This window comes from Syngnathoides biaculeatus, chromosome 23, assembly GCF_019802595.1.
Source record: "Syngnathoides biaculeatus isolate LvHL_M chromosome 23, ASM1980259v1, whole genome shotgun sequence".
NCBI classification, from domain to species: domain Eukaryota; kingdom Metazoa; phylum Chordata; class Actinopteri; order Syngnathiformes; family Syngnathidae; genus Syngnathoides; species Syngnathoides biaculeatus.
Window position 1 is genome coordinate 12,708,205 of NC_084662.1, and position 204,122 is coordinate 12,912,326.

The following is a 204,122-nucleotide window of genomic DNA, read 5'->3' on the forward strand; positions in this document are numbered from 1 at the left end:
GATGGATGGATGGATGAATCTGTCATGACCAAAGCACGGGATTGAAGCCAAATGTACGACTCACGAGTTTAGGAGCAGTTGGGGAAGCGTCTTTATTCAGTCGGTCGTCAAAAACCCAGCAGGCAGTCCACGACAGCAACAGTAGTAGAATCGGCAGGCGTAAGAGACAGGTCAGGAGCGAGGCGAGGTTCGGTGCACGGGAGAGCAGGAGCATGAACAGGAAGTTGCGTGAATGTGACATGAAACAACGATCTGGCAGAGGCCAAACTGAACGCGTGGCCATATATGTATGAGCTGTAATTACTGGGATGAGGCACAGGTGTGCGCCTCCGCTGATTGTGCCAGGTACGTACCGCATCGGAGACCGGCACGGCCATGACTAACGTTAGAGGAAATCTGATCTTTCCGGAGTCGGCTATATTCTGCCGATGACAGGCCATGAATTTAACTAAATAGAATTTGGCTTTGTTTTCTGGAACACGAATGTCTGGTCTCATCGGCCAGCCAGCCAGCAGTCACTTGTAGGATGTGAGGTGCCGCTGTTCGCCTGAAAGATGACTCACTCGGTGCGCCGTGGCTCACATCTTCCATTAGTCTTGTGAATAAAATGCCCTATGATTGACACCACAGAGAAGAGGAGCAATTTCAAGGACGCCAAAAGCAGACCCATCTCTGCAGCTCAGTTACGCCAAATTTCACCCAAACCAGCACAGTTCAATTCACCTTTGTATACTTGGCAATATGATCAAACGTTGTCAATTACATTCACACTTCAAACAAAATTAATGTATATCTACGCTTATTTTCTTAAAATACATTGCTGCAATTCTTCCAGGCCACCAATAAAAATTGCGGCTAGAATCATGGCACTTTTTTAATTGGTCTGTTAAGCCGTGCAACAACAGGAAGGAAACAAATCGTGGCTTGTTTTTGCTTGAAAAAAAAATAAAACCTTGTAAACGTCTCAAAGAAACACAACATAGAATGTCACTGTGCCGCCTTGCTCTCTTTTGTTGAATTCATTGGCCGTGATTAACTGAACTGTACCACTCAGTGGGAAAAGCTCCGAGATGATGCGAGCAGCGCGCGAGTGTGCCAAGACGTTGCAAGCAGCGACACATCTTCTGTCTTGTGCGGCGCACATTTAATTTTAGTCGCATTTGATCAACACCCACCGCTATTTAGAAGCGGTGACAGCTCGGAGATGGATGAGGGTTTAGTTCCAGTTATGCGCGACGATGAACCCTCTACGCTTATCGAACAAGATGAGATGGTGAAGCAGGGCGAGAATCGTCGGTCACAATAAATGGTTGGATAAGCTTTAAAAAATAAAAATCACGGACGAAAGGAAATGGGAAGGTTAGAGGATAATGTGATTCTTCGTACAGTGTGTACTAAACTAAATACATGGAAAAGATGGAAAGTACAAATTGTGATGAAACTAATATCACTCTCTTCCCTGATTATATTGCATTTCACTGCACTTGTGCTGTAAGGCAGATTTTTAGGAGATCGTTTTTAAAGGGTTTTCGCATATTTGGAGTTGGATGGATTTGGTGTTAGTACCATGTACAAGAGCACAGAAGTCTACTGGAGGAGACTACGATGAAGAGGCAGAGAAGGTCACCAAATGAAGGACTCTAGGAAAAGTCGACAAATCTGAGAAAATAGCTCGGTTTGTTCTTTTTGGATTTTTTGCTCTGCTAGGACTGGTTTGAATGCTAATAATCCAAATTAAATCATGCTACTTTCCCTTAGCCTTTCTTTGGCATTAAGCATTGTAGGTTAGCATTTAGCTAGGTGATTTCTATAGTTTGGTTGAAGTTGGTGTTTGAATAAGGTGAATGTTTTGAGTTAAACGTGTATTTTTTCATACGGTCTTCTATGTTAGATGCTCACGTATTGCGGGTTGTTTTGCTGTATCCCCTGCGATAAACTGCGATTGTCTGAATACCTCAAATTGAGCACACTACACAGACCACACTCGATCCCTTGAGGGCCATTTCAATACGATTAGCAAACACGGCAAAGTGATTCCAGGGATGAGAGCGAGATGTGTAAAGCAATTTGGGGAAACAGCACTTTGCCGTATTCTAATCGGAATAAGATGGAGGCTATTATAGTTTGCGGTTCCCAGACTGTGAATGATGGGATCAACACGTGGCCCACAAAAAGGAAATCCTGTCAGTCAATCATCAGGTACAGAAAGTCCAGGTTTATACAACACACAAAACTCTCAGTGTGTGGTCACTGCTTGCGTTAAAAGCGATCGTTTGAATGAGCTGGGCTGGCAAGAATCAAGACAATCTGTCGCTTATTTAAAACTAGCCAAGATTGCACACTGAAACCCAAAAGAACCGTCCAGTGTGCATCATGCCTACGAAGGAGGTAGCAACAACTCAGAATCACGTGTCCTATTGGCCACCTGATTACGAGAACCACAAATAAAGTACATATACATATATGTGTATATCTGAGTACTCCGGCAGACATACACTCCAGACACACTGCAGAACTACTGACGTGCGCATGCTGCGGCATTCAGGATAAGTGGAGGAAGTCACACATTTTCCACTTCCTACTCGGAAAATGAATTGGAGACGGCTGGAAGACGGAGCACCTCCTTGCCAACTCGGGGCAAATCGACTTCCTGGGATGTAGTAATCGCATTTCACACAACAATGGCTGGCGGACTATAAAAACTCCCCATTTATCGGTTTTACTAGATATCGCACTTCAACACCGGCGGATCGACGTGGAAATTGCCTGTTGATACATCTCTGTTTTGGAGCTGTGCGGTACAGCAAAATTTATATCATAGCGGAATATAAAAATGTCTTGTGCGTGATGTAATCCTCAGTTGTTTATATTTTGGTTTTTGATTTTACGCGTTCCTTGCCGCTTCTGAGTTTCCTTTCGTTCTCTCACTTAAATGTTTACGCCAAGCACGAAGGGCCCACCTATGTCTGGTCGCCGCGAACTGATGACAGACGATTCACAAGAAATTCTCAGAAGCTAGCTGCGTTCTTTATCAGAACCTGAACCGAAGGACGTACCCTGCTAAGAGTCGTCATGGTTTGACGGGACCGGTCATGGATGTATGTCGGGATATATACAGTAAAAAGTAATTGGGATTTTAAGAAAATTAGCTCTCAAGACGTAAAATTGTGCCTGTTTCAATGTCTCTCACTGTGGTATGAGTACCAGTAGCGGTGTGCAAAAGACTCACTGCCCAATTACAGTTAATTGAAGATTTTAGTGCAATTTTCTTCTATTTAGGGACAGTGTTCATGCTCAAAATGTCCATGATGTGACAGTGACTCTCAATGTATCATTTCTAAGTGGTACTTCTTGAAAGAGGTTTCTGAACAAACGGTCTAAATGACAAGTACTATTCTGTATCGTGAGATTATTCAGTAAAATGTGTTTTCCAAAAATGCCAAGGGTGTCAGAAAGGGTTGAAGTTTGCTGTCAAGATAAATTATCTCTTAACACAATCAGCAAATAGAAGTTTAGTTCAGTCGGGTTTTTTTTTTTTTACTGCGATATGTCTGACTTCTAAGTGGTCTCGAATGCAGTGTTTAATCAACCCAGAATGTTGGAGGGGAGAACAGGCCGGCCTGGTAGCCTGTCATGTAAAGGAGATAAAGTTGATTTAACAAGATGGGTAGAAACACGGCCTAAAGCGCAGACAGAGGTCTTTGACGGCATCCGGTAAGAGTCGTCGGCCCGAAGCGACACGAGATTTAACTGCTATAAACGTACTCATGTCCAGCTCTCATTTGAAAGACATTATTAACGTCAAGATCTGGGATTTCAAATCAACATCTAAAGATCTAGGATGATTTGGACCTGGACTGAGTCTTCTGTCTCGTCACTTGACGAGATGAGGTTGAATTGTTTTTCCTATTTCATGCTCCATACACACGTAAACTGTGGGGTAGATGCGTCTTTGGCATATTTTAATGTAAAATTTGATTAATCCGTTTTATATACCACTTGTTGATTTTTATGGTTGTGAGTGAGCTACAACTTTTCCCAGGTGACTTTATACTGGTCACCTATCCATCACTGGGTACATCCATCCATCCATCCGTCTTCTACCGCTTCTCTGGGTCGGGTCCCAGGGGAAGCAGCTTCAGCCGGGATACCCAGACTTCCCTTTCCCCAGCCACTTCTTCCAGCTCTTCCGGATGGATCTCAAGGTATACCCAAGCCAGACGAAAGACATAGTCTCTACAGCGTGTCTTGGGTTGTCCCCGGGGTCTCTTCCCGGTGGGACATGCCCAGAATACCTCACCAGGGAGGCGTTCAGGCCAGGTATGCGGCAGTGAGTTTCCTTCGCCTGGACGAGGGTCAACGGGGCCCCCCTTCTGGAGCCAGGCCTGGAGGCGGGGCTCGAAGGCGAGCACCTGGTGGCCGGGTCTGCACCCATGGGCTCAACAGGACATAGCCCTAAAGGGTAACATGGGTCCCCCTTCTCATGGGCTCACCACCTGTGAGAGGGGCCATAGGGGTCAGGTGCGACGTGAGCTGGGCAGTGGCCAAAGGCAGGGGACCTTGGCGATCCGATCCTCGGCTACAGAAACCAGCTTTAGGTACTGGACATATGGACATTTCGACACGGGACAATGTTGCGTCCTTAGTAGAACCTAACATGCAGGTATTTGGATTGTGAAAAAAAAAAAAGCTGGAGAAGCAAACACACTACCAAGCTCGGGTGCTACAATCAGCTCGACCAAATTCTGCATGCCTTATTAATCAATGAATCCATTATTCTGACCAACCATTAAATTCACTGCCAGCCTTCCCAGCTGACAGATATTTCACTTCTAAAGCCGTCAATGGCAGTGAAACATCTTGGAACTGGAAACCCCAACAATTCATTTTCATGCGTTCTCAGAATGCCCTTTTGAAAACAATACGACGACAAGAATGAATAATAAAGACTTGCTGTCAAAGTCCGTTTACTTCCTGCTCCCGTACATAGAGAACCGCACGCATGTCATAAATTCAAAGGCTACGCTCTCGTATTATCATCGGTTGTAATCACTTCATTAGGGAAAAGGCGTCGCAACCTTTCGGAACGCAAGAATTTTTCCACGACGAGGTGATATTCCATCTATATGTGAGCGCAGTCTTCTTCCTTGTAACATGTAACCGATCCGCAGCATTCTTCTAATCAGCCAATTAATCACCATTTTAGGAGTGTAATCTCTCTCTTGGGCTCTGTTCTACATAATGGGTTTTATACGTTGGATCCCATGCTTGGATTACTAATGAGGCTGTTTGGCGCAATGTTGCTCATCTTAAACGGGGGGCGGGGGGGTTCTCCAGTGACAGGATCCAGAGCTGGGGGTCACGTACCGCAATGCCGCATTCACGCTGGAGTGTTTGTTTTTTTAAAGGGTTAAATACTTGGATGAAAAATAAATTCAGCTTTCATCTGAAATCTTCTAAAGTCCTTTGATTCAAAACTGAAAGACGTCTCTAATCCGTACATCATGACCGGCCTCACCACTGTTTTATAAACTTTGCCCTGTTTATCATAAATTAAAAGCTTGAATTTCGACACTCTTCCACTCTTCCAGGCCTACCCACGTGAAAAACATACTTGACAAATATACACGTCCATGGCATTTAACGGGCTCACCACTGGTTTATAAACTTTGCCCTTCATCCTAGCAAAGACTCTTCTGTCACATAACACACCAGACACCTTCTGCCAACTGTTCCACCCCACTTGGACCAGTTTCTTCACTTCCTTACCACACTAGACTCGCCATTGCTCTGGATTGTTGACCCGAAGTATTTGAAGTCATCCACCCTCGCCATCGCGTCTCCCTGTAGCCTCACTCTCCCCCCTCCGCCCCTCTCATTCACGCACATATATTCTGTTTTACTTCGGCTAATCTTCAATCCTCTACTTTCCAGTGCATGCCTCCATCTTTCTAAAACTGAAATGGATGTAGATAATAAAAAAAAGCCCCTAGTCAATCATGCTGCTGTTTCAGTCAAACACATACTGACTTTTGATGCATTTCCATTGTAAATCGCTTGAACATCAATTCTCCAATGGCCTTGTAGTACTGTACATACTTATTTCATCTTATTTCAGCATATTTTAGAAATGCAGTACCAGCAACATTATATTAATTGGCTTCAGTACTTGATCTACCCTGACAGGGAGGTTGCTTGGATGCATTCCTGAACATGACCACGATGGCTGAATTGTTGACAATTCAAGGTGTCCTAAGTACCTTGAAGTAGGAATCCATTCACCAAGCGGATGCTAAATTTGCAATTTGAATATATCAAAATTTTATGTAATAGCGCTATTGGACCTTTTACCTTTGAGAAAGTACCACAAATAATTGGTTGGTGTTTTTTTCCATAATGGACCTTGAGCCCTTTTGTGTAGCAGCAGACACCATTTGATAAATTATTTTTATCGCACAATACCAAACTGTTATGCAGAGTTATGATGACGAGAAGAGGCTTACTGTCTTTCCGGGGGCTTGGGTGCTTTTAGTGGCAACTTGGCTTGCACTGACCCCCACATCTTCAGATTCTGTTTTTTGCGTAGGAACCTCCTTTCATTCCGATGACCTGGAAATACTTGATAAAATGAGTTAATCTCTTGGGACCGTAACCCAAGAACATCATAATAGTTACTTCCGTAGCCCATAATTCACACCTTAAGACGACTTTAGCTCTGTAAACCAATTTAAAATATTTGGGCCAGCACGTTCTGCTCACATTTCTCCGGTTCTTATTTCAAATCTCAGTTCTGGGCTTCCTCTGTCGTGTTTTTTCATGTTCTCCAGCATTTGTTTAGCGAATGTGGACCAATGAACACATTTCTGCTTTAACACATGTTACTCTTCTTTCTTCATCTCTGACTCAATCTCCGTGTTGATACTTCCTGTATTATTTATGTATGTTGGCCAGGTTTCTGGTACCTAGGGTACAATTTTGTCGTAGGGCGCTATCAAGGTGTTGCAGCTCTTTTTCGCAACATGAATTTTAAACACACCAAAGCTGACAACACCTCAAAAACATTATTCAAACTAGACTTGTGCGGCCAGCGGCCGGAACTGCACCTTGAAATGAAATAAATTCAAACCGAGGTAGGGAAGTGAGTACATTTTATTTAAATTGCACTTCTTACTAAAATGGCTCCCAAAGTGGCTCGCATTGTAAAAATACAGAACCAAAAAAACAGCGTATAGTTGAGTCACACTGCTGTGTTTTAACTCTTTTTATGTCTCTTATTGAAGTGCATTCCACATTTTAGGCGCAACAGACTGTGAGGGTCTACCACTGCGAGGTTTTTTAATCTTTTGTGAGGGGCAGCAAGGCTAAGACGGTCAGCAGACCGCAGTGACCTGACAGGACAATAAAATGACACCAGGTCTCACAAGGAAAGAGGAGCCTGACCACTAAAGGTTCTGTGGGTGCCTGTTCAAATTTCTTACTGAATCCTACTGGCACTAGTGCGGAGATGACAGAAGAGGAGTGAGGTGGTTGAAGCAATGGGAATTAGACAATAGCCCAGAGATGGCGTTCCGCACTAATTGGAGATGCGTTAATGACGTTTTGCTCAAGCAAACCTCAATACTGGACTCGTACGCGACACTAAGAGACCAACGCTGCACCTCCGCTGATTAGGGAGCGCAGGTATTTGTCTCGTCGAGGCGCTGGCGACGTTCATTGGTTCGTTAATTGCATTCACAATTATTGCACAGCTTGCACAGGTTGAAGCCCAAGGCCAAACATATGCGGGGCTGGACTCAAACGGACAACGGGGGGGGGAACAATTATCGGATTCGAATGCACGTTCAAGCTCAGTGGCCCACGGAAGCGTTTAAAAAGCAAAGCAGATAATTGATCAACGTGGCAAGTTCATTAGGTCATTTCAGTTAGTGAGGTTTTGTTTTTTTGGGGGGAGTTTTATATTTCTGACCCTGGAAGCGTTTACCATGGAATCCTGTTACCAGCCTTAGGGGACCGTTCTTGGCATTTTCTATGGTTCTTACATGATTAGGTTCATAGATGAGTTGGGGACGTACTGCGGAGTATACAAACGACCATTCGCACATGGACTGTTCAGTCTTGAGTGAACCTAACGTGCATGTTTTTGGGACAAAAGAAAGACCGGAATTGCAATTTCAACCCCGAACTTCAGAACTGTGAGGCCGATGTGCGAACCGCTGCCCTACATTATGCGATATTTACAATTACGGTTCTCGAACGTCTCAATTCTCTAACACATCAGTTTTCAAATGAACATTTAGAGATTTTTTCCTTCCGTTTTTGAATGAAAATCAGGACTCGAACGGTGTCTAACCCTAACCGGACAAAACCCAGAAATAACATTACGATCGCGGCGCGATCAGCTGACCCACAAAGGCGCTTTGTTGTGAATTCTCACGCCACTGAAAAAATATACGTAAATAACATAACGATCGCGGCCCAATCAGCTGATCCACGACGCACCTTGTTATTATGTATAACGCAGCCTCTGTACGCAGACGTGTCAGGGTAGCTACATTTGTAATGGGAAATATCGATTCAGTTTTCAAAAAATCGCTTCTTGAACCACCTTCTGGATCGGATTGTGGTCGAGAACAGAGGTTGTATTCTATTAAGTTCTTAGAGTTGTTTTTTTTTCTTAAACTACATTTTGTGACCACCATTTTTTTTGCATTGCAGTATGCTTGTACCCGGTTCAACAGGACAGTGCGACATGCAATTTTGAGCAAATTCAATTCAAATACACCAACTTGGAAAGCTGATATGGACATGGCACCAAGGAATTCACCGGAGTAAGCAAAATGTGTCACCACTTGTGTACATATTGCACATTTGTGAAGTTTTATGACATCAGTTTTAACATTTCTATGCATCATATTTGCGGGGCACAGTGGATCAGCCGGTAAAGTGTTGACCTCTCAATTCTGAGGTCCCGGGTTCAGTCCCGGACCCGCCTGCGTGGGTTTTCTCCGGGCATTTCGGTTTTCCTCCCACATCCCAAAAACATGCAACATCAATTGGACACTCTAAAATTGCCCATAGGTGTGATTATGAGTGTGGCTGTTTGTCTCTATGTGTCCTGCAATTGGCTGGCAACCAGTTCAGGGTGTAACCCGCCTCCTGCCAGTTGACAGCTGGGAAAGCCTCCGGCACTCCCTGCGACCCTTGTGAGGATAAGCGGCAAAGAGTGGATGTATCATATTTCAAATTGTCATTTTTACAGGAGCACTGTACACGGGTCTTGTAACTTAATGGTCACAAATACACTTATTGCACTCTTATTTCTGACGGCGTAAATGGGCATGTCGACTAAACCCTATTTGAAAATGTACAAAACCTCAGCAGCAGTTTTACTTTGGAAACGGCGACTCCCGCGACACAGGAAATGAAGTATTTGTTTATTCATTCGGTGTGGCTCAGATTGAAAATGTAACGCGGGTCAATGATGCGGAAAAATGAAGTGCGAAAAGGATATAAGGGGAAGCTGCCGTATGTGACTTGTGAACGAGCTCCTCGATTGGTTCTGCTCTCAAAATGACACCGCTGGGTGCTGTGTGCAAAATGGAATTTCATTTGAGGATAAGAAGGCGTGTAGCTAGATGACCAGAGACACAAAACGCACTTTTGAGAGAAAGGTGAAGCAATCTTATTATACCTTGTCTTGTCCTATACGTATTGGTGCCAAGCTGACACATCACTTGGCTCCTCATGTGTGCAGTCGCTGCTGGCAATGACAACTGTGTTATATACCCTGTGGTGCTGATAGCCTTCTCTCTCCTCCTCCTCCTCCTCCTCCTATCCCCACCAACCCTCTCCCTCCTTCCATCATTCCCCCCTCCGTCCCCTTCCTCCTCTTCATTTCATCTTCTCCCTCAGGGCCGAGGAGAAGCTGCCACGTGGCGAGGAAGAGGAGGAGGGAGCGGCGAGGATGGATATTCAACCCAGTGTTAGTGCCTCCCCGCGGGGATGCCGGCGTAGGACGCAAGGCCTCACGGGCCGTTGACCTGCTGTCTCCGTGATTTATGGCGGCTTTGGGAGGGGGGAGGCTCCGGGCCACGACTGACTCCTCTCTCACCGCCGTCTCCCTTCATGCGCGCGCTTTGCCGCCAATCCGAAGGAGGCAGGCGTAGAGGGATCCTCTGCCGCGGCGTGATTTGCATCACGCTCGTGCACGTGCATAAATCCAAGAGGCGGATCGCCGCTTCGTACGTCGTCCCTACCGCCGGAGTCGTCTCCTCTCTCGACATTCCTACACTGCAGCAATCCCCGGCCAGACGTCTGTTAGACAAAGCCCACTGTGGGTGTGTGGATTACCATCAGTCATGGCGTGTCCACCGTAGAGCCCCCAGCGCTGCTGCTCGGAGGGGGGGTGGGGGTGGGGTGGACACATCGAAATCGATGGAAGCGTGCCAAGGAACAAAGTGACGTTCCTGTCCTCACAAGCCGATTCCGCACCGTGGGACATTCCCAATTTAAAAAAACAAAAAAGCGATCCCCCAAAGGTGTAAAGTCCGAGTGAGAGCCAATAAGCGCCCTCGCCATGGTTTTGCCGCCCCCCGACAAACGCCACGTGTGCTTGACCACCATTGTCATCATGACCAGCATGGCCTTCATGGACGCCTACCTGGTGGAGCAAAACCAGGGCCCCAGGAAGATCGGCGTGTGCATCATAGTACTGGTCGGGGACGTGTGTTTCCTCATCGTGTTGCGCTACGTGGCGGTTTGGGTCGGGGCCGAGGTCCGCACGGCCCGGCGAGGCTATGCCATGATCCTCTGGTTCCTGTACATCTTCGTGCTGGAGATCAAGCTGTACTTCATCTTTCAGAATTGTAAGGCCGACAGGAAGAGTCTGGAGACGGTGGCGAGGAAAGCATTGACGTTACTTTTGTCGGTGTGCGTGCCCGGTTTGTACTTGGTTCTGGTGGCTCTCGACAGCATGGAATATGTGAGGACTTTCCGCAAAAAGGAAGACATGCGGAGCCGTTTGTTCTGGGTGGCGCTAGACTTGCTGGATCTTCTGGACATCCAAGCGAATTTGTGGGAGCCCCAACGCACGGGCCTTCCCATCTGGGCCGAGGGTCTGATGTTCTTCTACTGCTACATTTTGCTCCTCATCCTCCCCTGCGTGTCGCTCAGCGAGATCAGCATGCAGGGTGAACACATGACCCCGCAGAAGATGATGCTCTACCCGGTCCTAAGCCTGGTCACCATCAACATGGTCACCATCCTGATCCGAGGCGTCAACATGGTGCTCTTTCAAGACAGCCGCGTGTCCACCATCTTTGTCGGCAAGAACGTGGTGGCCATCGCCACCAAGGCGTCCACCTTCCTGGAGTACCGGAAACAGGTGAAGGACTTCCCGCACCCGCAGAACGCAATGGCCATGGAACTGCAGCAGAACTCGGTCGGCCACACGCAGACGCTGCCCAACGCCACCACGTTGCCGCACGAACCCACGCCGGCACAGGACGCCATCGAAACATGACCGCCAGCGTCTCGTTCCTGGAATGTGCACCACACTGCGTCGCAGAACTTAACATGAACGTTTCACTAGACTGTGGAGATGGGAAAAACAGTTTTAATCGTACGATGTTGTACCTTGACATACGAGTGCCCCATTTTACAGGGTTTTTTTTCCCAGTTACAAGCTTGGTCACTTTATTTTATTTTATTTACATTGTTTAGAGAGCCAAAAGTTAAGTTAGAAATGAGCTAGCATTACACCGCCGCTCAAGTGAAGTGAAAAATTACTGATGCACTTTCAGCCATTTAATTGATTAAGACAACCAGTCATAAAATCAAAACACTCACAAGGAGCTGCAGTAGTCCAAAACTCAAACCCAGACGCGCATAGATAGACTGAACGACCACATTTGGTCAATCACTGAAGGGTAACTAGTAAGCTTACGGCCATGCTACCCTGAGAATGCCCCTATCTCATCAGATCTCGGAAGCTAAGCGGGTCTGGCCCTGGTTAGTACTTGGATGGGAGACCGCCTGGGGATACCAGGTGCCGTAAGCTTCTCTCCGCGGCGAAATGCAGAGGGGTTGCGTCAGGAAGGGCATCCGGCGTAAAAGTGTGCCAAACAAATATGCGTTCGTCTAAGATGACACGCCGTGGCGACCCCTGACGGGACAAGCCGAAAGGTAAAGAAGAAGACTGAAGGGTAACTAGTTCTGAAATTTGAAGTCAAGGATAATAGTTAAACTATTCGCATGGCTCGAGTTGAACCTCGTTGATAAATTGTTTTGTTTAAGGATTGTGACACTATCTCGCACCTCACGCAACGCATACTTTTTATACCTTAAATGTACACGAATAATGTGGGTAAATGTGTCAGCCTTTCAACGTTAGCAGTTCTTATTCACACGACCAATTGAGATTCACCTAATCTTTATCCTTCACTCAAAAGCTGTGCCATTTCAAATCCAAAGCTATACAATGTGGCCATCTACAGGAATCTGACTGAACTTCAGTCAAGCTCGCCGAGACCTTTTTCCACCCTGAAATGCTTGATCGTACATGGACAGAAACACTTTGGTGGCAGTGAACAGTTGCCGAATTTTAACATCAACACCAGTAAACGTGATAAAGGCACACGTGCAACAGTCCAGTTGACTTCATTGTGCTACCTTCTCCGTTTTTGTTGTTTGTTTTTTTTTAGGTGTTTTTCACATAAAATAATGCCATATTTCTTTAAACCAAAAAAAAACCCTGGTTTAGTTTAATGGCATTTCAATTGGAAACCGATTTGATAAACAAAAAATGTCATTCAAATCTTGGAAATTAAACTTGTAAGTCAGGGTATCAATGTATTGTTGTTTTTATCTCTTTGGTGGTTTTAAACGGTCAAACTGTGTCGAGAGACTCCAAACTCAGCGGACCGGGAAATTTTACTATATCGTGTAAAAATCGGTCCTCTCTCTACGAGTGAGGTCAATTATTTAAGGGTCACAAGTACCAGCACCAAACAACGGATCGTTTGGCTTTGCGGGATTCCCTGCAATCGGGGCGACGAGGAGCAGATGGGTGGGTGACCCCGCGGGCCACGGCGGTGCAGCAGGAGGTCGATGGCGGCCCCCGCACCGGGCCTCGCACGTTGCGGTTTGCGGAAGCCCCAGCCTCGGGCTGTGCGACGCTTTGGGAACTACAGGTCTGATTAAAGCGAAACGCGACGGCTACACTGGACCGTCCAATGCGAGCGCGCGCGCGGAAACACACGGTGCACATCACGCTGCGTAAGAGCATGCGCACAAATATGTATAACGTATGCCTGCAGGTGTGTGCGCAAATGTGTGCTTGTTTACCACGGGAGGTTTGTCTATAAAAGATCATTTTGTAATACGCGTGTATGTGTGTGTTAAGTGCAAATGAGATGAAACTGTGTGTTGTCGGGAGAAAAAAAAGAAAGAAAAAATGTTCTCAACTGTACATTCCTCTAAAATGTCTCAAACATTGAAATGAAAATACATAACTAGAGTTTTATTTACAAATAGACAAAAAGTGGAGAAAAAAACAAGATGAACAGAGTTTTATTCACTCAAATATGATTTGTCTTATTCTTAGTATTGTTGTTGTTCTGATTATCCTGTATATTATTTGCAAGTGAGAGCCCAATTATGTTTTAATAAAAAAAAAATAATTGGTGAAAATGTTGATTTGCATATTTTTGTTTAAGCTAAATAAACTTTGGAGTCTGGCAGAAGGATTTTGTAAACAAATGAATGGAATGCAATTTTTATCAATACCTGTACATATACAGTGAAGAAAATGAGTCTTTGAACACCATCAAAATCATGCAAGGCACGGAAGGTTCCCCTACTTAAACCAGCACATGTCAAGGCCCGTCTTATGTTTGCCAATGACCATTTGGATGATACAGAGAAGTCATGGGAGAAAGTTCTGTGGTCGGATGAGACCAAAATGGAACTTTTTGGTCATAATTCCACTAAAACCGTGTTTGGAGGAAGACGAATGATGAGTTCCATCCCAAGAACACCGTCCCTACTGCGAAGCATGGGGGTGGTAGCATCATGCTTTGGGGGGTGGGGGGTGGGGGGTGGGGTTCTGCACATGAGACAGGATGATTGCACTGTATTAAGGAGAGGATGATTGCGGCCACGTATTGTGATATTTTCCTCAGTCAGAGCATTGAAGATGGGTCGTGGCTGGGTCTTTCAGCATGACAATGACCCGAAGCACAAAGCCAAGAAAACCAAGGAGTGGCTCAGGAAGAAGCCAAGGTTCTGGGGTGGCCTAGCCAGTCTCCAGACCTAAATCCAAAAGAAAATCTTTGGAGGGAGCTGAAACTCCGTGTTTCTCAGTGACAGCCCAGAAACCTGCATGATCTAGAGAAGATCTGCGTGGACGAGTGGGCCAAAATCCCTCCTGCAGTCTGTGCAAACCTGGTGAACAACTACAAGAAATGTTTGACCTCTGTAATTGCAAACAAAGGCTACTGTACCAAATATTAACATTGGTTTTCTCAGGTGTTCAAATACTCATTTGCAGCTGTATCACACAAATTGTTTTTTAAAAAAAATCATGCATTGTGATTGGGAGAACTTCCAATATTGCAGGGTGTTCAAATACTTGTTTTCTTTCACTGTCGATTTTTTTCCCCACACTAAATCTAAAATAATAAAGCACATATGGTCTGGTGGCCAAAATTTGGTAAATTGAATGAATGAATGGCTCATTTAATATAATTTAATTGACTTTCATGGAATGCAGTATATTTTTTTATAAATGATTTTCTATTGCCACTTATACGCTTTACTAAATTGGAAAACTAATTAAAGCTTTTTAAACCACCACCGCGGATTTCCCAGCATGGCACGAAGGGAGCTTTTCAGCTCGTCTTCACCTGATCCACGCCAGCAAAAATCCGGCCCAGCTAACATTCAAGAGCCACCCATATAAAAGTTATGGCTGCCACACGGACAAAAAAATATTATTTATAAACACTCGTGTGTAAACTCGCCGAACAAGCGGCAGTAGAAAGGCCACTGAGATATCGGAGGGCATCACTCAGTGCTGTTTAATTGCTCGCAGATGTCTGGGCGGTCGCGCAACGTCCGTCGTTCCTCGTTTGGCGGAAAATGTCATCTTGTATTTTGGGCCAAGGCGCAACTATTTACAACGCGAGCCTCTTTGCTTTCTAACTGCTGAGTGCGATGCTTTTTGTCGCGTGGCTTGTCAGTTTATGACTTATTGGTGCAGCGTTCACATTTGCACTTTAAGGATCTCGGATTTTACAAGCCGGAGTTCCTCTTTCCTCCTTTTTCATCTAGTGTGAATGTGCCCCAGGATCAGACTTGTTTTTAATCTCTCAAGCAATATTTTAACATTATCAACTATCATTCAGACACCCAAATTACACGAAAATACTTCTAGTAGACACTGGGTACTGACAACACAGAAGTAAACAACAACGAACTAACAGGATCGTCCATTACAGCCAATTGTCAGTTACATTGAAGCGCTTTCTTCGTGGCTATGGAGACCCCATACAGTACAAAATGATAATGTACTTTTTTGGTGGCCTAAAATGGCCAATATATTACACTGTTATCGCAAATACAAAACAAACAAACAAAAAAAAGCTTGAAAATGACTCATCACACTGGTGTGCTTGATGATGACATTGTCAACATACTCCTAGGTGAGTCAAGGCGCGTCGCTTTCATGAGCTCCAAGGAATTAGTGTGATTCCTACTTCCAGATCTGCTGCCATAGATGAACAGCTTGACAAAAAAAAAAAAACTTAGTGTACCAGCAATAGCATGTTTCAGACTCCAGAGAGAAGTGTGTCATATTCCCATTAACCCTCTCTGGACCAAATAACATTTAGCAGAGAGAAAAATACGATACTTTGAGAAAATTATCCTCTGGACTTAAAATTTTCAATTGTATTAAACCTGTTGCAAATTTTCAACCCCTGCCTGGAAAGGGTTAACACCACAACCATATGGGCCTTCTCTGCACAGAAACACTACGTGACAATAGATGACCTCTTGCCATCATGGCCGCCATATCAGGGCATGGCCTGGAAATTTCATCATATTCAACAAGGCCCCAAAACGTCAATGACGGAAAGCCCAAAGTTAGCTGGGATAAGCGCCGGCCCTCTCGTGACCCTTGTGAGAATAAGCAGCTTGGAAAATAGATGGATGGAGAGTAGTTCACGTTCAAAATGGCCGCAACATAAGCCCTGGAGTTCACATCGGTTGGTTGGATCTCGTCATTTTTCGGATTTGTTAAATCGAAGTTCCACTGTAATATAAATGATAAACGTTTCATACTACAGTGGAACCTCAGGTTTCTTTTGTGCCCCATTTTTTTCTGATCAAAATTCTGTACCAAATCTTGCATAACCGAAGTGACCATATGTTGTAGACCATGCTTATTGTACAATCTCGTACATTTTTGTCGCGGGACCTTATACAAAGCCGCCGTATCCGTTAATCTAGCTTCGTCAAAGTATTTAATTACGCACCAAAGTGAGGTCTCGACCCTGCAACAAACCGTAATCGTCTGGCTATTATCTTTTAATTCACAGCACCGGTTTACGTCGCAGTTTGGCCCTCCGCTGTTAGATCCGTTTGTATAGAATCTCTTTACAGGCAATTAAGAACCACGGCCAAGTTTAATTAAGAAAAGGGTCTCTTGGGACATTTGAGGCTGGCTATTGACGACTGCGACTCCGAGATGGAAATCTTTAACGCCGGATGTGATGGGATTTTTGTTGTTGTTAAGCGCACGTCGCCATAATTGTTTTCGCAAACCTCGTCAGCGCAAAAAAAGGTACGGTTAAAGGTGAGAAAGCAAATGAAAACCTTGAATAAATAATGCACGTGCGTCAGCACAACGGATTACCTTTCGCGGGCCCTGTAAGCCAGTCATCCATAAATCAGCAGGCGAGCTGGTAAAAAAAAAAAAGGCAGAAAAAAGGGGGGTTTCGCCTCGCATGGATCCGACCAGTCCTTACGAAATGAAATCAAAGACAAATGAGTTACCCCCAATTCGTGCAGGACGTACACAAATGATTGCTGACTTTGTTCACTTACTTGCTTCCTTATTTCCGTCTCGTGCGTCATCAAACGCCGGTCGCCTCGTGACGAGCGAAGCACCAGTCCGACCTGCTCAGAACACACTAATCTATATGCAAATCACCCTCGCTCGCTCTTAAAACAGCTGCTCGGTTGTTTCCGACATGAACGCTAAACGCTCGGTAAACCTCGCGCGTTTTTTTTTTTTTTTTTTTTCGTTCGCGGCTCTGTGTCGTCTCTGTGCCGTAGAAAGTACAATCCTTACGAGCTGAAAATGAAAGAACAAGGAATCGTTTACTTGACATCTTGTGTTTGATAGCAATCAAAAGCCAAATCAGATACAGTGAAGAAAAGTATTTGAACACCCTGCTATATTGCAAGTTCTCCCACTTAGAAATCATGGAGGGGTCTGAAATTTTCATCGTAGGTGAGAGATCATCTAAAAAGAAATCCAGAAATCCCGATTTATTTGTGTGATACAGCTGCAAATAAGTATTTGAACACCTGAGAAAAACAATTTTAATATTTGGTACAGAAGCCTTTGTTTGCAATTAAAGAGGTCAGACGTTTCCTGTAGTTGTTCACCAGGGTTCCACACACTGCAGGAGGGATTTTGGCCCAGTCCTCCACACAAATCTTCTCTTGATCAGACGTGTTTCTGGGCTGTCGCTGAGAAACACAGAGTGTCAGCTCCCTCCAAAGATTTTCTAATGGGTTTAGGTCTGGAGACTAGCTCGGCCACGCCAGAACCTTGACATGCTTCTTACGGAGCCACTCCTTGGTTTTCCTGGCTGTGTGCTTGGGGTCATTGTTATGTTGAAAGACCCAGCCACGACCCATCTTCAATGCTCTGACTGAAGGAAAGAGGTTTTTCCCCAAAGTCTCACAACACATGACCACCATCATCCTCTCCTTAATACAGCGCAGTCTCCATGTCCAATATGCGGAAAAAAACACCTCCAAAGAATGATGCTACCACCCCCATGCTTCACAGTAGGGACGGTGTTCTTGGGAGGGAACTCATCATTCGTCTTCCTCCAAACACGGTTAGTGGAATCATGACCACAAAGTTCCATTTTGGTCTCATCTGACCACAAAACTTTAACCCATGACTCCAAATGGTCATTGTCAAACTTAAGACAGGTCGTGACATGTGCTGGTTTAAGCGGGGGAACCTTCCGTCCCATGCACGATAAGGATCCAAATCGATCCAATTTTCTAAACGGCTAATCCTATTCTGGGGTAACGAGGTGCTGGAACCAATGCCAGATCCATTCAGGGAAAATGCAGGCTCAGGCTGGACTGGTAGCCAATCAAGTGCTAAGTCGATAAGCAAGATAGGAGCAATGTTGAGTGTGTGTGGGTGAGATATTTGACATCTACTACACTTTGGCAATTTTGCTTAATATCACAATGTCGGGAGTAATCAACACTGGAGTTCCCAGCATGGCTTGTAGCATTTTGTAAATAGTTGTAGCTATTTTTTCAGATTGTCTGCGTTATTAACTGTGTGTGTGTGTGTGTGTGTGTGTGTGGTGTGTGTGTGTGTGTGTGTGTGTGTGTGTGAGGGTTTATGTTTCCTGACTTGGTGTCCGTCAATTTTAATTCTGTTTGTCTGCCTTTCGGTTTGACTGGTTTAACAAATGAGTCGCGAGGTCACTTGTGGCTGCTTCTCGTTCAATAGAAAGGATCTTCTTCAAATAAGCTAAAATATTGGACAATTTATGTGCTTCATATCACGAGAAGGCAACGGATCGCTCTGTGAAGCTAGAACGACGTTGGTATTGGCGACCAAATGACAAAGCATAGCACGCCCCGGAGCGTTGGGCAAAACCGTCCGAGATATCGAGCAGTACATTCATCGGCCGGCCGTCGATGCGGAGGACTAACAGGCACGGCCTCTCGGCGATCCATCGAACTGCCGTAGCCGACGGGATCGCCGGCTACAAACCCAACAGCGTGTTGGCCAGCTAGCCGAATCCGAAAGACAACTCCCGCGGCCGGTGAGATCGACTCTATCGCAACTCCGTTCGGGCTGGTGTCACGACCTCAACAACTATCAGCATCGACTCGACAACAACATCGCCGATAAATAAGCGTTGTGTGACGTCGCCCCCCGACCATACACGCCATCTCGTCGACTGTCCTCAAAAACGGACCACGCTGACGGTGGAACACCTGTGGAGCGCCCCGAACCGATGTGGCTCACTTTCTGGACCTTGAAACGGAATAACGACCGTTGTACGTGGCTACAAAAACAACAAAAACAACCAAATGTCAAACAATTTCAACAGCATCGCTGCATATGACAGACTGGATAAGTGAATGTCCATCCATGCGTTTTCCGAGTCGCTTATGCTCACAACAGCGCCGACGTGTTCGTCGCCCTGCCCCCTCGGCTCCTAACTTGTCATTTTCTTTGAATCAAACCGTGGTTAAACATTATGAAAGCGCCTTCGGGGAAAAGCAGGTGATGCGTTGACGACGAGGGCGACTTCGTTTGGAGAGAGCCAAGCAGCTCCCCGAGGGGTTGGCGGGCACAGAAAGTGAGCGAAAACAGATTTATTGTACTGAAATGCGTAGAACCACCGCGCCAAATACATGCCTATGCGAACCATGTAAGCGTGAAACAGATAGAGAGGCAGCACAAAGTATTAAACGCGTCACTGCATTCTTACAGGAACTAGGTAGCTAAAATTTTACGTTTTAAGAAGTACTGTTGAATTGATTTGATGTCATATGTGGACAAAATGATTATAATATATAACAATATTGCTCCAGGCCTTTTGTATGAATGAGTTGAAAATAGATCCCCCCCCCCCCCCTTGTTACTCGTACTTTGACCCTGTCTGCACTTGCTTGAGGCCAAGACACCAATACTACAATCGAGGTTAATGAGAGGTGGAGAATTCACCCCCCACTACCCACCCAAGTCATTTTTGTGTCAGTCAAATATTATATAAATAATAATATATAATATATATGAAAATATTTAAAAAAAAAAAAAAGCAGGTGAATAGTTACTTGGAACAAAATGTGGAAAGTAAGAAACTAGATCATCGGACCACAATATTTGTAATGGTTAAAAATAAATAAATCTGAATACCATCTATTGACACAATATAATGTATTTATTTAAAATGTAGAGGGAAAAAAAGGCACAAGCTAAAAGCTCAGGCAACACGTCTCGCCGCCACATAAAACAAGGTGAGGAAATAAATGCGGGAAAGAAAGAAAACGAAAAAAAGTCATGCGTCACTATGGCGATGCAGCGTGAGCCGACGTGATTGAGTTCAAGGGGGCCGCGTCCGAAACCTCGAGCAGTTGTGACTTGAATGAGATTGTCGAGCTAAAAGAGAAGCAAACAGGAACGTGTCATGTGACGCAGAAATCAAATGTTAGAATCTGAAGAAGAACGCATGCTTGCGATGAAGAAGACGAATTCCTCCCGCAATGGCGGCACTGCGGAAGCAGTGTTGGGAATCAACACTAACCGCTACGTACGAGTTTGCCATTTTGTAGTGCGATTCAACTTGATAGATTAGCCCCTATCTTGAGCTTTCTGACCACCTAACAATGGACCTTTCCGATGGCGATTTTAAGCTCCGCCCCCTTACCCATGTCCCACAAGCTTCCAAAACGGTGATTGAACAGAACATGTTTGAAGACGATTGCCTGTCGCGCATTCCAGATAATATTGAGGTATGTTTTTTTTTTTGCCAAATGCGTCCGAGTTGTCCAAGAGAGTTCGCAACTATTAACTATACTACTGGATTAATATTTTGGAAGGAGCAGGATGCAATGTCGGAGTTACAGCGAAAGGTTGGGGATTGATCCACAAAAAAAAAAGTTTGACGCTTCACAAACTTCATATCGAAACCCAACAGGATAAAATAGTGGAATCGTACCGCGCACGGAAAGCAGAGCGAGTACTTTTTACTTGGAAAGATCATGAGTAATATCGTAGTCTTTAGAAGTGAGTGGGTGTATTCATTTGACTTGGGTTGTAATCGAACCCATTGCTCTTGTGTTTGTTGATATTGTCCACAATTAGTTGTACGTGCGCTCTTCCGCAAGCCTTTATCCATCGTAGATACTTCGTCAACTGTGTTTTAGGCTTTGGAAAATGAATCAACTTGACTGCTTGTTACCTAGCAAGATATCTTTCATCAGAATTGCACGTTCCCCAAGCGCATCTGAGGATCATTTTCTCCTTAACATTATATTTTCCGAGCGCCTGCTACTAACAATCTGCATTAATTGTTTGACAATACGGCGAAAGGGGCGTGTCAAGCCAGGGGCTAAGCCAATCTGATTGGCTATTATTGTACGAGTGATTGACAGGTCGGAAAGGTCCATTGATAACTGACCACATAAACGAAATTCGATAACCAGCACCACACCCGTTCTAAACTGATTCAGCAAAGTGTTTGGGTATCACTGATGCAAATGATAAAATTTAGAGGCTGGATTTCTTTGCAAAAAATGCCGGAATAGCTACAATCAAACACATCAACAGCGAACATTTCTTTAAGTGGTAGAAGATTACTTACGCTTATTTGCACCAAATAAACTAGCAGCCATTTGGCTAATTGAACCATTTGCTCAATCGCGTTGCAAATGGAGCTATTCGTTTCATGCTAACAAAGAACACAAACAAAATTAGATGACCTGTGGCTTCTCTCCAGATATTCAGATCTTTCATGTCCTCCCCACCAGAAAAAAAAAAAAAAAAAATTGCATTTCACATTCTTTGAAAGCTCAAAATAATCGATAAGTGGCTCCATCAGCCAGAAAGCATTTTTGATGTTCACTTTTAGGCACATTATAGCAAGTAGCCAGGACAAAAGCGCATCACAGCAAGTAAGTTTTAACGACTGTTCGAAAGCTTCGCATCACAAACCCAAACACGCTTCTCCCGTAAATCCTTGTGGGGTCCTGAAGGAGTCAAAGAAATCTTGTGGCTTTGAGTTAAACTCGAATGAAGTCAGCGACTTCATTGGTGGAATCTTCACCTCAAAAAGTTTTGTTTTAAATCCTGTGAGTCTGCGTGCATTCTAATTTAATACTGCAGGAAGTGCGTGGGTCAGGGGAGGGGGGGGGCAGATACGACGTACCACAGCAGACCGTTCTCATTGTCAAAAACAGATTAGGCATTGATTAAAAACTAAATATGGCTGTTAAAAACGTTGAAATTCATTTTCAAAGCCCTGTATACAAATACACAGGTCTCCGGAGTCCCTGCCCACTCATGAAGTCTGAAATTGAAAGTACCTTGTACGTGCTTATTTTTTTAAAGCAATATTCATTCAGTATTTGGCCGACTAGAGATGGACAATTTTAATTTACGTAACACCCCCCATCTCCAGTTTCTCTGCAAATGACTTGGCAGGTAAAACCACAGCCGGGCAACAACGACGGAAACACATCCATGTCGATATTTGACATCATCCTCCGTGCATTCCAATAAAAGTTTAGCCTGGAACTTCTTTCTTAGACGCCGCAAACGTCACAGATTGTCTGCCTTTCTTACACCCACTCGCAAATTCACTCTGCATAAATTATACGATTGGCTGAATTGCGTTTGCTTTGTTTACTAATTGCAAAAGTCCTCAGTTAAATTACATTAAATCTGATCTAAATACAACTAAAGACAATATTTGTCAGTGTAGCTCAAATGTGCACAAGTTGCTTTTCAATTTTCTTTTAATTACATTTTTTTGGGCTCCCAATTAAGCGCTATTCTAGTTTGCGTCGGTGAACAGGAGGTTAGCAGTCGATTCCGGAATTCGATCTGGGTGGCGGGCAAATCGGTCAAGCGATAAAGTACTGACTTGAGCATTTCCCCCCCCCCCCCTAAATGTAACGAGAACTGCAGCGGAGCGGAACCACCAACCCAGTTTACTCGACATCAGTCACTGCTCAGCTCGGCCAACCAAAAAAAAAAAAAAAAAAAAAAAAAAAGGAAAATGTCAAGGGGAGGGATTAACAAGTTTTCCAAGTGCTTCGACTGTTGTGTATATGAAGGTCAGGGTTTGTGTGCTCACAGTAGTGGCTGTTCGTTAGGGAGCCCCCCCACCCCCCAACAGTTGCCCCCCCCACCAGATGGCTGCCTCTTAAAGTACACACAATAATAAAAAGATGTGTGGGGTTGTCCTTTCCTTCCACCCACCCCCCACAACCCTCCCACCCAAAAAAAAAAAAAAAAAAAAAATTCACTCATGGTTTGGCCTTGTCATCGTTTGATATTCACAAGTCAATAAATGTCACGCGGTGGCAGTTTGAGTCATTGGAGTAAAAAGAAAGCTTCGACGCTTTCACTTGTGCGGCCACATTGCCCCCTGGTGGTAATGACTGCACATCGCTAGAGAAATGCGCTTTATATAAGGACTTTTTTTTTTTTTTAAGATACTAAACTGGTTGCCAAATCACTATGAGTACATTTACACATTTGCACTATTCTTGATACTTATAGCATATTTTACCCATCTCCCATCAACTTTGGGGGAAGAATATTAGAGAAATTACAACATCTGGGAAAACATACACCGGCTTGACTCACCATTGATACAAAAGGTTCAAACAAAATGTAGAGGAACATATTTGCCATTTTATTTTTTTTTTCTTCACATTATTGCTTTACAGTAAAATGCATTGGTTGGAGATGTCCAGTATAGCAAGACAATACATTCATATAAGTTATACAGTATTTTTTTTTTTAATTATAGTAGCTAACTTTACATTAAATAGACTTTTTTTGTTAATCATTAGTTATTGTTGACAAGTCCCACATCACATTGAGCTCACAGTGCGTCGGGTCCAATCAAATAAATACACAAGTGCTCGTCTTCTCATCACCTTTGCGTGATAGTTTTGTACGCAAGGACATCCACCCGGTCTGCATCAAATAATTCACTTTCCTTCAGAAAAATAAAGACTTTCCGACACGGGCAAGCTCAACCGCAACCGGACGACAAAGCTCCAACTTGGCAACCGCGAAAAGCAGCCTCGAGGAGGAGAAGAAAAATGAAAATGTGCATATGGACGTAAAGAGTGCAGTGCTGCTTCCAGACAGAAAAAAAAAAAAGGTTTATGTACAGATGGGTCATCTCCATCCGGCATTGACGTGGAGAAGCACCTTAAGGAGGGGGTCCAACTTTGTCCTTAAGTGCTCCCCACCAGGTTCTCTTAAAGTGGCAGTCCCAAGAAAAACAACAACAAAAAGTTACTCTTTTGGCTCTGTTGAAAAGGGGACTGTCCATCGTTTCAACAGCAATCATAAATGCAAAAAAAAAAAAAAAAAAAAAAAAAAAAAAAAAAAAAGCACACCTGTGAGCTCACATTTAGTACTAGACGGACGACGACATCATGGCGACGTGGCGGGGGCCTCGTGTCACACGCAAACACACACACACAAAGTCATGACATTGAAATTGCATATACAAGTGCCTGCCGCCACGTGCGGCACGAGAAAAATCCCACCCCGGACCGACGCCGCTTTTTGCCGCAATTCTCCGTAGCTCGGCTCATCGCTTGCGATTTTTGCAACGGTTTGCAACGTAGCTGCCGATTTTTCAACTTTTTTTTTTTGTCTGTGTAAAACCAATCCCGACAGTTGCCGTGGAGATGCCTGACGGGGGGGGGGTAGCAGCCTTAACGCTGTGCTTCAACAGGAGAGGGGGGGGGTGATGGTGGTGGGGAAATACTGCATTTAACATCCCAGCATGCACTGCGGACAAGAGGCGGGTGTGCTCATTGGATTCACCGGGCTTCAGTCGGTTGACATGCGCGCTCGCACACACACACACACACACACACACGCACCAAAAGGAAGCACTAGTTGATTTGGAATGAGAGGATGGCTGTTAAAGTGCAGTATCTACATACAACTCACATCAACACGACAACCGCCCCAAAAAAAAAAAAAAAAAAAAAAACCTGTCCCTGATCAACGGTGGCTGTTGGCGCCCCCAAGTGGCCAGTGGGGTGGTCTAGCAGACAGTCAGGGAGAAGAGAGACGTCTAGTTCCTTAGTCTCAAAAGTTGATCGAATACAAATTCGTCGTACTGATCCAGAGTCGGCTCCACAGAAGTTGTGCGTCGGGCGGTGAAGGGGTGGTTGACTCGCAAGCTGAGGGGACGCGGCGCCCAGGCGGCACCCGCTCAAGAATCTCCGTCCGGCACGAGAAGAAGCGGTCTCGCGTACAAAGTTGTTCGGAGTGAAAGAAAAATCGCAAACACCGTCGCCCCCTTTGTTTTCCACAAAAGATGTAGGGATTCGTGGGTGGGGGGGGGGGTGAGAAAATATATAAATGCAAACAGAACATAAAACGGGTGAGCAGTGCATATGCATAACACCTCAAAAGTTCACCCAGTTTGGACTGATGCTTCCCACGCGGTCCAGAAAAAGTCGGATTTTTCGAAGTTAGGTGAGAAAACTTTGCGGGCGGTGTTTAGTTCCTGGTGTCATGTCGGAGGCTGGAGGAGGGGAGCTGCCAAAGACAAGGCCCTCTCTCCAAAAAGAGGGGGGGGGGGGGGTCACAAAAAAAAGTGTGCTTGTTTCTTTGGGTCCTGGAGTTCGCAGTAAACCGTGTGAGGATTTTGTCAATGTGAAATAGTCACAATGTGGTGCCAAATGGGGCGGGGTCAATATTATTCTGGTGTGTGTGTGTGTGTGTGTGTCCCACTACCTCAGACAGCTAAAGGCATGCTAAATGGATGGGACACAGTCACAGGTGGACAGCAGTACTGCGACAAGACTCCAAATGAGCATCGAGAGTCGGATTGGCTCAAGTGTGCCACCTCGTGGACAGACAGTGGATGAACGGATTCAGAGTGACGAAAAAAAAAAAAAAAAAAAAAAGAGATAGGTCCAGTATTTTTGGGACAGGCGGGGGGATTGTTTTGGTGTCCATGCTGCTGCACGGCCAGACGAGAGTTACTCCTCGAAGCACATGGGCAAATTCACGAAGGTGAACACGTTGTACTCGATCATGACCGAGATGCAGAGGAAGACCGCGTACAGGACCAGAACGTAGATGCCCAGCTTCAGGTCCAAGCGCCATTTGTTCAGGTGAATGCCCAGGACCTGTTCGCCGTGGAAAGCAAATGTAGGGTCAGTGTACTGATGTTCAAAAAGAAAAAAAAAAAAAAAAAAAAAGATTGGATGGCTCATTGGCCAACAAAACTGAAGTCGTCATCCGCCATCTTGATACTCTCAAAACAACCAGCGTTAATCGCCAGTTTCGTGGCTGTGAGAAAACATTCCACAGGTAAGTTTGAAAGATTTACTTTGACACTGTTAGTTTGTAAAGGTTTTTTTTTTTTTTTTTTTTTAATTTTTCTGATTTTAATTCACTTGAACAATGTTTTGTTTACAGTTCACTGTTCACACTACTTCACCTTTTATAGGCCGTTTTTTCGCAAAAAAGCGATGTAAATATTTTCCCAAACTTCAGTGGATAAGCAAGAGAAAACATTTACTGTGAAATGTTTTGATGAATTTCATAATACTGAACTCTGCAAATTGAATTTGATTTTTTTCAAAATGCGAGGAAACTAGTTTAAATTTCCCTGTCTGAAAAAGGACATTGCAGAGACAAATGAACAATGCGTTTAGCATGTATTTTCTCATTGAGAGTCCTTATTTCCAAAAACATACCTGACTTAAAATTTAATGTTTTTATGACGAAAAAAATGCTTATTTTTATTGCTATGTCATGGTAGTGCTTCACAGCGTATTTTGGGAAAAAGTTAACATGTCACGGAAAATCGGGCCCTCGGTAACATGCAAGGTTTCTTGCTCGTCACGGTGTTCTGTCTTTCCTATACCTTTTTTTGGCTTACCAAGTCAAATTAACAATCCTTCATGTTTCCAGAACTGAAACAATGTCAAGCTCACGCAAACAATTTTAATTCTAAATGCCAAACTTTGAGGAAAAACCCCGCCATAATCCAACTTGTAAGCCATGTCCTCCACGTGTTTTGGGAGTACCAAGATGGCGACCAACTGACTTCAACCAATCGACATACCGCCGGATGTATATGCACTATCCATTTTTTTTTTTTGGTTTGTTTGTTTTAATTTCAGTGGGTCAGTGACTACAGCGGGGAAATCGTGAACCGATCATTGGGCCCCAAAGTAAAAGTGACCACAAATGTAACTTGAACAATAACTTTGAAATGATTCCAGCCTCTTTGCTATTGCCATGGTAACACCAGTGCTTCACAATAAGCAAACTAGCCAGGACGCCATATTGCGTTCTCACAAAACACCTGCCGTAAAGTCTAAAGAACTCACTGTGAGGGCCACGGAACCCAGCAGAAGCACCACGGAATACACGAGTCCTCGACTGTTGATCATCACCTACGACAGACGGCGGCGCAATCGGTTAGTGGGATCGCGTTGAGCAAGGAAGTACGGTGGCCACGAAAGGAAGAATCACCTCCGATCCGTAGTTAACACACATGGTTTGGAGCGCCCAGGGGACGCCCAGTCCCACCAGAATGTCAAACACGTTGCTTCCGATGGTGTTGGACACGGCCATGTCTCCCAAACCTGAAACGCACGACACGGCTTGCACTCAAGCAATATTTACGCATGTTTTTATCGTCAGAAATGCTGTTCTTCAATACGCAGCAGTGGGGACGCAATGACCTTGGCGGGCCACGATGAGGCTGGCGATGCAGTCGGGGACGCTGGTGCCCGCTGCCAGGAAGGTGATACCCATGATGACGTCGGGGATTCCCAGGGTGTAGCCAATTATAGTCACCTGCAAGAGGAAAAGGACTTTATGAAAGAGACAAAACTGACATATATTTATGATTGCAGTTGTGTAAAACTACACTGCTGCCTACTTTCCAATTTAACATTTTAGCAGCTCAGTATCACTTGGAGCAGATCGACATCACGACAAACTAACCTTATTGATAGTGTTTAAAAGGTTCAATTACCGTATTTTACTCACTATAAGGCGCACCTCCAGTGAACGTCATTTCAAAACTTTTTCCATATATAAGGCGCACCGGATTATAAGGCGCATAGAATACACGCTAAAGTAGAGGCTGGGGTTAAGTTATGCATCCACTAGATGGCGTTGCACTAAAGGCTCAATATTGATCCATAAATAAGGCGCACCGGATTATAAGGCTCACCGTCGGCTTTTGAGAAAATTAAAAGGTTTTTAGATGTGCCTTATAGTGCGGAAAATACGGTAATTACAATGACTTAAGAGTATTGGACGAATCGAATACGACCGACGCAACAATTATGACCAATTACAAAACAAATGAGATATAATCATCTTTTAAAAAAAAATAAATAAATAACGCGCTCAAATATAAGTGACCTTGACCTCAATTTCCCTCTATTATTTACATGGGCGGCACAGTGAAAAAGCTGGTAAAGCATTGGCCTCGTACTTCTGAGGATCCGGGTGCGATCCCGGCCCCCGGCACTCCGTTTCCTCCCACATCCCAAAAACATGCAACACTCTAAATTGCCCCAAGGTGTGATTCTGGGTGCAGCTGTTTGTCTCGATGTGCCCTGCGATTGGCTGGCAACCTGTTCAGGGTGTGCCCCGCCTCCTGCCCCTTGACAGCTGGGATAGGCTCCTGCGCTCCCCGGGACCCTCGTGAGGATAAGCGGCAAAGAAAATGGATGGATGACACTTCACAGTGTACCTCACTGACGGCGTCCATCAAAACTGAACATTATCTTTGCAAAGGCGGAATATCACATCATGCCGTTACGTCGTCTTACCATCCAGACCATCAGGTAGGAGAAGACTGCGATCCAGACCGTCGAGAGGATGAAGGAGACCATGAAGCACCTCTCCCAGCGTGGCTTTCCACAGTTTGGGACAGTGAGGAAGAGCAAGAGGAGCAGAGGCCATGAGATCAGCCACTTGATCTTGTTGCCGCATCCCTCTGGACGACACAAATCATTCCCGTCTTCATGGCTTTCGGTTCTTGATTAGAGCAAAGGGCCTCGGTCGTTACTGTCTGGACTGTCCACTTACTCGGAATACCAAACGGGGAGATGCCGCTCTCTTCCTCCTCCTCGGCAGGTTTGTCCTCTGGCACGTTGCCGTTCTCGATGTCCACCTTCCCGTCGATCACTTGCGTCTCCACGCCGTTGGCCGCCTGGACCAACTTCTGGCGCTTTCAGAAGAGACACACTAAATCCCGAGCACACGCGCACTCGCACGACGACGTACGCGGGTACAACTCCCTCCCGCGTGTACCTCTGTGATGATGAGGCGGCTCGCCATGCGCAGCCGGGTCTTGGGTCCAAAGTGGCTGGTGACCATGACCCGAAGGCCGGCTTCGGGGAAGCGGAACTTGGACGGGCTGGCGTTCATGATCTCGTCCACCATCACCACCGAGCCACGGCTGTAAGCTTTAGTGGGCTTCACTGGAGCCCCGCGGTGGAGACGGCACAAGGACAACTTCAGCACGAGGATTCGCCGCGATACATAATTTCTCGCTTATTGTTAAATTACAACCTCTTCCCTGCACATACACACGTAATGTATCCTCCTAGATACTTAAAGCACAGCAGATTTTATAAAGTTAAACTATAAAAGTGTACAGTACTGTCAAAGACAAAAAAAAAATATGGACATTCACGTATCAGGGATGAGAATTTTCAGCGAATTCGCGGAATTCCGAGTTTTTGCAGCTGAAAATGTCTTTGTTGTCAAACGTGTCGATTCGTTGACCGGACGCTAGCATGTAGCGTCAACGCTCGTCATGAAAAGAGTCACAGGCGTGACAGCGGAAAACGGCATTGCTATCCGTTTGCATTAAATTTGGCGTTTATAATCACGACAACGTTCCGGCAGCATTTTGGCGGTATTTTCACTCTGATATTAACATTTCATAGAGAAGCATTTTGCTTACTACGGCATAGTTATAACATAGACAGAGAAATAGAAAGTCTTGGAGCGAAAAGATGAACATCGTGGTAGGGAAAATTGATAAAAATCACGGGGCAAGGCTTGAAAAAAGTGGACCCGTGCAGATTGGAAAGAAAACTGTATCAATAAGTCTAACGGAACACATACAAAAAGTGGACGTTCCCGGCAAAGTGCTGTGCATTCTGTGTTCCGATATGATCAATTATGGAAACCGAGGAGCAAAAAATATCCAGGAGCATACCAAAAAACCAGGAAACGCAAATGTAAGTGGGACGTAAATTTCTCAAATATTAATATAATTGACAAATTTTAATACGATTAGGCCTATCTGGCCCTGTAGATCACGGATTTTATCGCTCATAAATATATAAAATTACTTGTGTACTTATTTCTGAAGTTTGACTTGTAAGTGCAGTAGCCCATTTGATATGAATTTCACTGTGTACATTTTTATGTCTGAAGTTCGGCAAAATTGTTTCGGTTGTTTGGACTCTTATTTTAAGTTTTCAAAATATTACGATTGCCCTGTATTCATACTGTTACTGTAGTAATTGAGGTCAGAATTTAACAGTGTTTTATTTAAAAAAAAAAAAAAAGTTCCTAAAGGGTGGAGCAACCCCCCCCAACCCCGAAGGCAGACATTTTCAGTCTTTTTTTTCCAAATTGGTCATTCTCATCCCTGATGTATGCATTATGATTTAATCGTTTTGCTCTGCAATATTTTTGTCATTATTTTGGTCTGTTACAAAAGTATGTTTAAAAAAAAAAAAAAAAACACCTCCATATGAGTAATACAATATTTTAAGTATCTTTAGTTTGTCAGTAGCACTGTGTATTTGTGATGAGTTTTAGCGTAGCATATTGATTTCTTTTCAGATGTGATTTAAATCTATTACACTGAGACATCTTTTCATCAGCCTATGAAATGAATTATTTGCCAACTTTTCATAATTAAAAGTTGGTGCGGTGTTGCAAATTGTTCCACAGTAGCACACGGCGTATGACCTCAGAGAATTGAACGCCATTTTACTTCCTGAAATTGCCTCGTGCTGCTTTGTTCCCTTGCAGGAGGGAAGATTACCAACAATTGATTTGCAAATTCATATTTGACATAAAGAATGACCCAGTGGTACATTGTGACTTCTCTGAGAACCAATAAAGAATTATTTTCTGGCCTTGTTAGTGGTAGCTTGGATTTATGCATGCGAGACGGCGCATATATTAGGTGTGTAAACAAACATTTCTTAAAGTCATTACCACTTCAGTAGGGAGCGTGCCGAGAGAGCAGCAGCAGAAACTGAGTTATGCAAAACAAACGTCGGCACAACACTGTTGGCAACAAGCAGGGTTGGGTTTAGTAAGGCTAAAGAGACAGGTGGCGGGTTAGAAAACATCAGTCGGTAATATTAGCGAAGAGTTAAGAGAAGTGGCTGAAAAGAATGATGTTATTGCGAAGGGTTTTGGTTTTTTTCCCCGAGATAGTTGGACAAAAAGACAAAAACAGTCCCATGACAATGAACTATATTCCACAAACCTTAACATACAAATCAAATTGAAACATTTGAAAATAAGAGTTAAAAGGTTCCCCTGTGTAAATGACTTCAGTGTACTCTCACTCATTCACAGCCATTTAAACTTGTCAACTTGAATGCAACCGTTTAATGCCATCGACGTAAATACTCGTCATGTGTGTTTTTCCACATGGCAGGCTTGCAAGAGTGGAAGTGTGTTGAAATTCGAGCTTCTAACTAAAAACTGAAGGTTAGATGGCAGTGTTGCATATCAGCACAATTTGTGTTAAATGTAAAGATAAGCAGATGAATATCAGAGGAAAGAAATGGCAACAATGTTTACATGTTTGGGCATATGACACTCAGTATCAGCGGGGTTTGTGTGCCGGTAGTTAGTAGAAAGTCTGCACCCCTGCACAGCTGGGATTGGCTCCAGGTCTCCCTGTAACCATTGTGAGTATAAGCAACTAAAAAAATAAAAATAAAAAAAAAAAAAAAATGGATGGATGTTCCCAGCTCCTTAAACAAACCTTACCATCTACTCCAACTGAATAAAAGTTTAAAAAAAGAAGAACAAAGACCATGACTCATTCATATTCAGTATATTAATAATGGTAAATGTAATACAGTTCATTGAGATCACAGGACTAGAAGTTTGCCAATCTTTGGACTCAATTGGTTCCCCCCCTACGCAGAGAGAACAAATTCGATAGAGCAATTGTGCAGCAAGTTGAAAATAACAGAAGGAGAGATTAGAGATTAAAAGCCACATGACCTCAAAGGAGGTTTTCAAAACAAAGTCCTATTTTCTTTGCGGTCAACATGTCAGGCCCAGACAGGCCACTTCCTGTTTTCCCCCCAGCCTGTCAGATTAGCCTTACCTCTCGCCAGCAAAGGCACCGACGGGTCGTCGTCCCAATAATAAGGCGCATTACCGTCCTCCATCTCGCTGCTGGTCGCCGCGTTACCGTTGGCCACGTTCTTCTTGGAGCTCCCCATGAAGAAAGCCTGCATGCTGGAGTTGAATCTGCCGAGGAGACGTCCAAGGAGAGGTCAGCGGCGGGAACTCTTAACTCGTTTGCGCGGCGGGTCGAGGCGGAGATGAAAGCCTCGTTTGAAATATATTAATGAGCGAAAGTCGCTTGTTTACGCTTCAAACGTACAGAACATGGGGGTGACCTAGTTTCTGCAAAAAACATGCATTAAAGTGCGCACAAAGCCTGGAATTAGCTTAATTTATTTGCATTTGGTCCAAAGAAACGTCACCGACAACGCGTCTTGAAACTCGATGAATCCGTCCAAGATTCTCGCGGACAAGGCCGGGAAACTTTGAAGGGGAAAACATGTAGTTTGGATATGAAATATGTCATTTAGGACACCAATCACGGAGCTTTTCTGAGACACCCCGGACAAAATGTGAAAATAGTTGAAGGCAGATTTTAATCAACTCCCACTCAAACCATCACAAGTAGCCCCAAAAAAAAAAAAAAGTAAAGTGCTCCAAAGCATTTCTTCTCCAAATTTCATGATTTAAAAATGAAGTGCAAATGGTGTGAATTATTCATGCAACGCCGTCGGCAACTTCAGCTTAGTTTCTAATTGCACAGTGTAATATTTCGGCATTTTTGCGTGCGTGTAAAAACCAAAGAATGCGGTGTGTTTATCTACAAAAATCGCAACTCAAAACCAATTTTTTTTGTTTTTTTCCCCTCCCGTCTTGAGTTGGCTGTAAACACCTCAGAGCACACTCCATTTTGAAAGGCACAACCTTAAAATGGCCAGTGGATATTTTAGAAAGGGGGTTAGGGGACGGGGCGGGGGTGGGGGCAGCATAATACAGCAGCAGCAGCATCCCCTCAGTAAATTGCCTTGACTGCAGAATGAGGAAGGAGAGAGGAGTGATCCGGTTAAGCCGGTGCTCTTTAGGGGCTGCGCGGGGGAGGAAGATTAAGCCGTCGGTGGCGGCGAGAGAACGGGCTGCCGCTTCTGATGCTGAGAGTGCAACACACACACGCGTGCGCGTTACCAGAGAAATGGACGTACATCCTGTGGACCATGACGTGCTGCTATGCGGTCCACACACACGGCTCGGGGTCCACGGACAGCTATTTTAACGTGACGCTAAATGCTAGGAATCCCCACCACTGGGAATAGTGAAGTGTTGAGTTATCCTCATCCAGCGTCCTGTCTTAGTTTATGTTTCATAGTCAAGTCCTAGTCCATGTTTCCTAGTTTGTCTCCTAGTCATCAGACCTCGCTGCATGTCTTTAGGATCCTGCCCAGCCTAGCGTTTCTGTACCTCTCTCTTCTCGGACTGCTTACACCGTGTATGACCTCAGCTTTGAATAAAACCACACCTAACATCATGCCCTCGTCTCGGTGTCCTGCATTTGGGTCCAGCCCAGCACTGGAGGTTCATGACAAAAATACTTAAATCACTCTCCACTGAAGGTGTGTGGGGGGGGGGGGAGAAAGACATTGCCAAAAAACAAAAAATGGCTTATTTTCATTACCGCCAAAATATTAAAGTCTGATTAAATGCTACTATTTGGATTCATTTTACACAGTGAAGAAAACATGACACTTGTCCAAGGTTTTCAGTGCTTCAAGTGTTATTATGATGTTCTCTTGCCTCAGAAGAGCTGTGATTAGCGGAGCAATTAAGTTTAAAAAAAAAAAAAAAAAAAAGTGTTGTTTTTATTTATTTAAACAAGCAGCGCTGGCACCACACAGAGACAAAATCAAACACGTGCGACAATCAATGCTTGTTGGCGTATCGTTACCAAAACCCATAATAATGAATTGCAATAGATGTGAAATAGGGTTTTAATCTCGCATTCGAGCAACAGACGGGCACTTACTTCATGACCAGAATGTATCCTGCATACATGACCACCAGCACTAAACTCTCCCACCTAAAAAAAGGAAAGAAATGAAAATTTTAAAAAAAATCAAGCAAGGACAGAATATCGCCCTGTTTTAGGCTTTGACTTTAGGATTAAAGAGGCAATTAGGAGACAATAAAAAAATGAAAACAAAATTTCAGTGTCCAACAATTTCAAGAATAAGGACATTAATAAGGACAAAATGACATTTTATAACCAATTTCTATATTGCTGTATGAAGGCAGGATTAGTGCAGTCTGTAAGCACTTTTCGGGATTCTAGAGGTGAAACGAGGAATTATTGGCCAAAAGGGGTCAGTGTGCCCTGCGATTGGCTGGCAACCAGTTCAGGGTGTACCCCGCCTCCTGCCTATTGACAGCTGGGATAAGGCTCCAGCACTCCCTGCGATCCGAGTGAGGATAAGCAGCAAAAAATAAAAAAATATATAAAAAAAAAAAAATAAGAACAGTAACTAATTAAGCGATTTTTTTTTTTTTTTTTGAAGGGAGGCACTGGGAATTCAAATTCCGTAAAAAATAGCTCCCTGATTTGGTGATAAGAAAAAAAAATCCCCAGTAATGAATATTTACAACTATTTTACCAACATCATTTCAGGTAGCGTAAACTTTAAAAACTGCTCCACTTTGGAAAAGTGAGACTGTGCTAACCTTTAACCAATTATTCCATCTCAAAAATGATTTTTTTTTTTTTAATTGTGTGTTATGAGTTGGACTGAATTTACCAATTAATAGATAAAACCTACAAAACAAAATTGCAATAAATGTGCACAAAATTAGAATTATGTCAGTGATGGCCCCTTTTCATTCGAAAATAAACCACAACCCACAAAAAAATTTATGTAATATTTGACTCACCATACAATCTTCTCATCATAGATGAACTAGAATGTGTAAAGAAATCGGCAAAAAAAAAAAAAAATTTAATTTGTCCTGCAGCACTAACGTTCCCATCACGTTGAGTCCAACTTACCGCGATCAGAGCAATGACGGACAGGATGTAATAGAAGGAATCACGGAAAACCGCCCACCAGGTCAGCATCACCACCTGCGGAACACAAAGAACAAAACGCGCGACGTTCAGACATTCCGTCTTTGTCGGCACGGTTAGCGCTCCGTCTGTTCTGTGTTAAGCAGCGTGAGATGTTTTCATTAGCGGCAAAACAGCCATGAGGAAATATGCGGGCATTTGTCCATGAACATTGAGGATGCAGCTGCAGGAAAAACGCCCCCCCCCCTACGCACCTGTCCCGCGAAGATGCCACAGACGCCGATGATGCAAAGGATGTTGAAGACTGCTGAGCCAACGATGGTTCCCACCCCCACGTCGCCATGGGTGATGAAGACACCTGCACGCAAGGAGGCGGCCAATGAGAATCGCTCGTGACGCCGGCCATCTGCGCGTTCGTGGCTGCGTGTGCGCATATTTTTGCTACCGATGACTGAGGCAAAAAGCTCGGGAGCGGAGCTGCCAGCTGCCATGAAGGTGGCACCGGCGACGTCTTCACTCAGATGGAGTTTCTGCATGAGTAGAGAACACATTCCACGTGAGGGGGGGGGGGGGGGAAATGGCACTATTAAAAAGAAATATCTATATAAATACACCCCAAACTACCTCACATATCTTCTCCAGGGACGTGACGAAATACTCGTCGCACGTGATGGCGAGGGCCAAGAACATGTAGAGGGCCTGTGGTCACAGTCAGTGGAATTAAAATGTAATACATTGAATAGTAAAAGTTTCATTTATATTATATAGATCCAGTAAAACATTTACATTATGTTGTAGGCGCCCATGGCAATGACATTTCAATGAAAATAGAGGAGCAAATCAGACAGGCCGCAATTGTTGTGGAAGGTTCATTAATTGGTAATTATTGACAATTATATGAAAAATGCAAAGTCATGGGTCTCTTGCAATGTCACCTTAAAAGTATCCATCCATTTCCTTACCCGCTTATCCTCACAAGGGATGCGGGAGTGCTGGAGCCTATCCCAGCTGTCAACGGGCAGGAGGCGGGGGTACACCCTGAATTGCTTTGCCAGCCAATAACAAGGCACATGGATAGAAACAGTCGCACTCACAATCACACCTTGGGGCAATTTAGTGTGTTCAATTAATGTTGCGTGTTTTTGAGGATGTGGGAGGAAACCGGATTGCCCTGAGAGAAAAAAAAAAAACACACGCAGGCACGGGGGAGAACATGCAAACTCCACACAGGCGGGGCCGGGATTGAACCCGGGACCTCAAAAATGTGAGGCCACTGCTTACCAGCCGCCACCTTAAATTTTTTTTTTTTTTTTTTTTTAATAAATATCAGGCTGTACGAAAGTACAGTAAAAATGACTTATAAACAAGCATCCCTTTAGTGTAAAATGGCCTCCACTTCAATTGTATGTCATCTGGATGTGATGAAAAGCATAAATAGCCGCTACATAAATCGAAAGCGGCGGAACGTCGTCAACGTCAACATGGAATTCAAGATTTGCACCCGATTCAAAACGTGTGCTCCTTTTTAAAAAAAAAAAAAAAAAAAAAAAAAAAAAGTCAGCTCCCAAAGGGAGAATTTGCACGCTCGCGCTCCCACGGGGTGCCCGGGGAGGTAGGCGGCCTATTTCGGTAGCTGAGGTATAATTTATAAATTATAGATCAGGTGTTGAGAGGAGTGGCTGGCTGCTGCGGTGCTCTATGCTATCCACAGGGGGCAGCGCAGGCACAGCTGAGCTGACAGTGCATGTCAAGGTAAACGAGTTATTTCAGTGTAGGCAAGCGGAAGAAAAAGGATGGCGCACTGCAGCTCAGTCTTGAAATTCATCTTTTAATAATGAACATTCAGACACACACTCAAAAAAGGATGACACAATGCTTCTAAATATTACATACCTTTTAGTTGTGCAATTTTAATAAGGGGAGTTGGCAATTTTTTTTTTTAAAACTATGAGCAGCCTTATTCGATAAGGAAAATTATCTTTTTTTTTGGGGGGGGGGAATAAGCTTCTGGACCCATCCTGTACCTTTTAGATTTTTTATTTCCTTTTAAACCACAATGTGTGAGGAAAAACAACCAATCGGAAACAGAAGGCGTGACTGGCTGTCACTCATTGCCCCTCGCAGCTTGCAGTGAAATATCCACCTCCAGCCAGCAATATTAAAAAGATGGAATGGACCCAAAAACATGCAATATTAATTGGACACTCTAAATTGCCCCAAGGTGTGACTGTGAGTGCTGCTGTTTGTCTCTATGTGCCCCCAGTTTGGCTGGCAACCAGTTCAGGATCTACCCCCCGCTCCTGCCTCTTCACAGCTGGGATAGGCTCCAGCACTCCCCGCGACCCTCGTAAGGATAAGCGGCGAAGAAAGTGGCAAACATGTGCGATCCCTTTCAGAGGTGGTATGGTGCAATATTTCTGCTCGACAGTTGTCACCTTTTCGATGAGTTAGTAATTGTACATTCCGGAAGAAGAAGAAAAAAAATCATGAATAAAATCGATTGTTATAGTAACAAAGTTCATGCTTCCAACGTAACACCTGTTTGAGAACAAGACTATGCCCAAATCTTGACCGGAATGTGAAAACCAAAAACGCCCTCTCATAGCAACCTGCACAAACGCTCATCAGAGCCCATCTGTGTGTTTCCCGCACTGCTGAGGGGACATTACTCCTCCACTTCTGACGTTAAGTGTTCAAGCATGCGGTACAAGTGAGCTCGCGTACAATAATCACACCACCGCTGCGGCTTTGAACACATTCTTCTTGTAGTCCAGGATGTCCGAACAGTCATGTTCTTTCTTCCAAACCGGTAATTCCCACAATTATTCTCTCTTAATTAGCCTCAGAGTTATTCCAAATAATTTGGCTACGTATCGTAAAAGGCAGATCATTTGAAAGCTCTTAAATTACAATTCATACGACTGAATAATATCTTTGGGTTGTATTATTTTTACACTGCCTAGTTAAATTGAGGGGATACATTTTTTTTTTATAATTAATTTGGGGACTTTTTTGATGGAGTATCATGAGATTTTTCCCCAAGTAAAATATGTGCCTGAGCACAGTAAATGTAGGGAAAGAGCTATAAACTGCATGATTTGTCAAAAAAAAAAAAAAAGCTATCTTATGAATCACTTCATTTAAGTAATCCACATAACTAGCCAAAACAATGCAGTCATGTAATTATGAATAAATAAAAATGACGACAGAAAAATTCCTATACAGGTTTATTGGTATGTTTTAAACCAGCTCATTTTTTTCGCAGGCCACATTTTACCTCCGGTTTACCTCCATAAGAATTTATTATAGTTTCATATGAAATTTATGAACTACTTTTGGAATCAGAACTCAAGAGTAATGGGTTTTTCAACTATTGTTGTTTTGTAACAAAAAATGCTTGTAATATCTCAATGTTATCATTTATATGGTGTGAGATTTGCCTTTTAGGGCCACATAAAAGCATGCGGCGGGCCGGATCTGGCCCCCGGCCTTAAGTTTGACACCTGCGTCTTATACCATACTGTAATAAAAAATTTAAACAGTTGGGGGGAGTGGAGGGGGTGTCAGAATCCAAACATGGCAGATGACATGAAAATAAAGTCACTCACAAATGACTCATCCTCATTTTCAAGCGCAACCGTGAGTCGCGTCAAAGTTGACGTCACCGCCTTAAAGTGGGTTGAAGATTACCAACTACCATAAATACCAAATGAGTAAAGAACTTCATATGCAACACCACGCATTGTAAAATTAATATACAGAGTAGCTCTTGCTCGCACGCTGAAGATGAGCCGTGCGCGCGAATTGCGGCCCGCATCACTGGATTTGTTAATTCAAGCAAATTACCGTTTCCAAATATCAATAAACCTGCTCCACTTATAATAACTTCTTTTTCTCGTGAGTTTAAAAAGTTTGATTTTACTCTGTCGGAATGTAAAAAAAAAAAAAAAAAAAAAAAAAAAGTAAAATAGAATTTAGCTCGTCTCTCTTACCGCCACAATGTGCAGCAGGATGGCGCCGTTCTTTCGCTCGTTGTTGGTGAAAAGGTCATCGGGGAACTCGTGTATTGCTGGAGAGAGAGAGAGAGAGAGAGAGAGAGAGAGAGAGAGGAAATGTCACAGTCAACGCACGACATCGGCGGCGTGACAGCGAGGCACGTGTCCGCCGCTGACACCATCACCCTAATCCTACCTCCCCAAACTGGGAGCATCACTCTGATTGGTCATCAGACTATCCAAATCTGAGAATATTTACAAGAGAGGCTGAAAAATTGTGAATTTGGATAGCTGGAAGTTGAGGCCTCTCAACAAATTAGCCAGTTATCAAAATAGTCGTTTTTAAATATTCTGATCATTAGCTGTCAATTAATCGTCTTCACTACCTAACTGGGGACTGCCTTCGTTAAAAAATGAATAAACTGATGATCCGATACGGAGTCATTTTCCCAACAAAGCCTCAAAATATTAATTCCGAAAAGATTGCCATTTGTTTGGATTCCGATAACATTTTCCCTTTTGTCATTACAAATATAAATAAAATGACACCAAATTAGAGAAAATATTAAATATTAATGCCAAGGTGAGGCGCTTCAGTCGCGCTCTATCGCTTTAACATTTACACAAGTGTAAAAATAAGATGAGCACCGGAACGAGTGGCAACAGTGGAAAAACCGCACAGCCAGACAATGGACCTTCCCGATGGCCTTCTTAAGCTCCGCCCCCTTAGCCATATCCCACAAGCTTTCAAAATGGCGATTGAAGAGAACATATTTGAAGTCGATTATCGTGTACTGCAGATAATATTGGGGTATGTTTTTTGCCAAATTCGTCAGACTTGTCCAAGAGAGTTCAACAGTTTCACGCAAGGATATGTACACGGAATTAAGGTATTTTGGACAGAGCAGGACTCAATGTCAGAGTTACAGCGAAACGCTGGCGATCGATGCAAAGGAATTTGACGCCTCACAAATTTCAAATTGAAACTCCTCCCTCACTTACCTTCGAACTTACAGCCCTCTTTGTTGATATTGTCCGCATTTAGTTCTGCGTGCGCTCTTCTGCAAGCCTTAATCTATCGTAGACACTTTGTCAACTGTGTTTTAGGCTTTGGAAAAGGAATCAATAGCGCCGCTTGTAACCGAGCCGGATATCTTTCAACAGAGTTGCACGTTAACCAAGCGCATCTGAGGACAATTTTCTACGTAACATTAACTTTTCCGAGCGCCCGCTACTGACAACTAGGATTGCTTGTGGGACAGTATGGCGAGAGGGGCGTTTCAAGCCAGGGTTTAAGACAATGTGGCTGATTGGCTATTGCTGTAGGAGTGATTGATGGGTCGGAAAGGTCCATTGTTTGATGCTAACTAAAGTGAGGTCCAAAGACGTCTCTATGTCGATGGCAATGCCGCATATGACAATTTTAAATGCGCATCTTTCGCAATATTTGTTCAAATTACATGACTTCAGGGACACTCAGAGGTTCTGCTGTATTTCCAAGTATATGGGGAGTTGAAAAAGTTCCCAGGGTGGGGGGGGACTCAACAGTTCATGGTGGCTGACAGATGTGGGCTCCTCTCTGAGGGTACGGTCCACGTAACGCTCACAAATACGCGTATCCAGCATCGTCGGCGCCAGTGAGCAAACGCCTGCTTATGTGACGCGAACTGTAGGGTCAGGATGGACGTGTTGCGCTTACGGTATAAAAATAAGTCAAGGCCCGTTTTGGGCCGGGGTCGCATATGGACTCGTGAAGTGGAACGTGGCTCACCTGAGACTTCACACTGCATCTGTCCTAAACTCACTGTTGCGAGTGTGTGCGCGCGCGTATATATTTATATTTTACACTCCATGATGTGCGCACACATGAATGAACCAACGCATTTGGAACGCCGCAGCAAGCGTAGCATGTCGTCTGATCGCACGTCATCCGTCCGCCTCTTGGACGGACTTTTTATTCCCCGTGCGGAAATTTATATTTACCACTCGTTTCAAATCGTCAGTCAATATGTAACTGACGCATTAACTTTTTGGAATTCTCGGAGATTCTGTCGCGCTGGTCATGCGCCTCAGAGCTATACAGAGTACCTCCACCCCCCAAAACACACACTTTATTACAACCCTTATCCAGGAGTACTGTACAGCATTTTAAAAGTTTTGTAAATGTTATCGATTTATGCAAGTGTTACTTCACAACCACAGTTACCTCAGAATAAGACTACAACGCTGTGCTTTGAAGTTGTGTAAAATAGTTGTGGGAAACATTTATGCAACTGTTCAATCACATGCTCATTATTATCCGTTACGCTTATGCGGAATTTTAAAAAGTTGTGTAAATTATCGGTTAGATAAAGCACGTTTTATGTCTGCCACTATCAAATAAGATTATTATACAGCTTACGCTCATTTTGACATTGTTACCAATTAAAGTCTCTTACTTTGCCTGGTTTGGCTTTTGTTTTATAAGATTATCTTTTAAGATTATTCCTTGACAGCTAAGTAGTTTTTTTGGCTCATTTCATTCCAGGCATGTTTAGGTGTTGACTGAAGGGGAAAATCCCAACAAAATCAATAAACAAAGCAAATGCAGTTACATAGCACATTTCATCCATAAAGTAACTCAATGTTCTCGCAACCATTGTGAGGATAAGCAGCTCTAATAATGGATGGAAACTAAAGTATTAAAATATCTTAAACCACGGGTGTCAAACTTAAGGCCCAGGGGCCAGATCCGGCCCACCACATGATTTTATGTGACCCGCAAAGGCAAATCATTGGTGTCAAAATCTGCGATTCTTGTGAAAATATGTCCCAACATTTCAAATCGTCATATATCATAAATGATCATGTTGAGATGTTATCAGCATTTTTGCATTATCAAACATGAACAATGGTTGAAAACCCCACTACGCTTGATTTCTGATTCCAGAACTAGTTCATAAGTTTCCTGTGCAAACATGACAAGGCAATCCAGAATTTCTACGGTTTCACTATCACGGCCCTCTGAGGGAAATCGTGACTACCATGGCCCGCGACAAAAATGAGTTTGACACCACCGTCTTAAACTTTTTTTTTTTTCATGCTAATTGGAAAACAGTGCAAGAAAGAATTTAATAGTGGAACTGCTCTGAAAAGCAGGAGAAACAAGTTTTTAAAAATCGGACTTAAAAATGTTGTCACTTTTGTTTGCAATTTATTCCATTTATGTGCAGCATAATAGCTAATTACTGTTTTGGACTCTGTGCCCATTAGACCAGAGTCTGCAGTTCCCAGAGTTGTACTGGGTTTATATTCCATGAGCAATTCTTTCACACATTCAAAACCTAAATCAGTGAGTGATTTATAGACCAGCAGCAGAACTTTAGAATCTATTCTAAAAGCTGACTGGCAGCCAGTGTCGAGAACTTAGAATTGGAGTAATATGCTATGAGTTCTATGTTCAAGGGTAGCCTATACAGTAGACAATTGTTTAGGACCTCGAACCTTTGCCTCACAGTTCTGAAGACCAAAGGTTCCAATCTATCCTTGCCTTTCCAGAGTTTTCCCCGTGCCTATGTGGATTTTCTTTGGGTACTCTGGTTTCCTCCCACATCCCAAAAACATGCAAGGTACAGTAGGTTAGATGAGAGCTCTGAAGAATCTGTAGGTATGAATGTGGACGGTTGTTTTTTTACATGTGCCCTGCGATTTGATGGCGATCAGTCCAGGACGTACCCCGCATCTCACTCAGTCAGCTGGGATAGGCTCCAGCACTCCTAGTGAGGATTATCCATACGGAAAACGGATGGATGGGCAACATATACAGGCCAAACAGGAGAGGTCCAAGAACAGACACTTGAGGGACCCCCAAAAGCTCATTGCCATTCGATGAGATTGAATACTACAACAGTTACTGACACAAAAATTTTCCTAGCACACAAGTAGTTTGTGAATTTTCAAAAACAGCCAGGAGTCGAAATCAATAATTCAACAGTAGAAGCATGCAGTATGTTCTCTAGTAGCATGTCCGACCCCCTCTGACATATACGAATAGCTCAGGCTGAGTGGCCACAAAGGTGGTTTCAGGTCAGCTGCGGTCACCTCTCAGTTCTCCGACAGCGGACGCATCTCGCTCGGACAAACGCCATCGTTCCTTGCCGCTCAAGGACGGGCGGCAAACGCGAGAGGACGCCGATGACTTAAGTCACACGTCGCGTTTGACGGCTTTAAATGAGCTCAGTCTGACATTGGCGGTCGCACAGCAAAAGTGACTTTGCTGGGGAAAAAATAAGTCGGTGACAAAAGATAAATTCATATTTCGAAGTCCAGCTGTGAAGTAGCTCAGAGGGGACGAAAGGGCAGACATCTGCTGAAATTGATTGGAATATTAAAAATAAGTTGGGAAACAATCAGGATTATTGCACTTAAATCATGGATTTAAAAAAAAAAAATATATATATATATATATCCAAGTGGATCCATCATCATCAAATGAACATGTTGAAAAAAAAAGTGAAGGAAATTAAAAAAATAGAAATAATTCAGACAGGTAGATTTAAGATAGAAAATGATTGTATAAATTAATCCTCTGCAGTCACACAAAAATAGTGTAAATGAAAATATTTTTCTGAACTAATGAAATGTACATAAAATTATAATATATAATAATTATGATTTTAAAAAAACGGAATATGAAAAATTAAAGTCTTTCCGGACCACCACGAGGCAAGAAGGCCAACAAATATATATATTTAAAAGTCTTCTTGAGAAGCTAAGCTACAAATCTAAAAATAACCCTCAGATTCTCAGTTTGGACATCTTTCTGGGCTGCTTATGCAAGAAAACTTATCCCCCCCCCCCCCCCCCCTCAGCGCAATCCAACCACCTCATTAGAAGACCACACAGACCGTTCACGTGTAGTTTGAGGTCTGCGGCGCAACCATCATGAGGAAGACATTGTTCCTCATATATCCATTTAAGTTCCTTAAAATACCCGTTCCCGAGGCTAAATTTAAGAATAATAATATTTCACAGTCAGCTGGTTACATTTTTTTTTCAAGATGACCTGTCATTCAACTGTCACAAATCAATTACTAAGTCTGCATTTTACCTTCTGAAGAACATATTTAGACTGAAGGCTTGCATGTGTCAAGCAGACCAGGAGAAGCTTGTCCATGCTTTTATTTGAAGTCGACTTGACTATCGTAATGGTCTTCTGATTGGACTCCCCAAAAAGAGCATTAAACAGCTGCAGTTTCTTCAGAATCCTGCAGGTCAGGTTCTGACCAGAACAAAGAGAGAATATAATATAACTCCAATTATAAAGTCTTTCATCTGGTTTCCAGTCAGCTTGGAGGATAGATTTTAATTATTTTTAAATGTTAACTTTTGATTTTAGAAGGCTTCCACTTTTCTGTGATATTTCTTGCACGAAAAGCTATTTTAATTGTACTACCCACCTCCCCAAATGATTTTATTTTTGTATTTTAATACTTTTAATCATGTAAAGCGCATCGTGTATGAAATGCGCTATAAATAAATTTGTTTTGCTTTTCTTTTTTGGGGGGGGGATATTTGAAATGAGATTTTGCTGAGTTTAATTATATTAGGCTAATGGGAAGCATAGGCTAAAATTTCACCACAAAAAAAAAAAATTCTAACAATGTTGTAATCCATTGCAAGAGTTCGAAGCATCCAATATTATGCCAATACCAATCAAAACTATCAGTTTTGATAGAGCCTTTCAGAGAAGCACTAATTTAGAAAAGTTTATAACAATGTAATGTGCTCTACTGTATCAAACAGCACTAATATTTATATTACCCAACTTCAGAGGCTTGCTAAAATCTTCAAAACAGCTCGCACTGCATTGCTGTAGCATTAAAAAAACAAAGCATACAGCTGTTGGCACTCATTTGTTCAAAATCTTGTAATATTGTAGACAATGGACGCGTTACGTAAGAGAGCGCTCGGCCTCTCGTGATGTCTGTTCTACCACATGACTGTGCACGCTGCGGTCCAGTCTTAAAGATACACAACGACATAAAACGTGTGTGATGTCTACCGCTAACCTTCTGAGCTACGGTAGGAGGCCGAATAGCCATACCAGAACACAACACCGTTTCGTGTCGGACTCGAGAGAACCGAACAGTGTCGATTCCTCTGGGCCATTATTGGCCAATTAGATAATTAGCCACCGCTAGTGCGTAGCAAAACGCAATCTACACAGTCTTGTCGTCGCACAGAGGACTGCAAAGCACGCATGTATGCACACACCATGATCCTCCTCTCTTGGGGGGTCAATTAAGCCACATGCTCGTGTCGCATGACATTCCGCACGATCCCACACGCATGCACATAGCGGCATGAAGTCGTGTTAGGTGGTGTACGTGAGCAGGGGTTGAATTATTGGACGCGTAGGTTCACTATTGAGCAGGTTCGATAAACAAGGTAAATACGTGCAACAATAAAAAGGGCCAACTCATTGGCCTGTAGACTACCGTAAATTCCGGCCTACAAGCAGTGACTCCTCCCCCCCACATGCTTTCAACCCTGCAGTTTCTGCGGTGCTAGCGTTAGCTCACCTGGTTATAAGCCTCGGTACACAAAGAGTTTCACGCTAACGCTAAACTGTTTACCGAGGCTTACAACCACGTGCGCTTTGTAGGCCGGGAATTACGGTAGTCGGCAACTAGTTGGTTGCCACGGTGAAAGCGAAAGCAATATTTAGATGTCTTGGATCATCCGACATCTCTGCCGGTGAGCTTTTAAGACCACAAACTAGTGAACTCAAAATCAAGAGCGCCTCTACTAGTTGCAGCAGAGTAATACTTCAAAGTTTCATCAATTGTTTTGGAAAAACTAAACTGTAGTAATCTAAAAATTGTCACCTTTAGCATGAAATGTGATGAACTATATGTTCAAGTCGCTTTATTTTATATTCCTTTTTCCTTCCAGTTGTGTGCGCATCACATTTGGCAGAGTCCCGTCTTCAGCATCAAGGTCACAAATCTGCCTGAACGCCCAATCAAATCATTTAAAGCACGCGGGAAAACACTTCTGGACTGGACAAGACCTGGAGCAGGACAAAGTACAGGTGTCAAACTCAAGTGCCGGGGGCCAGATCCGGCCCGCCACATGAATTTATGTGGCCAGGAAGACAAATTTAGTGTGTCAACGTCTGTGATTCTTGTGAAAAATCTACCAAACTTTCATATATAAAAGTGTGGATATATTACAAGCATTTGTTACCAAACATGAACAATAGATGAAAAACCCATCACACACTTAATTACCGATTCCACAACAAGTTCATAAATTGTGTGTAAATCTGATGGGGTGATAAAATATTTATAGCTTCATAGTCATAGCAGCCCTCTGATGGAAACCGTAACAACAATGTGGCCGGCGACAAAAATGATTTCGACACCCCTGCTAAAGCTTCACACTCGACACAACTAGAAGGTAACACATCCAAGCAAGAACATCAATACAAAGGCACAAAAAGATAAATGTCAAATCAGCAGCAGCACTTCGGGACGCTCCAACCACTAACGATAAGGGAAGTCAAGTGTTAGCCGTCCAGCGCAGTTAAAAGGAGCCTCGGCAGTTGCATTCGCCCAGGATATAAACGCCCGCCTGCAGACGCCCTATCGAGCCGCCGAACATTTCCACCTGGTGCTTCCCTCTCGAGGGAAAGTCAATTTTGTCGGCGCAGTGGAGTCAACGCGGGTGATTATACGCCGATTTGTATTCCACCGGGATACATTGGATTTGTAGTGTTTGGCCACTGGATTTTTTTTTAACTCAGGAGGGGGAAGAAAAAAAAATACCTTAAATGATTATAAACGTCCTAGCACAGGAAGAAAATCGTATCTCACTCAATTCTGACATATGTACTTTTACTTCTCCACGATTAAGTGTTTTTGCAAATTATCTGAAAATTTTCACCTACAGTCCCATTTTTACGTGGTTTTAATGAGTTTGGTTGGAGTTTTTTTCCCCAGGAAAAATACATTTGATGAGACACCCAAGGTCCATTTTACACAGCGCTTGAAAATAAACTGGGAAAAGAATCTCCTTAAAATTTCCATGCTGACAAATTGAGGATATAACTGCATAACAATAGTGGACCTCCATGCTGCTAAAAATCTAAAGATACGACAACATTCTCCAGAAGAGTGGACATTTACTGCGAGTCTGCCACAACTCCAATTGCAGCCAAGCAAATATGAATATTATTTTAGATCAGAACAGGCGGACAAGCAGTTGGTTGCATCGCTAGCTCATAGTGAGCAGATGCTAACGTTTTAAAGACAGAAACTGACTACCATTTTCACTTGGTGGTTAAATATACAGGGAGTCCTCGGGTTAAGACTGTCTCGACCCGAGACGTTTTGACTTTACTTGACTTTCCCCGGCCGCCATTTTGTCTGGCTAATGCTTGTCCCGGTTTGTGCGCCAGGAGTATCTTCGCATTTTTCACCCTCCTTTTTTAGAGATTATCACCTTAAAGAAGAAAGCTGCGTCTTTTAGCAATACTTCTGCAGCCAAAAGAAAGTCCATTGCCATGGAAACGAAGCTCAAGATCATAAAAAGTTTGGAGAAAGGAGAGACACCAACACCACCAAGGCTTCAGTCGGTCGACCGTGGTGACAATTATTAAAGACAAAGCCCATATCCTAGCGCTTGTGAAGGGTTCCATTCCTGTCGGACACAATGATCACAAAATACAGTTCTTTGATACTTGTCGAGATGGAGAGGACTGAGGACCAGGTTTCTTTGCAATAGCTAAGCACAGCCTCCCCTTTTCTCCATCCACCTCTCAGCAGTAATCCCAAGTACCTCATCTTGTTTAATTCCACGTACTTGTTTTTTATACAAAGTATTTTGATGTAAATTCTGACTTTAATGGTGGAACCCAACTTAAGTCGAAATTCGAGTCAAGTCACTACAGTCGGAATGGATCTCAGTCATAGACCGAGGACTCGGCGTACATCAAGGGGTTCATTTATCATTGAACACTGTTATACGATTGTTTTGGCCTTTTGTTTAAATCAAAGTACAGAATCTATCAAATCCAGATGTCACATTTCTTATAAGTGTACAAACAAAATCCTAAACTTTTATATATGCCAAACAGCATTACAAAGGTTGCGTTGAATATAACCCGGGATGCCAAAGAGTTCCTGGTCGGGTAAATCTAGTGAGTTTACCATTTACGGGTATTTGTGTCAGGATGGAGTCTTAAAAAGAAATATTTGGCACCTAGCACAAAAAGGGCCGTAAAATGTCCATCACCTGCGAGGAAGCTATAAAACAGACCGAAGTGTGTCGAAGAAATAAGATCCGATCGATGAGAAGAGACGTGACTTCTGTCCGCAGGAGTGGGGAAAAAAAAATAAATTAAAAAAAAAAAAAAAAAAACAAATTTGCAGGAACAATCAGAGCGAATCATGTGGCCCACAATTGGCCGGAACAAAGCAATCGGTTTTGCGACAAAGCGATGCGTGTGCCCGTGACGGGATTATTTGCGCGATGATACGAGTCAGATGTCTGACTCACGCTGACAAAGCAGAGCGGTTGCGAGGGGCGAGGGTGCCCAGTTCAGAAGTTAATGAGGGGATGCAGGATGTGAAGTACAGTCTGGTACACGAGGGGAATTTTTGGCAGAGGGTGGGGCTGAGTGCGGGGGGGTTAATCTTTAAAGGATTACGCTTCTATTCAAGAAAACTTCCAGGATTTTAATCTAGTCAATCAGCCCCTACTGTTATGCTGCGACAAAGAAAAACCGAGAACATTATCATTTTAAACCGTGCAAAATCAAGTTAGGTTGAGTTTAATAATTGGTGAAATCAGATCATTTCAATCATTCCAGAGAGAGGGGGGGATGTGCCCTGTTGTGAGCAGAAATGAAATAATAGCTCGTTCTGCCCCGCTGGGCAGTTTGTGACACTTTAAATGACAACCAAATCGTCTGCGCCCCTGCAGGCCTCCATACTGTATGATACACAAAAAAACGAGTCCTCGCATTCACTTGCACCCCATTTGGTTAAATAATTACCGATTGTAGCTTGAAATGACTCTTTAGATGATTAAGTCTGGGAGAATGGCCACAGGCCACGGTGAATCACTGCCATGTCTTCTAAAATAGAACATCCAGTGTCACGCACAAAACCGTCGTACCACATTTGCTTGTCTTACAAAAAAAAATATATATATATATATATTGAAGACGGCCCAATAAAATTTATATTTTTAGCCACCGATAAATCCGAATACATCCTGGCTGCACTGCGGTTAATGTGATACTTAAATTGCCTTTTAGTGTTTATTAATTGCATTGAAGCAGATGAAAACAGTCCCAGCAAAAGTAAAACTGTAATGCCAAATTGTTATGAATCTTTCACAAAAAGGATACGGAGATGAAGCTGCAAGTTGGACAAAAATATTTCAATCACCAAAACATGTCCTGTCTCACTTTAACAAACACAAACATAGCATGTAATGTAGGTGTTTGTAGTCAACATGCATCCACAGTCGTACTTGTACAATTCTCAGATATTTTTATTCTTTTTTATTTATCGTGCATCACCACAGTTTCATATGATAACAATAAATGGCATCCATTGATTCATAATCTAGCCAGCTCTGGTGGGACGAAGCCAGAATACCCAGAGGGAGGGAGAACATGTACAGTACAGGGAACATTATCGAAATGTTAGGGGGTTTTATTTACACCATGTGATTATTCATCTAATAACATTTTTCACATGGTTTAAATTATTGTTGATACTTTAAATTGAATTACTCTTTTAAAGGCAACCCATTCATAGATCTTTATCAACCTTCTTCTTAAGCTTTTGCATAACTGCCCATTTGTCAGTGTTAGCTATATGCAATGTTTTTAATAACATTTTAATGGCCCGTGCTACTTTTATGTGTGTTGCAAATTAAAAAAAAAAAAAAAAAAGCCAAAGAAAAAGTTGAACCCAATTTTAATTCTTTACGACTCATCAAAATGAGGCTTTGTGACGTACACGGGTAAGTAATGTCATTTATTACGCTAATTCCACTAGTTTTGCATGACTAATCGATTTTTCCTGATAATTACTCAAATTATTACTGTCTAAAGGATTTTCAGAGAGAGGCAGAGCAATCGATTCAGTCTTAATTCCATTAATGATCTCAGTTACAGTACACACACAGCTCCAATGCACCTTTGATACATGTTTAGCAATTTAGAGGCAGCAAAACTAGCTGTAAACATGCATTAGAGCCCATTTGGCTGCCATAAATGTGATTGCCAGTTATCAGGCCGGCAAAATTAGTTTTCTTTTGAAGAATTGTGTGCCTGCTCGGGCTAAAAGCAGCAATAAAACCAGGGCCGAGCGCAGTAAAACGCAAGGTCTTGGCTAGCGTACCTGGTGCTGAACAGTTCTTAGGCTCAGTTTCATTTTCAGCCGCCGACGCCATCAGCCGCCTTCCCCAGCGCTCCGGGTCGGGATGGTCCTCCATTATCATGCCGTGGCCTGCGGAGCAAACGCCAAAACCGATTCAGAACCGGACGTCTTCAACACACGCAAGCCTAAAAATGTTTCGCTAAAGACATACTTGAGGTAAGAGTGAACATACGGTGGGTTTACTTTTAGGGAAAACCTCACAAATTTGTCATGGTTGGATTCTATCAAGAATGGTTGTCACTCTCAATCCCCTGCCTTTTATTATTATTTTTTTTTTTTTTGGGAAGATGAAGCTGTTGCACACTTTTCCTCTGCTCTTAAGCCTCTGTAATGAGGACAAGCACTGCAGTCCTAAATATCTTGTATAAAAAATAAATAAAATAATCATACCAGCCAGTCCAGATGAGTTTAAAATTACCCTTTTTTTTTGTTTGTTTTAAATATTCATTTGTTGCCGCACAAAAATGACAAAGGGCCTGGGGCAAGACGAGAAAACGGTTTGCTGTGTGCAAAGCGATGAGTCGGTCAGGGTGACGCGAGGGCCTAATTGTTGTACAAGAGCATGCAATACGGCCAACTAGTCAGGCTGACTTCTGCTTGTTAGGTCACGCAGAACGCGCTTGTGAAAGCCCGCTCACATGACACGGTCATAATCGTCTCTTTAAGCATGTGAAGGACTTCATAATGCCTCAGAAGGCAAAACCTGAGGAGTAGTCGCAGCCGAGGAAGTAATGCGTGTCCCACAAGAAAAACTAATGTTAAATAATATCTGGGCCAGATGGAGGTTTTTTCTTTTTTACATTGTAGGTTTATTCTAAAAGTAAAAAAATAGGAATGTGCATTGATTAGATCTCAAGCGGCATCCTTCAATGATAAACCGTATGATAGCATTTTTATATCAAACACCAAAAAAAAAAAAAAAAAGTCATAGCCTGGTCAAAGTATGAGGTTAATAATAGAAAAATAAAAACTTCAAACGCGTCTTTGCCAGCCAGAATGTGTCCGTTCAACAAATAAGTCCAAATGTGACTAGGACTGAGAACGCAATCCTATTTTTGGCCCGTGTTGAGATCAAGTGCGGTTACAAAACATTCAACGTTATCAAACCAGAATTCTGCAGCGGAAGAACAACGTTGAAAATCTAACACACCCCCAGATAGGATTCAAATACTTTCTGCAAGTACCTAATGTATGCAAAACTACTTGCTTTAGAAAGTAATGAAGCGTATATGGTTAAAAATGTTTTACACAACTAAAGCAAAGGTCATTTCCCTCAGAGACAAAAAAAAAAAAAAAAAAAAAAAGGGTTATTGTCTTTCCCCCTCACTGACTAGTGTGTGCAACCTTTAACGCATCACAGTGGCCAAAGATCTTGATTTCATACTCAAACTGATTTCATGCACGTCAACGCCATATTTTTTTTTCAAGTACAGTGTAGATTCACATGCAAATGGGACAGTGCTGACTGGCCATTGCCAATATATCAATATAAAGACCACCCAAGTCACTAAAACATCCACCCGTTCATATTCCTAACTGCTTATCCTCACGAGGGTTGCGGGGAGTGTTACAGCCTATCCCAGCTGTCATCAGGCAGGAGGCGGGGTACAGCCCAAACTGGTTGCCATGGAGACAAAAAGCCACACTCATTATCACGCCTACAATTAATGTTGCACGTTTTTGGGATGTGGGAGGAAACCGGAGTGTCTGGAGAAAACCCTTGCAAACACCACACAGGCGGGGCGGGTCTCGAACCCGGGTCCTCAGAACTGAGGCCAACTCTTTACCAGCTACTCACTGTGCCACAGTCACTAAAATACCTTTAACTAATTAATAAAGTAGCTTAAATGTACTAACTGACCCATATTTTCTTGACAAATGACAAGCTCAAAGTCACACCACTAATAAATGTATTGAGACCATAAGGCCTCGGTATCATATTTTTTTTTAATACTCCCTGGTGTGGTATTAAATAATGACCCTCTACTAACTCATCTCACCTTTGATTTAAAAATGTGTTTGTAAAAAGGAAGGAAGTTTGTTCTTCCTGGAGATCTACAAAGACCAAACCGTCTGATTTCCTCACTTCTTTGACAAAAAAAAAAATATATAACCATTTTTTGTAATAAAAGCAGTTTCCGTTCACACAAATCTCAGAAGTTTATCTATTACTCTCATTACTTCCCCAGAAACTCGCCATCTTCAACTGTAGCATTCCACCAGCTCCAAATCTGTGCTTACGCTGTGATCTAAATGCAAACGTCGTCTTAACTTGTAGGTAAATGTAGACTGCAATTAAGTGTCGGGAAGAATCGTTTTTGGTGCGCAACATGAGCGTTTACGTTGCGCACCAAAAACGATCATTCGCGATCACATTTGAACAACACGTAAAGAGGAAAAAGTCAATTCATTCCAAATGGGAAATGTGATCACAACAACCACAATAGGCAGAATTCAAGTGTAAAAAAAAAAAATAAATGAAAAAATTTTAATAAATAAATAAATGCTTAGTTGTCACCTCCCAGGTGTTAGCGAGTGTATTTGTATGATTTTTGGGGATGCCCATTACATGCTGTGATGCATAAACCAGCGTCGCACAGTGGAACCTTTAGAAAGAGAACACAAACTGTCGCAATGCCAGTTGAGTGCCAATTTCACGTTTTTCCCAACTGTGAAATATTTTCAGCATCATTGTACAGATGACTAAAAACAAGATGACCACTCTTAATAAAATGCAAAACCAACAACTGCTTGGAAGGTTGATGGCGGTTCCATTCCCTTAATTCACGCAACTTACAGTGTATATTGTTGCGCTATTTTCACATTTGCAAGGGTTGATGCTGAGCCGTTTTTTGGCCTAAATGTTGCACACAAAAAAAAAAAAAAAGTGGCAAGTGAACTCTTGTGAGGCACGCTTGACTACATGCATCAGGGTTGGGGGGGGGAACGATGACGATTCTAAGGGCCAATGACTGACAGGGCCCTGGAAAATTGCACTTTAAATGGGGCATTGAAGTGTAGAGGCCAAAAGATATTCCCTCCCCCCCCCCCCCACCCCCCAAAGAATCACAAATCCCTGACAGCACCTCTGGGTGCAAGGCGGATGTTTGAAGTATGCAAACTTTGGGAGGTCTACATTGTCTGAATTCCAACTGCAATGGGGACGTTTGACTACAGAAGTTCCACTTCAGCTCGGCGTCATTCTATTCTTCGTGTTCTCACGCCACAGCCGATGGACCTCTCCGACCTATCAATCACTCGTTCAATAATATCCAATCAGATAGCTGCATTGTCTTAACCCCTGGCTTGACACGCCCCTCTCGCCGTATTGTCCCACGAGCAATGCTGGTTGTCAGTAGCCCGCGCTTGGAAACGTTAATGTTATGAAGAAAATGGTACTCAAATGCGCTTGGGGAACGTACAATTCCGATGAACGATACCTTGCTAGGTTACAGGCAGCCCGCTTGATTCATTTTCCAAAGCCTAAAACACAGTTGGCGAACTGTCTATGATGGATTAAGGCTCGCAGAAAAAGTACTCACCCTGCTTTACATGCGCAGTACGATACTATTTTATTTATTATTTTACCACTATTTTATCCTGTTGGATTTCAATATGAAGTTTGTGAGGCGTCAAACTTTTTTTTTTTTTTTTTTTTTTTTTTTGCATCAATCGGCAACATTTCACTAACTCTGACATTGCGTCCTGCTCTGTCCAAAATCTTAATTCTTTGTACATATCCTTGTGTGAAATACTCAAGACCTCCCTGTAGAACTCTCTTGGACAGGTCCAACGCATTTGGCAAAAAAAAAAAAAAAAAAAAACATACCCCAAAATTATCTGGAATACGCGATGGAGAATCGACTTCAAAACAAAATTCGCCATTTTTGTGGGACATGGCTAAGGGGGGTGGAGCTTAAGATTATCATTGGAAAGGTCCCGCATGACCTCATCGACTTTGCAGCAAAACAACTAACTTGTACCAAACAAAAAGGATGTTGTGGTGAACAACCACGTTCCATCCTACAGCACATCTCATAAAAGTGTGCCACATTTGATGCCATTTGACGTCAACGCACGTCTTTGGGGTCAAAGCAGCAAACGAACCGCGTGCCACTCTTCTCCGCCAAATAAATGAACCGCAGCGGGGCCACAGCGGCGGCACCTGCGCATGAATCGCGGCAGCGACGAGCAGAGCGAGGCGGAGGAGGCGCCGCTTCGCTGGGGTGCAGGGGGGGGGGGGGAGGACATCCTCCAGCTCCGTTCAATCAGGGAAGCGGCGGGACGGACCAAGGACAAACATCCGTCCATCAATCTCGCCGGGCCGCGAACACGCTCGGCTTCGGTAGTCTCACAAGAGCAATGAGAAAAAAAACACTAGGACACAAAAAGCTCAAACTATATGAGCCCTGCCGTGATTCTTCAAAAGCTTTGTCCCGCACATATCTACGACACGCACATCGGCGTGCGAGGCAGCGCGCCACGCCTCGGCTCCCTTTATGGCATTATACGACCCGGCAAAGGTGCATTAAAACTCTCATCCATCTGGGCAGGAACGTTCTGAAAGTCAACACGCCATTTTTCCCTGTGACATGACAAAGGCCTGCTTGATTCCCCCCCCCCACCCCACCCTCCCCACCTCGTAGCCTCTGCCCCTTCCTCTGAAAGATCTACTCAATTAGACAGATCTGATTACAGCGGGTCTCTTGGGGTCAGAGGGGATTTCTGCCGTTCTCACGTACGGAGTTGTCGTGCGGCTGCAGACGAGCAATTCAATCTTTTTTTTTTTTTTTTTAAATTTTTTTAAAAAACTGTTCCAGCATGGTTATGACTGCCTACGTCAGGCATACTTGATTAAGGCAAGCCATTAGGGATGCGTGTGTGTCCACTATATAGAAAAAAAAAAAAGGACAAACTCACTTTAGCCAGCAAAAAAAAAAAAAAAAAAAAAAGATGCCTTTGGAGATGAGAGCTTTGCATGTATGATATCATTCCAGAATAATCATTTAATCCTCTTGTTGTTTTTAATGTAATTAATAAAAGTCCCAGTGTATCTCGCCGGGAGATCTACTGCGGCACGAGGCAAATTTACAGATGCTCTCTGCGGCCCCCGTCGGAGGCTGAGTGGGTGCAGATGGACGCATCCCACGACGGGGTCAGAAAGAGCTTAATGCGAGGAGCACTCCGAGTGTGTGCGCGGACTGCATTAGCGACGCACTGACAACAATTCGATACGTGAGATGGGCTCGCTGTCAGATGACTCCGGCGCGTCACATTCGGAGCAATTAACAAAAAAGTAACGGTTTGACAGCAACGCATTTTAAACGGTTTTTATTAGGTTCTGTTACGAGTGGTACCCGTGCAGAGGCGGTCCTTGGTTTTCAAAGTTCCGTTCCCGCGGCGGCAACGTATTGTACAATTGGTACACGAGTCGGAACGGAGTTGGCTATCAATAACCTGTGCTAATGCACTAGAAGTCATATTTGCAGTACAAATATACTTGTAAAAACACTTCTCTGCCATAGATGGGGAAAAAATGGTGACTATGGTGCTAGCTGAAAGTGCATTTTTGTGCCGTATGATGTCATTCATAACCTCGAAAGGTCGTTTGGTGGGACTAACCCGGTCTTTACCTCACAAACACCAGCAAGGCCCGTTCAGCAAATGGATTCTTGTCCAAAATGTTCGTGTGTTTATGCCTCATCTTCCATTTTTTCTTGGATTGGATGTTAATTTTTCTATCTACATTGGCGGTAGCTTTTTTTTTTTTTTTTTTTTTTTTAAAGGGGTGTAATTGTGGTGGAACATCTGGTAAAGCGTTGGCCTCACAGTCCTGAGGACCTGGATTCAATCCCCGGCCCCACCTGTGTGGTGTTTGCATGTTCTCCCCCGTGCCTGCGTGGGTTTTCTCAGAGCGCTCCAGTTTCCTCCCACATCCCAAAAACATTCAACATCAATTGGACACTCTAAATTGCCCCAAGGTGTCATTTTGAGTGTGGCTGTTTGTCTCTACGTGCCCTGCGATTAGCTGCCAACCACTCCAGGTTGTACCCCGCCTCCTGCCTGCTGATAGCTGGGATAGGCTCCGGCACTCCCCGAGACCCTTGTGAGGATAAGCGGCAAAGAAAATGGATGGAGGGTGTAATTGTGATTATTGGACTTCTTCAGTACATGAATATTGCTGTTAAGGACCAAGACAAACGCGAGACGTTTGCAAATATATTCCCCACACTCCTGAAAACAATATGTACATAATTATTTTAAAATTGCCTGTTAATATTCTTAAATAATATAAATGAATAGCAATATCTTTAATTTATATCACACCTCTCAAGGGACTTGGCACTAACTGTACGAGGACACAGCTAAAAGCGGGGGTGCACTCTATACATATTTTGAAAATGAGAGTAGCCCATGTATCCGAGTAAAAAGTGATAAAATGGCTGACAGTAATTACTACCTTTGCTATTTTAGTCTTTTCAGGTTAAGTAGTAAAATACACATTGGCATCAAATTATCAATTATACTTATACTCTAATTTTTACTCGTGCCTTATTAGTAGCAGTGGACGTGTTGGGGGTGGGGGGAATCCGCAGATATGCATGAATAAGAGTATGCTCAACAAATTTGCTACCTCAGAATCATGATTTCTTGAAAAAAAAAGTGCATTTTGCATTAAAATGCAACATTAAGAACATCTTTTCTATGGCAATATTTAGTCAAACCACATTGACATCTTTCCTCAGCACCTTGTCCACTAGTTGACCTCGGATGGCCGTTTTTTTTTTTGGGGGGGGGGTGCGCACAGCCGAAATTGCAAGGGTGGCGGTTAGATTACATAACTGCGTTTGTGTTGCGTTTGGGATGCTTGTGCATGGCAGTGTTTGCACGGGCCTAAAGGGAAGACTTTTGACATGAGGGGAAGGGGGGGGGGGCGGAGGGTGCGTGGGACATGACACGCACCACACATGACCGCTCATCTCCATTACACTTGTGTGGGCTCATTGCAATAATCATAATAAAAAAATCAAGCCTCCATCGCTATGTACACAGCGTGCGCGTGCTGGTTCTGCAAAAACAAAAACAAAAAAAAAGACGAATCGAGCAGAATCCCGGTCCGGTGGAGAGTGTGCGCGCGCGTATGCATGTGAAAGCAGGAGGCGGCGTGCGTGTGCCGTGATTACGCGCCCGTGCCTCCTTCCTCAAATGAAAATGTGCAGCTGCCACACGGCGCGCACACTGCGGCAATACGGTGCAACATTAAAAAAAAAAAAAATAATGGAAAAAAAATGTAGAAAAAAAAAAAGATTCATCGGTGTACGGTTGCGTATTTACGCAAACATGCACGCAAGCAAGATCGGGAGGATATGATTAAAATGCACCGATGTTGCATTCACGTGCCCTTGGTTCCGGCGACGGATCAGATGGTCGTGGCGCGTGATTATAATGCAGATATCGCGTGCGGCAAATGTGCGTGTCCACGGTCCACGCGCTCACCTGTTTTGGTCAGCAGCGCCGACATGGTCCACGCCACGAAGAGGGCACTGCAGATGAAGCACACCTGTACAAAGAGCATCTCCCTCCTTTTGCGAACTTTAAAGATCTTCGCCATGATGCTCCTCTTCTTCTTCTTCTCGGGCGCCTTCACGCTGTCGTCCCGCTCCATGGCTCCTTCCTCCTCCCGTCGGCCACTTTGATTCCCTTCAATTTGATTATTTTTTTTTTTTTAATCTCTCGGTCGGCGTCCTTGAAAATAACCGGAGAGGAGGGCGCCCAGATCACCTCGTCTTCTTCTTTTTTTTTTTTTTTTTAAATATGTTTTACAAATAAACCCTGCCGAGATGAGGTCCTCATTTCAGTATTTAATTGGGTGAAGGGATAAGGCGGGGGCGGGCGGGCTCCCACTCCGGCGTGCACGTTGTCCCGTGGAGATGAGTGGAGTGAAGGTAAGGTGGCGGAGGGGGTTACCAAAAAAAAAAAAAAAAACCCCCCACGCACTCTCAAAAAGAAGCCCCCTTTCTCCGCCCGCTGTTGCTTTTGCGTCCAAATGCGCCGACGTCCCGTCATCAACCGTGGGCTCGCTCAGCTGCGTGGGGTGCGGGTCCACGCACCTGCACCTGATGTCCCCCGTGCGTGCGCGTGCGCGGAGGTTAATTGTCACACTCGGGCAGCAGCAGTCGTGCTCGTGCAGCAGAGTCAAACTCCGCCCCCCCCCCCTCCCCCGGAGCACTGTCCTCCTCCTCCTCCTCCTCCTCCTCCTCCCCGGCCCGACCTTCATCCACTCCCACCCTCACTCGCGATGAGACAAGTGGGCTCCTCCGGCGGCCGCGGCGCGCGCCAACTCGTCAATCAGCTGTCACGTTATTTTGCACCGAGTGATCAAAGCAAGGATTTTGGTGAGCCTCCTGTCGTGCCACTCGTTGCAAGGCAGCAAATCGTCCGTTGCTGTGTTTACGGTGTTATGAAACCTCGAGCCCAACACTCAGTGCTACGTTGAGGGGAAACTGGGGAAAAAAATGTGGAAATGCATATAAACCGCAAAAAGCATTGTTTTTTTTTTTTTTTTCAACTTTCAAAACTAAATAAAAAATTACTGTGCCCTCCAAAGACCACCATTATGTCTAACATTAAAATATAGTAGCATAGTAGGCCTACGGGTTCATTATTTAAAAAATAAAAATAAGGCATATAATGCAGATTTATTCCGAAAGAGTACTGTCCAGGGCAGGATGGTGGATCAGCTGGTAAAACGTTGGCCTCACAGTTCTGAGAACTGAGGATCGATCCCGGCCCCCGCCTGTGTGGAGTTTGCACGATTGGTTGTGGAACTCACGCACTTTAGGAGCGATATCCGTTTTGGAGAAAATTAAAGACTTTTAAGTGGGCTTCATGGTCGCAAAAATGTGGTACATATCATACTTAGGGGGCGGCACGGTGGAGCAACTGGACCCAATCCCAGCTCTACCTGTGTGGAGTTTACATGTTCTCCCCCGTGCCTGCGTGGGTTTTCTCCGGGCACTCCAGTTTCCTCCCACATCCCAAAAAACATGCAACATTAATTGCTCAACTAAATTGCCCGTAGGTGTGATTGTGAGTGTGACTGTTGTCTGTCACCATGTGGCCTGTGATTGGCTGGCAATCAGTTCAGGGTGTACCCCGCCACCTGCCCGTTGACAGCTGGGATAGGCTCCGGCACTCCCCGCGACCCTCGTGAGGATAAGCGGCTCAGAAAATGGATGGATGGAATTATATCCCCCTGTGCACCACTTTTGCACTGGGTACAGTAATCATCATGCATCAGGGTGTTGCCTAAAATATTATTAGCCCTTAAATTAATCATACAAAACTACATTTTGGTACCTTAAAAGGGAAGGTTGTATTTTTTTAAATATATATACTGTAGTTATTAACTTACCCCTACAACCACTATACTCGTGTGTCGAGAGAGATTATTTGATTTTGATTGAATTTCATGAATTGGCCTGAAAATGATTCATGTACCAGAAATAATATTAATCTAGAAATAATCTTGGTTCATCTATTATAACAGGTATTTATAGTGAGAGTGCTGGACACTCCCGGGGACCCTCGTGAGGATAAGCGGCAAAAGAAAATGGATGGATGGAAGTACTGTATATTAAGCAACTGCATCATTTTGCACAGTTTAAATATCCATCCAGCCGTTTTATTCACCGCTTATCCTCACAGGGGTCACGGGAGTGCTGGAGCCCTTCCCAGCTATCATCTGGCAGGAGGCGGGGTACACCCTGAACGGGATGCCAGCCAATCGCGGGGGACAGTTTAAACAATGCGGCTATATCAATATTGGGAAATGAAACACGACTCAAAGGATGATTCAGTTCAAATGCATGGGACATTTAAAAGCTAAATGCAAAAGTCACCAAAATAAATGTTTGTAATGTGTCAGTTTGGGGGGAAAAAAAAATAACATTTAATAAATAAATAAAATTGCACACTCAAAAAAGTAATGGTTTAATATAGTACCCAAATGGCTCTTTGGCTTGTACATCAAGAACTGCATTTTTTTTCAATATGATTTAGCACCATTAAAATAGTACATTTTTTGTGATTACTCTTGGTGGTTGTATTTTGTGTGTGAGATCATTTTCAACAGTAAAAAAAAAAAAACATTTAACAGAAAAATATTCATCGGCATACCTCATTAAACTTACACAGTGAATAGTCACTGTACTGTACGATATGTGAGTTAAATAAAATATGCAATTGGGAAATATAATACAGTGTATGATAAAATGTGTGACAACAAGCGGGGATTTCGATACAAAAAAATCTCATTGCATCCATAATGGGATTTGTAATGGAGCCAAATTGAAAAGAAATACGCACAAAAAGTCTCGAGCCAGTCTCCTCACCCACTTGCCCCTAATTCACAGTTGCCGGCTGTTATGCGGGTAAGAAAATGTTCAATACCGTGTTATGAAACCAAAGCCAATAATTCCCGAGGTCCGGAGTTCATCGACCAATACCTAATAAACGCCATTCAAGTCACCTGCTAGCCGCATTTTATTTATATTTATATATATCTATATGGCTCAATAAGTGAGGTCAGAGATTGTCAGCCAACAAACATAAGGTAATTTCTTCCTCCAGTGGCGTACCACGAGTTGCCGGCGCCTCGGGGCAAGGAAAGTATTACATCCCTTCCTCAATCTACGGACGAGGAACTGACACCTAAGGACACTTTACAATAGTCCAAGAGACGGCGTCAAGAAAAGGAAATAAATGAAACAGCTTTGGTAAACAGATGGCGTTTGAAAAATGCATTGCAGATTTATGCGGGGAGAGAGTTTGAAAGGGTGAGGATTGGAAACGCTGACCGTCTATTGTGTCGGGTAGGAAGGGAGACCGGAGGATGGACGATGGAAAGATCTGAAGGTGGTTTTAGTGGAATATGGATGTGAATTTGGGTGACACTTTGCCAAGACTACATCTTGGTGAGGAGACTCATTGCAGAACTTTGGATCTGTTCAAGGAATTACCAAAATAGCCTAAACAAGAATGTGTTTTGAGTAGATCGAGCAGTACTACGACCTGGAGTACGGAACCCGAAAGGTATATAAGATACTTGAGTAGTGCTACCATCGAGCAAGAATCATGTAGCTGTTAAATTTGAGGAGCGTGGAAAGATTTTTTTGGTCAGGCGGTCAATTGGTTAGTCACTGGGGGATGGTCAGGGTCGGAACGGGAAGTAGTTTTGGGGGTGTATGGGTGAAGGCTAAGGTACAGCTAGGTGTCACCGATTCAAGATTGTAAATTAAAAAACTACGTCGGCACAATGTATGACCAATGAGAATCAAAATGGGGACGAAAAGGGGGCTGAGGACGGAGTCCTGTGGCATACCTTAATTAAAAGCAGTTAGGGAGGACAGCCGCGTTGACATTTTTGACTTTACAAAGAAAGAATGCGTAGTTTTGCGTGACAGTGTGTCACAAGCGGGGCTTGGTCACTGCCAAGAGGGGCGTGGCCACATCACTGCTCTGGGTGGTGACACCTGGACTATAATTAGACAAGCATCCGAGTTGGAGTTTTTGTCACTGGCATTTGCCAGTTCGTTACCCTGAGTTAGTGAGTTGTATTCACTGACAGTAGGAATCTCCACCACTGAGAATAGTGTAGTGTTGAGCTATCCTCATCACAGCATTTCTGTGCCACTACAGTTTAGTCCTGTCTTAGTTTACGTTTCATAGTCATAGTGAAGTCCTAGTTCCTGTTTCCTAGTTTGTCTCCTAGTCATCAGACCTCGCTTCACGTTTTTGGATCCTGCCTTTGCTTAGCGTCTTGTGGCTCTGCCTTGTCGGACTACTCACACCGTGTATGACCCTGTTCCTTGAACAAACCATGCCTAACATCATGCCCGCGTCTCAGAGTCCTGCATTTGGGTCCAGCCCCGCACCGTTGGCTCCTGACACAGTGCTATTTCGCAGAAGTTTAGCGCCATACTGCCTCATACAAAAAGTTGTTCCTGAAAAGGTTACCGTTAATTACACGAGTGATACTTTCCTGTATATGTCCCAGACTGAAGTTATGCAATTCATCCCCACAATAAACTAAGCTAATAATAACAGCTTTGTTAATGAATACCCTTCAGACAGTTTTATTCGAAAGCGAACCGAACATTATTCATTTATAAGGAGATCGTAGATTAATATGTGTGCCAAATAACGGGGTCCGATGCGTGAATTTTAATCTTGGATGGAGGTGGAGAGCGACGGGACGTCTCGTTTTGATTTAATGTAATAGCGCACTTAGTTAAGAGCACACACTGAAAGAATCAACCTCGCCGTAAATCTCCGCGGAAAATAATTAACAATAATTTACAAGCTCCAAATGTGGAGGCGATGAATCAAATGTGGTCGCGTTCAACTTGGGATGCGTTTCATTTTGAGCTACCTTTGCCGCCCTGTAATTACATTTTGGGGGGACTTGCCGGCGTAGAAGAAGGTCACCTTAACCGCTCGGTTCAGAACCGGGACATCCGTCTTCGCCCGAGCAGCCGTCGACAGCGAGAACCTCTCTAACCTGAACCAACTCGTGCAACTCTGAGAGGTTAAAAAAAAAAAAAAAAAAGGTCGTGCGGAGGAAAAGGTTACGCAAGTTCGAGACCGGCCCTGTCAAGATGGTATCATGAGACCTCCTGACAAAATATATATATAAATAAATATATTTCTCGCAACATCTCCAAGAACTATACTTAAGCATGGCTTCATATCAGGGATTTTTTTTTTTTTTTTTTAAATTTCTCAGTAAATCTTGCCTTTATCCTTCAGCCTCTGCATGCACATACTGTATGCCCATCAACATGTGCGGCTCCGTCCATGCCAAGGGATTAAGTCCCTTCCGGGTCCTTGCCCACGCAGCAGGCAGGCAATTGGGGACCAACGCCAGGGCCTGCTTACAGAGATTTAGCCGCGACTTTACACTCGCCGCTTCGGTCAAACTACACACACACACACGAGGCCTCCTTTCGCCTCCGTACGGCATCTTGCGGGTGGACGCTGATTCGCCGCTTCGGTCTTTGGCGGGGGCGCCTCGATGTGGGATGACGTGGGGGGGAAAAGGAGTAGCAGGTCGGCGTAAATGTGTCGTTCGGTTTGAATGCCGAGCGGGAGTCACATCTTCGCGCCGCGTGTCAACTAATGGCCCGATGTCAAAGGGCGTTCACAACGAGGTGCGAGTTGCGCGCAACAATTGCTCGTTTCAGATTCCAACTCCATTATCGAGGCGATGAGTCAACGCTTTGATGCTGCGATCAAAGTCTAGCTTTAAAGGTGGTAACACGGAGTCATGATACAATTATGGGCATATTTTCCAAAAAAACATTTGACCCTCAAGTGAACTATGTTTGCCTCATACCTGTAAATTCTCCGCTGATGTCATCATAGATTGTAACTACTTTACATCCACATAGTAATTTAATGATTTTGAAAATTGTGTTCAAACAAGATGCTTGGTACGAATATGGAGACCTCCGGTATCTGTTCAGGGGACCTCGGGTTAAGTTTGGGAATGGATGTGTGTTGTGCCAGTATATTTTCAATTGTGGGGATGCATTAAATAACAACACGGGGGGACGAGAATCAGTTCTGGCACTTCACTGCCTACATTCAGTGTTTTTACATTTAAAAAAAAAAAGCCAACCACTCCTTTTGAAGCCAACAACTACCTTTGACCATTTCATCTCCTGTTCCTCCCTTGTAGAGATACATCCCTGGTGGAACTCTTCCCTCTTGTAGGTCACCACTACATTAACTTAATGAACTCTGGGGACTAATGTATGCCCTGCGACTGACTGGCGACCAGTTCAGGTTGTACCCAGAGTTAGCTGGGATGGACTTCAGCACTCCCACGTGACGATAAGTGCCTTGCAAAATGGATGGAATGTATCGACTGTACCTTGGCATACTATTTGTATACAGAGATCAGAACGTAATCCTTTTTAGACATCCATCCATTTTTTTAGCCACTTATCCTCACAAGATCACATGGAGTGCTGGAGCCTATCCCAGCTCACTATGGGCAGGAGGCGGGGTACACCCTGAACTGGTCGCCAGCCAATCGCAGGCCACATAGAGACAAACTGCCGCACTCACAATCACACCGAGGGGCAATTTAGAGTGTCCGATTAATATTGTGTGTTTTCGGGATGTGGGAGGAAACCGGAGTGCCCGGAGAAAACCCACGCAGGCACAGGGAAGATCATGCAAACTCCACACAGGCAGGTCCGGGATCGAACCCAGGACCTCAGAACTGTGTGGTCAACGCTTTCCAGCTGAACCACTGCGCCGCCCCTTTTTAGACATTTACAAATATTATCGAATGATGACAGTAAATTCCAGCTGTAGATGCAAAATATCAATGTTTTTTCAAAAATGAAAGTTTTTGCAAATACATACCAATTGAGGCTTTATGGCATTAATGGAAAAATCTATAATCTTCCATTCCCCTGCATAATAATGCCAGTCCTGATGCGTTCGTCACCCATCCTTCTTTTAGGAACACGTCGCAAAAAAAAGAAAAAAAAACACAAAATAGAAAGAATTTATTTGTTGTAACAAATTTTCTTCGGTAGAGATCTGTGCGCTACTTACTGCAGTCATGTATTTATGTCTTGTTAAAAAAAAATGCAGCTTATTTCATATGAAACAAATACATGATATCCTTGACGTGACTTCAGAGTCTCTTTGACGCAGTGTTTGGATTATCCAAGGGGGCAAAAGGGGTATCTGAAATATTATATGTCCTCTAACGGCCTCGCGTGGCAGCCATATTCTGCTGTGCCATCCCATATATAAGCTGATTCAGTCGGGGTGTTTATCTGATATGGATAGCTGACCAAATGACACATGGCCCAAAAAAAAAAAAAAAATGTTAAAAAAAAAAAAAAGAAAGTATAACACCTTCCATTATGCAGTGCTGGCATTGCGTTCAATACTTTACTAATGAATCGAGTAGACAGATGGAGGCACGACGATCCCTTTTTTTCCCCCCCGCACAACCTGTCTACTTTTCATCGAGCCCCTCTTCTGGCCAATGGCTTGCGCTGAAAGAACAGTACAAGCTTGGCATTCTCCGGAGAGCTGAGGATTTTTGCTCCTTGGAAAGGCTTTTCAGTTAGCGCCAGAGGGGGAAAAAACCCAAACAAACGGGGAAAAAAAAAATCATCCTGATTTTTGAGCATTCTGCGGCCGTCCCCTGGCTTTATTTGTACGCCTGCTCAGGTGTGACAAGTAAACAAGGCAGAGAGGAGCGACCCATCTGACGATTCTAGAGGCTGGCAGCTGTCTTTATTTCTAGAACCTGAAAGCTGCTTCACGGAGCTTAAAACCTGCCACCCCAAAAAATAAAATAAAATAAAAATAAGACAGCTTCCGCACCAAGTCTTTCGATTATATGAAATTAAGGTTTGAGGAGTTCTGGAATATATCAAGGAACAGGGGATGCTTTGCCTCACCTGTCCATCTACTGTACATGACAAAAGATTGTGAAAGATGGAAGAAGTGCTCCAGTGCAGTGTTACCCCCCCCCCCCATCCCCCCAAAAAAAAAAAAACGCTTTCAATATTAAAGTTAGTTGTTGAAAAATTAAAAGTAATATTAAACGTATACATTTGCATGTAAAAATTTTGTTCGGATAAAAAGGAACGTTTTCTAAGAGGACGCACTTATTTTAATAACATCTGCAAATACAACTTATTTCCTTATTATTTCTGTGGAAGTTAAAGCTGTGAAAACAAAAAACTTGGGAGGGAAAAAAAAAGAAGACAAAAATTGGTAACAGGAGGGGGAAAAAAAAGAGCAAATCCCAGAAGACCCAAAAAAAAAAAAAAATGCAACGCATCTTTTGAAACATGTCATTTGCGGTAGGTCAGGGGTGTCAAACTCATTTTTTATCGCGGGGCATACTGTAGTTCCGGTTTCCCTCAGAGGGCCGTTATGATCGTGAAACCATAAAAATCGTTGATCGCTTCATCATATTGACACGTGACATTTAAGAATTCCTTTTGGAATCAGAAATCAAGGGCAATGGGCTTTTCAACTAATGTTGATGTTCGGTCATGTAAAAATGCTTGCAATACCTCAACGTTGGGATTTATGATATCACAATTTGAAATTTTGGTACAGAGCTGAACAAAAATCACAGAAGTTGACATACATGATTTGCCTTCGCGGGCCGCTTAAAATCATGTGGCGGGCCAGATCTGGCCCCCGGGCCTTGAGTTTGACACTCGCTTATTGAAATTGGATTTTGTGAAATTTCTAGATATGTGTTTAAAGCCATTTCCAGAGCACTTTTGAAGAATAAATTAAACATGTTGTACCACACAAATTAAAAATGTTCCGTTTCCTCGTTGGGTATACAGTATTAGTAACAATCCCAAAGCATTGGTATACAAATCGGTGTCATTTTAGGATATCTCAAAATATTGACATTTGAAGATGTGTGTATCGACATTTTATGCCTTAGGACACACTGACCAACAAACAAACACTATTTTGTTTCTCAGTTAACAACCCACATCAAAGTCGTCTGGTTTTATTACTAGAGCATTTATTTATCCCTTTCCCTTGAAACCGTCCTTAAATCGCATCTATTGAAGAATCCATGCAAATCTACTAAGCCTACATAGTGAGATTTCTGTTGAGAGGATTGGCCTGATTATGACAATACCAAGTGTGACTGTGCAAAAAATGTAGGGCTGTTCCTTTGTGATGCCGCCATCACGACCGCATGCGAGATCAAAGATTGACTGATCCGAACGGGAGCCGAGACTCCGTTTTGTAATGAGCCGTACATAAATACCTTTAGCATTTTTGTTTGATGGCAGATTGCAAAGGAATGACTGGCAAAGCCTCGCAAAGAACGCGCACACAACCAGACAGACCACAGGAACCAGCAGGAACATTTTGTCCATTAATTCTGGGAAGACGGCATCAGACGGGAGCATTAACACGGCCCGCGGAACACGCGGCGTGAACGGCGAGTGAAGCGAAATTATTGCATTCGGGCAGAACGGGCGGTGGAATGGATCGCAATTAAACCAACAGAATTTCCTGCTTTGCGATTTGAAAGCCTTGCATACTTCCACGCTTGAGTAGGTGTAGAAAATGTTTCAACATTGCCCAGAAGCAAGCCCTGAAAGGGCTTTTTAAACATTTTTTTAAAGGGCGTGGATGATGTTTTTCAATTGAATTTGCTCATTCGGTTCAAAAAGAGGAACAGGAACGGACAAAGAAGATACACACATTTCAAATATGACAATCTTGTGATATATTGAGTTTAGTGAACTGGCATAGTATAGTCAGTGTCATAAGCCAGCGGCATGCGGGCGGACCCAAATGCAGGACTCTGAGGCAAGGGCATGATGTTAAGAGTGGTTTTATTCTGCAAGGAGGTCAAACTCGAAAAGCCAGTCCAGAACAGGTGCAAGCACAAAAACGCTGGCCAAAGTCCGATGATTATGAGGCAAACTAAGAAACGTTGACAAGATGTGGTCAAACTAAAGGTGACAACTCTGTACTAAACTGCGACTTACGCACAGTAGCGGAGTATCCCAGGATCCAGTAAAGCATACGCAACGAACTCGCAAATGCCGATGACACATCAACACTTAAGTGCTTGGTCAATTAGTGTCCAACATGCCACCCTGAGTCACTGTCAGAGGTGGCACCGTCCAGGGCACTGGCCTGGTCGCGCCCCTCACAGGAAGCACCGCCCACGCCAGTGGCCAGGCCACGCCCCTGACAGTTACTGTGTTTGAAACAAATACAGAGGAAGCGGAGCGCTTACTGTTACATACGTACAATGAGAGCTTCCCCGCCTAATGTTAAACAGCCTCGGCTGCCGTGAGGGCTCCGACTGCATTAACTCTTCTATATATTGATCCCAACCTATTTACAAAAGAGTCCACGTCTTTATGGAAAGTGAAATTTCTCAGATGTCCACTCTCGAAGACGGCAGGTGAAATTATTTTCAAGGCATCAAGACTTAAAGCATTATGGTTATTACCAGGCCCGAGTTGCCATGAAAAAAAAAAAAAAACCAAAAAAACAATGTTCAAGCCCGTTGTCACGTATCAAATATACTCAAAAGCCACAAAATTAGGTACACTTGGACAATTGACCAATGGACCTTTCCGATGGCGATCTTAAGCTCCGCCCCCTTAGCCATGTCCCACAATCTTCCAAAATGGCGATTGAGCAGAACATGTTTGAAGTCGATTCTCTATCGCGTATTCCAGATAATATTGCGGTACGTTTTTCGCCAAATGCGTCAGACACGAAGAATAGAATGACGCCAAGTTGAAGTGGACTCAAACTTCTGTAGTCAAACGTCCCCATTGCAGTTGGAATTCAGGCAATGTAGAACTCCCAAAGTTTGCATACTTCAAACATCCGCCTTGCACCCAGAGGTGCTGCCAGGGATTTGTGATTCCTTGGGAGGGGGCTGGGGGGGAATATCTTTTGGCCTCTACATTTCAATGCCCCATTTAAAGTGCAATTTTCCAAGGCCCTGTCAACCTTAGAGAATATTGGGGTATGTTTTTTGCCAAATGGGTCAGACTTGTCCAAGAGAGTTCTACAGAGAGGTCTCAATTATTTCGCGCAAGGATATGTACACGGAATTAAGATTTTGGACAGAGCAGGACGCAATGTCGGAGTTACCGCGAAACGTTGGAAAGATCACAAGTAATATCACAGTAGTCGTAGTTAGTTAGGACTATTTTCTTCATAACATTAACTTTTCCGAGCGCACACTACTGACAACCGGCATTGCTTGTGGGCGAGAGGGGCGTGTCAAGCCAAGGGTTAAGACAATGCAGCTATCTGATTGGCTATTATCGTACGAGTGATTGACAAGTCGGAAATGTCCATCCATTTTCTACACTAATTGGTAAGGTGAACGTGTGAATCACAAATATGTGGGGGGATTAATGTATTGTAATCTTCCATAAAAATAGGCTGCAGCTGGGATTTGAACTCCTAACCTCCAAACTGTGAAGCAGCAGGGCAAACGCTCCCATGCTACCCAAATATGATGTAATCGGTTGGGAGCAGACAGACAGACGGCACAATTTCAAGTAAGGATCTGAAAAAAAAAAAACATGATTATTGCACTTTGATTCCAAGCAATGGAAACATCACGTGACTGTCGCTACGCAAGTCCTGAAAATGTGATTCAGACGCGCTGACCGGCGCACGCATTCAAACGCTGACTAGTCGGTATGGATTAACAGTCCTCTCTCTGGGCTCCTGTCATTCTCACACCGACATCATTCACCAGCAATGATTCAGCTCTCTAACGCAGCCTTGTGTCATGCAACAGTGGCCCGCGGGTGTAAACAGACACACACGCACAGCTTATCCTCGTCATGCTCCCCGGCTTTGAATTAATCATCGGCAGGGTCTCCTCGCTCCTCTCAAGGTTGTGTCAGTCGTGTCACATCGCATACGCTCGGGTCCGTGTGATGCGCTGAGCGCAGGGCCCCGGACAGGTTGCGTTCTGCTGACTGTCCGGAAGCATGTTTGTGTATGCGCTTGCCAAAAGGTAGAAGTACGTCACCTACAGTATGCGCACAAGTCACTAGTACCTTCAAGTTTCGAGCAAGTCCCGAGTTACCGTGGTAAAAAATAAAGCCGATGGAGTCTCCACTGAATTGAAAAGTCGAGTGAAGTCATAACTTGGGGTTAAGCAAGTCATACTTTGCTTTTTTGCCTGCCATCTGTCGCATCACATCGTTCTGAAAAGGTTTTTAAGAAACCACCTCGACTGAGGAAAAACAACCAATCAGCGGCAGAAGGCCGTTAGGTGCGAACTCGCAGGCACAGCGTGGTGGGCGCATTCGCCCCACGGTCTCACGCTCAACTGTTAGCTTGGGTTTTAGGAGCCTTGTTGAAGCTATGGAGGAAAATCCACCTCCAGGAACAAAAAAAAAAAAAAAGCAATTTTCTCATTACTGAAGTGGGAATAAGTGTAGCCAACATAAGAAGGAAAGGAGCTGAGGCAAGATGAGGATTCAGAAGCAACGTGGAATTAGCTAAATCTCTGCTTGACGTGTATGTCTGTCAGGTTTTTTTGATTTTCAAAGGATTTTACAAAACTTTTAGTATTATAGTGGCAAACCATTACAAATAAGTCATGCTACTAGCGTAGCAGCCTTGGCTAAAATTGTTTACACGTTGCATACATTAAACTTCTTAGGGGTGTTTTTTGTACTAAGCAACGTGATTTTGATATTTTCTCGCAAAAATAAAAATTGCAGGCTGTCTTTAAAATATAAACGTCTAAGATCTAAGACAAGTCTCATGAATACCAAGTCAAAGTTGAGCCTTTCGCAAGTTTTAGCCAAGCAAGTCCGCTTATCCTAAATCCTAAATTATTTTGGCCTCTTTGCTTAGTGACCTCACCAAAGTGCTCCAAAGGAGCCCCTTAAGTTTGTTTATGTCTGCGAGAGAGAAGAATGTCTTGAAACCACGCAAAACTGTTTCACATGATCCGCCGCCACACACGCACACCCATGATTGTGCCCCCCACCCCCGAGCGGACCCAGCCGGGATGACGCTCTCCTGCGAGCCCGCCAAAAGAATTGTCGCGATGACAAATAAATGAAAAGCGCTATGGCAGCTGCGGTATTATGGACAATCTGTAGAGTGGCGTCATGAATTTGTGCTTGAGTTTTTGCCGCTTTGTAAGTGGTTGTGGGGACCGGATTGGATAAGAGGATCACCTTTAGTCAAGGCCCAAAACTGTTTGTGTAGGTTTAGAATTTCCAATACAGAAATTTTTGAAACGACCTGAACAAGTGATTTCCAACACGTTTCATTGTTTGACAAGAAGACGATTTTATCACAATGTGCGGCTAAACTATTTTTTTTTTTTTTAAGGTGCTGACTGAGGCACAAAAAAAGAATAACGGAACACGAGAACTCCCCGCGTGATTAACGTTTGTATTTGGGCGGATTTACGAGCTGTGCTCCCATTATTCCCGCGGGATTTTTGCGCCTTATGTTATGTTTGAATGTTTTGTGACTTTATAAAACGCATCCACTTTCACATGATTATGTCAGCACCATAAAGTGGTCTGCTTAGGGAGGAGAAAAGGGATTACAGTCCATCCATCCATCCTCCGCACACAAAGAACGGGCTATTCACCATGTAGATGCCGCGATGAGACGGTTGCGTTTGTTGAGTTGTACTTAAGATTTCAGCCCAGTGATTGGCAGGAAGGGGGCTGCTGCATAAATTTATGATTTCTCCGATCGGTTGCGTCATGTAAAAACCTGTCTCTAGGGGGCAGCGTGAGCCCTCGGGCCCCTGCGGCCTGTTCGCCCGGTTTAGCCGCTCGTTACATTAAAACAGGGGACTTCTGTGACAGAGTCAGCATTATGAAAGCTAAGAGGATTAGCTGATGGACATTTCTGGCGTGGCCGGTCAATTATCGAAATGAAAAAGCGGTGACGGCATTGGCAGAGGGCTGCCATGCGCTGTGACAATGAAGGGATGCTGTTTTTTTACTGGATTCCCACTCTGGGCTGTTCGTATTGCTCAGCGGGGAGGATAAATAAATAACCAAAAGACATAATTGGTGTGTTTCTATGTGTGTGTGTGAGGCACGGATTAAAACAGAGCATTGAAATTTTAATGTGTCTAAAGTGCAAAACTGCATGTTATGCAACTGCGCAGAAACACGCTCGCACGGCAGGCACTCGTCCGTGCTGGAGTCTAACTCCTCCAACCATGTGCATGACCACACGCTCTCTTTCGCTCCTTCCCTCCTTCCCTTCCCTCCCTCCCTAACGCTGCTCACTTTCCTTGCCGTTCGCGCATCTCCCTTGTCGTTAGACTCCAGGCACGTGCGAGGTTAGTGAGGATTGGCGGGGATGAAGACGAAGGGAGTGGGGGGCAGAAAGTGGACATGAGCTTGATTGGGTAAACTTTAGAGAATGAAAACTCCACTATATCACAGTTCATTATTCACACAATAAAATGAAATGAGAATAATAATGGGAAAAAAAATGAGATTTGCTTCATTGTACTGCTAGACGGACTTTTCTCCCTGATCAGAGATTTTTCTCAGTGACAGATGACAACTTGACTATGTCAACTTTACACTGGAACGGAGAACATGACACCCGGCGTTCCGGCTCTCTTCCACGTCATCACTTGCGGCTGAATTAGTTGTACCCTAATGAAGCGCGGCGACTTGCGGCAGACAAATCTGTCACCGTTTCCACCGTCCCCGACCGATTATGCATTCGGTGTAGTGCATACTTTTGGGACATTCCGACGTCATCGAGATTTCCTCAGAAAAGATGCCAGATGCTATCTTGGATTATCACTTTGTTTCTTCCCCATTAGACGCCATATTGCTCCTATGCGCCATTGCGATGTGCAACAAAAGCAGATTCTGCAGCCAAACCTCCTAATTCAGGGGTGCACATAATTTTTTTTTACCCCAAGATCTACTTCTCAACCATCCAGCCTCTCGCAATTAACGGTGGGGGGGGGGGTGACTAATGATGAAATAGAATGACCAAGTCACAAAGATCTACCCACTACAGAATTGGAGAACATATTTATTTTAAAGTATATTGAGGATTCTTTAAGTGTAAATGTATGTTTGTGTGCATTGCACAACACAACATAGTGAACCATAAAAATTTTTTGTAACTATCTGAGTTCACGTTGATGATCACTAAACGCCATACGAATGAAAATGCACGCCTGGGTTGTGTCACTCACGTTAGTGGATTTGTCCAACTGCAGTGAGAAACACAGTCTCCGATGTCCTTCCACACATCAGCCATAGCTTCACAGCGCCGTGTAACGGTTCTCCTTTACAGCTGCATTGGTTTTATTGAACATAATATTTCCCGCCTTATTTTTAAAAGATTGTAACATGTGTGATGTGACGAACCCGGAAACGATGGTGGCGGCTTTCGCTGTCAAGCTACATTGTGTGAAAAGTGACTGGTGTGGGGCCAGTTTTGGGATTTTAGTTCGTTCCCTTTTCTCATCCTCAGCTTGCTTTTCGGCGGAATGTCGGTGTCGTGTTTTCCATAAACAGTTCAAAAATGCTGTTCCACATTTCACAACACTGGCAGATGACGCAAACGCACTTTGAAAATGACATCGCAGCATCCATACTCATGTTTGTTAAGATTTCTTAAGCGAGAGCTTAAAATATTGGGGAACTCATTGACTAGCGTCTTTTCCTGTACTGTCGTTGTTTGTACATGCGCGGTGAGCTAAAGTTAAAAAAAAAAAATACAGCTGATATTTTTTTTTCCGACATGCCATCACGATCGACCGAAACTGACTTGCACGATCGACGCATTGAGCACCCCTGTCCCAACACCACACCTGATCCCACATGTGTTGACTTCAAGGCTATGTAGCAGATTTTTACAAGTTTGACATCAAGAAAACAGGCATTAATGAATAGCCTATTTTACTTTTTGAGCGCTTTTAACAAGTGTATCTCTATTTAAATTTCTCTAAATATGTTATAATCACGTGGAAGGGGAAAAACAAAATGTGTTTTTTCTGAACATTGCAGTTTCTCACTTATCGCTAGTTGGTCTGGAATGTATTGCCCGCAATAAACTGTAGTTAAAAACTGCCCATTCTATAGCTGCCTTTTGCCAAAGATCCATCCTGGGTATTCACAGGGCACCGTGGATCTAATCAATCGAGTCAACGTGCCACCACGGCTGCCAGCTGACGAGTCACCCATCCTGCGCTCCCGCCACCAACGCCGCCTCTTGTCGGCCATCTTTTTAATACACCGCCGCGTCCAAAAATAGATAAGGAAAGCGAGCTCAAATCTGTTCGGCTGCAGCGATCCCGAAATGATAAACGAGAGGGCTAATCCAAGCTTACGGACGACAATGGCCTCAGGGTTTTTTTTTTTTTTTTTTCCCAGCCCACTTATCACTTCAGGCGACAATTTCAGATTGCCACAGTGTATAACATGAACCTGCTGCATGAGCACGACTAACACGGATAGTCTGGGACTGCGGGAAACTGCTGGATATTTCTCCATCTGTTGTTACTGCAGCAGGTAAGAGTAAACGTTTGAGTGTACCTTAACTTTGGGTCCTAACACAGTGTAAAGTGAGTACCTGCTGTATTGCAAGCAATTGTTTCATTAAAAGGAAACCACTGGTTGTGTTGAGCTTTTGAGTAACTTTATCAGTTCCTCAGTCACTTACTAAAGGCAAAAGACAAGAGTGGCACACTGTTTTGTTTTCTTTACCCATCAGCTGGATTTGTTTTTGTTCACTTTGTCTCCCCCAGTCAGTTCTGGCCTTTTCCTGGTAGTCCTTCTTATTCTAACCTGTGTTTTTTTTTTTTTTAACTTGTTGCTAGTCGTCGGGAGCGCTTTATGAGTCTTTTATTGTTGTACTCAATCGCAAATCCTTGAGATTTTCCAAGCATGATCTCGTTATTCTATAAGCTAAAACTTAGCCTACTTTATAATTCCACTATTCACGCCACGATTACCATTCTCTTCTTTTTATTTACAACAGTTTGAATGCCTTGTGAGGCCATGCTGGCTCTCACGAGTCAGTCTTGGTACGACGACAGATGTGGTTTAGGGGAGGAGATTCTTGATTGTCAGTGGTGATGTCATTGTGTGCCATGTCGTGTCGGTCATCTTGAGTACAACACACAAAAAAGGCAGTAAGAACACGCCGGCGCACGGATTACACCTGCTTTAAATTCTGAAGAGAAGTAATAAAGGCCCTAGCTGTTTTTTTGCTCACATATGAAAAAAAAAAAAAACCTATCAAAAAACTGAGATTGGTGAAGTTTTGGGGGAGTTAAGTGCCACATTAATGCCACATTTCTACTGGACAGTATTGACACAGCTTGCTTATAAATTTTCCACTTCAAAGTTGGACCACAAGAAATGTGGAAAAGCAAGCTGCATGAAACGCATCAGATGCGCTGACAAACTGCAGTGGAGAATAAAGTTCACTTTTATTTATTTCTCAGCATGTGGTTGTTGGCCATGGAAAGAAGACAATTTGATCAGCTGTTGTTACTGCAGCAGGTAGAGTACCGTAATTTCCTATGTATGTACCAATGGTGTTTCCTTTACAAATGTACTGGGTGAGGCTTAAAACCAGGTGCGCTCTGTTGGCCGGGAATTACGGATATGTTTTAGTATACCTTACTTAACTTTGGGTCCTAGCACAGTGTCCCAGAATAGTCTGGGAAGTACAAGGCTGCGGTAGAGCGGTAAAGGCAAGGCAGCAATCCATCTATCCATTTTTATACAAGGCCTGTCATCATTTGGGTCACGGGGGAGCTGGAGCCGATGCCAGCTGATTGTGAGTGAGATTTAAACTCATTCACACACATACACTACTTAAAAGTATTCAATTAACTGAACATGTGTGTTTTTGAAATGTGGGAGAGTCCCTGGAGAGATCTGGTTTCTATCCATGCAACCTCAAATGTTAAGATGATAAATCTGCTCAACTAATGATGAGCAACCAGCGGAGGTTTCCATCACCCATAAGGTATCTGCTCGGCACACTTGGAACCCCGTCGAGCGCAGTATACTGTTTTCTATAGAATAAAGATTTAGGGAAGACTTCCATTCCCACAGGGAGGACATAACCTACATTTGAATCTTAAAACAACGCCAAACCCCGGACCTCAGAACTGTGAGGCCAACGCTTTAACCAGTCATCACCCACTGTGCTGCCAATCAATTATGATCACATCATTTATACAGTAAACGATATAATTAAAAAAATAGAATACTGTAAACAACAAGTCTATCAAATTATTTGTATTTTTTTAAAAACTACTTTATAAATAACCGGCCCAATCTGACCATTTTATATGTGGTCCTTGAGCTAAAAAAAAATCCTTAACCCCTTGTATGTGAAGTACTTGTGATGTGGCTGTTACTGGCAAACTATTGTTTGTACGTCTAATACAACTACAGAATGTCAGATTAGGAAAATTATTGTATGTTTAATGTCAAATTGAAGTGGGAACGCATCACTTACCACATACAGAGTTCAATATGAGTGTAAACGGAGGGGGGGGGGGGACTGCTAAATCCCAAGGTCACCTTGCAGTAGAGAATGGTATAAAAACAAAAAAAATAAACTGTACAATAAATGTAGTGGGGACACAGCTGGATGTACCCGAGTGTGTGGGGGACGGACATGTCCTCTGGGTAAAGTCCTCATAAGAACGGTCTCGGTGATGTTTTCTGCTGCTATACTACAGCATACTGCTGATACAGCAGCTCCCGGATCTTGTAATAGTCGTCGCATAGGCAGCCTTCCAGGCCGATGCGTCCCGCCTCCGTCTGGACAAAGAACACAAAGGCACGAGACCTCGATTTCACCTTTTAAAACACGGACGAAGTCTTAGGTGGCACAAAAACTCAAGAAATGCTCACTTGTTTAACATCAAAGCAGCAGACGCTTCAAGTTCTCCCAACTTTCATTGCACTGACGCTGAGTGCTGCAAGTGTCTCTTTGACTCTGGGTTGCATCTATTTTAAGTTCTTGTCAATTATAAATTTTCATGTTGATGCCCTGGTTTACTCCTGCATTTGCTTTTATTTGACTAAGTTTCACTTGGGGTTGTTTCTTTCTCTCTTTTTTTCCCTCCGGAGGCAAGACTCTTCATAAGCCTCTGTTTTCTGCCCTACTTTGGCAAGCTGCGTGTTTTGTTTGGGTGTAATGTTATCTTGTGTTTCGTTAATAAACATTCATTTTTCTTGTTTAAACAGTAACTTGTGGACGATTTATTTTCCAATCGAAAATCTACTCACCCTGCGGACAGCCACCAGGTTGTTGCACACGAGCACTCCTCCCACAAACTCAGCCTGAATGCCCTCCCTGAGAAGGACCTGCTTAAAGTCGGACAGTCTGGGCTCGTTGATGAACACCGACTGATGTCCGGGTGCCTGGACGGAGCGCAGAACCACAGCTTTATTGCATAATTGTATATTGTTTTAATGTAAGCAAATCATGTAACCACTGTGTAACTTGTGACACACACATGAGGGTGCAAATTTTCTTTTTAACCTTTTTCTTTTGACCAGTCCAAAAAAAAAAAAAAAAAAAAAAAAAATCACACTGCATCATATCACACAAGAGAACATCGTTAGGAAGGAATTTCGAGTTATTAATATGAGACCCAAAAGTCATTTGCTCCTTGGAGTGTCTACTTAGGTTGATGTTAATTTGCATGAAAAGCAATGTTCATTGAAATGAGGTCTGATCAGAAAGGCAAAGTAGACGGCAACAGACGATAAACACATGTAGCAGTCTTGGACAAAATTATGGGTACGCCTCTGTCAACATAAGGAAAAGTCAAAATGGTCACTCAAATGCACTTGAAACTGACAAAAGTAACAATACATTTACTGAAAGTTAACCAATGAAAATCAGACAATGCTTTTGAATCGTATTTCAGCAGAACTGTTAAAAAAAATAAACTAATGGCGTGGACAAAAATGATGGCTTGATATTTTATAGCACAAACCTTTTGATCCAATCACTACAAACAATATATAATTACCTGTCAATGGAACTTGAGTACCTGTCAACAGGTACCTTGGAGCGCTCCTCATGAGTAAGTGAGGGTTCCTTCTTAAGATGACACGTTTCAGGTCCTTCCACAGATATTCACTGAGATTTAAATCAGGGCTCAAACTCTCAAAGGCCACCTCAAAAGAGTCGAATGCTTTGCTCTGAGCCATTCTTGTGTGTTTTGGGTCAAATTCAGCTTGAATTTGCAATCCAATTGGTCGTGCGGGATCGGCTGGCAACAGTCCCTCGGACATTAAATGTCTGAATAATATTTCCAACTGAAGTCACGGCAACATCAAGCTGCTTAAAGATACTCTTGAACTTTAAACATACTCTCTATGGTTTTCTTTTTTTATCATGAGGCAGCTCTCTCCTTCACTTCACGTTCATTATACTACAACAAACAGCACAGTGACAACTTGTCCTTGAAATTGGCAGACTTGATTACGATTTTGAAGAAACCCGTGATACTAACTCGAGGACACTCCTTAGTTAACATGTCGTTATCGTCAAAGTATTTTCATACATAACTTGGGGTACCATTGGTTTTGTCTAGGCCTGTTAAATTGGTTCATTTCAAAATTATACATATATTTATGTTAAACCAGAATTCAAAAGCAAAGTTTGAGGTTCATTGCTTACTTTAGAGGATATGTTTATGTATTACTCTGTCAGTTTCAAGCTAATCCAGAGATATAATGTGATACTAATATGTCGGTGTACAATGGAGTTCTGTTTCTGCAAGGGCGGTGTAGCTACTAACTTATTACACAAACCAATAACAAGAAACATCCAAAAGAGGCTGCAAAATGAAGTATCTCAACTGAAAATGAGAATTGTAATTCTGCATATTTGAACAACTGTGACTCTTATAAGAAATAATTCCCTATTAATTGAATCTTTGTTCTTGTTCATTTGTTTGTTCTTCTTCCTCGTACTCAACATTCCATCCAGTCTTACCATGGTGGCACCGACTCCCGGAGAAAAAAAATCCTTGTGTGTTGTTACATACTTGGCCATCAAAGCTGATTCTGATTCTGAAAAGCTGTAAAAACAAAATAAAAATAAAATAAATTCAGCTCTCTCACCTCATGTGAAGGCAGCGGCTCCAGCGTGGGAATGACATCGCTCTCCTCGGACGGCTCCTTGTCATCCTCTCCAAACAGGTTCTTCATAGCCCGCTGAGCCGCCACCATTGCGGCGGTTTGATCAATGCCGAGGTCAGGGGCGGGGGCGGTGTCCATGGCCTGCTCGCCGTCTTCGCACTCCTCCTTGGTGCCCTCCTCCAGCATCACGCCCGTGTCCACCTTGACCACTCGCATGTCCAGCACGCCGTCGATCCAAGCCAACTCGGTGTCTTTCGCCTTGCAGAACTGCAGTGAGCTCACCAGGAAGTCTTTCAACCGCACCTTATTTTTATGGTGGAAAATAAAACAGTTCTCAAGTATTTTACAACATTTGTTTCTTTGCTCATCTTTCTCTTTGGACCATTTGCTGCTCACCTAGTCGCAATGCTCCAAGACATTATGGTAAAAAAACAAAAAAAAAAACAAAAAAAAACATTGAGATGAACGGTGGCTCATTTGCATAATACAGAACGCCCCTCTCATAATTGAAATAATGTCATTTTAAGTGGAATCTACCAAGTTTATGTTTAATGTGCTGTTATTTTCCCTTTTTTTGTAATTTGCCTGAAAAGAATGTTGACCACAGGTGTCAAACTCGAGGTTCAGGTGCCAGATTCGGCACACCACATGATGTTAATGTGGCCCGCGAAGGCAAATCATCTGTCAACTTCCATGACTCTTGTGAAAATCTGTATCAAAATTTTAATTTTATATATCTCATAAATGATAACATTGAGGTATTATAAGGATTGTTTGTGTTACCAAACATGTACAATTGTGGAAAAACACATTACCCTAGATTTCTGATTCCAAAACCAGTGCATAAATTCTGTGTGTAATACGATGAGGTAATTAAAGATTTTTATGGTTTCGCAGTCAAAACGGCCCTCTGAGGGAAACCTTACTAGAATGTGAACCACGACAAAAAAGAGCATTAGGCATAAAATTCTTTTCAATGTTAAAAAAAAAATGGATGGTGTCAGCTTTATAAATCAAACATTGCCTAAACATTTTTTGTTTAAACATGCTTCCTGTTTTAACTTCTATTTTATGCTTACTCCACAGACATTGAGCTAGCAATTTAATTACTAGTGTCCTCTGCTGGTTACCAGAAGAAAAATATCTGATGTCACAGTTACATTTAAATGTCAATATGCTAAATAAACAAAGCGAGATTACAGGTAAAAGTCTTATCGATCAAGAATCAATATTTACCAGGTCCATCACTAATTGGTAAAGATAATAAACTGTGTATGTGCCCCCACATGTGTGCGTTTCGTGGGGCTGACCTGATAGATGTGCGTCTCACTGGTGGCATCGATAGTCTCCTGCAGTTTGGGTGTGTAAACTTTGAGATCCTTGCTGAAAGCCTTGCAGGACTCAGCCAGTTCCTGACTGGCCTCCGCAGGCCCGTGGACAATCACCAGCTGCCTGGGCTTCATCTGGTTGATGATCTTCTTGATGGAATCACCGTCTGAGCGACCTTCGTAATCTATGTATGTTATTCTTGCTCTGAGAGGAGAGGAAAAAGAGTGGGTCTCAATTATTATGTTTCTTGATCTATCACCTGTGGACTTTTAGTTAGATGTCACTCACTTGATTTCAACATTCTCAACACTAGAAACACATTTGGTGGGAACAACAGAGAGGTCCTGGTCCATTGGTTCATCACCGTTGGTCAAGCTGGATTCGAGTTTGCTTTTCTCTTCTTCCGTAGCTTGCAGCTCAGGAACCAGAAAATCTTCAATCCTGCAACCAATCAGGATTATTTGGGCATAATGGGTCAAGCTGTTTTCCATACATTTGCATCACTCTCTCATACAGGATACCTGATGATCTCTCCATACTCGTCCCATTTTATCCTTTCTTCGTGTGCTGGAAACATAGGGTAGGACTTCTTGGCTTGTTTGAAGAAACTTCCTTTACGGTTCCCCTCGCCCTTCATCATCAAGTCGTGGTGTTTGGTTTTCGTCACGGCCGGCTGATCCAGGTCTTCATCCAAGTCGCTCTCATCGCTGGAATCCACATCTACCCTGCAAAGGTGCCAACATAAAAACTCAACGATTTCACACTGTTTTGTCTTATTAACCATTTAAATATAGTGTTCGTTTATCTTTTACGAAACCATAAGAATAGACCTCATTTGCTGATTTTCCAATCACGGGAGTTTACCGTTCATAAACGTTTTAATGAGGTCCACGATGAAGTGTTAATGGTTCAAGATCAAGTGCATCATCATGCCGAAAACGTGTTCTAATTTTTCCAATTATAAAATCACTTTACTTGACTTACTCTTTTTCTTGTTCCAGTTTCTTTGCCGCTTCTTTCTTTATTTTGTCATTTTCAACGTATTCTTCCAACTCCTTGCCTTCAAGCTTTACTCTTTTTCTCACCTGTTACAACAAACAACATAGATGCATTCAATGCAGCGTGGTTTTTGCAGCTGCCGGCTCAAATATTTTGAATTGCAAAACTGACCGATGTAAAGCTGAACATACCCACTATTATCCATATTAAAAACAGCAAATGGAAACTTTCTAGGGGTAAAGCGAAATCTCCTCTTAAAATATTTATGTTCCTTCTTACTTCCAGGTCCAGCATCTTTTCTCCCGGGTGGTCAATGAGGTAGCGGGCCAGTGTTCCAGGAGTGGTGCGGTACGTCAGGATGACCGAGTGCTTGCTGTCTTGGCACCACTTGATAAAGAGTTCTCGTGAAAAACCAGACTCGAGGTCCGGCTGGCTGCACAGCACCACTTTCGGGTTGGGAACCCGAGCCAGGTCAGCCAAACTGTGGCAGAGTGTCAAATGGCGGAACTGGAAGGGGTTGTTTCTCTTGTCATCGAAACACTTCATGAGCTTGTCGCTCAGCCATTCCACCTGAGGAAAAATTGTGCGTTAACTGGCGCTGTCGCATTTAAACTAAAGAGCAGAAAATGAAGCCGAAACTGATACCTGGGACTTTGAAAACTCCACAACATTGTAGCTGACATTGTTAAGCAGGGCGAGCGGGTAAGCTCCGAGCCCAGCATCTTTTGTCCTCCAAATCTGGTCCAGGAGCTGAGCCAGCTCCAACACCCGCCCAGCTGTATCCACAGCGATAAGCACGTTACCGTCCCCACGGAGTGTCTCCATTATGTTGGCTTTCCAGTGAGGTAATAAAAAGGACGGAAGATGAGGAAAACACAATTAACACCTTGTTTAGTAGCATCTCACATACTAGCTAGTTCATTAAGTACGCCTATAAATTCAAATTCAAATTTAGGACATGATAGTCTATAATAAAACAATTTTTAATACTGCTTGTTCTCCTTCGGGTTGCAGGGGAGCTGAAGCCTACCATGGGCTGGAGGCAAGCCAATCGTAGCGCGCATAAAGAGAAACTAACATTCGCACTTATGGAAAACTTAAAAGTCTTGGATTCACCCTAACAAGCATGTGTGAGGAAGCCAGAGTACCCGGAGAAAGCCCATGCAAGCACGGGGAGAAAATACAAATGATACAGAACAAGGCCATTCAATACCAGAACTATTAAATGCAATTCCACCAGATGGCTGTACTTTCATGATTAACCACTGTAGCCCCTACGATCCAATATTTGTTTGGTGGTGTGCTTGAGATTTTTTATCATTATTATTTTTTAATCGGTCTTGGCTCAATAAAGGCTGAGAAACACTGGACTAGATCACGCAGGCACAAAGAGGACAGTATACAACAAGACGGCTGTTAACCTGTAACAATTCACTTACTAAGTAGCTGTTCATCTCTTTGTTTGCGGCGCGGTTGTACATATGCTGCGTTGAAGGAGTCTGTAATAAGCAAGGATGGTCGGCTGATGCTCTCCATCGTGCAGCCGTTCAGGTGACTAGAATAGAAAATCAATCAAAAAAAAAAAAAAAAAAAAAAATCAGTATAGGAAGAGAATAACTGTCCAACCAATCACAGTTTCGATAGCACTTGTCGACATTAGGGTGCCTGTGAACTGGACACGTTGACATCCATTCACATTTCAGTGTCCTCAATTAATATTTTATGGATGCCTTTTTTTTTTTTTTTCTTTTTTTTTTAAGAACGTGGGAGCAAGTCAAGTACCCGAAGAAAGAACCACATTCTGCCATGAGAATAAATACAGTACATAAGACACGTTTAATTGACATGCAATGCTTATCTGTTCTTACATTTCTCTTTTGTGGTTGAAGTCCACGGCATAAACAATCTCCTCCTCCCCATCTTTCACAATCTTCCAAATGGTCCCGCCAATCATGTGTCCGGCAGGAAGCGGTTTAATTGAGAGTCCGTGTCCTTTTCCTTTCAGGAAGGATTGTACAAGGATTGTAATACTGTTGGTATAAAAAAATCTAAACACCTCTGTTCAAAACCAGGTTTTTGTGATAAAAAGACAATTACACTTTTTCCACCATTAATGTGCCCTATAATTCAACTCAATTACATAAAAATTTTTTTTTTTTTCCAAGAGGGAAAGATAAAAAATAAAAATAATGCATCCCCCACCATGTTCAAGCAGGCTCTTCCTCACATTTATTTGCCTCTACATTGTTTCCAGCAAGGAAGAAGATCAACAGCGGCCAAAGCATGACACTTTGCAAAAACTTTGAACAAAAAACAACATTCATTTTGAACAAGCCCTTAAAATAGTGGCAGGTGTGTGCTAACTCCCATTTAACATGAGTTTGAGTGCAATCAGTCAAAGAAATCCCAATTACGAGAGAATACACTCATATGCAACCACATTATTTCAATAAATTTTTACTTTCACTCTCAAAAAAAGATTTGTTTTAACTCAATTGAGGTCAAATTCATGTTGGGAAAAGTTCTGAAATCTTGGTCTCAATTGTATCATATCATAAAAACCTGGCATTAAAAGATTTTTAAAAAATATTTTTTTCTATCCACTGTAGTTAGGCCAACATTTAGAACAACACATATTTATATGACATTTTAACTCACCTTTAAGATTGACAATTTGTGAATGCTTCAACTGCTGAATTTTATCAAAAGCACTGTCCACGTCATCCAGGGTGAACAGAGTGAAATCTTCACTGTTATTTCTGGACTAAATAGGAACAAAGGAGAGGGATGTATCATTATTGTCTGTAAAACGGAATTATTATCATATATGGAACCATGACTCGTCCTTACCTGATAAAGATCATACATGAACATTTGACCCATCTTATAGACTGGTATAGTTGCATATATGGTACAATTCAAACCCAATTTCCCCACAGCATAAGGCAAAGCTCCAAGGTGTATAGGATCAGGATGGGAGAGAAGCACGGCATCAATCTGGTTAACATGCCTGCAAGAACAAATGTAAACATCACACAGTTCACATCACGGTAAATGAAGTCACACCACTTTGCTTCCTCCTTGGTGACCCCTATGCATATGTCCAAACCATCTCAATGAAGTCGAACCAGTTTGTCTCCAAACTTTCCAGGCTCTGCTGCCCCTATGATGACTCTATCAATTGTTCTTCATCTTTCATAGAAATGAAGGATGCAGTATTCTAATTACCGCTTTATGGCATCGATGATGTCCATTGAGAAGTTCTCATCCCAGCCACAGTCCAAAAGGAAGCGGAACTCGTCCACCTGGAGAAGGTAGCAGAGGGCAGACTCCTCCTGAACTCCTGACAAAGCTGTCAGCTTGATAATGGACGTCATCGTGGCTCATTCACTTCTCTTCACGCTGTAGGAAAAGGCAGGTTATAAACCAACCTTAGAAACAGCACCTTACATGCTACATTGGCTCACTGGGTGTCCCGAAAGACAAAGGGATGCTATTGTTATATCAAACTGCATCGGTCTGCGTTGTAAGTTTAAAACATACAACTTTATCTGCTGATTTGTTAGCAAAAACAATGAAAAATATACAATTATAAACTCGCGCAATAACGGACCACGCTTGAACAACTACCCGGCAAGTCTACAAGCTAACTCCATTGAAGATCTCCGGGGACTAACTTCAATAACATTGGGGTTATAAACGTACCGTTCATTTAGATAACGTAGAAATATTTCATAGAGGCAGTTCTCTAAAACAATTATTTGGTAAATTTCGCTTTTAGGACATTTTGGCTAGCGTAGTAGCATTGCCGCGAACAGCCATGTTCGCCGCTGAATTACGTGGGTCAAAGTGCATTGGCGCCTGCGAACTCGCTATGAAATACAACACACTAATATAACCAATATTTTTATGCGTTTATGAACATGAAAATATTGGATGTAAATTAAAGAATAGTAATTATTAAAATAAAGCTCTAGCGGTAAAACATTTAATTGCTTATTTTGATGTCTGTGTATTTCTTTCACGACCCTCCGTTGACGGCGCAGATGGTATAGTCTAATGTCCTCTGTCTGGTGAGTTGATAGCAGAAGGCCGTGCGTAGCTTTCTGTACAAAAAAAAGGTAATATTTTTTGTTGTTAAACTGTTGACTCGGTGGTTATTAATCTATTTTGAATACTGTCCTCTCAAACTGCGTTTTAATTATTGCTATATTGAGAATAATTGTATCATACAGTGTTGATGTTAGCTAGGCGATCAGCTAGTGTGGCGCTTTCAGTAAAGGGGTTGCTAAACAAACATGTCAATGATAAGTAGTGCCCTTGTAGAATGTCCTCTCAATGAGCTTCGTTTCACTCTTCTTAGAAATCACTTTCTTTGGTTGTCTCAAGTTGAAAATGTCAATCGGTCGTGTGAAAGGTCTGCAATGCCATTTATCATCAATACACCACGATTAAGTTTAAGAGCCAATAAATCAACGACAGTCGCCGGTTTGAGTCAACATACTTCAGCGAGCACGGTCACAGTAGTAAAATTGCAGCTATATATTTATTGATTGTTTGAAATATTGTATTGTTTAGAAGGGTACATATGGAAATTTCTCTTGATAGCTTCCAAACAAAAATCAGTCTCTTTAAGGGTGGAGTTTATATGTATATTTGTCAATAGTTACAAATGTGACCACCCCCAAAATTGTGCTACAACTGGGTATTAAAACAAATACATGTCAATCCCTTTATTAAAATATAACTATTACTATAACTATTTCAAATTGACAGTACAGAAAATGCACAAAATAACCTGGATACTGGTTTGGTTTGTAACTTGTCAGAAAACGAGGAAAAATGTCATTTTGATTAAAGGCAAAGGTAATCATCCTGCTTTCAGAGGACTACAGAAATCTGAATATTTACTGTCAAAGGATGAAATTGTGTGCATTTGGACAGTTTAAACAATATTTCCTCATCAATTATTAAAAGTTCTTATCAGTTGTTGCATGAATATGAAAATCGTTATGTATTTTAGCGAGGAGAATGTACAGAGATTACTCAGGTCAAATAGTGGAGCGCAGAGTCCAAAGCCAACAGTGAAGCAGCATTTATAGCTATTACGCTTCAAAAAAATGGAATAAGTTGCCAACAGAGGTGAGATGTTTTTAAATTCAGGTTGAAAACTTTTTTTTCTCATGCTTTTTAGAATATATCCACTTTTTGATCATATTACTTGCACTTTATGCGGATTTCTTTTTTAAATATTTTGTTTTTATCCCATTTTAAATGTTTTATCTTTGTTTTCAAATCCCTTTAAACATGTAAATCACATTTGAGTATGAAATGCGCTATACAAATAAATTTGCTTTGCTTTGCCAACTCTTACGGCATCTGTTCATTTGCAGCAAACATGGTCAACTTTGTAGCATTCGCCCGTGATCACTGGGTGAACGTGCTGGTGCCCATGGGTTTTGTGATCGGATGGTACCTTGACAAACAACAGGACCAGAAGCTGACCGCTTTCAGGAACAAAAGCGTTCTATACAGAAGGTTTGAAATACTGTTGGATTCAATTTTGACTCTCAAGAGTAAATGTGTTGATACATTTCTTTATTACACTTCTCTGCAGGGAGCTGAAGCCTGGCGAGGAGGTGACTTGGAGGTAGACTTCTCAGTAACTGATGGGTGGTCTTCAAATAAGAATATTTAAGAAGACTCATGTTGTCTTTACTTTTTAGTTGTATCAACCAACAATAAATGTACTTTCTGATCAAACTCAATTTTCTTTTTATTTTAAAAAAAAATCTGATACTGGACAAAACAGTTTCAACATTTATGAGTTTCAAATGTGCAGAAGAGGTCACAGGTTTGGACAATAAGGTCACATTTAGTCTTTATACATGATTTACATTGTCACTGCCGGAAAGAAGCCGTTACTCTTAATAAGTCAGGGGTGTCAAACTTATTTTTGTCGCGGGCCACGTTTTAGTTCCGGTTTTCCTCAGAGGCCCGTTGTGACAGTGAAACCATAAAAATCGTTTATCACCTCATCATATTGACGTGTGAAATTTATGAATTGCTTTTGGAATCAGAAATCAAGGGTAATGGGTTTTTCAACTATTGCTGATGTTTGGTAATGTAAAAAAGATTGCAATACATCAATGCTATGATTTATGAAGATTTGAACCAGAATCACAGAGGTTGACATACATGATTTGCCTTCGCGGGCCACATAAAATAATGTGGCAGGCCAGATCTGGCCCCTAGGCCTTGAGTTTCACACCTGTGCTCCAAGTGAAATATTTTTAAAGCGAGATTACATTTTGCAAATGCAAAGAGGGACAAAGACCGTAATTATTAGATGTGTCCTGTGGGCTGATTAACTTAAATTTGACCTGTTTGGCCACAATGAGGATTGTGATTTTTGGAGGAAAAAAAGCGGGGAATCTTTCAAGCCTGAGAACGACGTCTCAAATTTGAAATATGGGGATGGCAGTATCGCAAGGTTGCTTCACTACAGTTGGGACTTGTGAAATTCACAAAATAGATGGCGTCCGTCATACAAAATGGGACAGAAATGATGAACCAACAGCTCAAGATATTTCTTTTTGGAATGGTATCCAAACTGTTAGACCCAAGTCACAATTTAAAGGCAACGGTACCAAACAACTCAAAATTTATGTAAACTTCTGACTTCAAAGAATGAAAAAAATCACTACGCTGGTATTTGAAAAATAGAACTTCCATCCATCCATTTTCTTTTGCCGCTTATCCTCACAAGGGTAGCAGGGAGTGCTGGAGCCTATCCCAGCTGTCATCAGGCAGGAGGCGGGGTACACCCCGAACTGGTTGCCATGGAGACAAAAAAACCACACTCACAATCACACCTAAGGGCAATTTAGAGTGTCCAATTAATGTTGCACATTTTTGGGATGTGGGAGGAAACCAGAGTGCGCAGAGAAAACCCACGCAGGCACGGGGGAGAACATGCAAACTCCACACAGGCGGGGCCGGGATCGAACCCGGGTCCTCACAACTGTGAGGCCAACACTTTATCAACTGATCCACTGTGCCGCATAAAATAAAACTTTATAATCCTAATTGATGGAAAATGTGAAAATGATTACAAGACAGGGAAGAAAAAATGTGTAAAGTATGTATATGTAAATAGCTGGTTCCAATTTTAGATCCATCTATTTTCTTCACCGCTTATCCTCACGAGGGTCGCGGGGAGTGCTGGAGCCCATCCCAGCTGTCACCGGGCAGGAGAAGGGGTACCCCGTGAACACATGAAAATCCTTTTTTTTTTGTAATACACTGTCAGTTTAAGGTAACAATTGTTTATTTGTTTCTGAGAAAGAACTACACAAACGGAAACGGCCTCCCCGGTATCAACCAGAAATGTTTTTAACAAGCACGTAACGATATTACCTGATGAACGAGTTGTACGTCAGGTTTTTTGACAGCAGCTCCTTGTCTCGAACTTGTTTGGGAAATTGAGCATTTAAATTACACCTTAATTCCTGTAAAATGGCAACTTGTTTTTACAGTGTGGCCCTAATACTGCTTCATAATTTGGGGAAAACAATATTAAGTTTGGTGGTTGTGTGCACGAGACTATGTTTTGAGTTCCTCAAATTATGTTTTGTGAAGAATTTGTTGTCATGACTGAAGTCATTCCCTCTGGATGACCCCCTTCTTAAAAAGGAGCTCGGCCAAAGAGATCTGGAGTGGAAAACAAAGCGGGTGCATTATAATCAACACTTCATGCAAAAATTCTGTACTGTCACGAGAAAAAACCCGCACCTTCTCCTGTAGAGAACCGCACGGGAAACTTCCCACGCTCACAAACTTGGGATAGGAATGGATCACAAACTCGACTGCATCTGTTTGCTGGAGGGAGGACAAATTTTATGAGGACTTCAAACAACCGAGTCATAAAGACAAGCGAGCGTCCCATCCGTCTACCTCGGGTTTTATTTCAAAGCTTTTTGGTTCCTCTTTGTGATAAACTCGTGAGTTTTCGGTGGTGTAGAAAAGATGGACAGCACCTCCATCGCTGCATAGCCTTGGGGGGTGGGGGGTGGGGGAAAAAATTAAACTGTAAACTAAAATAAATCGTGAGTACGTTATGTTGCATAAGTGGGAATTACCTAGCGCATCCTGCTCGGAGAAGTCCGACTCGCGTCTGGCTTGTGATGTGTGCTCCCGCATCCCTTACACAACCCCCCTCCCACCTAGCAGGTGCTCCGTGCACACTGCTGGCTGCTTCCTCTGCAGGGGGGAGAGGCAGGATCAGTAATTGTTCGGAAACTTCAGTAATTAAAACAAACAGAGCCGTGTGAGAACAAATTTGCATTTTAATGGTGCTTGAGAAGTAAATACAGTGATGCCTCAGTTCTCAACCACAATCCGTTCCAGAAAATACTTTGAAAAGTGAATTGTTCAAAAACCGAATCGATGTTTCCCATTACAAAGAATGGAAAAAGAAATAATGCGTTCCAAGCCTAAAAAATTGTGCTTTTTAAAGCACATTTTTTTGTTTTCCTGAAAATAAACTGCATAGTAGAAATACATGTATAGTTTAAATACTTCATATAATAAAATAATTTAAGAAATATATTTACTTTTTGCTTAAAATGTATGCTTTAGTAGTAGAGTACGCTAGGCTTCCCCCAGCCTTGTAAACTTTTTTTTTACTAAGAAAAGTGCAGAATAACTTTCAACAAACAATAATGAGGGGGGGAAAAAAAGCATTTTTTAAATTATTTTTTACAAAAAGTAACAAAAACATTCATAAATCGAGTTAGTAAACAACAAAAATGCAATAACTGAAGTAAAAAAACCTCAAAATTTTCATTCGAAAACTGATTTGTTCGAAAACGGGGACGTTCGAAAACCGAGGCTTGACTGTAAAAGTGTTTCACCTGCAGTGAGCTTAGGAGGTAAGCAGTCATGAAGGAAGTCTCTGGCTTTAATATCCACAGTTGCGTCAACTGGAGCGAAATTCTTAAGCTTGTTCATTAGGTGGTCAATTCTGGTGAAGAATTTTGTCCTACGTGGATCATCCTACACAAGAGACAGTAAGAGTAAGTAGCGATCAAAAACAAGGGAAGTGTTGACGTTGGTTAATGACACACCTTGTCGGAGTTTTGAACACCCATGTATGAGAGGTAGTCCAGGGGTAAGCCCTGTCGGAACTCGACATCCTCCTCCATTGCGATTTCAAGAGCGGTCGGGACCATCTAGAAAGGAAAAGGTGAAATGTTACTCAAACTCCAAAAAATATCCATCCATTTTCTGAGCCACTTATCCTCACAACGGTCGCGGGAGTGCTGGAGCCTATCCCAGCTCTCAACGGGCAGGAGGCGGACCACACCCTGAACTGGTTGCCAGCCAATCGCAGGGCACATCGAGACAATTAAACAGCCGCATTCACAGTCACACCTAGGGGCAGTTTAGACTGTCCAATTAATGTTGCATGTTTTTGGGATGTGGGAGAAAACCCACGGAGGCACGGGGAGAACACGCAAACTCCACACAGGCGGGTCCGGGATTGAACCCGGAACCTCGGAACTGTGAGGCCAACGCTTTCCAACTGCGTCACCGTGCCGCCCTCCAAGAAATAGTCAATAAAAAAAAACTATTGAGAATTTCGGTGCATTTTGTGGACCTGATTGTCGATGAGGAGTAACGGTGGGTCAGCTGGTAAAGCGTTGGCCTCACGGTTCTATGGACGCGGGTACGATCCCGGCACCGCCTGTGTGGAGTTTAAATGTTCTCCCCGTGCCTGCGTGGGTTTTCTCCGGGCACTCCGGTTTCCTCTCACATCCCAAAAACATGCAACATGAATTGGACACTCTAAATTGCCCGTAGGTGTGATTATGAATGCAGCCGTTTGTCTCTATGTCCCCTGCGACTGACTGGCAAACAGTTCATGGTCTACCCTGCTTCCTGTCCGTTGACAGCTGGGATAGGCTCCAGCACGGCCCGCGACCCTCGTGAGGATAAGCGGCAAAAGAAAATGGATGGATGGATGATTGTCGTTGAGTCGTGATTCAAAGCATCCACCAATTTTGTCCTCATTACGGTCAATACATGATTTCAACTTCAGATAGACTCCTCCATCAACAGGTAATTAGTTTTACTTTTATTTTAGTTTAATTGGGCAGTAGTCAGTTTATTATTATTATAATTCAGATCTGAAATAACAATCAATTAAGTTGACACTTCTTTCATTGAATTCAATTGGAAACACGAAGAAAACTTTGTTGTTTGTCCGAGATCGTGTCCCCTCGAGATTTCGAATTTACTGAATTTTGTCGCCTTCTGCTAGAGATGAGAGTAGATTTACCTTCTGCAGCAAATCTCCCCAGCTGTTCTTCTGGAAGGAGGAGACGGTGATGTGCAAGGAATGCGCATCTGGGAGGCAGTCGCCCTGGTGAATGAACCCCCGGGGAAAGTAAAGGAGGTCCCCCGCCTCCAGCACCACTTCCAGAATCGGCTTCCCAATCTCCGACTGGTGAAAGTTTGCTGGAAATGCAAAACACTGGAGCATTAGAAATATAACGACAAACACAAATAGCATCGGTCATAGTTTTTTTTTTTTTTTATTATTATTGTCGTACTCACGGCTTGAAAGCACAGGTAGGACTTCATCGTCTGACCTACGACATTTAGAACAGAACATTAAAACTTTGAAAATGCTTGTGCGAATAAGCTGGAGACTAATATCAGCTGCCTTTGGCTGTGAAGCAACCCCAGAGAGGTCACCGGCCAACTCCGGGCCACATATAAAGCAACACCCATTTTATACTCACATTCACACCTATGGACAATTTAGAGTCCTCAATGAACCTAACATGCATGGTTTGGAATTTGGAAGAAATCCAGAGTACCTGGAAAAAAATAATTTGGGCAAGCATGGGGACAATATGTAAACTTTACCAACTGTTCACTCATACCTAGAAACTATTGCCCCTCTTTCTTCACAGTCTGAATTATTTATATTAACAGTGAGGCCTCGGTTCCCGACCACAATCCGTTCCAGAAAACAGTTCGAGAAGTGATTTGTTCGAAAACCGAATCGATGATTCCCATTACAATGAATGGAAAAAGAAATAATCCGTTCCAAGCCTAAATAATTGTTTTTTTTTAAAGCATTTCTTTAAGCTTTTCCTGATAATTAACTGCATAGTAGAAATACATGTATAGTTTAAATACTTTATATAATAAAATGATTTCAGAAATATATTTATTTTTTGCTTAAAATGTATGCTTTAGTAGTAGAGTAGGCTAAGCGGGGCATTGTCGTATCTGTAGGGACTCGGCCCCCAGCCTTGTAAACTATTTATTAACAAAAGTGCAGAATAACTTTAAACAAGGAATAATGAGGGGGAGAAAAAAAAGCATTTTTTTTTCATTATTTTTACAAAAAGTAACAAAAACATTCGGAACTCGAGTTAACAAAACAAAAATGCGAAATGCTTCAACAACTGTATCAAATATCTTCTGGGGGGGTGTGACTCACCCCCTTTTCACAAATGTAAAATTGTTTCTGCCACCTGCTTGCGCCGCGCACGTTATGTTATTTCCGGGTTTTTTCGGGGGGCGTTCGAATTCACAACAAAGCTCGTCGTGGGCCCGCTTGTCTGGCCGCGCGCAATATGTTATTTCTGGGTTTTTTTCCGGTTTTTTTTTTTTTCGAGTACCGATTTCCGTTCAGAAACGGAAGCAAAAAAATCTGGAAATTTCGAAAGCTTGGGACGAAAATTTGTACGAAAATTGAGACGTTTGAAAACCAGGTTACCACTGTATTAAGCTTATTTCTGTCATCTCACCTTGGGTTGTAGACCCTCCAGTGCTTCTTTCCCTCCAGCTGAATCACAAATGCCTCAATGTCGTCATAATGCGGGGCAAATCCTTGCGTTCCGGGCGGCGTCAAGTAACTAAATTGATAAAACATGACTAGAACTAAAAGCTAATCTTCCGACATACCCTGAGTAGCAGTTCTACTCACACATTGGCGCCTGCCATGCTGCCAAAATACTCCTGCAGCATGGACAGCACGTTCCACACAGTGGAGGAGAACGCCTGAGGATTCAGCATACGGAGCGAGCAGCCATTCTGGGAAATAGCAATATTTTAGCATCTTATATTAACATGCAAAACTTTCTATAACTGTCATCAACAATCTCATTTATTATACCTCATAGAAGTCCCACACAGTAAATGGCAGCGCTCTTCCAGGAGGGTTGTGCGTTTCCCTCTTGCTGTCGGTGTAGCTTGTGACATCGAGATTCACTCCATACTGAACATCCTCCTGTATTTGGAGGAAAAAAAGGGAAAATAGCAGCACCACAACCTTATGGTTGAAAAGTTCTGTTTTGGCAAGTAAAAACTGAAACACTAAGCGTTATTCTCACCTGTCGAAGAATGCGATCAAACTCTTCAGTGGAGAATAATCCCTTGTAGTAATCTGGATTTTTACGTTGAACAAGAACAGGTTTCTTCTCCCACGTTTCCCTTGATGCGAAAACAATTATAATCAAGTATATACATGAAAAATTAATTTTGGCTATATCCATTTTTTTGTAATAATGTTACAAAGTAATGCTGGCCAATAAATTAATGTTAAATTCATTTGTCAGGAGATTGGCATTGCTTCCACTAACAATGTGGCTGCAAACACAGTGGAGTTAGTTTTAAAAAAAGCAGATTTTTCTTTTTATTATTTTAAGGCCATATCATACCGCTTGCGTACAAATGTGGTTTCTTGTTGTCAAATCCTTTCATCGAGCTACCTGAAGAAGGCCTTGGCAGGAAGAGGATTGATCAGCCACTGGAAAAGCTTGCTGGCACGCTCCATGCTGTTATTGATCTTTGCCAGCTCAGCCAGGAACACATTTAGTGCTTCCTCGCCGCCGTTTACACAATCCACCTGCGTTTGGAACACAACGCTTTCAACTTGACCGCAAACTACAAAGGGCGGTATGAATTCAAATAACGTTTGCATTCGTACAGGTTTCAGTTATTTAAGAAAGAAGACACAAACTTACTTCAGTATTTCCCTGTAATGAAACCTCTGCCGTGTGATTCCTGGCTTTCTTTTTCTTCTTTTTCCCTTGTGTTGCATGATTTACAGTTTGACCATCATTCTTTCTCTTTTTCTTATGCGCCACCTAGAAAAAAAAAAAACCAACAGGATATGCGTAACTTAAAACTACTCCATTCGTCTAACAAAAAATGAATTGCATGGGAGTAGGGAAGCAAAGGCATTGAATTAAGCATTGCTAAACAAACATTGATTCCCATCACTCCAGAAAATAGGGTTGGCTGCAATAATGAGCCAAATTTATAATACATTAGTAAGATTTGCTTGAGAATGTTTTACTGGCCATGCAGACGTTGCCAACATTACAAGGTGCATGGTTAAGAGTACAATCTGTGGGTTAAAATAGGCTCACAAAAACCGATGCTAGCAAAGATATATATTTTTACATTTTCAGATCTTTTCTACCTGAAACGAACGCTTCTTTGCGTGAGACGGCGATTCCTTTTCTAACGTTTGATACAGGGAGAAAGCAGACATGTGTTTTCTGTCCATTTTTTTCTATTACGTCATCATACTGCGACTCACATCGAGTCTTCTTCGGGCAATATTGCGTAAAATTGCGCTTCAACAAGTACCGTAGTGCCCCCTTGGCACCGCACGGATAGTAAACATAAAAATAAAAAAAAACATACTGAACGTTTAAGATTCATTCATTTCCTTAATAGAATTACAATAACAACTGGAATCATTATTTTCTTTGCATGGTGTACGTTTATTATGGAAGTAGACTAGTGCCACCGGGATTTGAATTGGAAAAAGGATATGAATTTGAAATAGGATTTGTATTTCCATCTTAACAACGAAGTTGAATTTCTGACAGCCAATTATTAAATTTTACATTTCAAATTCAAATCCCATGTCAAATTCAAATCTACGTAACATTTCAATTTCATTTTAATTTCAAATCCTATTCAAATTCAAACCCCAGTGGCACTTGTATACTTGCGTAATAAATTCTTCACAACGAATTTGTATTAACAACGAAGATGAATTTTAACAACGAAGTTGAATTTCATACAGCGAAATATTGAATTGCAGAGAGCAAATTATTGAATTTAACATTTCCAATTCAAATCTTATTTCAAATTAAAATCCACGTAACAGTTCAAAATTCAAATCCCGGTGGCAGTAGTCTACTTCCATAGTCACTACTCAACAAAAAGTGAAAATGGGATTGCATCGTGAACGGTCCTCCAACGACCCTTTCACTGTCACTGTCTAAAAGCGTTATTCGGAATCAGGGAAGAGAAAAGTTAGCGCCCAACGTGGGGCTCGAACCCACGACCCTGAGATTAAGAGTCTCATGCTCTACCGACTGAGCTAGCCGGGCACGCAAACATTCTCATAAATATTAGGCACAGGAACCTTTATAAAACCCACTGGCCTTCTATTTCCATCCAGAAGATGGCATATTCGTACGTGGGTCTACTGTACTTTCCCACAATGCCTCGCGGCACAGCGTCAGTGTCGGCGCTGTTTGTGCTGCGCGTAGCGGCGATAATGTTCTTTTTGAAGATGATGCTCTGAGCTCCCCTCCTCCGCCGTCTTCCGGACCCCGGTCGTTCCAAACCAGGGCGGTCGTTGGGATTTACGCGTTGGCAAACCTGCGACGCGGCTCCGCTGCAAATTCGGAGGACGACCCGTTGAACCCAGAGAGGAGTGAGTAGCAGCGGAGGCTAACGCTGATGGGCCAGTAAAAGGGGGGAGAGAACATGCAGTAATGTTGTGACCATTGCGGGCTAATTGACAAGCTAAAGTGGCAAGATGAGACTTTTATGGGTTGCTTCCTTCCTCCTTCATACAATATTTCATGTCTGTAAATTCCATTCTGGGTTTTGTTAAATAGCGGTAGACTTAGTGGAGGCTAACGCGGAACGCGGGTAGTTTTGTTGGTAGTTGTCCACGGTCGTGTCAGTTTCATATAATATAGTGTTCAGATATGTGATATGCATCGGAATTTTGCAACCATTGTTAATGGATACATTTTCAGCATCATCTCCACATCTTGAGTTCACTAAATCACAAAAATCGTGTGAAAATTAACAATTATATATAAATATATTGCTTCCATTACACTGTCATACATATTATTAACGAGAGACAGAAATTTACCAATTTTGTCAAGTCTTGTGGCACTTGTCTCGACTTAGTGTTTACCTCAATTGCTACAAATATAAGCTCTATCGAAAAGATGGATATTATATTAATATTACACATCCTGATCGTTCTTCAGAAGGTTTTGTCTGCACAGTATTTACTGACAGTCAGGATACTTTTATATATGTTTTTATTAGTGTAAAAAGAAATTGATTGGACTCCTGCAAAATATGTATTTCAGCTGACATCGCACAACTTTCAGTGAATATATTCTTGCCATATTCTTCTTATTGATGGAATAATTTAATTTTAAATGTTTTTATTTTTATTATTTTCTGTTTAGAAATACCATTGGATTTCAAAACAGAATCACCTGATGCAGAATATCCCTAGCTGGCCAAACATGATCTTTTTCAAGGGTTTGTTTGATTTTGCCCAATAGTAGTTTTCCTGTCCAACAGAGCAGTTTTATATACTCCTTCTCTGGTTGTCTATATTGTAATGGATATTTATGAGAAATTCCACTCAGATGAAAGTTTCAGAAGGGACAAGACAGGAAGAGGGTCACAAACGTCACAAAAACCCAAGTACTAAAATCTTTTTTTTTTTTTTTTTTTAAATCAATTTACTCACAAATTGACTCAATGTGAAATCTGGGCAAGTTTAATTGAAAATTGATCTACTCACAGGAAGTCATACCTTATTCTGTTGTATAAATATACCGAAAATGCGTGAATGATTGAATTTTTACCTTGTGTTATCAGATCAAAGATTATTCGGTTATTCTTCATTTCACTCCTGGCATTAATAGATGAAGAAAGATATGATGAAATAATTTTCAGAGAAGTGAATGCGAATTTGAATAATTTCCAGCGGCATCACGCATGGATGTTAGTCATCAGACGTTTCCTACAGTTGCTGAAAATTGGCCAAACTTAATCATGGTCTGATAGTTAACAATGTAGTAAACTATAATATTTTTGGTATGCATTTCCCAAACAAAAACATTTCAACGTGATTGTAGAAGTCGAAAATGTACTCACTTCTCTCTTGGCACCACAATGATGTATAGTCCCATTTAATGAGAATATTTGAAGAGTTTGTTTTCAAAATGAGACATCTCCGTTTTTTTCATTTTGAGAAAAGGGCTTGGTATTGAAGTGAAAACAATAAACTCAATTTATGTTTCTAACTATTGGGGGATGGAAAGAGATGCTAAAAAGTGACTAAACACCATACTACAAAAAAATATTGGCTTTAATATTCACCGAGTTTTTTTGATGACAAATTTCATTTTTTCTCCAAAATGAGATATCCAAACATTCTATTCTTGGCAAAGTGAGACATATCCAAATTTCGACTTAAACCTTCAGGAGCAGTTGTATTTTTTTTTTTAAATCTGTTGCTTTTGATAGGCAATCATGAAAACTATTTGCCTTTCAACATTTCAAGCATTTTAAAATAATATTTAAGACCATGACCACCACATTTAGAGAGTTAGGTATCAGAAATAAGGGTCAGTCACCAGTCACAATTTTCACAATTAGCTCACTAATGTCAGATGTTGAAAAAGGAGATGAAAAAAATGGGAATTTCTTTTAAAAAGGTGTTTTTCAGTTATTTAGAAACTGTTTGTTCAGTATGAGGTCTTGGAAAGGCTGAGTTTACATCATTGTAATTTTGTGTATCTGTATGCGATTCTGCAATCCGATATCTGCAGGCGTTGTGTCACTCAGTTGATTAATTTTGTTTGTAAGTTGATGTGAGATCATTAAGAAAGTAAACTGCTTCAAACCAGTCTACCAAGGTTAATATGGGTTGCGAGGGATACCAGCAGAAAAAAAATAGGTAGTCGATCTCATACACACATCTCCAAAATGAAATCAGTTTCAAACTCACAAATTCACTGTTTAAAATCTGACTCAATGAGTCTGCTTTCTTTTGATTTTATTTATAGCTGTAAAATCAAACTCGGCATTAGCATCTCTCTCAAACGTGGGCGCAGCCATTTTGGATGATGATGTGGAAGATACCGGAACTTCCCTCTTAGACGAATTCTGATTGGATGCTAATTGCTTCAGCAGCGCACGCTGATTGAACGAAATTATGTCGCATTTTGCTCTAAATAAGATCTCGATATGTGGCATTTTGAAATAAAACGCGATCTTCCTTGGCTGATATAGAACGATATGTCGCACTTTTAACAAAAATCAGAGTATCCTGATAACTACCATTCGGAGCTGGATAATTTTGGCGCGAGTTTCGTAAATCTGAAAAAATGCCTACGTCGCGTTTTGAAAACAAACTCTTCATTTGTAAAACTACATGATTCTGAACTGTTGTTTGTGTAACTCTCTGCGTTTTTTGGATATGTCCGGCCGGCATTTTTGTGACCAGGCTCTATCGATTGAATGTGACCTCGGCAGACTGAAACCTCTTGAAGTGTTGTTACCCATTCCAAAACGTTATTACAGTCCACAGAGCAATAACTCAGACTATGGACATTTATTCTCTGTGGGATCTTAACGGTTACGTAAAACCATCAGAGCCCGTCGTTCAGAAACGTCAGCTATATGGTACCCTCCTCGGACCTTGGCACGCTTAAACACAACGTGCGGCGTTCCTTTTGCATCTCGGGAAGAAAAGCTAGTTTCCCATGTGATGTTTTAATCAATTGCTTTCACAGTATATTGCTTAAAAACCACTTTATGGTCTTAATTAGAGTAGTTTGAGGTTTGTGGTCAGTGGTCAGGCTTTCTTGGTGCATTTGCATGCTTTCATGTTTCTCCCCTAAGTGGGAAAGTTGTTGGCTGAACCTGTCTGGGTTGGATTGGGTCATCGTGCCGATGTAATGTGTGTGTCATTGTAGATTCTTAGTCATACCGGTCATGGTAATCCGCAAAGGTTGAATCCAGGCCACTGGACTATTCTTGTTTGATGGAAAATTTTCAAACTCAACAGACCTTTTTGATTAAAGGTGAACCATCTTCAACAAACAAGATTCGCCCAGTTGCCTCAATTCAACCTTTGGGGACTGCTGATGAAATTTTGCACGAGGTGGCTGGGGTATCTGATTCGGATCCCTTCCAGACACTTCCCTGGTGAGGTGTTCCGGGAACATCCCACCAGAAAGCGACCCCAGGGACAACTCAGGACACGCTGAAGAGACTACGTCTCTCAGCCGAACTGGGAACGCCTCGCCTTTGTGCATCAAGAATCTCCTTACTCTTTCATTATATTGTCTTATATATATAGCCGACAAATCTCCATTTAAATATTTACCTTAATTATGACTTCAATGTATCCACATTTAATGCTGCCTTCTGGCTTCTAAACAAATTAAGGTTTTGTTTACGCAGTAGGAACAGAACTCCGTCGTAAACTAAAGACTCTTGGCTGTACAGTCAAATCCCTCTTACTTTGGGAGTCGGGTTAGGGTTAGCTCAACCCACTTTTCCTGATCAGTGTCTGAATTCTTCAGTTTTCGGGAATGCAGCATGACTAGTTTAAATGATTGAAGACGCAAAAAGCATTTAACATGTAACACACATCTCCTTTTGTCTTAAGCTCAAGCAACTTTGACTGTAAACTACATTTACAATGACTCCTTTGCTTCGCTAACATAATATCATAAAAACCACCAAGGTAGAGGAACAAAACTGTCTGACCCTATTGGTATTCTCAGAGTACTGTGCTTTCCTTCGAACCTCGATGTCAAAGTACAAAAACTGTTACTTTGAAAGACGTGACATAAATGACCAAGGTCAGAGATGGCATTGCCCCCTTAGTGGTTGCAATTTTCACCTGATTTTAATCACCAATGATGTGTCTGTAAATTTTCTAGTCTTAACAAGAACTTCCAGAACTCCTGGAGTTCAACAACTGTGGAATAAAAACACTACACGTTTTTCCTCCTTGTCCCAATTAGCATTGTCTGTTGTCGCAACTCGATCCCCGTCATCCCAGTGCTGAACAATGGCGGCATCAGCTTTCAGGTATCCTATTGTAGTTAATTGAACGTAGAGAAAAGGAACAATTTTAATAGACCTTTATGATGGCTTAAAAAATAAGAAATGAGTTTGAATATGTTGCAAAAGATGAGTAAAATAGGTTGTTAGCGAAGTACTTGCATAAAGTCATAGTCCCAACATCAAGCAAAATGTTTTTTTTATCTGGGAAGTAAGGAAAAAAAAAATAACAAAATTTGGAGATAAATCCATTTTTGTTTGACAGCAACGATAATTAAGTTACACTTCACAGATACAAACAGTGAGCAAGATATGTTCTTGTGTTCTGATTTTCCAACAAGTCAACAGCAGTCACTGCGCAGTGACGAGCCAAAAATAAACAATAATACATGAATAGCCCAAATGTTAACATTGCATACCATTTAGTTGACCTGGACTGGCTCATCCCTTCCTTTGATTCTAATAAGGAGTCCATTGAATCATGATCTCATTTGGGTTTTTCGTCAACATGCAAAAAAGGTCAGTGCAGGCTGAAAAATCCAGGCAAATAAGCAACGTCTTTCAATATCTATGTATATCTACTCGTAACAAATTTTATACGTGTCATTTTTTTGTGCTCGGCTGCAGATTTGCGAGTGCAATGGCGCAAATCACAGTGACTGTAGTCAGGTAGTTTGAAAGGTTTATGGGTCTTCTAGCTAACGAAAGACATTTAAGATACAACCTTCCAAGAAAAAGTTAAAAGGATCTAGATATGGGTCATACAGAATCTTGTTCAAAAAAATAATTAAACCTCAATCCACTGGTTCGTGTCTACTAACAGACAAGCGTACTGTACATTTTCATTCCCATTAGCATTTTGTTTCACTGCTTATTGTTAAAACTGTGACAAAATGATCACTAAGAAGTTCCACTATTGTGTGGATTGATTGAGACAAAACTCTATTTGATTGTCAGGGAATTCACAGATGAACATTTTGTCAACTATCCCATCTGTGTGGCATCAGTAAATCACGCACCCAACAGGATCGGTGACTCTGTGAGTCATCCTCCACGAAGAAAGAATTAACAAACAGATTAAACCACAAACCCACACAAGTCACTATAATGTTTACTTATTTATTTACTCTACTTCCACACGGGCAAAGGCACAGACACATGCTGTTAAGACAGAGCCAGTTGACAGCTATTAAGTTCATAACTCTGTCATGTCAAGAACTAATAACCCTGGCCCCCCTCCATCTATCCATCAGTGCGTTGGAAGACTAGGCTTCCAGGGATTCTGGCAGCTGTTGTCGGGCCTTCGCCAATCTGTTATGGTCTGATTTGTTTGGCGGGCAGAGCCTCTCAAGCGGGTTCTACAACAAAAGCTGCTGCCAGGGCAAGATAACACCATTTATTTGCCAGAATACTCTCTTCGTGGTTTCTGGGTTTATTTTTCCTCTAAAATATTTACAAGCGAGAGATAACTTTGGCTAATGAAGAGTGGATAATTTAATTCCACTCAAGGTACAACAGTGGCATTTGCAGCTACTCATTCAGTCATTACCAAGCAGATTTAATAACCGCCATGTGACGCTTATTATGCCTCGGGCATGTTGCCTGCAAGTGTGATTTTTGACATTCACTGATTCAATTGATTTAATTTAGCTATCAAACTGTAGACTCAACAAAGAAGGACCCTATGCCGAAGAATCTGCAGAAATAGTCCCCCCGCCCCCTCATGTCACTGACTAAATTTATCAGTGCTGATCTCCTGTCCCACTTTGAGGTCTGACAGTGTTGTCTGTTCTTTCCAACTGTTCATATTTTTATAATTGGGGCCTTTGAACATAAACAGTGCATTTAAAAAAAAAAAAGTATTCAAACTGCACAATATTGTCTATTTATTTTAAGATGATGTGCAACAAGGATTAGCTTGCAAATAAGACATTTAATGATCTCCAGAGGGGAAGTTCAGCGATTACAATGAGTTAATACATCCATCCATCCATCCATCCATCCATTTTCTTTGATGCTTATCCTCACAAGGGTCGCAGGGAGTGCTGGAAGCTATCCCAGCTGTCAACGGGCAGGAGGCGGGGTACATCCTGACCTGGTCGCCAGCCAATCGCAGGGCACATAGAGACAAACAGTCGCAATTTTGAGTGTCCAATTAATGTTGCACGTTTTTGGGATGTGGGAGGAAACCGGAGTGTCCGGAGAAAACCCACGCAGGGCATGGGGAGAACATGCAAACTCCACACAGGCGGGGCCTGGATTGAAGCTAGGTTCTCAGAACTGTAAGGCTAACGCTGTACCACCTGATCCACCGTGCCGCCTTGAATTAATACAAAACTAGGGATGGAATAACCTTCAAACCTTATACCCACGCCAATTGTTTTGAATATGTTTCCTTGGCTCGCATACAATTGTACAAGAAAAGAAATACCTTGCCCCTCAGCAGATGTAGCAGGGGTGGTAAAGAAGTCTGCATCCCTCCATAGTCCTCCATCTATGGAAGTAGGAGTCGCACAGATGTTTAGCGCAGGCAGAGGCCAAGAAGGAACCAACACTCGAGGTGAAAGGCTAGCTAGCCAGTTAAGGCACCGCCTGGCGACTGTGAACCAGACCATGAGACTAAAAGTTTTCCCTGTGCTTTCGTGTTTCCCTGTGAAGCCCCTTCCCTTTCTTTTATTTCAACATGATGTAGATGTATTTTACTTTGCTTTACGACAAAGCCTTGTTTACATTCACCATGGAAATTCACCAAACACCAATGGTGCTTGGTGGATACAATTCTGAAAATGTTGCCTTTGCAAAGTTTATTTAAACTCGTTGTAGACCTCTGCATGTGATGTCTTACTGACTGATGTGGATACAGTACTTGTAAAAGGCTGTCTGTACAAAAAAAGTGAATTGTTGAGTCATGGCTTCAACAGCTGCTCCTCTTCACCCATGTCCTTTATAACGCTGCCCTTCCCCAGCAGCTGCCTCGGTGTTTTATCCCGAGTGAGCGGCTCGTCCCCGTATCCTCGATCACAGTTAATGACGACAAGGGTGTCCTGCAAGAGCAATGAGCCAGTGAGGACACAGAATTCATGAGGGTCCTTTGGAGTCCCAGCAGACTGGATGACATTTTGTTGTTCAGGCAGGTCACCTCTGCAGCCCGTATTTTCAAATTGCATATTTTGGGGGGATATTAAATCAGCACGCGGATGGGCCCCGAGCCATAAAACATTTTGTGGCACACTGAAGAAGTGTGAAAAAGTGACAAAATGATCTCCCCATCACCTCTGTTTGCCCCTGCCATATTATGGATGCCTGATGAATTGAAAGTGAGGCCCAGAAACTAACCTTATCCAAGCCAACAATATTCACATAAAGAAAGCTGTATTTGCCGTATTTTCCGCACTATAAGGCGCACCGCATTTATAAGGCGCACCTTCAATGAATGGCCTATTCTAAGACTTTTTCCATATATAAGGCGCACCGCATTATAAGTTGCATAGAATAGATGCTACAGTCGAGGCTGGGGTTATATTATGCATCCAAAAGATGGAGTTGCACTAAAGGCTCAATATTGATCCATGTATAAGGAGCATCGGATTATAAGGCGCACCGTCGGCTTTTGAGAAAATTAAAGGCTTTTAGGTGCACTTTATAGTGCGGAAAATACGGTAAATGAATTGCTCATACTGTATAGGTTTGCTAACAGCAGGCAATTCACGTGCTCCGGGCCCTTCTATAATTTTTAATTCAGTGATTTCATACCTTCAACATTGCCTTACCAGCATGTAGCCAGAGTTCAGGTCTTGTGTTTTCTGATATGTGAGCATGCAGTGGTCAGTAGCATGTATCGTGCGTTTTATACCTTTTTTGCTCGCAAATGTGACAATACATTTACACAGTGTAAAGCATCTTTTAATAAGTTTAAATGTGTTTAAAGATCGTATGCTGGGGTAAAATGCTTTCAAAGATGATTTTACATGATCTTTCTATATGGTGGATTTCAGTATTGTGTGTGGGTGTGGAAAATATCTCAATGAACAAGGATCAGTAGATATGCTTTCTGATCTTAGAATGCAAGTATTCATATTATTTCTGTCACATTTCACAGAAGTATAATGTTAAAAATTATTAATATTTGTCCTCTTTGAAAGTACTTTATTTTTTCATTATTATGAAAGGAATATTTAAAAAGCCATCATCTTAATTCTTTTTTTAGACTCAGTGTCTATACCTCCTGGAGCTTTGCTGCTCAAGGTCTCGTTAAAAATACAAACCCTGTGATCTTGCTGTCAGACCTGAAATCCTCCCTTGATTTAAGTTTCTTTCAGACAGTGTTCATAGACAGGAGGGGGAAAAAATGTATTACAGTGTTCCCCCGTTATTCACGGGGTTTACGTTCCTTACACCCGCACGGATAACAAAACTCTGTGAATAATGGATGTAGCATTAATACACACTTGTTTCATTGTCAGCATGCATGGCAGCACATGTTTTATCATATAAAAAAGATACCATATGGTGGCGCTCACGAGGAATTGAGGAACAATTGCATTTCATGTTTGTAAGCAGAAGAAGCTTACATGGCCCTACAACACTGCCTGCCTAGGCACGTCATAACCATGCACGGTGTCACATCGGAGCTAAAATGATCACACTACAGCAAACAGAATAGTATAAACAGCAAATAATGAAACAAGATACTTGTGAAATAATTGGCTCAAAAAGCATGCCCTTTGAACGCTATTTACCTCCTCCAATCATGCTTTGCAACACTCGAATATGCGGGGCCGCGCACGGTGAACCGTGCATGGGAAAGGCCACACTGTCCTCTCAACTTGTTATCTCAAGAGGCTCCACACTCATTTCCCCTTTTACTCCCGCAGGCTTCCTCACGTAAGGGTCATGCTGTCTTCATTTCAACAAAATGCATTTTAAAAAGTGGTTGAAATCCGACATTGTTGCTCCTCCTTCATGAGAGGAATTCTAGGACAGTGACGGAAAGTCTGCCAGTATGCAGAGACACTGTTCAAACATTTATATAAGCGTTTTGTTCTCAAATGTCTGGCAACCTGGAAGCTGCATTCATCTTTTGCGATTGCTGATAATGACTCATTCTTTGCACAAATCACACGCTTGGAACAACGTGTTGCTTAGCTTGAACTGCAGCTTTGCTTGTGCATTACGCGACATGTATTTTATTCAGGATAGATCTCTGCATTGTTTTTCTTTCTAAAAAAAATCCTTATCAAAAACAGATGTACAGTATTTGATTCTCAATTAAGGTATTTAAATCAGCACTGATGCAACAACAGAAATGCATCAAATTAATTGAGTCAATGAGAACTAAAGTGGGATAACTGTTTTTGTCATTTTTAAGTACAGAAATGAGGAGAGAAAAGGCAGATATTTCAGTTTAATGCTGGTCTAAATCAAGGTACAGTTCCTATTTTAATGGGCAGTCATTTAATGCACTAAGTCTTCACATTTATTTATCAGTGCAGCTCCCGTCAAACCAGGCTTTCCCGCCTGCAAAAACATTGCAGAAGGTGAGGCTCAGAAACTGATGTAAGACTCAAAGTAAGTACTGTAATGTCTCAGCTTGGGTGCCATTGGTTCTGCATATTAGTAAGTAAGTACTGTAATTTCCAGCCAGTACATTTGTAAAGGAAATACCATTTGGTACATACATAAGCTGCACTTGTGTTAAAACCACAAGTGCCCACATTGAAACCCACACTCAAACACGAGATATTTACAAAGAAAGACGGTACACAGAAAGAGTTTTCAACGTTTTAATATCTTCGCTTAGCTTAACATAGCAACAACATGGTAGCCCAAACAGGGCTGCTTAAAAAAAAAAAACCTACTGGTAAAAAAACCAAAAAACAGCCGCGGCAGTTACACAGCAACACAGTAGGACAGCACTTACAGGGCCAGTTCAAAAAAACAAACATACCTAAATCACTGAGATGCAGCAGTAACACAGAAACACGCTAGCATGGTGCTAACAAGGCCAGTTTAAAAAAAACATACCGGTAAAAGTCACTTCCTCGGTACAGCTGTGTAAAAGCCGCAAGTGCCCACATTGAAACACGAGATATGTACAAAGAAAGACGGTACACAAAGAGTTTAATGCTAGCGCCGCGTTAACAAGGTCGGTTAAAAAAAAAAAAACAACAACAACATACTGGTAAAAATCACTGAGACACAGCAGTAACACGCTAGCGCACCGCTAACAGGGCCGGACCAGTAAAAGTCACTTCCTCGGCACATATCCTCCACTGGTCTCACTCTTACCTTTTCCGCTCGAGTGCCCCCTTGCAGTTGTTAGAAAAAAAAATGCACAAATTAGCCACATCACCGCATAAACCGCTGGGTTGAAAGCGAGTGGAAAAAAGTCGCAGTTTATAGGCCAGAAATTACGGTAGTGAACATTGACTATCATCTTTAATGAAATATTGTTAGATTTGACAAACATTTGATATGAACTAAAAGCTGAAGAAAACTACTATTTCTGTAAAAATCCAGAAGTAATCGGCATTTAAACCACAAAGCTATAAATCCGCCACATTCTACTGCAATCAAAAACTTCATAGTCTACTGTAGTTCTTTGTGGTTCTCATGTAACCTTATATTCACGCTCTTTCTGGAACATCAGGCTGTAAAGTTCAGTTGAAGGTGAATGCCAATGGCTAGGAAAGAAGCCTTGTTATATCGTTCGCTGGCGCACAGCTCCGAGGTACAGTAGGTAATGTGGCATTATTGATCCCCCGCAGAGTAAGTACAGTGCAATCAATGCTGATCTAAGATGACCTTCATGGCAAGATGATTGTATGCAGATGGGCATGGTACAAGCAGAGGGATTGAGATTCCTCTTGTGCCTGTGTTGTTGTGTTCCTCAGTTTTTGGGCCACAGATTAGGCGGCGCAACAGAAACATTTGCCAACATCTGTCTGCCATTACCCCTGTGTCACTGTAGTCATGCTACAAGTAATCAGACCGTCTGTTTGCCACGCATACTTATGACTGAGCAACAGGATGCCAGGCAGCATTCTTAGGGTCACATGTCCTGGGATCTTTTTGGACCGCACCAGAATCAAATGACATTGCAATCATGTTCGTAAAATGAGAATTTTTTGGGGGGGGGGTTCGCCCTTGGACCCATGGCTTTGGTTTAATGGAACTTTCATTATTTTCCCCACTTATTCTAAGGTTTTGGTCAGGTTTGAACAGTGTAATCACACTTGGATGAGGACCACCTCCAAGGGTTTTGGTTCCGTAATGTTGAAATTTAACCACGATCCCAACGGGAGATGCACCAAGCCAAGTCTGATAGCAAACAAAGTGGTGGCCTACTGTTTTTTTACCGAACTCATCTTTGGTTTAGTATGCATTTTAGTTTCTGTTAGCAACACATCTTCTTTCCTTTGTCCACAGGAGTATAATTTATCATATTTATAATGTGCACTTAAGTAGTGTCGCCCGCTAGATTTTGTTGATTTTCTTCATTAGTTATCAAATATGTTTTGCCACACGTTATTATGCTTTTGTGCTCATTCACTCACTGGGCTATACTATGGTGAAAATTTTGGTCTAGACGTTTTTACCATATCGAAAGAGAACCGAACTCCAATACAAAACATTGACGCCATTCTTCATAGAGAGGAAGAAAAGCAGGTTTTATTTTTTTATATTATTGTATTGAAGTATTTGTTTGGTGGTTAACATTTGAGAAAGTCGCTGGATGGCAATTGAAAGAAGCACAACTTTATATGATTAAGGATTTTGAAAAGTGGTGTCTTGCTGGGTTTTGTTCCAACTAGACTCGTAAAAACAATTCACCTACAGAGATGCACCACGTGCAATGAACATGATGGCAAGATGAGGAGACTCCCTTGCTCGTCAATAGGGGCTGAAATAGCCACGCATACTGGTTTCAAATGCTAGCGTAACCAGTTCCACTTATGAGCCACCCATAAAGGACAAGGCAGTGATAAAAGTTAGGTCATTTGGTCAGTCTTCTGGTTTTGTTATTGAGACATTTGCACTCTCTGAAAATGCTGTTCCTAGAGGCTTCCACTCCAGCATCAGGATTTTCCATCCTGACTGTGGCTAACAGAATCAACATGACAGTGAAGTACTGGCTAGAGAGTACCATTAGAAGGAGCAGCTGCTTTCCTTTTGTTTTGATCTTGTGAAAAAGGATTCCATCTCATTTTCTCAAATTGAGTTGTCACTGATTATTAAAAATTGTAATTTTATAATCATAAAGTTAGTGGTGTAACTGAGAGTGATAGTCCCTCACTATTTCAACATATTTAACTGGCTTGATATATCAGTCAACTGGTAGAGATGCCCTTTTTTGATAAGCCAATAATGGTACGGTGACCAACAACTTAACTGAAGCTGAGAGGTTTTGAAAACCGAACTTAATGAGAAAACAATGCTAGGTTCATCCAAACAAACCCAGAACAGTGAAGTTCTCATAAAGCTCCAAGAAATAGTCCTCTTAAATAAACGTTTGTACCCAAAATAACCCAAACTTCACTCATCTGTCTTTTTTGTGTTCTTTTTCAGGTTCACCTATTGAGATGAAAATATTCCTCGGCTCCGAAAATGGTTAAAGTCCAGATGGAAGCTACAAGGTCACCCGGTTTTGCCAATCTTTGAGCCGCCATGCCCGCCCCTCATCACCCATTGAGGGGGGCCCCTCCTCAGAAGCGGAACTGTTTCCTAACTTGATTTATAAGGAGTGCTTTGCATAAAAAATGGCATAAACTTTTTTGGGTATCACACAGTACTGTATTAGTCTACAGGTTAAGGGTATCACACAGTACTGTATTAGTCTACAGGTTAAGCTGGGTTCTTAGTCGATATCCACAAGACCTAGAAGAAGAGGCAAATACTACCAACTAGGTACAACAACCCTTGAACCAATTTTTAATGATATAATATCCAACCCTCTGCCTGACAAGGTCGAATCATGGCTGCTGCAGAACCCCATAGCATTCATTTCTTGGTGAGACAAGGGGCGGACTGAGTTAAAAATGCAGCGCAATAGTGGCGGACTAGGAGGTGGTGGACAGCCGTGGGTGTTTAGGCGTGTGCGTCTTACTTGGCTCAGTTTCATGCTTTTCTTTATCCTGGTTTTCTTCCCGCTCATTGCCCACTACTACCTCACGACCATTGATGAAGCCGGAAGTCCCGATAAGCGGATCTTCGGGCCCCGGCCTGGCGGCGAATTGTGCGAGGCCAAACACGTGCAAGATCTGTGCCGTATACGCGAGTCCGTCAGTGAAGAGCTCCTGCAGCTGGAGGCCAAGAGACAGGAGCTCAACGGGGAGATCGCCAGGCTCAACTTGCGCATCGAGGCCTGCAAGCGGAGCATCGACAGTGCCAAGCAGGACCTACTCCAACTGAAGAATGTCATCAGTCAGACGGAACATTCGTATAAAGAACTAATGGCCCAAAACCAGCCAAAGCTGTCTTTACCTGTCAGGTTGATTCCAGACAAGGAAGACCCAGGGCTACCACCACCTAAATCATCACGATCCTGCCGCCTGCACACCTGTTTTGACTATGCCCGCTGCCCCCTTACATCTGGATTTCCTGTTTATGTGTATGACACAGGCTCCTATCCTTGGGGGGAATATATTGACCCTCTGGTTAAGCAGGCTTTTGCTGTGTCAGTAAAGAACAATATTTATATAACTAATAACCCCAGCATTGCTTGTGTATATTTAGTATTGGTCGGGGAGCTACAAGAATCTCCGACCTCCCCACCGCCAAATCCTTCAGATTTGGACAAGCAACTTAAAGCTCTTCCTTACTGGAGATCAGATGGTCACAATCATGTCCTGGTGCATCTTTTGAGAAAGTCCATGACACAGAATTTTCTGTATAATGTAAGCATAGGGCGAGCAGCAGTAGCTCAGTCCACCTACCTAGAGCAGCAGTATCGCGAAGGATTTGACTTGGTTGCATCCCCACTTGTTCATGCCCTCTCTGAACCCAACTTTTTGGAAGTTCCTCATCAAGTACCCGTGAAAAGGAAATACCTATTCACCTTCCAGGGAGAGAGGGTCGAGTCACTTAAAAGCAGTTTGCGAGAAACTCCTCCACTGTCATTTGAGGAGGAGATGGACGGAGATCCACCGGCTGACTATGACGATCGCATCATTGGGACATTAAAGGCAGTACAGGATAGTCAGTTGGATCAGGTGCTCATAGAGTTCACCTGTAAAAACCCCAAGCCGAGTTTGCCAACGGAGTGGTCTCTTTGTGGAGAGCGAGATGACAGGTTGGAAGTACTCAAGGAATCTACTTTTGCATTGGTGATTGCACCTGGAGATGGGCACCTGGTTGCCTCAGGAGGCTGTGGAATGCGACTTTTTGAGGCTCTTGAGGTTGGGGCTATCCCTGTCGTGCTCGGGGACCACTCCAAGCTACCCTACCACCAGTTTATTCGATGGAGCGAAGCTGCCATTATGGTGCCCAAGCCACGTGTGACAGAACTACATTTCCTGCTGCGTAGTCTATCAGACAACGACATGTTAGCTATGAGACGACAGGGTCGCTTTCTGTGGGAGACCTACTTTTCCACCGCGGAGAGCATACTTAATACTATCCTGGCCAACATTCGCACCAGGATCCAGGTTCCCGCCGCACCCATTAATGAAGAGCCTGCACAAGAAATCCCCCACAAAGCAGGTAAACTAGCAGGGACTGATGCCAACTTGGCAGACAACGGTGATCTAGATTTGGGTCCTGTAGAGACGGAGCCACCTTACGCCTCTCCGCGTTTTCTCCGAAACTTCACGTACACAGCTGTGGACATATACAGAACATGGAACCGTGCTCCGGGCCCTTTTCATTTGTTTCCGCACACTCCACTGGACCCCGTTCTGCCCTCTGAAGCCAAATTCCTGGGTTCAGGTACAGGTTTCCGGCCCATCGGAGGAGGTACTGGAGGATCCGGGAAGGAATTCCAGGCAGCTTTAGGTGGGAATGTTCCCAGAGAACAGTTTACTGTAGTTATGCTGACATACGAAAGGGAGGAAGTGCTGATGAACTCCTTAGAGAGGCTCAATGGACTGCCGTACCTCAATAAGGTCGTGGTTGTGTGGAATTCACCCAAGTCTCCTTCTGATGACCTGCTGTGGCCTGACATTGGGCTACCTATTGTGGTAAGTTTCAGTCCAACAATCACACCTATTGTCTAGAAGATCCCTTTTGAGCAGAACAGAAGTTTTTCGGCTTGTCCCATTAGGGATTGCCACAGCGTAACATCTCATATTTGTTTGACACAGTTTTTACGCCGGATGTCCTTCCTGACACAACCCCTCTTGGGGTGTGGAGGCCCCAGTGAGATACGACTGTTTACCAAACCAATGGTCTAACCACTAAGCTATGGGGCCTCTTAAACATTTTTGAACTTTTGAACAGTGTATGAATAGTAAAACCAAATCCGAAGAATCCCGAACTGATTAGTGTACTGGTTGAAGAGTCGCCTTTACTACAACTTTTTTCATTTCGTTTTATTCTGTGCTTGTCTGTCAAAATATCTCTTTGTCAAACCATTCCACGGCCTAAAAACGTTGTACACTGCCCTCCTGTGCTGAGAAAATATCAATAAGATTACATCTTCAAATAATCAACATGACTTTCATCACAATATAGTCGAGGACAGCAGAGTTTTAGTTGTTTGTTGCGCATTGCTCCACTCATAACTTTTCAACTTGAGAGAACTTTTTCACTCGCAGGTTGTCCGCACCGAGAAGAACAGCCTCAACAACCGTTTCCTTCCCTGGGATGTCGTGGAGACCGAAGCCATCCTTTCCATCGATGACGACGCCCACCTCCGTCACGATGAGATCATGTTTGGATTCAGGTCTGTGATGTTGGCGTAATTCAAACATTAAAACTAAATATTTGTCCCTTACGTGAGGAATAATCGTGCAGCCAGAACTGCACCCCCTATGCTTTCAAAATAGTGTATGTCTACAACTCAGTAACGGCTTGTCCAGACTTGTTTATGCGTGTACAATGTACACAAGGTCAGTTGTTGGGGAAGTTTCTCCAAAGTGATCCAGAATTACTCTGGAATGTGCCCCCAGCTCTACTGGAGCCCAAGAGAGAAAAAAATTGGTAGCGTCTGCCTGCCAAGTGATCTCACATAGTATTACTGTAGGTGTTAAATATTTGTTGCATCCAAGGTGTCTCTCAGTGAACATTTTGTGCAGTTATTATACAAAAAAGTTTAATTAGAGAGGGCTGTGCTGGCTTTGTCTGAGATAGTGTTGATCCAAAGCAGCCACGGGCCAAAACCACAACGACTTGATTTTCACTTCTTTCCAGTCGTGTCTTTTCACACAGACTCCTGTTTGTGTTTCTTATCTCAGAGTGTGGCGAGAGGCCAGAGATCGTATCGTGGGTTTCCCTGGGAGATATCACGCCTGGGACGTCAACCATCAGTCCTGGCTCTACAACTCCAACTACTCTTGTGAGCTCTCCATGGTCCTGACGGGAGCCGCGTTCTTCCATAAGGTTCAGTCGCCCACTCGGCAACAACAACGAAAATGTATTTGTACCAAGTCACAAGATGTGTCTCACTGTATCTACTATATTCCCCATCAGTATTATGCGTACTTGTACTCCTACGTAATGCCCCAGGCCATCAGGGACATGGTGGATGAGTACATAAACTGTGAGGACATTGCCATGAACTTCTTGGTCTCCCACATCACCCGCAAACCGCCAATCAAGGTCAGTGATAGCATACAGGAAGCTGCGTCTCCCCATTGCCCAAAGGCCCGGTGACTTTATTTACCAAAATTAAATATAATGTCCCTGCTTCCGTCACCAACCTGTCCTTTATCATCTGCACCAATCACGCTACTGCCGCCTAACAGGGCTGGTTAAAAAAAAAAAAACGGAAAAAATCACTGAGACACAGCAGTAACACGCTAGCGCAGCGCAAACAGGGCCGGACCGGTAAAAGTCACTTCCACGGCACATATATTCCGCTGGTCTCCCTCTTACTTTTTCCGCTCGATTGCCCCCTTGTGGACGTTAGAAAAAAATGCACAAATTAGCCGCATCACCACCTAAACCGCAGGGTTGAAAGCGTGTGGGGAAAAAAAGTCTCGGCTTATCGGCCGGAAATTACGGTACATAAACATTACGTCCCTCGGTGTCGAGTTTCAGGCCCACCACTTGATCTTAACCAACTCTCCCTTTAAGATGACCGCTATGAAATATCTCTTTCCTTCTCCACCATGATAAAATAATTTGAACCCTCCATCTAAACGTCTAGCCTTATTGCATTCCCAACTATTCTCTTGGACCCATTTTTATTCATATTTTTCTCCTCTAATTATCATGTCAGCCAACTCACTAGCTTTTCTTTCATAGCCCCAACAATTCAAATCCTCGCTTTCAATTTCTGCCGAAGAACCCCCTTCCCACATCTCCTTCGATCCACAGCAGCTGAATTACTATCGGCGCACTGTGGGTTAACTGTGCCGGTGTGACGGTCTGAGCGCTCCCCGTTGTGCTGAAAAGTCCCCTTGTAATTAATACGCATGCGTTACTAACAGGGGAACTCTGGGTACGGAGTGGACGGTTACTGGGAAAGCCCCCGTTCTCGTAGTTCCCCTTCTTCTACATAGAGCGAGCTAACATAAGTTATATTGTAACCGTAACCCGAACCTAACCTTAAAACAAAAGTATACACATATATGTACATTCGCTGTGTTCGTCCTTCTGAGGCGTCCATAGCGAACATGAACTCTCGGTGACAAGTTGTCGAATGGCACATGTTGAAGCAATGATGCGGATATTTCATACTGGCCAGAGGTTTACAAAATATACGCGCATGCGCATTAATCACAGAAGACTTTTCAACACCGGGAGCGCTCAGACCATCACACCGGTAGTGCGTATATATGTATATATTTTTTTAACTGCCCCATGACCGATCTGGTATGGAATTCTCGACTTATATTTGTTTGGTAAAGTTTTAAGCCAGATGGTCTTTCTGACGCAAGCGTCTGCATTTGTCCAGGCTTGGGACCTGTCTACATTTTTCACGGATTAATGGCACTCCCATTTATTATTATTGATTTAAAATGGAGGAAGATTAGCGTATTTTCCGCAATATAAGGCGCACCCAAAAGCCTTTAATTGTCACTTATTGCCTTATAATCCGGTGCGCCTTATATTTGGATCAATATTGTGCCTTTAGTGCAGCTCCATCTAATGGATGCATAACATAACCCAAGCCTCTACTGTAGCATCTATTCTATACACCTTATATATGAAAAACGTTTTAAAATAGGCCATTCATTGAAGGTCCGGCTTATAGTGCGGAAAATACAGTATTTGCGATACCAGTAGATTTGGTTACAAGTGTGGCCGTGCAACAAATTAAACAAGTGAAGGCACTACAGTACATTTCCAGCCAGGCCGAATGACAAGATTCTTCTGTTTTACCGTAAGTGTTGGAAATAAACCGCCATCTTTCTCGCTTGCTCAGGTCACGTCTCGCTGGACCTTCCGCTGCCCGGGCTGCCCCCAGGCGCTGTCCCACGACGACTCGCACTTCCACGAGCGCCACAAGTGCATCAACTTCTTCGTCAAGGTGTACGGCTACATGCCGCTGCTGTACACGCAGTTTCGCGTGGATTCGGTGCTCTTCAAGACGCGTCTGCCGCACGACAAGACCAAGTGCTTCAAGTTCATCTAGCGGAGAGAGCCCCAGTGCAAAAGGAGTTGACGACAAAGACTGATGGAAGAACGGAAGGGGAGCGCGGCTTCGGGAGTTTCCTCCGTAGCCCCCCTTCAGTGCTGAAAAAGGGCCTCACTTCCACCCTAAAGGAAAAGCCCTTCAGTGAATCACTTTGCCCCTTTTTGTGACCTCCCCATCATCCTTCACCGGGAACCACTACAGATGTTTTATTTTTGCGAAAGGGGTTGCACAAACTGTACAGAACGGACGATAAACTACCTAACGGAGACCTGCAGACAGTTTCATTGCCTTTGGATGGCTTCGTTATACAGCAATGGAATTGTACTTCTAGTACAAGTACGTGACGGAAGCACTGATTGTCAAAAGTATTTTATTGAGCGAACCTTTTTTTTTTTTTTTTAATTGTCTTTCAATTATGTGGATAGTCTTGACAATGACATTGTCGCCATCCCCAGACACCTGGAAAAAGGACCTTGACAGAAAGTTTGGACCCAGCCGCAAAGGAATCCACTTCAGCAAGTCACCATAATGCCTCAGTTTTGTCATGGAAACCAGCAGACAATTTAGTTGTGCGCATGTCAAAGCACTGCAAGCTTTTGTGTGGCCTGCTTTTGAATCTACATTATTATAATTTTATTTTTTATTTTAGAAAGGAGTATTAGGGCCACACGGAAAAGAAACAAGATGCAAGAGTTTAAGCAAGACAAACTATTACAAATGAGTCATTGAGAGCAATTGTGCAGTTGGCTGGCGGACAGCTGGCATAGGGTCCAGCATGACCCTTAATAGGGCAAGATAATATCTAAAAAATGGATGGGAAAGGTTACACTTTATTACACACACACACACAAAAAATCAAAATGAGCTTTGAGCAAAAATCTGACAAGGATTTGAGGGTCGTCCTTCCAGAGTCTCCAAACTCGCTCAAAGCCACTGCTACTTTACATTTTTCACAGTACCTTGTAGAGGAAAGTCTTAGCAAGGAAAGTTATATTTTTTTCATAACACATTGTTACTATAAAGGGTGGTAACCTAGTAACTATTTTAAAATGCGGGTTGGTGGTGTACTGTATTTAAGTAATTAATTGTAAATCAGCACCGCATTATTTTAATCCATGATGAAGGAGTTGTAGGGCCACACTGGAAAGAAAAAGATCATGTAAGAACAAAAAAAAGGTCACAATATTACAAAAGTAATGTGACAAGAAAAGTTCTAATTAAAAAAAAAATGTGAATAAGGAATGATGAACAAATCTTTTGACTTTTTGTGTTTCTACTGGAGACTTTTGGAGACTAAACGGAAATCATTTTTGATCACAAATCGATATTTCTTCGCCATAGTGGAGGTCTAGATCAGGAGAATCTGATACCCCAATTCGCATTTGTTTTCATTAGATTTTTTTTTTTTCACCCTAATCAGTAAATATCAGCTATGCTACGAGTATACAAAAAAAAAAAAAAAAAAAAAGTGGCTAACTACAACCCCTGTTCAAATCCAGTGTGTGGGGCCGGTTTCATTTCATGACCTAGAACAGTTGACAGCTTGGCTTACTTTAGCTAAAGCATTATTGACTTTGCCCACCATCGTTATGTAACATTGTCGATTGTACGTTTAATGCAATGGCAACAATCCACTGTAAGATATATACAGTATTTTTTAAAATCTGTGTCACTTAAGCGAACTGAGTAAACACTGAAAATGGAGATATGTAACGTTTGTACGATGTTGCCGGTGTGCCCAGAGTTGCGTGACCTTCATGGGAAAAACTATATTTCACTCAGCGTAGCCCTAATGCTCCTTTTGTAATTTGTAACATTTCAGAAAGTGTCTGGTTCTACTATTGTCCCTTCACGACGTGTCCAATCCCTGCTGCCAAACACCATAGAAAGTGAAACTATTGGGAGTAAATTGAAGTAATGTAGGTGTACCACAGCAGTGATTCCCAACCTTGTTGAGCCGAGGCACGTGTCTTCCTTTTGAAAAGTTGTTGGCACGCCAACAAACAAAAATGTCACAAAAAGTGCATACATAGGTCAATTATACACTTTCTGCCATCAAATAGAAATGAATTTACCGTAATTTCCGGCCTCTCACGCTTTCAAATCTGCAGTTTATGCGGTGATGCGTTTAATTTGTGGTTTTTTTTTTTAACGCCCGCAATGGGGAACTCTAGCAGAAAATGTACGAAATATATGAAATATACGTGCCGAGAAAGTGACTTTTACCGGTCCGGCCCTGTTAGCGCTGCGCTAGCGTGTTACTGCCGTGCCTCAGTGATTTTTACCAGTATGTTTTTTTGTTTTGTTTTTTTTTTTAACCAGCCCTGTTAAGGTGGCGCTTAGCGTTAGCCTTGTGCTAGCATTAGCGGGGCGGTGCCAGCATTAGCGTCAGCGTGGTGGCGCTAACGTTAGCATTAGCATGGGGGCGCTAGCATTAAACTCTCTGTGTACCGTCTTTCTTTGTAAATATCTCATGTTTCAATGTGGGCACTTGCAGCTTTTACACAGCTGCGGCCTATGTATGTACCAAATGGTATTTCCTTTACAAATGTGCTGGGTGAGGCTTATAACCAGGTGCGCTCTGTAGGCTGGGAATTACGGTATTTGTTCTGTCTGTCTTTATATGCTGTCCCATAGGTAGATAGATGAACAAAGATATATGATGTGTTGTAAATAATATTTTGACGGGAAATTTGACACCACGGCACACTGGTTGGGAATCACTGTACGACAGTAGAGTATACTGGATGTCCTGGCTTAACTGCTATTATATACGGCCCACTATATCCACCCACGTGTACAGAACTCTTCCCGAACACAGATGTGTAAATGTCACTTTACAGTGTCGCCATATTGGTTTCACTTTTATTTTATTTTTTTAGAAACGTGATCACTCGATGATTGTGTTCTTTGCCAAACGGGTACGATGCAGTCCGGTACGCCCACAAACGACTTTATCCGTTTGAGTTTGTGATTCCAAAGTATTTTACGGAAAGAAACTAGATCCCCCTTGTTTTTATGTTGGGATGCTTTTTTTTTTTAATTTAAAAAAAAAAACAAGCTTGAGTCCATGGTTCCTGTATATTTATTGAATATATGATTGATTTATTAAAAAAAAAAGATACATGCAATAAATTGACATGACACTAGTCTCTGATCGCAAAGATGGAGGGCCAAGGAAAACTAGCTACTGCCATACATTTGAATCATGGACAAATTTTGGTTGCAGTTTTTCCCTTTACGTTGGAAATGTTAATATTCCTTCCCGTAATGCCCCTCTACACGTTTCATGAAGACCTCTGGGGGGTTTCTTTATTCTAGACCTCCCACATCTGAGGCACTAAACGGTTCAGCTGGTATTTTTTTTTAACCCGCGCTTGGGGCGGGTTCTGTGGCACAGCTGGTTTTCCACAGCTCAGCGCAGGGAACGTTTCTGCTGGATTCTGCAGTTGTTACGTAAAGCGCATTGAGCGAGTCAAACTTGCCCATCCTTCAGTGCGGGTGGAGAGGTCCGTTGTTCGGAACCGGCAGGAGATGGGAGGCAAGTGAACGGAAATAAAAAAAAAAAATGACTTTGTTTCCATTTAAACAGGAGTCATCTGGTTTCCATGGCATCTGATGAATGTCATTGTTGACAAAGACGTTTCCATGCAGGAAGACTCTGAGGTTCAGCTCGGAGGCCACTGAAACCCGAAAGGGGAAAAACTGGTCCCATCGTACACTCACTTGGCAAGTCTGTTCGACAGTTTTAAGTTTTTGGGTTTTTTTTTTTTCCAACAGTGGAACCTCTAAAGTTGACCTGGATTTGTTCCGGGGCAGGAGTGGGGCATGTTAAAAAGGGAATAGTGGCACGGTTATGTAGCTGCAATGTCAAGAAATGGACGGGCATTGGGGTTTTGTACCAGTACCAATTTTAGGCTAATTGAATCTCGAGTTTCCACTGTATCTCTGCATGTTTCCTCTCCATGGTTACAGGTTCCGTTCACTCGGAACGGGGGGGGGGGGGGGGGGTGAAACGAGACCGAGCCACCGACCAGGCCGTGCGGGTATCGCTCAGCAGAAAGCGCCGCATTCGTGAGTGAATAGACGCAGCCCACGTGTCAAGGTTGGCCAGTCAAAGAGTTCTTCGTCTGTTCCGACACGAGAAGACGAGCGGCTCTTTGTTAACCCACACCAAGACTATAAAGACTACGGTTTGAATCCCCTCTTACATCACGTACACCCAGTTTTGCAAGTTCCTTCTCGAAAAACTGTAAACCTCTTGACTGATAATAAAAGGATGACTCTTGTTAATTAGAAGGAAAAAAAGCACAGCTTGTTAGCATAGTTGCAATCTTCACGAATATGCCCTTTTTTTTTTTAACAGTCAATGCATTTTTGCGTGTCGGTAGCCGTTTTTCTGCATGCCGGTGACATTCTTTGGTCCCGACGGTACCGAGAGAAAATGTCTTACGTGGCGTTGAAAGGCTCTTCGCAATGTAAACGTTTGCTGCAGGTTGCATGCAAATGTGTGTAGGCGTTGCGGTGGACTCTCAAAGGGAATGCGCCGCCCCGTTAAAATGGAAGGTTTTCAATGAGACATAAAGCCGTACGTTTTAGAAACCCCGTTCATGAGATCCTGACATATCTGTCAAACTGGATACACCTGTGACTCCTGAAGAACTGAAATCTACCTTGATGTCGATGCAGTGGGGGGAAAACGTGCCGACTGATTCCCTGGCGAATTTTTCAAATCATTTGTTGACAAAATCTCGACAATCTCCACAAAGAATTTTGCGGATTATCATCCCTCCCACATTGGGCCAGGTTGCCGTGTCAATTTCAGGCTCCCCAAGCTTGCGTTGGTTTTCTCCGGGTATGCCTGCTTTCTCCCGCATTCATTTATTTCTGTGTCAAAATTGTCATATGTAATAAACATTAATGTTGCGATATGGCATTTTCTGCTACCAATCCCCTTTATACAGTGACTTGATCAATAGTGGAACAAACTATTATTCCTCAACTTGTGCATCTGAAAGAATATAGTGAGGTATGGTTTTACTGTCATAACAGCCCTCCGAGGGAAATTGAAATGACGTTGCAGCCTTCGACAAAAATGAGTTTGAAACCCCTGCTCTAACATGTTGCATGCGCGGTTGGTGGCCGTGTTCCACGTGATTTACGAAGATTGTGATCTTTTACTAAGATCCTAAATGGTGCCACAAGCTCAAAAATTTGTTCTGGAATCATGGAATTGGTAGTCCATCCATCCATCCATTTTCTTTGCCGCTTATCCTCACGAGGGTCGCGGGGAGCGCTGGAGCCTATCCCAGCTCTCAACGGCCAAGAGGCAGGGTACACCCTGAACTGGTTGCCAGCCAATCGCAGGGCACATCGAGACAAACAGCCGCACTCACAATCACACCTAGGGGCAATTTAGAGTGCCAAGAGTCAAGAACAATTTCGAGTCTCCAATGAATGCACATTTTTGGGATGTGGGAGGAAACAGGAGTGCCCTGAGAAAACCCACGCAGTCGCGGGGAGAACATGCAAACTCGACACAGCCGGGGGTCGGGATTTGAACCCTGATCTTCATAACTGTGAGGCCAACACTCCACAGGCACTCCACCGTGCTGCTCTTGGAATTGGTAGCGTTAACCAAAAATCATCCGTCGCTCTGATAAAGTTGAGGATGTCGGGAACCGCAAGATATTTCGTTTGATCAGAGCGCATGGTCACTGGATGTACCGTTTGTGCCCACCCTGCGTAATAATAAAGTGGCCCCACCAGTGCAAATCTCCTGACAACAGCCCTAAGATGACTCCCCCCGCAGGCTTCTGCCTTCTCTCAGTAATGTGCGCGCACTTACAGCCAACAACAAGGCACTCTAAAGTGGCCACGCCAGCCCGAAGCCCCAGTCCACAGCCGGATTCTCTGTATTTTGCGTGATGTCCATGCACTCGCAACCAACAATCTTACTGTAAGGTGGCGGCGACGGTGGATTTGAGAACGGTTTTCGATGCTAACTGCATAACGTAATTTGCTCAAGTTCTTCTGAAGTGGGTGAGGGGGCGACGCTCGCTGGACCCCGGAGTACGTCAATTAAGTTATTCATTGTTCTGCCTTTGCACCTTTTCAGCATTTAACTTCCTTAAACCTTTAATGCATTTAAATGAGTACAAATCTGTGATGGTCTTTAAATAGAATGTACAGCACTTGGGGGTCAACCCTGTTATTTTTAAACATGAGCTGTAAATCAAACGCGTGAATTGGATTTTCGTCGTGCCTCCCCCTCGACAAAAATAACCGCAGTCATCCTCGTGCACAGCAGTTATCACATCGTGTGTGCTGACATCATCCAATCAATTCGCGTCCCCCCTCCCCAGGATGCACGCAAATGAATGTGCGGCGGTTTTTGGGCGTTTGGCAGACGCGATCCTGGGTGCACCCGGTTCATAGATCAGCTTCCACATCTTCCACGTTTGTGTGAACAAACAAGTTTGTGCCCATTTTTGCAGAAGGACGTAAACCTTTAGCAAATCAGGCCCTTTGTGTCGGTGAGCGTGTGCCAGTGACACACCTGCTGCCCCTCGGCCTCCTTCATCTCGGTCCAGTGGGCCAGTTGCTCCTCGCCGGTGCTACTGTGGCCCAAGGAGACCCAGCCCAGGCGCTCTCGGTGCCTCATGCTGCTCCGGCGGCAGAACACGGACAGCACCAGCGACACGTCGGACAGCTGGAAGAGCGCCACCTGGAAGACGAAGGTCTCTTTGTAGGCGGGGCTGGGCTGCCCGCGACACACCGCAGTCTTGAACTTGGACATCTCCTTCCCCTTGGAGTCCAGCATGGTCAGCGTCACGTATGTGTCTGCAAGGAGGGTGTGAGAAAGAGCGCCGTCAAGTGGTGGGAAGCAAGTATGGCAGGAATCTTGGGTTTCTATCGTCTTTATTTCTCAGCAAAGTTGTACGTTCAGAATTCTAAGACAATTTATTTAGAAGGACAGATTTCTATTTAATTCTGGTAGATATTTTCCACTAAGTTTCTTACCTCTCATGATATAAAGTTGTCCCCCAACAAAATGCTTTAAACAACAAAACAGACCATCTGGGCACACAAGATTGGAAACAAGGACAGCAAGAGGTGAAAAACAGCAGTCGGAGCCAAAAAAGGTCGCGGGAGTTTCGACGGAGATCGTTCCGAAAATTCAAAGCCGTTTTCACTCACTGATGGGTTTATCGGATGCCGCGCTTTTGAAGTGGCTCCCCTGGATCACCTCGGCGGATAGATGTCCCGTGGCCGAGTTGTACACGAGGCCCAGGAGGATCTCCGGCGGGGACGGATCCTCGGCGGAGCGGTAGGACACGCCTCCTGCGCTGCGGGACACGCTCACCACCGAGCCGCAACCCTGAGGAGGACGTTTTATTCAGCACTTATTCTGTCACGGGTATATGGTGCTCGAGGCTTGAGAGGAACTCCGCCGCTGCTTCAAAATATAAATACAAACTGGCAAAAAGCTTTCACCGTAAGTTCCGAGCCAGGCTCCAGGGTGACAGGAAGAGCGATTTTCCCCTGAAGGTTGAGCTTCGTGAGGTGGAACACCTTCTCGCCCAGGACCTTCTCCTTTTTCATCCGTCTGATGCTGTACAAGCGAAATCGAACGGCGCAGTCGCTCAGCGCGTCCTGTTCCACCCCGGAGAACTTAAAGGTCTCGGCGAAGACCGGGCACGGGCCCTTCTGGACGCCCGTCTTGGCCCGCTGCTTCTTGGTGGGCAGCAGTACCAGGTGGACTTGCCACGAGATGTTGCCCGTCTGTTTGAGAGCGGGGATGTCCGTCGCCGCGGTGACCGTGACGGCCAGCCACTGCTCGTCGGAGTCGTACTCGAAGGCCACATCCAGGGTCCCGTACTTGGCCAGGGGTTCCGGCTCGTAGGCTGAAGGGAGCAGTGGACCAGAACTGTTCTACAAAACGACAGCAATTTACTTCAATATCATCGCTGTCCAAGAAAAATTTGCAATTTTTATAGTGTCTCATTTGTTTTCTGCTCACCTCGGGCCCCACCACAGCAGTGCTGTCACTAGGTATGTCCTCCTCGCAGCCTTTGTTGACATAGCTCCCGCTGTCCTGGTCCACACTCGCCTCACTGGAGCAGCGCTGAGGGGACGACCCCCTGCGGACTCTGGAGCGGGAGGAGGACACGTGGCCCACCGAGACCCGATCCTGATAGGGAGGAGGCTGGCCCTCCGTGAGGGAAGGCACTTTCTTTATCTTCTGGATGCTGCTGGCTGCTTTCATCACAAACACTAAGAGAAGTCGTAGTAACGTGAGTAACCGCTCGCTCCGTACTTAAGGAACAGTTTACTCTGTTAAAGCCAACTAGCACCTTTACGACAGAACGTAGTACCACCACGTGGGGCCAGACCAAGGAGACCATCCTCACGAAGTACAAGACCATCGGAAGATCGATCCTGAACTACACGGCACCTGTGTGGACTCCCAACCCGAAGCTAACTCATTGGGACTCCCTCCAGGCAGCTCAAAACACTGCCTTTCGAATCGCCACGGGCTGCCACAAAATGGCTTCCATCGATCACCTACACGCCGAGTCGAAGCTCCTTCCGGTAGGCGAGCACAATGTGATGCTCACAAAACAATACGCGCTTCAGTGCTACCTCGCCGTAGAGCCTAATCATGAGATGACAACGCATAAAGCGTGCCCCAGAGCGTTGCTCAAAACCGTCCAAGATATCGAGCCATCGACCGAGCAGTACATTCATCGGCCGGCTACAGGCGCCGCCTCTTGGCGATCCGTCGAACCACCATAACCGGAGGGATCGCCGGCAACAAACCCTTCCCGCCTCCAGGAGCCGAATCCGAAAGACAACTCCCGCGGCCCGTGACATCGACGCTATCGCAACTTCGTTCGGGCTGGTGTCACTCCTCAAAAACCGACCACGCTGACGGTGGAACACCTGTGGAGCGCCCCGGCCGATGTGGCTCACTTTCTGGACCTTGATACGGAATAACGACCGTTGTACGTGGCTATAACAACATAGTACCGGTAGGCCTGAGGCTGGTTGTCGTTGAATTGATACATCACAACATATTAGAGATCAAGGAGGCAAAGGGGTTGAAATTCTATGGGAAGTTACAATGGAGAATTTTTTTAAAGAGACACTCACCATGTTCACCGGAGGCTTCACTGCTGTAGCCTTCCTGCTCTGTGGCCTCCTTGTTTATGCTACTGCACAATGTAGTCACGTTGGACTGGACCACAGACTCCGGATCTCTGTCCTCGTCGCTGTCTGTCAAAACCGCATCTGATGGAACATACGCAGGCAAATGTGTGATATCGTCTATGTAAAGATGGCATCTGTTACCTGGGCCTTCATAGGAGGCTAATACTACCGTTCTGACTGCAACATTTGAGAATCCATCAATAACGAAAACACAACTGCAGTCAACTGAGCCAAGTAAAATATCTAGACCAGTTCAGAATCAGTCTTCATCTACATCCACGTACCACAGGGGAAACAGTATGACGTGACGAGAACTGACCGGTAGGACTAAATAGATGCTCGTGTTCAGGACAGCAGACCGAAATCTGGTCACAACGAAAGATTCAAGAAGGGTCACAAGAGTCAAGAAGCCCCAAAAAACGTAATCTGGCGAGAACGTCTAGTCCAGCAAGGTGAATTTCAAGAAAAGGAAGGAAAGTTCAAGCACCACACCATCTAACCTTGCTTGCGTTTGTCTTTCTTTTTGTTCTTCTTGCCTTTCTCCTTCTTCTTTGCCTCCTTCTCAGCTTTCTTAGCGACTTTCTCCTTCTTTTTGACTTTAGTTCTCGTGGCGTCCGGCGCTCCCTCGTCGTCGCCTTCCCTCCCCAGGCTGCGCTTTTCCTCCTCCTGTTCGCATAAACTCTCACTTTGAGGCTCCGATGACGGAGTCGCTCGATCCCATTCTTTGCGTCCGCTGGGCTGAGTTGCGTCTTCGCCGGCACTCGCTTCTTCGCCTGTTTTTTTTAACTCATTGTCTTCCGCGTCCTCTTCCTGTCCCTCTCGCGAAGGTTCTTCATTGGTCCTGGACATGGCGGCTTTCTCCAAGCGCTTCTCCCTCCTTTCTTTCCTCCTCTGCTCCATCTTCTCCTGCAACTCTTTCTCCTCCTTCTTCCTCCTCTCTTCCTCCGCTATCTCGGCTTCCGTCTTCTTCACCCGCCAACACCCGTCCCTCCATTCCCACTCCAGCCGGCTTTGCGCGTAGTCCTCCTCGACCTCGTGGCTACTTTGGTTGGTTTTCGAGCTCGATCTTGTCGTTTCTGGCCCAACGCTTCTGTTCCCAGCTTTCCCGTCCTGCTCAGCGGATGTCCGCGCCGACTCCTTCTCTCCGTCCTCCTCCTCCTGGACCTTGTTGATGATGGTGTTGACCTGCTCGGTCAACTGGTCGCTGACGGCGTACGTGACGTCGCTGACGGCGTTTGCCAGGTCGTCCACTTTGCTGCTGACCGAGTCCAAGATGGAAGAAATGTTGACGGATGGGAGGTTCTGTTGAAAGCTCTTGAAGAAGGCCATCTCTCCACGGGCGGGGGTTCGACTGGGTGTTGACTGCCAGGTTAGTTCATCACAGGCACTGACACGGACATGTGATTGTTAGCACAAGGCGTGCGCCAAGACCACCGCTTATGTTTACTAAAACACTTAATTCAAGCAGTACTTGGACAGTTTTTATACACAGGAGCAACTTATTAATTGTAAATATATCAGGAGTTCAAATTCAAAAAGTGAAAGTCAAATAGCATTAAAGTGGTGCCTTCGTTCAATCAAAATGTTCGTAACTCAAATCATCTTTGCCTATTTAAATTAATGGAAAGGCCATTAATCTGTTCCAGTAACCCGAAAAGCACAACCAAAACTATTGTCACATGTTTTTAATAGAACAAAATGGCACTCTAAAGTATTGCACCTCATAAAAGAAATATTAAGTTTATGATAGTTTTACTTTATGATCATTCAACCTGCACCAGGGGGTGGTATAACACCAAAAGGACATACTACATGTAGATTTGATGATGAAACAACTAAATTGCGATAATTGTAGTCATTTTTTTTGCAGGGGATAAAGAATATATGATTGTGTATTACTGTATTCTCTGGATACATGAGTTGTTTCAGATTGTTTTCAAATATAAATTGGTCAAAGGGTTATAATTACCTCAACATCAATGCATTTATTGCATTTACTTTGTGTATTAGCGTCACGCTAGGTGCCTTCCGTAAAACAATGCTATGCGGTTTGAATACAAAATCTGTTTTTATTTTGCAGATCTAATTTTTTGTACAAGTCATTGGAAATGGGAATAAAAAGCTTGCAGTCAGTACTTGACCTCTTTTTTTTTTTATAATTTTCTCAAGACCTGCCAAACTGCTGCTTGTTGTTCCTGCCACCAGTGAATACGTGCAACAAAATTTCTTTTGCCTGTAACTCAAAACAAAAAAATGAAGTTGAGAGCGGATGTGTGTCCCTCAAAAAGCGTTCGGTACCTGTTTGGTTGCTCCGGTAGCCACTGAGTTGCGGCGCCGTGTCGCATTCGTCCACTGACAGTTTGTTGCTGAGGTAGAAAAAAAACAGAGCCATCAGCGCCATGAAGGCGGTGATGGAGGACAGGACACCCAGAAGCTCGAGAGACACTGAGGACGAGATAAGCACAGGCGGACAAAAATGGAGGATTTATTTAAGGGTTTAATAATCATGTTATACACACACAATGCAAATAATAAATAATAAAGGAAAAGTTCCCAGTCAGGGCTGCTGCACTAGTCTGTGTTCTCTCTACTTCTAAGGCGCTGCAGCTCTGTATGTAGGCCAGTTGTGGTGCACGTAATCATCCCTATGCTATTTTTATGCGCACTATCTGACTACAACGTAGAGCTAGTTAACACACCTGCACGCTAGTACGACTTCGCTTCTCAGATTGCGTCTCGCGCACATTTACGACAATGTCACACAGAGGTTAATATGATTCCGTGCGGAGAAAATACACATTTTTCCTCATCCTTTTTCTATTGCACTTGTCCTCGTTAGGTTCGTTGCTGAGCTGGAGTTTATCCCCTCTTGCTTGGGGCCAGTCGTGTAGGGGACCACCTCAAATGGTCTTGAGTCAAACATGGGGCACATGAACATTTTTGATTAACCTAACATACATATTTTTGGAAAGTGCGAGAAGGGTAGAAAAAAATCTGCAACAGAGTCAAGTTTCAAACCCAGATCCAGTAGATGTGAGACAGATTTGCTAATTACGAATCACATCCCACATTATGTTGGTCAACATTGAAAGTGCATCGTATTCCTGAAATATTCGGTCAAACAGTACAAGTACAAGTATGTACTGTACTTATGCTAAAATAGTGTTTCCCAATCTATTAAAAACCACGGCACATAGTTTACATAAAAACATAAAAGAAGTAATCTAGTGGAAAAGCATTTCATTGTTTGCTAGTCACTACAACAATATACGTCGCTGGCACATAGACAACAAAAAACAAAGATACAATTATCATCAATAATTTTCAAACCAATTACCGTAATTTCTGGCCTACAAAGCGCGACTTTTTTCATACGCTTTCAACTCTGGGGTTTATGCGGTGATGCGGCTAAATTATCCATTTTTTTTTTCTAACGGCCGCAAGGGGGCACTCGAGCGGAAAAGGTATGCGTGAGACCCGTGGAATATATGTTCCGAGGAAGTGACTTTTACCGGCCCTGTTAGCGCTGAGCTTGCGTTAGCCCTGGGCTAGCATGTTACTGCCGTGTCTCGGTGATTTTTACTGGTTAATATTAAGAAGAAAAACTAAAAATGTTATCCACCCCCCTGCACACAATTATTTATTTACCGTAATTTCCGGCCAATAAGTCGCAACTTTTTTCACACGCTTTCAACTCTGCGTTTTATGCGGTGATGCGGATAATTTGTGCATTTTTTTCTAACGGCCGCAAGGGGGCACTCGAGCGGAAAAGGTAAGCGTGAGACCCGTGGAATATATGTTCCGAGGAAGTGACTTTTACCGGCCCTGTTAGCGCTGAGCTCGCGTTAGCGCTGGGCTAGCATGTTACTGCCGTGTCTCGGTGATTTTTACTGGTTAATATTAAGAAGAAAAACTAAAAATGTTATCCACCCCCCTGCACACAATTATTTATTTACCGTAATTTCCGGCCTATAAGTCGCAACTTTTTTCACACGCTTTCAACTCTCCGTTTTATGCGGTGATGCGGATAATTTGTGCATTTTTTTCTAACGGCCGCAAGGGGGCACTCGAGCGGAAAAGGTAAGCGTGAGACCCGTGGAATATATGTTCCGAGGAAGTGACTTTTACCGGCCCTGTTAGCGCTGAGCTCGCGTTAGCGCTGGGCTAGCATGTTACTGCCGTGTCTTGGTGATTTTTACTGGTTAATATTAAGAAGAAAAACTAAAAATGTTATCCACCCCCCTGCACACAATTATTTATTTACCGTCATTTCCGGCCTATAAGTCGCAACTTTTTTCACACGCTTTCAACTCTGCGTTTTATGCGGTGATGCGGATAATTTGTGCATTTTTTTCTAACGGCCGCAAGGGGGCACTCGAGCGGAAAAGGTAAGAGTGACACAAGTGGAATATATGTGTCGAGGAAGTGACTTTTACCCGTCCGGCCTTGTTAGCGTGGCGATAGCATGTTATTGCTGTGTCTCAGTGATTTTTACCAGTATGTTTTTTTTTTTTCTAACCAGCCCTATTAGCGCGGCGCTAGCGTTAGCATCAGCGCAGCAGCGCTAGCGTTAAACTCTCTGCGTATGGTCTGTCTTTCTAAATATCTTGTGTTTCAATGTGGGTTTCAATGTGGATACTTGCGGCTGTTACATAGCTGCGGCCCATGTATGTACCAAATGGTATTTCCTTTACAAATGTACTGGGTGAGGCTTATAACCTGGTGGGCTCTGTAGGACAAGAATTACGGTAAGTTGAATAAAATAGCTGTATGCTCAGAAAACCGTTTGTTATGCCTCCCATCTTTGCATTCATGTGTCGGCTACATTTGCGTAAAGAAGTAGACAGGCAAAATGAGAGACGGCGGGGAGAACCCGGTGTAAACATTTTGGGTATGTCGACAAAAATGCTCAGCGCGCATCGACGCAGTGCAGGAGCCTCTGAATAATCGAAGGGGTGACTTAGAGCCAGTCGCCCACAGTGACAAAACTGAACATGAAACTCTGCAGCCCGTGTGTAGCACTCTTATTCGTTGAAATCTGAAAGTCAAAATCTAGAGAACAATGCAGCCTGAGCAGAGATGCAGACTGCATATGCGACAGAGGGTTGAATCCCCAGAGATAAAAAAAAAAGCCATTTGCTGCCCCTCTTACCATCTGTATATCCCCTTTCTTGTCACGACTTCCAGGAGGCTCCCCTCCAGTCTGTTTTACTCGCTACTAAAGGACAACTAAAGTTGTTCTATTTGGAATCACGAGAACAGCAAGCCTCTCTGCTATCTATGAAAGAAATAATAGCTCACCGCTAGCTCTTATCCCGACACGTAGCGAGCTCATAGCCATGTCGGACCTGCTCTGCAAATGTCAACAATAGCTGAATAATTTAAAACCCCGAGGTAAATTGACCTCTCGGCCCGTGTAACCTTGGAAAGTGGAGGTGAAGCGAGACAAACTTGGAAATTAACAATTTTTTTCAGTATAATACCTGTTATTTGTGGTTCATTAGCGATGCTTTCGAGCGCCTCGTTGTCGCGTTGTGGAAAAGCCCTTCTAACACCGGGTTGGATATATTCCTTTGGTGTGAAGCATAAGAACGGTGGTAGAAATAGCAGCATCCATTTTTCTAGGTCGTAATCGAGGTATTTGATTGGCGGCAGAGTGGGGCGTGGCCTCAGCGCAATCGGTGGACATGCCCATAGCGTTCAAAAATGGACATAACGGCTTTTTTCTTCTATTTTAAATGATTTTGAACAATTTTAGAAGCTATGTTTTTCACTTTAAAGTGACTTTACTGGTAACAAAACTGCTTTTTTATGTACCGTAATTCCCGGGCTACCTAGCGCACCTGGTTATAAGCCTCACCCAGTACATTAGTAAGGGAAATACCATTTGGTACATACACAGGCTGTGTAAAAACTGCAAGTGCCCACATTGAAACACGAGATATTTACAAAGAAAGACGGTACACAGAGAGTTTACTGCTAATGCTAACGCCACGCTAACAGGGCCGGTTAGAAAAAACATACTGGTTAAAAATCGTTGAGACACAGCAGTAACACGCTAGCGCAGCGATAACATCACAAAACAACAACACAAAAAATGCACAAATTAGCCGCATCACCGCATAAACCGCATGGTTGAAAGCTTGCGAAAAAAGTCGCGTCTTATTGGCCAGAAATTATGGTAAATAAGTAATTGTGGGCAGGGGGGTGTATAACATTTTTACTTTTTCTTAATATTACGAGTTCATTCTTGTAAAATGTGGACTCTTTCTGAATATTACAAGTTCTTATGACTTAATTCTGGTAAAACTGAGACTTTTACTAAACCTTTGCCCTTTTTCTTGCTATTACTAATCCAACTTTATTGTAACATAATTTTTGTCTCTTATCGGTGAGGCCCGAATACGCCTTCAAAGGTCAACCTTGAAAACTTCAGCACAATTATTTGGAGGGGGGAAAAAATGTTTTTATTGATCGCACAGTTGAATATTTGTCAGCAGGTTGATTAATTAACACTCGTTTAATTAAAAAGGAGATAAAAGGTCGCTTACACAAAACCTCCACGCTGAATAAATCATGAGCACGCTGCCGCCTTCTTTTGCACAAGTGGACACAAACTTGATACGCTATTCATAATTCAGTAACATGTCACTTCTAAATCAAAAGTGTGCCAACGGGTACAATAACATACACGCGTACAACGCTCGCTCGGCGTTACCTCTTCTCGCGCAGATGAGCTCGTGAACGCCGCAGTTCCTCCCGCCCCCTGGTGAGGTGAGACGAGAAATACAAATTATGAATACATGCAGCGCAAGCATACTTTGATGGCTAGAGTAACAAACCTGACAGATGTTCACGTTATCTTGTGTGAAATGGATGGACTGCAAATGACTTTGTGACATAAGAGGGACCATCACGAATCTCTCCCAATAACACAAGCGAGGAGATGAATCAGAACAAATACGCGGCGCAAATAGAGGCTGATTTGTGTTCCGTCACGCCGTCGACAGAACCACTCAGACCCAATCACTTAAAAGTCCTCGCGGGCGATTCATTCATCTGCAGGCCAAAAGCTTGCCCGAGCCCAAAAAAAAAAAAAAAAAAATTGCAACCAGCAAAACACGGAGCACCATTTTTAAATCAGAATATAGGAGAGGAAATGCAGTTTTGTGCAGTCTTGTGAGAAATTTGGGATGAAATACTGTACATTCGCGGGGGGGGGGGGGGCACGGTGGAGCACCTGGCAAAGCGTTGGCCTCACAGTTCTGAGGTCCTGGGTTCAATCCCGCCTGTGTGGAGTTTGCATGTTCTCCCCGTGCCTGCGTGGGTTTCCTCCGGGCACTCCGGTTTCCTCCCACATCCCAAAAACAAAATTGCCCCTAGGTGTGATTGTGAGTGCGGTTGTTTGTCTCGATGCGCCCTGCGATTGGCTGGCAACCAGTTCAGGGTGTACCCCGCCTCCTGCCTGTTGACAGCTGGGATAGGCTCCAGCAGGCCCCGCGACACTCGTGAGGATAAGCGGCAAAAGAATGGCTGGATTAGCCTTTACCGTTACATGATAACACTGTGTGAACCCCACTTCTCTTTCAATCAACTATAGCTTTGGAGAATGTTTTCATTTTTATATCTATTTTCACACCAGGCCCGACTGCAATGGAAGGCAGGTGCACCTTAATGAAATTAAATTATGTACATTGTGTAGCGTATATTTTTAAGTCGCCGGTACGTCATTCGCTCTTGACAGATTAATGCCGCCCCGCGAACGGATGCCGGAATTCTAATTACCGGTAATTTGTTTTATTCATTCTATTGTTCACATTGACATCCCATAACTGTAACTGCTGAGTCCATTCGGAGTCTGTTGCTAACCAAAACATCAGCACCTGCCATGCACTCATACAGAAAATTGTAATATATTTGTTAATTACTATTCCAAAAAAGCGATTCAGTCAGGGGTTCCTACACCAAGTAACTCCTGATGCAGTTTTTTCCCCCCTGACTAAGGACCAGTCGTTTCTGGATATCGGGGAAATGACCGGAATTCGAACCTGCATCATCCGTGTGAAACGAATCAGCTATACTTTACCACCACAGTACAAGTGCAGAAGTCCACTGAAAGGTGGCGTTCGCAGGTTTTTTACGAATTTTCCCAGTAAGGAATCCAATATTAGTGATTGCTACCAGATTGATGCATTTCTTTGGAACATCCATACATTTTATTAGCCTCTTATCCTCACGAGGGTCACGGTTACATATCGAGCAGAAGCGTTAATAATGCTGCGTCGGTCCTAAAATGTTCGGCAAGTATGTGGTGATTCTCACTTCCCTAGTGGCATCTCTTCTTTTACCGGTGTGCTTTTAAAACACTTTTTTATTCCCCAGATCTGTCATATTACTTATTTTTAAATATTCTTGGTAACCCATGGTAAATATTCTAATCCAGCCACAAAAACAAGTCTGCTAAAAAAGAGGGAATTTCAAAAGACCATTTTCATAATATTCTACTATCGGGTCAGTTTGACATATGACCAAAACGTTTTTTTTTTAACTCTTCCTTTAAGTGGTTTTATGAAACAACTCTTGATACATAAATGCATATGATTTCAATTCACCCAAATAGCAAGGTCGGTGTTCCATATCCCGTAAGATTAGTGAAAGTGTACATCTTGCTGGTGTCATTCAGTATTCTGCACAAATGGCTGCACGTGACACGATGACCATAAAAGGACACCCCACTTATCCCCCCCCCCCCCTCCGTTGCCATATTTCATAGAATTTTCTTACCCAATGAGACCGTAAACTCATTACGTGGGTCACGTCCTCTGTCCGTAGAATTTAGCGACGAAAACAAACCGGCCACGGCACCATCTTCCTCCGCGAACTAATATAGTCCCAGCAAATTAAAAGTGTTCGGCACGTGCCACTACAGCGCAAGTCATTTTCGCCTTAAATGTGTTTAAAAAAAAAAAAATGAAAGTGTGCAGTGGTTTGGGGTTTTTATTTCGGGATACAGACGTGACTGACCATGTAAAAAGCACAACGAGCGCGAGCTCATCCCGTGACGGGATCGCAATATTCATCATCACCATTATGCAGCTCCTCGCAAAAAAAAAAAAAAACACCATTCCCAAAACGCTCCATCAACATTTTAATAACCCATTAATATTTCGTGAAACGTCGACGTCACTGTGTCCCGCAGTAAAGTTTTACGAGAGTCTCACGCGCCCCCCCACGCTCCCTCCCACCCCCCACGTCAACAGAACACCTGAGAACGAGCGCTTACCGTCCACCGCCATCATGCTCCGTCCCGGACTCTACCAAACGTGAGGGATGGGGGGGGGGGTGTGGAGTGCGGTGGGGGTCTGTTGGGAACCGCAGAAGGTCATTCGTGCGGCGCACCCGCTGCGTTCTATTGTGCAATATGATAAAGGCACTGCAGCAGACGACACGGTGTTATTAAAATTCAACAATGCAATAGCTGCCGAAAAGCTGCAGCTGAAGCTGTGCAAATTGGAATGTTTGAATTGTAGAAGATTAATGAAGTGAACATTGTGGGTGGGGTGGGGGAGAAAATAATGGTGGGGTGGGTTGCTAACTTGGGGGTTTTATTGTGAAAATGTGGACAGTTTGTGAATGGGAATATAGTTTCCGAAATGTCCTGAATGAGCGCAAATTGTCACGACCCATCGGAACGAGAGTAGGACCCAAATGCAGGACTCGGAAGATGCAAAGTAGTTCAAGGAGACACGTTTATTATATGCAGAGGTAGGGGGATCGAGCAGGCGGTCCGGTGCAGCAGCGGTAGTTGGGACGTCGGGCGAAGAGAGCAGGTGAGCGGGCGGGGAGGAGTCAATCAAAGCAGGCAGAAGTAACGAAGGAGTCAGGGGTTGGTCGGAGAACGGACGAAGGTCGGTACACAGGTTCGATCAGGGATACCGGAGCACACGAACGGGACATGAAGATCAACGAACTCGAGCCGGCCAGTTGTCATCGCGGTCATATAAATCCATTGATAGGTCGACGGTTTTTCGCGAAAAAGCGGTGGAAAGATTTTCCCAAACTTCACCAGCAGATAAGCAAGAAAAGACATTTTCTGTGAAATTTCTGATGAATTTCATAATACAGAACTTTGGAAATTGAATTTGGTTTTCAAATGCGTGGAAACAAGTTGAAATTTTCTGTCTGAGATGAACATTGCGTTTAGCATGTATTTTCCTATTGCGAGTCCTTTTTTCCCAAAATATATCTAACTGATTGACTTAAAATGATATGTTTTTATGACAAAAGAAAATGCTCAGTTTTTGCTACGTTATGATGATAGTGCTTTACAGCGTATTTTGGGAAAAGTTAACACAGAAATCGGGCCCTAGGTAATAAGCAAGGTTTCGCGGTAGTAATTGTGTTATATGTCTTTCCTTTGCACTTAGCCTTTTTTGGCTCACTAAGTCGAATTAAATATCCTTCATGTTACTGGAACTGAAAAAATGTCAAACTCACACGAGCAGTTTTAATCCTGCAGGCCAAACTTTGAGAACCCCCCATAAGCTGTAAACCATGTTTTACACGCGTTTTGGGAGTACCAAGATGGCTGGCAACCTGGTTCGTCCTATCAACATACAGCTCGATATGCATGCGCTATCCAGTCTTTTTTTTTTTTTTTTTTTTTTTTTTAGATCAGTAGTTATGTATGGAAGTAGCACGTAACATTTCAAATTCAAATCCCGGTGGCACGAGTCTACTTCCATAGCTGTATAAAAAGTGAATCAATGGGACGTCCACTTCACTTTACTTCCGGCATTGGAGAAGAATGCGTGACGTGTCCTGACGTCATCACAGCAACACACCCACTCCCACTTTTGTTACACTTCCGCAAACTTTAATTTTTTTTTTTCCCCTTTCGCTTCCAGTTGCTCCGCCCGGGTTTGGACCTCGTCTCACAGCTCTGTAGCACAAAACTAGATACATATTTGGAAAATGAGCGATATGAAAGTCAACGAGTCAAGTCCGGTGGACGACACCGCGGAGGAAAAAGACTGGGCGGCTACCAAAGCGTTTTTCGAGCAACTCAAGACAAATAAACCGAGACCGGTAAGTAGCTACACGAGCTTTAATACTTTTCTATTTTTGTACTATTAGGCAATGTGAGGGAGATAAAGTGTAACACGTCACTGTTTTTATTTTTTTTTTAAGAATGCAAGTACAGTTAATACACTCTATTATTGTGTGTCTGCTTCTCTCCAGCCTAAACCCGTTTTTGCCGTGACCATCGCGGTGTCCTCCAGGACCCTCTTCAACATGGTGGCCGAGAGGCTCATCTACGAAAAGGAGGGAGTGGAGAAGTATGTAGCCCATCAGGTGGAGCACGAGAGTGAGCCGTTCAAGCCTGGAGCCGCTTTCCCATTTGTCAAGGTGAGTGCAAGTCTCTGCAGGAGATTTACTCTCGCTCGCAGGGTGTGGCGCTTAAACCCCTTCACTTGGTCTCAGCTGTTTTCACACACATTTGAAACTGATCCACTTCGTGATGATAATCTATTTATTAATTCTGTTCAATTTTCCCGTCACTGACACAAATCACTCATCACAGAAGATAGAAATCAACTTCCTCTGTTGCTCAAAATTTGTTCACAACTGGCAATGGTCTACGATACTAGAAACTAAGAACAGAAATACCATACGTCCATTTTCTTTGCCGCTTATCCTCACGAGGGTCACGGGGAGTGCTGGAGCCTATCCCAGCTGTCAACGGGCAGTCGGCGGGCTGCACCCTGAACTGGGTGCCAGCCAATCACAGGGCACATAGAGACAAAAAGCCACATTCACAATCACACCTAGGGGCAATTTAGAGTGTCCAATTAATGTTGCATGTTTTTGGGATGTTGGAGGAAACCGGAGTGCCCGGAGAAAACCCACGCAGGCACGGGGGAGAACATGCAAACCCCAAACAGGCAGGGCCGGGATTGAACCCCGGAACTGCAGAACTGTGAGGCCGACGCTTTACCAGTTGATCCGGCAGAACAGAAAATACTTTACAAAATAAAATAATATCTGCTTATTGTCACGCTGGAGTTAATATTTGGACACTTCTGCAGCCTGTCTGGTTTTAATTGACAATATGATAACCACTGAATGTTCTTCTTCACGTTGATTTTGTGATATGCTGACATAACACCTTTTAACAGTTAAAAATTTGATTTTATTCAAGATTCATCTCCCCTAAATATTTTGTCTGATATAAAGTTGATGTCATTTTAATTCGACTCACAAAGTTTGTGTTTCCAAACGATAAGAAGAGGCCAGGGGACTGATATGTGGAGAATCAGGTTGGCCGCCCTTCGAGATTCAGCTACAAAAAGTTCACTAACAGGTTTTCAGTCGCCTAATCGCAAACGGAATTTCATAATCCAACACAGTCATATAAACAACACTTAACGGAGGTTAAAATGAGGCCACACGAGTTTTACATATGAATTAATCATGAGATCGTCTATATCTATGTAATACTCAGATAATGGTGCAGATCAGTGACTTTTCAGCAATTTGGCGTTCTCTTTGCAAAGCGCGTTCTTTTGAAATGTCTCGATTGTGCAACATCAGGAAGTTGCTTATAGAATCTAGCAATCGGGCTTCAACCGCAGCGATCCATCACCTGAGCGTGAACAAGTCCCTCCGGTGTGTCGACATCTTAATCTTCTTTCAATACTGTGGATTGTTACCTATGGGAGTTGAGTTGGGAACGTTTTATTTACCGTAAGTGGGTTCGCCGTATTCGCAGTTTTCGTTGGAATGTGCTCGTTTTGTTTGGCACCGGTGTCAAACTCGAGGCCCGGGGGGCCAGAGCCGGCCTGCCGCGTGATTTCATCCACGGTCTTTGTGAAAATCCGTACCAAAATTTCAGTCACGTATTCTAAATGATAACATTGAGATCCATCCATCCAATTTCTTTGACTCTTATCCTGACGAGGGTCGCGGGGAGTGCCGGAGCCTACCCCAGCTGTCAACGGGCAAGAGGGAGGGTACACCTTGAACTGGTTGCCAGCCAATCGCAGGGCACAGAGAGACAGTCACACTCACAATCACACCTAGGGGCAATTTAGAGTGTCCAATTAATGTTGCATGTTTTTGGGATGTTGGAGGAAACCGGAGTGCCCGGAGAAAACCCACGCAGGCACGGGGAGAACATGCAAATTCCACACAGGCGGGGCCGGGCTCAAACACGGGTCCTTAGAACTGTGAGGCCAACGCTTTACCGTGCCGCCGATAACATTGAGATATTATAAGTGTTTTTGCGTTAGCAAACATGAACAATGTTTTAAAAACCCCATTACACTTGATCTCTGATTCAAAACTAGCGTAAATTTGATGAGGCAATTGAAGATTTTGGTTTGAGTCATAACGGCCCTCCGAGGGAAACCGTTACTACAATGTGGGCCGCGACAAAAATGAGTTTGACGCCCGCGGTCGACGGTATTACCAAGTAAAGACAACGAGAGGATGTCGTTTGAATATATTGCGCACGTGCATTTCCAGTTCCATTGTAAAATTTTTTGAAATGAACTTAGTTATAAACCCCCACCCCTTCCCCCCCACGGCAACACAGGCACTGATGACGGTCAACTCTCGGCTGAGGGCGCTCTACCCGGACAGCGAGGAGTTGTTCGACATTGTCCTCATGACGAACAACCACGCGCAAGTGGGAGTGCGCCTCATCAACAGCATCAACCACTACGGTACGCTGGCCTTTGGTTCGATGTAAAAATACGACAGATTTCCTTACAAGTCTTAAATGGGACAATTTTTGTCTTCCAGATTTGACTATTGAAAGATTCTGTATGACTGGAGGGAAAAGTCCAATAGGCTACCTGAAAGCTTACATGACCAACCTGTACCTCTCTAAGGATGCCGAGAAGGTCACCGAAGCCATTGATGAAGGTACGTACCCTCCCCCTTTTTTTTTTTTAATTTTTTTAATGGATACACCCTTATTTTTTTGCCCATGATTTTATTTTTTTTTTAATGTTTCACTTCAGGCATTGCCGCGGCCACGATGTTCATGCCCGAGAAAGAGAACGAGCTGTGCGACAACGAGCTGAGAGTGGCTTTCGACGGCGACGCCGTCCTCTTTTCCGACGAGTCCGAGATCATCGTCAAGCAGAGCGGTCTGGACAGCTTTTTTGAGCACGAGAAGAAGTTTGAGAACAAACCGCTGGCTCAGGTACGTGCTCTCGTATTTTAAGCGGACATGCGGTGTGTCGCCCTGCTTTTTTGCTGTTCATCGTTTACGCCCCCTACTATATCGCGTGCCCTCTTATGTCACTAACGTACATTTCAACTGTTTGTGATTTTGTTTCTAATCTGACCAGGTCTTACAAATCATTAAAGCTAGCTGAGGAAATTGTAATTATGCTAGGAATGGGACTCTTTCTTTAACCAAGTTGGAATTTGCCTCATTGGGCCAGAGCAAAATGTCAGTACCGTGATTCCCGGTCTAAAGAGCGCACCAGGTTATAAGCCTCACCCAGTACATTTGTAAAGGAAATACCATTTGGTACATACACGGGCTGCAGCTGTGTAAAAGCCGCAAGTGCCCACATTGAAACACGAGATATTTACAAAGAAAGACGGTACACAGAGAGTTTAACGCTAGCGCCACCGTGCTAATGCTAACGCTAGCGCCGCTGCGCTAACGCAGGGCTCAACAACCTTTTTGAGGCTGAGGGCTCCTTCGTGAGCACCGATCGTATGAAGGGCTACGTGGCTTGTTTGCGGCAAACTTCAGACGCGGTTCATTAGACATACGTGAAATATTTTCGTTTTAATTTGTTGTAGTATATGACATTACAGGTTTTTTTAAAATTTTGATTCACGTGAGCAAGTCAGATTCAGAATTTAAAGCATAAATAATGGTAACAATTTGTGGCTTATGGTAATGTTAATGCTAGTGCTAACAGGGGCGGTGTGACGGTCTGATAATAGCTTACACAAAATAGGCGTTCAAGAACAGGGGAGTTGAGCCACAACGGCGACGTTGAACAGTTCAGGGCGTAGTCCGCCTTTCGGCCGAGGCTAGCTGGGATAGGCTCCAGCTTTCCCCCAAACCCTTGTGAGGATAAGCAGCTTGAATAATGACATATCAATAGTGACTCACATGGACTTAGTATTAAGATGTCTGTTTCATTTAGGATATTTTTGTCATAGGAATGGCCAGAAAAGGCCTCTCAAACAGCTGTTTGACCCAATTTTGTATCCGCATTGTCCATATTTGGCAAAGACAGCCCTCTTGTTCTTTAAAGTGTTAAATGTGAAATTATGCAGCTTTTTTTTGCACGTGTAAATCAACGCAATACTTGTGATGTTTTTAGGGCCCGTTGAAGGGCTTCCTGGAGGCTTTGGGGAAGCTTCAGAGGAAATTCTACGCCAAGAACGAGCGTCTGAACTGTCCCATCAGAACCTTCCTGGTCACGGCCCGCAGCGCCGCCAGCTCGGGCGCTCGGGTGCTGAAGACCCTCCGCAGTTGGGGCCTGGAGATCGACGAGGCCCTCTTCCTGGCCGGAGCCCCAAAAGGGCCCCTTCTGCAGAAGATCAAACCGCACATCTACTTCGACGACCAGATGTTCCACATCGAGGGGGCCAAGGAACTGGGGACCATCTCCGCTCACGTCCCCTACGGGATCGGACAGAAGTACCACGGGGGCAAACTCATCGAGCCGTCCAAAAAGGAGTAAACTGCTTACGGACTCTTCCTTGCGGTCATTTTTCCATTTTGCTGGATGATTTTACTTAGGACTATTAAAAAAAAAATTATTTTGTTACATTACAAGTATATTACTGTATATTTTAAAGGTGAAAAGCTTCACCAGCCCACACACTGTTTGACTCAATTTCATCATGCTGAAAATATCACTTTCATTTTTGTTGTTTCATTCATTTTGAATGGAGGTGCACAATGGTAAAACATTTTTTAAAAACACCTCAGTAAATGATCATATCGACTGTTTTTTGCTCATTTGTTTGCTTTTTTTAATTTTTTTTTAGGAATTGATCTAAAATAATGGTTATAACTTCCAGTTATTGGAAAAGGGAGGAATGGATGATTTTTTCATTTTAATTACTTTTTAGAAGAAACACTGATGCTGTCTGTCATCGTTACTGCTTTTGTCGTACATGCACTTTCATGCACATTCAGTTTTTTACACCTTTGTTCTCTTTTTCTATCATTTTTTTCCGTGTGTAAGAATATTGCAAGGTTTTTTTTTTGACTCACGACCAAGTGTTAAAAGTGTTACTTTTTTAAAAACACTCCCAACAAGTTGCCTTTTTGAATTGTATTTACCTTGTTACAGTAACCTAACTGCAAATTTGCATAAACATTAGTTGTGTGTCATGTTTAAATAAAGCCATCAATCACTTGTTAATGTTGTACTTTTTTATACTTTACAAATCAAAGTTTTTATCTTGTTACTTTGTGCTTTACTTTGCACTTCCGTTCCTTTCAACTTTTTACCATTTTGTTTACATTTCATCTCATGTAATTTTACATTGTAATGCTATTATCCTTGTTACATTACAATAGCGGCCCATTTTTACTTGTTGCATTTCTTTACATTTTTTTTTACTTTTATTAACATTATTTGACATTATGCTCACATGACTATATGTAAACTTTTTCCTTCACTGTATTTTCATTTTATATTGTATTTTTTGTGCTACTTCATGCTGGTCTTTTATACCACATTACCGTACATCAAACTTTGCATATTAACTCTTTAATATTTTTGGACTACATAATTGACTTCATATTTTCTACCTCTTAGGGGTCCTTGGTTTACAATAGTCCTGATCATGAGGTGGGTCCGAACCCAACAATGAAGTAGTTCATACCCCTAAAGCCAACTTCAGCAGTAAAAGGTAAGAAATTGTACTTATTATTATCAGTTAATTGTAAAATATTGAGATTTTTTTAAATCCCCTCCAAAAATAAATAAATAAATAAATGGGAATATATATATATATATATATATATATATATATATATATATATATATATATATATATATATATATATACACAAACAAGTGTTTGTGTGTACTGTATATACTACTGTCTTATCAACTGCATATACTGTTGTTATCTATTTTACTTTGTTTCCTGTGCCACGTTATTTTGCAAACCTTTATTACATAATTACTTGTCTTCATTGCCTTCATGCTATTTCATTTTTTAAGCTCGAATTGCTGCATTGATGTATTTGACCACGTTCATTTGATATGCACATGCAAAGTGGAACCACAAGAGGGTACCCTTGCTTTATTAATAATTCATTGTAATAACTTCTCCGTATGAACAGACAGTCGAGTCAATAACAATGACGAAAAAAATATATATTACGGTGGCGCAGTGTCCCCTCATTTTGAACAACTCATTATAATTTTATTCAAGCGATGAAAATAACTGCTCAGCATTAAATGTCACTTTCTAAACATGAATACATACTGACGCTTTTAAAATCTTAAAATAACACCTAAAGATATTTCTTTTAATATTTCTAGTTCTTGAGTGGTACGTCTTTGCCCAGAGCCACACATTCGTATGCCAGCGCGCATCGCCAGGAGGTGAAACCAAATGGCTGTTGCCATGGATACGCCGTGCTGACACCACAAAAAAAAAAAAAAAATGTGTGTAGGCTTGTTGAACATGTATTTATGAACAAAAGATTCTCTGCCATGTAGCTCAGGATGTGACGCCCCCATCTTCCCTGCTACTATAAATAGCACGGAGCCGTGAGTGAGTAACGAGAACAAAAGCAACCTTTGGCTACTCTCGAACTCTGCTGTTGTATCATATCTTTTTTTTTTTTTTGAACTAATTTGACGACATAATGTATTTTCCTGCCCAATAAACAAGTTGTTTCTTGCTAGCAGCTTGAAAATCAGTCATTCGTGGCAAGCAACATGCTATAGCCAGAATGCTAACCCGCGCTTAATTTCAAGCTACATGCTGAACCTTCCAGAGAATTTATTTTAACCAAATAGTCATAATTTTAATGAAACATTTGCTCTGTGTTATAATTACAGAATTAATTAATGGAATATGCTTTGAATTTACAAGCTAGTGACAATGCTAACAGAATGAACTGCATTTTCCCTATTCATTTCCAGCTACAGTTGGGATGCTAATTCTGTTAGCTTTCAGTAACGATAATGGGTTACTATGCTTGAGTATAAATCTACAAATTCATAATGTTAATGAAACATTTGCTTTGTGTTATAAATACATTGTTAATAGAATATGCTTTGAATTTACAAGCTAGCGATAATGCTAACAGAATGAACTGCATTTTCCCTATTCATTTCCAGCTACAGTTGGAATGCTAATTCTGTTAGCTTTCAGTAATGATAATGGGTTAATATGCTTGAGTATAAATCTACTAATTCATAATGTTAATGAAACATTTGCTTTGTGTTATAAATACATCGTTAATAGAATATGCTTTGAATTTACAAGCTAGCGATAATGCTAACAGAATGAACTGCATTTTCCCTATTCATTTCCAGCTACAGTTGGAATGCTAATTCTGTTAGCTTTCGGCGATACTGTCGTGAGAATGGGATAATATGGTTGAATATAAATTTAAAAATTCATATCCGGCATCCACAGCCAAAGCCAGCCAATCGCCGTTTGTCAGCTACCCCGGATATTGAAGGCTTTGTTGATGCAATATGTTTATTTTTAGATTAGCAGGATAAATAGTATTTAGTTAGTGAGTAAAGTACGCTCCAGCACCTCCTGCGACCCTTGAGAGGATAAGCGGCTAAGAAAATGAATGGATGAGTAAAGTTGTACAGTTCATCTTTTTTTGTGACCTTTTTTTTTTATCTGGGTTGCACAAATGTTTACTTATTGAGTCTCATTAAAGGCTTTCACGCTTCTTCGGTGCAATCATCTTCTCCCCCCCCCCGTTATTGGAGAAAATCCCCACTTATTCGCGGCACTTTTTCCCGATATGAAATTGTTTCTTCTGCTTTGGACGCAAGAAGCTACGCGGTGATTATTTTTTTGACCGAGCACCACTTGGAACTATGATAAACACCTCCGAATGAGGGCTAGCAGTGCTCGGACGTGTCAGTAGCCGCTGTTGTGTTGTTGTCGAGAACACACTGTGTTGTGACTGGCTCAGTTGACAGAAAACTATGGCGTGCTAATGACATGGATTCAGGTCAGCTGATCCCACCCCCCATCAAGCAGCCCCCAGTCCGCCTGAGTACCAACTTCCATATAGAAGCATTATAGTGGACCCAGACAGTATATTCTCATAAATATTCGTCACACTTGATGATTCTAAACTCGACTGTTACCTTTGATGATGCAGTCCGTTTTTAAGTCTGGGTTTGCGATACAAGTCCAAGTGGCAAATTCTGATTTAATTCCAGTACCCACTTGTCTAGTTACGGAAACTTCAGGGCTGTGTTTACATTCATGGAACATATAAAGCAATCCTGTCAAATTGCACGTATGTAACGCCACAACCGTCAACACCTGGGCAGTGACTACACAAAAATAGTAAAAAAGATGAATGAATAATATCATAAAAATATCAAACAGTAAATATGGTTCAGCTGACCTTAGCACACTGTTGCTACTAGCTTGAAAGGCACCATTTGGCAGGTGCTTGCACACCACTTGTGGCCTACGTGTGCATGTGCCTGCATCCCCCCCAGCAGCATTGTCAACGCACACAGACACACACAGTTCAACTATTAATACTTGAATATCCATCCATCCATTTCCTTTGCCACTTATCCTCACGAGGGTCACGGGGAGTGCTGGAGCCTATCCCAGCTGTCAACGGGCAGGAGGCGGGGTGCACCCCGAACTGGTTACCATGGAGACAGACAACAGTCGCACTCACAATCACACCGAGGGGCAATTTAGAGTGTCCAATTAATGTTGCATGTTGTTGGGATGTCGGAGGAAACCAAATTGCCCGGAGAAAACCCACGCAGGCACAGGGAGAACATGCAAACTCCACACAGGCGGGGCCGGGATCGAACCTGGGTCCTCAGAACTGTGAGGCCGACGCTTTACCAGCTGCTTCACCGTGCCGCCAGTACTTGAATAATATCAACAAATTTCATTTAATTGCACCTTAAATGTTCTGTTAAACTTTCAGTTAACTACACATTAATGCACTTTTTGATCTAACGACGGGTCATCTGACCCAAATATTGTAAAACATATTTGATTTGAGCACCCATCTCAGCGAGAGGCTAATAAACGCAGGAGATTATTGTTGAAATTGTAAGACATCCCCACCACCTCTAATTGTTAAAATTTACATATTCCTACATTTTTATATCAATCAATTAATTTTAACTTAAAAAATGGAAGTAAAAGCATGCATTCTAACCATCAAAGCTAGCAATTTATGAAGAAGCTAATAAAGTTAGCGAGCGGCTAATAAAAAAAAAGACGTTACAAAGGGCCTTAAAGCACTACATGAATAAATGTTGCATGAGAGGTTATCGCTTATTCGAAGTTGGAAGTCTCCCATAAAAATAACAACATACTACAGCCACTGAGAATTAACCTGCTTTTAAACTTTCATCCTTTGATAGTTATTCTTCCTCTTTTTTTGTCTTTCTCTCCATGTTTTTGGCAAGTTCCCGTCATTCTTCGAGATCTCACCCCCGCCCCCTGAATCTTCCACAGAGACTTCAAAAGTGAGTGCAAATTTGTCGTTAAAAATGACAATGATTGATATGTCATGCCGTACGCAATTAAAAAAAATGCTTTCCTGTAGCTTTTTTGTAAATTTAATTTTGGGGGCACAGATAATGCACGTGCCCCCCCCCCCCAAAAAAAAAAAATAATAATTCAAATGCCTGGAATAGACTCATCCTCACCCCTACTGATTTAAATTACGGCAACCTCAGCATTTTCTCCACTGACTGCCGTCTTCGAGTATAAATAATGGACTCATCTTTAATGCAGAATATTTCGCATATATTTTTTTTCATTGACTGATGTAGTTTTCATTAACAGTGCATGTGTTTTGAATGAATCTGTGGTGTTTGTGAAGAGGAATGTGTGTATAGTAATCAATTGGTGTATTTTGAAGATGTCAAGGTGGTTTTGTTGACTGAAGAGTGACATTGATTGATCAGAAATTAATTATGCCGCATACATGCCTCCTGCCTCGTCACATGCAGGCCTTCTTACTATTTATTGTCAATTTTCACTAAAATGCAATACACGACAATTCGATACCAAAACACACACACACAAAAATTGAGCTTTTTGCTCCATTTTCCTCGTTTCAGCAGCTCCAAATCTAATTTGAAAAGCATCAGTGGGACAGCCGCCTTTCATGCATTTTTTTAGCTTGAGGGCATGTGGGTGGCTTGCCGAGAGAGCTGCACCGTGACACGGTGAAAGGTGCGGGCCACGAAGAAAGAAGACATACTGCCATAGTAACAACGCAGCGTTCAAGGAAGACTTCTTCTTGAGTGCAGTTGATTCTGCTTGGAGGCTTTAGGACACACTGTGGCTGCGGAGACGCATCCCGACTATGTAGCAGCATCACTGGACGGGAAGGGAAAGAAGAGCGCAACAGCAGCGCAAGCAACCGTCAGCTATTATAATAAACTCCCACCTATTTGTGGTTCTGTATTCAAAAATTTTATCGGAAACTCACCCGTTTGCTGTTTTTGTGCACTTTCTGTAATGCCCCGAGCTTGTCCCGTTTAGGGGTCGCCACAGCGTGTCATCTTTTTCCATCTAAACCGTGCCGCGGAGGCAAATTATCCGCGTGAAGTCCCACGATCTTTGTGAAAATCTGTACCAAAATTTCATAGTCGTCTATTTCTTTTCCTTTCGGCTTGTCCCGTTAGGGGGGGTTAAAAAAAAAAACATACTAGTAAAAGTCACTGAGACGCGGTAGTAATACAGCAGCAACATGCTAGCACAGCGCTAACAGGGTCGGTTAAAAAAAAAAAAATTATTATTCTTTTCCTTTCGGGTTGTCCCGATTAGGGGTCGCCACAGGGTGTCATCTCTTTCCATCCAAGTCTATCTCGCGCATTTTCCTCTCTCACACCCACCGTCCTCATGTCTTCCCTCACAACATCCATCAACCTTTTCTTTGGTCTTCCTCTCGCTCTTTTGCCTGCCAGGTCCATCTTCACCACGCTTCTACCAATATATTCACACTCTCGCCTCTGGACATGTCCAAACCATCAAAGTCTGCTCTCTCTCACCTTTTCTCCAAAACATCCAACTTTGGCTGTCTCTCGAATGACCTCATTTGTAATCCTATCCAACTTGCTCACTCCAAGCGAGAACCTCAGCATCTTCATTTCTGGCACCTCCAGTTCTGCTTCCTGTTGTTTCTCCAGCGCCACCGTTTCTAATCTGTACATCATGGCCGGCCTCGCCACTGTTTTACAGACTTTGCCCTTTATTCTAGTGGAGAATCTTCTATTACATAGAACACCAGACACCTTCACCTCCAACTGTTGGATCCCGCTTGGACCTGTTTCTTCACTTCCTTACCGGACTCACCATTGCTCTGGATTGTTGACCCCATGGCGGGAAAGCACTGCTATTAGAAAAGTAACTGGTGCTCAGGAAATATGTTTAAGTGATCCAATTCAACAGTTCTAAGATCATCACTTGTCTGGTCCTAAAGTTATTCTGGGTTGTTAGCAGACGTTACACCGGAAGTGTATCTTTTTGCTTTGCGGAATGGTAAAACATTGTAAAAAGGTCAAATTGACAAAAAACGGAGGTTAATGCTCTTCAGTTGGTAGTTTTTGTTGTTGTGATGACAACACAGACACCACTGCCCCTGCACATTTATTTCCAACGCTAAATGTTGTAAGATGTGCTTGAAAAAAAGAGTTTTGAGAGCCTAGTTCATCTCATCATGGTAGATTTAGACCAGTTCAGGGTGTACTCTGCCTCCTGCATGATGTAATTTGAGATAGGATACAGCACTCCTGCGATCCTCATGAGGATGAGCGGGTCAGAAAATGGATGGATGGATGGATGGAAACAACTTTGGAGGGGTGTCAACTACTAATGTCTTTCCACTATTTGTGGCAGGACTTGGTCCCGGTCCTCCCAAATTAGGGATTTACAGCCCTGTATCTCCGACTGCACTTTTAGCAGGAATCTATTTCTGCGTCATTACCTTGGGGCGGCCATTGGACTTACGGTCTCTGTTCTGGGCGAGTTATAAATTGTCCGCTGCCCCTCTACCGCTTCCGAAATTGAAAAGAGATTATTAGAGACATTTATCATAGGAGTGGCTTAAACCTGTCTGGAAAATCTGAAAACAGTGGCGGAAAGGAAAGGTGCTAAAAGAGGAACCTCGGGGAAATAACGTCTGCGGGTTGAGTGAGGACTGCGGTGCTCCTTCCCTGATACCAGACGGGGCGGTCCCGCCAGTGTCCTGCAGGCTGCGTTGCAGCTGCAGGTGGTTGGCACAGCAGGCCACCCAGTCATAGCTAGCATATCAGATGCACACTAATGATACCCCCAGGGACGGCACCAGTCTTGTTCTGCTGGTATACTGCATTATCTCTGTCTGATCCAAGACGGTTTTAGTACAAAGGACATAATTGGTGGCTGAACATTTTGCATATCTCTAATAGTCTTCTTAAGACTCAAATCGGTTTCGCCACAGCCATGGAGTTTCGGCGTAGCCGATGCAAATCTCACCAGATTGTCAGTGATCATCTTAAAGTCTTGATTTTTCCTTAGACGCTAAGGTCAAAGAACACTTCAGATGTCTGGACCTTTACTCTCAATTTTGTCTGAGGATGTATTGTGTCACTAAGTCACGGTCTGAAAATCTTTTCTTCAACGTTGGAATTCCGAAACAATCCCGTTGTCCCGAGCAGATCATTCTTCAATTGTTGGAGAAATCATCTTTTCATCATGTGAGAAAAACTAAATTTCTCATCTGTAGTATTGGTCGATGTAGTTCATTCTGCTGTTCATTGTTTCAGTTAATCATTTTACCCGTCTTAAAAAAAAAATACTAAAGCTTTGCAGAAGATCATTTAAATCTAATTTTGCTCTGCCTACTGGTTTTTCTGTCACTTGGGTCCAAAACTCTTTGAAAACCTGAATATCCATGATGATAGTTTTTCCACTTTATACACAACTTTTTCTTTAAAAGGTAACTTGCACGATGTAACTTTTTCCAGCTTGTGTCAAAATGGATTTATTGCATTCGGTACACAACCGTGACTGGAATACAGACATTATAGAATGTAATTTATGTACATAGAGTACATCGCAGTTGAAAGTGGTGCTGAACAAGCCTCTCTGTGCCCACTGTTAAGTGATATGTGGAATCGATGCTCTTCCACAGCCGCTGACCTGGAAAATGCTGAAAAGCTTTGCTTGCTCTGCTATCGATAGGCGTTCTAATTAAGAACGGCGCCCACAGTGCAAGTGGTGTTTAACTAGCGAAGATAGTGTCAGGAATTGTGCGGAAAAAAAGATCATTCTCATCAATCTCAAATGCGCACGGGAGCGCAGAATATCTTTTTGGATCTGACGATGCGATGGTTTTTGTAGACAAACGTGATACGAGGACTGATGGTTTTGTCAGACTGACATAATGAGACTTTATTCAACACATTAAATTTTAAATCGTGGTTGGCCGTGCCACACATGGCAGAGCGGTGTCCTGGCATTGAAAGAGTCCATCTGTTCAGCCCCCGGTAAAAAAAAAAAAAGTATTGAATCTCTTTTAGGTCAGGCTTGAACACTAATGAGAATGAATTGGGGTAGAACTCTTTAAAAGTAGTGGCATTCACTGGCCCGTGTTTTATCTGTGAGTTGCAACAATCAGTGACAGACCACACAGACAGAAGGCAAAGTGATGGACAAGACTAGAAGCTCATTCAGTTTTTCCCCACAGAAAAGCAAAGGCCGGCAGGTCCAATTGTCCTCAAATTCTCGGGCCTCTTCGGCTAACTTGTGCCCAATTTTCAACAGTGATCAAGACTGGTTAGAGGAGGTGATTGGCTTTGCCCCAAAGAAGTCCTCTTCAAGTCAGACCTCCAGTTGTTTTGTCCCAAGCAGCAGCCAAAGATGCAGCATGAGCAGCAGCGAGTGCAGGGGCAGCCTGGACAGCTGGAGCTCGGGAGTCACCTCCTGTCTCCACACCTCAATCAAGAAGCAAAGCCAGGCAGCGTTTCGATCCCGGTTACGAGAAAAGAGAAGGGTGTCGGCCAATAGCGCCAGAGGTTATCGTTTCAGAGCACATCCCATAGAGCAGGGAGGGAGGAAAAACCACACCGAACGCCGTGCACGCCAACATCAGGCAGAACATCCGGGGAGGGGTTGTGTTCAGAGCCAAGCTAGCGCAAAAAGAGATAAGGAGTGTCTGCTGGAGGGAAAGATTGAAGGCAAAGTGAAGTTTTCACAGTTTCTGGACGAGGTGACATCCAATGTGCTTGACCCAAACAGCTTGGAGGCATTTGGGAGACCAGCTAAACTCTCCGGCTCCATCATTTCAACAACACAGCAAGATGAGAACCAAGCGGTGACCCAGAAGAGCACCAGGCTCCCCCGCTCAATGGCCCAGCAGCAGAACTTCTTGCTGGAGCAGCCGGCCCAGGAGGACCAGGCTCCTGTTGACCCGCCTCCAAAAATGTATCTGGAGACAGATATTGACACAGTGAGATGGGAAAACCAGGCGGAAGATGCGGAGATTAAACCTGACACGCCACCACCGTTAGTTTTTGATGACCAAAATGTGATTCCACCTCCGCCAAATTTTTGCCAAGGATTTGAAATGAAACATTTTCTGGAATTTAATCACAACTTCCCCAGATACCCTTGCAGATCTATTTCTTTGCCCAAAGGGATCAACATGGTGAGTCCCAATTGTTTTAGTCCATGCAACCCGTGAACACCCAAATACTGTATATGGCCTGACAGGGATAGCATACATACTACGTTAAAAACTTATGAGATGCACGTTAAAAGAAGCAAGAAGTTTTTGGTACGTGAAGACCTGGTTGCATACGCGTAAGAAATTGAGCTTCACAGTTCTGAGCTTTGATTTTAGAATCTCTGCTGTGATCTCGGCCATGTGTGGGTTTTCTCCTGGTACCCTGGCTTCCTCCCACATTCCAAAAGCGTGCATTAGAGTCAAGACTCAAAATTGTTCGTAGGTATGAATATGAGTCTCTGAACTGATCTTTTGAGTGAACGTAACGACAAGGAACTGCTTGAATCATTTCGTATTCAGTTCGGTTTTGCTCGCTCAGACCGGTTGTCAGTGGAAACTCAAGATAAAGACACTATGATGTTTCTTTTGTCAAAAAGTTAATTATGACAACCACAACCTGAAACATGAGAGATACATAGTCTTTAACTCTTGTCACGCAAAAGCACATTGAAATGTATGCAATCATTACTTGCGCCATTGATCCACAAGGACTGCAAACTTCCATAATAGAAATATATATTTTTAAATATATTAGATGAAAAAGCTACAAGTTCAAGAAAGTTGTGTTGTAGCGGTAGTACCTCATCGTTCATAGACCAGGCACCCCAAAATGTTTTGCAGACCTTTATTAGGTTTGTTTTGCATAATCCTTGTCGAACACAACATTCTATATTGTTACCGGCATTGTCAGCAGTAAAGAGATAAGGCTATATAATTGCAAAAGGGGTGGGGGGGTAATTGGGGAGCATATAGTTTCCATCTGTCTATCCATTCTCTACCGCTTCTCCGGGTCGGGTCGCAGGGGAAGTAGCTTCAACAGGGATACCCAGACTTCCCTTTCCCCGGCCACTCCTTCCAGCTCTTCCGGAGGGATCTCGAGGCGTTCCCAGGCCAGCCGAGAGACATAGTCTCTCCAGCGTGTCCTTGGTCGTTCCCGGGGTCCCTTTCAGGTGGGACATACCCGGAACACCTCACCAGGGAGGCGGCCGGGAGGCATCCGGACCAGATGCCCCAGCCACCTCATCTGGCTCCTCTCAATGCGGAGGAAATTGAACCCCTCCCGGATGACCAAGCTTCTCACCCTATCTCTAAGGGAGAGTCCGGACACGCTGCGGAGAAAACACATTTCGGCAGCTTCAATCCGAGATCTTGTTCTTTCGGTCACAACCCACAGCTCGTGCCCATATAGTTTGGTAAGAGACATAGAAGTCAGCAATCCAAAACTGACAGTCTTACAATTTTTGTGAGACTTCCATTCACCTTGAGACAGAACCTCACTAAAAGCGCTGGGTGGCGAATGCACAAAATAGCTCAAATATTTGCATTAATTAGGCAATCGCAACCCGTGGCTTTCCTCAGCCACGTGTTGCAGGAAGATGGGATGAAAGGCTCGATTAAACATTACTGCTTCCGAAGTGAACGGATTTGGTGTCTCGGCGTGATGTTCGCCTCGCAGGTGGAGGATAAGCAAAGCGCATGCACAGTAATATTTTTCAGAAAATGAATCAGCCCAGTAGTTTGCAAACCCTTCGAAAAAACAGTTTAGCGCATCACGCGCGGGCAACAAAGCGTTTCAACAATTAATTTAAAGAACTCCATCAAAGAAGGTTCACACAAATGAGCGATGTCGCCATTTAATATTAAAAGAGAAGCTAGCGTCGCCTTAATTTGTTGTCTGATTAAAATTCAGCCTTTGCCGTCACCTTAGCAACTGCTTGGGAAAAAAAATGGGGTGGGCGGTATGGGGGCTGTGGAGCCAGCGTGTGAGCCTGTTGGTGTTCATCACAGCGTTGCTTGCAGCAAACTTTCAGCTACTTACCCTCGTACTTGCGAGTACACATGTATCAAACATGCTTCGCAGTTCCACACGGCCTCTCTGACATGCGCTCTCTCCGCACAGATAGACAAATGACTAGATCGAAAGATAGCTATCTAGGTCGATAGATAGCTGGAAAGCTACAGCAGAACGATAGCCAGATAGATTCAACTAGATCAATTTACGGGTTATAATAATACGTGGGTGTAATTGTCAGAGTTGTGTCATGTGAAAAGGATGGATTGAAATTTTGACATATTCATACTACTACTAGTTAGGGCCATCTTGCTTTTCGTCTTCCAGTCAACAACTGAAATTTTTCCACGCGTACTCGTAAAAACTAATTTCTCCATGATATGTATGATATGTATTGTGTACATACAAAAATATATTGTGTATGTATTTTAGGAGTCCTAAACACACACCAACCAAAACCCAGTACTAGACACCTGCAAAGTTAAAGAAATGAGACCCAGACACCAGTTTCCCTGTTTGATGAAGTACCGTAATTTTCGGCCTTTCAGCCGCGACGTTTTTCGCACGCTTTCAACCCTGCGGTTTATATGGCGATCCGACCAATTTGTGCATTTTTCTACAGGGCGCAAGGGGGGCACTCGAGCGGAAAAGGTAAGAGTAAGACCGGTGGAATATATGTGCCGAGGAAGTGACTTTTACCGGTTTTGCCACACTCACCATTGCTCTGTATTGTTACCCCAAGTATTTGAAGTCGTTCATCCTCGCGATCTCTTCTCCCTGGAGCTTCACTCTTCCTCTCATTCACGCTCATATATTCTGTTTCACTTCGCCAATCTTCATTCCTCTCCTTTCCAGTGCGTACCTCCATCTTTCTAATTGTTCCTCAGCCTTTTCCCTGCTTGCACTGCAAATCGCAATATCATCTGCGAACATCACGGTCCAAGGGGATCCCAGTCTAACCTCATCTGTCAGCCTATCCATTACTACCGCAAACAGGAAGGGGCTCAGCGCGGAACCCCTGATGCAGTCCCACCTCCTCCTTAAATTTTTCTGACACACCTACGGCACATCTCATCGCTGTTCTGGTATCCTCATACATGTCCTGAAGAATTCTAACATATTTCACCACCACATCAGACTTGTCCAAGCAGTACCACAGTTCCTTTCTTGGTACTCTGTCATGGGCTTTCTGTAGGTGTACAAAGATACAATGTAGCTCCTTCTGACCTTCTCTGTACTTTTCCACGAGCATCGTAAAGGCAAATAATGCATCTGTGGTAGTCTTTCTAGGTATGAAACCACACTGTTGCTCGCAGATACTTACATCCGTCCTGAGTCTAGCCTCTGCTACTCTTTGCCACAACTTCATTGTGTGGCTGATCATGTTTATTCCTCTGCAGTTTCCACAGTTTTGAACATCGCCTTTGCTCTTAAAAAGGGGGACTAGCACACTTTTCGTCCATTCTTCTGGCATCTTCTCTCCCGCTAGTATTCAACACCTGTTTTAATAAAACCATATTTTCGTTGTTAATTGTCATGTCGACGTCTAAGGTTCAATTTATCCGCAATAGGACATTCTGTGCCTCGTATACAGAGGACAGAGTGGCCTGTGTTGGAAAAGTGTTGTTTTGATTAATACCGTCTCCAGATTCAACAGATGGAATCACCTGTACCCCCTTCATCTTCACACGTCTCCCTCCCTTTCTGCGCTCCATCTCCTCCCTTCTGCATCCCCGCACACCAATGAGGGAGACGAGGTTATCGCCGCTCCTGCTTGCTTGCAATATACTGTATCTGCAGTCTGGCTGCAATGGAGGCTTCCACTCTCTCGCAACCCCCCCCTCCGATCCAGCCCACCCCCACACCCCCCTTCATGCCTCTCACTCTCCGCCTCTCACGCTGTCGAGCCGACGTGATCGTTCTCACCTCGCGTACGTGCGGGCGGGGAGATGTAACGGATGAGGAAGGGTGCAAGGGGGTCGCAGGGTGGAGGGGAGATGAACATAAACAGGCCTCATGAATATGTATCTTGGTCCCGGGCCACTCCGGCGATGGTGTAACATGCTGTTATCTCCCTTTTAGGTGTGTGACGATGGCATGAACCACATAGACACCATCAGGTAGGCATCTTCTCCCCTTCTGTATACATCCTTCCTTCGTCACACCCACGCTTTCTCCCTGTGTCCTCTTCTTCCCTCCCACTCTTCCTCTCTCTTACACTGTCTTCCCTTCCCGGCTGGTCTTTTTCCTACTTCTGCTGCTGCTGCTGCTGGTGTCGGAGCGTCAGCAGCGTCGTCAGCAGCGTGTGCATGCGCCGGTGGGGGGTTTCTTGCAGCTTCAGGGGAAGGCGTATCGGAAGGAGTTTTCTCCACGTTCCTCGCGGTGGGCTCAGTCGGCCGGGGTTTGTCTGTCCGTCTCCAGGATGAAGCTGTGCTTGAGCACGAGGTAACGGCTTCATTCTTTGCATTTTTTTTTTTTTATTTGGAGGGGTTGCATGTGTGCGTTTGGCTGCATTGAAACTAATGCAGAGCTGCTTTTCTGTTAGTTTCTGAGGGATTGAGGTGCATTTTATGATTGTACGTGTGGAAATCACTGCTTAATAATAGTGTCTTGACTCTTTATACAGTATAAGGGAGTACTGGTAGTTTTATGTAGTTTTGAATGCATATAGAGCTAGTTTGCATCGCCTTAAAAGATGGATTTTTAACCCGCATGATGTTGTGCAGTCACCTGTCGGAATGCTCCCCACAACAGTGATTAATAACTCTGCATGGTAGTCGCGCTCCCGCAACTACAGCATGCGATTGGATCATTTTAATAACCCAGTCGTAGACCCATTAAAAAATGAAAGCTGATACACTTTCCTGATTAAAGTTGCCCGATGGGGTCAAGAACGAAAGCGGCCGATGCGGCGGGGGGGAAAGCCGAATTGTCGGTTGAAATCATCCTGTGAGCCGTTAGTAAACGGGCGCACATGGAAATGGATGCTTTTGTTTATGATGACAGAAGCCATTATGACAATTTCAAGGCAGATTACTATTTCACAAATGATCCTACGAGAGGTAATTAAGCTTCCCGGAGATGTGTCATCAATTGTCCCCACCTCCGTGTCACAGTTTTAATTGAATTATTGCAGCTTTGCCGCCGTAGAAGAGGGAAGTCCTATGCTTCCTCTCTTTGCTCTTGGGTCTTAGGAGGGGGGTCTGAGCAACAAGGTTGAGCAGAAGGCTGCTCTTGTCCCACATCCTGACCTTACCTGCGCCCCCCCTTTGCTTCCACCCACTCACTTCATCACCAGCAGCCGCCGGATTGTTCATGATGAAACGCTCTGAAATCTCTCGCCGCTCGCTCGCTCGCTCGCTCGCTCTCGCTCACACTGTCTGTGCTTCCTCCTGGTCTGGGGTCCTGCCCCCTCTTGGGATGCCTGGAGATAGTCATGTCAATTTTGCATGGAGGAGATTTCATTTTGATTAGCAAATTTTTTTGGGGAGGGAGGGGGTCGATTTGCAGCAGCATGTGTCAGTCCTGCTCTTCCACTATGCTTCAGAACCTGAGACGGAAGCAAATGTGATTATGAAAGGAAGATAAATCATCTTGTGATGTTCTTGATGCGATTTTATCAAGACGGCTTGTCGCACCCTGACGAAAAAGTCACTAATGTGGTCATTTGCGAGGCAGTAATTACATTTTCCGTAATTCCCAGCTTACAGAGCGCACCTGACTAGAAGCCTCGCCGAGTACATTTGTAAAGGAAATATCGTTTGGTACCTACATACGCCGCAGCTGTGTAAAAGCCGCAAGTGCCCACATTGAAACACGAGATATTTACAAAGACGGTACACAGAACAGCTAACGCTAGTGCCATGCTAAAGCTAGCGCTAATACTAACGCTAGCATTAACGCTAACAGGGCCGGTTAAAATAAAACTTACCGGTAAATATCACTGAGACACGCCAGTAACACAGCAGCAACACGCTAGCACAGCGCTAACAGGGCCGGTAAAAGTCACTTCCTCGACACCGGTCTTACTCTTACCTTTTCCGCTCGAGTGCCCCCTTGTGGCCGTTAGAAAAAAAATGCACAAATTAGCCGCATCACCGCATAAACCGCAGGGACGAAAGCATGTGAAAAAAGTCACGGCTTGTAGGCCGGAAATTATGGTAGTGATCTGCAGTGGAACCTCTTCAGTCCGATTTATCTTTATGTACCTATGGCAGCGACGTATAGCGACAGGCAGCTCAATTAAATAATCTTGCACTAGCGAGCAGACGCTCCGATTAGCATGTTGATCCACTTGTTGCTATTCATATGAAAAAATAATAGCTTTGTGTTCAACTCGACAGTCTCAGAGTTTACAGTGAGCACATTTGTGAATAAATGAAGCCATCGTTATTTCAGCTATGCTTTATCCATGTCACTTGCAATGTAAAATATGTTGTCATTAAAAGTTGTAAAATATTTTTTACTTTAATGCGCCTAAAGTCAATTCAACAACAATTCAACCCTGGCATGGCTCATTTATATTTCATTAAATTTGACTTAAAATATATTTTACGGCACTACGGAGCCCCGAAAGGGACATTGGGGAAAAAAAACTTGTTTCTCATTGCAATGAGAAACAAGTTCTTTTTTTTTTTTCAGTGTCCCTTTCAGGGCTTTGTAATATTCTGACTTTGTATAAAAAAAAAACCACAAAATAAAAGGACTATATCGTCATGTCTGTGGCAAAAACACACTTAACCACAACTCCACCGTGTATGGAGAATGAAACTCCTACTTTTGACAAATCAGACATTTCCAGCACACTTTCTCGTGTACGTAGATGTGATATGATACATATTTAACGTTGTTTTGGTGTGATATCAATGATTTAACAAGAAAACGGTGACACTGAGTAAAAGGGGCTTCTATATTTAGCCAGATGTTCAGGCACTAGATGTGCAGGACTACATGACCACAATGACAGCTGTAGCATTCTATAAAAAGGTTTAGGAAGGACTTGGTGCCTGGGGGGTACATGGGGGGGGGGGGGTGTACACATGTCTCCACGACAACTGAGCACTGATCCAGCAGTAGGGCTCGAGGGTTCGAGAGTTGTCGCATCCACATCTTGAAATGAGACAAAGACCTTGTTCGTTTTTTGAAAGAAATACTTGAATATTAATTTCAAACTGATTCTTCTACTACTGTTCAGACTGTCACTATAAATAAATAGATCATAAATGGATGAACAAAGATTATTTCTGGTGAATGAATCATTTTCAGACCATTGAATGAAATTTGATAATGTCCCGCGACACATCAAAAAATCTCTCTCAACACACGAGCATAGTGGTTGTCATCGACAGTCTTAAAGGGGAAGTTTGCGGTTTCTACCCTCTCATCACTAATAACTACCGTAATTTCCGGTTTATAAACCGTGACTTTTTTCACACACTTTCAACCCTGCATTTTATGCAGTGATACGAATAATTTGTGCAATTTTTTTCCAACGGCCGCAAGGGGGCACTCGAGCGGAAAAGGTAAGAGTGAGAGCGGTGGAATATGTGTGCCGACGAAGTGACTTTTACCGGTCCGGCCCCGTTAGCGCTGCGCTAGCGTGTTTCTGCCGTGTCTCAGTGATTTTTACCAGTATGTTTTTTTTAATCGGCCCAGTTAGCGTGTTGCTAGCGTTAGCGTGGCGTCGCTAGCGTTACACTCTGTCTACCGTCTGTCTTTGTAAATATTTCGTGTTTCAATTTCAATGTCAGTTTCAATGTGGGCACTTGTGGCTTTTATACCGCTGCGGCCTGTGTGTACCAAATAGTATTTCCTTTACTAATGTACTGGTGAGGCTTATAACTAGGTCCACTCTGTAGGCCGGGAATTATGGTATATCAAAAAAAAAATACAAGCTTCCCCTTTAAGGTAGCAAAATATAGTTCTGTATGAATAATTCAAGGGCTAATAATATTTTAGGTAACACCCTGACACATAATGATTTCTGTACCCAGTTAGTGCATAGCGGGATAGAATTCCATCCGTCCATTTTCTTAGCCGCTTATCCTCACAAGGGTCCCGGGGAGTGCTGGAGCCTATCCCAGCTGTCAGCAGGCAGGAGGAGGGGTACACCCTGAACTGGTCGCCAGCCAATCGCAGGGCACATCGAGACATAATGCCGCACTCACAATCACACCTAGGGGCAATTTAGAGCGTCCTATTAATGTTGCATGTTTTTGGGATATGGCAGGAAACTGGAGTGCCCGGAGACAACCCACGCAGGCACGGGGAAAACATGCAAACTCTGCACATGAATGTCCGGGATTCAACCCGGGAACCTCAGAACTGTGAGGCCAACGCTTTACCAGCTATACGTACTAATGTGCCCTTCTGGCCACGGCGATCTGACCTGGAAGCCTCGCATTAGCGTTCTAGGTCTCCACCGAGGAGCTCCGAAAGCTGATCTTGCTCCTGCGGGGTCACATTCGTTCCTCAGGTGGAAGTGCCGGGCCACCATGTAAATTTAAAAAAAAACACAAGCGCCACAGTGTTTTCGTAGCATCAGTAGGAACTGAAGTGGTTAGCATGATAGATACTTAGCAAAGATGACAGTAAAAAGTGCATTTACATTAGAATTCTAAATATTTTTTCCCCAATATAGTGGTTGATATTGAATTAATTGTATTCCTTTTATTGTACAATGGCTTTGTAATAAAAAGTTTCAATTCTCGACCTGTGGTTATCATCAACAGTTTTCCCCGCTGCCATCACTGATAGCCATCTGTTGTGGTGTTACAAACACACACGCACACATCCACACAAAGCCATTCGCCAAAAAGCTGAGCACACTTGCGGTTAATCCTCCGGCGCTCTCTCAGCTCAAATCTGATGCGATTTGAACATCAAGTTAAACTTTTAAGGCAATATTCCTTTCAGAATATTTCGTTTGCGTTCAAATTGTACCACTTGTTGACGTTTGAATTGAGAGATTCGCGTCTAATTGCAGTCGGATTCCACACTGTGCCGCACTCTCATGGTGCGTGTATTTTACAGACCCAAATAAAATAAAAATAATTATAATACAACGGCGAGACCCAGTCCACCGCGATCGTAAATGTATGTAAATGGATGAATCCGCTGCCTCTCTTCGCTCATGAATTGTGGATGATCTGATTCAAAACTCCGCCACAACCAATTCCTTTAAGTGTTTTTCAAAGAATGAGATCAGAAGATTAGCATTGCAGATGCAGTCGCAGATCCAATAATAGCAAAGTCCATGTATTAAAGATACACTTGTTCATTTGAAAAATCACTTATCATTCCAAGAAAGTGTGGATTTGTTTTTTAGAGTTCTATAAATAAATAGTGCATTTATATGAATATACAGTAAATTCCCAAAATTATCGCGAGTAGTATTCTGCTGTAAACAGAATTATGGCAACATTCGTGCAGATAGTGTTTATCCATCCATTTTTGTAGCTGCTTATCCTCACAAGGGTCGCGGGGAGTGCTTGGAGCCTATCCCAGCTGTCAACGGGCAGGAGGCGTGGTACACCCAGAACTGGTTGCCAGCCAATCGCAGGGCACGTCGAGACAAACAGTCGCACTCGCAATCACACCTACGGGCAATTTAGAGTGAATATTAATGTCGCATGATTTTGGGATGTGGGAGGAACCCGGAGTGCCTGGAGAAAACCTCTGGAGGCACGTTGGAGAACATGAAAATTCCACACAGGCAGGTCTGGAATTGAACACGCAACCTGAGAACATAGTGTTTAATTGATTACTATAATAGTTAAACATTAATTTACCATAATTTCCAGCCTACAGAGGACACCTGATTATAAGCCTCACCCAGTACATAAGCCGCACCTGTGTATAAGCCGCAAATGCCCACATTGAAACATGAGATATTTACAAAGAAAGACAGTACACAGAAAGAGTTTTCAAAGTTTTAATACCTTAGCGTAGCTTAACATAGCAACAACACAGTAGCACGAACAGTGCCGGTTAAAAAAAAAAAACATACCTAAATCACTGAGCCGCGGCAGTAACACAGCAGCAATACGCTAGCACGGCGCTAACGCTAGTGTAGCGCTAACGCAAGCACAGCGCTAACGCTAGCGCAGCGCTAGCAGGGCCGGTTAAAAATAAACATTCTGGTAAAAGTCACTTCCTCGAGACATATACTCCACCACTCTCACTCTTATCTTTTCCGCTCGAGTGTCCCCTTGCGACCGTTAGAAAAAAAATGCACCAATTTGCCGTATCACCGCATAAGCCGCAGGGTTGAAAACGTGTGGAAAAAAGTCGCGACCGGAAATTACGCTAAGTAACCTTTAAATAAAACCCCCATTCAGTCATCATGGAGAATCATAAAAGGAGCAGTAAATACAGTACATGTCGAATTTATTTGAACTGTTCTTTCACTTAGAAATACAAAATATTTGGTTGTTGGAAGAAAAAAAAAAAAGTGTTAGCATTGCTACAACTATAAATTGTATTCAAGTCACATTAGAGCACGCTTCCATCTCGAAAACTCTTAACCTTACCTTATAATTGTCACGGTAGGTAAGTTTATCGTTAAATGAAATTAATTTGGGGACATATCAGGCATTAGTGGGCGGATATAAGTAAGGTGTCACCAAACGGAGGAGATGCATTCAGGGTTTACGACTGCTCGGGGGAAACGTAGCTTCTGCTGTCTCTCCCGCGTTGCGCGATCACAAAAATAGCTACACTAATGAAAAGTGATTTGATTTTGAAAAAAAAAAAGAAAAAAACGGCCACACTACCGAGAAATGGAGTTCAACTGCTGGCACCGACACTGCGTGAGAATAATATTGACTCTTTTTCTCTGCTGTGGCTGGAATTGGAATAAGAGCACACATCGAATATTTATATGCCAACTGGTCTCGCTAGGTGATTTTTACGTGATCTTTACCTACGTGAAAATTCATCCTTTTCAAGGTTTACACATGTATGTGTATATTGGTCCACTCTTTTATAAATATTAATGGGATATTTGTCTTGATTTCATCTGTTCCCAGGGATTAATGCGTGTTCATTAAATCTGCTCGCAGGTAATTAACCCCTGGCGCCGTCGTGGTGTTGGTAGCTGGTGTGGAACTGCTTAAAACGTCTCTTGTTGCAGGGAAGCGCAGTCGTTGAGAGTGAACGTTTTCGACGAGGCGGTTGAGTCATGCGCGTTATCGGTCGGCGCAGGTCTGGCCCGTCGCGGTGCGGGGCAATGGGTGCAAGACACAGTGGTCGTCTTGGCTTTTCTACTTTTTTTGTTGTTGTTACTCTGTCTCTCTGATGAGTCAGCCCCTCCTCCCCCAGGTCCTCCCCGCTCTAATGCTGATCTTGGCGCCACCGACGAAGGTTTTTACCCGTATAAACCTCAATTTTTGTCTATAATGATGACATTTTCTGCTCGCCCTTTGCGTCACACAAGGAGAGTGTAGTCCTCAAGCATCCATTGGGAAAGGGGGGTCCTCGTTGGTGAAAAATAGAACCGGACACTGGCAACAATCTGATTTAGGGCCGAGAGGTCTTACACCCTTGGATGGGTTGCAAATCAGTTGTTGGGTGACTATATTTAGATAAAATCCAATTTACAGCCCATACTGGACATTTAATGCCTGATCCTCCAATAGCATCTGGCTACAATACCCCTTTGTAAAAACCGCGGTGGTCTTGATCACAACAATGCTTTCATGACCTGGTAATCCCAGGCAGTCTCCCATCCAAGTACTAACCAGGGCCAAACCCGGTTAGCTTCCGAGATCTGGCGTTCTCAGGGTAGCATGGCCGTAAGCCCCGGTGCTGAAAAATCTCCTTGTGATTAATGCGCATTCGCGTATATTTTGTAAACATCCTGCCAGTCTGAAACATCCTCATCCGTGGTTCAACATGTTCCATTCGACAACTTGTCGCCGAGTGTTCACGTTCGCTATGGAGGTATCAGAAAGACGAACACCACGAACGCACATATACGTGTATATCTTTTTATCAACTTTTGTTTTAAGGTTAGGATATAACGTATGTTGGCTCCCTCTATGTAGAAGAAGGGGAACTATGAGACCGGGAGATTTCCCAGTTAGTGTCTACTACGTGCCCAGAGTTACCCCGTTAGTAACGCATGTGCATTCATCATAAGGAGACTTTTCAGCACGGGGGAGCGCTCAGACCGTCACACCGGCAACCATGAGAAAGCAGACACGGTTGTAGAAAATGGATGTCGGCATGTGTCAGTCAACGTTTTTGGTTTGTGTGAACAGGGGACGGTTTGACAAGACCCTCAACCTAGCTGTTAGCATACCGGCTAACTCCATTATGGTGGTAATTTCTCGTCACGTCGCTTCTATTTCTAGCAGAAGCCTACAAGTTTTGTAGTAATACTTGTGTTTAAAACTGCATACTGTAGTCCCATGTGCCTAGAGTAAGGCCACCAGTGCCCATTTTTTCTGGTTTGAGCACCTCGCATCCAAACGTCTTTGCAAGTGTTCTAGAAAATGGATGAATGGTTGATTTTCAGGGAGATCCTGACATCGGTTCACCCCAAAAGCGCGTCCCGCTTTTCCTCCCGTCCCCAACTTTTTTGTGTCGTCGTCCAGCGTCTTCCTCCTCCGCTCCCGCCTCCCTTCGCGTTCTGCCTTTTCAACGCTCTGAAATCCTCTCAAAAGCGAGCGCGGCGCGAGTGGGCGGCTGGCAGCCTCGTTTGAACGGGCTCCCGTCGATGGTGTGCTGCAGAGTGAGGAGGCTCAATTAAAGGCGGAAGAAGTAGACGGAGAGGGGAAAGAGAAAGGAAGCCAGGGGTGGGTGGGGGCAGTTCAGAGGGAGCAACCGATGTGGCCCGAGATGTCCCCATGTTTATGCCACTGCGCTATATCTTTTCCCGCGTGGATGTGTGTGAGTGTGCGTGCGTATTTTAATGCCGCAGTGTACAAACACCCAAGCGAGACGTGCAGGTGTACACTTTTTGAAAGCGATTCAGTGCCATGCATACTAACGCGTCAGCCTCCAAATCGCTCGAATCCGGCAGGCCAATCACAGTGCACGCTTGCACCCCACCGTGGGCACGTACACCGTGCTGGTGCGTGATGACTCAGAGGGGAGCGGTTACAGAGAAGCCTCCGGTTGTTTGTTTGAGTCGTGGCGGGGGGGAGGTTGAGGTGGGGTCAGAGGCCCGTCACCAAGTGTCGCCATGCCGACTCAGCAGCCTCCTGCGGAAATCACCCCAAGGGCAACGAGGTGCCGGCTGGTCATACCTTTCTGTGACTACATACAGGAACCGCTGACTCCTTAATGTCAGTCCTATAACAGGCACATGTGTCCCCACGTCGTCCCCCTCTGAGGGTCGTTATCAGGCCTCCGCTGGGATCATGTTGGTTCAAACTGTGGCTGACGCGCTCGTCTGGCGACGTCCACCAATCGACTGTGCGCTGACGTCTGTGTCTGTCCTGCACGCGTCATGCAGACGGAGCAGCGGAGAAAGATTTTGAGGTGATGGCTGTGAAGGAAGAGCTAGTGTCAAAGTCATTGTGTTTAATTGATGCTAATATATATATATATATATATATATATATATATATATATATATATATATATATACATATGTATATATTAGACATATACATTATTAACTTGTGTATCCACCTGTTGCTATTCGTAAAACACAATCAGTCATGGCTGACTGAGGCTACATAATCTTCGCGTTCAATTAAACTACACGAAGTCAACGCGTGAGTAAATGAAGACACTATGATCATCTTTTCAGTATTGATGGTTTTCATGACATTTTTCTAGTGTGTCTTATTATTTTCTTAAAAGTGTGTGATGCTCTGAGCGCTCTCGGTGCTGCAAAGTCATCCCCATCCCATGCTTCAACATGTGCCATTCGACAACTTGCCGCCGAGTGTTCGTGTTCGCTATGGACGTCTCAGAAAGACAAACACAGCGAACGTACATATGTGTGTTTATCTTTTTTTTATCAACTTTTGTTTTAAAGTTAGGATTAGGGTTAGGTTATAACATATTTTAGCTCCCTCTATGTAGAAGAAGGGGAGCTATGAGACCAGGAGAGTTCCTAGTAAGCGTCTGCTACGTACCCAGAGTTCCCCTGTTAGTAACGCATTCGCATTCATCACAAGGAGACTTTTCAGCACGGGGGAGCGCTCAGACCGTCATACCGGCCAGTAGTGACCCGCAACGTTATCGGGGACAGGCTACTAACCCTGACCACAACCCCAATGAGGACTAACGGGAGTTGCCGAGCACGCTTCAACACTGTTGCTAACCAAAACAGAAGCGCCTACCAAGCAGTTTTTGAGAAAAATGAAAGTGTGGAGAGTGACCACATGTTGTAAACAAGTTCCGTTCACATTAGTAAAGATGATTTTAGGCTTTGCGGGCACGCCATCTTTAACGGCGATTAGCGCTCTTGTTTCTGTGGAAATCCTACATTAAAGTCATTTTTACTTCACGCTCTGATTTCAATTGATATAAACGGCAATGACCGTGTAATATTGCTTCATAATATGAATGTTCTCTGTATGAGACACCTCGGCCCCCATCTGCAGAAGAGAAAATAAACACTCTTGAGATTTGTTTTTTCCGGAAAAGACAAAACAGTATGTTGTGATGACCTCAAAATAATTGCTTCATTGGGTACTACTGGGTAAAATAATCTACTTTACTTCACTACTTTACTCTTCATTGACACTTTGAAGAAAGACATGTTATTAAATGAAACCAATTGTGCATTCTGTGACTTTGTCACAGCCACCGTGTACAATCTTTGAAAACTGGTTGCACTACCAAATATTTGGAAAAGTATTTTTTCCCCCAGATATTTGTGATTTGTTATATTTTTATCTTTTATCCAGTTATTTTTTTTCCTAATAAAATCTGATTTGAAAAGAAGTGTAGATCAGATCCATGCAAATTGTAATCTTAAGGAGAAATATGGTTTGGTGATATCTCTTTACATACTGATTTTGATATGATCATGATATACTGTATTTTGTTATTGGGATATAAAGTTTTGTCCAGATCACACAGCGCTACCCGGCCCGTTGTTAAAACCCTGTTGGGATTTGTGCCATCATATACAACACATATATAATTTAAGTTCATGTTAATGTTAATAGTAATTACTTAAATTTTTAATTAGTAAATTAAATCTTAATATTTTTAAAAATATTAGTTCGAGAGCCATCTTTGTCTTAACATAAGTAAAGTTATGGAAATAAATGTTAATTGTATTGTTAATAATGTCAAATAAAATACAAAACAATTCCCGAAAAAATGTTAATAAATTCATTTGGATTAGAGTAATACTGTAGCTTTAAATGTTTTACTGGTATAATATATATATATTATACCACTTTTGGTGATGTTTGCCTGTTTTGACTCGTAATAAAAACCACACTGTTAGCATTTAGCTCAAACAGTTCAGCGACGCTTGGTTTCCCTTCCATTTTTTTTTTTTTTTTTTTTAGCTCAAAACTATTGTTTATCAGCAGGATTATTGACTGAAAGCCTATTAATGTGTGTTTGTTTTGTTTGGCAGGTAGAACAAAGCAGTAACTCTGCAGGCCAGACTTAGGCGGTCTCCTTTGGGACAGTAACACGCGGTCAGCTCCTTGTGGTCGAGCCCTATGAACACATGACAGGGAAGGAACACAGACAAACCATGAAAAAGATATACATTGGCAAAACCGCCTTAAAAGTGCCCCGAAATGGCGGCAAACACCTGAAAAAGAGGTAAGAGCGACTCGCACCGCCGTTGCCACCCATTGCTCATTTTCATCTGTTTGTCCACTCATCCGCCCACGAGGTGTCTCCTCTCACCATCCCGTCACGCTCAAGCATCCTCGGGCTCACCGGGAGTCACGTTGCCTCGTCATCCTCTCGCCGGAGCGAGAGCGCTCGTTGGGGTCTGACTCAGCTCCTGCTCACGGCCCGGATCGCTAACGGGACATTTGTTCCCGTCCCCGGAGCGCGCGTATGGAAATTCCGTCCCGTATCAAACAACAAACACCTGAATTCCCTCGCCGGTGCAGGGTGAGGCGGATGGAGGCGTAGCGCTTAAAAGCCATCCGGTCGCTTGAGACGTGGCTCGATTCGCTCAGAAATCTGCCGTGCGTTCATGTTAACGTTAGCGCATCTGCCTGATGAGTTACAAGCCCTCCACCCCGCTGCTATTTAAATTTGGAGAAAGCGATAATATTAATGAGTTTCGGTGGGGAGGATAAACATTTGGTGCAGAGCTGCACTGGAAGCAAGGTGTTTAATTGTGTCAGAGTAAATATATATTTATATAAAACAGGCACGTCTAAACTAGGCTGCTCGGCTATTCGGTTCAACTCCGTTGGAATTAAAGCGCCTTACGTAACGGCGGTTCTCTCGGGGCACTTTTCATTCAGGACGGCCTAACTCGACGGTCCTATTTTTGAATAAATGCGGATAAATCCCCCACAGGCTGACGACGCCCCTCCAACTGGAGTCTACCTCGACTCGTTGGGTTTTCGGGGAGACGTAAATAGCAGAGATGGGCACGGCAAATTGAGAGAAGATGCAGCAAATAGGAGACACGTGGATGGAATGGGAGTGAACAGATGCAAATGCAAAAGGGGGTGCCTGGTGCTTCGTAGGAAAACCTCTACGGCCCACCGTATGATAATCCATCCATTTTCTTTGCCGCTTATCCTCACGAGGGTCGGGGGGAGTGCTGGAGCCTGTCCCAGCTGTCAACTGACAGGAGGCGCGGGACACCCTGAACTGGTTGCCAGCCAAGCGCAGGGCACATGGAGACAAACAGCCACACTCAAAATCACACCTAGGGGCAATTTAGAGTGTCCAATTGATGTTGCATGTTTTGGGGATGTGGGAGGAAACCGGAGTGCCTGGAGAAAACCCAGGCAGGTATGGGGGCTCAGAACTGTGAGGCCAAAGCTTTACCAGGTGATCCACCATATGACAATAAAACGTCGAAAGGGGTGTTCACACTTGACAACTTGGGTTTGGTTAAAACCAGAGGTCGACCGTGGATTTGGTTCCTCGACCTTCAGGCGGCCATTTTAATCCCCCTCTTAATACCACCACTGACATGCAGTCATGTTTCTCCCAAACTTTATTTAGCCAAGACACCTTCTTTAACATCAGAAAAATGTCACGGCACATCACCAAAACCTAAATCGTGAAATAATAAGGATGTCGTCTCAATTCAATCCCAAAATTGTCGTACGATAGGCAACAAATGGATCCACTCGTTTGAAGCAGTCTGCATCAAACGACTTTGCACTCGTTTATTGTGCGAGCACTAACTAAGCCACCGTGTGGACAGAGGAAGTGTGGCAATGTATTATTATACAATAGTGCATGCTCTGATTTTGCAAATCTGACTTTTGAGATGTTGTGTTACGGCGATGTTGCCAAGCAGACCAAGGAGGTTATTTCCCTGAGTTGAAAAATTCAAGCTAGCTTGCATTGTGGAATGCGCCTTTTGCCACCGGTTGAACTCTTTTCATACAACTTATGAAATGCTTTGGATGAAAGTGCAGTCTCCACTTTTTTTGTTTTTCTTTGGAAAAACAGGCAGAAGTACAAAAAACTGGAAGAACATTTCAAAAATTAGAGGACAAGAATTGTGATTTTTAGAAGCCAGCGAGAGGGTTGCCCCAAGAAAATCACGTAGAGATGTATAGCGACAAGGGACCTGTGGTGAGAAGGATGATCTCAACTCATCACCTAACACTGACGTATGTAAGACTGATGTACAGTACGGCCTCGGTTCTCGAACGGCCCCGTTCGCGAACAAATTGTTTTTCAAACGAAAATCGGTACTCGAATGTCCCCGACAAAACCAAGAAATAACAGAACTCGCGCGGCCATACCAGCTGACCTACCCACGACGCGTTTTGTTATTGTCTATTTGAACGAACACCCCCCCCCCCCCCGCCTCCCACAAATAAACCCCGGAAATAACATATCTCGCGCGGCGGTTGATTCAGTTTTTGAACAAATCGGCTTTTGAACCGCCGAGGCTCTACTGTGGCCTGGACCTGTAGGGAAAAGGGACGCGTTGCCAAAATCCAATGACTCAACTCACTGCGGTCTAAATGCACCAGTAGGATTCGTGCCTGGGGGGGAGCCGGTCGCCCCAGCTGCAGGAGATACCGCATTTTCCCTTCAATTCACGCACGCGTTCCTAGGACTTACATTTTCTTTCTTTTTCAAAGAAAGACAGAAAAGAACCACTTTCTGCAAAGTCGTCAATATTAAAGAGATGGCTTGTGGATGATGCCTCCACTCTGTGGACTCGCAGGCGTTGAAAAGAGGCGTCTGGATCTCGTGCCCGTGTTACCTGATGTGGTTATTACGGCGAAAAGGAGGCACGGTAGTGAAAAGAGTGACGCGAGCGCATCTCTATTTGTTTGTTATCTGGCCACGGATAGAGTCATTAGCTTCCTTCCTCCATCTGTCCGTCAATACGGGCTCCATTAAGGCCGGCCCGCGTGCTGTGGGCCGCATCGCGCTAGCCCAGGTTTCCTCATTCCCCACTTACGCTTGGCCTTTCATTAGACAGACCCGGCGGCTAAAAGTGCCAACTCTAAAAAATCTTCATCATCGCGCGGAAGCACACGCCGTTCCCGACGTCGCGGCCTTTCGCGTCGGATTCATGTGATGTATTAAAACGTTTACAGCTCATATTTCAACACGCTCAACGGTGTTGATGATTGGGGTTTCTCTCGCGCAGGCTGTCAGATTTCATGTCCAAAAATTGCAACGCTTCTTCCAGTCCATATTTCTGCCCGTTTCGCCCTCCCCATCCACTGCATGGCTATCAACAAGATATGTGCCCCCTCCACCCCCACCCCACCCCCTCCTCGATTAAGTCAATCTAGAAACGACAGCGTACGCGGTAAACACGATTTGTGCGTGCAGCTCATTGCTGGAGCAGAAAGAAGACCTGCGGAAGCGACTTTCCTACACCACGCACAAGCTGGAGCTGCTGCAGAGCGAGTTCGACGCCACGCGTCAGTACCTGGAGACCGAGCTGCGCCGCGCTCAGGAGGAACTGGACAAGTTTACCGATAAACTGCGCCGGTGAGAAGACGCTAACTGAATGATGCACTTGTGAAAAAAACGGATTGAGTATGGACAAAAATGTGGAGTTGTCACTTATGTCAAATTATGTTTGCGATACGTTGCATATTTATGAGATGCAGTAAAATAGTACTGCTGCATACCGCAAAACAGAACACAACGGACCTTTCCGATGGCGATCTTAAGCTCCGCCCCCTTAGCCATGTCCCACAAGCTTCCAAAACGGCGACTGACCAGAACATGTTTTAAGTCGATTCTCTACCGCGTATTCCAGATGATATTGCGGTATGTTTTTTGCCAAATGCGTCAGACTCGTTCAAGAGGGTTCCACATTGAGGTCTCAACTACTTCACGAAGGATATGTACACAGAATTAAGATTTTGGACGGAGCAGGATGCAACGTCGGAGTTACATCGAAACGTTGGAGATCGATGCATAAAAAGTTTGACGCCTCACAAACTTCATATTGAAATCCAACGGGATAAAATAGTGGAATCGTACTGTGCATGTAGAGCAGGGTGAGTACTTTTTACTTCATGAGTAATATCATTGTAGTCTTTAGAAGTGAGTGGGTGTATTCATTTGACCCTGTTTTAAAAGTCTGATGTGATCCAAATAGGGAAATAGACGTTTCTCTTGCATGACACGGCGCATTTACGTATCACTAACTACTACTCTTCGGCATGAAGCATGACAGAGTTCCTTCGGCAGGTCAGTGATACACTAACAAAGTGAAAGTTGATCTCCTGCAATCTATAAACCACTTATAATAATTCAATTAAACTCAGAGAAGATACTTCTCCGTCACTTACTTGTTGCAACTGTCCACATTTAGTTGTACGTGCGCTCTTCCGTGAGCCTTAATCCATCGTAGACACTTCGTCAACTGTGTTTTCGGCTTTGGAAAATGAATCAACCGGGGGCCCTTGTAACCTAACAGGATATATTTCAACAGAATTGCACGTTCCCCAAGATCATCTGAGCACCATTTCTCTTCGTAACATTAACTTTTCCAAGCGCACGCTACTGACAACCAGCGTTGCTTGTGGGACAATATGGCGGCAGGGGCGTGTCAAGCCAGGGGTTAAGACAATGCGGCTATGTGATTGGTTATTATTGTACGATTGATTCTCAGGTCGGAAGGGTCCATTAAGGACGATCATCTAATGTGAAACGATATTCCTGTTTTCATTTACCACAACGTATTAGCTCATTTGTTTTAAAAGCACTTTTGCGGTGAACCTCCGTCTCCAGTCATCTTAAATGTGAAATTGCTGTCGATTATGTACCGTATATTATTTTTACTTGTAAAGTGCAAGCTGAGGAAAATGTGGCGATAAAAATAGCTGAATGATCAAATGCGGGGTGTGTTTTCTTCCAGTTTATTTTTGTCTCCGCTTTTGCTACAGTAGGCAGCTCACGCCCGAGTGCACGGATAAAAATAGTTTTCAAAACCAGTCACATTTCTTATTCTTTCTGTAATGTGATCAACAACAATGCGGTCTATTCAGCTAACAGAATTAACAATATGGATTATGACTTAATACGGCCTGAGAACGGGACAGACCACATTTATTGATAAAATCGACTTACTGTACCAAAATAAATAATGTGCTTTTTTTTTTTTTTTTTTTTTTTAGGATCCAAAGCAGCTACTCTGCACTGCAGAGGATCAACCAAGATCTGGAGGAGAAGATTCACAGAGATGTAAGCGCCTGCGGTTGTCATGTTTGCGCTTTACTCAAAAGAAAAGGCAACATGATGAAGTGGTGCGGCATGTTTGAGCTCCAATTTCAAATACTGTAATATAAATGCCCCGCTGTTGCTACCAGTGACATTAATTACAGCTCATTACAATTGTCTGTCCTCCTCCAAACGGTGCAGCGAAAGCGGGGCCCATTGTTTCGCCGCGCAACGCGCACCTCGCCTCGTTTGGCCAAACAAGAAAAGATGTAATTAGTCGGTACGGTCGTGTGACCATCGGGGGGGCTGTTGCTTTGATCGGGGCGACTGCATCCTCAGAAAGTTGTTACATCAGATTGCGACACCGGCGCCATACCGACTGCTCTGAAGGGAGGACGAGGAAGTGGTTTTGTGTGAAATGAAAATGGCCGTTTTTAAACTAAACCGCAAGGTTTGTCGATTGTGTTGTCATCGAAATATTTTCTGTTCGGCTGTAGTCTAGCCGCGCTAACTTTGGCCACCAAGCGGAGTACACCCAAGACTCCTTATTGATAACAACGAATGGCTTTTATGAAGAAGCCACCCCTCGCAAAAAAAAAAAATCATAGTGAACATAGAGAACAAAAAGAAGACGCTTGTTCACGTGACCGACGTTGAAGCTGGAATCTTCTGTGCGTCCCCCGTCCCGTTGTCTTTGTCAGTCGCAGCACCACGAGGACGAAAAGCGAGCCCTGAGCCGAGAGATCATCGTCCTCAACAACCACCTGATGGAGGCCAAGCTCACCATCGACAAGCTGCAAGAGGACAATGTGAGGAGACGCAGAGGAACGATGTTATTATGATGCTCGCGTGACTGTTTCATCATAATCGTCTCTGGTATATGATAATGATCCTATGTTGTGATGATTTGTGCTCCCAAGGATGTCTACAGGAAGGATTGCAACCTTGCTGCTCAGCTTCTCCAGTGCAACAAGTCTCTTTACAGGGCCGAGCTCGCTGAGGTCAGCCCCCCACATAACGATTATTGTTCATTCATCGCTCTTTAGCCACTTTAAAGCACAGGAAGAACCAAAACTTTATGTCAACTACAGTGCAGAAAATAAGTATTTGAACACCCTGGCATATTGCAAGTTCTCCCACTTTGAAGTCAGAGAGGGGGTCTGAAATTTTCATCGTAGGTGCACGTCCACTGTGAGAGAGATCATCTAAAAAGAAAAATCAGGAAATCACAATGCATGATTTTTTTTAATGAATTATTTGTGTGATACAGCTGCAAATAAGTATTTGAACACTTGTAGCTAGAATTATGGCCCTGAAAGACCTGTTAGTCTGCTTTTAAAAGTCCACCTCCACTCCATGTATTATCCTGAATCAGATGCACCTTTGTGAGGTCATTAGCTGCAAAAACACACCCAATACAATCACTAAGACTCAAACTTGTAACATGGCCAAGACCAAAGACCAGTCCAAAGACACTAGAGACAAAATTGGAGAACTCCACACAGCTGGAAAGGGCTACGGAGAAAGATCCAATCTGGAGCAATCATTAGAAAATGGAAGAAGCTAAACATGACGGAGTGGAACCCCATGCAAAATATCACCTCGTGGGGTCTCAGTAATCCTTAGAAAGGTGAGAAATCAGCCCGGGACTACACAACAGGACTTGGTCAATGACCTGAAAAGAGCTGGGACCACCGTTTCCAAGGTGACTGTTGAAATCATGCATGGCACGGAAGGTTCCCCTGCTTAAAACAGCACATGTCAAGACCCGTCTTAAGTTTGCCAATGACCATTTGGATGATACAGAGGAGTCCTGGGAGAAAGTTTTATGGTCAGATGAGACCAAAAATGTATTTTTTTTGGTCATAATTCCACGAATCATGTTTGGAGGAAGACGAATGATGAGTTCCATCCCAAGAACACCATCCCTACTGTGAAGCATGGGGGTGGGAGGATCATGATTTGGGGGTGTTTTTTTCTGGATATGGGACAGGACGACTGGACTGTATTAAAGAGACGATGACTACGGCCATGTATTGTGAGATTTTGGGGAAGAACCTCTTTCCCTCAGTCAGAGCTTTGAAGATGGGTCGTTGCTGGGTCTTTCAACATGACAAAGACCCAAAGCACACAGCCAGGAAAACCAAGGAGTGGCTCCGTAAGAAGCATGTCAAGGTTCTGGTATGGCCTTGCCAGTCTCCAGACCTCAACCCAATAGAAAATCTTTGGAGGGAGCTGAAACTCCGTGTTTCTCAGCGACAGCCCAGAAACCTGCATGGTCCAGAGAAGATCAGTGTGCAAACCTGGCGAACAACTACAGGAAACATTTGACCTCTGTAATTGCAAAGGGAGGCTGCTGTATCAAATATTTACATTGGTTTTCTCAGGTGTTCAAATACTTAATTGCAGCTGTATCACACAAATAAATCGTGATTTCTGGATTTTTCTCATTAGATTATCTCTTTCACAGTGGACATGCACCTCCGATGAAAATTTCAGACCTCTCCGTGATTCCCAAGTGGGAGAACTTGCAATATAGCAGAGTGTTCAAATACTTATTTTCTTCACTGTACATCTACATATAAGCCGATTTCACAGTCTTTATTGGCCAAGTATCTGAAAACACACAGAGAATTTGCCTCTGGTAGTTGGAGCCACTTGAGTATTACAGCAAACAAAGCCACTGCAGCACAACATACCAAAACATACATTTATGAACAAAACACAAAAGCACAGAGAGTGCTCAAGAGCAGAATCAGCTGGCTGTTAGCGCACTCCAGCCCGATAGTTCAATTGTACTTGTCAGCCGTAATGCGTGCGGGTATCGACGTGGACTCGTTGGGGCGCCTTTTTGCACTGCATCGGCGTCGCACACGTGACAAGCATGCGTGAGGTTACGGAATTTCTCTGCTACTACGGCTGCAAATGGGTTGTGCCAAACTCAGAAAGTACATCCAAAATGGACAGGAATACATCGAGAGAGGGAGAAAAAAAAATAGTTCACGATTACATAAGAGGGGTCAGAGGTTGTCCACGCACACGTGGCAGGTCCTGGTCTCCCGGGAGCGAGCTGAATTATGAATTATGCAGCGTTGTGAATAAGCAACACTTGCAGCCAAACCATGAAGAGGCCGTCACGTGTCTTGCTTCAAAAGTACACCAAAATGAATACAATATGGAAAAGTGCAAGTTAGTTGCAGTAATCATAGAACTGCACAAAATAGATGTTTTTTTGGCTAAGAAGTTTACATATTTTTATTGTTCAAATGGATTCCGATAAATTTGTGTAGTCACAGTAAAGAGTGTCATAGTAGCAGTAATAGTATATACTGAAATGTATATTTTGAATTCTCCACATTTAAATGTGGTGTGGCGGCACAGTGGCTCAGCTGGTAAAGCGTCGGCCTCACAGTTCCGAGGACCCTGGTTCGATCCCTGCCCGTGTGGAGTTTGCATGTTCTCCCCGTGCCTGCGTGGGTTTTTTTCCGGGCACTCCGGTTTCCTCCCGCATCCCAAAAACATGCAACATTAATCGGACACTCTAAATTGCCCGTAGGTGTGATTGTGAGTGCGGCTGTTTGTCTCGATGTGCCCTGCGATTGGTTGGCGACCAGTTCAGGGTGTGCCCCGCCTCCTGCCCAATGACAGCTGGGATTGGCTCCGGCACTCCCTGCGGTCTTCGTGAGGATAAGGGGCTATAAAAATGGATGGATGGATAAATGTGATACTGATCATTTCCTGTCTGATATGATGTGATGCATCCCATTCCTCTCTTATTCATGTAATATTTAGTACATTATCAATACTAATATTATATATCTTGTTACCCATCGCTACGGCAAAGAATAGTTTTAGGGCTACACTGACGAAAAAATATACTTGAATAAAGGTAAGGAGAGAAAAAAATGTGAAAATGATCAAATTGTGGACCTAAATGCAACTGTTCTGTAATATCTATTTTTTTTTCGAGAGACCCAATACACTGTATATCTACTGTATATCAGTACATATTTGTTAAGATGGTGCAGTGGTTGACTTCCCCGTCTTGCGTGAAGGGAAGCGTGGGTTCAGTTCTGACTCAGCGTCAGTGTAATTTAATCGGGAAAAGCTCCAGTGATTACACCGACCGAACAAAAACAGCAGGATTCGTCGTGTGTAGTTCAGGACCAAATATTTTCATACTCGCAATTTAGTGGGTTAAAGAAGAAGATTAAAATGTTGACACCGATGGAACAAAACATCGGCCCGCATTGCACTTTAATAATTCTCATTTTAGCTCAATTATGTGTTAATGTTTGTCACGTAATGAGCGGCGCGTGGGTTTTTGTTCCAGCTCCCGACTGACTTTCAGGAGCGACTGACTATGCAGATGGAAGAGTCTCCGCTCTGCCGCACGTACTCGGACTCCGTCCCGGCCTCGCTCATCGGGCAGGTGCTGCCGAAGCCCGACGAGGCGTGCAGCAGCAGCCAGGCCTCACGCTCCCCCAGCCCGCGAACCCCCGAGCACGCTTTCATTCTGGAGACCTTGGCCCAAGGGGAGCGCCTGGGTCTGCGTGCGGCCTACAAGTCCGACCTGTACAGCAGCGACACGGCCCTTTACTGCCCCGACGACCGGCACCGGGAGCGCAGGCCCAGCATGGACCTTCACGGCCAGAGGAAGCTCCTCTACGAACCGCAGAATTCCACCGACAGCAACCCGGAGGAGTGCTCCGTGGGCTTGAGAACCGGTTTCGCTCAAGAGCACTTTGCCGAGTTCCCTCCCTTGGTGGTGGGCTCCAGCTCCTACTCCAGCTTCAGCGGAGGGGGCTCCGAGGAAAAAGCCAACGGGCCGCCGAGCAGCGGCGCTTCTTCCCCGCGTCATCACACCCTCTACATGGACTGGAGGGACGCGGGGGACTACGAGAGGAAGAGCGACTCGTCCTGGGAGAGAGATAGTCCCCGAGGGTTCGGTAACAATCATCCCTTCCAGCAGACGGAGATGATCCACCAGCAGAACAGCAGCTCACCCGTGTACAGCCGCACCATGTCCTCCTGTTTCAGCGAGCCCTACGAGCCCCTGCCTCCGTCGTCCTCCCCGAGCGTCGCTTACGGAGACAGCCGCCGTGGCAGCACCTTGGCCCCCGAGGAGGAGGAGCTCATCGGAAGATGGCGGCAGCTGAGCGCCGAGGACTTGAGCTCTCACTCCTACCGCAGTCCCGGCCGGGCTTCGCCGTACAGCTTCTCCGAGCAGCACTTCTCCGTGAGGCCCGCCAAGATCCGCCTGGGGCCGCTCTACAGCAGCTTCCAGGAGGGTGCAGACTACTACCACCAGCAGGGGGCCGGCGTCATGCAGGATCCGGTTTGGGTGGCCGCGAGTCCAGAGTGCAGCCCGGTGCTCCGCCAGGCTCACAGCCAAGCCCACTTGTACGACGATGGCCAAGGCTCCGAGCGCAGCCTCTACCACTCGGGCAACTCCAAAGACCGAGAGGGTAATGAGGCATCTGGAGGCCAAAGTGTCGATTACGGGGACCAAAGCCCCAACAGCTCCACCGAATCCCTCAACCGCCGGTCCCTGGAGATGGCGGCGGACCTTCAGCACTTCCAGGCGGAGATGCACAACCTGTCCACCCAGGTGAACCCATCTTCCCCGCCGCCGGCGCCGCCCCCTCCTCCGCCGTACCACCAAAAATTTGGCTCTCTGGGGCTTACCCGGAAAGACAGTCTGACCAAGGCGCAGTTGTACGGAACACTCCTCAACTGAAGAACCTTACAGAACAACGGGAATCGAAGCCACAGAACTGTATGTGTTGTGAACATGTGACTCGTGAGGGAAGTAAGTCATGTCAGTGAGAGACCAATATACATTTGTAACAAAAAGGTGCGCAGTTGGGACCTTGACTTACGAGTTTTCCGAGTCGACGGCAGGTTGACGCTCAAAAATACAAAATGAAAACAGGGAAAAATACTCGACACTCAACTAACTGCATGGTTGAATGGCTAACTGGAGCTAGAGTCCGAGCTCCTGACATCACTAACTAGGCGGCGACCCTTCAAGGCAACACGTGAATACTAGTGTCTGAGTGACTTCGTGCTTGATTACCGTAATTCCCGGGCTATAGAGCGCACCTGGTGGTAAGCCTCACCCGGTACATTTGTAAAGGAAATACTATTTGGTACAGACATACGCCGCAGCTGTGGAAAAGCCGCAAGTGCCCACATTGAAACACGAGATTTCTACAGAGAAAGACGGTACACAGAGTTTAACGCTCGCGCCGCCACGCTAACTCTTACGTTAACACTAGTTACGCGCTAGCAGGGCCAGTTAAAAAAAAAAAAAACATACAAAAATCACTGAGATACAGCAGTAACATGCTAGCGCAGCACGAACAGGGCTGGGCCGGTAAAAGTCACTTCCTCTGCACATATATTCCACTGATCTCGCTCTTACCTTTTCCGCTCGAGTGCCCCCTTGCGACCGTTAGCAAAAATACACAAATTAGCCGCATCGCCGCATAAACGGCAGGGTTGAAAGCGTGTGGAAAAAAGTCGCGGCTTATAGGCCGGAAACTACGGTACATATTATTAAACAAGCTCATTTCTTGAAAGTTTTTTAATTCCTTTTGTTACAATACAGGACTATTTTTCTTTATTTAGCTTTTTAGGGAAGGGCTGGAACAAATTGATGCCCTTTCAATTCATTTCAAAGGGGAAGACCGATTTGATGTCGAGCACAAGCGGCGTTGCGGAATAAATGCTCTTAAGTCAAGGTGCCACTGTATGTATTTATTGTTTACTTATGACTGGAAAATGACAGATATTTTTGTATGTAGCGCTTCAAGTGACAGATTTTGAGTAAACCTGGAACTTGTACATACATGAATTAACAGCAGCCTGTTTTCAAACGCACTCCCTTAACTTGATGCCTGTACTAACAGCATTGGCCTTGTGCGACATTCACAGCGAATTAACAAATACAACAAAAAGTGACAAATAGGTGAGTTTTCCTTTTCTTTATTATTATTTTTTTTTTTTTTGGATTGAATTTGACAGTATCGGTTGATGTTTTATATTGTTACTGATTGAATGTTTTGACACGTGCACATCTGTCTCAGCAGTTTGTACTAATTCTTCTCTTCATATACAGACGCAAAATACCTGCAACCCCCCCAAACTTGTCCTCCCCCCTTTTTTTTCCCCTTTTCTACCTCAGATTTGAATGCCCAGACCCCCACCCAAGAAAATATAACCTTTATTCCTTTTATTAACTGTGCATGTTTAAATATTTTTGGTTGTTTATGGGCCCCAATAAAAGCACAAAGTACGCAGACGATCTTTGGTTGTTGAAACGGGACCTTTAGTGAGTATTGCCGCGTTGTATGAGTTATTACTTCATCTTGGTATTATACTGTACAGCACAGGTGTCAAACTCAAGGCCCGGGGGCCAGATCTGGCCCGGCACCTGATTTTGTGTGGCCCACCACGAAGCCAAATTTAGAGTGTCAATTTCCATGATTCTTGTAAAAATCTGTGCCAAAATTTCAAATAGTCATATATCATAAATGATAAAGTTGAGATATTACAATTGTACAACTTTGTGTTACCAAACATGAACAGTTGTAAAAACGCATTACACTTGATTTCTGATTCCAAAAGTAGTTCATAAATTGGTGATGTGAAAATGATGAGATGATTAAATATTTTTGTTCCAGAGTCGTAGAGACCCGTAACAACAACGTGGCCCGTGAGAAGAATGAGTTTGGCACCCCTGCTGTACAGTATAATGCGTATTCTGGATGAAATTGAGCATCTTCCGATTAGTCACCAAAGGTTCAGTGATTGCATGGTGGTAAAATGTACTCTGCGGTGCGGTAGGTGGAGTGTTTTTTTTTTTCTTTCCGTCTTCCCTCCTACAGACACCGACAATATTTATGAGTCTCCTCTGCCAAAACCAGATGTGTGTTGCAGCAGCAAGACTAACCTGTGAGAGGCATCGAAGTACCACAGAGTATTCAGCCGAAAAAGGTGTAAACATTACGACTGTTGGTGCTGATTGTTTAACGAACAGATTGAAGAGTGGGGTGAAAAACACACCCCACACCGCTGGATAATTGTTCAGAATAATCTCGAACTCGAATTAATTTGGGGCTGGTCGATGGAAACCGGTCTGGCTGAGGCTGGGCCGCAGCCTCGGCACACATGGACTTATGTGTGAATTAAAATTAGAAATAAAAAAACAATCCCATCTTCTCAAACACCTTTTATTAAAACACAAAATAAGATGAAGGACGCTGGCGTTTACAAAAAAAAAAAAAAAAAAAACTCTCCTTGGCAACGCTGCTGTAACTTTCTCATTGAAAATTGTTTCAACGCTTGAATCAAGCCCGGTCGTTGTCACACGCCCGGCAGCCATCCACCCCACCGTGATTGGTCCGCTCCGCACGCAACGCTATAAAAGCACCATCTGTAAAAAACTCAAGGGCCGCGCTTCCATTACACTTTCATATTGAGGTTGGGGGCTGCAAAATATCACCTCATGGGCCGCAAATGGCCCGCCTGCCACATGTTTGAGACCCATGTTTTAGAGACATCTGATAATCAGACTTTAGCTGAATTTTATTGGAAAGAGGAGAGGAAAATGCTCCAATTTGACCCAATAGTTGTGTGCGGGTACCCTGCATTAGAAGAGATGGGTCAAGACAAAATCCACGATTCAGTCTTGCCAAGGTCTTCTCAGTACACAAGACAATCTGACTGGAACGCCTCAAAAACCTTTGGGTGGTAGTACTTTGTTCCATTTTCACCTCTATATTCAGCACGGTGGTCTGGTGGATCAGGCTGGTAAAACGTTGGCCTCACAGTTCTGAGGACCCGGGTTCAAATCCCGGCCCCGCCTGTGTGGGTTTTCTCCTGACACTCCGGTTTCCTCCCGCATCCCAAAAACACGCAACGTTAATTGGACAGTCTAAACTGCCCCTAGGTGAGATTGTGAGTGCGGCTGTTTAGTCTTGATGTGCCCTGCGATGGTTCACCTCCTGCCCGTTGCCAGCCGGGATATGCTCCAGCGCTCCCCTAGTGAGGATAAGCGGCAAAGAATATGGATGGATGGCCTGGTGTCCCAGCACTTTCGCCTTGCAGCTCATCCCCCCCCCCCCCCCCCATCTCTCCTATTGTTCCGCTTCTGCCGATAAGGCACTTAGTACACAAAGAGGACAAAGTACATACAAGGTAAGCCCTCTTTCACCTCTTTAATGCCACGCTGCAAAAACACATTCATCGCGTTTCTCGGCGGAAGCAATAATGTGGCCTCACCGGAGGGAAATGCGGCGACCCGGCCCCGGTTTTGATGAAGTGAGTCGGTTCGTTATGAGGAGTCTTGCTTCCAAAATCCCCCACCCCCCGCCTTTGTTTTTTTTTTGCATAAATTACAGTTACTAATTTGAAAATGTGACAGTTAAGATGCATCGCAGGGAGGCCTCTGCAGTTGGGTCGTTAATATAGTAGTCAGCTGTAAAAAAAAACTAAATTAATACATTTTCAATTAAGAGCCGAAGGAACGTATGAACGAATGTATATTCTTCCTTTATTAAGAGGTGGCCTCTCTGCAAAGCGTATTCCAGATTCATCATTCATTTTGCATTTCCCAAAAAAAAAATATGGCACCGTTTGTAGTTTTGGGCCCAAAACTAGCGCTGTCCTTGCTTAGCCTCACGCGTGAAAAATGGCAATTACCGTAATTTCCGGCCTGTAGACGTGACTTTTTCCCGCACGCGTTCAACCCTTGCGGTTTATGCAAGGCGACGCGGTTATTTTGTGCATTTTTTCTAACGACCACAGGGGGCCACTCGAGCGGAAAAGGAAAGAGCGAGACCGGTGGAATATATGCGCCGAGGAAGTGACTTTTACCGGTCCCGGCATTGTTTGCGTTGCGCTAGCGTGTTACTGCCGTGTCTCAGTGATTTTTACAGTATGTTGTTTTTTTTTTTTTTTTTTTTACTGGCCCTGTTAGCGTGGCACTAGCATTAGCGTTAGCGCAAGGCTAGCGTTGGCATTAGACTCTGTACTGCATTTCTTTGTAAATATCTCACGTTTCCATGTGGGCACATGCAGCTTTTACACAGCTGTGGCATATGTATGTACCAAATGAGGCTTGTCCGGCCTTGTTAGCGCTGTGCTAGCTTATTACTGGTGTGTCTCATAGATTTTTATCAGTAACTGGTCCTGTTAGCGCGTCGCTAGCGTTAACGTGGCAGCCCTCGCGTTAAACTCTCTGTGTACCATCTTTCTTTTTAAATATCTTGTGTTTCAATGTGGGCACTTGGAGCTGGAAAGGTAAGAGTGAGACCGGTGGAATATATGTGCCAAGGAAGTGAGTTTTACCGGTCCGGCCCTGTTAGTGCTGCACTAGTGTGTTACTGTCGTGTCTCAGGGATTTTTACTGGTATGTTTTTTTTTAGCTGGCCCTGTTAGCGCGGCACTATTGTTAACGTTAGCATGAGCTTGGCGGCGCTAGCGTTAAACTCTGTGTTTCGTCTTTCTTTTTAAATATCTCGTGTTTCCACGTGGGCACTTGCGTATGTCCAGAATGATATTTCCTTTCCAAATGTACTGGGTGAGGCTTATAACCAGGTGCGCTCTGTCGGCCGGGAATTACGGTAGTTCATGCAATTTTCAATGGCGGGAGCACCGTACATAAATAAGTCAGCATTTGTTTTCATGGACCCTTGAACAGTTTCTCGGCTCAATGCAGTGTTAATTAGATACTCAAGGTGGTCTTTCACTTTTAATAGCTTTGTAAGGTAGTCCGAGGGCACAAAAAAATCCAATCAGTCCTTCAGTCCGACCAACTTCCTGCTCACCTCCCACAGCCTCTGGGCCGCCTGTCCGTCCGTAGCCTTCGCTAGCAGCTCCTCTTCTTCGCAGTTAGCGAAGCATTTCCCCGACACGCCCTCCACCTCCGGGGAACAAGCCAGGTAGAGAGGGGTTTGGGCCCCCTCCAGCGGGCTCTTGAAGAAGAGCAGCGACGCCAGGTAGAAGAGCGGCTTGGCCGGGACGGGAACGCGGACGTGCCTGCCCAGCCTGGTCCTCACGATGCCGGGCGTGAGCGCGTTGACCGTCACTCCCGAGCCCTCCAGCCGGCGGGCCAGTTCGAGGGTGAACAACAGGTTGGCTAGCTTACTCTGACTGTAGCAGAACGCCTTGTTGTAGTTACGCTCGCTGTTCAGGTCGTCAAAGTTGACGTGGCCGTACTTGTACAGTTTGGACGAGACCACGACCACGCGGCTGGGCGCGGAGCTCTTGAGGAGGTCCAGCAGCAGGTGGGTGAGCAGGAAGTGGCCCAGGTGGTTGACACCGAGCTGCATTTCGAAACCGTCCTCCGTCTTGGCGTAGGGGCACTGGTAGACGCCGGCGTTGTTGACGAGGACGTCAATCTTGGGCTCTTCCTGATGGCTCGAGGAAACATATGCTTTAATAAACGCAGTCAGACGGATGAACTTTGTGACTAAAAACAGTTTCATCGAGCCATCCATATTGTTCAAATCACTAAAATAATTAAATCTTTTTAACTGTCATTACAGTTACAGACTATGGTTCTTAAAATTGCCCGAGGATATGGTTTGAATCTCGACTAATTACCATATTATTATTGAGAGCTTTCTGCTCAGTTCGGAGCAATTTTGAGGTTTCTCTGACATGAGTGTAAAGTGTGTTGCCAAGTTTTTTTTAAAGCAATGATCAACAAATAGTGATTTTTTTGGGGGGGTGGGGGGGTGGGGGTGGCGTTATTGGGGACTTCTAGAGATTCTGATCGTCCCTCTGGAGGAGGAAATGATCCAAAACTATAAGCACCACCCACAAAGAACAATTAATATTAAGAGGAGTAAAGGTCGGAGAAGTTTAGAGCACGGGTGTCAAACTCGTTTGTGTACTTGCCGTTGTGGCTGTGATACGATAAAAATATTTAACAGCCTCATCGTGTTGAAATTTATGAACTAGTTTTGAAATCATAAATCAAGGGAAATGGGTTTTTCGAACTATCATTGTTTGATAACACAACAATGCTTGTAATAGCTCAATGTTATCACTTACGATAGGACAACTTGAAGTTTTGGTACAGATTTGAACAAAAAATAAATAAATCATGGAAGTTGATACACAAGATTTGCCTGCGTGGGCCGCATAAAATCACGAGGCGGGCCGGATCTGGCCCCCGGGCCTTAAGTCTGACACCTGTGGTTTAGAGTAAAGAAGATAAATGAAAACAATAACAATGACAATGACTCTGGACAGTTCACACAAATTGTAAGAAAAGTAGACCCCTTGTGCCGAGAATCATAACAACTTGATTTATTTCAATAAAAGACGTGGCAACATTAACAGCTCACCTTTTGAATCTCTTGACAAAATTTACGAACCGATGTAAGCGACGCCAGGTCCAAATGCTTGATGACCACCACCCCGAGCTCTGTTCCCGACTGTCCCCGGAGGTCCCGGGCCGCCTCGGTGGCACTCCGCAGGTCCCGGCAGGCCATGATGACCCGGGCCTGGAGTTTCAGCAGTTCCCCGGCTAGGGCCTTCCCGATGCCGCAGTTAGCTCCGGTCACGATCACCGTCTTTCCTCGCATCAGGCCAGCAGGGTAACGGCGCATCTCGACGGCGTTCTGTCGGGGGAACAAGCGGCGCAAGACGAGCAGGACCCCGCCACCGACGACCGCGGCGATGAGGATCGCGGTGGCCATGGAAGCGAACGACAACGGAGGAAAGCACCTCGGCTTTCTGTTTTGAAGTTGCAAAATTAACCCGGAAGTCAACTAAGCCAAAACTATATTAACCCGGAAATAAATTGATCCGGAAGAAGGGCGGTCACTTGATGGTATGTTATTCATTCGATAGCTAGCAATGAGTTGGTAAAGTGAATTATTAGAGAATTTCAATCTCCCGTGTCGCTTTTCATTACTTTGCTTCTAAATATGTACGATTCCAGTATTTTTCGCAAGGTAGTCACCATTTAGTGCGATGCTGCCCCCTACTGACCAAAAGGTGTCGGTTTTAACTGAAGCTACATATGTATACTAAATTTTAAAAATTACTGTATAGTTTTTGTTTGTTTTTCGGTTACAGTAAATAGCTTTTTTTCTGTTTCGGTTCATCTTCTTGAGGAAAGGTGGCATCTTTTTTTATTTATTACATTGCAGCTACAGTACCAGTTTTTGCATCTGCCTCAGCATACACTCACTTATAGCACTTGTACAAAAAATGAGATATTTTGTCATGTTTTTACGTTTGGGACCTTTGGTTGATTTGTGAAAGAATGTCATCTATCTATCTATCTATCTATCTATCTATCTATCTATCTATCTATCTATCTATCTATCTATCTATCTATCTATCTATCTATCTCTCTCTCTCTCTCTCTCTCTCTCTCTCTCTCTCTCTCTCTATCTCTATCTCTATCTCTATCTCTCTCTCTCTCTCTCTCTCTATTTTTGTCACATGTCAAACTGGATCAAATTTGAAGGTTAATATGAATGCCAACAAATGCGAATCTATTATTCGCGTATGGACTAATAATGGGTTCGTTTCAATACTTGTTCTGCATTCATAAAATGAATGAATGGCATTTATTATCATCATACGAAACTGTGCAATGAAATTAGAGAGCCTCTGCTGCATCAGTGCATAGATAAACGCAAGGTAGAAATAAAAAAAAGAATACAAATAATTAAAAACACCACTAAAACAATTACCGCATACATATTTCTACCAGACAGGGATTTACTGCCTACAATCCAATATTACATGATAAATCATGAGATATTTTGATTGTGCTTTTGTTACTGAAAAGATATTGTTACAAAAGTGTATTTTATTCCATTATGATCTAAAAGGCAGAGAGCCGCTTATTGTGTACACAGTACTGTATATGTGTACAGTCGTGTCACTAATGCATTTCTCTTGTGTTGCGTGGGGAATTATTAGAGAATTGAGGGAGAGATAGAGAGAGAGAGAGAGATTTCCTGTTGCCTTGCCATGTTTCTAGTTGGGTAAGACCTCCTATTTCTCTAACTGTTTTGCTTCATTTCCTCTCTCGGTTGCAGATGGCCGAAATGAGGACAGACGGCGACATGGGTGGCAAAACCAATAAAACGCACTGTCGTCAACTTTAAGTGTTGACTGGACGACTCACAAAAAAAAAAAAAAAAAAAATGTGTCTTTTTGTGTCCGCGCTGCTTCTAATTGTTGCAAGGACGACTTCTTTTTCCGAAGGTAAGAACGGCTTTCATTTCTTCAGCAATGCAGAAGTGCCCATCGCATTCATTTGTGCAACGGAGCATTTTAACTGTTAAAAACTGGCGTCCCCCACCAAAAAAAATAATATTATATTCCTGTTTTTGGATACAGTTTTGGGCCGAGGGCATCGCCGTGTGGTGGTGAACTCATCTGCCGTAGATTTCTGAGGCTCAGCTTCGGTTTTCCTGCGCCGTTCTCCCGTTTCCTCCCAAAGGCGTGCATGCTCGTTTGTTTTTTTGGACTTCAAAGATTTTGTTGGCTGTTTGTCAACTGACTGATGAAGCAGCGCAAGTTGTACGCCTGCCCTTTGCCCAAAATTAGATGGGATTGACAAGCAATATAAAAAATGGATGGCTGGATTTCATGCTAGGCAGATAACAATCATGCACCTGATTGTCACCAACACTCGAGTATCAGAAACTGAAAAGCAGCACCAGAACAGGCAGTTTGACCAAACTAGTTCTTTGAGTTTGTATTACCAGTGATGATTTTGCCAATGGATTAATTATGGATCTTACTGTGTTGACTGACACCCGCAGGGCAGCGCAAGAACACGCTCAATGTTGTCCCCAAGGACCCGTACGTCCAAGCGGGAACTGATATCCGGATCACGTGCGAGAACCTCTGCGTCCACGGCGAAGTGTACTGGACGCTGAACAACGAGCTCGTGGACCAAAGACGGTCGCGCGCCATCAACTCCACGCATAACGTCGTGTCGCTGAGGAACATCACGCTGGACAAAGCCACGGTGATGTGCCGCTGCGCCTTTACCCAGGAAGTACTCGGCGGGACCATCCTCAGAACATACTGTGAGAGCTTATTTTTTATCAGGCAACTGTGCAAAGATGAAATAATTGATGTTTTTTTCATATAGCAAAACCCACCAAAGTCGGCTGCATCTGGCATTACAGTGACAGTCTGCCGTTTCTACGTCTACCTGACCTTTTCACCTGCACTTGGGAGCACCGTCACCACTTTCCGGGGAAAATCAATTACACCGTACTCTTGTGAGTCGAAAATTCATCCGGGTGGTGAAAAACGTGAGGATGAGCGTGTGGTAAATAAACGTGCGCACCCTTCCAGCACCTCTTGGTTGGACTCGTCCCGGTCGGAAATCTGCAGCTCACACGTGCCAACGTGCACGTGGAAAGATAGTCGCTTGTTGGATTATCTTACCCTGTCGGGTAACTACAGTGTGACGGTGAGAGCGAAGACCAAACACTGGGAGGTTGACTCGGACCCTTTTGAATTTTACCCCCATCACATATGTGAGTAACACGAATGTCTTTAAAAAAAAAATCCACTGGTTTGCATTAACAATGTATCCAATAGGTCATGTCATATGTACTCGATTTTGATGATGTCATGTTAAATCCTCTCTCATTTAATAGTGTTTTGAAAAGATTTTTTATCTACAATTACAAATTTTACGTGTTACGTGCGGTTCCAAACAGACGATTACATGGGAAGCCATTTACGCCCAGCGCCGATTTCTCGTATTTATCCTCATCTGATGAAGTAATAGCGGTATCGGTTGAACGGGAAGACGGAGGAATACTTCCATGCGCAACCGTGAGCGGCTCAGCCGCTCGGTTAATCGGGAAGACGGAGGAATACTCCCACACACAGCAATGAGTGGCTCGGCCGCTCGGGTGATCGGTAAAACGGACAAATACTTCCATACACAACCTTGAGCGGCACAGCCGTGAGCGGTTCGGCCACTGGGTTGATTGGGAAGACGGAGGAATACTACCATACACAACCGCGAGCGGCTCGGCCGCTCAGTTGATAGGGAAAATGGAGGAATACTTCAAGACACAAACTTGAGCAGCACAGCCATGAGCGGCTCGGCCGCTCGGGTGATCGGGAAGACGGAGGAATACTTCCATACACAACCGTGAGCGGCACAGCCATGAGCAGCTCGGCTGACCGGGAAGACAGAGGAATATTCCCACAAACAGCCATGAGCGGCTCGGTCACTCGGTTGATTGGGAAAACGGTGGAATACTTCCATACACAACCTTAAGCGGCACAGCCGTGAGCGGCTCGGCCGCTCGGTTGATCGGAAGACAGAGGAATACTCCCACACACAGCAATGAGCAACTCGGCCGCTCGGGTGATTGGGAAGACGGAGGAATACTTCCATACACAACCGTGAGCAGTTCGGGTGGCTGGGAAGACGGAGGAATACTCCCACACACACCCATGAGCAGCACGGCCATTCGGTTGATCGGGAAAACAGAGGAATACTTCCATACACAAACGTGAACGGCATAGCCGTGAGCGGCTTGGGTGATCGGGAAGACGAAGGAATACTTCCATACACAACCGTGAACGGCATAGCTGTGAGGAGCTCGGCCGCTCGGGAAGACGGAGGAATACTCACACACACAGCAATGAGCGGCTCAGTCACTCGGTTGATCGGGAAGATGGAGGAATACTTCCATACACAACCGTGAGCGTCTCGGTCGCTCGGTTGATCGGGAAGACGGAGGAATAATTCCATACACAGCTGTGAGCGGCACCTCGCTCCCCGAGACCTGGAGCTCGCTCGTCGGGGAGCGAACTCACGGCTCCCCGAGCCCCGGAGCTGTGCCGCTCACGCCTGTGTATGGAAGTATTACTCCGTTTTCCCGAACAACCAAGTGGCCGAGCCGCTCACGATTGTGATAACTGCTATTTCTTCATCAGATGAGGATAAATCCGAGATATCGGCGCTGGGCATCATGGTGTCCCATGTAATCGAGCGTTTGGAACGGCACGGTACACGTCACATCCGCCCACGTAGGTCATGTGACTTGCGAAAATTCGTAATTGTCAATAAAAATCTTCTCATAACACTATCAAATGAGAGAGGATTTAACATCACATTATCAAAATCGAGTACATATGATGTGACCTATTGGATACATTGTTAATCCAAACCACCAGAATTTCCCTTTCAAGATCAGGAACCTGATTTTCCGTTCTCTCTCTTTAGTGCAAATTCAGCGTCCGAATTTGAGCGTCTTTGCCTTCTCCGGTCATCTATTGGCCGAGTGGACCACCTGGACCGCCTCAAAGAAACACGACTGCCAAGTTAAATATGACAAGGTAGCGTCGCTGAATAAAAGTAAAAGTCAGCCATCCATTACTGTAATTATCGTTATTATTGACTAAAACTTTTTTTTTTTTTCGCGTTTCAGGTCGACGATAAGAGAAAATGCGGTGTCATGTGGACACTTTATTTAAATTTTTAACATATTTTTCTCTTCCCCAGGAGGTGCTGAGTAAGACTTTAGAAGCCGGAGAAAAAGGAAACATGGCCATCGAAAAAGTCGAGTCATGCACTTACTACAACGTTGCCGTCCGCTGCGCTTGGGAGAGCGCGCCGTGGAGTGAATGGAGCCGAGAGGAAACAGTTCTGAGTCGACTAAATCGTGAGTATCGATTGCACGCTTTTAAATAAAAATGAAAATGTGAGTTTATCGTCTTTAATTACCCCCGCAGGGAATGACGTCACGCTCCGGCTGTGGAGGAAGGTAACAGAACCGGGGAAAGACGGCGTGAGAAAGGTTTACGCCATGTGGATGGTAAGGAAGCCTTTCGACGCACCGCAGTCGCCGGAATATTTTGATATGTGGATCCATCCCGCCCATCGTGTTTCCTTTGCAGGAGATTCCGTCGGCGTGCCGAGGCACTTTTACATATTTTATCCAAAAGGCTGTCTACAAGGGCCACGAGGTCCAAGGGGATTATGGTCGTACCTTATGCGGGAATTCGACGTGTACGATTCGTGTGAACGAAGAGGCCCACAGAGTGAAGCTGAGGGTCTTTCACGACGAGGTCTTGCTGGCAGAGGACTCCGTTTATGTTCCGGCTGTTGGAGAAAGTAAGTATGAAAAGAATTCATAGCCAAACAAAATTTTCAGCTCGGAGTCGAGGTGTTTAATTGACATTTGGGTGGTGGTGGGTGGGCGTGTTCAGCTAATTCAGCAGACACGCCCACAAATGTTTTCATTTTTCTGGATTCGGGTACCTCGATTTAAAGGTCAATTGTCGTCCCTATAAACATTCTAAAATAGATGTTGAAATGAAAAATACATATCACATTATTAGCTACAAAGTCCATACGAAAAAATAAATATGAGCGCGTCATCCATGCGGGAAGTTGCGGAAGTGTTATTTGACATCCAAGCGGTCGCCGTATTGGCTGCATCTTCTGCCCGTGACGTCACCCCCGGACATTCGCCATTGAAAACGCGCTGTGGCCCCTACTATAGGACACGCCCCTTCGAAGAAAAGAACATCTCACATACGAGTGAAGTGTCCGGGGCAATATTACCCTATCGTTTCGAGCAGTATTTAGATGATATGCGGATCACTTCTAACTAACAACAGACTCCTCGACAGATAGTATGTAGCGTACTCGGCCGCTTCAGCCGGGGTGGCATCGAGGTGTCGTCGCTCGCGGCTGAGTGCGTCATTGTCGGCGGCATTGATTATCACCGCCGCCACCAGCAGCGTTGTTCAATTCCGGTCCCCACCTGTGCGTAGTTTGCATGTTCTCCCCGTGCTTGCGTGGGTTTTCTCCGGGTGGGCACTCCGGTTTCCTCCCACATCCCACAGACATGCAACATTAATTGGACACTAAATTGCCCCAAGGTGGGATTGTGAGTCTCTTTGTGCCCTCTGATTGGGTGGCAACCAGTTCAGGGTGTACCCCACCTCCTGCCCGTTGACAGCTGGGATAGGCTCCAGCTCTCCCCGCGACCCTTGTGAGGATCAGCAGCTAAGAAAATGACCACTGACCAAACCGTACGTCAGCAGCTACCCTCGCTGATTACTTTTGCAGTTATTATATCAAAATGAAGCCTTTGATAATTGATTTATTTTACAGCCAGCCTGCCCCAAGTTTCGAACGTGCGGACTTCAAGCACCCGAGGCGTGATTTCAGTCAGGTGGGCCGCCCCTCCTCAACCCGTCAGGGGTTACATGATCGACTGGACCCACGACGGGCTTCGGTACCACTGGATGGAAAGCAATTCCACCAGCGAATCGCTCTTTGGTACGTCCCAGACGCCATCCACGGGACTGCGGTTTTGAGAAATCTTTAATGGACCGTGTAGATGGATGTTCTGTCCGTGAAGAAAGCTCGACCATTAGTCTTATGTTTCATCATCTGTAATCCGTTATTACGGACAGCCCATTAGCGGGAAGTGGTTCTTATCATCCGGTGACATCATTTTCATTGGAATCGGTAGCACGCTACTTTCATTTGGAACAGTCTCGCCTGCAAAAATCTTCCTTCCAGGACTCTTGGATCAAAAGCCGTACGATATCACAGTCACCCCGCTGTTCGGTGACAAGACGGGCCTCGGCGCACGGGTCTTGCAGATCTGCAGCACGATAGCAGGTTTGGAGATGCAGTCCAGCCTCGGTTCTCGAACGAATTGGTATTCGAACGAAGATTTCGAGATCTTTTTGCTTCTGTTGTCGGACGAAAATCGGTACTCAAACGCCCCTGCACAAAACCTGGAAATAACAGAACACACGCATGGCCGTTGATTTGGTTTTCAAACAAATCACTTCTCGGAACCGCCTTCTAGGACGGATTCTGGTCGAGAACCGAGGCTGTACTGTATTATGCACTATTATGCATTGTTCGGTGAAACTTTACACGCAAGGTACTTTACGCCCCCTGCAGCTGCAGCAAATTTCTCCGGCATCAGGGTGGAAGTTGGTGACAAAAGCGCGCTTGTCAGTTGGAATATGGAGCCCCAGGACATATGCGGGGGGGTTATTCTCCACTATGTTGTTTTCTATGGAACGGACCAGGGACCACAATTCAGTATGTTCAGATTGGTTCACTTGGTATTTATTTCATGTAACCAATATTTATTGACTTCTACAACGTGTTCCCTCCAGATGTCACGGTTAACGGCGCAAAACGGGAGGTCCTTTTGAAGGACCTGATTCCTTACACCCAGTACAGCATGTACGTCAAGGCTGTGGCTCGAACTGGAGCAAGTGAAAGCAACGTGAGGCACTTCAATACAAAACGATTTGGTAAGTCAGCAGGTCGTTGTTTCTCATGTTGGGGGGGGGATGGGGGGTGGGAAATGACATCACGAAGACATGGAGTGCTCTTAAATTCGAGTTATACAAATGAGTCAACACAACCGGCAATGATTAATGGGTTGGGTTAATGGGTATACATCAGGAGTGCTTAATACGTCGATCGCGGGACGGCGTGTCAAAAAAAAAAATCCAATGCAAATAGAAAGTATAGCATACAGCTATTCAGTTTGTGGCATTTTGCAATGTGATTCAACGAGTGAGGGATGACTGGTTGCTACATCTAATGGCACAATTCATATACGTACTGTAAAAAAATGAAAAGAGGAAGCCACTGGTTTCTTTTAGGCAGCACGCTGAACTTTCTCTAACAACCACCGCTGCTCTGCCACACTTTCTTTTTCCTAGTTCACCTTACACCCTCCCCCCACTCTTAAAGATGTACACCTATAATTACAAATGTTACAGTATTTACGCAGCCCATCAATGTGTTTTATAATGACAGCGTCCACAGTCTGGGAAACGTAGAGCAAAGACGAGCTAGTCGTGCTGCTCATGTTTTTACTTTCAATATTAATGGAGAGTTAAAAAAAAAATGCTGTTGTTTTAAGATGCAATGACTGTCGGAGTATGGGAATAATCGAAGAAAAAGTGGTGAAACCGGACAAGATTTTCTCTTTTCCGAGTGGGAAAGGTCTGGTCTGAAGCCAAAGTAGAAAGTGCAGGATCAGATGGTGTGTCATTTTCAAATTCCACCTTAGCACATTCAGATAATACAGTGCACAAAAAGCTAATTCTCTATTTTAAATATAGGAGGCAACATATTGTTAACCTTAAAACAGTTTGGGAGTAGCATCATCATCATCTCCCCCCTGTTGTTGGTAGGTCACGAGATGCTTGAAAAGTAGATCTTGGGGTAAAAAAGTCTGGGTACCCCTAGTACACATTATACATCCCTGTCAGCTCGTACGGTTTAGCCGTAGTTCATACGGATTTTGTGGTGAATCTTACGTACACTGCCGTATATCACAAATCATACGGATTCTGAAAATTCAGCCTTTAGATTTGGTGAAGAAAGTCACCCATGAATACAATTCTGAACACAGTAATGCCACTAAATAGAATATCAATATTTGATAATTAGACATTAACTTCAGATATTATCATTATGGTGATCTCCAATAAAAATCATTGAAAAACTTTGTGTTTTTTCTGACATATAATTTGCTTCGGTATGTTATAAGGATTTTTTTGGTAGTTTATACAGGTTGGCGCTCCGAAAAGTTGACAGTTATGATGATATCACGCGGCTTTAAAGGTAATACTGATTTGTGTTCAGCGGTCGAAGGCAACATGACAAATGTGGACTTCCTTTGACAGATCCGGACTTCGTTAAAAAACTTGGTGCCGTCGGAAGCGCCGTCATCGTCCTCTTGTTATCTGCGGGATTGTACTGCGCTATACAGTAAGTGGTTCCTATTTATGATGTCATCACATGAGTTCGATGTACTGTATATTCATTCACGCCCCATTTAACTTTGCTGTACTAATTTATAGCAACAATTTTTACAGTCAATTCACGGTTTTGGTGCCCTTTTAATTAACAGTGTGACGCAAATGCTCTCGAAATAGAAAGCAGTAATTGTGTCATGGATGCATGTTCTCCACATTTAGACACATGCATTTATCAAAAGCAAAGCATATTTATTTGTATAACGCATTTCATACACAAGGTAACTCAGTGTGCTTTACATGATTAAAGGGATTTGAAAACACAGAGATAAAACATTTGAAATGGCATCAATACTATAAAAATGACAAACAAAATATGAACAAAAAAGACAATTAAAACCGCATACAGTGCAAGTAATATGATCAAAAAGTGGAGATGTTCTAAAATATATCACAATATGTTTAATAATATGTTGGGGAGGAGTTAACTTTAGCCTGGGTTGTTGATGGGAGTTAGAGAGTCTTCACCACTTAGACCTGCACACTGTTTTATTTTGATTATAAACTGTTGATGATTGTACACACCGATACCCATCCGTCCATTTTCTTTGCCGCTTATCCTCACGAGGGTCGCGGGGAATGCTGCCGCCTAACCCAGCGGTGAACGGGCAGGAGGTGGGGTACACCCTGAAGTAGTCGCCAGCCAATCGCAGGGCATATAGAGACAAACAACCGGACTCACAATCCCACATTGGGGCAATTTGGAGTGTTAATGTTGCATGTTTTTTGGGATGTGGGAGGAAACCGGAGTGCCCGGGGGAAACCCACGCAGGCACGGGGACAACATGCAAACACCACACAGGCGGGGCGAGATCGAACCCGGGACCACAGAAGTGTGAGCCTATTATTGTAATAGCTGGGATTCACGATAAAATGTTTTAACGGGCCTTAAAGATTTTCGAGATGTTCTATCCCTACTGCCGCTACAAATCCTGTTCCTTTAACATCGAGCTGAAGTTTTGCTCGGTTCCGAGGCTGCTGCGACTTCCCCGTTAGTCTCTTGCTTGTCTCTCACACTGAAACTGATGATTTTGACAATAAATTAGCATAAAAAAACTGAAAATATTTCTCTCTCCCTGCCAAAGGTACAAAAGATTCCTGGAAAAGCCTCTTCCGAACCCGGGCCTCAGTTCTGTGGCGCTGTGGCCATCAGGAGGCCATCAAAAGGTGAACTTAGTTGACCAATGAGACTAAAGTATGAAAGCACATTAAATTGACATTAAATGTCAAAGGTCATCTTGCGCCAGGTACACACTTAGTGATTTTTAACATCTTAACGCATTTTATGGATCTTTCACAAAGTAGTTCGGACTTTGCTGGCTTTGCTAGCGACGGGATTAGAAAACAAAGCAAAGAGAATTACCCATTTTAAGCAATGGCTTCAACACAAACGGTGCAGCAACATTGGTAGACAGACACAAGTGTATATTCTTTATCCTCGGCGAAGAATGACGAATACTAGTGCCGCACTGAAGAGATGTTTATCAGTATTATTTTTTACCACAACATACTATCTCACCCACAGGGGATGTTCCCTTTCCGGCTCTTCAGCTATCCATCGGAAGGAGTCTGCGCACGCGTGTACACGGAGGAATCCCGACTGACTCGCACCGACGGTTCCCGCCCGGACCCGGCCGTCGGCCCCCGGGAAGAATACAGCGGCCCGGGTTTTACGGGAAAACCGGACGCACGCGACGAGAGGGCGGACGACCTCGGAGAGACGTTCAGTCTGTCTTCTTCCAGAGAATTCTCAGCGCTGCTCTCTGAGGGCGGCGGCCAATCGAGCCCGTACCGGAGCCAGGGTTCTATAGAAAGCCCGACCCACAGTACCGGGAAAGAATTCCAGTGTCTGCTTCCGGGGAAACATCAGCAACTGGCGGCAACGTTAGCCATGTACGTCACCGTGGACATGTTTGAGCAACACGAGGGCACGTGAGAAAAGACGGGAGCATCCCATAATATACACTCGAGCTGCGATACTATTAATTATGTATCATTTGCGTGATATAACGTAACGTGCATGTTAAAATGCATCCCGGAATGATGATATGATATGACTATGTTGTTATCCTATAATAATGCTCCAGTATATGCGTTAACCTGATAAAAGTGTTGAAACACTAATAATGATAATAATAATAATAATAATAATACTCCTGGTAATACTGCGCACTATAATTTCATTTTGGGAATATATATTTTCCAAGTATAAGGCGTCACATGTTCACTTGTAAATTTTCACACTCCTGATTTGGGACAAAAAAAAACAAAACATGGGATTTACAAAACTGTCTATTTAAATATCAAAGCAATGTCCTTATTAAAAATATGAATTTGGGAGGCCGGAAAATTACGTTGGTTTAAAATGATTCTTAACAATATAAATGATCCCAAAATTTACTCAAACACATGACGACAGAGCTTTATATGAATAACAAGTGCAATGCGTCTAAGGTTTCAAAATGGCGTCAATGTTGTTGTTTGTCAAAGGATTCAAAATGGCGTCAACGTTGTTGTTTGTCTGTACGTGCGCTCTGATTGGCTGCAATAGAAAACAGATGTATGGCTGGGAAAAAAAAAATTGCAGTCATGAGGCTTTGATGATGATGACACATCAGTTGAACAAAGGATAAAATACATCATTATGAATACAGCCGATATCCAAGTATCTCATAAAAATGGAAAAATAGATGCGGACTATTGAAGTTAGCCGAAAGAAAGTAAAGAAGATCAGAGATGGTACGTGATTTGTTATTGTGTACTATATTGTAGACTGCAGTCGACTTTATCGGTAAACGAGTCCATGGTTGCCGTGGAAAACAATAGCGACGCATTATTGATTTTTAAAATGGAATACACTTTACTGATTACTTCATTGCATGCGCCGAAAGATGTATACAAGTGCAACGTCGTCGAGCGCAAGTACCCCGTCTGTACGGAACGGAACCACCCAACACGTTGAAGCCCACGAACGTGTCGGGTTGGTCGCTGAAAAATGGAGGACCGAGAGCGCCGGAATTAAATAAACGCACGATTAAATATGTCATCAAGTATTTCAGTATTTATTTATCTGTCACTTTCTGGTTTAGTTTGGTGGGAAATTGAGGGATAACTAGTTGTGAAATGGGCGACACGGTGGATCAGTTGGTATCAAGTGTTGGACTCACACTTCTGAGGACCCGGGTTCGATCCCGGCCCTGCCTGTGTGGAATTTGCATGTTCTTCCTGTGCCTGTGTGGGTTTCCTCCGGGCGCTCCGGTTTCCTCCCCACATCCCAAAAAACATGCGACATGAATTGGACACTCTAAATTGCCCATAGGTGTGATTGTGAGTGCGGCTGTTTGTCTCGATGTGCCCTGCGATTGGCTGGCGACCAGTTCAGGGTGTACCCCGCCTCCTGCCTGTTGACAGCTGGGATAGGCTCCAGCACTCCCTGCGACCCTTGTGAGGATAAGCGGCAAAAGAAAACAGATGGATGGATAATTTGCCCCTAGGTGTGATTGTGAATGCGGCTGTTTATCTCCATGTGCCCTCGGATTGGCTGGCGACCAGTTCAGGCTGTACCCCACTTCCTGCCCGTTGACAGATGGGATAGGCTCCAGCACTCCTGTCGACCCTCAAGAGGATAAGCGGCAAAAGAAAATATATGGATAGTTTTGAAATACATAGTCAAAAAAAACTTAAATATGTAACTATTTTTTTTCTTTTTTAAAAGTGATTCTATAACAAAAATGTGCTCACAATCTCTGAACATTATTACAAGTGGAGATTGTGTGTTATTTTGGAACAGAATTTAGAAAAAAAAAAAAAGAAATTAAAAAATGAAAAGATTCTTTCGTGGGCCACATCTGTTCCCCAGGGCCACAAGTTTGACACCAGGTGACCTCAGTGCAACTTGTTTTGTTTTGTTTTACTTGTTTGGAACAAATTTTCTTGCAAAGATTTTGAATGATGAATTATGAGTTACTACAAGGATTTTCACAGGGTCCAGACCAAGACTAGTCTAGTCTTGGTGATGGTTTTGCCAACCCCGGTTGAAGGAATCTCGCCGTTTGTTTGTTTTTAAATGTGCCGAATGCAGGTTCGGATGCATCGATTAATCAACCTCGGCAACGGAGTCAGCGGCTTCGAAGTCCTCCTCTGGTTCTTGACCGGCGTCTCCGTGGTGGTCTTCATCTGGACGTGGACGACTTCCCCGTCCACGTGCCCCCCGCACGCGAGCGAGCAGGCCGTCACCCGTCCCGAGGGCACCGAGCGCCCGCTGGCCTTCGCCGACAAGAACGTGCGCAGGGTGCGCGTCGTCGGCGTGTTCAGGAGGGACGCGGTGGAGCGGCTGCGTTGTGTCTTCTGCTGCCGCGGGTTCTTGTCCAAACCGGGCCCGGCGAGGGTTCCGCCGCCCAGCCGAGGCTTCGGTTCTCCTTACGTCTACGGCGTCCTGTGTCGGGTGCCGCTGGACTGCCCGGTCACGCGTGTGGCGCTCGGTGTCGGCGAGGGGAACATGACCTGGCTGCCCATAGAATAATAAAAATGTAAAGAATTAAAAAAAAGTGATTTGACTATACTCTTGAATAAATGGAGATAACCTCCCACGACCCTCGTGAGGCTCAGCGGCACAAATCATGGGTGGATGGCTATGGAGATAAAAAGTAAAATGTAAATAAGCATTTTGGGGGTTTGTCCCCTCACAAAAAAAGACCCCCCAAAAAAATGGAAACAAAAATTGAAAAAAATCCACATCTGCAAATATCCGCAAATGCTGAACGTAGGGGGTCTACGGAGCCCCTAAAGGGACATTGAAAAAAAACCCAACTTGTTTCTCATTGTAATGAGTAACTTTTTCATTACAATGACGAGCCTACTCATGAGTAATTGAGTCATTACAATAACAAAGTGCTGAAAAACTACAGAGGCCCTAAAGGGACATTGGAAAAAAAACTAACGGGTTTTTCATTGTAATGAGTAAGATACTCATTGTAATGAATAACTTACTCATTTCAATGACTAACTTACTCATGAGTAAGTTACTCATAATGAATACGTTGTACAATGAGTATCTTACTCATTACAATGAGAAAGCGACTTGTTACAATGAGAAAGTTTGTCATAACAATGAGAAACGAGTTAGTTTTTTTTTTCCAATGTCCCTTTAGGGGCTCCTTAGTTTTTCGACGCTTTCTCTTTGTAATGAGTAATTTACTCATGAGTAAGTTAGTCATTGTAATGAGTAACATTATCAGTCAGATAATGAGTAAGTTACTCATTACAATGAGAAAGCTACTTGTTACAATGAGAAAGTTACTTATTGTAATGAGTAATTTACTCATGAGTAAGTTAGTCATTGCAATGAGAACGTTACTCATTACAATGAGAAAGCTACTTGTTACAATGAGAAAGTTACTCATTGTAATGAGTAAGTTACTAGTAAATATTTTAGTAAGTTACTCAAACATTGTAACTTAGTCATTACAATGAGAAAGTTTCTCATTACAAGGAGTTACTTAGTCATTACAATGAGAAAAAAGTTTTTTTTTTCAATCTCTCTTTAGGGGCTTGGTACTACTCAAAAAGACGTGATGCTTGTAGATGTGTAGAAGGATGGAAATGCTGTATTAATGCACATTATGATCCGTAAACATCCGGCCGCCCGAATCTACTAAGAACCACAAACACCAAGTTTTTGCACAACTGCGTGCTGTGTTTTATGTTTGTACAGTATTTTAGTCCAAATGCCATTCAAACATACAAATGTTATTATAATTTTTAAATGTGTTCTATTCATTACATCTATGAACTGCTTCAATGTATTTTTGTATCACGGCAAACCAGAGAGCACTTGAAATTGACATACTGTATTAACGTTGCCAAGTGAGTATAAAAAATTGATTTACCAACAAAAATTAAAAAATTTTTATGTAAAAAAAAATTAATTGACATAAGTTTACCGTCAAAAGTAATTTACTAGGGTAAAAATGATCAACATTGCTTGTTTGCTTGACGGCGTCTTCTTCTTTTGTAGGTGGTCTCAAAATTAACATCGAAATCATTTTAGTACGTTTTCTTCTTTGTGGGATTTCTAAAAAAAGGTGTGTGCGTCAAACGAGTATTTTTCAGTGTGGTTTACACTTTTTCCTTTATGTAGCTGTACACTAATATTTTCCAGTTTTCGATGATTGAATTCTGTCCTGTGTTGGTCCGGTATTTTTTTTCCATGTTATTAAAATATCGTTTATGATTACATTTTTATTTGCAAAAGTACGTTCAGAGGGGGAATTGACGTGAATTATGCAGAGACATTACTTGCTTCACAACTACAATATTTGAAGGCAGCTATCCATTACAGATTACGATATAAACTATAAAATTAGAGACAACAAACCATTTTCATCACTCGAGTTTCAGTTCTGCAGCTCCACACCGCAACAAACCCCAACAACAAAAAAATTTCCTTTTGTAACTCATTTCTTAAAATGCCACACCACAGTCAGATAAAATCACATACATGAAATACATTTTTTTTCCACTCGCCAGCGGGTGTTAAATTAGTGCAATAAGTGGTCAAATAATGCTAGTACAATATGGGAAAATTAAAAACAAAAAAATGCAGTCCTGCGATTACCAAAAATTCAGTTAGAGTACATTGGAATGTACATATTTCATTACAAGGCCGGATTTTTATTTTATATATACATATATATATATATATATATATATATATATATATACACACACACGTCAGACAAACTCATACACATTTTATGCATTGTATAAAATTAAAAAATGCAAAAAGGGCGAACCGGCACGTGCAGTCTATTCTATACGCGATCTTTATTGCGGGGGTTAGTTTCCGGACCACCTCATGTTTACAATTTTTTTTCCAGGTAAAAAAAATAAAATCTCACATTCTTACTATTTTACAATGACAATTTAAAAAAAAAAAATATATATATATATATATATATACACACACAAATAGCCCACGATCTGGCAAAATATCAGCAGATATAATCGAATTTCAACCCTGGCGATAATACCGTAATTTCCGGCCTACGAGCCGCGACTTTTTTCACACGCTTTCGACCCTGCGGTTTATGCGGTGATGCGGCTAATTTGTGCATTTTTTCTAACGGCCGCAAGGGGGCAGCACTCAAGCGGAAAAGGTAAGGGTGTGATCGGTGGAATATATGTCCCGAGGGAGTGACTTTTACCGGCACTGTTAGCGCTGCGCCGGCGTTAGCGCTGTCCTCGCGTGTCTCTGTTATATTTACCAGTAAGTTTCATTTTTTTGTTTGCGTTAGCACGGCTAACATGCAAGCGTTAAACTCTTTCTGTGCGCCATCTTTCTTTGTAGATATCTCGCGTTTCAATGTGGGCACTTGCGGCTTTTACACAGCTGCGGCGTATGGACGTACCAAATATTATTTCCTTTACAAATGTACTCGGTGAGGCTTGTAGCCAGGTGCGCTCTGCAGGCCGGGAATTACGGTACAACACAATTTTCAAATTCTGCAATGCGGCGAATCCATAGGAGTTGAACCGCAGCGCAGCAAGGCATTATTGTACTCTATACCTAAGGTTGCGATCATCTCTGTGAAATATGTTCCATAAATTCTGCCAACTGGATTATAGATGATTTCGGGAGGCCGTTTCTTGGTCCGTGGCGTCTCGTCCATTATCGCACTTGTGCCATTTGAAGATGAACACAGCTGCCAGCGCCGTGGCAATTACAGCGCCCGAAACTCCACCCGCGGCAATAGCTGTGCACAACATGCGAAATCGTTTTAATATCCATTTCTTTATCGTGCAAAAAACACAAAATAACAGTTTTTCTAGAGCAGTACCTGCAACAACGTCCGGGTTCTCCCAGAAGTGTTTCCCTTTGATAAAAACAGCCGACTCCATGGCTTGTTCAAGCTCTTTTAAATGTTTCGGGTCGAGCTGGGGAACAACCTATAAGACATATTTCATATTATGCTTCATCGTGCTTAATTGAAGGGATTCTAATCACATAATAATGATATGAAAAGTGTTACAAAAGCATCAAAAAGGTGTTCGCTAAGACACCCGGCGACATGAGCGCACATTAAACATACGTGTTTGGGCTCGGGTTCCAATTCTCCATCCATGAAGTTGTCACCTGATGAGAGGGGGGAGGGCACAAAAAGTAAAGATATAATTACCGCAAGCGCACCTGCTTACAAGCCTGACCGAGTACATTTGTAAAGGAAATACCATTTGGTACATACATACGCCGCAGCTGTGTAAAAGCCGCAAGTGCCCACATTGAAACGCGAGATATTTACAAAGAAAGACGGTACACAGAAAGAGTTTAACGCTAGCGCCGTGCTAGCTAACGCCATACTACTGCTAATGCCGCGCATATGCTAATGCTAACGCTCAGCTAATGCTAACGCCGTGCTAATGTTAACGCTAGCGCCGCGCTAACAGGGTCAGTAAAAAAAAAAAAAAACAAAAACAAAAACATACCGGTAATAATCACTGAGACACGGCAGTAACACGCTAGCGCAACGCTAACAGGGCCGGACCGGTAAAAGTCACTTCCTCTGCACGTATATTCCACCGGTCTCACTCTCGCCAGTACACATGCCAGTGACGCAGTAGCAACACGCTAGCGCAGCGCTAACCGTGCTAGTAAAAGTCATTTCCTCTGCACGTATATCCCAGCGGTCTCACTCTTAACCTTTCCGCTCGAGTGCCCTTTTGTGGCCGTTAGAAAAAAATGCACAAATTAGCCACGTCGCCGCATAAACCGCAGGGTCGAACACGTGTGGAAAAAAAAAAATCGCGGGTTATAGGCCAGAAATTACAGTACTTAATACGCGCAGAGCAATCATTTTGAATACGGTGGGGAAAAAAGGCTCAAATTTACAACTCGACAAATGAGAATATTAAAATATGATCATGAGTTAAATTATTGACTTAAACAGAAACAAAAAAAAATGAATTATTGCCGGCACAGTGGCCCAGCTGGTAAAGCGTTGACCTCACAGTTCTGAGGTGCCGGGTTCAATCCCGGACCCGCCTGTGTGAAGTTTGCGTGTTCTCTCTGTTCCTGCGTGGGTTTTCTCTGGGCACCCCGGTTTCCTCCCACATCCCCCCCAAAAAAAAACCACTAAATTGCCCCTAGGTGTGATTGTGAGTGTTGTCTGTATGTGCCCTGCGATTGGCTGGAGACCAGTTCAGGGTGTACCCCGCCTCCTGTCCGTTGACAGCTGGGATAGGCTCCAGCACTCTACGCGACCCTCGTGAGGATAAGCAGCAAAGAAATTGTATGGATGGATTGAATTATTACCGTCGTCGGCGTTGTCCTGGTTATAGCCCGAAGCATCCACGTCTTCTGTAATGTCACAAAACTGTTGAAAGGAAGGGAAAAATTGTCAAAAAAAATTAGACATTTGGTGGAATGTAACGACATGTACAAACAAAAAAAAAAGTATTAAGTACACCATGTCATGGAATTCTGGTGGCAGTATTAGCTTTCATGCTAGTTGCGTGGTGTTAATACATTTATGATCTTTTGTCGCCTGCGCTTCCTTCAAGTGTCTTCTGATGACTAAACGTGCACGTATGTTGTTTTACTTGCCCGGGGGATTTGTTCCTCGGTGTGGGCTCGGATTTCGGAGGTCTCTCACCCAAGTTTGTTTCATGCCAACTTTTCTTGTTCCAAGAAAATTAAAAACACAATCAGATGTGTTTGAGAGCACCATCCACATGTGACACTTGAACTTAGATCAAGTCCAAAGGTCAATATGCGTTTATATAGGTGTGGGATCGTTTTTTTTTTTCGTTTGTTTTTTTTTTTTTTAAGGGGATATTAATTAGTGCAAATGTTAACCTTTGACCTTTTGAGTGGATATGATTTCAACACAACTGGATGTCCTTAAACGGATCCCGCCAACCGCATTGGGGACTGCGTGTTGATTTTTTTTTTTTTTTTTGGTTTGAAAATACGATAAACACACACAACCAAGAGGACAACATGGAAACTCCACAGTTAATGTCTGGGCCGAAATTCGAAGCCCAACGTCACAAATGTGACGTAAAGGCCCCAAACTGAAGCTCCATGTTGTCAAAAACCTCAACTTCCTTCTAGAAAATACATGTCGGAAGTAGACATCATTGTCATCTCGAATTCTAGAATTAACCCCACCCAACATTTTTTTTACACGTTCTATTATTAAAATTACCTCCAATAACGCTCAGTTTTGATGCGTATCTTATTCTCGTTATTTAAACAACTATCCAAATTGTGTATGTTGGTCTGTCGCTATTTCAACTATTTTAGTTGGCCTATTTCGCGAGACGAGACAAAATACTGACTTCAATTCGATGTAGTAGTTTCCTACGGCACAATGAACTACAAACAAATGAATAATATTTAAATTCATGTGTCACAACGCGGTCAGTAAAAACATGAGCTTTTCGGATGTGAGACGAATCTGCGAGTAAGGGAATAAGGCGTTTAAAATCGTCCGAAGCAAGCGTGAGCCAGGCTTACCGATTTTTCCACCGTGAATAAGGAGAGCATAAATAAAGTCGTTAATGTTTTCATCATGTTTTCTCCTCCGAGGACAAATATTCCTATCCTTTCGTGGGCGTTCTCATGTCGACAATCGGCTCTGTTGTGTGTTGGGCTTAAGCCGCGCCGCCCTTAACACCACGTGACCACTCGAAAAAAAATCTATAAATGACAAAAACCGACGCAAGCCTTTAAAA

The 204,122-nt window shown here is 43.6% G+C and overlaps 10 protein-coding genes, 1 non-coding gene and 1 pseudogene across 24 annotated transcripts; 6 read left to right on the forward strand and 6 right to left on the reverse strand.

The window, feature by feature from the left end:
* Positions 1 to 11,938: 11,938 nt before the first annotated feature.
* On the forward strand, positions 11,939 to 12,058 carry LOC133497063 (5S ribosomal RNA; annotated as a pseudogene).
* An 11,875-nt stretch (positions 12,059 to 23,933) lies between these two features.
* Positions 23,934 to 59,003, reverse strand: slc24a4b (solute carrier family 24 member 4b). 2 transcript variants are annotated; one of them, XM_061812779.1, is made up of 17 exons: positions 58,345 to 59,003; positions 50,809 to 50,916; positions 39,404 to 39,480; positions 36,036 to 36,110; positions 35,857 to 35,941; positions 35,666 to 35,769; positions 35,394 to 35,468; positions 35,279 to 35,304; positions 34,380 to 34,433; positions 32,454 to 32,545; positions 29,333 to 29,502; positions 29,108 to 29,243; positions 28,849 to 29,015; positions 27,745 to 27,859; positions 27,533 to 27,645; positions 27,388 to 27,453; positions 23,934 to 26,175 (listed from the first exon to the last, which is right to left on the reverse strand). In XM_061812779.1, the coding sequence occupies exons 1-17, from the start codon at positions 58,511 to 58,513 to the stop codon at positions 26,026 to 26,028; spliced, it is 1,782 nt and encodes a 593-aa protein (XP_061668763.1). In that variant the 5' UTR covers positions 58,514 to 59,003; the 3' UTR covers positions 23,934 to 26,025. The 2 variants fall into 2 exon arrangements, with proteins under 2 accessions (XP_061668763.1, XP_061668762.1); XM_061812778.1 differs by having other exon boundaries at positions 29,108 to 29,249.
* Positions 59,004 to 76,857: 17,854 nt separating this feature from the next.
* cpsf2 (cleavage and polyadenylation specific factor 2) lies at positions 76,858 to 85,270 on the reverse strand. Its single transcript, XM_061811490.1, has 14 exons — positions 85,122 to 85,270; positions 84,744 to 84,903; positions 84,552 to 84,657; positions 83,762 to 83,891; positions 83,333 to 83,448; positions 82,539 to 82,726; positions 82,173 to 82,463; positions 81,879 to 81,979; positions 81,416 to 81,619; positions 81,183 to 81,335; positions 80,876 to 81,098; positions 79,548 to 79,868; positions 77,697 to 77,831; positions 76,858 to 77,225 (listed from the first exon to the last, which is right to left on the reverse strand). The coding sequence occupies exons 1-14, from the start codon at positions 85,268 to 85,270 to the stop codon at positions 77,133 to 77,135; spliced, it is 2,370 nt and encodes a 789-aa protein (XP_061667474.1). The 3' UTR covers positions 76,858 to 77,132.
* On the forward strand, positions 85,168 to 87,657 carry LOC133496216 (NADH dehydrogenase [ubiquinone] 1 beta subcomplex subunit 1-like). Of its 2 annotated transcripts, none has more exons than XM_061811495.1 (3): positions 85,168 to 85,307; positions 87,287 to 87,431; positions 87,511 to 87,657. In XM_061811495.1, the coding sequence occupies exons 2-3, from the start codon at positions 87,292 to 87,294 to the stop codon at positions 87,545 to 87,547; spliced, it is 177 nt and encodes a 58-aa protein (XP_061667479.1). In that variant the 5' UTR covers positions 85,168 to 85,307; positions 87,287 to 87,291; the 3' UTR covers positions 87,548 to 87,657. The 2 variants fall into 2 exon arrangements, with proteins under 2 accessions (XP_061667479.1, XP_061667478.1); XM_061811494.1 differs by lacking the exon at positions 85,168 to 85,307 and adding an exon at positions 85,897 to 86,014.
* Positions 87,652 to 95,541, reverse strand: riox1 (ribosomal oxygenase 1). Of its 2 annotated transcripts, none has more exons than XM_061811492.1 (15): positions 95,401 to 95,541; positions 94,940 to 95,062; positions 94,685 to 94,821; positions 94,307 to 94,406; positions 94,090 to 94,203; positions 93,901 to 94,007; positions 93,722 to 93,829; positions 92,514 to 92,548; positions 92,236 to 92,414; positions 91,022 to 91,126; positions 90,809 to 90,950; positions 90,035 to 90,155; positions 89,850 to 89,949; positions 89,688 to 89,774; positions 87,652 to 89,606 (listed from the first exon to the last, which is right to left on the reverse strand). In XM_061811492.1, the coding sequence occupies exons 1-15, from the start codon at positions 95,485 to 95,487 to the stop codon at positions 89,556 to 89,558; spliced, it is 1,596 nt and encodes a 531-aa protein (XP_061667476.1). In that variant the 5' UTR covers positions 95,488 to 95,541; the 3' UTR covers positions 87,652 to 89,555. The 2 variants fall into 2 exon arrangements, with proteins under 2 accessions (XP_061667476.1, XP_061667477.1); XM_061811493.1 differs by having other exon boundaries at positions 95,382 to 95,469.
* Positions 95,542 to 96,252: 711 nt separating this feature from the next.
* trnak-cuu (transfer RNA lysine (anticodon CUU)) lies at positions 96,253 to 96,325 on the reverse strand. Its single transcript has one exon. It is a non-coding gene; the product is annotated as a tRNA-Lys (tRNA).
* An 83-nt stretch (positions 96,326 to 96,408) lies between these two features.
* Positions 96,409 to 118,871, forward strand: extl3 (exostosin-like glycosyltransferase 3). Its single transcript, XM_061811489.1, has 6 exons — positions 96,409 to 96,654; positions 109,629 to 112,237; positions 112,814 to 112,941; positions 113,453 to 113,597; positions 113,688 to 113,816; positions 115,588 to 118,871. Exons 2-6 carry the CDS (start codon positions 110,099 to 110,101, stop codon positions 115,795 to 115,797), a joined length of 2,751 nt encoding a protein of 916 aa, XP_061667473.1. The 5' UTR covers positions 96,409 to 96,654; positions 109,629 to 110,098; the 3' UTR covers positions 115,798 to 118,871.
* Positions 118,872 to 119,005: 134 nt separating this feature from the next.
* Positions 119,006 to 126,342, reverse strand: LOC133496214 (synaptotagmin-14-like). Its single transcript, XM_061811491.1, has 7 exons — positions 125,514 to 126,342; positions 124,957 to 125,094; positions 123,824 to 124,059; positions 123,298 to 123,735; positions 123,001 to 123,181; positions 122,824 to 122,880; positions 119,006 to 122,643 (listed from the first exon to the last, which is right to left on the reverse strand). Exons 1-7 carry the CDS (start codon positions 126,340 to 126,342, stop codon positions 122,312 to 122,314), a joined length of 2,211 nt encoding a protein of 736 aa, XP_061667475.1. The 3' UTR covers positions 119,006 to 122,311.
* Positions 126,343 to 135,816: 9,474 nt separating this feature from the next.
* Positions 135,817 to 141,425, forward strand: LOC133496496 (cytosolic 5'-nucleotidase 1A-like). Of its 2 annotated transcripts, none has more exons than XM_061812163.1 (6): positions 135,817 to 136,101; positions 136,255 to 136,422; positions 138,611 to 138,740; positions 138,820 to 138,942; positions 139,041 to 139,225; positions 140,373 to 141,425. In XM_061812163.1, exons 1-6 carry the CDS (start codon positions 135,988 to 135,990, stop codon positions 140,733 to 140,735), a joined length of 1,083 nt encoding a protein of 360 aa, XP_061668147.1. In that variant the 5' UTR covers positions 135,817 to 135,987; the 3' UTR covers positions 140,736 to 141,425. The 2 variants fall into 2 exon arrangements, with proteins under 2 accessions (XP_061668147.1, XP_061668149.1); XM_061812165.1 differs by having other exon boundaries at positions 135,962 to 136,101; positions 136,296 to 136,422.
* A 1,272-nt stretch (positions 141,426 to 142,697) lies between these two features.
* On the forward strand, positions 142,698 to 178,847 carry si:dkey-174m14.3 (uncharacterized protein LOC563117 homolog). Of its 9 annotated transcripts, XM_061813102.1 has the most exons (13): positions 142,698 to 142,794; positions 145,671 to 145,730; positions 153,397 to 153,425; positions 154,857 to 154,894; positions 155,062 to 155,219; positions 166,330 to 166,523; positions 169,707 to 169,868; positions 171,509 to 171,575; positions 172,253 to 172,360; positions 172,472 to 172,552; positions 175,885 to 177,162; positions 177,252 to 177,363; positions 178,466 to 178,847. In XM_061813102.1, exons 6-13 carry the CDS (start codon positions 166,426 to 166,428, stop codon positions 178,522 to 178,524), a joined length of 1,965 nt encoding a protein of 654 aa, XP_061669086.1. In that variant the 5' UTR covers positions 142,698 to 142,794; positions 145,671 to 145,730; positions 153,397 to 153,425; positions 154,857 to 154,894; positions 155,062 to 155,219; positions 166,330 to 166,425; the 3' UTR covers positions 178,525 to 178,847. The 9 variants fall into 9 exon arrangements, with proteins under 9 accessions (XP_061669086.1, XP_061669085.1, XP_061669088.1 ...); XM_061813101.1 differs by having other exon boundaries at positions 154,857 to 155,219; XM_061813104.1 differs by lacking the exon at positions 155,062 to 155,219.
* A 1,841-nt stretch (positions 178,848 to 180,688) lies between these two features.
* rdh14b (retinol dehydrogenase 14b) lies at positions 180,689 to 184,362 on the reverse strand. Its single transcript, XM_061811952.1, has 2 exons — positions 183,914 to 184,362; positions 180,689 to 182,971 (listed from the first exon to the last, which is right to left on the reverse strand). Exons 1-2 carry the CDS (start codon positions 184,265 to 184,267, stop codon positions 182,354 to 182,356), a joined length of 972 nt encoding a protein of 323 aa, XP_061667936.1. The 5' UTR covers positions 184,268 to 184,362; the 3' UTR covers positions 180,689 to 182,353.
* Positions 184,363 to 184,432: 70 nt separating this feature from the next.
* Positions 184,433 to 198,218, forward strand: LOC133496402 (interleukin-6 receptor subunit beta-like). Of its 2 annotated transcripts, XM_061811950.1 has the most exons (18): positions 184,433 to 184,568; positions 185,627 to 185,795; positions 186,359 to 186,628; positions 186,694 to 186,826; positions 186,903 to 187,087; positions 188,800 to 188,912; positions 189,079 to 189,238; positions 189,309 to 189,391; positions 189,474 to 189,690; positions 190,699 to 190,866; positions 191,113 to 191,214; positions 191,506 to 191,649; positions 191,727 to 191,867; positions 193,135 to 193,194; positions 193,257 to 193,341; positions 194,474 to 194,555; positions 194,914 to 195,281; positions 197,470 to 198,218. In XM_061811950.1, exons 2-18 carry the CDS (start codon positions 185,735 to 185,737, stop codon positions 197,486 to 197,488), a joined length of 2,391 nt encoding a protein of 796 aa, XP_061667934.1. In that variant the 5' UTR covers positions 184,433 to 184,568; positions 185,627 to 185,734; the 3' UTR covers positions 197,489 to 198,218. The 2 variants fall into 2 exon arrangements, with proteins under 2 accessions (XP_061667934.1, XP_061667935.1); XM_061811951.1 differs by lacking the exon at positions 193,135 to 193,194 and having other exon boundaries at positions 194,914 to 196,127.
* Positions 198,219 to 204,122: the final 5,904 nt, after the last annotated feature.

What these genes read in the sequence shown, in the direction of transcription:
- slc24a4b (XM_061812778.1), bottom strand. Translation starts at nt 58,513, where the DNA reads ATGGAGCGGGACGACAGCGTGAAGGCGCCCGAGAAGAAGAAGAAGAGG. An exon ending in GGATACATTCTGGTCATGAA is followed by an intron (nt 32,546 to 34,379) that starts GTAAGTGCCCGT and finishes TCTCCTCGGCAG; the next exon opens with ATTCAACTCCAGCATGCAGG. An exon ending in GTGTTAACTACGGATCGGAG is followed by an intron (nt 27,454 to 27,532) that starts GTGATTCTTCCT and finishes CGTCTGTCGTAG; the next exon opens with GTGATGATCAACAGTCGAGG.
- cpsf2 (XM_061811490.1), bottom strand. Translation starts at nt 85,270, where the DNA reads ATGACGTCCATTATCAAGCTGACAGCTTTGTCAGGAGTTCAGGAGGAG. An exon ending in TTCAACCACAAAAGAGAAAT is followed by an intron (nt 83,449 to 83,761) that starts GTAAGAACAGAT and finishes TTTCTATTCTAG; the next exon opens with TCACCTGAACGGCTGCACGA. An exon ending in AAACTGGAACAAGAAAAAGA is followed by an intron (nt 81,620 to 81,878) that starts GTAAGTCAAGTA and finishes GCACCTTTGCAG; the next exon opens with GGTAGATGTGGATTCCAGCG.
- LOC133496216 (XM_061811495.1), top strand. Translation starts at nt 87,292, where the DNA reads ATGGTCAACTTTGTAGCATTCGCCCGTGATCACTGGGTGAACGTGCTG. An exon ending in AAAAGCGTTCTATACAGAAG is followed by an intron (nt 87,432 to 87,510) that starts GTTTGAAATACT and finishes ACTTCTCTGCAG; the next exon opens with GGAGCTGAAGCCTGGCGAGG.
- riox1 (XM_061811492.1), bottom strand. Translation starts at nt 95,487, where the DNA reads ATGGACAGAAAACACATGTCTGCTTTCTCCCTGTATCAAACGTTAGAA. An exon ending in CATTACAGGGAAATACTGAA is followed by an intron (nt 94,822 to 94,939) that starts GTAAGTTTGTGT and finishes TTCCAAACGCAG; the next exon opens with GTGGATTGTGTAAACGGCGG. An exon ending in ACCTCCTAAGCTCACTGCAG is followed by an intron (nt 90,156 to 90,808) that starts GTGAAACACTTT and finishes TCCCCCCTGCAG; the next exon opens with AGGAAGCAGCCAGCAGTGTG.
- extl3 (XM_061811489.1), top strand. Translation starts at nt 110,099, where the DNA reads ATGCAGCGCAATAGTGGCGGACTAGGAGGTGGTGGACAGCCGTGGGTG. An exon ending in GAGATCATGTTTGGATTCAG is followed by an intron (nt 112,942 to 113,452) that starts GTCTGTGATGTT and finishes TTCTTATCTCAG; the next exon opens with AGTGTGGCGAGAGGCCAGAG. An exon ending in CCCGCAAACCGCCAATCAAG is followed by an intron (nt 113,817 to 115,587) that starts GTCAGTGATAGC and finishes TCGCTTGCTCAG; the next exon opens with GTCACGTCTCGCTGGACCTT.
- LOC133496214 (XM_061811491.1), bottom strand. Translation starts at nt 126,342, where the DNA reads ATGGCCTTCTTCAAGAGCTTTCAACAGAACCTCCCATCCGTCAACATT. An exon ending in CTGCTGTGGTGGGGCCCGAG is followed by an intron (nt 123,736 to 123,823) that starts GTGAGCAGAAAA and finishes GTCGTTTTGTAG; the next exon opens with AACAGTTCTGGTCCACTGCT. An exon ending in AGCCTGGCTCGGAACTTACG is followed by an intron (nt 123,182 to 123,297) that starts GTGAAAGCTTTT and finishes CGTCCTCCTCAG; the next exon opens with GGTTGCGGCTCGGTGGTGAG.
- LOC133496496 (XM_061812163.1), top strand. Translation starts at nt 135,988, where the DNA reads ATGAGCGATATGAAAGTCAACGAGTCAAGTCCGGTGGACGACACCGCG. An exon ending in AGACAAATAAACCGAGACCG is followed by an intron (nt 136,102 to 136,254) that starts GTAAGTAGCTAC and finishes GCTTCTCTCCAG; the next exon opens with CCTAAACCCGTTTTTGCCGT. An exon ending in CACCGAAGCCATTGATGAAG is followed by an intron (nt 138,943 to 139,040) that starts GTACGTACCCTC and finishes GTTTCACTTCAG; the next exon opens with GCATTGCCGCGGCCACGATG.
- si:dkey-174m14.3 (XM_061813101.1), top strand. Translation starts at nt 166,426, where the DNA reads ATGACAGGGAAGGAACACAGACAAACCATGAAAAAGATATACATTGGC. An exon ending in AGGAGAAGATTCACAGAGAT is followed by an intron (nt 171,576 to 172,252) that starts GTAAGCGCCTGC and finishes TGTCTTTGTCAG; the next exon opens with TCGCAGCACCACGAGGACGA. An exon ending in TGCACAACCTGTCCACCCAG is followed by an intron (nt 177,163 to 177,251) that starts GTGAACCCATCT and finishes CCGGAAAGACAG; the next exon opens with TCTGACCAAGGCGCAGTTGT.
- rdh14b (XM_061811952.1), bottom strand. Translation starts at nt 184,267, where the DNA reads ATGGCCACCGCGATCCTCATCGCCGCGGTCGTCGGTGGCGGGGTCCTG. An exon ending in TTTGTCAAGAGATTCAAAAG is followed by an intron (nt 182,972 to 183,913) that starts GTGAGCTGTTAA and finishes TCGAGCCATCAG; the next exon opens with GAAGAGCCCAAGATTGACGT.
- LOC133496402 (XM_061811950.1), top strand. Translation starts at nt 185,735, where the DNA reads ATGTGTCTTTTTGTGTCCGCGCTGCTTCTAATTGTTGCAAGGACGACT. An exon ending in ATTTTACCCCCATCACATAT is followed by an intron (nt 187,088 to 188,799) that starts GTGAGTAACACG and finishes CTCTCTCTTTAG; the next exon opens with TGCAAATTCAGCGTCCGAAT. An exon ending in CACCAGCGAATCGCTCTTTG is followed by an intron (nt 190,867 to 191,112) that starts GTACGTCCCAGA and finishes TCTTCCTTCCAG; the next exon opens with GACTCTTGGATCAAAAGCCG.